A 288,358-nucleotide genomic window follows, 5' to 3' on the forward strand; every position below is an offset into this window, starting at 1 on the left:
AGGAATGGTGGGACGTCTGCTACAAGAAACGGGTAGAGATGGACACTTTTTCCGACTGGAACCAAGTACGCTAGGCGTAAACTCGGGCCCTGTGACCGCACCTTAGACGATCGCGACCCGGGAACGAAGTCTCGAGCGCTCGCGCGGTGTCCTTCTGAGCAGCGGGCGGCAGTAGGCGGCAGCGGCGGCGGCGAATCGTGTCGTCGGCCTGGGAGAACCCCGGGAGTGACGTAGCGCGTCCGGGCTCGCCAGTGCGCATCCGCCACTACGCAACCTGGCATTTTTCCCTGCGTATGCTGGCGGCGGCAGGCGTCACAAGGGGATGCATCTTTAAACTAATTTCTGCGTCTAGAGGACGAATTTGCAAGAGTGTTTGCAGCGGAACGTCGAGCGACTGCAGAAGAACAACCGTGGCGGCCGGAATCCGCAGAAGCATTTGCCGGTGAAGAGCAATCTGCATTTTCGGCAACGCTCTTGCAGCCGCTCCGGCCCAAGTTGCAAGCTACAGCCATGTTTCCAGGCTAGTTTCCTCTCACTTTTTTTTTTTTTTTTCTTCTGTGCTTCGATTACTCTAGCACCCGGCAACTCAGCTGGGCCAAGTGTGTTAGGCCTAGGAGCGGACGACGCAGTGTTGAACGGCGCACTTTTTGTCGCAAAAAGCGATATATAGTACTTGTCAGCGTAGGGTGGCGGCCTAGCTAGCATCGGAGATACTTTTATAGAGGTGTGAGACAATCGCTGTGGATTGACCGAGTGCCAGAACCGGCGGCGCGTGCTATTCGTGATCGCGAGGGACCAAGTTTCGCAAGCTCAACAGAGACTTGGGCCGGTCGGCGCGGCGTTTGGTTTGTTTATCTAGTATTTTATTTCGTTGGACGTTCGCGCGCGTCAGTTTGGATCGCTTTCGAGACATCCGTTTTAGGTCGGCGGCTCGCCCGCCGCACCAACTTGTCCAGATAACTGCAGGCGGCGACTTGTTTCTCGTCGTACGTCGTGTATAAAAAGAGCGACAAGGATCCCAACTTTTATTTGCTTCACGTGGGAGAAGAGCAGCCGAGATTGTCAAAGTTTGGTTTAGCCTCGACACCAGGCCCCGGCGGCACTGCCGCCTGCCCAACTGCGGGATCGGCGAGAAATTGTTTGCAAGGATAAAAGAAAGAAGCACTCCGCCACAAGGACAGCGTAAAGTTGTGACAGCGGGTGACAGACGTTTTTGACGCACTAGTCCACCTTCCCGAGTTCCTCACCCGCGAACTTTTTCCTTCGATCGTCCGGAATCGCCAACGAGTTTCTAGTAAAAACAAAATAAAATAAAAAAAAGTTGCTCTAACCCTCGGCAGCAGACGAACACCCTCCTTCACGTCGCCTCAGAAGTTGTCGTGCGTGCGTGCGTGTGTTTGTGCGGTGGTGGTGTTTGTGCGGGAGCGGCGACGGTTCTGTGCTGTGTATGTTTAGTGGGTCTCCGAGCTTGAATGGGATCGTAGCCGACAAGTACGTAGCCTTCACCACTCCAAACATACTGACACGCGGTTTGATCATCCGATGGTGACGACGCCAGCAGACCGTTGCGCCTCCGAAGCATGCGAAAACTGTCCAAGTCCAAGAGCGGCGACAAATCGACTCAGTCGGCGGCCGCACAGCGTCTAGCGACCTATCGCACCGAGTCAGCGTCCGCGGGAGCCGCCGGCACCGTCGCCCCGTCGTCAGAAAGCCCTAAAGTTAGTCCTAGCTCTCCGGACGTCGAGCACGGCACCTCTGAAGTCGCCGAAACGTCGTCATCGTCGTCCGACGCCCGTGTTATGAGCGGTCTGGATCAGCCGTCGACGAGTCGGGAACACACCGTGAAGGTAAGTTCTTCTTCGTTACAAAACTTTCTCTCGTGGTTTGTTTTTTATGTTTGTTTATCTCCTTTCCAAACTTACTTTCTCCTCCCCTCTTCATCGATTGTTTAGAAGTTATCATGTGGCGGAGCATCTCACAACACACAGACTTTGAACAAAGTTTGTGACGATGAATTGGTGTCGTTGTTTTGAATCGGGAGATCTTACAGGTGTCGCCCGAATTCTTCTCTTTGGTCACCGAAGTTTGGAGATGCAGCTGGAACAAAACAAACGAACTGCAACAAACATACAAGAAGAAGAATTTGTTCGAAACAAAGTGAACAATTATAAATCCCGACCCGTAGCAGAGTCCGAACTTGGTCGAACGTCCGGGCGGAAGTTGTAATCTCGACTCAGTTCGCGTTTTTTATCGCTGCCGCCGACGTCAAGCGTCTTTGGTTTGGGTCAACAATCGCTGTGTGTGAAGTGGGCGCCTCTTAATGCTCTCCCTCCCCTCTCTCCATTTGTTTTGAGTCTTCCATCGAGATTTTAAGATACAGTTGGTAGGACGTCATGAAGATACATTATTTTCAAAGTTGTGTCGACTCGTAATCAAAACACCAGGATGACGACCTTGTTGGCAGGCTCTGATGCCTATCAGGTCCTGCTGTCACGAATCGCTCTAGAACCCAAGAACAAGGAAGTCAGTCAATCCATGCTTTCTTTCGCTGAAGATACCAGCAGCAGAGCAGTTTACTTAGCGGCGAGTGATATGTTTTTGCTAGTTCTAATCGCTCAGTGGCTTGATTCGAGATAAAGCACGAAGGTGTCCAAAATTAATTGTGAGAATAAAAAAAAAAAAAGGAAAGAAAAGGAACCAACGTCGAAAGCAGATGACAGTTGTGTTGCATGTAAGTTTATACAGCCGGAAGTCAGTTAGCTGCGATGGGCGTCAGGTGCCTCTGCTGTAGATGAGCAATTTAGCCAGTGCAGGACAAGTTACAACCGCTAGCCTGGGTTCTTTAACGTGCACCATGATATGCGACCACACGCCAGTATGGTGGACATTTTGCTTAGGAATGGCTTCTTCGGTATAAATCAATACCTTATACTAACGCTACTAATACTGCTAATATTAGCTTCTACAACATTGTTCCCTGTGTCAATTGCTCGAGAGTGATTACTTGAGAGTTGTATGTCGTCAGTGCTAGATTAAACAGCCTACGTTGTCCCCGAGTAACTGGTAGTGGTTCAGTACGTCAAAGGCAATTAATGCCGTCTCTGTGCTCTCTTTTTGTTACGCTTATCTGAACTGTGTTCCTTCCGAGTCAATTCTGTTAGTAAAGACAGTTCGGCGGTTGCAGTCGGGAGGGGAATATCGAATGGACCGACGCTGCTTGTCCGAGCATGGCTGTAAGTCGTCACGCAGCTAACTATATCACAACAGTATGACGTTAGTTGTTTTTGTTACTCCTTTTAAAACTGGCGATGGATGCACAGACGATTTCGGAGGTTTGGTACTCCATGTGGGTCATTGTTTAGAGAATACTTGTGTTGTGTGTATGTTTATACAGCGGGAAATTAGCCAGCCCCAAGGGGTGTCGTCTGCCTACTGCTGCCGATGAGAAATTTAGCCAGTCCGGTACTACTGCCATCCTGGGGTCTTTGACCCGGTCATGCAGTAGTGATACACGACTGCCCGCTGGTATGATATACATCAAGATTGAAACGGGCAGGGGTAGGGATTGAGCCCAGGATCCCTGGGTTCTGCAATGTGAGCTTTCGCTGCATATGCTACGAGCAGCGGTGCATCCAGTCTCCGCTGGGATGTCGTTTCTGAACGACGAGAATGGTACGGTATGGGACTGCTTACCACACCATTCCCTGTATGGGCTCCTGTGGCATCGGCCCAACTCTACTTTGCATTGGGGGTTTCTTTTGATCAAATGCGAAGTGTACAGATGTGGATGAAAGGCACAGGAATGTCTCAAAGTGTATGCCTGGAAGTTGCTGGGCAAAAGGCTCACTTGGTTCTTCTTGACAACCTTTGCATTTAAAAACAGGCAGGGCGGTGTTTGTTTTAGGAAGAACTAGGTGGCGTGTAGCGGCAGATTGAATTAAAAGATCCCATGGTCTTTTACGAAACGTGTTTCGTCACGCGCGTTATCCTCCGTTCACTCCTAAGCTGGCAGCGTGGTGGAAGCAACGAATTCACTGGACCAATCAGCTGCCTCCCTGTAGTCACCCGACCTCTTCTTTTCCACGCGGGTAATAATGGGAGCGTGATCGCACTGTATAATATAGATGCATGACTGGTTCAACGAGCACATAGCCTCCACCGCACTCTCAGCTCGGGTAACCAGAGTATAGTCGTCATACTCGTGAATGGAAGTGTAGAGGCACTTTAATTTGTCTCGGCGTTCAGTATCACCTGGAGGAGCATCGTTCGCACACACACCCTTTTATATTAATGTGAGCAACAAGGCGCACATGATCCCATCATCTGTCTCTGCAGCTGTTACGCAGCAACGATCGTCGACCCTTGTTGACTTCGGCGGATAGCCACCTTGCGAGGCTGTTACGATTCCCTCTAGAGACTCGTTGTGAGCTGCATTCTTGACTTGTTTCTTGCACCACCGTAATCACCGATGGGATGAGGACGGCGGGGGAAGGTTCCAGTTGTGCCGTCTTCGGCTACTCCTTGGCGTCCCGTGAACCTCGAGCCTGCACACGCAACCAAAGCACGACAGAAGGCAACGACAGTATGCTGGGCAGGACGGCCAATCCTTATAAATTCAACCTCGTAACATTTATCAAACGCCGGACTCCTGTCGAGGACTCTTCTTACTTTTGTATCGCCTTCTTTATTCCAGGTTACGTATTACACCTCGTTCCAAACAGGTGCCGCGGCCTCCTGAGTCAATAAAGATTATTATTATTATTATTATTATTATTATTATTATCATTGTTATTATTATATGAATACTCATCCAGTACTCGCTCATTTATAAGCAAGCAATGTCACAAGCTTCCGGCGGCAGTGTCCAAATTCGTTGTCCTACGTGTTTATTTGTATGCTGTCGTAAAGGATTGGGTGGTCCGACATGCGGTATCCTTGGTCTGTCGGAACTGTTGATTGGGACCCTTGGCGGTGGTAGCTTACTAAATTGAACGTTTCTGATTTTCGAACTGTAACGTAATAGTAAATAAACGAGTAGACTTAAGGCGGCACTGTAACACCAATTTTAATATTGTTCGAAACAAGTAGCTTCGCTCCACGCTTTGCCAGGGTTTTTGTACTGCCCCGTCACCACAAAAATAAAAAGCAACCGTCCTTAATAAGTTTAGGACATTTTTAAACCTTTTTGGTTGGGGGGGGGGGAGTGATGTGATTGAAAACAGATCTTTTGAGCGGCTAACATAAAAAAAATGGCGAACAGTCTCTTATACGCGTCTTTTTTAATGCAGGAAGCACGAATCTCGCTGCTCACGTCTGCAGTCAGTCGTTGTATGACCACTCTGAAAGGACAATACTATAAGAATGGAACACCTCGGACAGTGTCTGCAGGTTCTCTTCCTTGCGACGTATTAACAGTGTGAGCGCAGCTTTTAGACCTATCTGAGAAACCTTCTGCAAGGCAATCTGTCTCTATTCTCTCCAGGTGTTTGTTCACCAAGGAGAAAAGCCCTATCTCATTTTGCTAATTTTTTTTTTTCGTTTTTTTTTTTTTTTTGTGTGTGTGTGGGGGGGGGGGGGGGAGGTACTTTTAATTACAGAATCGGCGTAAATCAGTGTTCACTTCCGCTAAATTCTGAGGATTTCAGTGTTATCGAAGTTCATTTCGTTGTATTTCTGGTTTTTTACCCCTCTTGAACGAAACTAATTAACATCCGCACACACAAATGCAGCAAAAAAAAAAAAAAAAAAAAACGCGCGCTTACACATTTAAAAAATTAATTGGAAGCCATTTATGAGGGTAAATGGAGAGCTTTCCGGAATGACCGAGAATACAAGATAAATCTAACTAAAGTAGCGTTTTATTATTTCGTGGGACGGCGAATACGATCTACGGATACTCCTTATTCAGTTTCCCTGCTAAATTTAGCGGGAAAATATACGTCCCGTGACAAATGCCAATCTCCTCGCCAATTCCCTATGATGCATTTTAAAGGGCTACTAAATCAAACAATTTAGTGTCCATAATAAGTGGCGCACGTTCTTTCCACGAGCCACCAGCCGCCGGTGTGCGCAAGCACACGCAACGAAATTCACGTCATAGGTCCCCCATTTTAAGATGACAGTGAAATGTATGGGCTTCGGGCCAAAGGAGAACAAAGACAGGCTTTTCATATCCACAAGTGAAAGCTACCTGCTTAATATACCAATTGATCGCTTACCTTCTACACCAGACCCCAATGTGGAGATGAAAATTCTCGTTTTCCCTGGAGCCCACACATTTCACTATCATCTTACACGTGGATGGGGGACTATGACGTCAGTTTCGTGCGTGTGCTCGCGCACACCGGCGGCTGCTGGCTCGAGAAAAAATCGTGCGCCACTTAATATAGTTTGGTTCAGCATACATTTAAAGGGCATTGAAGGTAAGTGTGGCTGCCAATTTTTCGAGTCCTCTTTTTCGCGCAGAAAGAGGGTGAACAGGCTCGAAATGTAAGTGAAAGGAACCGCGTTTGTGTACTTTAGGAGCGGCATGTAAATATATTTTTTTTTCTCTCTGGAAAATTGCGCTAAGCGGGAATCAAAACAAGCAACAAGCAAGGCGTACGCCTGCTGAGCGGAATCGACTGGAATGCTATACTCGTATTCACCTCATCAACCGTAGTAAAACAAGTCCGGCTCCTTGGGGGACGCTTCTCCTCCTCCCCCCCCCCCCCCCCCCCCCCCTTTATATGTTGAGTTGAGATATATGTAGGAACACCTTAGATTAGCTTAGGGTGCCTCAATGTCCTTCTAGATTAGCTTTGCTTACTTTTTTTATGAAGACGCACGTGTTTGAAACGCCAAAAATGAGCTTCGTTTTCCTCTTCGGGAACCAATTCTTGTGTAAAAACTGCTTCGCGTGCATAATGCGCAAAACTTTTTTTTTTTTTTTTTTTGCGTGACAGCGAGTAGTACTGCTTCTTGTCCTTTGAGCCGGTCACGTGACCAGGAAAATACGGCCGCTGGTGCAGGTGTGGCGACGCTTGAATTCTGAAACCAGTGTCTGAAACCGTTAACCTCACGGTGGAAAGCGAAGGTGATGAATAATCGAGGGCAGCCTCCTACCTGGACTTGAATTTAGTTACACTTGTTCCCTCAATAACGGCTCGAATATCACAGAGGAATTTGATGTTGGCAGTAAATTTGTGTAAAAGAGTTGCCAACACAACCTCTTCAAAATATTCGAAAATAAAAAAGAAACACAGCCCTCTTGCGGCGTTTTCGAAAACGTTTCGATCTACTCTGGTATAAGAAGTCTGCTGTGAGAGGCCGCAATTGTCGTGGTCTGAACTCAAGACTGCAAGAGTGGATAACACAGTCATATCCCTCGATTGGCTTCTGTCCTGATCCAGAGACCAGTAACAAGTTTACCAGTTGTCCCGAACGTCTACATTGACGATAAACCGTCCGAGATACGAAAGGAGACTGGAGAGGCCTCTCCTCAGGACCGCTGATCCGGCGCTCTTCAGAGACTAGACAGTTTTAGTATAGCGTTACTGGACCTTACGTACGCAATACGGAATAGTATAGCGTACGCTAAAAATGACCTGCTCGGACTGAATTTAATTGTGCGTTACGTTTTCGAGTAAACACAGCTCATAATCTTGGTTAAATGTGCTAGAGCCGTAGAATTCCGCGTGCTTATAGCGCAACATGCTCCTGGAAAGAAATATTGAAAAAGAAAAAGTGTCCAATCATTTTATTTCAGATTAAACCAAGCCACAGCTGCCTCGTCAAGCGCGCTTTTCTGCGGTGTACAGATGCTACGAGTACGAGTGCGTAGCCAAATTCGATCACGGAGCCTCCGTCAGTCGTCCCGTGGAAATGGCACCTTTTATCAATGCTATCGCGGAATGAAATTCATGATCCTGATGTCCAGTGCATAGCGAGAACTTCGGCGATTGCTTTTAGAGTCGTTCGTCCGTCGGCGATGACTTGTGGGAATAGGCTCAGCGTTGAGCAGACCGCAGCGTCGACGCACACTGCGAGCGGCGAACATTTCCACTGTGCACTCCTTCAGCTGCACGGCGATCTGATTCGACCGCGGTAGGTCCCAGAAAGAATCGCCGAGCTGAACACCACGCTATTTCAAGTAACACAGAACTTCGAAAACACCACGTCGCCCTTGCTGCGCCAGTCGAGGCAACCGCCATCTAGAAACTGGCGCTCTCGTTGGATCCGAGATCTCTCGAGAGCGTCTCGCAAGGCCCGCTAGCCAGCAACGCAAAATCCCCAGCGTTGCGTGCGTACGCAATACGCTACCCCTTCTATTGCGTTCTGCGCATGCGCACTCACGACACGCAATCTCCTTGCGTACGCAAAGCTATAGCGTACGGTCCACTAAAACTGTCTACTATAATGACTGGTTCACGCATTTGCAAGTGTGTGAGCTCGAGTGCTTTACATTCTCTCATAACGGTTTAACAGTGTAACCGTTTAAGGTAGCCCATGCACGCAAGCACAAAGAGAAGGAAGTGCCGAGAGAGTTCGGAAGTTCGCAGAGAAAGGCCGAAGGCTGCAGATGGGCAGGACCTTTGGGTGTGGCAGTGATAGTCGTAGTGACCAGTGACAGCGATACGGAATCTACGGTGCTCCGCGATGCAGATTTCGGCACTCTCCGAGGAGTCCACCACCACCCCAACAACACGGCATACTTTGGCAAACGCGTATAGGTACGTTTTTTTGGCCAGGGTCTGAGGACTTACAGCACATGTACAGTGTCGTCGTCGTCCCCCCCCCCCCCCCCCCCCCCCCCAATCAAGATTCGCGGGGTTTTATTTACCTCAAAAGTAAACTATGCGTCGCCAAACGCTCATTGTCTGTCCGATATGTGCCATTGCATGTCCCAAAAAGATGCCAGAGTCTCAGAATTATCCGTTATCTCGTTCAAAAGGTGTATGCGATTTTCTGAAAATTTTCAATGGGAAAATGGCGGCCGACGGTTCTTTCGAATACGTGAAGCTAAATGGTACAAATACCGCGAAAGCGAGCAAAAAAGAACCCCAGTTTTCCCATTGAAAATTTTGAGAAAATCACGGAAGTTTCGAACGAGATAACGGCTAGTTCTGAAAATTTGGCGTCTGGTTCGAACCGCTGGCTCTACATTAAAAACAAGCGTTCGGCGATGCGTAGTTAATTTTCCCGTCCAAAAGCACAATGTATGTTTTTTTTTTTTTTTTTTTTTTTTTTTGACACGCGGTTTTATTGAATTTTAACGCCCAATGCTCGGCGCTAAGCCTAACACGACCACGAGCACGAAAACGGACACCGGGACGACCATAGCCTTAACACCTATGAAACCTTCTCTCCGCCCAACTGGAGAGACAAACTGAGGATAAGCGATGACCACCGATGCTTCGAACCACTAGGTTTCCTCCTCAAGACCACCCCACAACCAGCTGCGGCAAAGACCAAAGACAATGACGAGTTCGCTCGCAACCACCAACCCGTCACCCTAACCCACCATCTCTCCTTGTACTACATCGCCATTTATCTTTTGTCACGCACAACACCATTGCATCATGACTAGACGCGGCGCCGCAAAGGCCTTTGTGGTATGGGCCACGTTAAAAGAAAAAAAAAAGGGGGGGGGGGGGGGAATGGGGGCTAAAGTTTTACTTGGGCTTCGGGCATCTCCCGGCCGGGCACTGATGGCTTTAGGGTTCGGCGCGGTGGCGCGCCTCGTGGCCTTAAAACTTTTGTGCGTAAATAAGAACTTTTTTGTTTGGTTTTCGTTTTATTTCGAGCTCTTGTCATGTTGTGCCATCAGGCAGTTTTGCAGTCTCTGCGAGATCAAATCTACGCGTTCTCTAGGAGAAATAGTCGCTTTTGTCGAAAACGATTCCGAGCCCACAGTGAAAGGGTGGTGCGTAAAAACGACAAACCGCAGGTTGGGAGCGTCCAGGGCTTCCCGACAGATATTTCAGAGTCCCACTAGAGCGACGAACACAAAGAACCGACACCGACAAGCGTATAACACGGAGCATACGCGCGATGGTATATACACCTCTGGCAGGCTTGTAAACGGAGGAACGCAGCGCACATGAGCAGACTCAAGCGCAAACCAGCCTTAAAAAGGACCCATAAAACAATTTTTCTACTTCGGCTAAATACTGCTTAGAATCACTCCCTAACCTTAATAACCGAATGAACTTGCCTTAGTTTTTTTCTTTCTAGGCAATGGCAGTTGCTGAAAAAATTCGAGAAATATGAGCATCGTTCATCCCCTCAACTCGGAGCCAGAACAAGCGCCACGTGGCCCGGTGCCTATCCTATGCCGCCGACGTTAATCATTCAGCCACGCACAATGGGGTTGGTAAAGTAGAAAGTGCGTGCTGAGCTCCAGGCATTCTTAAACCTGGTTCAGACAGTTGCGTTTGACTGCGTCTGACTGCGTTGCGGCAGCGAGAAACCAGGATATCCCTGCTGTTTATATCGCGTGCCAAGATGATTCCTTGAATTGGATTCCACGCTTCATACGAAGCACAGATGTGCCAGTGACTCGCTTTCGGTACTCGACGCAACGCTGTCAAACGCACTCAAACGCAAGTGTCTGAACCGGCCTTTAGAGTTCGGCTATTCTCATCATCGCAGTGGTTGGACACGAGCCACTACTCGAGTGTCTGCCGAGGTATTGATTGTTACGAGACGATGTCGAGTGCTCAGGCAGTTCTCGTGCCCAGTCCATGAGCCGCGCTCGACTGTCAACAGGCGAGTGGTTTCGATCCCGTAGTTACGTCATCAAACTTTGCGAAGGCAAGACTGAAAGAAAAAGTCCCTCTTTTTATCCTCGCAATTTCACCTCGACAAAGAGGTAATAATGTGCTTAGATGGGCCAGTTGGTACATTGCAAAGGGTATAAAGCGCCGACAAAAAACGACGGACCGAGACAAGAACAACATCGACACAAGCGCCCTGTGTTGTTGTTGTTCTTGTCTCAGTCTGTGTTTTTTCGGCGCTTTATACCCTTTGGCAAAGAGGCTGCTGAATAAGTGGCGCCCTGTGCGAGTATACTTGGGCCAGGCTAGGACCAGTACGCCTCTGCAGAGGTCTATACGTGTTCTGATCTTTATGTGTTCTAAGGAGCAATATCACGGAGGACACACCAATATCTTGTTAAAAAAGACGCGAAAAGGAATTTTAAAACAAATTAACCGATCAGCAAAGAGCACCTGGTGGATGTCGGTAAAGCCTCGTTTGTAATGCCCGTCTAGGAACCTTGACAGGTAGTGACGATAGCCGTCTCGCCTTCGAACCTGACGTCATCCCTACAGCTCTACGGTATAGAAGAGGGGACGGAGGGGCTCCCCACTCAACGGGACTCTCTTTTGCGTGTCCCAGGCGTCGCTATTCTCCTCTACTAGATTATAGAACATTACCCCGTCACTTAATATTCACACAAAAGCAACTTTGCAGTTAGTTGCGGTGACCCGATCGTTGGCGTGCTTCGACCGCTTCGGTGGCTGGAACGGCTAGGCATCCTTACGACGTCAGCCTCGCCGCAGCTTTGCTCATCCCGAGACAAACTACGTCACGATTGCGCCGGATGTGACGCGTTCTCCGCTGGCTGCTCTCCGAGCGCTTGCCAGAGTGGCCGTTTATAACGCAAAATACAGCCATCGGGCTCAAATTGCAAACGTGCGATTGTCGTTTACGGATATTGTGGATCATATTCAACCTATTTCTGAACACGGCGGGTATATTTCAAATTTCGTTGAATTATCCCTCTGCTATACTCCGACGTCGAATGTAGCAACGCGGCGTAGCGTTGCGCACAGAGATACTGATTGGTCGCTGATATCGAGTTCTTGCAAGCCGGCCAATGAAACGCGCGCGTTCTACGCTACGCTACGCTACTCTACGCTACGCTGCGCTCAACGTTGGAGTACAACGACGCTTTAATGCTGTGACGCGATTGCTGCGCAAAGTGATTATCCTGCTACATTCTGCTGCATTTTGTCAGAATGTGAGGAAGGTGCGCAAAACATTACGCCGAAACTCCAAATTCACTTCTCTCTAATCAAAGCTGGAACTACGCTAACTCAGGCACCGCTACACGGTCGGGTCGTTACGGTAGGCTCGCGCGAATTTTTGGGAACTTTGGGGTATCGCTTCGAATAACTTGATATTCTATTTGACATCGGTATCAAATAGCACGGCATTCGGTAGTTCGCAATATTTCTAGTGTTCGTGGTCCGTTCTGGCAAGTTTAGCTCCGTTGAGTGCGCTTCTTACCGCGCACTGGTGTACGGCAGTGAAGCGAGAACCGTGGGGTAGGCAGCGCTGTTCTGCTTATCTTGCCTCGCCACAGCGCACCCGCGTGCTGAGGGGAAACCACTCTTCCAGAGTGGCATGGGAAAATAAAAAAGTGCCTTGGCGAGTGCTGATACAAAGCTCTACTTTGCCATAAACATTTAATAAAAAAAAAAAAAAAAAAGGAAGAGGAAAGCAGTTATAGTCAGTGACAGCTTAAGAGTAAAGTGGAAAGAGGTGGGAGGAGCTTCCCCTGAATTCTGAACCTGTCGCAGACTAGGTGGGCATACTGGTCCTTGTCTGGCCCAACTATACTCGTACTGACAGCCACTGATTCAGAAGCTTCTTTGTCGCGGTAAAATTGCGAGGCTAAAAGGGAACTATTTCTTCCAGTCTTGTCGTCGCAAAGCCTGATGACGTAATTGTGGGATCGAAACCACCCGCCGGACGACAGTCGACAGCGGCTCATGGATTGGACACGGGAACTGCGTGAGCACTCAACTTCGGCTCGTAACAATCAATGCCTCGGCGGACACTTGGGGAGTAGCTCGTGTCCAACCACTGCGTGATGAGGGCAGCTGAACTCTAGCAATGCCTGGAGCTCAGCACGCGTTTCCTACTTTGCCGACACCAGCGTGTGGCTATGATTAACGTTGGTGGCATAGAAAATGCACTAGGCCGCTTGTTTTGGCTCCGAGTTGAGAGGATAAACGATGTTCATATTTCTCGAAAAAAGAAATGGGTTGTGTGTATGTTTGTACAGCCTACAACTTGGTCTTTTGAAAGAGGCATTTGCGATAGGACTACCTTATATTATTTCCGAATGATGGCAGATTTTTTACTACGCATCTGGCAAACGCAGTACGCTCTTCGTCATACTAAATGCTGTATTAGATTTACCGTAACGGTTAACTTTCAGCCACCGTTCGTGAAATATGATGTTTTATTGAACAAACATTATGTACAGTCTTTTTCAAAAGTTTAGAGCCCACCGCGGGCGTGGCCAGAGGGCTGGCTCCCGCGCAGCGGAGCTTTTATCGTCGGTGCTCACTGGCTGCGAGATTTCTGAGAACGAGGGAAAAATTCCCTGTCGCTATTTTGCGCCACTTTGTTCTCAAGGTGAGCGCGACGCGAGAGCGAATAAGTTCCCCCTCGCTCTCAAAAACTCTCGCAGCCAGCGAGCGCCGACGAAAAGAGCGCCGCTGCACAAGAGCGAGCCCGCTCCGGTTACGCGCACGGTGGGCTCTAAACTTTTGAAAAAGACTGTACATATGGTAATGCAGTAGCAGAGGCACGTTTGCGTGTTGCTCAAGTACCACAATTTTCATTGACTAAGGGCGCGACAATGTATTAACCGGTAAATATACGATAAAGCAAATTTGGTTTCTTCACATGCATGCACACACTGCACGAACAAATATCAGGCAGCACTAAGTTATCTCTCCTCTGTTTAAAAGTTTTCTCATGTTTATTTTGATATATTTATGGCCATACTGCTGCACTATTCGTACTGAACAGCAAAGCAATGCTCATTCGGTGTATGCTTTTAAGGCAACAGACACAGGTTGACGACGGATAGAGGCGGCAAACGACCACAAGCGCTTTTGCTTCCTCCCAATTTCTAGCGTGCTCCGTCACCGCACCGGTTTTTAATGCGAAAGCGTGAACTGGGGGGGGAGGGGGGGGGGGGGGGGTTCCATGGAGCGAACTGGCGTTATCAGTTTTGGAAGCCGCGCCAAACGGCACCTAAACTCCCCTGTCCCACGGTGCGAAGCCTGTAGTCTGTCGCAGCGAATGGATGGATAGACTCCCATGGGCTGGCGCGCGGCTTAGTTTCAAGGAACGCCACCCCACACCCCATGGCGCTACGGCCCCCGCCGAGAGGATCAGATGCGGCCGTGGCGTGAAGAACGTCATTCATGCTTTCGCATTCACAACTTGTAAGAAGTGCTTATGTGTTCTCCCTTTTTAATTTTTTATGGACTATTAAGCTTAATATGGTATGGTGCGTTTAGTAATCTACCTGCACTGTGGACGAAATGACGTACGATGCGATCACCTTTCGTTTTGACGTAGTCTAATTTTTAATGCGAAAGCACTAACTGTCCAATGAAGCGAACCGACGTCATCAACTTTTATAGCCGCGCCAAACGGCAACTTCCCCTGTCCCAATGCAGCGGAGCCTGTTGTCTGTAGCAGAAATCTGATGGATGGGCTCCCATTGGCTGTCGCACGCCATAATTTCCAGGAGCGAGGCTCCCATTGGCTCTCGCGCGGCGTAGTTCCAAGGAACGCCACCAGAGGAGCCCTCTACATGGCGGCGCAGCGCACGTAGCGGCCCGGCCGCCGCCGGTAAGAGGTGCGGGCCTGGCCGCAGAGTTCGCACGGGCAAACTCCGGAGAGGTTGCACGGCCGAGCTGAGCGCGGCCGTGCAGCGTCTCCGGAGGTGAAGCTGCACGGCCTCACCTCCGGAGATGCACGGGCCGCATCAACAGAACCCGATCATGTGGTTGGAAAGCTGGCCACGGGTTACGCAAACGATATTTTGCACAACGCTGGGATTGATTTTCTTTGATATTTGAGTCATCAAAAACTAAACGAGGCGCATAAAAAAATCATTTGAAATTTGAGAAGATCAACCGCAACAAATACGCATAAAAAAATAAAAAAAAACTAATTATGCGCACGTGCACACCTTGCTTGGTGTAAGCATGGTCACGCAGCGTTCATCTAAATGAGATATATGTAAATAGCTGACGATGTTTCTGAGGAACAAAAGCTCCACCGACTGACGGCAAAATAATCTTATAGATCAAACACGCGGGGAAAAAAATAGAAACAAAAAAGAAAACACACACGTTGAATAATTACGCCTCTCGCTCGCTAATTGTGTAACAGCCGCAACAATAACCGAGCAAGGTTTTAAAAATAATAATTTCGAGTGAAGTTACCAAACCGCACGTTCCTTCGATGGATGGCATTTTATTTTATAATTTCTTTTGAATGCCAAGTTTTTCAAGGGGTGCTGTAGTTCCACCACGCGCGTATATCACGTTGTTTCCATGCGTGCTTGTATGTATTAATCGACGTTCATAACTTTTATAATCTAAAACGGTGTGATGGGCAATGTTATCGAGGCTAGCCTCTAAAACGAATCTGGTCATGAACGAACTCTAAAGCCGGGGGTCACTCTGCTTATACATCATCCAAAAGACAGTCTGCATACAGATTAGAACGCGAGTCGTCGCAAGATCCGTGCTTCGAATGCCGCGTGGTAATGAGTTCAAGGAGAAAACTTGGGCGCTCGGCGTTCGAACTTGCTTGCAGGCTGTCTTTTGTTTATGATGTATGAGCGGTATGACCCCGGATTTAGGGATTCTTGGGCTTGCCCTTAGTAACTCGTGACTTAGTTTTAGTCACAGTTAGTTATCAGAATTATGTCGACAAAATGGACGAATTCACATTGATTTAGGCTGATCAGCGCCACATCTCTACTGAAAAGAGAGGAAAAAAATCCTGAATGAGTTGTTCAATGTACGGGTTGTTTCTTAGGATAAACATATTAAAAAAAAATGCCGTGAAAGCTACAATAATGCGGTTTATGCGGGTGGGTTATTCGGCCAGGGGAACATAACGTGGGCGGCTAATCGTCGCGATAATTCGGGCGATGAATTAAGCTCCGTTAGCGAGCTTTTTAGTTAGCAAAATAAACGTATGGTCCTATTGAGAATCTTGCTGAGAGTGATCGAGGAAAAAAAAAAACACATTAAATCAGTAATTCTCAGAAAGATTTTGACCGGGTGATTGGTGGTGCGCTAAAGTTACCACTGCTGCGCTAAAGTTACCTCTGGTGCGCTAAAGTTACCACTGGTGCGCTAAAGTTATTACTGGTGCGCTAAGGTTACCACTGGTGCGCTAAAGTTACCACTGGTGCTCTGAAGTTACCACTGGCGCGCTAAAGTTACCACTGCTGCGCTAAAGTTACCTCTGGTGCGCTAAAGTTACCACTGGTGCGCTAAAGTTACCACCGGTGCGCTAAAGTTACCACTGGAGCGACAGGCCCGAGGCTGGTGGTGCGAAAATCCGGACAGTGAGCGCGCGGCGTTTTCCGTCACAAGAGAAAGCATGCGCATATTTCTGCGCGGCGGCGCTCCCACCTTACTATTCTCGCTGTTCCACCCTCTGCTAACCCTGCTGCTGAAAAGGGTCTGTTTCTCGCATATCCCAACGTTGTATGGTCGTGTCCCGAATTGCACGTCAACTTCGGGAGAGACTTCTTGCGTGTCCTTGCACCAGCTGCCCAACGGTGAATCCCTATGCATCACGGGAAGGAAAAAGATACCGAGAAAGAACCCCGTTGTCCTCGAGTACCCGGCTATGGTGTGTGCGTAAGGTCGTCTATCCCCTCAGTGAAGCATTTAGCCGATTATTGCTCTAATGGAAATCAAATGTATCAACGAGAGAATGCTCATACCCTGCGATTTTGGTGCCGCGGCATTACCTTGGGGAGAGTCGGCGTTTAGAGCTTCGATCAGCGCTGTAATCAATGTCATGTTTTTTCTAGCGATTCTCAGAGGTCATGCTCGGAATTGACGTTGACTGCCAGTCACCGAGAACTTATGCGGAGAGCAGGTCGTCTGCTTATTGCTCGGGAGTTGCGGTGACGATATAAAATTACTAAGTTCCCAACATAAAATTTATCCCAGCTCAAGATTTATTTCATAGTCCCTTTAATATAGACTGCGCAAAAGTTTGTTTTGCGAGGTGTGCTCCAAAATGGCTGAGTCCGTGGCACTGAACCCAGGATCCGCGAGTTCTGCAGCGCCAGCTTTCGCTCCACGTGCTCCGAGCTGGTGGGCGCTAGACTAGAGGCTCGCTAGACCACTCGGCCACTGGTACCCCAGCACGATCTGACGGCGAGCTTCCACAGCGCTTTTGCGACGCGCATTTCAACACCATCAAGACTGCTGATCTTGTCAGCCTACGAGTGTTATCTCGTTTTGAGCCTGCGCAGTCCAGAGCTCGCACTCAAATATGGCGTCCAGTGAGTACGCCCTGTGGGCAACTTCTACGAAATCAACGGCACCCGCTGCTCAGAACCCAAAGCTGTCATGGCGGGTTCGCCCGCCGCCAGCTCGGATCAAACGTTAACAGCGTCTGGCAGTCTAAAGGGGAAGTTGTGAAAGGTTCGAAAGCACGCAAAAACTAACATAAGAACGTAGGAGTTCGTGCCCCGAATCCCCAGGGAGAAATGACTTTACGACGCCACCCAGTACGGACATACCATTTCACTGACGTCACGGGATAGAAGGAGGCACCCCCATCCCTCTCCTTTTTTTATCTTTTTGTTATAAAACTTGCTTTCGGCACCCTTCCCCGCCCCCCCCCCCCCTTTTTTTTTTTTTCTAGCTCCTTCTGGCTGAAACGAAGTATAAAAATTCTATGCAAAAGCGCTCATCACCCAGACCAAAATTACGGTATACTTGAAGGGTTGCATTGATACGTATCTATAAAATCGAAAAGGGTTTAAGGTGGCTAGGGTTACACCTTCGTGGCCTTGTTGTCGGGATGTGAGAGAGGATGCTAGATATGGGGTCGATGAGATGGGCTTCCTTCACCTATTGTAAAGGAAGTCAAGGAGTTTCCTGTGCTGGGTGTTGCCGACCGATCTTCTCCACTCGTCCCAGCACTTGGGTCGGTCTGCTGTGGGGATCCTATCCAGGATTTCCTTTTTAGGGGCGAAACTCCTAGGGGTATTCACACGAGCGAGAAATCCCCGGGATTTCTCCCTCGTGTGAATAGACATGTCCGTCTGCCGTCGGGTCACGAGCACGTGAGCACGTGCTCCCGTGCTCGTGTGGGGCAAAAAAAGAACAACCGCATCTCCACGTGGTGAATGATGTTGATTGGAGCGAAGCTCTGGTGGTGCTTGTCTGCGTAGACGGTGAGCCGCAGCATGCCGAGCCTTTTGTTCGTTTTCATCCATGTGAGAAAGAGAATGTGTGGTATGGAACGTGGTTATATACGCATATGAGCATTTGACCGCAGCGTGACATGGATGAAAACGAGCGAAAGGCTCGGCATGCTGCGGCTCACCGTCTACGCAGACAAGCACCACCAGAGCTTCGCCCCAATCAACATCATTCACCACGTGGAGATGCGTTTTTTTTTTTTTTTTCTTGGCAGTGGGCTTGCATTCCCAGGAGACGTGCAGCTTGGTAGTGGGTATCCTGCCTTGTGGGATTTGGACATTTCGGGGTAGGACGTGTGGTCTTTTCGGTGCACGGACTTTCCGGTGCGCGGACGTTTCGGTGCACAAAAAATAAAAATATTTTTTTTTTAGATTTTTTTTAACGTAATGAGCACTATTTTAGCTAAAATATTTTTTTTCGCACTTTATAAATTGACTTGTCATGCATTTACTGTCACTTACTGATATACCACCCAAGTTACTTTGTTAGCCGCAGTGCCATCCTGCGTGAGGATTGGAGACGTTCAACATTATGGTTCGTTTGTCGGTGTCTCTTTTCCAACGTACGCACTAGTCGCATCACTTCGTGTTCACACGTTGGGTCGATACAGACGTTCTCGGCGGCTTCTGTAAAGGTGTGGGCTTTATTATTGGTAATTTGTGTACGAAAGGCCCCAACAGCAAGCTTAAGATTGTTGAAAATTACCCGAGACATGTGATGCGACTAGTGCGCACTGAACACGGCCAAGTGCAATACCGCCCCTGGCCCAGACCGCATAACCATTAATGCTTTACGGAATCTACCGGAGGTCGATATGCAGGACCTGCTGAACTGGTTTAATGACGTGTGGCAAACAGGGCTGCTCCCCAACGATTGGAAGCTCTCGACCGTCATACCCATCCCCAAACCGGGCAAGTCGCTTACTAACATGAACAACAGCTGCGTCCCACCTCGTTGACATCTAACCTTTGTAGGGTGATGGAACGCATGGTCCTCAATCGAATCACGTGGATTTTAGAGACTGACAACAAATTACATCCTATATGCAAACCGGATTCCGCCTTAACCTCTCCACGCAAGATAGTCTCGCGTTCGTACATCACGACATTATCGCGCCCCTTACTTCCGGTCCCCCGCACGATCGTTGCGGCCGACGTGCAGAAAGCATTCGACACAATTCCTCATCACACCGTAATCCGCGCCGCTGAACGCCTCGGCTTCACCGGTCGCATTCTAGATTTCGTGAAGTCATTCTTAAAAGACCGCCAATTTCAAGTCATGGTAGGCGCCACCTCAGGGCCCATCACACACAATGCAACGGGAGTGCCTCAAGGGGCAGTTCTCTCGCCCACCCTCTTTAATATTTCTATGGCCGAACTCGCCTTCCGACTTGACGAAGTGGAAGGCCTCGGTTTTACAATATACGCTGACGATATCACTTTCTGGACGGCCGGCGCCCCACTAGCTGCACAACAGAATCACTTCAACATGCCCTGGGCGTTATCTCACAGTTCCTCGAGGACAACGGCACTAAAACTAATTACATGATCGTAGCCCGCCGCCAAGGGCGACGTAAAAACTACAGCGACCTATTCAAGCTGTATCTTCACGGAATTACACTCAAACAGCAGCCCGCGTCACCATCCTGGGCCTCACTATTGATCAAAATGGAGGGGCCCAGAGCTGGGTGCGCTCCATTAAAGCCCATTGGAAGCATGGCCTATACATTATCCGTCGTACCACACGCAAACCCTGGGGTGCTCCAGAAAAGCTCCTGAGTCAGTTGATCCGTTCACTCTTTATTTCTAAGGCTGTGTGCGGGTACAACTATCTCCAATTGACTCGTACGCAGGAGGGTACGCTTGAAACCCATAATCCCGCAGCCATGCGGGTCATCACTGGCTTGGCCAAAATCACCCCCGTGGCCCAACTCCGCTCGGCAGCGCTGCTCAACTCCATTAGAGAGATTGCCGCTGAAATGATCATCGGTCAGAAGCTCTGTCTTCAGGGAACCCAGGCCGGCCGGCTTATACTGAGTCACCGGGGAGATCCCGCAGTCCAGGTCCTCAGCAACGCCCCTCCTAACCCTCCGTGGGGGGACACGCTACTTGTAAACCTAAAACCACTCCCACAGTCGCACGGCCCGCGTCCTGTCAATCGGAAGCGGGCGGCTGCAACTCGGCACATCAAAGCTATTACCACACTGGAAGCGGACAAAAAAAATTTACTAATTTACACTGATGCTGCCCGGGCGGATGACGGAGAAACCCCTGTTGCCTATTATTCACACACCACCCGGCAAACATGCAGCAAATTTGCACCGTATACCCCAAGTTAAAAAAACTGCAGAGCTCCAAGCAATTCTGTGGGCCATTCAGTCATACTAACATCACCACGGTAGGCGTATGCACGTATTCACCGACTCGCAGGAGGCAGTGCGAGAGTGCACCCGTTCGGGAGCTCCGATCCGTATGTAAATTATTCCGCTCCAATGGGGGCCACATAACAATAACGTAGATACCCGGCCACGCCGACATTCCGGGTAACGAGAAGGTGAACACAGCCGCGAGGGATTCATTACTTACCTTTGAACCGTCACAAGGCTGTGTCCACCTCTCCGACCCCAACCCAGCCCAGGTTCCCATGAACCCATTGGAGCGCAGGGAGGCCGCTCGTGTCGCCAGAAACGCGCGACTTGCTGCTCTCCTTCCTCGGGAGGAATGTCCCCTCCCGTCTGGATACACTAAATGGGAGAGGATCTGCCTCCGTAAGCTTCATACACAAACGGCACTGACACCAGTGTGGAGGGCCAGATTTCACCGCCCTATTTCCGAGGCTGATGTTGGCCCCAGCCCACTCTGCTCCCAGTGCAAAGTGCCGGCGAAGTGCCCTGACATTATATGGGACTCTCCTAAGCACTCCATGCCACAGGGCTACACACCTCAATCTAATCCCGGCAAGCTATTGGTGAGGAGATCTAACAGTCACGCCTCTGGCGGCACGCTTCAGCTGTGGGGACAACAAACCGAATTTTCTTGTTTGTTTTCGATCAGCGATATCGATGGTGACGATTCGAAGGCCGCTCCTCGTGCAACCAAAGCACTGGTAAGAGTGAAGCGCTCGTGTCCAGACCGTGCATGGCGAGGTTCAATTTCTTAGTTATTATGTGTTAGTAAACACCGGACTGTGGGGACAACAAGCTCGATAAAGCTCCCCCTATAGTTCGATCTCCTGCCCAATCGCCTCACAAGTTACGCGGAATGGACATGCCCACACTCTACAAAGTCACCCGACCACCGGAAACACATTCTCGACTCGCTGCTTGCCTTTGTGCGCACAGCGAACCTTCCCCTCTACATATAATTATCTTTCCTTCCTTATCCTTTCTCTCTGTCCTCTTTGGTCCTATCTTCCCTCCCTAAGCCACCGTTCCAGATGAATACAGTTCAAGCGGCACGGCGGTCATTTCATTTTCTGCTAATAAAAAAACGTTTCAAAGTTTTGTCGATGATACTAGGTTTTTGACGCATTAATATTCATGTTGGAACCATAGGCGTAGTCTACGGGGGGGCATCGGGGCTCCTCCTCTGGTAAGGAGAAAAGGGGGGGGGGGGGGGGGGGGGGACGAACGCATCTTGGACTGGTGCGTTCGCTGTCCTTTATCCCGCCCAATGAATCAAAAGTGGTTTCTAAGCGGTCACAAATGACGCCACGAAAGCCGGAGTGTCATACCGTCGGATGTCGCGATCCTGGCGGGTTGGGTATAGAACGTTCGGGCAGAAAGTATGCGAGCGAACGCGAGCGTCGCCGTCGTCGCGGAGGCCGGGCGTCCGTCACGTCCTCCTGGCGCTGCTGTGACCTCCACCAGGATCGCGGCCAGCGACAGCGTGACACGTTTATGACGTCACGAGGTCGAGGGAGCACTATTTAGGACGGGTCGGAGACGCGTGTCAGGCACCATGATGTGGAAAAATATAGCCTCCTCTATACTCACAAAGCCTGGCAATTCGATGACGGAGCCATATAGAGTGCCCGGTCGCAGATTTGGAGCGCGAGGATCTGGTAGCACAGAGCATTTCTCGGGGAGTCTGGTATTCAGCTCACAGCTTTTGCAGCGGCGAGGACCCGAAACATGGTTTTAAACCCGACGAGAAAAGAAGCGGTAGCGCGAGGAACGCGAGAAGCACGAGCGGACTCCATTTCATCGCTCGGGACAAGCCTGTTTCGGCGTCTCGCCGCAGCGGGGCGCCCGTTACACGTCTCTCGTGAATGGTAGCAGAAAGTGAGAGAAAACTAGGTATTTTCTTATTAACTGATGGCAAGGTTTTTTTTATAGCCTTTCTTTCTTTGCAGTGCGGAGTGAATATAGATTTAACATTTAAATATTCTGAGCTTAAATGGTAAAACAAAATGGCTAGGTGGCGTAAGCTACCGCCCGATCCAAAGGGCTCAGCCGGATTCATCCATCCATCCGTCGTCTGCCGCTCCACGTTTTCACTTTCGGCGGCCGCGTCTCGTGGCAATCTGCCAGGCCTTGTCAGTATATAGGAGGCTATGGTTAAACTAACCGCCAGCCTAGATAAAGCCGCGGTCCATTGCTAATGCGTCGTACAAAAGACAGTCTAGGTGGCGCAAGCTACCTCCCGTTGTAAAGGGCATAGCCAATATCATTCATCCATCCGTCCAGTCTGCGGACGCAACTGTCTAAGGCGTGTTTCATTCCTCGTATGACAACCCCGTCACGTTGGTCATTCAAAAACTGTCTTAAGACCGTGCCTCTTGTACACGGATGTATGAGCAGTGGAACTGTGGCTTAAAAAGTCGGCGCGTAAAGCGTCCTTTTTTTTTTTTTACAGACACGTTTGCATTTTGTTCCTTCGCTAAAACGAGGAAAAGATTAGGCGGACACAAATTGAGAGCTAAAAAGAGCGGAAAGGTAATTAGTGTGAACGAGGATAAGACGGGGCGACGACGTGGCTTTTATCCACCGCGAATGCGCCGTCTCCTCTGACTCTTTATTTTTTATTTTATTAATTTTTTTGTTTATTTATTTTAGGAGACGGTCCCCATCGTGACCGTCTCCTAGTCCAATTGTGGGCGCCGTTGCCTACTCCGACCTCAGCGGCTGACCTGCGATCCTCCGTTTAACTTCAAAGGCCCGTTCACACGCTTGCGTTGGACCACGACCGAGTTCTTGCGATTTCTTACGACTAGAGAACTCTCTAGAGAACACATTGGCACGTTGGCGCCATCTGTGAGGTGACCCTAGAACTGAACTTCACTGGGGTGAAGGTTTTGCGGCATTTGCCCGTCGTCTTCAATGAAATACTCCGGTGAGCACCGGACGTCTTCGAAATTAGAAAGCGCATCCTCCGACTGCGTTTTTTTTTTTTTGTTTTTTTTTTGCCCCAATGCGCACCGAGAAAATCGACGGTGTGCCGAGGTGCAGTCTCAGCAGGCATTGCGACCAGGGGCTCGAATCGCAGCGGCAAAGCGGCATTCGGTGAATTCCTGGGCGTGCACAGCGAGGACCACGAGCTCAATAGGGAGTTGTAGTAGACCGTTTCCGCAGCCCGCTAAGCACCCGGATAGCGCGCCGTAAACCGTCACAAGACCTTGACCTATGCAGACAAGGCTGGCGGCGCGCATGCGGAGCTGCGGCGTTTTCTTTACGGATACCGTAGCGGAGGAGAAAAACGATCTACTGCAACTCCCTAATGTACACCAGCGCAACGTTACAGGTGGACTTTTTTGTAGATCGCACGCTGCGGATAGCAGGCTCCGCGGGGGCGTGCCTAATCCGTGCTCAAAGTGACGTCACGAGATGCCGCTGTACTCCATTCGCCCTTTAATAAACACTGACACCCCCCAACTTTTTTTTTTTTTTTTGCCAGGCAATTTGTTATGGTGCCAGAAGACTACCCAATTAATATTTTGCTACAGTCACGTATATTTTCAATAAACCCAAGAAACGCGACTACTCGAAACCGAAACTGAAACCTGCGCACGGAGGTGGATAAACATAGACGAGAGAGCGCCGAAAACCACGTAACTACACCCGACCGCGTTTTTTTTTTTTTTTCAACCTTTTTTTTTTTTTTTTTTTTGGCCGCGCACAGCAGTTGACATTACAGCTTTGCGGGTACCGTTCGCCGTCCGATTGCTTTGCAGTTATGTTGGTTGCGCTCGCTTTTCCGCATTTCCAGATGAGTTGTTTCGTACATTGAAGAGTTCGAAATGAGTAGTGAGTGCCTGTGATCGGCTCCGAAAATAATACTCCCAAGATGTTGCGTGAAGAGCTGCCTCACATGTCCTGCATCTGAAAGTGGCATTGTGCGGCAGAGTCTGCACAAGTTTCCGAAAGATCAACGGGTTCGGGAACCATGGCTGGCTGCAATTCCGGCTGAACAGTTACGGGCACCCCGGAAAGCGTACTCTGCACGATTTATATGCCCCTTGCATTTTGCGGATCTGTGACTCATTGAGTTCGCAGGCGTTAAAAGGAAATCCCATACCATTTATTTCAGCGACGTTTCGTCCACTACATTTTTTTTTTCAGTAATAATTGTATAAAAAAAATACAATATCGCAAAATGTAAAAGAAAGAAAAAAGAAAGCTTTGTTACGTTTCGGATTGAACCTGGGTTTTTTCTTTATTTTTTTTTTTCTGGTAACCAAACACATTTATTTACAGTTATATACAAAACTTGTACTATGTACATATGGTTCACTCACTTGGAATATGATACAAGCTATTTACATACTGTCATTGAATAGACACGTGGTATTTGATTCATCAGTAATACAATTCACCTACCAGATTTCGCTGTTGACACAGGTATCTATTCTGCGTAGTTTACGCTGCAAGGTAGAGAGCTTGCTGTATATGATGTCCGGTGAACGGCTAAGATTACGTACAACTTCTTTCCATTCCATATCTTCGCAAATATTATCCATCCGTTGACCCTCTGGTATAGCTCTTGAAATGTACCCATGAAAGCTTTGCAACCCTTCCTTCCGTGTCAACCTTTCTTGTTTTCCATAAACTGTAAAGCCCTAGAACGACTAGCGCGTCTAGCACACTGTCTAGTTGCTCCGAAAAATGTAAATAGCGAAAATATTTCTCTTCCACCTCGAAATCTTTAATGCCCTTTTAAAGACATAAAAAAAAATTGTTCACACAAATTACAAAAGCATGTGTAAATGTTTGGTAGTCTTGCGGCATCTGCAGTCCAGGGACCATGCTTCTCTGGACTCAAGCCACTCCTTCACCGGCACAGTTCGCGAATGGAAGCGAAAGAAGATTGTTTTCCATTTTGGAGGAATTAGCATTCTCTTAATTTTTTTTCATTAGGTCTATATTACAGTTTGGTGGAGGATCGAACGGGCTTAATCGATATAGCGGTTCAGGGAACAACGTTCTTAATAGCTGCTTCACTAGACTTATTTTGGGGCATGACTCAAGAACGGCCTGATTAAATCTAACTTTTAGGAAATCTAAGTTGTCTGCTTCTTCCTTATAAAAACCAGCAACTTTCCGATATCGTGAGAGACCTCCAATAGGTCCTTAGGTTCAGTGCAGTTTCTCAAATATAATTTCTTACAAATTTCAACGAATGGGTGTTGCGGTCTCTGGGGGAACAACCCCCTGCCGACTAATTGCCCCACAAAGATATGACCTAGGCCAAGACCACCATCTTCGATAGAACGAAACAAGTGTGATCGTCTCGTCGGTTCGTAGGAATATATCCAAATAAATGTGGCAAATACCCTATTGAACATATTGACCGTCATCCTCGCACGGGGTATGACCTAAAGGAGGTACGTCAGTTTCGACAAGAAAAAGATGTTGTGAACGGCAGCTCGACCAGAGATCGAAAGGTACCAGTGATCTTCCACATGCGCGCAGCCGATTTCACACTCATTCCGACGCTGTCCCACATGGACTTCGGGTTGTCCATCGCATTTAAAGGTACATCTAGAAGTTGCGGTTTGCTTGTTGACTATGTGATGTCTACAAATCTAGATGGCACTGTCCCCCACTGCCCACAATTTTGTCATTGTTAATGGCAGCACCAGACGTAGCACAGAAGTCGGGAACACATGACATTGCGTTTAGTATGCTTGGTATATCGGAACACACCAGCAGCAGATCGTCTGCATATGCGAGGAGTTTCACGTCGCGACCGTGGAGACGAAAACCACGAACCGTGTTGTTGTTTGCGATGTCTCTGGCAGAGTGGTTCCAAATACAAGTCGAAGTGTAATGGTGAGAGGAATGCAACCCTGACGTACCGAGCGTCGAGCCTGGGTGGTCTTTGAGAGAGATCCGTTAATAACTACCTTAGTCGCAATATCATTGTAACAAAATCCCACGCCTTTTTCAGTTGTTTTGCCTACTTTTATATGTTTCAGAAGAGTAAAAAGGAAAGGATGGTCCACCTTGTCAAAGGCGTTTGAAAGATCAATTTGCGATATTGCAGCTGTTTCTCAAGTTCTTTCGCATATTTCTAATATGGACCGTACAATATGAAGGTGTGTTAGGATATTTCTTCCTTTTATGGAGCAAGTTTGGTGGTCTGCTACAACCGAGGATATCACGCTTTGTAATCGAGCGGCGAGCAGGCGGGCGAATATTTTATAGTCACAGTTTAGAAGGCTAATTTGTATGTAGCCACCAATCTGCTGTAGCTTGTCTGGATCTTTCGATTTCGGTATAAGTGAAGTGTGCGCGTTTCGGAACGATGCCGGTAAGACTTTTTTTTTTTTTTTTTCATATGAGTCATTGAATACACGAAGAAGTACTGGTGCAAGTTCTATTTTCATCTTCTTAAAGAAACTAGCTGGCAGACCATCCGGACCGGGAGTCTTTCGACTTTTCATCTCAGCAATGTTAGTTTTGATTTCTTCAAGCGTCTGGGTCCCGTTTAGGCGCATGGTCACATCACTAGGCAGGGTGGGTACTGCAGATATTATTTCATCTTGTCTTGGATGTGTAGGAATGGACTTTTGTGAAAAAAGGTATTCGTAGTGAGATACAAATGCGTCTTGGATATCCATTTCATCAGTCAGGAGCGTCCCATTTTGTTGTAGGAGGGTGACTCATTCCTTTTTGGTGCATTTCCTTTCCGCGTGTAGATATCTTTTCGTCGGTTGTTCTGCTACAATTACTTGCAGAGTTAGTGTCCTTGCAGCAGCACCTTCATAACGTCTGATGTCATGATTTTGAAGTTTATGTTGTTAATCTCTTCTTTATATTGTCCAGGATGGAGGCACCCAAGTTGAAGTAGGTATAGCATGTCTCTATTCAGGCGTCTTTTTCTGCTTTCACGTAAAATCTTGTGACTGAAAAAATTTCGATGGCAATTTTTCTTATTTCAAGTTTAAATGAATGCCAGTGTGAGTTATTCTATCTTTTTCTTTTTTTTTACCATTTCTTCGAAGTCCTCATTTTCACGTAACCTTTGATTCATCTCCCAGAGTGACCGTGACTGGAACTTTTGTTTTACTTTTTTTTTTAACCTACGTTTACCATAACCATGCAGTGATCTGCGAAGAAAACTGGAATCACTTTGTGGTTGCTTAGCATATTGCTTACTGATCCTGAAACGTAGATTCGATCTAAGCGTGCGTGGGGATGATCCTTGGAAGTGCGTATATTTAAGCGAGCTATCCGTTGTCGATGAATCAAACAAGTCACAACCACGAATAGTAGCTTTTAGGATATCTGTACTGTGGAAATTTTTCTAGTTGGTGTTCTGTCTGACATGCATCACGCAGTTAAAATCACTTAGTAGAATTGCGTTATATCTTGTGTCAGCATGAATTCGCACTTGACTAAATAACCTTTCTCTCTGCGTCTCATCATTGTAGACATATACTACAATGATGCGCCAAGGAGGGTTCTAAATAAGCACGTTAGAGACTAAAAGTCTACCAACGTATGCTGTACATTCTGTAATGGAGGGCTTTTTTTAAACAAAATAGCACAACCTGCCGAATAATCAATTGCTGGAAAGTGGAATATATCGTAGCCATTCATCCATACACTGTTAAACGAAAACAAGGAATTGTTCTCTGAAACTTTAGTTTCTTGCAGGTTTACTATGTCACAGTCATAGGTCTCTAGAAGGCGAAAAAAGTTGGTACTGTTTTTTGGTTGACTTGGTACCCTGGACTTTGAAGGTCGAAATGCTAAATGGGCTTGCCTGGGCGGTGCCACCAATTGCTATAGTCATGTTTAGAATTAGTTTCCGGCAGGGCTGGACTTGTTTCCGTTCGATCTTTAAATTTGGGCTTTCCTCTCTGTTCTTGTAGATCCAAGCCTGTCTGTGGCTCTTGTGTTACTTACAAGTCAACCATGGGTGTTCCAGGCTCGGCAAAAATCTTTCAGTTGCAGTAATTTTTTTTCTTTTTTGCATACCCAGTTATTTTTAGCCTCAGTCTCTGTGGTTTTTGGTGGTTGTAAGGGTTGTTTTCTCGTGTCTTTACTCTTCTTAGTTAGGACGTTGACGTCGAGGCTTGCATGTAACCCTTGCTCCAAGCATGCCTCCTTGCCGACGTTGGGGACCTGTTCAGCAGCTAGATGTCCTGAAGCCCCAGCGCCGGACATGGTCACCTCTCTGTGTGTGTCAGGGGGGTCTTGAGTAGAGCTATCATCGTTTTTGCACATCTCTACGTTCATGATGTGCTCGTTGTCATCAGATTGCAGAAGGGTTTGGATTTGGGCTAGTTGGCTGAACATGTTTAGGGGTTAAAAGCGCTAAAAACGACGGACGAGTAGGAGAGACACACACCACAGAGCGCTTTTTAGGTTTAGGGGTTTGAAGCGCTCTGTAGTGTGTGTGTTTCCTACTCGTCCGTCGTTTTTAGCACTTTTAACCCCTAAACAGTCATCAGATTCCGGCGATGCCTTTTTTTAGCAGCTTCGATGCATACGTAACCACGCATTCCTCGCTGAGTGCCCATAACGCCAGCAGTTATGGCATTGCGGGGTGCGACACTGTCTGCGAATATGACCGATGGATTTGCATCGTGGACAGAGAGGAGGTCGTTCAGGGTTGGCCACCAGCGTGCTCACCCCAAAGATGGTCAGGGTATGTAGTACCTTGTCCACCGTGAGGTGTTTTTTTAGGACGAGTATCACCACGCGTGTCAGCGGTTCTGTTTCTTCAAGGACTGGAAACCGCCACCTCCCCCTTTTGATGTCCTTGACCGTGCCAAACGGCTCAAGAACTTTCTCTTGATTTCGAGGTCTGGCAGAGGACTTGGAAGCCATAGAAGCTTCAGCTTGATCCCTGCCTTGCACGGGTCAATAATAAGGCATCTTTTTTGTTTCACCAGGAGCTCCTCGCATGCCTTGATCTCGACTTTTGCGGCTCCCTTTGCAAAGACGGCCATCAAAACGGGGGCTCATTTGGTATGGGCCCAAGCCAATTAGATCTTTCTGGTCAGCACCTCCTTGAAGTCGGTAGCTTTCTACAAACGTCCGGTCATATCAGCGTGGAGAAATAAAGACTCAAGCGCGAGACACATGCACGGAAAATCTATCCGATCCGACGTCCGATCCGGCAATACGACTGCCTGATCCGAAAAATTTGATCGCTTCAGACGTCGGATAGTTTCGCACGGCAAACGGATTGTCGGAAGCGTCCAGCCAATGACAGCACAGCTAGCGCGAACGTCATGATGACGTACTGGGTCTGTCGGGACGAACAAGAAGACGGGACGGGCGACGCGAGGCCGGACGCGTGGATCCCGCTGACCCATTCGAGAAAGATGGCCCTTGCAAAGAATGCACGCGCTAACGAGAACGAGCTTCTAACTTCGCTCGTATTAGCTAAACCGTTAATCTGAGACGAGAGATTTGTGAACGCGGACCTCCGCTGGAGTGCTTGGATCTCCTGGGCGGAGCCGAACGGATCGTCGTGTCGCATGCAAGGCAGGAAGCGTGTCTTAAACTGTCGCGTGCGGTGATTCGGAGCGGCGTTCGGACTGTCGGATCGGACGATTCTGCTGTCCATGTGTCTCGCGCTTTAGTGACAAGCACACCTGAGGGTAGACGAGGAAGAATGCTTCTACACTCTTAAGAGCTTTCCGCTACCCGGCCACCGAGTGCCGTCGAACTGCTCTCTTTGGAGCTCATCTTGCTTCGCTCACCGAGAACCACGTTGCGAGTATTTCGGTTCCCGGGACGAAGCCGGGTCCGTAAAATTATATTCGTCTGAGGACAAGCAAAAAGGCGGCCTTACTTACTACCTGAGCTACTCTACAGTTTCAAGTGGTCGTTTTGACACATCGTTTTGTACGAGACCCGATAGGGGACAATTGCCCGAGCGATGTCTTCCGCCACGAGAAGAGGCTACGACTCGGCGGCGTCTTGGTGGACGGGCGCGTTCTCTTTCGAAGCAAGACGAATTCGCCGGTACCGCGAACGACAGTTCTGTACTAGAGGTCCCGCTCCCGACGTCCGCCGATATTTCAGTCGAGCCCGCGAGTCAGTCTCGTGGTCTGTTATGGTGGGTTAGTTAGCTTTGTTGAGTGCGCTTTTCACCGCATACTGGTGTACTGCAGTGAAGCGACAATGGCGAACTCTACTTCGTTTCAGCTTCGGTTCGAGCGCGGCCGATGTTATGAGCCGAAGAGCCAATCAAACAGCGAAAGAGGCACAACGTCATGGCGTGTTCTCTGCAGTTGATAGGACCAGCCGGTATTCGCCGTTTCTCTGTGCGTGCTCCTACGCAGGCTAGTCTTATCAAGCGCAGAGAGCACGCCATGACACTGCGCTTTTTGCGATGTTTGATTGGCCCTTCGACTCATAACATCGGCCGCGCTCGGACCGAAGCTGAAACGAAGTATAGGCGTCGCGATGTTGCGTGTCTTGCTTCGCCGCAGCGCACCCGTGCGCTTAGAGGAAAGGTACTCCTTCAGAGCGAGACGTGGTGCAAGAATGTATATATAGACTCTTGTAGGTTTATTTTTTATGCTTTGTTTTTTTGTCTGAATTCAGAATTGCCGTTTTGCCTAGAACTTGAAGGACATATTAATTTAGGTGCTCAAAATGATTGTATTTTAGCATTTGTTCAGTGGGTTTCGTACCTAAAATAATCATTCACGGCAGTTTGAGCTCTCCTTCATCGGTCGTCTTATTGTTACCGTGTCTGGTGCTTCCACACGCAACTAAACAGCTAGTGTTTGTTCTCCTCCTAATATTTGCCGTCTCTCCTCGTCACATTTGCAGTAATATAAATGAAAATGAAGTTAGCGGTTATGCTGCAAAAGCTCTTTTCGCTTCTCCAAAATGACCTTTTGACTGCTCCAGTAGCTGCTCCAAAATGTCTACGACCAGTCACATCCCTGACAAGCGAGTAATGAAGGAATCGTTGACACACAAAACAGCACGGTTGCCCGATAAATGGTGCCAGCAGTCGCAGGTCGCAACACACAAAGACGACGAACGCCCGTCTTATATACGCCGAGTTGTGTGGGCTGTGTACTTGTGCGCGACGTTCTGGTACTGCGCCGAAGAGAATTGCTATACTGCGCGTTTTCGGAACGTGCTCCGCTGGCCAGGGTCTCTCCCTGGCGGTCAAGCCTGTTACAGGGTCTCTCATCAGGGACACCTGACGAAAAAGTCGGCGAGGAATTCGACCGCTGTGATATGCCGACGCTTAGGTCTAACGCGGCTTCGGCCAATCCCGGCCGCCAAATTATTGACCGATGTCTTTTTTTGTTTTTTGTTTTTCTTCTTTAGATGACGAAGTTGGCGTTCCACGGAAGATGGTGGCACGCAAACGTTTAGCATAAGTTTAGCGAACGAGTACGTTCTACTCTTTGTTTCAGCTCGAGCCCAGACGCAGCCCACGCTGCGAGGCAACGGGTCTAATCAAGCAGCGTCAAAAACGCAAATGACCAAATCATTTTTTTTGGGGGGGGGGGGGGGGGGGAGAGAGAGAGAGAGAGAGAGAGAGAGAGAGAGAGAGAGAGAGAGAGAGAGAGAGGAATGGTTCTGCGATATTGGAACACGTAGCGAAACATGGCGAACACGGCATGATGCTGCGTTTTTGACGCTGTCTGATTGTTCCCATCGGCTCGTGGCGTCGGCTGCGTTTATGGTGAAACGAAGTATATATAGCAGGGAATGCTGGAGCTGGTTCTCTAGATGAACGTCGAATAGTACGAGGACGGAAGGGAACCAAAAGTGGAGGAGAGACAATGAGAAAGGGGAGAATACATACGCTTTGTTGGTCAGTTGGACCATGGAGAATACATTCTACTCCGCTCGTTTTGCATTAGACAGCGCGCTTACTGCGCCATATTTTCCCCTAGCGATGGGGACAGCCCACCTCCGAGAGAACCACGGGAGGCATCGCGCTGCGCCGAGGGAAAGGGCTGGTGCCGACGCACCGAACTATCGGATTCGCCGAGACAGCAGAGACGTCGGTCTCCGCTTTCTGGAAGGCTCGCGCCCATGCCGTTCCTACTACGCCAAAGCTGTCGGTGCCGAAGCCATTGGGTGTTCGCGGCGTAAGTTGTATTTCCTAGTAAAGTATTTGCTTCGAAAGTCGACGATAAACCACTGTAGAGCTCGGCACCCGTTCTTGCGAGAAGGGTAATGGGGCGGTTAGTGTATGCGGCTAGTCCTCCCAGCGGGTATGAGGGATTTTCTAATCACTTGAAAAACCGTAATAAAAATATAATAAAAAAAGGTTGGTGCATAAGTGTGCTTCGTTGAGTCGCTCTTGGGAGTCGCGTGAACTGCCCGTGCCGCAGAGGACATAAGTATTGCATCTCTGCCTAAGTAACGCTCGGAAAGATACAGAAACCAAAGAATACTTGATGAAAAGAGCAAGGTGATCTACACATGGTTGCTCGAGCGAACACCGCGAGATCTCCCCCGAGTCTGTTGATGATGATTAGATAGGCTCGCGGGTATATACAGCATTTCTCCCCCCTAAATATCTAAGCGCTCAGGAGGTCGTCGTTGTCTGGTCGATCTTCTGATCGAGAACCGGCACCGGTGAAGTGGTCCCTTGGTCATCCGCTGCACTTGAACGCGTAGCAGGTGTAAGACCTGTCGCAGGCTGGCCCGTCGGCGAGGGAACTCGCGCCCGGAGTTGGTTAGCATGCCGCCAGGGAACCCCCATCCGGAGCTGGTCAGCTTCCCGCCGCCGCTCCCCTTGTGAAGTATCCACCGTTGCCATCCGGGCACCTTCGGACGACCGGATGACTCCAGGAACCCAGTGGTGACCTGCGCCAAAGTTACGTGACCACACGGTCCTGCCCACAAATAAAGGACGGCTGCTGCTCTTGGACGGGGGTGAGCGCGAGTGCTCTGGAAAACAGCAGTCAATCCAGAACCGAATGCGATTGCCGAGTAACAGCTTGGATAGGTACTTCCCATCTTTTGTGGGGGTCCTCCAGTAGCGCAACGGGAAATCTGGCAAGCCTTGCTCCAAGATTGCCCGGCAATACTTTGCGAATGCCCTCCTTAACTGTGCGCACCGCACGCTCGACTAATCTGTTTGACTGCGGATGGCATGGAGCCGTAGTCAGGTGCTGTACATGGTTGTCTTACAAAAGCTGTTTAAAAACAACGCTGGATAAACTGTGGTCCATTGTCTGACACCAACTTTTTTGGCAGCCCGAACCGCGCAAAAATAACGCGCAGTGCGTCCACTGTGGTTTCGACCGATGCCGTTTTCATCGGTACCGCCTCCATCCACGTTGTGTTCGATTCGACCATAATTAGTACCATCTGACCCTCCACTGGACCAGCATAATCTACATGAAGGCGTGACCACACGTGGTTAGTGTCCAGCCAACTGATGGGAACTTCAGCTGGGGTCATTGAAGAGACCTGGATGCAAGTCTCGCACCTTCTACCGAGATCTTCGATGTCTCGATCAACTCCAGGGTACCAGAAGACGGTTCGAGCAAAACATTTTTCATAGCTGACATTCCTGGATGGATGTCGTGGAGAGGCGATAACATCCTGGAGCATGCGACTTGGGGCAGAACCACTCGATGTCCCCAGTAGACGAGGTCGTGACTGACAGTCATTTCATTCCTCTTGTTGAAACAGGGCTGGAACCTCTGCTCCGTCTCAGCAAGGTGCCCTGGCCGCCCTTGCTGAATCGAGATCTTCACTCGACGAAGCGACTGGTCTTGCTCTGTCATGTCTGCCAGCTGCCTAGCCGTTAAGACACCAACATCCAGACTCTGGGTGTAGAAGACGTATTCCGCAGGCTCGCCATCGTTGTGACACGGCGTCTAGTCAGAAACTGGCAGTCGACTGAGGGCCTCTGCTTTGGCGTTGTCCTTCCCCTGACGATACAGCAGATTTCTGGACTCGGCCGCTGTCCAGTGCGATGAACGAATATTGTGGAATCACTGCTTCCGGAGCAGCGTCTATCGCCGTTTCAATCAGACAGGCAGCTAGCCGGCACGGCGCGCCGCCCGGCACGGCACGCCGCGATGCTTTCCTCTCCACTTTGGTGTTCAAGCTCTTAATTATTTTTTCCGTAGCTGTACATTTTGCAAACTTTAAATAGCTAGTTTCTGTTCTAATGTTAATACACCTTTTTTTTTTTCTTTTTTGTCTGTGTAGCATGGTTTAATCAAAGCGAGCTTTTCTTGACTTTTGCTTTCTCAGCCAAACCTGATAGACCAGAAAATGTCTGAATTAATGGGATTTAGTTAACATGCGTTATAGGAAAGTAAACACCAAGAATGGCAAGATAAATGAAACAACATCAACAGCTGTTTTTATTGAACAGCAGTCCCACTTGGAGAAATTTGTTTTCTCCAAGAAACGAGCCGATGTCGAGTTCGCGCTGACAGTGTCGCACTCGACTTATTAACCTTTCGTCGAAGTGTCGCGAACGGACAGCGGAGTTCTCTCAAAGTCGTTTATCCGCTCTTGGAATCGGACGATCCCGTTCCGTGAACAAAGAGGCGTCCGCTCGGCGTCCGAAACAAGGGGTGTTTCTAATCTCGGCACAGAACACCACCGCTCCGTCTTTTTCTTCGCCGTATTGGACATCGTTGCGAGAGTCGCTTGTCTCCTCGGCACAGCTTAAGCAGCTACACAATATTGTATCGCTTCACGCACGACGCAAAACAAGAATATTCGCGCCAACATGCCCCAAGCCAGCCTCGTTAAACGCTGCCTGACCGGCCTCCTGGCCCCGCTGTGACTGGCAGCGCCACCCCAGGCCCCTGCGGTAGCATTAGGCCACACGACACCCAGCTCCTATAGACCTTTTCCACAAGGGCGCCGCCATCTTGATTGTCGTCACTTCCAGTATGGGCGAAAACATTACTTTGCCGTCGCCACGCCAATAGAACACGTTTAGGATATAAGCCTAACCGTCACACATTCTCGTTTTGGCTCCGCTCTATTTTTTACTGGTTACAGGTTGAAACGTTTTACTATTTTGTCGTCGCCCATACTGGAAGTGACGACAATTCAAGATGGCGGCGCCCCTGTGCCGAAGCGGTCGGTACACCTCCCAGTTGTAGACCCTAGCAGCACTGAAAAAGCTTGGCCTCGACAACATAAAAAAAATAAAAAAATGCGGTGTTTTTTTTAAATATATTTATATAGGTACTTTGTTTTTATGAAGCCGCTCATGTCATTGGAAAATCCCTCTATTTCGTAGATTGTTGTACAAGACGTAGTTAGTGGGCGCGAAATCTACAAACTATTAATAAAAACAAAACAAAAACAAAAAAAACACATTTTAGAGACAAAAATGAAATTGCCTGTTTCTTTCATTATTTTCGCAAAGCCAGTGCATGGTAACACAGAATGCATGTGATTCAGCTAGAGTGATTGTATAGAGAGTATTCACTGGCGGCCATAGCTGTGTGCACGAATGCTGAGCGCGTGCTAAGGGCGAGCTTCCACAGTTCTTTTGCAACATGCATTCCGCACCATCGAGAGTGCCGGTCTTAGCAGCCTATTGATATGAGCTCGTTCTGAGCATGCGCTCTAAACAGCACCCACAAATATGGCAAAGAGCGTGTGGCGGGTGCCATCTTGAGTGTTCGTGCGTATGGCGCGTGCTTTGCTCGCTTTCCGAAGCGATGAACACGCACGAGCTGGGCTGTGAAGATCGCACGCTGGACTGCGATTTTGTAAACATTGGAAAGGTCTATAGGCTCCGCCTTGCGGCAGAGCCTATGCAGTTACTGTAGATCTAGCACCCTTGGTACTTCCTCTGCAGGAGCCTTCGAGAAGCCGAGACGCGTCCGAAGTGACGAGCTCGCTGCGAGCTCCAACAACGGAATCTGACTCGCGACATTTGGCAGCCCAAGTACCCTCTTGAAGGCACTTGCTCATAGCGCCGCCAAGAAATGCGATTCGTTTCGTGTCTCGAATGATTAAGCGTTGTGTCGCCACTTTTTTTTTAGCGCGTCTGACCTTCTGCAGTCTTCGTCATGTTCTCGTACGACGTCGCCAGAAATGCGGGCACCTGTGGCTTTCTATAGGCGAACCGCCTGCACGCAAGAGACGCGAGAGTACATCATACAGAGAACTGTTTGGAGACACTGTCTGAAGCAGAACTACTGCGCATGCCCAGAACGCGTTCCCCGTACATTGTTAGAATGCACGCTGGAGGTTCAGCTGGTGTATGGTTGCAAATTGAAGCAGACAGCAACGTCTAAGATCAAAGGGGCTATGCCACCATTTTTCTACTTTCAATACATACAGCTTGGAATTATTCCTGAACATTTACGACCTATGAAACACGTTTTTTTTCTTCAAACAATGATAGTCACAAGAAAAAAAAAAAAATCGGAGAAAAGCGAACACCGTTGACCCCCCAACTCGCAGCCAGAAAACGCAAAAAATGCCGCCAATGTTTTTTTTTTTTTTTTTTTTTTTAACACAGCCACGCGTGAGGGTTGGCAAACCACAAGGCGCGCGAATTGTTAAGGTTCGGCTTTCCTCGTTATCGTAGCGATTGGGCACAAGCCACCACCCGAATGCGTGTGGAGACATTGATTGTCGCGAGCACGAAATCGAATGTCCATACACGCAGTCTTCGTGTCCACTGTGTGAGTGGCATTCAAATACCGTCTCAGCGGGGATCGCAAAGATTGATGACGCACCCCCGGCCGGGGATCGCATTGTTGGCATTGTCCCCACAGCTCCGTGTCATCATCAAGTTTTGCGAAGTAGAGACTGAAAGAAAAGGTACGCTTTTATCCTTGGAATCCTACCGCGACGAAGACGGTTCTTGGTCATCGGCGTTGCGTTCGAGTAATCTTGGGTCCCACTATATAGTGCCAGTAGGTTGGTGTAAAGCGAGAAACGTATCGTCGCACAGCTCATTTAACCTGCGGTAATGCATTCGTACGAAGGGAAAAACGAGTGCACTTTTTTTTCTTCTGCGCTAGATTATAATAGAAAATTTTACGAATAATTGAAACGCGTGGAACATTTGTCAGTCACGTTGCCAAACAAAATATTGGTCTGTTACGGTGTTTCTCTTTCAGATTGATAGCATTAAACGCACCGCTAAAATAGCTTCACACACATGCATTTATGCACACGGTTCGACGCTGTTACTCAACGCGAACTCGGCATCGGCGCTTTTCTGCAGGGCGAAATGACGTGCGAAACAAACGAAGGAAATCTCGAAAATCAACGAGAGACGGCAAAAACTGACCTGCCCGCGTGTACGGAAGATAAACATAAAGTGAATGCCGAGTGATTATAGTTCGATTTGCGATACATAGGTTTTGCTTATTCTCTCTGCTCGTGCGTATGTGCGAAAATACTTGTTCTAGTGTTCAAAACGTTATCCGCACGCTCGAAATGTTCGAAAATAAAGGGTAGCCAGAGAACGGGTGCCCGATAAAAGCTGCCCAGCATGTTAACAGAAAAAGAGATACACCCCTTATAGCATGCTTTTTGTGCGTGTGTGTATTTTAACCGCTCTTAAAGTTGCGCGACGGGGGGTCCTTTTCATCGGGGCTGGCAAATTATCAATATGAATGATCGGAATGCTGGCACACCTTGAACCACACTCTGCATTCCTTTCAATTGTTACATTCGTAACTTTCCCTTACGCACGTGCAGTGGGACGTAGGTTTGGGCCCGAAATATAGCCAAGTTTAACATCGTTCACTGACGAAGTAAAATACTGCAACTGAAGTAATTACGCTTTTACAGCGTTAATAAAGGTACATACCATTCGCTACGACCCATGTAACGAAGGCGATCCCTGTTATTTTCCGGCGAAGAGAGAAAATGCACGCACTTTTTCCCTGATAAAAAGGTACAGAGCAAAAGTGGACTGGTTGTTGTCTGCTCTGTCTGCTTCAATTCGCATCCCGGAAGTTGCGTAGACACTAGTGCCAGTTGTACCCCTAGCGTACGTTATAATAACTCTCTATGGCCCTGTACATGGCCCCCGTACGTGGTCTCCGAGATTCTTAGCGTGCAAAGCTCTCCTCCGGCCATTCCATTCGTCGGGAGCAATGCCCTCTGATAATTTGCTGGATCGCGCATCCCCGGTGGGTCACTGCAGCGCGAATGCGTCCACCGGAAGAATTCCGTATGGGCCATCTTCGAGGTACTCGAGTTTTTGGAGCGTTGGAGAGGATGGGGGCAGCGTTCTGGAAGACGCGTTCGTGTTCGTTCGCCGTCATTCGCCCAAGAACAATTTTTTTTTTAGCCTTGTGTAAACGGTCGTAGTCACGTTTGAGAACACGTGGAAATGTTTACGAAATTACGGCTCCGCGGGAAAAAGGCTGCGCACCGTATACTCGACACCAGCTCATCAATGCGCACGCGCCGAACCCAAACTGCGTTTGGGGCAACGTTCCTAGAACCACTCAGTTGGGAAACTGCCATAGAGACTGCTCTGAAAAAGTGGCACCGGTCCGTACTTGAGAACCGAGCTAATGGCGATCGCAACGCCGCCATTTCTCCCGCAGCGGCCGTTCGAAGAACTGCGTGTGACTTCTATTTTTGCTTTAATCGGCCATTTTGGCGCCGAAACAGATACGGCGGAAGGGGCCTCAGGGTTGCCAACCCCCGACTCCCAAGCGGACGCGCCGCGAGTTGCTACCGAAGTTAGGATACGCCTAGGTCGGGACGCGCTACCTGAAATCACCGCTGAGGCATGGTTGTATAAAAACAATATTAATTGTGCCGCAAAACCTTGCAAACTAAAGATTTTAGAAAGCATCACGCACCCTTCATTTTGTACTAAACTCCAAGTTACCACAAAAAATGAAAGACGTTTACAATCTCATGTAGCGCCCAATTAGAGCGCAGCTCTTGAGGAGGAGGAGGGGAAGGTACGGAGAGGAGGCTATGTCCCTCCTCCTCTCCTGCTCGCCTCCCATTTAGGGGAAAATTTACCGCTAAATTTAGCGGAAAAAATTTCTCCGCTAAATTTAGTGGGGAAAATTCCCCGCTCAATTTAGCGGAAAACTTTCTCCGCGGTTACGCCGACGCCGCTCAAGCTGGAAACGGGCGCCTAAGAGCTGCGCTCTAAGAAAAGAAAAAAAAGCTGTAAAGCTAAATTTTGGCCTTTACGGAAGAGACAAACATTCAATGTTGACCACCCACGAAGACTTTTTTTTTTTTTGGTGATTTGAGCATGTTTTTTGCAGGAGCGTTTCGTTTCCAAATGTATTCTTTGTGGCCAGTTCCTTGATTATGCTCAAGGATAAGAACTACTCCTGTTACAAAGGTGTATTTGACGTGTCCGCCAAGCAGTGCGTGTTTGTCGGGTGTTGTGCCGGTAGGTCCTCAAACCGACCGAACCTTTCGACTGATTCGGGACTCCCGTAGTCCCGATGTCCGACGCATCGGACCGGCGGGTCGTCGTTCGCCAATCCGAAGTTCGGGGACCCCGGTTGAGGCGAATCAGTCCGCGAGCCGAGGTGACCTTGCGGGGCTGTTCGATGAAGCTTTCAGATTGCAAAACCCTGGTAGAGTCTGGTCGGTCTTCGTGATTCGGTCACTCACTTCGGTGAAGGCTGCAGGAGGTGGCCCAGCCGAAGTAGACGGCTGCTACCCCAGAGGCATTCATGTCCAAGGCTTGAAACTTGGTTCCGCGGTCACCTCGTGTAGCTTCTCTCATCGTCGTCCACGATGCTGGTATCAGCATGATGATGATGATGATGATGACGATGACGGCGGCTCAGGGAGCGCCAGGGGAGCTTCCGTCTGGTCGTGTCGGTTGGAGTCCTGCGCACTAGGATGATGTGCGCCACCGTTTCATCGTGGACCCCGCACGCCTCAGACAACCATGGTGTCATCGAACCGACGTCTGTACTCCGTAGCGTGCGAAGGGCCCCGGCTGTTGTTATGCAGTCGAGCGAGGCAATTCGTTCCGCTTATGGTAGCGTCTACTTGGTTTGGGCGTCTTGGAGCCATTAGACAGTTTTGGTGGACCGTACGCTATAGGTTTGCGTACGCAAGGAAATTGCGGGTCGTGAGTGCGCATGCGCAGAACGCCATAGAAGGGCTAGCGTTTTGCGTATACGCACGCAACGCTGGGGATTTTGCGTTGCGGGCGAGCGGGCTTTGCGGGACGCTCTCGAGAGATCTCGGGCCCAACGAAAGCTCCAGTTTCAAGACGGCGGTTACCTCGACTGGCGCAGCAAGGGCGACGTGGTGTTCTCGAAGTTCTGTGTTGCGTGAAATTGCGTGGTGTTCAGCTCGGCAATTCTTTCTGGGGCCTACCGCGGTCTAATCATATCGCCGTGCAGCTGAAGGAGTGCACAGTGAAAATGTTCACCGCTCCGAATGTGCGTCAACGCTGCGATCGGCTCAACGCGCCTATTCGCACAGTTCATCGCCGACGGACGAACGACTCTAACAGAAATCGCCGAGGTTCTCGCTATGCACCGGACATCAGTAGGTCAGGGATTTCATTTCGCGATAGCATTGATAAAAGGTGTCATTTCCACAGGACGACGGACGGAGCCTCCGTGATCGAATTTGTCTACGCACTCGTACTCGTAGCCTCTTCACTCCGCAGAAAAGCGCGCTTGAGGAGGCAGCTGCCGCATGGTTTAATTTGAAATGAAATGATTGGACACGTTTTCATTTGCAATATTTCTCTCCAGGAGAATGGTTGCGCTATACGCACGCGGAATTCTACGGCTCTGGCAAATTGAATCAAAGGAATCATGTGAGATGTTCACTCGGCAACGTAACGCACAACTAAATTCGGTCCGAACAGGTCATTTTTAGCGTACGAATCTTAAAAAAGCATGCCCCGAATAACATATTTTTTTATTTTTTTACTTTTTAACTGTAGGAGATTTAGTTGGGAGTCAAAAAACAACTCGTAAACTTGAGAGAAAAAAAAAAAAAAAGAAAAGAGAAGCTCAACGTCGAGCTGAGAGTTGTGGAGTCCAAACTTCGCCCTCGTTTTTAGAAACTCTTAACAAACAAGCTCACTCGAGTCATTAGGAACATTCATTCCTGCTGGCATCTGCTCCCTTTTGCGATAGTGTTTATTAGTGCAGCTGAGACATTCTGAGTACACTGTCTCTCACACAGAGTTTCATGCACTGGAGGAGGAAAGCTTGTGGCATCTCGAGACGACGTGGGCGGTGGATGGATCGCGACGCTATATTTTATATATTTGATAGGTCGCGGGGAAGCAAGAGTTAGGGATGCACTGCCGTAGACAAACGTGGCAACGCGCGGAATGCGATTACTGAAATGGTTTACTAAAATCACCGAATCCAGGAAAAGTGGCGCCATTCCCTGCCTGCTAGCCAGACACAAACTTATGCTAACATACGGACGACCTAAACCTCGCAAGGCGATTGATTGATCGGTCTCTGTTGCCACGACGGCAATCGCCATTTTGGGTCCTTTCGAACCTTTGAAGGCCGCTAAGCGTCGTTGCAGCATGATGTGATGGTGCGAAAATGTGCCTTGTTTCGCCGGGGCGGGGATAACAATATCTAATGCAAGGTCTTTATAAAGCAACCTGTCACAGCGAATTTCGATTTCACCATCAATGGAGAGGACAGGGCGAAGCTGCTCATTCCATGAACGAAACTGGCGCTAGTTTATCGGGATACAGTGACTTTAGTCTGTGCACGCGCCTCAAGGTCTCTGGGAGGTAAAACGGCATCAGATCATTTACTTGAAGTGGGAATAAACCGAATTATTATTATTATTATTATTATTATTATTATTATTATTATTATTATTATTATTATTATTGCCTACGCAGCTTCAGTCGTCTTTTATGGTTCCCCAAATGTGAGTCTTCTAAGCCCAATTATTAGACTGGCGTTATGTTATAACCATTAATTGCTCTGGGAAACTTTCCTCTCGTGCCGCAGGACGTTTGTAATTTCTATTGTAGAGCTGTCCCTGCGAGTGAGTAATTTCCGAGTGGTCCCTGTGTGTGAACAACGCTGTCACTTTCAAGCCTGCTTTAGGAAGAATGCAAAGCCATTGTTGGTGTCTCTGTTCAGGCTACTGCTTGGCACGAGTTGCCTCTTAAACTTTTTTTTCTTCTTCTTTAGTGCAATTTTCACTTCTGTGCAAGTCGTGGGAATTATATTTTTGTTATCATTCTGTTTGTAAAATATGTCATGTCTGAACGATATACATTTACTGTATATAGTGCATTCCCTTTCTCTATTCATGCGTTTTCCATCCAACGTGCCAGTACCAAGACCGTAAGGTTTTTCCTGCGAACTCTAATAAGCAATTATTGTTATTATTATTATTATTATCATCATACAGCAATACAAATGCTTCATGAGTGTACACATAAACTCATGGAATGGTTTGAAATCAAGCTTATAAACATAAATACATCCAAAACAAAGTGGTCTGCTTTCGCAATCCTTTAAAAGTTGTGGTTCCAAATATTTTTTTTTTTTCTCCACACATCCAATTTCTTACTCAGAGGCGGTGAAATACTTAGGCATCCATTTTGATTCGGACCTTTCATGGAATTCCCATCTGACAATAGTATGCTCAAAACTAAGCGTCATATGCTTACTCTACAAGATTAAGACTCTTGGCCATTCGGCATTCGCAATCTCTTAGCCTACTCTTTAGGATATAGTGTGCTTCGGTATGGCATTACAGTTTTCGGCCAATGTTCTGGATTATGGCATAAAAAAGTAAGTAATATGTTTAACAAATATTCTGCGAGTGGTCAATAACAAACCTACAACCCCAAACGTGAACCTTTTTCAGACCTTGTCTATGCCCACCTTCGAATCACTGTTTTTGGAAACAGTTATACTAAGTCACTATTGGACAACGGATATCGAAATACTTCGACCGAATTCACGAGAACTGAGAACGGTTTCACGGTTTCTTGTTCCAGTATTTTACACCCGCTATGGCAAGAACCTGCGGTCCTTTTTATGTCCCTCAGATATTGAATTCCTTACCTTCCGACTTCTTCGACTTCGCACCCAAAAACAAAACTCAAAAAAAGCGCTTCGCCATCTTTTATTTACCGACGAGGCCCTGTAATCCGTCACAATTTTATTTCACAATTCTTTGCATTTTTTAAAAAAAGAATGTTTAACACCAGATATTATTCTTTTTATTTTATTTGGTTTTTGTTTGAGTAAACCAACATGACTTACACCACCCAGTCTTTCTGCTTTAAGATTCACAACACCAAGAACATAACACATCTCGAGACCTTCTTCAATTGTGACGATGACCGGCTTGCGTGTTTGTGCATATGTGCAGGTGTGTGTATACGTAGTTTTCCCTGAGTCTGTTTTTTCTAAGTGTCACAAATGTTATTGGAACGGACTCAAATTTCTTTAGTACGTGGCAAAGTTATTTTTATGAGGCCACTGCAGATAGGTTGTCACACCCCCGGATGGCTTTGACGAACCTGACGTGGACGTGCTAGTCTTTTGAAATAAAATTATTATTATTATTATTAAAAGCTCCCGTGCTCCCATATAGCTTTAACTGCATAGTCACATAAAGTTGTTTACGAGTAGACACCTTTGATAAACTGAGGTAAAGGGTGCACGCTCCGAAAGAACACTCAAATACAAGGCGACTTTTTGAAGAAAAACAAAATCGAGACAGAAAAAGAAAAATATGTATTTTGATTCCTACAAAATATGCCGAACGGTTCCCCCTGGAATTCAGATAAAAATAAACGCCATTTGTTTCGTTTTATCTTTGTTTTTCCTTCTATCAGCTGTTATCCCCTCCTAACAAATGATGACCGTCCGGCCTCTCTCTGGCTGTGACAACCACGTTAGTATTTCCTCTTTCGGAAGGCTTCTCTCTCTCTCTCTCTCTCTTTCGTGTTATCCACCCTAAATACAAATGCGACCAATTTTTGCGCACAGTGTTTAAGAACTCATCTATAGTTACAAGTAGATATATCGGTTTTGTAATAATAAATACCCCCCCCCCCTTTTTTTTTCCTTTTTCTTAAAAAAAGAAAAAGAAAACAAAAAGGCGTTTGTTGGCGCCAAAAGTTGGCTTTCCAGCATTGAGACTCCCAGTGCGGTGAAACACGCTTTACAGACGAGTGACCATTGGCGATAGGAGTTGGGGACTTTGGAATGAAACCTCTTTGTAATGTTTTGGAGGCAGTAAATTGTTTTTCAGACATCAATTCCGAGTGACGTTGAAGCGACAGTTTTTCAAGCTAAACTGTTTTTTTTTTTCCTGATATGTTTTTGAAGCATTTGAACGATACTGGGTCATTTTTAGTGTGGAAGGACGGTTGGTTGACACGTTGTCGATGAATCGTTCAGAGCTTCGGTTGTTGCAGTTTAGAAGACGCTCAAACGTTTCTAACATGTTTTTTTTTTCTTTTCTATCGAGGAGGTCGTTGGACTTGCGCGGCGGCATGGAAACAAAACGCGTTCGTTGCGAACGCAGTTGTCGACATTTAGCTCGTATTTGCTGGAAAATGCACCGGATACGATAGTGGTTCGTCATTGATCGTGAACACCCGGACTCGTAAGACTCTAGCGACCGCCAAAAATTTTTACCCCCCCCCCCCCAGGAAAAAAAAAAAAAAAAAAGACTGCCCGAACACATTGCTTCCGAAAAATGGCGCCAAGGATGCACCTTTTTTTTTTTTCTCCGAAAGAAGCGATCACGCCGGTTGCACGTGCTCGCCTGGGCTCCTCCCTCACTTTCCTTTTATTTCATTGGCTCATTTAATCCACCCTCCCATTCTGGCTCCTCCCCCCCCTTTAGCCTCCGGTCCCCCATCGGTGCATCACTGACGCCCCGCCCACTTCTTTTTTTTTTATTTTTTTCCTCTCTTTAAGCCCCACCCTCTCCATTTCCCGAACTTTGTGCTTCGATGACGCGTTCGCGTGATTCGTCGTGAACGTGCGCCGGTGTTCGAACGTTTTCAGGAGGATGGGGAGGACTCCGCCCACTTTTTGGTGAGACGAGAGCGGGCGCTGGATGACGTCACTTCCGACTGGTGACGTCACTTCCGAAAGACGAGAGGAGGAAAGGGGTTGTGGGCGTATGAACGCGAACCCGTCTGTTTGGGAGGGTGAATAACAGGTGTAATGACTGTTTCTTTTTTTGCGGGTTTTTCGGGATCGCGTTATGGTTCTAGGAATTGTTGTGATGCGCGCGCGCGTGAAGCCTTAGTATGGGGAAGCGATTTGGTTTGGGAAGGAGGGGGGGGAGGGTTAAGGTCGGGACATTGACCTTGAATGTGGACGGGATGTGTTCGGCTGCGCGCGGGGTGCGAGATTACGACGTTATTTGCGGGTGTGTGTGTGGGGGGAGGGTTTCCGATTCATTTGAAGCCCTATTATTTTTCGTTTGTTTGGAGGCGCTGTGTTCGCTGTTTGGGTTGCTCGTCTGTCTGCTTTGCTCGGTGGGTGTTTTCACGCGATGGGGCGTATTTATTTTTTGAAAGGTGGACGACGAATGTGAATGGGGAGCGCGTACGCGGGAGTCTACGCAGTTCGCGCGCACCGCTTTTTCCTCAACATGAAGTTGACGGGAGCTAGGTTGTAATGGCGGTTGAGGCCCCTTGTTTCCTGGAACCCCCGCTGGATTTGGGATACTATTTTCACTCTGAATACCGAGTCGGTGTTTATGCCTATTTATTTATAATTCGAGTTTTCTTTTTATTTTTTTTAGTTGGGCTGGTGGACAGGCCGCTCGGGTATACAAAACCAAATTTCATATTTATGTTGTGTTTTTAATAGTTTTGTTTTTGTAATTACGTTTAATCTACACTAGCTCGTTTGCACACTTTGTGCTCAACTGCTTTAAAGCCAATCTTTTTTTTTTTTTTTTTTGCGCTTTAGTGGCATTTTAGTGTCTAGAGGATTTTATATTTTTTCGCTTTTTTTATGTGCCGAGGTCCGCGTCGTCCGCATCGGAGGTCCGGGAACGTACTCCCAGTCCTCCGGGCAGCTGCTCCCCAGGTCCCATTCGATTGCCTCGTTACCGTCGCGATCCTGGAGGCGCATCGATGACGTAGCCGAGCGTAACACTCGCGTCAGTTGGAACAGGAGCTGGCCGCAACGTCACGATGCCATTTTCGTCCGATGAGAGTCGGAAAAATAATCGAACTTCGGACGAACCGAACGCAGCATCCCGCGGCCGGCCGCGAGGGCGCTGCGAGCTCCAACTTTTTTTTTTCCCCTCTTGATCACGTGACGACATGCCCCGCGGTGCCGTTAGTCTGCTCCCCGTCGTCTGTCAAGCGGATTCCATTTTTTTTTCTTCTCTCCTCCATCTTTGCGTGCGATGGACGACGAAGCGGACTTAGCGTCTGCAACGGGCCAAGGGTGTTCAAAGGAGGTAACTTCGTGTCCCCTAGACGTTACGCGTTTGGATTCGCGGGCTTGCCGAGACGTTAATGTTGATCGCAGCTCGCGAGCTCCGTTTTTGTGCGGCGACGGTCGGAGTTACAAGAAGGAAAGGGGGGGGGGGGGGGGGGGGGGGGGTCGGCGTGGGATCGGGTTATTTCCGAAGCGGGTAGAAACTGGATTGGCCTGGATTGGATGCATTGTTAGCTGGTGTGATCGAGTTTGGTTCCCATCCAATCTGGGGCCTTTAACACTGATGGAGTTATGTGCGTTTTCGTTTTTCGTCCGTTGGAAAGCACCAGAGGGTTCTACTCTGTGGCTTGCTTGTCGTGCTTTCTATGGGCTGTGGCATTAGTAGTAAAGAAAACTGCATTTCGAGCTCCAGTTCCCCCCAGCTTGTAGTCATTAGTCCCAGTAATCTGTGCACAACGGGAGGCATGCCTCCATCTTCGTGTGGTTACAGCTGGGGCTACCTGTAGGCAATGTGGACAATGTGTGGGGCCTTTGATTTTCAAGTTTTTAAGATCAAGTTTCTGCAAAAACACTTGAGCTAACTACCCACAGAAACTTTCAGATCAAAAATAGAAAGGTGTCATGTCACATTAATACGAACCCCTATAATATGGGAACCCCGCTATGTTGACGAAGTTTCCGGGGGGGAGGGGGGGGGGGGATGAAGAGGAGGAGGGGGAATTGGGTCAATACAACATGCATTTTTGCCTCGTTATTATGGACAACTCACATTATGGACGATTTTCGAGAGGTGTCCTCATTAAGGAAGCATCACTGCTTTGAATTTCTATTTTTTGTCATTTGTAACTAGTCGTCCATATTTGTTTGTTGAGTGTTCTATGGTTAAAAATAAGTGCGGCCAAAATTGCTTCTGGTACTAGGATCAGTGTTGCCAGATTGGGCTATATATAGCCAAATTTTTATTTTTTTATTTTTTTATTTTTTTTTTTAGGTTGGGGGTCGAAATTTGGTGGTTGTTATGTGGCTTTTTTGTTTTGGGCTATTTCTTGGGACGCAGAGAACTTTTGTCAAACCCCAGGTTCGATGTTGAACTTCGAGGTTCAACGCTGAACTTTGAGGTTCGAGTAGTTATTTTTCAATCTTCTAATCAGTTTCGAAAATAATTTTTTCTCTTGGCTGGTCGAGAGGAGAGAGAGGAAGGAGAAAGGTTTCAAATTTGTACAAACTTTGGAGTTTTTACAATCCGCAAAGAAGCATGGCTTGCCGAGTTCAAGCGGTCTCCCCACAGCTCAGTGGAGCAAACCAAACAGATTGCACAATTATCACAGGTTCGATAGCGCGTCTTCTTCCCGAACATAAACTGAACTCTCTAAATGCTACTTTGGTGCCCATTGTGGGAATCCTTAGGCACCCAAGTTCGTAAAAATGAGAAGTCTGCAGCTCCACTGCTAAACAATTGAGTACCTTCCAGTCGTCGCCGACCCCAAGAAATGACAACACAATCAGTAATCGCGTGAACCGGAATGGGGGACACTCCTGTTTTACACAAAGAAAAAAAGGTGGGTAGGATATTGGTAAGGACCTTAGATATTGGGGGTTCTTGTTTGAAATGCCCAGTGTTCCGACTCTTCTGCTTCTCTATTCTGTTCTTTACTGCATGATCATATCTCCCGGGCCTCAAAATAAGGCTGTCTTTGGGTGTTTTGTACTTACTTGAATGCCTACGAAGAAAAGGTCAGTGTTGTACAAATTTTCATGCTTCCAAAGCTTTTTTCGAAAAATTCACACATGACAGAATGTGCATAAAATATGGCACATTTGAGAGTTGAAAAAGAGAATGTATAACTAAAGCAAGGGTGCAGGCGAGTTGGTTCAATGCTGACATGGTAACCCTGGAGCTGGGGAAAAAAAGGGACTTAGGACAAATGCAAAACTCCAAAATGTAATGTGTTTTGTATGTGTGTGAAAAATTGACAATGAAAAGCCTAATAATAACATTTTTATATCTTAACTTTTTTTCTTTTTTACGGTTTTGGCTCTATTTAGGCTATACCTTCCAGTCATTGTCTTTTTTTTGTGGGACCATCTGGCAACACTGACTAGGATCACTACTGCGATGAGGCTTGAGGTGTTGTCGCAAGCGGCATGTTGGCCTGCAGCGTGTTAGGCAGGTAAAACTATGATTATGTTAGTGTTTATTTATTGATGCTCACCAACAGCAACATTATGCCTTCCTGGTGGTGCATCACAAAACAGACAAAAACAGGTCAGACACTAACAATTGCTCAAAATTACCAAACAATGCAAAAAAAAAAAATCCACATATCCTAGGTCAGTTTTGACTTTACCAAATGTTTAAAACCACTTGAATGCATAAACATGTCAACTGAAGATGGGAAAACACCATTAATTAAACAAGACTTTTATAGAATAGATATACAAAACATCTTACAAAGCAGAAGAAAAAGAAGAGACAAGCAAAATCATAATCATGCACACACTTGTGGCTCAATTGCTCATTGAAAAGTGTTAATGTCACAAAAAATATTTATTACACATTGGTCTAGTTCAGTGGTTTTCAGATGGGTGTCCGTGGACCCTTTAGGATCCCCGAAGCCCTCAATCATCGGTCAAGCCGAGAAATAAAACGTTTTGTTATTATTGATGCTGACTGTCCCACATAGCTAAATCTAAACCTCCATTCCAGAGCTTCAGAGTTGGTTTGCATGCATTTAGTTTTCTTAATTTACTCGTTTGTCGTTGTAATAGCTCAATACCTCTTCTCCCCGATGGATGGGGTCCTCCATTACCTCTGCCAATCCAGAAGGGGTCCTCAAAACGACAGTGGTTGCTAACCACTGGTCTAGCTTGTTACATTCGAGTTACATTCTTGTAATTGGCAACGTATGGAACAAAAACCTTGGGATAAAAAAAGCATTGAGAACCTTAAAAGGGCATTGAAGGCAAGCAGTGCTTAGAAGCAGCAATGAATCAACACCTGCGTTTATAACCCTACGTAAAATCAAAATGTTGCAGGGAAGTCTGGTTTCTCTATTGATGGGCAGCTCGTGCCCTTCTAAGGCTTTCTGTTGCATGAGTACATGAGAACCTGATTGAGATGTGCTTGGTGGTGGCATTCACGAGCGCTTGACGAAATATGGACAAGCTACGCTTTTATGCCACTGAGGAGGCCTATCAGAGCATACGGCACAGGTTAAACGCATAAGGTCCTAGCTTTGAAAAGCTCAGGAATTCCTGCGAAATGTACAAGGTGATGTGGCACTAGACTAAATGGTCATGAAGCAGACGTGTGGTGGGAGGACCACAGGAGGCCGATCGGGGACAGGTAGCTTAGAAATGAGTGGAGCAGAGAGTCTCGCAGTGAACGGTGGCAATCTCGTTGCTAGACATGTTCAACTGAAATGCACGTTGTAAATAGTGAAATGCCATAAGCTGTCTAGAGCGGAGGTAAAATAAAAGGACCATCCTTACTCGTTCTCGGATTCTTTTTAAATGCTCTGCCCTTAAAACAAGCTTTGTTGGCTTTGAGTTTTCTTCGACGACGTCTGAACTGACGTAACCGCCATAGAATGAATTGGACACTTTTCGTCAAAACCACCAGAGCCAAGCAAAAACATCCTGCGTGCCAGGTCGTATATTACTGATTCCAGTTTAGATCTTCAATCCACTCTCGGTGCCTTTTAGTCGCTCGTCCGGTACCAACAAAGCATCGCTGCGCCAGTACAAAGAGTTTATTTCTCTTCCCTTCTTGAAGATCCCGTCAGCGAGAATGCACGTTTGAAGCCTGAAATTATTTCAAAGTTCTTAACAAACCATTTTTTAGACCACGTGAGACTGGGTGGAAGAAACACGACGACGTCTTTTTGAGACATCGTTGTGTTTCTTCCACCCAGTCTCAGGTGGTCCGAAAAATGGTAAACCTACACCAGCTCGCCTGCGCCCTATCTGTTTTTTCTTAACAAAATCTGGTTTGTGGGCTTTGTCCCTTTGGTGGTGGGTAGGTAGGTAGGTAGGGGGTACGGTAGGGTGTAGGGCAATGGTGCCAACTCCTCCTTGAGAACAAGGAAGTTACTTCTGCTCTGCACTGTTTACGCAACAAACTTCAACATTAACATGGCGCTGGGCTTTCTATGCCACCTATCAGCAGCTATAAGAGGGCACAGATTAGACAAGAGTTTTGCGTCGCCGTTCAGCTAGGTCTCGGGTCCTCGCCGGTTGAGCGCAAGTCCTAGCCGAATGCCGACGCAACGCTCGGGTCCAGTCCGTGCCCCGCACTAGCCCCCGGTAGGCGACATGGAGAATCTTGCGCCGTGGCCTTGTTATCTAGAAGGTGGGGCGGGGCTTGGTTGGTGAGAGGCCGGCCCCTGAGAGGGCGGCGTGTCACCCCCTTTGCAGCGCGGCTCTTGCTGCTGCCACGTGGAGTGCTGCGGAGACGCTTCGGCCAGCGTCGCCGCGGAAGAAGAGGAGCGGGAGGACCGAGATCCCTCCCCGCTTCCCACGCCGCCCCTGCCACCGCCGCCTCCTCCCCAGGTCTCTTCCCCCCTCTCTCTCTCTCTTTCTTTCTTTCTTCAACACCTCCTAGATGAAAAGGCTGTCTCAGTGATTGGCTGGGACTGACACTCTCAGCTGAACGCCTACGTGGCACTTGTGTCAAGTCTGTGCTGTGTGCTGGCCTCCGCCGATACGTGACATAAAAGTCCGGCGTTATGGCCATTTTATCTTGGAAGTGTTACTCTACCTCTCTCTCTCTCCTCCTTTCTCCTTTTCTTTCTCTCTCTTACATTCCCTCATATTCCTGAACTACCGTCGACTGTAGTTCGTCTTAGAAATAGCACGCAGGCGGGATGCCAACCACGGTCAAAGGAACTCGAGCTTTTCCCCTACGCTTTGCCTTTGCCCCTGACTGCCGTTGGGTAAGAAGAAGTCGTACAATCGAGGCACCAACGGCTTTTGGCCTGGAGAGAGGTTGTCGCAGTCCCCTTTGCCTTTATTTTTGATGCGAGAGTTTTGAACACATTCAAAAAGGTTCTTCTCAACCAGGAAGGCTGGAACGCATCCTACAGTTGGTACATTGGGCGTCATTTTGGACGACCGGAAGAATGTAGCGCTAATCCCAATGCCCAAACATGGGTCGCTTTGTCTCTTTGTTTTGCCCCATTTGTATCTAGTGTTTAGCACTTGCCACCTGCATTGCATGTTTGAAAAACTGTAGTCGACCGTAGTCGCGCAGAAACATGTCTCCAGGACGTGAGCTGCAGCGGTGCTGCCTGCCATCGAGCAATATGGGACTGGCCTATGAAGCAAATTGCTGCTTCATTTTCCTTGGATGTACTAGCATTGTTTGGGAAACTTTGTTGTGCCAAAGAGCCTATATGTGAAAAAGTCAGGTCTGTTTAGATGCTGATATGTCTTGAAACGCTTACTAAAAGGTTGGCGTTGCAGTGTCTTGGACCGTTTAGACGTGTATCTACACGCCTATGCACATGAGTTTTGAACCTTGTGACATTTATTTCAGATGATAATAATTTGGAAAATGGGGGTCACACCAACTTTGAACTACCTGCTTGATTTTTTGACAAATCCGACACTTCACCTTTTAGCGTTGGTAGAAGTCGGGGCAGCTTTACATGCAAGGCCTACGACTAAGTAATGTTAAATTTATGTCAATATCCTTGTTGAACGTGACGTTAGAATTGCTTCAGTCTCTTTGTATTCTGAAGGGGGGGTGGGGGGGTGGGGAGGGGGGGTAAATTTGCAGGGTGATGTCATTTTTATGGCATTCGATTTGTTTGCACCTTTGGCTGATTTCAGGAGAGTGATTCAGGATTTCCTTTATTTGATTCTATGAGCGAATTTGACTTGGGTGTGGGCCACCTGTGATAAAACGGGCATTTAGCCTGGGCACTTTGTCAGTACTTATTCTCCATGAGATTGTGATTAGTGAAACATTGTGAGTCATTGTCTCGTGATGCTTGGGGAAGGATGGGGCTTCTGTGTTCTATTTCTTTGAAAATGTGCTTCTAAGATCATTATTATTTTTTTTCTTTGTCTCTAATTGAGTAGGGACCTTGGTTCGCTCACATGGTGTGTTTAACAATTAAAGCTCCACTTTTCTCCTTGTTTTCCATAGTTAATCTTGTTTTTGCCTGTGATTTTTAGGTATGCTCCACTTTGGCACAATGTTTTTCCCAATAGTTGCCTGCTGCAAACAGGTGTCTCGTGCTCGAATATAGGATTTCTAGTTAGACTTGAAATTTAACATAAAAACTTAAATTTTACATTTCCTTTTGGGGTGTGTTTATTGGGTGGAATGGGGTTGCCTAAAACACAATGTGTGCAGTTATAATCGGTTTATTTTAGAGTATTTCTTCCCTGAGGCCATAGGGGGTGCTGGACCTGAATCATGCTCAGAATTGACCAGATTAGATGATCATTAAAAAAATACCGCTCAATAAAGTAAAAAACAAACAAAAAACAGCAACATTAACTTTTTTTTTTTTATTAGTCAACAGCATCCAGTGTGATTTTTTTTTTTTAAATTATGAATATGGTCTTTGTCAATCTTTGTTTTCTTTAGTTAAGTTTCTACTGATTTGGATGAATGAGTTATTTTTTCTTTATTTGTATCTGCAGATTTGTTTTGCATAAGGGCCTAAGGCAAAAAGCTTCAGTGTCTGACAAGGCCTTAGCTTCCTTTTGGTCTACAGTGGACAGCATACTCACAAAAGATATGGAAAGAGTAAAAACATAAGCTTGGTAAATATGTTCTAAGTATAGTTGAACATCCAATGAATGAAAAAGAAAGCTTGGTAAATATATTCTAAGTATAGTTGAGCATCCAATGGATGAAAAAGAAAAAAAGAAATTCAATAAAGTCAGGTACAATAGAAAAATAAAACCCCACATTAAGTCACACTATACTGACAGCAAATGTCTTGGCAGGGTTGATACAAGAGCAGCAAATAACACATGTTTACATTCAACACATCAGATAAGGCTATCGTAAGGAGAGCAGATAAAATTAAATGTTGACAAAATTAGCAACTGTACATTTTTTTTCTCATTGTTTTCAATTTTTTTGTGGGAAAGAGGCACTTCTTCCACATGCAGCAACCGAGCTCGTGTAAAGCAGTAAGCACTGGTGCTCGCTAATCACGAATATTCTTAAAAGGAAGTTCCAGAAAAATTTTGGTCATTCATTTTCCCCAAAATTGATTTAACATATCAATAGACATGACTAAACAAGTAACTTAAATATTGGGTCATAATTATCCTGTTTGCGTAGTTATTGAATTTTTCAATTTAACCCTCACCCCCCCTCCTTCCCCTTTTTTTTTTAATTGAGAGGTTACATTGGCAACATTAAAAAAGTTACTCCAGTCATCGGGGTAGAAGAACTTGTTTTCAACATCTTGCAAGACGTTGATGGTGCGAAATGAATGCTGTAAAAACTCACTCCAGCAGGTTGAAAAAAAAAAAAAAAGTAAGACATACTTGTTTTTTTAACCTGCCTGCTCGACCTGCAAGTTTTACAACAGGTTACGTCGTACCACCGGAGAACTCTGAAAAAATTGAATGTTGGTTTTGGCATTGCCTTCGTTTGCCATTTTCTCAGTTGCTATTTCGAATTTAGAGACAATAAATTTGTACGACGCGAAAAGTAAAGCTCGAGTGTTTAAAAAATGTAGTTATAGTTTGTGTAGCTAAAAAAACACCCGAAATTCGAGACTGTAAATGGACCTTTTCCCAGTAAGCTTCTGCGCATACGTGCGCTCTCTCCCTAGGCCTATCTTCCCGCTGTCGCCATTTTCGCGGAGCACCGTCCCGCACGACCAGCATTGTCAGCATCTATGTTTGTGCATATTTAGTCTATTTTGACGCTTTGCTTTTTAGTATCGGTAATATGGGGTGTAAAAAACTCTGAAATCCGATACAACAGCACAATGCCAATGTGTTTTGATGGGCGGAGGAATGTTAGGTTGGCCTTCGTTTGTAGTTTGCAGACAACTCCCCAGACAAAGCTCGTTAGTCGAAAAAGGTCCATTTAGTTTTCGTGGCACATTCATTTCCCCCTCTGCGTAGCCTCTCGTCCCGATCGGACGGAAGTCCGGAGCTGAAGTATGGTGCCCAGATCGCGCCTCCCTCCGACTGCCACGTTCACCGTGTCCTAAAACATGGTTCCTCGATTTCCACTTAAGGATGTCGTAGGAATGTCGTGATGTTGGCGGCCACGATTCTCGTTCCGTCACAGCGGCGGAGGTAGAGGTGGCAGACGCTGGGCCTCCGTGACAACGGAGCAGCTCGTGTTTGCTTGTGCAATCGTCTGGATCGCAGCGTCCCACAGCATGATATGCCGGCCGCTGCGACGTCATTTGTCGCCACTCCGGGACCGCCTTGGACGTACGAGCAGGACGGGACGCCAAACGGACCGGTCAAAGACGCGTTCCGTGGATCGCGATCGAAGTGAACGAGCAGCTCCTCTTGACCCCGTTGTTGCCTTTTGTCTCTGCAGGAAAAGAAGCTGAGTTCGGGGTCTCTGGGGAGCGGGGATGCGGCACGACCCAAGCAGGTGACGGTGACCCACCCCGGCACCACCAAGCCCAAGCCCACGTCTAAAAAGAAAGGCTCCATCCAAGCAGACCTCGTGAGTGGGAGTGGCCCGTTTCGTTTTCCTTCACGTTTCCGGCAAAATTCGAGTAGTGTTCGACGCCCCTTTTTTTAGCGGCATGTCGCCGAAGAAATTTACCATGTAACTTTTTTTTTCACAACAAAAATGAACTATGCACTGCCGAACTCTCCATCTCCACCCAAACATACTGTGGGAGGTTGAAACCAGACTCCAAAGTTTTGAAGCTTGTCGTTATCTGAATAAAAATTTATGAGCTTTTTTTTTAAATTTTTAATGGGAAAATGGCGACCGACAAAGTCTACAATCGCGTGGAGGTGAATCTTAAAAAACAGCTGAAGAGAAAAAAAAAAAATTTCTTCTTTTTAAATGTTTTTTAAAAGGCCACTGAAAAGAAAAAAAAGTCCTTCTTTTAAACAGTCTGGTTGGGACACGCATGTCAAATAATAAATTTTATGCAAAAAAAAAAACTGCGCACAGAATTTTAAATAAATCATGCGCCGTCAATATTTCTGTAAAAATTTTTTTTTTTTTTTTTTTTTTGCATAAAGCTTTTTTTGACACTATTAGATTGTTTATAAAAAAACTTTTTTTCTTTTCTGTGGCCCTTTAAGTGGGCAAGTCAGATGGCTGTCCAATATGGGTGCTGTCCTTAAAGGGAAGATGGGGCACTTCTACATTTGAGAAAAAACGCATGAATTGCGTTCATTTGGCCTTTAGAATAACAGATATCAAAATTATATTTCAATGCGACGCGCCGGAGAGCCACAAGAGCAATTTCAAAATAGGGCTGAAGCCCCGCCCCCCTAGCCTTGGGCAGCCAAAAGAGCCGTCGATGACGTCACGGACAGCGACTGTCTTTCGCGTTTTTCTCGCGTTTACCAATACTTACGCAGCATATGGTTTGGGTATTCGGGTTCACGGGGTAAAAATACACTAGAATTCACTTCTAACTCATTTTTTCCAAGAAGCTCCGTAGCTTCCCTTTAAGTTGTGACTGCATAATAATTTCCCATCCCCTAGTGGACAAAAAATCTAGCTGCAAAAGAACTCTGTAATGTTTTGAGGTTTCCCTGAAGTTGCTCGGACCATAGGTGCATGGAATGTTACGGAACAGCGTGCATAATTATTTTAACATATTTAGTGCTGCTAATCAATCTTCCAGCCGTAAGTCACACGACCTGCGGTACTTTTATATGAATTTTTAAATAAATGTATAGTATTGGTGGGATAGCTTGTAACATATTTTACCGACAAGTTGCATTCCTATCGAGTTAAAAAAAAAAAGTAAGCAAAAGATTTCAAATATACATATATATTTTTATTTTGTTGCACGAGTAATTTTACCAGGACCATGTTGGCGAAGAGAAAAAAAAAAATGTTCTTGCACCTTTTTGTAGCGTTCAGAATGCAAACCTAATAATTGTAGAGTCAGACGATGCAACATTCTCTATGCGAGGCGCAAGTTCGTCTGCTTCTTTTGCAGGGGTTGTGCGAGACCACCGAGCTCTGATTGGCTGTGATTAAACGATAGTGGGTAGTCCTCAAGGCAATTAGCATTGAGGTCTATACACTATCCTTCGATCAGGGCCAATCAGAGCTTGGCATTGTGACGTCACCCCAATCCCCGCAAAACAAGCAGACAAGCTAACGCTCTGCACACAGTAAACAGTGGTGTTTAGTAAAGCAATGTAGAAGTATGCATGCACTATTGGTGTAGCCCTTTGAAGTCCTGATGCACTGTGAAGATATTATGGTAGTGAAGATTTTTTTTCAGTTTCAGGGAAACTGACCCTACTGTAGGGAGTATTCACTGGCAGCCATAGTTGTGTGTGCAATTGCTGAGCGCATGCTGATGGCGAACCTCCACAGTTCTTTTGCATCACGCATTCCACACCATCAAGATTGCCAGTCTTGGCAACCTATTATTCCGAGCTCATTCTGATCATGCGCTTTTAACAGCACCTTCAAATACGGTGTACAGTGAATACTCCCTATAGTGAATTTCTACAACTATACTCCGTTTCACCTTATGTTGTACCGCAGCGAAGGCTAGACGCGCGAACTCATAGCGTTGGCACCTGCCCTTAATGCACGAGAGCTTGTGCCGCCGAGATCTGCCCCAGAGCAAGGAGCTCGTGCTTGTAGCCTTTTCTGCGGTACATCATAAGGTGAAACAGAGTATAGTTATATATCTTATTAAATAAAAACAAAAATATAGCCATGAAAACCTTCGGGTATGTAATTTGTAGAGGTAAAATGGTCTCTCTGACATTGTAGCTTCTGATTTCTGTTGCACCTTCGCTTCGTGCCGTGCACGCAAGTACAGCCCTGCACGCCACCCTTGCTTCTTCCTCGCTCATTCCCTCTCACGTCAATTCTGGCTGACTTTTTGGTTGTTGTTACTGTTGCTGTTGTCCTCATTGGTTGTGTGTTCCCAAGTGCCCTTGAATGTTCATTGTGAATGTGAGTCTGGGGTTAAAGTGTCCCAGTCTCCCAGCATACTTTCCTTGAGTCTGAACAGAAGTGACACCATAGCACCACTGCCCGAGGTGTGGAGGAGGGGGGAGGGGGGGGGGGGAGGGAAGAGGAGGACTGCTTTCCACCACACAACAGTGCCTCAAAGAAATAATGCAATAAGCATCTAAGAGTATTGTAAGGCATAGAAGTATCACCTCTAAGTTTCGAATCTACACAATTTTTCCTAGGACAACAATTATTTAAAACAAATAGGACACTTGGAATAAAGAAAGAACTTGTTTTTGTTGGGATAACATCACCCACTGCAGCAGACATGAGGTAGAAATTTTTAAGTGATAATTGGTAACTTAATTGCCTAAAATCCACTTAATTAACTTTTTAAATATTTGCTTCATCTGGCACATTTCAATTAGAAAGTTGTTGCCCGTTGTCAAAATATGTTGTAGCAGTTGTTAGAATTTAGATGACAGAATTCTGCTCTGCTCTGCTGTATTTCCAACTCAAGCGAACAATGTGGGGGGGGCACGGGTGAACTGATCAGGCAGAATGGCAGACAAAAGGAGATCAGTTTTATCGTTCAACAAACGAAAGACCTCCATTTCTTACCTTGCAGCATAGAATCGGTGTTACATACAAAAGAAGAGTGCTCTCTGGAGGGTAAAAACCTTTTTTTTAGTTGGTGCTAAGAGTGACAGGATATAAGCCTAAGCATGAATTCGCGAAAGTGAGGTCTTTGCTTAAATAACTATCTGGGGAGGTCAGAGAAAGAGGTTCTCATGCCCATCTACATGCCATCGTAATCAAATTTGATAGCGAGTGTCTTAACACTTGAATTGGCTGATGTTCTAAATGCATAGGGTTCTGATATTACGTCATTAAATAAAAAAAAAACACGCAGTTTCTAACTGTTTGTTTTTCTTTTGCCAAGGTCACTTTTGCAGCAATTTTTGTTATAAATCTACTCCAGTTCGTGGGTCTCGCTACATTTTCTGCTTGTGTAAAGATGTTTTGCGTGATGGCGTGTTTTTTTCATCTCGCGGACGAGGGAACTGCGCACCCCTAACATGTTTCCACGTCATTGTTCATCCCTCGTTTGGTTGCGACACCGGCAAACTATGGTTATTTAGTCAATCTTAATAAACAACTGCGCAGAGCTATGCTGCCTACGAGAACCAAGCAGCAAAAGCAGACAACAGAGGCGAAATGACATTCTCTCGGGGTTTCTCAGCGTTGCCACTATGCAGTGTCAATTTCGCTGTAGCTGGCAATTCTCTGGCAAGTTTAAGCCGTGGGCAGACGAGATACTGATACGAGACGCAAAAACAGCGTCAGTAGTCTCACCCGGAAGCGACGTCAGGCTCCTCATTGACCTCGGGTAGCAATTCACCGTGTGTCAACAAGCGCCACGTGGTTTAAGAAAGGTGGGCCCTACTCTGCTGTCCCCTCGGGCGCTCGGCTTTCTGCGCTTATTCCTGTGTTCGTCTTGACATGGCGGAAACTTGACAGCTTAAATTCCCCAGAGAAATGTGTGGAGCTGAATCTAGTTGTCTAGTGGTCCACAACTGGTGTGGCATATTTTGACGATGGGCAACAAATTTCTAATTGAAATGTGCCAGCTCAAGCGAATATTGAAAAATTCAATGGCCATAAAATATGGGGGTGCACTCACCCCACTTTTACTGAAAACTGGGTTAATCTAGTCATGAGTGCTTGACTGGTCAAATTGGTAGAAACCAAGATGGCGGCCAATGCGGAAAGCAAGTAGTCTGCTTCTTGGTCAGGGGTTGTGTTGGTGTCTGAGCGACGGCGTGCTCCGATTGGCTTTGATTAGAAGGATAGTGCGTAGAGCTCAATGCTAGATGCCTTGAGGTCTACCCACTATTTGTTTTCAGTCAGCCAATGAGAGCTTGGCGTTCTGATGTCATCACAACTCCTGCGCAAGAAGCAGACAAACTTGTGGTCCGCATAAAGAGCTCTGAAGGCAAGGTAAACGGAATCCGAGAAAGTACATCTATTTTCACATGATATCCCCATCATCACGCCTCTCATTCTCGTGGCCGCTGGAACGGGATGAATATTTTACATATAATTTGCCTAACGTATAATTTGCAGAATTCCCAAGTTTACGAAATGTTAATAGTGGGCACTTCAACGGTATTTTACAGTAGTAGATATTAGGTAATTCCTTTGCTAATTATCACTTTACACTCTCTACTTGACGTCCAGCGCGGTGGCTAATGTCATCCCGAAGAAATCAGTTATCTATTTCTAACATATCTTTTTAAAAAATTATTTGCTGTCTTATGAGCTTCAATGAAGAAATATGAAGTGGCAAGAAAATGCTCAGAGGCAGATGACAATAACATAAAGGATGCTTGTGGACACTTTTGGGCATTGATGTGTTCTCGAAGGCATATCTTAACTACTAAAAGCACTGCATCAGCAATGTAATGTTTCCTAAATTCAACTTAATGTTTAACAAGGGTCTAGGGAAACACAATTGCTGTTGATAGGGACATCTGTTGAGTTTTTGGAAGTTGTGTCTGGTTTTAAAAACAGTCTAGGACTTGAAACCCTAGAGCAATCTGAACCCACAACATGTCACAACTTACCGACTGCGTGTGGGCCAGTAGCATGCGCATGCAGTTGCAGAATTCTGCTCGTTACTAGAAAGTGTGCCCCTCCCAAAATTAAGCGTTTTTTTTTTTTTTTTTAGTTGCAAAATATTTTTACATATTTGTCGAATGCTCAGTTTCTGCCCAAATGTAACACTAGTGGTCCGAAGTAGGTGCCAAGGTTTCAGAACAAGCAGGTGTTACCTTGTTAAAAAATTATAAGCGATTTGAATAAATATTCAATGGTAAAATGGTGGCCGAAAGTGCCCATGAATCTGTGGGGCTGAATGGCTCAAGTTACGAAGAGTGGGTCTCCATTTTCCGTTGAAAGTTTCAGAAAATCGCTTCTAACTTTTGAATAAGATAACAGTTAGTTCTGAAACTTTGGTGTCTGGTTCGGACCACTAGTGCTACATTTTGGCAGAGACTGAGCGCTTGGCAATGCATACTTTATTTTTGCGGTGAAAGAGACACTGTAAATTTTTTTAGGCACACTGTAGATCACTTTAATTGGGGACCTTTCTAAGATGCTGTGCTGCGTAGAGGGTTCGAAACCCTTTCCAGTTTTTTGTAGCAGCGGTGCTGCCAGCGCATTTGGCACATGTCGCCTGCTAGCTGTAATTTGTGGACGGAAGCCTCACATCCTCCACTCTGTGCTTAAATTACGGAGAAATGCATAGATTTCTTTGTAGGCGACTCGGCAAATCGAGGTGAATCTACTATAATTGCGTCATGCGTACAGAGACGGTTCTTTTACCAAGTTTAGCAGACGAGTATTTAAAGTGGGTTTCGATACCACAGCAACTCTCGGAAACATGTTATTAACAGAACGAGCAATTTTCTAAGGGCATTATAATGCAAATAACATCCTCACACATTTTTAAAGGAGTTTGTCCCTTGAAAGCGCATAGAGTAGCCAGCGATGATGGAGTTAAAGAACTGAATTGATCTAATAATTTTGCTTCCGCCTGTGTCAGAATAAAAGGGGTGTAGTGCGTGTTCCTTATGGTCAGACTGGGGCAATTCCCACCTCCCCCGTCTCCCCCCTCTAAGTCACTAGCTGCCCTTTCCTCACAACCTCCCCCATTTGTTGCCCCCTTCCCCACCTCCCCCTCTCCTTGCACGGGACCCGTTCGTGTTGTAGCTGTACTCCCAGTGTCAGAGCTCGTCGCAGCGAATCATGGCCGGGGTCAAAGTTAAGATGGACGAGTGGCTGAGCAACCGCTCAAACAAGGTCAAAATGGTAAGGGCACGCCATATCGAGAGGATGCGCGTGCGCTCTCTGCCCGAAAATCGAGGGGCCAAACGCCACTGGGGACACTGGCGGAGGAGCTACGACTGTTGCCAAGTATAAGGATGAACCCGTCGCGACTATTGTGCCATTATGGTCCAGGCATCCTTGCCCTTTTCATTTGGTACGCAGTAAGGATGAGCCTTAGACTGCCCTGAAGCATGCCCTAGCACTGCAGTCGTAAGCAGACATACAGAGTCTTCTGCTGAAACCATCAGTCTGATGATATAGGTTTGTGCAATATGCCAACTTGTTTGGTGTCCAGTTTGGTGACTAGGCACCTATGTTGCAATTGGGTTGTGTCGTGCAGTTGCGCTTTATACATTGGAGAATGTTTGTCCCCAGGCTAGACCATTCAGATGCCGGGCTGTTCTTGCACGGTAGAATAGGAAAGGTGGCCTTGCTATTCGCTCCTAGCTCAGATTGTGTCATGAAGGCTGACATGCAGAATCTTTTTTGAGACTAAAAATGTTTTTTGTTTCCTTTCTTTGTGTTTGTCAGTGGGAGAAAGAAGAGACACCCTTTTGTTTCAGCTTGGGGTATGGTATAATATACAATAGACACAAAAGTAATGTTTGGGAGAACTTTGTGATGATTATTGAAATTCGTCGTACTTGCCTTCCACGACCAAAAAAGAAAAGAAAGGAAGAAGTCGCATCTAAAAACTTTGTGTTGCCGAGTATCGTATGAAGCGAGACATTGCTGTTGCCAAATTTGGCCCACTTCCAGTGTCTTTGGGCAGCATTGATACCAGTTACTTCTTTAACTTGCAAGTCTAATGGATAGCCTTACCTGAAGTAGCAAGGGGGCAAACAATGTTCCTGGGGCATTCTGAAACTACAGTATCAGTTCCTTCCCACATCATTAGCAATTCTAGGGCTCTCATGTAATTTTCAACACGCACCGAGATGCGTTTGGTACAGCTCCAAACCAGCTCCGAAACACAGTTCCATTTCTGCAAGCACCGTGACATAAATAGTTCTGTTGCCTGTCTGCTAAGCGTCCCGAGCAGTCATTTGGCCAGGCGGAAGCTACGAATAAAGCTCTTAGCGCCAATGTTTGTATTCTTGTATTATGATGGCAAAGTACCCTCTGCACCGGTCACCAGTGGCGTTTGGCACAATTGGGTTATGCTTTTGCACATTGCTCCTAATCGCTTATCAGCATGCTCCTTCCTCCCTGTTGGCTGTTGTTTGTGTTGTCAGAAAATGCACGTCCCCTTGCACCGAGCAAAAATTTGTGACGCTTTGTTGTATTTTGTGGGGACTGTCGTTATGTGCCTTTTAAAGTCACTGATCCTGTGGGACATTATCGAAAGTCTCAAAAAAGGCGCCGAATAACGTTTCTGAAGACAAGCATTGACTAACAACTTTGAACTCTCTCACTATGCAGCTCTCTACGCTAAAAACTTCCGCATCGCGCAGCTCGGGCGTGCACTTTGCAGCGATGTGCCTTCGTGCTCTGCAATGGCAATGCCTCGTATCGCCTCGCGATTTTTTCGGGCGAACGTTAGGTGTTGGCGGCGGGTGTGTTACGAAACTGCTTTGTTCTCAGAGCACAGAGACAATCGGTTGTAACTGCGTCGCGGCGCTCGAATTGATGGCTACGATATAGCCAGCCACAATCTAGGAACTATGAGTGACTCGATATGCGGCTTCATCATTTTGTGTCGCGTCGTTGAAGCTAGCGTGACTTTCACAATGCTCCGACGCCGTCAAAACTGCTTGCGCAAACACATTTTTTTGTTTGGTGGCTTTTTTGCGCGAGAGCATGTGTGAACGAGACGCAAGACAAAGATGCATGCTCTCTTGGCAGTGCACGACTGCAGCACTGGGAAGCCATGCTAGCCTCGACGACATACCTGAAAATAGTTGACGCCGAGTACAGTACAACACACAAGGTGTCTCATTTCTGCAAACCCTAAAGCCTACTCGATGTGGCGATACCTGATCAACTCAAAGCCTTCGCGGCACACAGCCCGACGGCTTGACCGAGTCCGGCATCATGTGTCTTGCGGAGTGCTTTAGCTTTAGGTTTCGGCCACAGTCCCCGCAACGCGTCTTCGACCGGCGCATTTGGCGTCCGATCCCGCCTGCGCAGCGTGAGTGGTCTCGAAGCAGTGACAAATTGCATCACGGGAGCCAGGGCGTCGCGCCGTCAGACGTGGCGATCTTGGCGGTGGGTCGTAAAAATGCCGGCAAAGAAGGCAGGTGGTCGAGGAGGTCGCTTCGTTGCAGCGTCCCAGCTCGCGTCTGCATCATTTTCTCCCGACCGTCTGGCTGCAGAGCAACCCGCAGCAAAACGGGCGTGTGTTGCGTCGACCTCCGTTGACGCAACGTTTGTACTACATTGTCGGGCGGAAGTCGAGGGACCACTCTTGGGGATGTGGTTGGTACACACGCCGGTCGGAGACTCTTCCGTGTTTTGACTCTGACCGGGAACGAAACTGACAGTGTGCACTCTCGTCGCTCGCCATCCAGGATGTTTCCAAGGAGCTCAGTCGCTGCAAGGAGGAAGGCTCGACCAGGCTGGACCTCAGCAAATCGAGCGTGAGTGCTGCCCTGCGCTTCCGGCACTGCCGACCCGTTGCAGTCGTTCGAAAAATTGGAGTCGCATGGGATGAGACTTTTTCTTTGCGTCTCTGCTTTCCATTGTTTAAAGTCGATGGTAAAAACATGATGCATCAAACGTGAAAATTTGTACTCAAGTCTATAGTGTTCCCAGGCTGCCCGATAGATGGTGCCTCTGTGTTCTTTCATCGTAAGTGGCTATGACCAAACACGATGTACTTCAGTAGACTCAAACGCAATTGTGTAAGCCAGCTTTTAGGAGTGCATGTGTATATACTCCGTTCACCCTTAAACTGAGACTAGAAGCTCCGCCTTCAGTGCGAGCTTTCTGCCCTTGCTAACACACGCTTGAATGCGCAGGCACATGGAACCAAAGCACTGCAGAAGTCGGCGAGCTTGCGCTGAGGGTGGAGCTTCTAGTCTCAGCTTAAGGATGACCGGAGTATGGCATTGAAGATGCTGGCATTGGACAAGCTGAAGTGTGCTCGTAGCCTCTAGGGTATGGGCATAAAAACCTGCCCTAGAGTTCGGCGTCTGTGTCGCTTGTGGCTTAGGCTGTTTATTGGATGAAAACAGTAAATGTTATTAGCTCCCTACAAACGAAACCCCCTCCAAAAAAGGGCAATTAGTGTTTGACACTGCAGGGTCGTTGACGCATGAGACAGAGAAGGAGATTTAGGTTCTATGCTGCTACTTTCGTTGCACAACCTCAGTAAAAAGTCTATGAATCAGTTATTTTAATTTGGCTGACGAGTCTACGAAAAAGACGTTTCACAGCAATCGAGCACGGAGCAGGCATTGAATCTTGTTTGCACGCATTGCCTTTTGTAGAATTATTCGGGTTGCTCTCGTTCTTTTTGTTCTTCGACGCATCAGCCCCGTAAAAGGTCGGTGCAATGATTTTAACACAAAAATAATTAGCAGCTTGTATTTTTCGTATTATTTATGTTAGCACAAGCGAGAGAAATCGTGCCACCTTCCCCCGAAATACTGCGGTTACGCCCCATAATCACGAAGGAAAAAACTCCTTCTTTGTCAATCTGCAGCCATGTGCGGGGGTTATGGGAATCACGGTGTCCCGTCATTGGGGTACGCGGAAGTCGACAAAACCAGTCCTGCTCCGCTGTTGCACTCGTTGTCAGCCCTGTGGCGAACAGACTTCTGTCTCGATCGCTTCGGCGACACTAACAAGAACCCAGGTTTCACTCCTAGTGATATCACTCGAAAAGATGGTGTGTGAGTTAAGGGGTACTCAGACATTTGATTTGTTTCATTGATTAAAATAAAAACTAGCACGCAAAAGAAAAAATGTTTTTCGGTTTTTCGTTTGTAGGTGACACAGGCCTATTCTCGTGGTTAGTTGTCCAAAGTTCGAAAATCTTTGGATCGCCCCTTTAGAACGCGGTTATGTGGGGTACAGAGAAGGATGTCGCGAACGCCTCGTGCAGATCACGGTGCTGCCGTCGTCTGTGCGGGAGCTGGGCCACCTGGTGGAGTTTTACCTGTACGGCAACAAGCTGGCCACCCTGCCTGGGGAGGTGGGCAGCCTGGTGAACCTGCAGACCCTGGCCCTGTCGGAGAACTCCCTCACCAGCCTGCCTGACACCCTGGCACACCTCAGGCAGCTCAGGGTGCTCGACCTCAGGCACAACAAGCTCAACGAGGTGGGGCTCCCTACTGCTCTCAATGGGGGGGCCTCTGGGGTGCCCTCGGGGCGATCTGGGTTTCTGTTGGGGCGCTCTCTAGGACACTTAAGGCCACTCTCAGGGTGCCCAAGCTCGAGCACAGTGAGCTCGACAAGGTGGGGCGCTGCTCTGGGAGTGCGTTTTATTTGCACCCTACCTTGAGTGGAAGTAAATTTTATTCTTGTGTGAGCGGACATGCTCTCTGAAAGTCCAATTTCTCCTCTTCTGATTGGGCCTTACGAGCTGTGGCTGGTCGGTGGGTGGTACCGCCAAGGGCCTCTTCTCACACGTTTCCCCGTCTGCTCGTTTTTTTCCTCGACGCAGATCCCAGAGGTGGTGTACCGTCTGACGTCGCTGACGACACTCTTCCTGCGGTTCAACAGGATACGGGAAGTCGGAGACAACATAGCCAACCTAACCGTGAGTGAAACCTTTCTGCTGATTCTATTGTTTCTGTTTTCATGTTGTATTTCGTTCTTACTAAAGCGAACGCTAGTGAGAACACGAATAAGAAACAGGAAGATTGCACGGGTGTGTTTTCAATATGCTAGCCCTGTGCCTGTGACACGAGTGGTAGCTTTAGTATACGACCACACTTCCTATGTGCTCGAGTCTTTCTAAAAATTACTGACTTGGTGGTTTTCGGTGATGATCAGTAAGTTTCTAGTTAAAACCATTTGTTTACTTGTTCTAATTATGAAGTTAATTAAAAAGTTTAGGTAACTAGCCGAGTTACCATGACGATTAGCCCCCTATAACATGTCCTCCTGGCTGTACAACTTGCCTGCACTGACTGCATACATGTAGCTTTCACAGCTCATTAAGAAAATGTCTGTGAAGCCTAAAAAAAAAAGTACACCTTGTATTTATCAGATATAATGAAGAGCTTGTGTCTCAGTAACTCTAAATTTAGCGGCACAGATTTGTATTTCGAACACGTCTTGTTTTGCAAATTTTTTTCTTAGGTCTACGGTATTGCTGATGTGCCAGTTGAAGGGTTAACGAGTTTCCTGCCTGTTCCTCTCCTGCGGTTGTTTTACTGAAGTTTTGTTTTCTGCTCGGATTTTTTCCACATACTTATTGCCATCTTGAATCTTGGGACTTCCGGTGTGTGCGGAAACGTCATTTTGCCTTCGCCACATAACCGAAAGGCGTTAACGTTGTTATTGCAACTGTCAATCCTTGTTTCGCCTCTTTTAGATTTGTTTCCATTTGTTCCGGGTTGCAACGTCTTGCTTTCCTTGTTTGTCGTCTATGCCGGATGCGTGAGCGACACTGCCGAGGATAAGGGTAAATGGAGAAAGCCTATGGGCCGTTTTCTTGTGACGATTGCCACTTTGAAATATGACATGGTTGGGTTGGGCAACAAAAACTGTAAATAGTTTAAGCATAACTACAATCAAAAAAGTATAGCCAAGAAAAAAAGTAGAACCATTGGCACGGACCCCTTGCATTCTAGTGCCTTCCAGTCGTCAAATAAAGAGGTTTGCTATTTTTTCCCAGTTCGGTTACGTCAGAATTTAACACGGCGGCTGTCGCAAAGAAGTGGTCTATAAAGGGTCAATTTTATAATATTAATAATAGTAGTTGATTTAACCACACTTTTTAACGGCAGTTTTAATGGCCCACGTAAGCGTGCGAGCGCTCGTGCGTAGGACAACGGCACCCTGCAGTATGCTCAAAACATCAACACAGTGGCAGCGAAAGCAATAGTGCTACAACAAAGAAAGAAAGAAAGCATAGCGCACATCAGGCGGCATCACGGTTCAAACGACCTTTGGGGAACGCCTCGTCTTCAATTTCTGTTTTACGTTTGCTTACGACAGAGTTCTCGTAAGCCCTTACTTACGACAAGAGAACACGCTGCTGCCATCTACGAGGCGATTCTGAAACTGCATTTCACTAGAGCGAAGTTTTTGCAGTATTTGCGAGATAAATTTACGTACGGTTTATGAGAAACGGTCGTTTGTGGCGTTGTCAGAAGCTTTTCAAGCCGAAAAAGAAACTACGATGGGCAAAAGAATTACGAAATGTACGGAAATGCAGAGGGTTCCACGACTACCCAATAGGTGGCACCGATCTGTTCTCTCGTCGTAAGAGGTCCCGAGAAGTTTTAGGACGCTCGATCGTAAGTCACAGTCGGTCACAGTGAAATACAAGGGAACATAATATTTTTTCAAACGCTGTCCGTAATTTGTGTGCACTCTAGGAATTGGGAATGTCGGGCGACCGCATCTTTCGTCGCTGATGGGCGTCTGTTTTGTGGGCGGGCGCAGAATTTGACGATGCTGAGCTTGCGCGAGAACAAGATCCGGGAACTCCCGGCTGGCATTGGCAAGCTGACTCAGCTGATCACCTTCGACGCTTCCAACAACCAGCTCAAGCACCTGCCCACGGGTGAGTCGAGTCCTGCTGAAGACGCCACTCTTTGAAATGGAAAAGAAAATGCTGAAAAGGAAAAATAATTTTGTGTAAGTCGAAGGCTCTAATGAGGGAAAAGCGAAGAAGCTTTCTCAATTTCAAGAACAAGATAGAGGAGGGGAGTCATTTCGAACTTGGCTAACTGATTTATTTATTTCGCTCCTTACGCTGGACATTTCGGCAAAAACCTTCTAAAATTCCTGTCGGTAGAGTGATTCAGAAAAAGGAAAACTCTTTTCGGGAACTAACTGCCAGCCGCAGCGAACGTTAGGGATTGCAAAAAAACATGCTAATTAGCTATATAATTATCTTTTCAATGAGTGAAAATGACCAGGGTATTTTATTTAGAAACTTTGTGAGTGTTGTCGAAAACCCCTAAATCTGCCAATTTTAGGAGGATTCGAAGCACGTGCGAAGTGTTGAAGTGTGCTAAAGTTGCCTTTCGTGCAGCAAGCGGAAGGCTGACAATGTGAAAACGCAGACAATATTCTTACCGTCTGCATTTTTGGATTGCCGGTTTATTTTCGTGCATTAAAAAGTTAATTAGTACATTTTAGTTGGTTATTTTGCTAATTGGTATGGTTTTTGCAGTCCCTGGCAGTTTGTTCTCAAAAAGAGTTTACTTTTCTTCTTTAACCTCCCTATTGGTAGAAATTTTTGGAAGTATTTGCTGAAACGCACACACTGTGCCCAGGTTCTCGCTTTTCGTTTCATTTTGTTCTACCACGTGAGTCAAAGATATTGATGGCTGTTTGAAGGGACCGCATCAAGCGATTTATTAATGTATCGAGTTAAGGATTTTGTACGGAGATGGGCAAAAACTGTGCATATTATGTATCAAGACTTCAAAGGATGAGCTTACCCAATTAGAGAGCAGCAAATTAAGAGCGTGAATTCGCTACTTACAGGGCTCGTCTACAAGGGAGAGACGTTTGTGTTGCGCGACTGTAGCTGAAATAGCCCAAGAAAAAATGTTTCTTATTGTCTTTGTGCCTCTTCGGTGTCTTTGTTACCCTAGTAAAACTAACAAGGTCACCCACAACACCGAAAGAGCCCACGCTGCAATTGACACTGGGGCAGTTGGGTCCGCCTGCAATCTTAAGTGCCGCCAAAGCTAGCGAATTCACTCTTACTTTGTTAGTTTTTACTCGGGTAAGCCCATTCTTCAAAATTTCTATGCACAGATTACGGCACCTTCGGCCACCCCTGTGCAGAAATTTAGAGGGATATGTTAAAAAATGGATTTATGCGGTTCCTTCAAACCATAGAGTCAATATACAGTATTTTCTCAAGTAATAGCCACACTGTTTATGAACAGAGCCTGTGGATCTGCTTTCCCGCGGAGCATGGGGATACCGAATCACTACGACCGGCAGAAAAATGCCGGCGATTTACCGGACAGAGATAACGTCTTCACGCTAAAATGCTATCTGCTCAGATCGCATTTTTACAGAGAATCATGTTTACGACTTTGTTATTCGCTGCATTTTTCGAAGAAGGCAATGATTGGCTGTATATGTGTTTCGCAGGAAATTAGACGCAAGGCCCTTGTTCATTAGAAATGCAGCTATTATATGAGCAAATATGGTAAATAATGAAAAGGGAAAGGCCCCAGGCATTTCGGCCGCTCAGGAATGGCGGAGCATAGACGCAAACATTGGTCGTCCCGATGAAACCATATTGCTTGCTGGCAAGGCTTTGATATACACAGAAAAGCAGGAAAACTGCTTGCAAGGTCTGTATCTAGTGTTGTTCTAGCTTTATTTTGCACAAAAACATTGGCGTCGCGTGATTTATAAAAGTAAATGAAGCCGACGAGTGCTCGAACAACCTCAACTCGTCGCGGAAAAACGAACGCGCCTAACCTATCGTCTGCTTTCTTTCGTCGCTTTTTTGTCGCTCTCTTCCTCATTCATTCTCTCGGGACCACGGATGTAAGCAGTTACGATTTGCTGTGTCTGCTCCCGTCTTCAAATAACCGACAATCGCTTTGACTCGCACTGCTTGGCCGTCGAGGACCTCCAAGCGTTTGTCGGAAGGGACCTCCATTTCTCGTTTTGAAAACTGACGCGGGGTCTTTCGTTTTGGGTGCCCGCAGAGATCGGCAACTGCGTCCAGCTGTCGACCCTCGACGTCCAGCACAATGAACTCATCGACATTCCCGAGACGATAGGGAACCTCAAGGTGCTCACTCGGCTAGGGCTCAGGCAAGTGTCTCCCAAGGGCTCTCCTGGATTCCAGTTTCGGTCATCGTGGGAGCAAAGTCTTATTTGGCTCTTGCGGAGAGAGCTTAGTTCTCAAACTGGGTACTTGGGAATTCTTGGGTTCCTCCAAAATACCATTGGGGATTCCCCAAGTACGCTCAGGGGTTCCCCACAGTACCCCCAGGGGTTCCCCACAGTACCCCCAGGGGTTCCTCCCAAGTCTTTTCTACCGTCCCTGTCCCCAAGTACAGGGTGTCCCCCCAAAAAAGGTTTACAAAAATATTCTAGGCATCGCTGGACGCACATTCTCCGCCTATATGTAGCGCTAGTGGCCCTTACCAGATGCGAAGATTTCAGAAGGAACCGTTATCTCATTCAAAAGTTGTGATTTCTTTTACATTTCAATAAAAAAATGACGGCCGACGGAGCTTACAAACACATAGAGCTGAATGGCACCAATTAGCAAAAATGGTTTGAAATGGGCCACATCTTAGAATTGAAATTTTTTGATTACCATTTATAACTTTTGATTAAGATAACGGTTAGCTCTGAAAGTTTGGCATCTGGTTCAGAACGCTTGCACCACATTTTGGCGGAGGATGAGCATCGGGAGATGCATACCGTAGTTTATTTTTGCGGTAGAAAAAAAGCACTACCGTAGAAACCGCGCATCCGCCCATTCCACACTAAGCGCCCATACCCAAATTTGTAAGATCTGAGAAAATATGCACAGTACATTGATATGTAAAATTGATGACCGGACAAGCGCCCATCCCCCATTTTTTCGCGATTATCTCTAAATTTTGAGTGGGCGCTTGCCCGGTGTTTTATGGCAAGTTTTTTTTTTTTTTTTTTGGGGGGGGGGGGGCATACAGTGAAATACCACTTGAACAAACTTAAAGGGAGATCAAGAAAAAGTTTGCTCCGGTGAAAGTTCATTCCTGAAGGCATTTTACACAATGGTGTTTCGTTTGGGAGTTTTACGAAAGTTTGTTTATCTGTCTAGTTTTTTCAACTGGTGTTTCACTGTTAAGTGCTCTGACAGTTCAAGCACCATATTAGAACAACTGAGCCGTCTGTTGATGCATAACTATGTGGCACACACTCGCCAATATGTGCATTGAATTTTGCAAAATCTATGGGCTTCCGGATTGCTTAATTATGCTAATGCCGAGACCGCTAGGGGTTCCTTGGCTACAAATTTGGACAGATAAGCATTCACCAAGATAGAAAAGTTTGGGAGCCCATGAGCCGAAGTCGTTCGCAGGCAGTTTGTCCGCTAATGCGAGCAAAGAATGGGGTTTGCTTGCTACAAAATGTCGTTTGGAGACGGAATTAAAGCATGTTGAAGTCATCCGCTAATGGAAACAAACCGAAGAAGAAAAAAAAAGAATGGAGCGCCACAACGATGTGATATTGTCCGCTATTTCGCGTTGGAAGCAGTAGGCAGCCCGTGCTGCCTTTTCAAATCTCAAGTCGTTCTACCGCCGTACACGAGCTGAAATCCACCGGTAGACGAAGGAGTACTCGGGACAAGCACGTTGGAAACTGCAAGACCTCTCACCACCCTTGTGTTAGCGTGAATGTCCCGCCAAAATGCTGCCTGATTGTGGACTCGCAAATGAGTAGGAAGTTTCTCATCGGTCAACGACGCTTGCGCGTAGAAAACCGTAATGGCACGTCAAATTAGCGGCCGAGAAAGCTCTTTTCCGTCAGGGACCAAAATCAGATGCGTGGGGTGCATTACCGTACCTAGAAGCGTCAATGTAATCCAACGTTGACACCCCTCCATTCTCGTTCAGGTATAACCAGTTGACTTCGGTGCCCAAGTCCCTGAGCAACTGCGTCAACATGACGGACTTCAACGTTGAAAGCAACCTGGTGTCTCAGTTGCCGGTGAGCGAAAAAAAAACTGTGAATCGTTTCCTACGTTTTGTACGATGGGATGGGAACCCTTCAAGATGGTAGACGGCCGTCTCTGCTGTCTCAGTGATTCGGTGTCTCGGTGCATTAATAGCAGCCCTCTCTCATGGCGCACATGACAGCGTAACAGCACATGAACAGTTTGTTGCGCATGCATTTCCACAGAAGCAGGCTGCCCCATTACAGGATTGGATGCTGTAGGCGTGGTGGCATACCTAGGGCGGTACAATGGAGGGTAGGGGCATGGCAGGGGGGCAGGAGCGGGCGTTGGGCCAACGAGTGCTTGAGGGGGACGTGGTTTGTAGCGGGTGCACCTTGTGTTCATTAATCTTTAATCACATTTTGTCATCCTATTCCCAAAGGTAGCCCACCTCATGTTTTTCACCATTTATCTCTTAATTTTGGGTGGTCGGCCTTATGGGATTTGACAGTAGGTACATTTTTGTCTTATTATTACGGATGACTTTTAGGAAAATCTGAGATGTCCATATTACTGAGACATTACAAGAGACATCAGCATTACGACGGCGGCCTGTACGAGATGAATAGTTGTTAGTTGATGCCTCCTCTCAACATTCATTTTGCTTGACCCATATCGAACGAGCTCATTGTTGATCTTTTTTCCACGCTTCAGGAGGGGCTTCTATCAAGCTTCAGCAACCTGAGCAGCCTGACCCTGTCGCGCAACAATTTCACGTCTTACCCCGTGGGTGGTCCGTCCCAGTTCTGCAGCGTCTACGTGAGTTTGCAACACGCCGTCTTCACGTTCCGGCACTTGCCGCGAATGTTCGTTGCAGTTTCTAAACGGGGAACGGGAGAGCTTGGCAGCAATTGCGATCGGGCGTCTGTTTTTCCGACGGGTGTGGGGAAGTCCTCGGTACAATGCCGTCGCTAGGAATATTTCGGCGCGTATTGCGGCGGTTGCAGTCACTGACGCGACAAGGACAGCTGGAAGAAGTTTCAGTCGTCCCACCTCCAGCGTGAGCTCCTCACCTTCGACGACGCTTCAAGCATACGCACGAAGCCAAAGTTTGTTTTCTTGCTGCACCACAGTTTGCCGAGGTTGAGGGCGCAGATTGAGAGCCGGGAACTGAGGCGATCCTGCTTTAATTTACGTCATCGGTTGTTAGCGTGCCGTAAAATCTCGAGCGGTCAGCCAATGCCCGTGATAGCACCCACGCTCGTGCCGTATTCCGTTTCACTTTGAGCGCGAACGTAGCATGAGCTACAAAAGTGAGCTCCATACTTTCAGCGTCTCTACCGAGCCCGCACGCTTGCGCAGTGCAAGCGTCGTTCGGGTCAACTTGCACGCGCTCGTAACTTCGGCTAGGTCGCACATAAAGTAAAACAAACTATAGCAGCCGTGCTTGTACTACCAGTTACCCCATATTTTTTCTGATACACTTTGGGTGCGCAACCCTATCCTGAGCAACTGCCTACCCCATCTTTATGTTATAAATGTCTACTCCCTTTGCTGTTTTACGATGTGCGTTGATCTTTGATGCCATAGCTGCGCTACTCTGATGCCACAAGAGATGACGTGTAGCAGTTCAGGGGAGGGGGTGGCGGTAGGGCACCGTAAACACACTCATCTCCGACTAATCTGTTTACGGCGTCCTCGTTTGCAGTCTTTATATCTGGGCGAAGATGTCACAGAATTGTCAGGCTGTTGCCTGCCGCCTCTGAGTAAGATATATTCAGCCATGGACACGGCGTGCCGCAGCTGCCAACTAGAGTTCGCCCCTCGTCTTGCTTGCAAGCTGCGTCACTAGATGACTCCTCAATGTGCGGCTAATGCCAGCCTTTTGTGGGCCCGGTTTCCGATGCTTCTGTATGGGAGACACAGTTGGTTTTTCTGGGTGTGCTGTGTCACAAAGGACTTGGCACCTGCGCTACGTGTGTTGCTTAGACGCGCTTTGTCGTCGACTCTAGTTTCGTGCCTCAACGGCAGCAATGACGGCTTTATGAATGCGTTGAGGTGGAGAAATCTATAGTGCAGTGTTCGAGCCAGCGTCCGTCAAGGTCGGAGCAGGCGCTTCAAGTGGGAAGAGTGCACCCCGGAGCGAGACACTTTTTTCAGTCTTGGTTGTTTCTTCTTTTCTCGGAGTCGTCATCTCCATTGGTAGAGGCCACTCTGGCATGCGCCGAGAGAACTTTATCTGGTCGATCGTGTCTTGGCATTTGCCGTGCCGCGTGTCCTCACCCAGATATATCTTACACCGTGCCTTCCGCTATCTTGGCGGCGGCACTGTGGCGGAGGAGGGTGTGGCAGACGCCACTTCCGCCGTAGGTCGGCGTCCAGCTTGACAGTCCACCAAAGCTTTGGCAGTTGTGAGCTGGGGTGCTGCGACAGCAGCGACCCTCGCGTTTGTTCTTCCTTTTTGTTACAACTTGTACGAGCGACTGCCGGGATTGCGGCATCCGACGGCATCACACGCTGGCTCCCACGACGCCTTTGGTTGTCACTTTACGACCACTTTTGATGCACGGGCTGTTATGGACGCTTGACACGACGGTTGAAGGCGCGTACCGGGCATTGTAGTGGCGGTGAAATCGTACGGCATTGGAAGTCTGGGAGGCGCAATCTCGGTTCGTCGGGCGCAGGCGATCAACATGGAGCACAACCAGATCAACAAGATCCCCTTTGGGATCTTCTCGAGGGCCCGAAACCTGACCAAACTCAACATGAAGGACAACCAGCTCACGTCCCTACCCCTGGGTGAGTACCGCACTTGTTCTCCTCCCTGCACGTTTGGAGTCTTCCTCGCAGGAAACCGAACCTCGTCCATTCTACGGTCATTGCTGTACATGTATGGTGGCGATCATACATTTTAAGGTTCTCACCTAATGCGAAACTGCACACCCCGGGAGGTGCAGATATTTCTTTTGTCTTTGGTGAGCTGTAAACGTGGTATATGCACCACGTTTCGCCTTGCTGGGGCTATTTATAGTTAAGAAAAACTCTTTGCGCATGTGACAGCGCTGGATAGTTGCTTCGAGTGTCGGCTGCGCTGGCGGTAGCGACAGCTGACTCTTCCGATTCAGGCTTTTAACACTTCTGAGAATTGAATTCAGAGGACGAAAGCCCATAATCCGGAGGAGAAGCTCCGGAAATTACCTCGGGTTCGGAGTTTGAGACCGCCGGAATGTCGCACAAGCGGACGGGCCAAAATGAAACCAAACAGAAGGAAGGTGACTACTTTCCTCCCTCAATATTTCTATTGGATGCTTCTCAGCCTGAAGAGCTTGCTGTACATGCTCCTATCAAATGATGAAAAAAACACCTCTGCATTCACTCTATCCTTACACTATATTCCTTCGAAAACAAAAACCTAACTCCTAAAACACATTTTAGAAAAAAAAAAAAAACTTTGCTTATGAAAGGTTGCTGAATGTTGAGAGACGCAGTCGGGGGGTGCGGGTTCCGGTCCTTGCGGTGAGAGTCTTCCCCTCAGAAAACCGAACCTCATCCAAGTTGGAGGGACGCCGACCTACCGAGAAACGTTTGTTTTAATGTGCCTGGTCGGGTCACACATGTCACAAATTCAACTTTTCCCGAAAAAATATTATTTCAATGCAACATTTACACCGCAAGACTTGTTTTGAGGCAGGAGCGAATTCAAAACGTGCTTCTATTGCTCCGTTTCACGATAACTTGGTGAACTGTGGAGGCTACGACAACCGCGATCGGATACGAATGTCGAAGCGAGGCACGCGACACCACGTCGCGGGAGCGTAGGTGCCACTGCGCTAAGGAACCAACTGTCGCCCGCTGTCCAAGAGTCATCTGCCGCGAAACCAACGAAGTTCGGACAAACTTCCACCGCCGCAACATCGCCATCCACCGGAGTAGTGAGCCCTTCGGTATCGTTTCTTGAGACAACTGTACGCTCTATTTACTTGCGAACCTGTGGTAAGTGCTAATGCCAGGGCGATGTTTTGAGCTGAAGCAGCCGATCACACGGCTGCGATCGCCAATGTCCACGGCGCTATGAAAAGAAAAAAAATCGAGAGCAAATACGGATGTGACATTACTTTTTTGGTTTAAATATAATTGAAGCTCATGTATTTGTCAATATTTAATCCTTTTTTTTTTATATATTCTCAATATAGATAGAATTGTGCGAGTTCAAAAATTGTTAAAAAAAAAAGAAGTCTATAACTACTTTTTTGTCGCGGACGGTGCTGTTGCTGTGGCGGTAACGATGACTTGGTCTCCTCGACCGTGGAATGTTACCATGTGACTTGCCCTGACGTTCTTGTTGGATCGCAGGGGCCGCAGCCTTTGCTTTTCGCCAAGTTATCATCAAATAGAATTTAGTGAGATAGTGTATGGTCATGCGTCTCCGTTCACCAAGACCATAGCCTTCGTCGTTTGCCGAGTTACGGTGAGACGGAGCGTAGTTGGGATGTCAACACCGAAAATGAAGGGTGTTTCCGAATCACTCCTAACTCAATATGAGTTTCACAACATAAATATTATGCTAACAATCTTTTTGGGGAGGAGTTGGTTGTGTGAGACACGTGTCTTTTCGAGGCACATAAAACGAAACAAAATTTATCTCGGTCCTAGGGATAAAGTTGCTACACACAGAATGTGTTTGCGTGCCATCCTTTGGAGTTTGTGCCAGGCACTGCAGCTATTTTCATTTTATTTCAATTTTCTTTGGTTATACTGGTAGAAACTTGGGAAAGGGAGGAGACGAGAGTGCGTGGGGGGTGTCGGAGTGTCGAACTCCGGTCGGAATAATTGGTGGGCAGACGGAAAGGCTAGCTGTCTTTGTTTCTGCTTGCCGTTCAGACGCGAATGCCAGACGCTAACGTTTGCCATTTGCATTCGAACAGTAAGAAGAGACAAAAGCATTTACTCACTAATCACTCTGCATCTACTCACTAATCGTGAGTCTCCCGTTTGGTACAGGGGTAGAGCGTCGAGCTCGTAATAGTAGAGTTGTGGTTTCCGTTCCCATCGGGTTATGGGTTTGATTCCCATCAAGTCGCAGGTTTGATTCCCATTGGGTCGCAGGTTCGGTTCTCATCAGATCACACTGCTAATTTTGTTCTTCTCGGTTAATTACTATTTCTTCTTAATTACGCATTCTTTTGTAGAGATTGTCCTCCGAGGTAGGTGCTGGACATTTCGTAACTGTATCCCAAGCCTTAAATATATTCTGCGTTAAAAGTGTTCTTGGAGAGTCCAGCGCCCAGCGTCTGGTGCCGCCGCTCTCCCGAGCCTGTAAAGAGGACCGTTACGTCACGTGCAGACATGGGCACCTGGACCAACATGGTGGAGCTGAACCTAGGCACGAACCAGCTGAGCAAGGTGCCCGACGACATCCAGTACCTGCAGAGCCTGGAGGTGCTCACCCTGAGCAACAACCTGCTCAGGAGACTGCCCCCGACCATCGGCAGCCTGGCCAAGCTGCGCGTCCTCGACCTTGAGGAGAACCGCCTCGACGCCCTGCCCAACGAGATTGGTGGGTTCTCGGAGAAGGACCTTTAAGGCGACGACCGTAACGGGCTCTTGCCCCCGGACAAAAAGACGTCCGTCGCCGTGTCACGTGTCCAAAGTCTCGCGTGACATCACGGTGTCACACCGTGTTGCACGATGTCACGTGTCACGGGACCCTTTGGGCACTCGTAGATGGCATCCCAAGAAGTTTGCGCATTCTCCGACTCAGGTATGCTGCGGGAGCTGCAGAAGCTGGTGGCGCAGAGCAACCAGCTGTCAAGCCTGCCGCGCGCCATCGGGCACCTCAGCAACCTCACCTACCTGGGCGTCGGCGAAAACAACCTCAACTTCATCCCTGAGGAGATCGGTGAGTGGCGTAACACCCCCTTTGAGTCTGTGGGTCAAAGAAGCATCGAGGGTTTTCCAGAGTCATCGCCGACAGGGCGAGGATAGTGAGGGGGGGCGGGGCAGCTTGGGTCGTCCCGCCTCCGGCGGGAGCTTGCAAACCTCGACATTCAAAAGGCAGGCTCTACTGTTCTCGCTCTATCGACGAAAGTAGAGTTGCGCGCTCCAACCCATCGTCACGGTACTGTCACGGACTACACGAGCTGGAGCGGTTCTTTCTGCTTCTTCGGCCTACCTGCCGGTTTTTGAGAGCGCTCTAGTCTGAACTACAAATGCGACGAGCGTGAACATGGTTAGCCATGCCCGGTGGTATTTCTTAACTATTTGAGCTAAACGCATTTTCGGAATGTCCTGGCACAATATTTATTACGGCACGATATTGGTTGTCTCTAAATCCAAAACGGCTGTTGAGAAAACAGCAAAAAAAAAGGGTAATGCTGAAACCAATAATGAAACCTTCCTGCGCTTTCCGGTAATGCGACGTCGAGTGTTGTATGACTTTTAAATAGTTCAGGCAGTCTGAAAAGTACAATATTTCGTGCTTTTTTTTTTATTATTATTATTGCTGGTGTGTGTTTTTTTGGCATTCATTTCACATTATCAAACTTCTTGGAACCTGTCAAAAACCAGCTTTATTCCTCAAATTTGAAAAAGTTACATGGATGGATGGATGCTAATTGCTGTACCCTTTATAACAGGTGGTAGCTTGCGCCGCCTAACCTAGAAATCGCAAGCATTTTGCCTCCCTTCGCTCATCTAAGGCAGTTTTCTTCCCCTCTACATTTTTCTCACTACTGTCACGACCGTTTATATTGAAGTCCGTTATAACAAAATAGCAGCTATAGCGAAGCGATCACAATTTCCCATTCCCATTTGCGCTTTTTCAGTGTAATTGTGTCTGTTTTTAGCGAAGGAAAATTAAGGGCTCCAGCAGATAAAACAAAGAGAAATGTTCTGATAATTTATAAAATAATCAAATTTGGAAAGTTTACCAAGTCGCAGACCTCCGCATCTTGCTTTTGCGGCCGAGGCACCACCCAGAATGGGCCACAGACGTGCCCTGCAAAGGCTGCCGGCAGCACCCTCTGTATCATCATCTCCTCCACGCCCGTTATTTGGGAAACGGCTTTTCCACGTCGCACACGGAGAAGGCATCGTGGCGTGACGAAGGGGTGTTTGGGGCGCGACAACGTATAGGTACCGACCAACGTGGTACCGACAGAGAGAGCCTAGATGTAAGAGCGGGAGCAACTGTAACCATGGAGAGCTTGTGTAATTTAATGGCGGACGCATCTTGGGCAGATCGATGTAAGTGTGCCTGCATTTGTTGTCTCGTGGCCAGCGTGGAGAAGAAACCGGGCGGAGAGGCAGACCTTTTTGCAGACGGTGAATGCTTTTGACTCCTTGCAGGCCGCGGCTCGTTTTGCAAACGTGGCCTACAAACCACGTGACCCCGATGGAGCAGTTGCCGTCCTTCTCTTGACTTGGCTGTCTATACCGACGAAACACGAACTTGAACGTGAACTCGGTGTCGTGCACGCCTCTTTGTTTGTTTCGTGTTCCGAGTCGGTGTCGCTAGTCGGTGTGGTCGCTCTCTGCGCAAAGTGTAGCTTCGCTCAAGCACCGATTCGGTGCCTTGTGCTCCTTGCAGGCACGCTGGACAGCCTGGAGTCCCTGTACATCAACGACAACCCTAACTTGCACAGCCTGCCCTTCGAGCTGGCGCTCTGCTCCAACCTGCAGATCATGAGCATCGAGAACTGCCCCCTCTCCCAGATCCCGCCTGAGATCGTCAACGGGGGGCCCTCCCTCGTCATCCAGGTCTCCCTTTCTGCTTCATCGCCCCCTCATTTTCCTTCTTTCTTTAATACATGGGGTGGCTCCGGCGAATCTGATACCGTAAAGCGGGCCAAAAGAACGGAAAGTTTGCACTTTCACCGAACGTGTGTCAAGCAGGTCGGTTTTACCGTGCAAAATTTCAGGGCATAGTTCCGTTCCTGTAAGAAATTGGAGCAGGAAACTTCACAATGTCAATGCTGGGTGCTTTCGCAGACGATTGAGTCAGCGACGCTATTAACTTGCGGCACCACCTCCCGTCAGGCGCAGCGAGCGGACGACGCTCCTCGTCGTATGCTCGCCACTCCCGTCGGTAGACGGCGCCACAAGTTAATAGTGTCACCAATTTCATCATTTGTGAACGGGCCCAACCTCGACTTCGGCAAGTTTCTTGCTCTCATTTTTTTTTACGGGAAGAGAACTATGGCCTTGAAATTTCGCGCAATAAAATTGACCCGCTCGGTGCATGTTCGGCCAAAAGTGCGAGCTCTCCGTGTGGGGGTGCCGGTTTTTCCGGCTCGTTTTACGGCATCGGATCCGCCAAAGCTACCGTGTACATTTCGGTTGCGAGCCGGCGCGTGTTTGTCCCGTGTTTCTTCTTTCTGTCCCGTCCCTTCATGTGCCGTTTCTCGTCATGTTTCCTCCCTATTACATCGATCGGAGTTCCTGAATGAGTTGCACTTAGGGTGTCCGTACTCCTTTCTTTAATTGTCTCGCGGGTACCATTATTTTGTTGCCCGTAGCCCCGGGCAATTAACACGAGACACCTCAGTTTTGCGCTGTAACTCAGCAGGCGGTGAGCGCTATGGCCTCCTCAAGCCAGTCGGAACAACAGGGGTAGAACACGCAATGGCCCTTACCGAAGGTGCAGGGTTGAGAGCGTAACCTGCGCAGTTGGGGAAGACGGGATGAAGGGACTGCCTTCTCACCCGGACGCTCTTTTGCACGTCCCAGCTGTCGCTTTTGTCCCCCTAGGGGAATGGGACACCATTTGAAATTCGTGCAGGAACGGCTTTCCCCTTTCTCCCGCTTGTCGCTTTGGCAGCGTTGTGCACAATTAGTGAGTTAAGGCCCGTTCACACTCTTGCGACTGCTTGCGACCTCTTAAACCTGGGTTCCTTAAAACTTCTTAAACCAGAGAACACACTGGCGCCATCTATTGGGAAGCAGAGTAAAATCGGCGGTCCGGCATATTTGTTTTTATTTCTCGCGCAATATCCTTTCTTTTTTGGCTCGAAAAACTTTTGTCAATGTTATAAACGAGCCTTTCTATGGGTATTACGCACATTTGACCTCGGAAATCCCGCAAAACCTTCGCTTTTGTGAAATGCAGTTCTAGGGTCACCGCATAGATGGCGCCACAATGTCAGTGTGTTCCCTCATTCTAGAAACATTTAAGAAGTTGTAAGAGATCTCGTCTCTCTCAGTCGTACTCGGTCGCAAGAGTGTGAACGGGCCTTTAGAGTATAGTCCGGTGTCTCGCTCTGATGCACTCATTGGCCCACCGGGACCGTAGCCTTCGTCATTTGCCAAGTTGACGGCAAGACAGAGTATGCAGAGCGCTAGTCTGTCTGCTTCTTTTGCAGGAGTTGCGGTGGCGTCAGAACGCCGAACTTTGATTGGCTCTGATTGACGGATAGTCTAGAGACCTCAATGCTAGCTGCCTTAAGGTCTACCCACTACCCCTCAATCAGAGCCCGGCGTTCTGGCGTCACCGCAACCCCTGCAAGAAAAGCAGACAAACTTACGCTCCGCATAGTCGGTGTGGCTGGTTGGTGGCCAGAAAGGGCAGCTTTGGGAAGGCCTAACTGCCAAACTATTGGACCTGAGCGCCGTGTTAAAGAGTGGCGGGGCGCCGGGAGATTCGAGCTCGAGATTGGGTCCGATGGCTTCAGGAGCATGCAAGCTGCTTCGCGTGCCTCCGGAGGCTCCGGTTGCTCGCCGCTCGTCCCATGACCCTTCCCGTCGATCCGAAATCCGTCGGGCCCTCGTCGACTTTTTCACTGAAAACTGCACGGCTGCTGTGGATATACGGAGCGCAAGTTTGTCTGCCTCTTGCACAGGGATTACAGTGATGTCAGAATGGCAAGTTCTTATTAACTGATGGAAGAAAAAAGTGGGTAGGCCTCGAAGCATCTAGCATTAAGGTCTACCCATTATCCTTTAATCAAAGCGAATCGGAACTCGGCGTCATTCTGACGTCATTGCAACCCCTGCGCTAGAAGCAGACAACTCGCTCTCCGCATACCTCCTACTTCCGTGGCACTCTTGCAGCGGCACTTCTAACTTCGAGTCCCACTCCCTCATGCGCTTGCGGTTCGCACCGAAATGATGTGAAGTTGCGCTCACATTCGACCCATGCTTACAATGCCATTCAACCACCTCTGCCTTCTTCTTTACTGTGTAACTCAGTGGTTCTCAGACCTTCAGCTGTCGCAGACTGTCCGACGAACTGGAGGCTGTTCGGGGATCTTTTACGCATTCTGCATTGATGGTTTTGTGCGACAGCATAGGAGGGCTTTTTTTTTTAGATGTTTTTTGACGTGGCATAGACCTCTATCTATGCTCTCGAAGAACCCCCGGGGTCCTGCAGACCACAGTTTGAGGAGCGCAGGTGCAGCTATTCCTCGTTGTCATGCGTGTACAAAAGCAACAATACCACCGACAGAAACAGGGACGGTGTGGCAATCAGACAAGCTGCAAAAGCTGCAAAACTGCTGCTTAAATAGGGCGCGGATAAGATGAACTGACTTGATACTGTGGAGACGGACTTAAAGTTGTTTGGGAGCAAAATGGGGCCCGTCTTTCCGAATGGCGGTTGAAACATTCTCGAAGAACGACCGGGTGTTTGCTGACCCTGCAGTTCATGGACGAGTGCTTTTTATACTTGAGATATCTGTCGCTACCTTTACCTCGTTTCGGGGTTCTAAAAAGAAATGCCTCACATAATTCGCATCGTCGAATGAAGGCTCGTCCACGCGCTTGCTACCGCTTACAACCGAGCGCATCACAACCTTTTGTGACCGCCTACGACGAGAGAAGGCACTGACGCCATCTATCAGGTCGCCGTGGAACACGTGCGACTTCCGTTATTTTTCTGCTTTTTTTACACATGATTCTTTCATTATTGGCTCAAAAACTTTTGAGTGTTATAAACGACCATTTCACACAGACAGCACATACATTTGATTTTACAAATTATGCAAAACGTTCGCTGTAGTGAAATGCATTTCAAGGGCCACCTCATAGACATCGCCAGCATGCCAGTGTGGTATCTCGTCGTGAGATATCACAAGGGGTCGTAATGCACTCGGTGGTTAGCAGTTGCGAGTGTAAGAAGCAGCCTTAAAAGGGCTCTGAAGTCGATTCTGAGATTATCCTTTTCTGGTGACAACTCAATCGAGACGTTCTAAGCATCATAACAAGCCCAAATTTCTAATCATGCGTAGCTTATTTCCTCGTTAAAAGCGTGTTCAAAGATTGCGACACTCCTTTTTTGGGAAGAACTTTGAAGTGGTCGACGAAGGGCGCTTGTCGGCGAGTTGCAAGCAATGGCTTCGCCCGCGGCGAAAAAGAAGTCTTATCCGAATGTGTACCTATCAGACTCTCTTTGAAATGAGTTATAATAAAATCATTCGAAATCTGCGCGTTTTGTAGGGCTTTGATTGGTCCACACAGTGTAGTCCGGGAGGAAAAAGAGTCCACCATTTTCTCCTGCCCTGAGATGAATAGGCAGTTATGTAATATAGGACTTGGTATATGTGGGAACTAACGAGAGTCGAGAGCCATTTGGGTGAGGCATAGAGTAAGCTAGAGGGAACAGTCTCGTGCATTCTGGCCGCTTCGAAATAGTGAGACGAAGACGGGGACATTTGTTGTCTCAGTGGGCCCGTATTGCCGGCGATGCCTTAATGTACACAAATGTGCGGCAACGCACCACATTTAAGGTTCTTTTCTAGCTTAATTTGCAAGAAAACACCAATGTTGCACTTTGTATAAACAAACAAAGTAGACAAGTACTCAAAGACTCTAGATTGTTGCGGCAAAACGAGCATGCCTAACCTTTCGTCGGCTTTCTTTCTTCGCTCTTCTGTAGCTCTCTTTCTCACTCTTTCTCTCGGGATCCCTGACATCAGTGCTTGCTAGTTTCTGCATTCTGCTCACGTCTTTAACCTCTGGGTCGAGGGTTGACTGGGTTTTCCTCTTCTCTGGCACAGTACCTCAAGATGAAAGGGCCGTACCGGACTCTGTGACCTGTCGTTGACCCGCCACCACGCGCGGCAGCGTCACGCCCGGCCAAGAGTGGCGCCCAGGGCCGGCCCCTGCGGAGGCTCCGCTGGAGAGCCGTTGCCCTCACGGCGCTGCTGCTGGGCGCCTTCCGCCGCCGCCCGGAGTGCGGGAAACCACCCTGGCCAAAGACGACGTCTCCGTGCCTGGCGCACACCAAAATATCCTCCAAGAAGCAGCGCGGCAGCGACCACCTAGCGGCCACTGAAGGCGCGGTCAAGCAGATGACGCCCTGAACCCACCCCCCCCATCCCGCGCAAAGCAGACAAAAGCGTCGCCGCTTTCCTTTCGTCCTCTGCCGGAGGTTGTTTGGGAAGTTGAGCGGAAGCCGCATTTCAGTCGTCTGCAAGGACCAAAAAGCTCATCCTGCTGGACCTGCTATGGCCGAGCCAAAGCCGAAATCGAAGCTGAAGTCGAAGCCGAAGCCATAAGTGGAGCCTGTACCGGAGCTGGAGTTAAAGTTGAAGTCGGCCCTGGAACTGAAGTTGGAACTAAATCTGGAACCTCCATTAGATCTAACATTAAAGAAAAGGAATTTGGACCTCGAGCCAAGCCAAAGTTGAAGCCAGAACTGAAGCCAAAGCTGAAGTCAAAGCTGAAGCAAAACGTGCAAGCCGAAAGCCGGTCCTGGAACTGAAATCAGAACCAAACCTGGATTGGATTTAACATTAAAGAAAAGGAATTGTGGCCTCGAGTTGAGCCAAAGCCTAGCCGAAGCCAGGACTGCAGCCGAAGCTGAAGCTGTAAGCCGAGTGGAAACTGGCTCTGGAACTGAAGTTGAAACTAAACCTGGAACCTCGATTGTATTTACGTTGTTGGTCGGAATTGTGGCCTCAGTGGAAACCTGTCGTAAGGCTGGAGCCCTGTTGACTCGAGGCTGCGGAGCCGAAGCCTTAACTAGGGCTGAAGCCGAAGCTGGGGCCAAAGCCGTGGTCGGTGCCAGGACTGGTCAAGGACAGAGTTAAAGCCTAGGTGGAGGAGCGATGCATGGTCCAGAGTCGAAGTTGATGTTGGAGCCATAGCCATCGTTATCATAGCCAAAGCCACGCCAAATGTCGTTTGGACATAAATTGCTTCCGGGACGGCACGATCTCGGTGTGTACCCCGCGCAACGGTCATGTTGCCCTTCCGACGTCAACTTGCCGCCGCCACTGTCGACGAGTGGACACGCCACGTGTTTAGAGAAACCATGCTTCCCGTTGACTTTGAACGTTGGACTTGTTCTTCCGTCAAAGACACTGAACGACAGTGCGTGCGCACCAACCCACATTGTTTAAAAACTGGCGTCCCAGTGTTGTTGGTTCTGTTTTTCTGTGGGTGCCGAGTACAGCCAAAGAGAAGAGGAAAAAAAAAAGCGCAAGAATGATCTTCTTTTTTTTTTTTTCTTTTACCATCATCGTTGTATGCTGCATTTTGACCTATATTTATCGTGCGATATTTTTACCAGAATTTGTTTTTAACATATCATTTCCTCCGAACATTGCAATGTTCATGCAACGCATCTTTTTTTTTTTTTTTTATTGCGAGGCATTGTTTTGATAACGCGAGTGCTTTCCTGCTTTGTCACCGAACGCTTTTAGTCGATTGCCTTTTTTTTTTCTTTGGTTTTTACCACTTGCTGCGACGTTTTCTATAGCGTTCCTTTCGTTTACAACCGTCTGTTCCTGAAGAGCATTTTTTGGCCTTTTAATGCTCTCGTTTTTACAAGTGACCACTGGATCTCTCTGGTTCCCAGACTGAAATGCTGATTGTGTTCCTTTTCTTTCCCCGCACTCGAAAGTGGTAGTAATTGTATGTTTCTTTTAAAGAAAGAAAAAAATAGCCGATTTTCAATTCGCAATTTGGTGCTTGCTCTTTGAATACGTGAACCAAGGTGTTGGGTGTTAGGTGTCGTCACTTGCGCGCCGGTTTACTTTGGAATGTACCGCGTCCAAGGGGATTTTACACTCTCTATGGCGGACTCCGTAGGAACTTGTTGCAAATGTTGAGGGGAAGAGATGGGGGTCATGAGGGCGGGGCAATTTGTTGAACACGCAAAGGATATGTTATCGTTCACCTGTTGGAATGTACAGCTACTCTGAGGAGGCCATCGCGACGCGCTCCCCCGAAGTGACGTTTTTGTCGTTGGTCGAGTGGTGCGATGTTTTAATTTTTTAATGAGGCCAATTCGTTATCAATATTGAAATGAGGTTGTTTTTTTTGTGTGTGTGTTTTTTTTTTTCGTAAATCAAACAAGAAGAAAAAAAAGCACGGTGTTCTAAATAAATGCTTATGTCTTCAGTCCTGTTTTTGTCTTGTTATGGATTACCAGTAGGAGTTAGAGGGAATTAATGGAACAAAAGTGCTTCAAACAAAAATACATAGTATATCATCAACTGCCAGCTCTTACACAGTGCAGGGTGTTTGGGAAAAATACGACCCGGGTTTTTTTTGTGTAAAAATAAACAATGTGTGGCCGAATGTCGTGGTTTCCGCCCAGATGTCCCGTGTTTATTTATATATTTATTTATTTATTCAGAATACATTACAGGCTCTTTTCCAGAGCATTGAGTAAGGATGGGTATTATACACACACATTACTCGCATAATGAGCGAATTTTTTCTCCCGAAAAATTGACACATATTTGGGGCGTGCATTCATTACGTGGGGTAAAACTTTTTGCATTTACCCACTTTGTGCAAATGTCATGTTAGGTGCCAATATGACACGGCGAGGTACTGTGGCACGTCTCCACTGACGGAGGTGCACTACGGTAACCGTGCTTTATAAATTGGAAGCCTTTATAGGGCGCTTTTGGCGTGCCTCTTGCCGAAGGAAAAGCGCTCTACAAAGCTTGCTCAGCACCAAGAGTGACATGACCGCTCTTAGGCCTAACCACTTTCACAGTTTCACTGTCCGAAAGCGACCACAGACGACGCCATGTTTGTTGACATCAGTACACCGGATAGGCGAAGAATGTCCGGGGCTGGGCGATTCTTCGACCCAAGCTTTGTCAAGTGTGCGTGCCACTTGGTTTCACGGTTGATCACTTCCGTAACTAGGCACTTGCAGCTATTACGAGAGCAGCTTGGCTTTGCTTGACCCTGCCTGACTGCTTGGCGGCAAAAGAAGATTGGCTTGGTGCCTAGTTAAGTAGGACGCAGTTCGAGACTCGCGTAGCGGAAAATTGGAGGTGTGTTCGTTACATGAGGGAAAAAGAAAAGTTTGAATATTGGTACCCATTGTGGGGAGTGCGTTCATTGTGCGAGTAAATAGCGTAGTACTTGCGGCTGGGATCGGATGGCCACATTTCAGAACTTGGTGTCTTGTGTTTAAAATAAATGCAATTTTCTTAAAGGTGGGATCGGTGGCCGAGTGGGCTGAAGCGCACACCCAGCTCGACGCGCGTGGAGCGAAAGCTCGCGCTGCAGAACCCAGGGATCCTGGGTTCGAGCCCCACCCCTGCCCGTTTCGATCTGGATGAGCATCGTACCGGCATTTCGGTCGTGTATCACTACTGGTGAGCACGTTAAAGACCCCAGGTTAGCAGTCGTACTACACTGGCAAAATTGCTCATCTACAGTGTAAACCAGCGTCGCCCCTACTGGCAGAGCAACCTTACGCTGTATAAATCACTAAAACGTCCAATTTGACTTTTTGCACTAAAGACGTTTCTGGGATCATCTGCTCTTGTTGATAACTCATTCTTTTTGGATCTTGGCATCCCAGAAATCGAAAAATTATGCTCGTGCAACATCTATTTCCCTACTTAAAATGTGATCGAAGTTTGTGCCACGCCCTCTTCTGAGTAGGAAAATCTGAAGCACAGAATCCAGCGGAGCTGCCGGTGGCATGACGACAGGCGCCTGTCATCCAGTCGTAAGCAGCCTCTCGGAACAGCGGCTTGCGATTGGCTGGTGCCTCCACTGAATTCTCTGCTTGAGATTTTTTCGCTCGGGAAGGGGCATGGCACATAATACTTCAATCCAATTTTTAGTAGGGAAATAGATGTCGCACAAACATAAGGTTTTGATTTCTGGGATGCTAAGATCCCGTAGAATGAGTTATCGCCAAGAACAAATTACCTCAGAAACGTCTTTTGTGCACCTTTTAAGTTTGCAATGAGAAAAGAGGACCCACTGCTGGTGGTACATCCGCATACTTTACTAGTAAATATGTGTCACTCTGCAAAAATCTGATGGCCTTGGCGCCGATGGCTTTTGCGTAGTTTGGATGTCTGGGCCCGCACGGTCTGGGGGTGTTCCCCTTTGAATTGGGGAAATCTGTCACAGCCATCTGTGCTGTCATGGCAAGCCTAGCATTGATGTGTCGGCGGCAGCCTTCTCTCTCGGCGCAGCGCGACAGCATGCAAAGCACGATGCAGGGGCGTTCTCTTGGAACGGGGGGGTTTTCCAAACCGCTCGGGTTGAATTCGGTGCTGAGGGTGCGCTGTCTGAGCATGTCCGATTGATGTAGTGCGATTTTACTTGCGAATTTGCAGTTGGGACGTCGCTCGTACATGTGGCAAGAAGAGCGTGGTGGAGGCTGGGGCGCTCAACGTGGCAGCTGTGAAATAGCAAGAAAATTCGTACCATACGAAACGGGCGTAATGCAAATGAGTCAAGTATAATGTACTTCCTGCTTGAATTCACATAAGCCGTTTTCTCATTTACTAAAATTAAAAAAAGAATGCAGTTCGGACTTTTGAGTGCTTTGCACATTAGATTTCCGGGCTTATTAAAATCTCCTTAATTGTACAATTCAAGTTTCTCTTTATTGTTAATTAATGTGAAAGTGCAGCAAACTGGACAAGAAAAATTCACAGTGTCTCTTATGTTATCCCTAAGAGGACTTGAAGACGAAAGCCCAAGCGCCGATGCATTAAAGACACACACAATATACTTTGTTTTACATTCTCTTTTTTCATGATCTTTTCTTGACATTCTTATTTGTTCTATGTGTTATTTCCAGATTTCACGCACACAAATCCTCAAAAGTCCTCTTTAATTCCCCTGAATTCACTTTAATTCCTCCTTATTAACTTTGATTCCTCTTAATTTGCTTTATTGTCCTTCTTAATTCCCATTGATTACTCTTACTTCTCTAATTTCTCTTAATTCACTTCAATTCCTCTTAACTTTGATTCCTCTTAATTTGCTTTATAGTCCTTAATTCCAATTGATTACTCGTACTTCTCCTTAATTGCTAGTCACTCACTTTAATTCCTCTTAATTCAGTTTGATTTCTCTTTATTCATTGCCTCTAATTCGCCTGAGTGGTCATGTAAACCTTTTTGTATCTTTCGCATCGCCGACGTGTTTTAGCTCAAGGACTTTGATTGGCAACTGTACGATGAGACGTATAAGGCTTTCACCTTAATGTCGGTAATAATCCCTGGAGAAGAAGGGGAACAAGGGGGACAAGGGACGAACGCAAAACCCAGCTAGGCTACTGGTGCGAACCAGGGACCTCTCCATTTTCAGTGGAGCTCTCTACCAGCTCAGCTAGCCAGGAGTTGGCTCATTTGGTAGAGAAAAATCCTCCTGGTCCTGGAATCAAACCAGTTGCGCACCAGTCACATAGCTGGGTTTGGAGATTTGTGTTTGTCCATTGTTCGCCTTCTCCAGGGATTATTATTGTTATTCTTGTCCAGCTCGCTGCACCTTTGTATTAATTGCGTTAACATCATGACCTTAAAATGCAGGCCGTTCACTCTTATTTGTTAGACTAGTGGCGGTTGTTAAAACCTGTTTGCTCTACTGACATATAACTCCTGGCTAGCTCGGTTGGTAGAGTGTTCCACTGGAAATGGAGAGGTCCCTGGTTCAATACCAGGAGCAGAGGCTCCCGTCGTACTGGGTGATCCAAGGAGCGGCCAGGCTCTTTAAATTGACCGCAAAATTCGGTTTCTTAATCCATCACGTTCCAATTTTATACAGCGGTGGTCACAGGTGGTGCATTTTTTCTATCAATGAAGCCACCGGTCCTCAAACCATAGGGCGCCTATGGTTTGAAGACCGGTAGCTTCGCCTTTTTCTTTTTTTACTTTTTCCTCAGGTAAGCTTGCTCTTTGCGAATTTTATAGAAAAAATGCACCTCCTGTGGTTAACGCTGTACAAAATCGGAACGCTATAGGTTAGAAACCGAATTTTGCGGTTGATTTAAAGAGCCTGGCCGCTCCTTGAATCACTCAGTATATCTGATGTGTGGGGGCAATGTCTGAGGTCTCATGTCGCATCATGTAGTTCACCTCTCTCTCTCGCTCTCTCTCTCTCTATATATATACATATATCATTAACGAACACTGACAAAGCGCATTGCAGAGAAATGAAGCCTGCAGTCTGATAGAATCTTCGGAGATTTCTTAGTGAAAACGCACATATTGGGCAAACAATGAATGACAACTTTAAAAGAATGGTTTAACAATGCTTCCAAACGAAGAATGCATATACTGGCACATACAGACATACAATCCCACACTTTTCCTGCTATTTCGAGTCACACACAATATTCCTTTGTATATATATATATATATATATATATATATATACAGCTTTGAGCGTGGGGGCATGCACCCACTGGTTTACAACCTGTGGGGGCGACTGCCCCCCCCCCCCCCCCCCCCCCCCTCCTTCCCCGGTTTTGGAGCCCCTGACCAGGATGATTTTTTCAGTCTTGCCCCAATCGCCGAGCTGGGTTCGGAGATTTGTGTTTGTCCTTTGTCCCCCTTGTTTCCCTTCTCCAGGAACTATTATCCTTTTTTTTTTTTTGTATGCTCTAGTCTTGATATTAATTGGTTTGATTGTTGAAATAAAAAATAAAATTGGTCCCGGATTTTTATCGTAGCGCGCATTGCGGGACCAGTCAATGCGGCTCTGAGTCAATGAAGTCAGCAACAGAGGAAGCGCGCCTTTTGAGGCGCGGCGCCGATTCTTGATTGGTATCCAAGCGTGTGAAGGTACGGAGACGCAGCATTTCGGCGTGCCATGGAAGCTTGGCGGGCTGGCAGGCGCACTCGCGTACGGGTTTTAACCTTTCTGCACAGCCGTGCACGCCACTCAGGATCAGATTTTTTGTATGCAAATAAATATTATTATTATTATTATTATGCCGCCAGATCGGCGAAACTTGCTTTCAACGAATTCTGCCATTTTCCTGCGGTACTGCGCTTTCGTAAAATTTTCCACTTGTTCTCAACGGCAAGTCTCAACGCCTACACAAAGTCTTAAAAAAACTTCTTCGACGAATGACGACGAACGAGTAGAAAACGTGTCTTTAACACGCTGCTGCCAGCCTCTGCAACGCTAGCAGAACCGCAATTCGTCTACCTTTTCCTTTAGAATTAGTTCGCGGGAGCGGGAAGATCAGTGCGAATCTTTGCCATCAGCAAGTTAAAAATTTCTTCATGCCTGATAATAATAATAAAAAAATAATAATAATGTTTATTCAACTCAGAAAGAGTTTCGACACCACACCCACCACCACTGCCCACCACACACGGCGAGTGCCGCCAAGGTGGCCAAGGCGGCCAAGGTCCGGCGGTCCGGCGCTGTTCGTGTCACGAGGGTGCAGCACTAAACTTCCTGTGGCCGACTTCCTTTCACGCATGCGCGTTGTCTTCCCTTTTTGGTTTTCACCACAAATGGTGGTAAGTGTACTTCATTTTTCTAGCTCTTCAATCTAACGAATCGTCGTGTTTAACGCCATTATTTCTGTGGCTGGCTGTGGTAAATAGATCTCAAACATTTCCGCGGTCTATGGAAACATTTATTTCGATCTTCCTGAACTAAATAGTCGCGGGATAACGCAACGAAAACCCGGCGTCTCTATGGCAGACACGAGTGTTAGTGTTTCGCCGTTTCATTTGCTTGTGTGAAGTTCTAACGTTTCTAATTGTGTAGTTTCTTCCATATTCCTTATAGGTGGCACTATATTTTTACTTTACTTGCTTCGCGTGTATTTCGGGACTCGAGCTAGAGTCACTCGCTTGCCGATATGTGGCTGGCGGGTGCTAACATGCTCGGAAAGCAATCACAAAATGGCCTGTTATGCGTCGGCAACTCATCTTACAGACTTGTCCGATCACCTTATGGCCAACACTTTTTCACCAATCGCTACGGCTAATGTTGTGCAACGCAGATTCCTATTTTCGTTTGTTTGATGTCTCGCTCTTGCAACCTGTCCACGATCGCAGATACACCATGGCCATTAAGCCACTGAAGACCGTTCCAGTCGTCAAAAAGCGGGTGAAGAAGTTCATCCGCCACCAGAGTGATCGCTATGTGAAGCTGAGGGTTGGTACAATTTTTGCCTGTTCTTCCTTTAAAGCCTTTATATTCGCCAATTAAAGATTCCGGTTGAGTTCAACAAAATCTGGGCAGATGGTAGTGAAGCATTTTCAAGAAGTGACAACTGGAGAGCTACTGTGCTCCAGCCAGGCCTCAGCAATTCTCGATGGACAGGTGCTCCGATAATTTCATTTATAGCCGAGCTAACTCGGCTTGTGTTCAGCTTGATAACACACGAAAATGCAAGAAACCACTAGGGATATAAAGTATGCAATGACCTGGGGGGCTATGTTCGACAAATGTTTCGTTTCTCCTAAAAAGAAACGGAAGTGACGGAACTGACGATATCGCGTCTGATTGGCTAGAGGCTCAAATGACGATAAAGGGAACTTTCGTCATTTGAGAGTCTAACCAATCAGAAGCGATATCGTCGCTTCGGCCACTTCCGTTTCTTTTTAGGAGAAACGAAACATTTGTCGAACATAGCCCCCCAGGTGGCACTACTAGTTGCCACCCAATTTAAAATGTTAAGCAGTATTCACCCCTCTTGTTAACTGTGGTGTTTCTCGTTTCTTTGCTTTGAGTGTTTACCAATAGGAAACATGTTCCAACTAATATTCTGCTTGGGAAAAAATAGTTAGTGTTTTTCTCTTAAAAAGTTTGAGCTAGAGTCACCCGCCTAGCGACATGTGGCTCGCGGGTGCTTAAATGCTCGTAAATAAACGCGACAGTGGCCTGTTATGCGTCGGCAACTCATTTGACAGACTTGTCCGATCACCTTATGGCCAACACGGTGCTTCCTCTGATTGGTTATGTTGGCAAACCTGAATACGCAAGACAAATCAGACGTCAAGTCGGTTTGCCCTCGAGGTATGGTTGCGCTGGTTTGCATTGTAGGTGAGGAGTTAAGCCACTGCATTGTGCTGTAGCGACACATGACCCCACTCCAGTACAATGTTTGTTCCGATCAACAAACTTGGAACGTCGTGATGATGCGCAGTTACAATGTTCGGGCTTGCTCTGCAGTGCGGAACAAAATGGCAGTGCTTGCAAAACCTCTGGAGAATGGAGCGCTGTGCACATTTAGTAGCTCTAGTTCCTGCGCGTGGTAGTCTGGCGCTAACTGGACGTCTCTTCAACAGCCAAACTGGCGCAAGCCAAAGGGTATCGACAACCGGGTGCGTCGCCGCTTCAAGGGCCAGTACCTCATGCCCAACATTGGTTACGGGAGCAACAAGAAGACCAAGCACATCCTGCCCAACGGCTTCAGGAAGGTGGTTGTACATAACATGAGGGTGAGGACCTCTTTTTCTGTTGCCGCAGTCGCCTACAACTAAAGAAGTGGCTCGTTTGGGGCCATGGTTTGTGGTTTATTCTTTTCTGCATTCTTATCGGCCAATGACGCACTCTCGTTGACCACTGGGCGATAAGATGCTTGCATCAAGAGCTAATGGAGGTCGAGGTTCTTCTCGTTGCCATTTCCGTATAGATCAAAAGCTAGCAAGAACACATATCTGTTTTTTTAATACTGCTTGGGTGTCATTCAGGATCGTGGGAATCTACTTGGCGCCCAGAAGATGTCGTACATCTGACCTCGCCTCTCTACCCATCACCTTTTGGAAGGTGACGTCGAGTGCAGAATTATAACACGGTCATTCAGTAAGGTCATTTTCAGCAACAGCAGTTTAAACAGCTTGTAATTTTTACCTTGACTAACAGATAGAACTGTCGTACGTACGTACGTGAGGCTAGCCGGCTGGATCGTCGTACGTGCGAATGTGTTGGTCTTCTGTTGTTACCTTGAGACCTCTAATGGTGAGACTATTGTAGCGTTGAGTGTGAATGCCGAGCCATGAGTCACTTGCGTGGGTCTGTTTGCCCCGCCTGTGCTAATGGTGCTCGAGACAGCAAAGCACCAGCCATCAGGCAAGCATCGTTGGTGGCTTGTCCCCTGTGGGTCACACCAATTTGACAACGCTTCCATGGCACATTTGCACCTGTTTTGCCTCCTTTTTACACATTCTTTGTCTGTTTCAATTTCATGTGGGACTATTGTGATCTTTGTGGGGTGTTTAGAAAGAATAGCGAGTGCAAACGTATAGTTTGGCTCGTTGCATCGATTAAGTAATTTCTCGGAAGTTGGACAGTTTCTGAATGTAATTGGTGCAAGTTTCGCCTCACGGGCGCACCTCCAACATGCAGGATGTCGCTGTTAGTGCTACTGCACAGGAGAACTAATTTTAAACCTAATTAAACGATTTCAAAATCACATCTGGTGGATGGCGAGAAAGTTCTCGTGACATCACTTGTGGCATAGGAGCAGCGCCGTTCTGCGGCAATACGGCTTGCCGGCAGAATTAGCCTAGGCCTGAACGCGTTCGCAGTGCCTCGGCGGTGAAAGCCAAAGCGTAGTTGGCCACAGTGAGCTTGTTCTCGTTGCGGCTCTTTGCTTGACACGACCCGAGCATGCGTCTGGCACGGCCGGTATTAGTTGCTGCGAGTTGTGAGCTGCGAGCCGACGTTAAAAAGGATATGTTTGAACTACGAGAGTGTCAGCAAGAGCCACGCAAATAGCTGTTCACACTCGGAGTGGACACGCGCGTTTGATCGAAATGCTGGATTCGCTCTGTTAGACCGCGTTTCGGTAAGCGCTTCTGGACCAATCTTTTACGATTGCAACTTGACACTGACATGACACTCGGCAAAGAAAAGTTGGACCGACGTCGCGTAGCTCCCACGGACTGCTATAGCTCAACAGTGACGTAGCGTCGTGTCAGAATAAAAATGGGATACTAATAACAAAGTGTACATACCATGTTGCGATGGTAATCCGTATGGAGTTGATTTGAGTTCTATATCACACGAAACAAGGGGATAGAATCAATGAGAGTCCCTTTTCGACGACAGCGTTCGTCACCGGTGTCTCGGAAAACAGGGAGATCGAGATGACAAGGGGAAAAGATTGACCTCTGAAATTTAGTTCATGCAGGGATCAAACTATTCATCCGGGAAGGGTTCACAAGGGTCACGCGGGCATATTCCATTCAGCAGGTCAGCCGGTAATTGGCAGATGGTCTTGGTCAAGGACCGCCGGAGCAACGGTGCGCCGAGTCGGTGTTGCTGCTAGGCCTACTATATTCTTCCGAGCTCGCTTGGTTGGTAGAATCGTGGCCCTTGTAGCTCTTCTCGGGTGTTTGTGGATCCTGCGTTCTTGATCGTCGTGGTCTGTTTCAAGTACTCCTTCCTTTTTCCTTGCTGGTTGAAGTCGGGATGCACAAGAAGAGCAGGTAGAAAAATAAATGTCCTTTGGTCGTCGCTACCGATAACTGAGCGACGCTGTCGGCCATGTTGATTTGATCGTAAAAAGTGCGTAAGACAGCTGCGGAGCTGCGTAGGATTCTGTCGTAACCTGCGCTAAAGTTACGACAATTTCGTTTCGAGAATACAGGTTTTCTCTCAAATTTTTCGTACACACTTTTTTCGTCGTAAGTTTGCTTTGAGAAATCCGGCCTCAGAGCTGGTATTGTCAGTGGTGCCGTGGTTGCTGAGTTGCTGTGGTGCAGCGTGCGTGTAGCCCTTGCACATCTCAAACGGCCACGTTGTCACAGGTCGTAAATCGTCGACGCGCCACCAAGTGGCAACGCTCATAACCACAACATCCACGCCGTAGCCTTTCCCGTCTGGCACAAGTGACGTCAAGAATGCGCCCAATATCCCAAGACACGTCGCGCTCTCCGATGGCCGATTGTTGAGCGCGCGTCCAATCGGGGCCCCTCTGGGTGAAAAATATAGCCATCCGTTAAAAATGCAAACGCGCGATTATGATTTACGGATATCATTGACCATATTGAACCTATTTCTGACCATAATAGGTTTATTTCAAGTTTCGCTTCAGTATCCCTTTAAGTGTGCCATTATCTTCAGGATGCCAACTTGCACATTGTTTTAGTTTAATTTAATTACAGTCATTCTCAGCTATTCTCATGTTCTTGCAGTCTCTAGGAAACTGTGGGAATTGTGAGCTGCATTCTTCCAGACTGTGTACTCTATAAATGGTCAACCTGCCGTTCAGTTCTATCTTAATGAGCGGTTTAAGGCTGGTTAGGACGTGGATGTCCCCTAGACACTCAAAGGTCTTTCAGGCTGCAGTTGATTCATGGCAGGTTATCCTAGTCCCACATCCTCTTCAGATGAAAATTGCGTGCAGGAGTTTCAAGGGATGCTGAAACAAAATTTTGATTTCAGAAAACAATGCGGAAGTGCTAGGCAGGGCGCTACGAACCCGAAAGCATAATTGCAAAGCGATATCTCCAACGGATAGTCATATTTTTGTGAAAGAGCACACTTGAACGAGGCCAAAAAAAGCCCGTGATGTCGCGATTCTCGTTTCCTCCTCCTCTTGCTTTGACTGTGAGGACGCGAAGAGGGAAGGAAGCAAGGCCGTTTCCCCTCCTCAACTATTCTGCAGGAAACGCGACTTTGCAATTATTGCTCAATCGCGTCCTTATTTTTTAGAAATATGGCCATCCGTTCGAGATGTCGCTTTATAAGTGGTGTTTTGGGTTTTGTGGCGCCCCGTTGAACATTCCGTCTACCTTGTATTGGAAAATCCAAATTTCGGTTTAGCATCCCTTAAGCCAGCTATATTTTCAAATCACCGCCTTGGGAAGTTGTGGACTGTCTACCCTTTTTCTGTCTGATCTTCCTCTTCATTAACTTAGTAGTGGTCTATAAGTAAAGTCCTTTGTTTTTTGGGTTTTATATTTAAAAAAAAAAAATGGCTGCTTCATTCCAAGCTGGTAGTGAAGAAGTCAGGTTTTTCAAGAAATTATTTTGCAAGTCTGGAGTCTTAGGTTATACTCAGAAATATGTAAGTATAAATAACAATAAAGAGCATTGATCAGTTTCAGTATATAGAACATTTTTGAGAATCGAGTCATTATAGCACAGATCATAACATTGGAACATAGTGTAATGGTGCGTTCATACTGGAAGTGGATCCGCGTGTTCTCAATTGCAAAGCGGCTGGGATCGAGCGGTTGGAGCGCAGATTTGCCAACCACTTCGGGACCGATTTGCCCCAACCATTTTCGCAAACCTGATGTGATGTGATGTACATGGCTTTCGATGCAAAATGGCATCTGTTGCTGGTGAGGCGTCCGAGGCACTGTAGTCCTAGCGTTGCAGCAGACAAATCAACGGAGAGACGTGATTTTCATTTCGGTCACTTGAATCTGCCGCGAAAAAAATTGACTTGTAGTCTTGACAGGTTTCACACCAATGGTTTGGTTTGGGTAAGAGTTTGTTTATTACTCCAGGTGCCACAGCCCGAAGCTCGCTGCCTTGTTAGTCTCTGACCGTAGAACGTCTGAACTCGCTCCTGGTCGACCGAAATGTCAGCTTTTATACCCACTAAGACAGTCGCGTGAGCTAGAAAGCATTCAACACCGTGCATAACCACCATGATGGCCGATAGAGACGTCGTGAGCCTGATTGCGCAGCCAAAGCACCACGTGGAGCTGGCAGGGTACCTGTGCTAGCTCGACCTGCAGCGTTTACTACTAACGAAAGAAAATAGAGGAAACATACTCAAGAAATAAAGTGTACGTACCAGACGATGCAGAGGTAATTCTTACGGCGTTTATTTGAGCTTGATGTCAAACAAACAGTAGACTCGATCGAAGTGCGAGTGACGAGAGGAGAGTCCGCCACCAGCAAAGCTACGACCGGCTAGCACCGAACACATTCCCCGCACCACGGTCCACTCACCGCTCACAACTTCGAAAATGATAAGAGCGAACAAGGGAGGAAAACTGGCCCTCTATCCCGAAAACAAGGTCAGCTATTCATGCGGGAAGGGTCCACTTCGAAAACAAAATTGGGGGCACCCTGTTCTGAGTCAGCAAGGCTCGCCTAGCTGGGCTTTGCTTGTGGGCGAAGTCGAGAACATCACAGTCAAGTTTTGCGGGTCCATGCCTCTTTTTTCACTGTCTCCACTAGTGATGCGTACGAACATCCCAATAACAAATCTTCACGAGTGCCAAAATAGCAAAATTTTACATTTGGATCGTGGATTAAAGTGGATTTTGGCTTGTAAAACAAGGTTGCCAAATGCAAGTCTCAAAAGATCACCCGTGATCGTTGAGAAACCGCCTTTCGGTGGTTGGCAAGAGGCGGTTGTCTTCGCTTAACGCGGATTCGCTTCCAGTGTGAATGCAGCATAAGAGTGCACTTAAACTTTACAATTTTTGATAATCCTCGTCGCTTACGTAATCTTCTGCGTGAGCCGCACCACTATCTCCACCCTAGTCCTGTGAAGTCTCTTGGACATATAGAGCATTGCTTCTGTAACGGTAATAAGAAAACCCGAAAATGCAATTGTTATAATTAATTGTTCTGTCTGGAATGGATACCCCACGAAAAACATGTGGTCCTCTATAAATTTATCAATATATCTGGTATTGTTCTAAGTGGATTGCTTTTTATCTGAATTCAGGGCTTATGCATACATTTGCAAGGCACAACAAAATCACTTCAGTTTCATAAAAACAAAATATCTGCTGCTGTTCTTGAATGTTTTGAGAATAGTTTCTGATCCTTCTCTCTTATTTTTTTTTTCTTGCACTGGTTGAAGTGGATAGAGAAGGGCATAGGATTCTTCACAATATTAAAAACAATCATTTTAAGGGTATATTAATGTCATTACAGTTCACCGAAGCTAGCAATGTAGGTTCAGGTCTGGACCAAATGCTCATGTTCCTACTAACCCTTTGTTTCATAGAAAATCTTTTTCAGAGCAGAGTAATTTGAAAAATGCGACATTCAATTTCTTAATACGGGGGGAAATCGGGTTTAACTCAATTTTCAAGGAACATGTTCGGAATGTAAATATCTAGTTTCACTCGAAAACGAAAGGCCCTATTTATAAGTGTCTTGCCAGTTTTTTTGTTTTTTTTTCATGAAGTATTTTTAGTAGAGGTTCAAGAATAGTGGCAAAAATGCCAAGTCAAGCATAAATAATAGAAAAAAAGAGAAGAAAATTGCAAATCACAATATTTGTAGAACTAAAGACAGTGTTTTTCTGTGGTGCTTCACTGCAAACTATGTTAAAACGCTACAGCAATGGTTATCATATATGAAGGCTTTATTTCGCTGATTAAGTTGCGGCGAACCCTGGAAGGGGGGGGGGGGGGGGGGGAGAGATAACTAAGCAACAAATGTCTACATTCTCATTCAATAAAAACCCAGCATGTCGACGTCTTTGTTTAGCTGTTTTCTCTTTGGTCTGCTTTTTCTCTTGGGAGACACTCAGAAGATTGCAGTGCATCCATTGAGTCCTGTGCATGCGCACGATAAAGAGAGTGACACATAATTCCTATCGCTTCACAAGTCTCCCCCTTGCACGGTGGTCGAGCGTAGTGCTCAAGATTCGGGTTCAGTTCTCGGAGGACGTTTGCAATTTTGTTCTTCTTTCTAACTTGTCCAATTATCACTCTCCCATGCACACGTTACATGTTACAGATAATCTTCCAAGAACGGCCACCTAAAAAAATGCCACCTAGATGCAAAAAAAAAAAAAAAAAAGTGATTTCATCTCAAGCCAGGCGTACGAATCTGTGATAGAATGAACATGGCGTGAATCACCACACTGGCACGACAAATCTAAGAAGCAGCTCATGGGTGTATTCACCAGCCTATGTGTGGACACACAGCGTGCTGGATGAATGAACGGATACAACGGGACCGTTTCAATTGGGTGGCGTCTGGTGCCGCCTAGCCTTGGCACCGTGCTCGATGCCGCGGGGGGCAACGGGTTTTTGGGAGAGGGTGGTTCAATTATCGATGCTATTTATATTTTGGTAATAATTTGTCATTGTTGAGGTAAGGACCGATGATAGGTTTGCAGTGCACAATCTGCTGCAGGCGACGTCGGATCCTTGAATTAAAAATGGCGATGTGGCAAGGTTGCTAGATGTGCATTACAAGTGAGGCTCTAGCGATATCCACCAGGTGCTCTTTGCAAATCGTTTATGTTTTAAAATTCCTTTTCGTGTCTTTTTTTAACAAGATATTGGTGCGTCCGATGGGATACCCCTTTGAACACGCTAGACCAAAAAATTTGCTCAGAAATTTTGTTGTGTGTACCTTTAAGGCAACCAAAATCTTTGTTCAAACTTGCAGGCCTGTGGGTGGTGGTACCCTAAAGTCAATTAAGGTGTCGTTCTTGATGTCAATGTTTTTGTGTTGGGTTTTCCTCTGCAGGAACTGGAGATGCTGATGATGATGAACCGGCGGTACTGCGCCGAGATTGCCCACGGCGTGTCATCCAAGAAGCGCAAGATTCTCGTCGAGCGGGCACAGCAGTTGTCAGTCAGAGTCACCAACGCCAACGCTAGGCTCCGCTCGGAGGAGAACGAATAAACCAGTGTCTGTTGTCACTTTGCCAGGGCGTCAGTGTCTATTGAAGTATGGTGCCTGGAACTTGTCTCTCAGTGGTGTGGTTATCACATTCTCAATTGCAGTCCCTTGATTTCTGCCCTACTGATGTCATAAAAGTGATGCTGATGCCTGCCGTGATCCTGGTGCTGATGACCGTTCTAATCTATGTTCGCTCTTACTTTTTGTGGCGACTTTTTTCGTCCAATCACTAGGCTTGTGACAACCGACATTACATGCTGGCTGCTGTGGCATCATACTTTGCCACTACGGGAACGCATTCGACTATCAGTCGTGTAGTTCCAGGCACCATAATTAAATTGGCTGCTGGCTTGGATGTGGCTGGTGTCAGTTTTTCTGCTTTACTTGCGGTGGTACTTCAATGAACCCTCTGGCTTCTAGGTTTACCCAGCTGCTCACCTTTGTGGCCGTGCTTTTTAAATTGGCAAGTTAACAAGAAGAGCTGTTAGTGCTTTCTTTGAGCTACTTCTGGGAATAGGTGAGTGGTCAGACTTCCTTGATATGTACACTGATAAGGCCTAAAGCAATTGGGTGGCTTTTGCAGGTCCCGAAAACAGTTTTCCGCAGACTCCTTTGGGCATGCATTTCATTGTTATGCCGAGAGCAAGTAGTCTGCTTGTCAGGAGTTTCGGTGATGTCGGAACGACGGTGAGCTCTGATAAGCTTTGATTGGAGGGATAGTGGGTAGACCTTGATGCTGGAAGCCTTGAGGTATATTTACTTTTTTTTATTTTTCAATCACCCCTATGCAAGTAGTAAACAATTTTCGACTCTATTGAATCGATCTCCTAAAAATTCCTGCTACCTGTAGTGTTGATGTGAAGGCCTGGTTGCTGGACTTTGCGGAGGGCAAGCTGCCTGTTTCTTGCTCAGGGGTTGTGGTGATGTCAGAATGACGCTGAGGTCTGATTAGTTTTGATTAAAAGGATAGTAGGTAGACCGCAATGCTTGATGCCTCGAGGTCTACCCACAATTTTGTTAAATCGGCAAATAAGAGCTTGGCGTCCTGACATCATTGCAACCCCTGAGCAAAAAGCAGACGAACTTGCATTCTGCATTCAATAAGTATTTTAAATAATAGCCAGTGGAATAGCTGTCGCATTTACTTTTATAGTGAAACTAAAGCATGCGTGCAGGCAATCTGGTTCAATACTGACATGGTAACCCAGGATGGGGATAAAACTGGATGGACAACAGAAAGGTCCAGAAATGGCGAATGCGTCTAATTGACAGAAATGAATGTTCTGAATGAAATTAACAAAGCGAAAATGGATATAGTTTTAATAAGTCATCTGCGGTGGTCAAGCGGTACAACATTTGGGAGTTTTTGTAAAGCGTCACGATAACGATACCCGATACTCCGTACGCGCCTTTGCGCATGCATTCTATCGTTATCGGGTTTCGTTATCGAAGCAATCTTCGTGAATATGCGTGTGGAAAGAGTTGAGCGCTATACAAGATTGAATGTTAATTCTCTTTCAAAGGCGAGCAATGGCATAAATATATAGAAAAAAAAAAAAAAAGTCACCTCTGGTAAAATGAAATCAATATACTATTTTGTTTGGCTAGCTTCGAGGCATGCGGAAGTGGCGGAGCCATTTTTGCTTTCGTCTGCTAGACTCGGCTAGACCCTCCGTCCCGTCGCAGTAATTCTGGGATACTAAGCGACTAAGCCTCGTTCGAACGTGTCCATCGGACACGCACATCTCGTCATCGGGTACCAAGTTACATTCGTGACCAATTTAAACCAGGCTTCTCACGCAAAGCGGCACAAAATCAAAGTTTTCCCACGTCCTGGAGTCTAGCAGACGACGCACGGATTCTGGGAGGATCGTGCACCGTTACCCTGGCCCGTGATTGGCCGAGCCTGTTTAATTATTCACAAGAGCCACAACGCGGCTGGTCGCTGGCGCTCCCAGTCGTCGAAAAGGTCCATCATGTCGGACAGAGACAGCACCGACGAGCGACACCCGTCTCAAAGTAAGCACGTTTTTAAGCGGCCCCAGCCGACTTGTCCACGATCCGAAAAATCGGCGATCGCGGGGGAATGAACCCGTCTGTCCGGCGTCTCGACCGAGTGCGATGCGGTTGGCGTCCTTGAGTTAGGGAAACGGATTTTTCGCGGGCCACTCGTCGTAGAAAGATGGCCGTTCTCGGCGATTCACTGTGCCCGAAAAATCGCCTTCAAAAACTGTCGGAGCATTTTTTGCGCGGTTTCCAACGGTAATCGACGGCGAGTTTGGAATTCCACCAGGCTTCCCTGTGCGGGTCGTACTTGCAAAGCGGCCGTGGAAGCCGGGAGCGCGAGTCGTAGTCGCGCGGCGAGCTCGGCAGCTGATCGCTAGGCCTAAAACGGTCGCCGAATGAAGTCGCGAAAGTCTCGTGCGTTATTTTATTTGTCTATCATCGCCGAATTTTCTCGTGCCGATCTACCTATTCGTAAATGCTTTCTGGATAAAAAACATACTCCGAGTGTATGCGTTGGAGGAATAAACTTGCTTTTAGCTGCGGTTGCATCGGTGATTCGTCGAAAGCAGCGCAAGTTCTCCACAGCGTGATCGTTTTCTGCTTTTTAGTTTATTTAAAATATCAGCAGATACTGATGTCTAGCGCAGAATTCACAAACCACAAATATTGCGCGCATTGAATTAAAGAAAAAAAAACAACCTACCGTTAGTTTAGGCCAATGTGTGGTGCGCCGCCTTGTCGCCTTGTCAGAATTGAGGCAAACTCCCGAGAAGTTTGAAGTGCATACTTAATTTATCTCCTGAGATCCAAGCAGGTGTCTGATCCAAACAAATTGCATTTTTGTGACCTTTTTTTTTTTTTTTCTTCTTTATAACAGTATGCAGATTTTTGTGGGTTTTTATAAATTTCCCGCGCATGGATGTTTATCCATGATTCAGCATTGTTGTCATGAGTTGCTTACACCATGCAGGCGAGATTGTCAATTGTTTACACACTTGGCGAAGAACCAAGTTTCAACAGTTGACTCTATCCGGGAGCAAAAGTCAACATCCAGAGCGGCCTATATTTTTAGTTGGACATTTCTCAACTATGGCACTCAGCACGTGCAACGATGTTGTAACATTGCTTTAGCAGTGCACGAAAGGGTTCGTTGGCTGCGTTCATGACCAAGGTTACGTTACTTGTTAATTAGCAGGCAGACTCCATTCATCCGTCGAATAATGCACGCTTGCTTCGTACTATGGACGTCAAAGTTGGTAACTTTTGATGCGATTTATTTCATTCTCGCGTTTCTTATCGGCGAACACTCGCAATCAACGAACCACGTAGGAAGTGGGTAGTCGTACTGAATTCAATCGCGAGTCTAGGAAGTTCTCTTTGACGCTATCAGTTCTCACCGACATTCCTATCTCCCTAGCTGATGACGTAAGGATCTTTGTGTATCATTTTTTTTAGTTTGAAATTGCACTCGGAACGTCCAAGGTCCTTTGGGAGCGTTTCTTCGTCTGCCCGCATCCCCGACGCAGAAAAGTTACGGTACGGTTTTTCCCAAACCCAGACGCCCAGGCAGACAGACGTGAGACAGACGAGAGTTGGGTTTGTTGACGCTCAAGTCCGCCACTTGCTCCCGAGATGGCGCTATGCTCCTGTCGCGCGAAAATCAGTCTGGATCCAGCGTTGTTCCAAAAATGCAACTAGGTGATGGCTACAGTTACCAAAACGTAATTGCAAGTTAACTACCATTAAACATTAACATTGCAGACCTTTTTAGCGTAGTCGAGAAAAGAAAATGATCTTCATACTTGGTAAAACAAATGTGGAGAGCAAGTCGACTGCTTCTTGCGCAGGAGCAGACGAGAAATAGTGGGTAGACCTCAAAGCGCCTAGCTTTAAGATCTACCCACTATTTTTTTTTTTTTTCGATCAGCCGATAACAGCTTGGCATCGTTTTGACGTCAGCGCAACTCCCCGCAAGAAGCAGACGACTTGCTCTCCGGGATATCCGCTCTAAGACAAGCCGGGAAAATTGGCGCCTGCCCATGGAAAGCTCGAACCCAATGTGCCCTGCGCAGGGCACATTCTCAAGACGTAGTCCTCTTTTTGTTAAAAAAAAAAAAAATAAATTAAGAGCAAAAAAACTGCCAAAGTTTGCGTTAGGCCCGTTCGCAGACGACCAAGTTACCGATGCTATTAGCATGTGGCGCCACCTCCCGGTAAGCGCAGCGAGCAGACAACAGAGTGCTTCGTTTTGTCGTCAGTCAGTTACGTAAAGTCTGGCTCATATGTCCGCTGTTACGCATTGGTGGTCATTAAACTATCGCGCGGAAAGTGTAGTATTGTTTTCCAACTTCGAAATTGTTCTCTTTTTATATTTGTATTACCCCTCAATTCGGATCGTGTTTTCTGCGACCAGTCTGCGCGTTGATCGCGTAATTCTCAGACAATCCGCTGATCTCGCATAAATGTATGTGATTACGGTGAATATTTCGTTTCATTTAATCGACGGTCGTCTAAAATGTCGTCTCTGCCGCGCATGTCTCGTGTTTCGGCCGCACCGCAAAATTGATCGTCTTCCGGGGTAACCATTATTTCAGCGTTACAGGGGGCATATCTGGGATCTACACTTCGGCAGGGACAAGCCCGAAATAATGTTTTTCAACAAAGCGAAGAGAGTTCCGTTCAACATGCGAGACATTTCGAATGGTGCAACTGGAAGAGTGCGCGTGTCCGAAATTAGGAGCAAGCGAGGGATGAAAAAATGCCTAGAAGAGAACAATAGACTTACTGGAAAAATCATTAAAAAAAGAATTGGAATTATGATCTTACGAAACACCGAGAGACTGTTTCTCGACTCCTGTGGCGCGTTTGAATTTTCTTTCTTCTTCCCGTTTCGCATTTTCGCCGCTAGGGCGCGCCGGTTTTCGCTGCACTTTAGAAAAGGCGGGTAACTCTCTCCTCGCCTTCACGTCTTTTGCGCTAGGTGGCGTCGTATTCTATGGAACTGCTTAGATAACCCGTATTACAGAGTGTCCATCAGCTAGTTCGGGGTCATGTGGTTCGTGGGCAGCGTTTGTAATACGTGCTGCGAGGAGGTGGCAAAGGCGTCGATCGTCTGCGAGCGCCTCCGCATTTCCGCCTGCCATCCTCCTTGCCACACGACAACGCAGCGCATGCGCAATAGCGACCAATCGGCGCTGGAAGCGTCCGCCATTAAATCGGATACTGTAAAATCCCTTATTCTCGCGGTCCCTATTTTTCGCGAATCGGTCACAGAGGACGTAATCGCGGCCACTAAATTTTGCGAATTCCATACGCCTCCATTGAACCTCTTAGGAACCGAAATTTTTGCGTGCCCTTAAATTTCACGAATTTTTTAATTCGCGAAAATGAAGGGCTCGCGAACATTAACTGCCCATTCACACTGGAAGCGGAGCCGCGTTCGCAAAGCGGTTGCGAACGCGGTTGTATAAATATCCAGTACAATTGCACGCGCACTCGATGACATCAAGTGCGCGTGCAATTGTACTGGATCTTTATACAACCGCGTTCGCAACCGCTTTGCGAACGCGGATCCGCTTCCAGTGTGAACGAGCGGTTAGGGTCTTACAGTACGCGTCCCCATGGTTCGAGTTGAACCCTCTCTCCAATCTAGGTTCTTCTCTAAAGTGTCTGGTCGCTAGGTGGCGCAAACCGCCGCCTGATTTAAAGGGTCCAGCGCCGCATGCATGCATCCACCCATTCATCAAGCAAGCATCCAGGTGGCTGGGCTGTCTTACCGACACCGGTTCAGCAGCAGTTCTATTGGACTCAGAGAATTGACAGATGAGCGGGAACAGTTTGGCATTTGGCGCGCATGGGAACACACTGAACGAACGTTGAACCTTTTGGAGAGCGAAAAAGGATTGATCAAGGACCAGAGCTCGGCATTTTTGGTCGAACTCACTCGCAGCAAGCTCAAAATAAGTTTAACAAAAAACTTCCTCACGGCCGCACTCACCTTCAAGTCCTCACTCATGAACTCAAACTCACCGAACTCACCCAAGTCACGCCCCCCATCGAACTCATGAACTCACTCACTCAGAGGCAATTGCTCAGAGGTTTATATCTCTCGCTCTCACCGCGGCGCTGGCGCTTGCGTTTCGCGCGCAAGTTGCGCGGTTTTTACAATAGGGAGTTTTCGTAGATCGTTTTCGCCGTCCCGCAAGGCCCTCCGCAACCCGCTACGATAGCGGGAACTCCACAGTCAAGGCTATCGGCGCGCAGGCGCAGTAGCGACTTCTTCGTTGCGGAACGCTTAGCGGAGGGGGCAGCGCGGTCTACGAAAACTCCCTAATATAACCCCGACCACGTTCGCTGACGTCTTCTGCCGCTCCGTCACCAGCCGTCACGTCACCAAACATAAACATTTTTTTTTTTTTTTGACGGGCCATTGCGAGTCTTGTGAAGAAGTGTTCTTTATGGTGTTCCTTCAAGCATTCGCGACAACTTCGTGCGAGCATGGAGTGAGCGTCTGCATCGTTCATTCGAGTGTGAAGTATTATTCAAACATGCACCGCCGTGGGTGTGTATTTTGTTTCTGCGGAGAATGTTTCAAACTTCTTAATGCTGGGACCGTTTTGCTCGACAGTTCGTTGTCGAGTAGAACTATTTCAGAACTGTCTGTCTTGATATTTGAGCGTAGGTCACACAAATTATTTCGCCTAAAATAACTATCTCGGGAATATTTTTTTTTCTAGAAGAATGAACGATTGAAGAATTTCGTGCGTACCATAGTATTGCGTAATACGTTTTTTTTTTTCGCGTCTCTCATTTTCTGTTGCAGAGCACGTACCAATTGAACCGGGAACGTACGTTCTATTCTACAGACTCTGTGCCTCGTCAAATGTTATACTTTATGGATCCTGACATAAAATCGTTATCGATATCTGATGCCTTCGTGATTTTTGTGGCTCAGCCGCTCAGACAATGTGTGCTTGTGTTCAAACTTGTCAGTATGTTGAATACAAATACTAACAAAGAACACGTAGAACGTTGTGCTTTCTATTAAAAACGTTTGTTAATCCTTAATGAATCTTAATTATGTTTTTGCGTTCGCTAGTTTGTATAGTTACTATAAATACCATAAAAGTCTAAAACGACGCAACTTGCATCGTTTTAGAAAACAACAATAAATACGACCTTTGGGGTGTCAGTGCCCCTTTAAACTGCTGATATTTATTCCTGGGAACTCAATCAACACACCCCACCGTGTTTTCGTTCTCGTTCTTTCGAGGAGCCAAATGTGAGGGCTTTCCATTTGCCTGTTTTGTTCGACCAGGCAAGTGCCATGGAACAGTCACGCCTCTAGCGGTACGCTTCAGCTGTGGGGACAACAACCCAAATCTTCTTGTTTGTTTTTTGGTCAGAGAAATCTAGGATAACAATTCGAAGGCCGCTGCTCGTGCGACCATAGTACTGGTCAGAGCGAAGCGCTCGTACCTGCAGGCCCCCCGTGCTAGGCGAGCTTCCATATATTTGTTACGCTGCGTTAGGACAAGCTCGATAAAGCGTCTCCTATAGTTCGATCTCCCGCCCAATAGGGGGTCTCCACTGGACACCATATTCGAGGGCATTGTTTAGAGCGCTCGCACAGAACGAGCTCACATGAGAGAGTTTTAGTAGATCGTCTTCCAGAGCTATATACGCTTTACTAGCAAAAACTCGTGCTGTCACTTCGAAGCATGGATTGAGCTCACGCTCGCCAGGCCCGCTTGCCTCAGCGCACGGTCTACTAAAACTCTCTAAATGAAAGGGTTACTGAACCAAACAATTTACTGTCCATAATAAGTGGCGCACATTCTTTCCACGAGCCAGCAGCCGCTGGTGTGCGCGAACACACGCAACGAAATTGACGTCATCATATCCCCCATTCGCGCTTAAGATGACAGTGAAATGTATGGGCTTCGGACCAAAGGAAAATAAGGGCAGTCTTTTCATCTCCACAAGAAAAAGCTACGTGCTCGTTAGACCAATTGATCGCTTACCTTTTACACCAGACACCATATGGCGTGACATTACGGAGGAGTAGGACCCATACGCATTTAGAGCCCCTTTGGGATAGTACCGAAGCGACAGGCACCCCCTTGATTATGGCCAATCTCACTCCGAGTCTAGTGATTCGCTGGGATCCTTCCATTGTTCGCAGTGATGGGCTGTAAGCTATATCTTTGTGTTCTGTTTGGAAGACGGAGATAGCCAGTCAGATTTTTTTTTTCCATGCGTGGGCCGCAGTGATCGGCTTTCCTAGGGCTCTGCAAAAATATAGACGTAAAAACAATTTTTGTAAGCTTTTTTTAAAAGTTATTTTTACGACGTTTGCGCCGAACACAGACGCGGTCTGCTAACACGGAACGCGTCTGCTCGTTTGAGAAACAATGTCGGCCATCTTGTCCGGCATGTCTTGGCCCGTCCGTCTGCCAGGCATTTGCCTCTACCGAAATAGAAGGCTGACGCACAAGAGGGAAGCGCTGCTTGTTTCTTTTAGTACATGTTTCTCTCGTCAAGAAAAAAATACAAAGAAACGTTTTTTATATACTCTTTTTTTCTTCGCGCTGTAGGCGTGCCTGGGTTTTCGACCTTTATTTTTGACAGGATTACAACTGTATGGTTCCGTGCTTTCAGTATGTATACAGATGAACCCCGAATATTAATCCACCTAGCCGGTTTAATCAAAATAAAAAAAAATAAAAAAACCCCGCAAAATTAACTTAAGCCACTCCTCTTGTCCCCAAACCACGCATCAATTCAGTTATCGGTGTCGGAATGATTTCCCAAACAATTTGGTTCACGCGCGCATATGTATCTCTTCGAGGTTGGGGAAGCCCATGCCCTGTTTTCCTCATCATAGCAGTTCCCGATAAACAGCGATTTTTTTTTTATTTTATTTTTATCCAACATTGAAAATTGACTTTGAAAAGGACCATATTTGTGGGAAATCACTCCCCTTCCCCCTCTAAACAACAACAGCAACAAAAAACAAATCCAACATGTAAATAATTACCCCCCCCCCCCTTTCTTACCGACCCCCACAAAGGAACAAAAAAAAAAAAAAAAAAGTGAATGTGAAGAAATATAAGCACCGAAAACAGGGCACCGTAATTATGACTAATCGGCGTTTTGTTTCGCTAAAATTGAATCTGTCTTTATTTCGAATGGGCACGACTGGGTAGCTTTGAATATGTACGAAAAAAATATCGCGCGGCGAATTGAACGGTTCTGCAATAAAAGGAAGTAAGAGCGTAGACCAGCTATAGACCTTTTCATTTCAGTAGTTGCCTGAGCGGCGGGTAGAGGGCGCTGGCGCACTCGGCGCCATTAGGTTGCTTCAATTTGGTCGGTTTCGGTTTCAACGTACACGCGATTGTGATGCTGTTTCATGCCACTTTCGATTAATTTTGCGATATGAATTTCTTTCTAGTAGCACACAGCGAATGAAACAATAGTATTGAGCCACTTGGCAAACCACGAAGTGGTTTCGAGCCTAAATTGCGATCTTTTTTTACTAACACTATATGCGTCTGAATCCGTCCATCATTAATTTCGGCCAGGTTCGGCGGTGAAACAACTGCGCTGATGCACAGGGAGGGGTACCATTGTTGACGGCCGTACCCGCGGACACTAATTTCAAGAAAAAAAAAAACAAAGAGCAGGACAAGCTCCGGCTGCACAGTGCGCTCGTTGCCTGCCGCCGTGCTTTGGCTGTGCGTGCACCGAGCGGTACGGAAGCAGATAGCTCGCGCTCAAGTCAGATATTGAACTGATCATCTTATATTGCAACAGACTATATTGCATGAGTGCTTAGTGAAAAATCAGGTCGACAACATGATTAACAATCTACTGAATCACCAAGAACAGATGAACTGACAAGTTTACTGTTCGATGTTTGGTTTCCGTACACCAACCTTTTCTAACTTCGAGACTGGAAATGTCTTTTATAATGACTAGACGAGTTTAATATAATCACGTAGATAATATAAAAAAGTGATATTGTCTCGGCCTGTTTTATTTAAAGAAATTAAGCTCTCGACAAATATTTTGATAGACCAGCCTATGCTGACTATAAAATTTCTTTAACTAAAGTACTCATTTACAGCATTTCAAAATATTGGCCTTATGAAATAAACTTTTTGTCATTTGGACATTTGCTTACGACGTTCTCAAGGTATGAGAATGGTAAGATAAGTGAATGCCAGCTTCAAATAAAGTCTGATTTTCATTTTACGTAAAATTTGCCGAATGAAATTGAAGAGCGCAAAAGAAATGATTTCCGATAAGTTTGGCTGAAGTCGAACGCCAGGCGCCACCCAATGGACCTGTGTAGAAAGCTGTTCACTGATTTGAAACGATGCTCTTTGCACATTTTGACGTCGCCATCTACTGAAAGTAATTCCCTATGCGCCGTCGACAATTGGCTGCACTCCGGTGATTTTCATGCAGAAGGATTCTTTTCGGCGTCACATTTTATGAATCATAGGCACTATCAAGCTGTCTGTGGTAGTTTCTTACGCGGGGAGTCCAATTATTTGTGTTGAAATAAATTAATTGAAATTGCATGGTTATATTAAAAAAAATTACTAAAGCAACTGAAAACTATGGACATGGGACCAAGCACGATATACAATTCCGTGGTATTCATAAATAAACCGATAAAGCGAATGCTTATATCACACACGCGATTAAGAACGTAAAACAGATATAGGTGTGATTTTGCGAACAAACAAGTTGCCTAATGCTAAGGTACCATTATTTCTAGCATAAAAAATTATTCAAACTAAATGTTTGTTCCCGCGCCCTGTCCACTAGTTCCCTAGTGTAATCAAAAGAAACTGTTTTCGATCTGTTGGAACTACAAAACACCATTTTTTCAGGAAAAACACGTGGCTAAGTACGCTGAGTGGTTTTGTTTTCTTCCTTGACACCAATGCGCACTCATATATATATATAATAACATTGGGCTTCCTATTGCAAATGTTCCGCCCTTATTAGTAACCAAACTTCAGTTCTCATAAGTTATTGGTATTTGAACCCTCGAGGCTCTCTTCAAGTCCTATATGTTCTCAATGTGCGCAAGTGCTAACGCTGATTCCTGTTCCTATAAAACCTTTTCACACGTATCCCGCACGCCGACGGTAAAGAATATTCAAAACGTGTTACAAAATCAATTACAGAAGTTGCGCGCATAATGATGTAATGCAATTGCATGGTAAGTAGAAGTGTCGGACGACACTTTACGGGGTAAGGCAAGAGACGCGGTGAAACGCGACGAAAAACACGAATTCAACGCATCCGCCAAGGCGCGGACGGGAGAGCGGAGCGACAAGTTGAAGCAACCCAATGGCGGCCGCATCACGTGATTCCAAGATGGCAGCGCCCATGCGGTGGAGGGTGAAAAGGTCTATAGTGTAAAGCAGTGTACACTTTAGAACTATTAGCTCTCGCAACGCCCAGAAAGACGGCGTTACCACGACCGGCGTTTATGTGGACATTCATCAGGCGTTTAACATAATTTATGTTAAGTGCTTCTATATATGTTAAGTACCTCTTTATACACCAACTCAACTCTCCTACGTCACGCCGCGGTGGTGGCGCGCCGGACGCACTTCCGGTCTGTGGCGGTGGGCAGAAGTCGCCGTGCCAGACATGCATTCCTGTGTTCCCTTGGAAGAAACAAGACAAAAAACCTGCTTTCTCGTCAAAATGCTGCGACGGGGGTTCTACCAAGAGAGTCTGGAAAGGTTTGAAGATCAGTTTTCATGTGTTTTTGCCCCCTCCGTTCGTCCGAGAACGTGGATAGTAGCCGTGAAAAGGGCAAACCAGACGCTGTCGAACTACGATTGCGTGCGCGGGCAACACTTTGTGGTCGCCAGATGTATTTGCTTTGTTCCAACATAAACGAGAAAAAACCGCCAAGTTGTCCGAACCACCCACGGGTTCAGTGCGTCTTCAAATTCACACGGCCGCCTGATCGTTCAAACTTTCGTCTGCTCTTTCAAACGTCTGCTTTTTGTCGTCTGCTCGTTCATACAAAAGCGGCCCGTAGACCAAACTTTGACCCGGTGATTGCAATAAGAAGTAATTGCAGACCTCAAAAGACTTAAGTAGGCTCGGTGTAAAAAGTAGATACAAGATGTTGATCATTGGTACCGGTGGTCATCGTTACGCTTGGTCTGTTCCCGCTTCCGAATTTCAGTATCGACGTCGATCATCGCCGCTACCTTCTACACTTTTGCAACACGAGCGACGTCGCTACCGAAAATAGCTGGAAGAATCTCATCATGGTTTTGGCGTCCATTCTGCGGCGTTCATGCGAATGAATCGCCGCACGTCAAATTATTTACGGAAAGTTTAGCGGCGTAACGAGCCTTGATAATTTTGCTTAAGCGATTAAAGTGGTAAGACATTGCGATGAGGACGTAGAATCGACAATTCCAACGCGAAAAAGAGTAGGCAGACTCACACAGACGCCGACAACGTGACATTCGAGTGGTTTGTTGACGCGGGACGCGGTGCTTCTTGCCCGTACCCCATTACGCATGCGTTCGAACTGTCGTCTGCTCTTTCAAACTTGGCTGCTTTTTGTCGTCAGCTCGTCCAAACGACAGCGGCCGGGAAACCAAACGATGACCCGGTAATTGCGATAAGAACTAAGTGCAGGCCTCAAAACACTTTTGAAGGTTGGTTGGGGTAAGTAGGCTAAGTGTAAACAGATACAAGAAGATGTTTATCATTATTACAAGTGGCCATCACCGACTTGTAATGCGCGATTCTACTTGCGGTTTTCAGTATCGACGTCCACCATCTCAGCTACGGTCCACGCTTTTGCAGTCCGAGCAACGTCGCGTCTGAAAACAGCGAGCAGAATCTCATCGTGGGAGTCAGGCTTTAGCGCCCATTCTGCGGCGTCCACGTGAAATGAATCGGCGCACGTCACATTATTCACGCAAAGTTTTGCCTCGTTAGTTTTGCTGAAGCCGCTCAAATAGTCAGACATTGTTAGGAGGACGTAGCATCACCAATTCCAACGCGAAAAAGAGCACGGGGACTCCCACCGACGCCGACAACAACGCAATTCAATGGTTTGTTTATGGGCGACGGCGGGCTTCTTGCCCACCATCCACCGCGCATGCGCGGCGCCGGTGGCGTCCGCTAGGGGCGCTCCGGTTTGTTTGTAAACATGAGTTGGTGTATACGCGGAGCGCAAGTTCGTCTGCTTCTTGCACAGGGGTTGCGATGATGTCAGAACGCCGGCCTCTTATTGGCCGGTTGAAGAAAAAAAAATCATTGGTAGACCTTAAGCATCTAGCATTGAGGTCCATCCACTATCCTTCCAGTCAAAGCCAGTCAGGACTCGGCTTCGTTCTGACGTCACCGCAACCCCTGCGCAAGAAGCAGACGACTTGCTCTCCGTATAGACATCGATTAGGTCATTAACATAATTCATGTTAAGTATACCCCTCTATGTCGCTGGCAGCTTAAAGGGGCCCTCCGGAGCGTTCTGCGATGGTCTATTTATGGCGGTAACTCAATCTACAGGCCCTAGGGATCCTAAAAATCATAAAATTACGGTCATGCGCGGCAGATTTCCCTATTAAAATTGCTATCAAAGTCCCCGGCACGCCCCCCTTTCTGAGATGACCCCGGAAAACGGGAGGGGCATCTCTTTACGCGTCAGCCAATAGCAAGCGAAGGATTCCGGCGTCACTGCGCGTCACCAACGCGGCCGACCGCCGACCAGCGGAGGAATCTCTCGAACACGCGCGGACCGTCGTCAAGGGGCCCGGACTTTGTTCTCGGCAGTCGTCGTTCGTTGCACCGCACCGTCGCGCTGCTACTGCCATACGCAGTCGCATTCCACAGATGACAAGGAAAAGTTTGACTCGTTGACGTGAAAGGATCGCAAAGCTGGCTTCGGAGTCGGGATCCACGGGAAGAAGGAACACGTGTCCCGCAAACGCACGCCTGCAGACGCCCCGGGAAGCAGACGAGCCGACGCGCCGACGCATCACCCCCTAGCAACACGCTTGCGGGGAGAAAACATAGTTCGCTGGTTTTGGAGCGATAATTGCGGACCATGTGTCCCGCACCACAATCAGTTTACGTTTTTCTCAAACTCTAATTTACAACAAGCTTAAAAAGTGTTGCAATAATAACGTTCGCATTCACCGCAAGATGCAGCATTTCCATTGGTCAAGTTTTAGCGGTGGGCAGGGAATGGGGGATTGTCTTCCAAGAGAAAATAGTCCCGATATATTTCTTCTGCCATCTGCTTAATAAACGGTTTTATAATCTAAAACTTTGTATACATATTAACTTGCACCTACTACGCAATATAAAAACATAAACAGACGACCGCAGAAAGCTCCGGAGGGCCCCTTTAACAAACGCAGAGCGCGCTTCGTTTATTGACTCTTCAGTGATTCTACTGTCTACTGCGGCAATCTGATTGGCTGGGGAGCGCTAATGAGATGCGCGGGACGTCCTCCGTTTCCTAAACTGTCCGTGGCAGCGGTAGTTTCGATAATAAAGCCATTCAAACTTGAGAGAGAATGCAACCGCTTCTCGGCGCTATTCGCGAGAAGAGAACCGCGCAATCTTCTATAACTCTTTTACCTCGGTCTGCAATCCGACTCGTATATACGCTGATCGTCACAAGGGATCGAATTACTTGTAATCGATAACTTTATAAGAGTAATTTTGTAATCATTTGATTGCATTTATTCGGAAGTAATCGCACATCTGGATTACTTGAGGAAGTACTAATGCTATAAGCGTTACTTTTCTCCCCTTTCTCTGATATGGCGCCCTTTTGTTTGTAAAAAGGAATCCTCGAAACTAGAGGTCTGCGTCGGAAAGATAGTTTCTCCTAGGTGGCGGAATAAGACGATATAGTTTATACCGTGGGATAGTTTATAATTCAGTGATTTCAAACCGACAAAAAGAAAAAATTGTCGTTTCGAAAATTTGAAGTTATTGAATAAAGTAGCGATTACTACTTTCAAGCAACAGTGAGTTATTTTTCTTTTCAAGTAACAGAGAAATCTAATTGAATATGTTTCTTTTTTAAACAAAAGTAGTTGTAAATGATTACTTTTTTGAGTAATGTGTACGGAGTTTGTCTGCATTCCCGTATTTCCTGCTACCTGAAACTAACCCTAGTACACGCGTATTTCCTCCCCGTAAGCCCCCACTGAAGCAGGAGTGCGGGGTCAGGTGAGCAGGCGACAAAACACGGCATTAAGTAAGGCATGTCGACAGTGGTGAGCTTGTACTTGTGTTGCCGCTCGTACACTCATTTGAATTCCACCCGTCCACCGCTTCTCTTATCGAGTACTCCAGGAACTCCAGAAATAACACGCAAGAAGAGAAAAAGGAGAAAAGAAAAATGTACGAAACAGTAATAATTATAAAAGAAGGGAGATAAAGGCAAGTTTATAAGAGTAAAGGAGACAGCTCCACCGCTTTCCAAATAGTCTTTCTCTGTAAAGGCGATTCGTTCTTGCTGCTTGCGCAAACGTGGTGAGCATTAATTCTTTCAACTGTAGTTTTTTTTTATTGTTTTTTCAGTTCTGTAGTTTTGTGTTTCCGGTTATCTGTGTACTAGTTTAGTGCCCTAGCGTTTCCGGTCTTTTGGGCCATTTATCGTTAGACTCATATCATAGTAGATGTAAGCGAGATGTCTGTAATATTTAATAACGGCATTCGTAATACGTTTTTTTTTTTTCTTAAACGCGATTGCGAACGCACTACGGCCCTTCTTTTTAAGATACCGAAAATCGGAGTCCGGTGTGATGTCGCCTCCTGGCTTTTTATCCTCCCTCGGAAAACATGGCGGCGCTCAGTACATGTCGCAGACGATGATCGGTGAGTCGGGGAATCGGGCGAAGCGGTATTTCTTTTAGGTGCCCGACGACTTGTCAGGTTTCGAAATTGAAATCGTCAGACGGTCAAAACAACTCGGTTTGGTGTCTGTGTATCCGCGGCGAGAAGTTTCGGTATCGCCATCTAGCGGAAGCCCGGCACAACTCAAATTGAGGACTCTGGCAGACGTTTCCGACGCCACTTCTCGGAGCTTGAATGCGCTTTCGTTCAGCCTCGCTGTCTCGCTAGTGACTTTTCGTGTTTTTTTGTTGTTTTTTTTTTTCTTCTTTTTTAACATTTTTTTTTTTTTTTTTTGCATTCGCCGCGCACGATTAGGAATACTGTGTCTGTCAGGTCTTCATCCCAGGCTTCAGTGCTGCTAACTGGAGTATTTTCTCATTTTATTGTCCTCGGCAAAGCACGGTGAAGACGCTCATTTTTAGCTCACTAATGTTTAAAAACAAAAGCAGTCTTTATTGGACAGTTTTAGAAAACATTTCTTGTCCTACTTCCTTGGAAAATAGTCAATTGCACCATTGTTGTCTTGGTTTCCTCCTTTGAGATAAACTTACAAATTGTCTACTCCGACTGTTGTATCTTTAAAAAATCAGGGTCAGTCCAGCTGTACCCATTTGCTTTTATACGCATCCTTAACTTTACCAAACTTAATACAATCAACAGCGCCACACTCGATAAAAAAAAAAAAAAGAAAAACGAAAATAAATTAGTATACACAATAAAAATTTAAAAAAAGAGAAAAGAAATATAGGCAAGCTTCTACTGCAAATCGTTGTCGAATTTCCTTTATCAACGAGTCATTTCGTTAAGATCGTGCATTTTAACTAACATCATTTGATCGAGAGCTAACGCTTCAATGATAGCCATTTGAGACATTGCACAGATGTAGATATGATGGGATGAACGTCATGAAAATATAAATGAAAAAAAAAAAGAAGAGATGTGGGTTTATTTGTGTCTGACCTGCGAGTGAAGAAAACACTTTTGTATTCCAATTATAGTTCTGACAATAAAACGCAACAAACCCTAGGATCACAGCCAGTATTTTGGGACGTTACAGGACATTTTGCCCTGGCCATAACCCGTCAAGAATAATTAGCGCTGGTAGAATTGAGCATAAACGTTCAGCAAATCACCTTTAATTGCACGAAAAAAAGAAAAAAAAAATCCCAGTGGCGTTTTCTCGATCACAGCATTGCATTGCAGCTACTGCACATGCAGCAAGAAAGGCAAGACCCGCTCGAATCTGGTATCCTCAGGACCTGATTTGTTGAACAGACACAGGGGCGTCTTTTCGTTTCGGACATCATCAAGAGGATGTTCATTCTTTCAACTGTGCAGCGCGACAGGTGACACAAACGACACGGAAAAAGGAATTCAGGTGCGGGGTGAAAAGAAAGGCGGATTATCGGATTATCCTTGGCGCCGAGTCCCGCCAGTGGACATTCGCGAAGAAAATCAAAAGCATAATACAAAATACAACACGATTCGTCGTGAAAGCACCTGGTAAGCGGTTCGAGTACACCATCGCGCTCGCCCACACCTTTTTTTGTCCTGTTTTATCAAATAGTTTACGAGGGGGAAATGCCCCTAGTAAAGTATTTGGTTTAAACATCATCTCTACTTGCCCAGTTATTTATCCTCTCAGATATGGACGGAAACTTGCACCTTTTTTGGTCGCGTGTGTTGTGCCACCGACGACAGAAGTCCCGGAACTCTACAGCCAAGGCCATCGTTCGCGCAGGCGCAGTAGCGGCTTCTTCGTTGCGGAGTGCTTAGCGGAGGGGGAAATGCGATCTACGAAAACTTCCTACTTGCGCCAAATTGCTCCGTGAACGAAAGAGACCTTGCGCCAAAAGGCCTTTTCTTTTTTCTTTGCTAAGAATGGCGCCATACCTGCGCTAAAAATGCATCAAGCAAAAAAAAAAAAAAAAAAAGTAAATATTTTATGATTTGTCGACCCTAATATTCGGAGACGTGGAAGGAAATAAAAAGTGTACATATATGAATTTCGCACCGTACAGTTTGTTTCGTCTTGGATCAGAGCACAGTCGAAGGCTCGAACACGTACAACCACAAGCGCACATTCTAAAAGCGCAAGTGACGGGACATTTTACGCACTTGATCAGTTCAGCCGGTGAAAGAACACGTACAAGGAAATGACGAACGCCACGATGTCGGCGCTTTGGTGCTGCGAATCGCCCGGCCAGAGCCGTCGACGCTGGGCATCAACCGTTCTGGCCGTTTGAGGCGCTGGCTGGTTCATCGCCGACATCGTCCACGTTTCCGATGTCGTCGATGTCGGGAACCAAGAGTTCCCAGAAAACTTTACTAAATAGTAGGATTGCCGATTGCTTCTACTGTTGCAAAAAAAAAAGAACCAGGGTCTTGTACTCCGGATAAGATTATTAGATAATCCTGTCTGCCACATGCCCTCGTTCCGTGACTGCAGAGTGCGTGGCACTTGAGCCGCTCGCGTCAACTTTCACAGCCTCTCGCCAGCGCGCTTCAAGCTTCACCGCTTTGCACCGGAGTGCCACGAGCAGCGACTGACCTTGGGGGAGCGCCTGACTTAGCGCGATAGGCACGCATACCATGCTCGGGACCATTACAGATCGGCCTTCTTTATCCTAATTGTAAATTAAACTCTAAAAAAAAAATGAGCAAAATGAGCAGGGAGGAGGAGTGGAGAGAGAAAAAATGCCCTCCCCCTCTCGCCCCGCGCGTCGTCTGCTCCGCTGAGGGCGCTGTACCTAACATCCGGCTGACGTTCAAACTCTCTTTAAAATCGCATTATTTTGGAAATTTCATGCGCAGGTGAGCGGATTTTGATATGCAAGTTACCGTGTAATGAAATGCGCGAGGGTCTAGTTGCTCTCATTACCTGCGTGCAAATAAAAAGAAATGGGAGAACTTTGTCAGAGTGGCCATTCTCCGGCGAAAAGTAAATCCGGTTGCTGTAGCTTTTTTTCCTGTAGAAGTTCGTGCTGTTGTAGGCTTTTAGCGACAAGCGGGGGAAGTCTGGAATAATACATAAAAACGTGCTCTCCTGCCGCAATTCACGCAGTAGTCGAGGGTAGTACTGCCGGCTAATACCACTGCTAATGAAGTGACGGAACAAAGATACGCTAGTTGATCATTTACTGAAATAAAACAACAGAACACTATAGGCCGATTTTGGAGTAGCCATAAATATTCTAAGAACGCGAACCACTTTACAACGGCAGCCACGAGACGGATTTCGATGTTCGGCTGATAGCCGGCCGGTACAGCTCAACGATGGAGGACGGCAACATCGCGGTTTGTCATCTGCTAGCGGAATCGGGCGCGTGCCCTCTCGTTTTACTCCGCCGAATTTGCTACCTTGGAAAGAAACTTCAGTACATTTCGGTCTGGATGGAAATCGAACCCGGGTCTCTGGGGGGCGAGACGGGCACGCTTCCCCGACTCCACGGCGGCTCCTCGGTCCTGGCTGACGAAAGGTGTGGCCAAGTGCGTGCGTCATTGGGCACGTGACGGCGCAGCCAACGGGAAAAAGGTGGCGCCACGTCATGAGTGTATAAAACGAGCGCGCTGTCTCCCGCGCGTCACACACCGAATCAGCAAAAAGAACGTATGTCGAAAAAATACATCGAAAACTTTTCACCAAAGGGACTACAATGTCTTTCGCATTCCCACGCGTAAGCAATCTTGAGTGTCTGTGCCGAATTTCCTTTTGTATTCGTTTGCCACAGCCCCTCAGACATATGTATGTCTTGAAACAGCGATTATTATTATTAACTCACGCACACGTGTTTTCGTAATATTTATTTTTTATTTTTACAACATGTACACGGCAGAACCGTCAAGCGGTCTGGATCATCCAAAGTTCAGTGTGTCTTCACGCTCCTATATGGCCGTCTGCACGTTCACGTTCAAATGACAAAACACCGTAGACCGTCCTCTCTTTTCAAATGACAACGAACCGTAGACCACATGAAGGTATATGCACGCTGTCTTCATGATATTTGCGAAATAAAATAGTCATAAGCCTCTAAAGACTGATAAACTTAATGGAGGTTCAGGCTGAATTGACTCAGTGGAAACGGTAAATTCAAGGTGGTGCCGAACATTGTAACTGGTAGAAAACGCCGACTTGTTATGTCTTATTTACATGATCCGAAGTGACCAGTTTCGACATCGAGCACCGCGCAGTTTCCGTCTACAGTTATTTTGCAGCACGAGGGACCTCGCAATCGCAAATATCGAGCAGAAGCTCATTCGGAATCTTTAGGCCATTCACAAGAGCTATACGATAGTAGCGGGAACCAGGTAGAACTCGAGCGGCCGGCCGCTCTGCAAGGCTCGGCCACCCTCTCCCTCTTACCGGCGGCCGGGCCGCTGAGTCATCGACAGGGCTTCTCTGTGGGGTGGTGTTCCTTGAAACTATGGCGCGCGCCAGCCAATAGGAATGTATCCACCAATCCGCTGATACAGACTACAGGCTTCGCTCCATATAACAGGGAAATTTAGGTGCCGTTCCGTGATAACGCCGGTTGGCTCCATTAAACGAAAAACAACGGCAGGCTAAGTTATTGACGTTACCTAGCCACTCCTTCCAGAAGGTATCTGCGGATAGCGACCCTGCGGCTTCCAAAGAATGACTCTTTTTATTTATTGCAAATAAACGTATGGGTTGACTTAATAAACTTGATGAACGTCATTGAAAGCAACTGTATAAGTGAATATTCGAAAGTTCTTTTAGCGCGTGGTGCGCTAAAGTTACCACTCAAATGACGGCCTCAAGGCGGGTCGTTCGGAAACGCACAAGAAAGAAAACAAAAACGCGTGAGCGGGTCGAATTCGGACGCATTTTTGTGACGAAGTGACGAGACGCCGGAGTGCCTCTCGTGCCAGCTCCTCGTGCAAGCCGCTCCCATGATCTTCTCATGATCGTGGTCATGATCAAAGCAGGTGGACATCCGTTTATTCTAGCTAATGCTGTGTTCATACTACTAAAGCCGCTCAATCTGTTTACGCTTGTCTTGCGAGTATAGCGCCGAATGCGCCAGTGCACAAGGTCCGTGTCTCGTGCGGCCCTTGAAAGCAAATGGCGGCGCAGCGCTGAATTGAACGGCCCTTTGGAGCGAAAATGGCCGCTCGTGGCACGTGTCTGGGGTGTTTCCACCACAATGGTTGGCGATACTTGACCCAAAAAATAAAAACGCCTTTGTCAAGGAGATTTACATCCGCCTAAAGCCCCTGGATGTGTTTACGTTTTTTTTTTTTTGTTTTTTTTTATGTAGCGTAAAATTTGCCAGAGCACGAGGCCCGTGTCTCGACCGACCCTTGGAAGCAAATGGAGGCGCGGCACTGAAATGAGCGGCCGTTCCTTGGATGCAATTGGTGGCGGAGCACCGTCTCGTGGCACGTGTCTTGCGTGGTGGCTAGAGGCACGAAGCCCCTCAATGTGTTTGCGTTTGTCTGGCAAGTAGCGTCAAAGGCGCCAGTGCACGAGGCCTGTGTCTCGAGCGGCCCTTGGAAGCAAATGGCACAGACACAGCAATGAACGCGCCCTCGCACGCTGTTATGGAAAGATGTATACTCCGTTGCTGGCGTGGGCGCGTGGCTTCATTTATGGTTTCGTTTGCGCGAAAACAAGTGGAAAGTTCAAAGTCTAGGGACATTGGTGGTGTCCCATCGAAGTAAATAAGCAAACTAAAGCGTTGACGAACGCGCGTGCAGGATGCCATTTGTTCTAGGCGTTTTCTTTAGGACAATTACTACTGCAGACGCCAGCACGTGCGGCGCGTGGAACACCCTTCCCTGCATTCTTTTTGATGGTTCGGAACGGACAATCGCATGGCGCTGAAGTGGCTGGGGGCACATATAACCTACTCCACTTCTTTCGAGTCACACATCTCGCCCCTCGCCCCTACAGTTTACTTTAGGTCAAATTTTCACATAAAGTTTGCCTTCATACAGGAGCACTCGCACACGTCTGCGTGGTGAAAGCGTTGAATTCTTACTTTTTCCTTTGTCAAAATTTAACGGATTAACTGGTTAAAAATTTAATCGCGATTAAATCATTAATTGATTCATCGGTAGGTTATTAGATCAAGTACTCACACCTAGCTATAACGCAACGTAGGAAAAGATAAGCAAGCGCCCCTATGTGAGTGGACATTATTTCGTTCAGCAGTTTGAAGAGCAACGGCCGGGCTAGAGTGAACAGGCGCGATCTCTTACGGCCTTTGCGCCGGGAGTAGTTGCTCCCTGCGGCGGCAGCTTGGAGGGGTCGCTGTAAAGGCCCGTTCACACTCTTGCGACCTCTTAAACCTAGGTTCCTTACAACTTCTTAAACCAGAAAACACACTGGTGCCATCTATTGGGAAGCAGTGTAAACTCGGCGGTCCGGCATATATTTTTTTTTTATTTCTCGCGCATTATCCTTTCTTTCTTGGCTCGAAAAACGTTTGTCAATGTTATAAACGAGCCTTTCTATGGGTATTACGCACATTTGACCTCGGAAATCCCGCAAAACCTTCGCTCTTGTGAAATGCAGTTCCAGGGTCACCGCATAGATGGCGCCACAATGCCAGTTTGTTCCCTCATTTTAAAAACATTTAACAAGTTTTAAGAGAACTCGTCTCTCTCAGTCGTACTCGGTCGCACTCGGTCGCAAGAGTGTGAACGGGCCTTAACCCTACCGCTCCTACAGCGCTCTAATTCCTTCTGAGAGGCACCTTTTCCCGACCGTACTGTCCTCTTTACTCCGGGGTTGAGTTGGATAAGTTTCTAGAGTAATTAGAGCTACAGGTCGTGAGGCCGGCTGCCTTCAGGGACTTATGCTGAACACGTGTTTCTCGTCGTCTCCTTAAGAAGCAAGTTTGTATAGACAAGCATTTAATTATTGTAAGCCGAAACTTATTTCAATCGGCTCGCTACAGTTATTTCAAGGAAGTATAATTAGACACATCTTTAAGCGCAGTGGTCGGGGAACAGTTGTTCAGGATGGCTCAGGCGGCAATGGGCATGGTTGTGTGGTCGCACCCTTCCGCGGCTAAAGAAGTCCTATTGCTTCTCGGCGAGAGTGAAGGCCACAAGGAAACTACTCTCTAGCCTGATCATGGAAGAACATGGCAGAGCAGCACTGAGCATCTCGCTCGATTTTATTTCGCAGCACTCATTGCGGGGGCTCTGAAAAACGAAAGAGAAGCGCGAGGAAACTTCACGAGCTGCGATCCTGGGCCGGCTTGCTAGAACAGCGTCTCAGCTGAGACTGAGTGAAAGAAAGCAGTGCAAAGGGTGGGCGACTGTCTTGAGACACGGCTTGAGTCCCGCTCAGCTCGAGCGCTGGCTTTGGCATTGCTTTCTTTCCCACAGCCTCAGCTGAGACGCTGTTTCTAGCAAGTCGGATCTGGCTGCTTATAATTAGTTGCAAAGGACAAGAGTCCTGGTTGGTGTAAAGCGCAAAGTGGAAGCTTGGAGTCGTTGCATTATAAACCAACACCATGAAAGTTAATCGTCTGACATTGTTCTTATTTGAATAAATGGAATAAAAATTAATCCAAAGAAAGACGACTTAGTGAGGGTTTCGCACATATTTTGATAGGGCACTTCGTGGGATGGGGGTTAATAAGACCTTTTTTCTGAGCCTCAGATTGGAGCCACGATGACTCGCTGTTTGTTGCCTTACCATGAGGACCAGTCACTGTGGTTTGCACATAACACTCTCCGTAAGTTGTCTACGAGTAGAGTAGCTCGCGCTGCACAACCCAGGATCCTGGGTTCAATCCTTGCCCCTGCCCGTTTTGATCTGGATGAGCATCGTACCGGCGTGAGGTCCTGTATCACTACTGTGTGGTGCACGTTAAAGACCCTAGGTTAGCGGTTGTACCGCACTGGCTAAATTGCTCATCTACCGCTGAGACACCAGACGCCCACTGAGGCAGACTAACTTCCGACTGTATAAACATAAACACAACATTTTTTTTTTTATACGAGTAGGATAACGTTAAAACTGAAAATCTCAAATCCCTGCACGATGGTGAACAAAACAGAACCAGCGCGGTTGGAAAGCTGGAACTTTAAAATAAATGTTTGTTAAAATCTTGGGGGAAAGGGAAAGAAATTCCCCTTCGTCGTCACCATCATATGGCGTTCCATATTTGCACCTTTCGTGGTGTCGGAACATGACGAGCAGCATTGAATAGCATTGCATTATTTATAGGCACTATACTCTGTTTCATACTTAGTGTGCAACGCTGTCAAAGCTACTGGCGCGAGCATGGGGCTGGATCTCGTTGATCTTTTGCACGCGTAATCGCGCAAACAAAACCATAGATGAAGCCACGTGGTCGCGCCAGTAGGTTTGACAGCGTTGCAGCAGCTGTGCATGGACGCCGCCATAACTGACCTTCAGTTTTTGTTTCCTCTTATTTCCTTTATTTCATTTCACCATTACCATAGCAGGCCAGGTTATTTCCACATTAGATTCAACTGTGTCCTTTTCTAGAGCATCGGCCTTTGTAGAGGATCGTCAACTACAGTTTCAGTTGCTCGGCATTTCGGTAAGACAAGAGAAGGTCAGCAATGGCGGCTGTAATTTGGCGCGTGTGTAAAGCGTCTATAGGTGTTTTCGAGAATTTGCTCGTGGCCCTTGTGACGCGCTTCTCGTTTTTTTCTTTTTTTTTTTTCTTGCAAGATTAATTGACTTATTGCAAGAGCGAGGAAGTAGCGCGAGGAAATATTTGAAAAAAGAATCCTCTGCGTCAAGGACAGAATCAGCGCCACTTTGCCTGAACTTCTCAACCTCGAATTTCAGCCGCCTTTCAAAAGATGGCGCAAGTGCTCGTCGTCTGTTACAACATAGGTTCTTTTTTTTTTATTATTTAGGACAATTAGTATGTTTAAAAAAATTACAATCGTAGAAAGTGATTTTAATTAGAACGATAAAAGCTCTAATTAAAGAATCGTTTAAATAGCTGCCCTCTTCTTTGAAACCGGTTTGTTGCTTTCGGAGCAGAGCTTGAAAATAGTACCATGATGTAAAATTATTTTAAACAAATCTGAATATCATTACTAAAAAAACACGCTTACAGTGAATCAGTTCAGTTTCTCTAGCATACAATTAAAAAAAAGAATAGATCAAATTCCAGAACGCTGTCTGAGAAAACCAAGAACGCGTTAAGGGAATTCTTTGAAATTTTATCCCAATCAACTTGTGTTTACAAGGAAACGAGTGGCGTTGCACTTCTCATATTTTGCATGCTGAATTCCTATATTTACCAGGAGCATGCCATTAAATGTTGCTGCGTTATGATGTGAAACTGAGTTACGAGACTTCAAAATCGCATAAAAAAAGGCTCTTTTTGAATAAATATTAAAAAAAGTGTGTGCTAATTAAGATAAACAGGTATACACTGAACTAAACGAGTCCATCTATTCAATACAAAAATAAGAACGCGTCTTGGAGGCATTACAAGTCTAGAAACTTGGAATGCATATAGGTATGTCATTGAAAATATCAAAACTTGCACTTCTTGTTTTGTTATTGTGCGTTTTGAAACATGCTTATCATATTTTGCGCTAATAGAGTAATGAAGAATTGGCGATTTATTTGCAAAAAGATCGAAATACGTAACACGCGCACCGACGCGATATTTGCACAGCAAACAGGAGCGTTAGCACAGCTGCCACCGGTATTATGGTTAGGGCCGTGAGACCGCCGCCTTAAAGGGGCCCTGCAACGACTTTTTGCCTGGTTTTTAATTTGCACCGAACCTGAGCTCACTGAACGTAGTATTTAGCGAAACTTATTTTTTTCTTCTCGAATTCCGCTTTATTTTAAAAGTTGTAAGCAAATTAAGATTACAAAAAAAAAAAAAAAAAAAAAAAAAACTACTTTATGACGTCCCTAGTTGTGGCTTGAGTAGCCGTGATCTAGAGGAGGGGTAGTGAGCTCAGCGAGGCGCTCACGGCTGCCGCACTCCGTGTCGACGGCTCGAGAGGGCGCCACTAAAGCATGATCTGGATTGGCTGGATGAAGCGGGCGGCCAAGGCGGCTCGCATTGCGTTTGCTGCGCGACTAAACACTCATTGTTAAAGCTACGTGCACCACGTAGTAGTGATGCATGACCGCAAGCCGGTACGATGTTCATCCAGATCGAAACGGGCAGGGGTGGGAATTGAACCCGGGATCCCTGGGTTCTGCAGCGCGAGCTTTGGCTCCACGTGCTTCGAGCTGGCGTGCGCTAAAGCAGCTGTTCGGCTTACCGACAATTTTAATTGACTTCATGCGCTGTACCCTCATCAGGGCTGCGAAGTTTTCAGCATTGCGTGAGTTGCGCCAAACAGTCACGCTGCAACATTGTGCCACATATGTATTACCGACATGTCAGGAATCTGCGCCAACATTACGCGAGCCTTGCACACTACTGGATTGTTCTCGGCCTGTGCAAACTTATAAAAAAAAAAAAAAATCGTGGTAGTTTTGAGTAATATATTTGTTGATTCCACCTCCCTGTCGAATACCGACAGTACCGGGACGCTTTTCGGAGTTCATCGTTATTTGAGGTGTATTTGAACAACGCCGCCCCCTAGAGCCACACATCTCCCCTAGGTGGTGGTGGTTTGAGAGGATTGTCTCCGTTGAGCGCGCTTCTCAGCAAACGCCGAAGGACCGCGGAGAAGCGACCCTTTTGGACCGTGCTCCTGCGTGTCTCACTATGCTGCCGTGCACTGGCGTGCTGTGGGAAAACACACCTCAGAGTGGCTGTTGATGCGACATTCAATATTGTAACACAATTTTCGAAGCCGAGTCGCGGACGTTATGCTGTGATATTGTGGCAAGCCGTGTGCGTCATTTGTCGCGCGGATATTTGGATATGGCGAAAGGATTTATAAATCTGAGTTGAGTATCTCCTCAGGCAGGCACGTAGCCGGGGGGGGGGGGGGGGGGGTGGGGGGGGGCATGGGCTTGCCCCCCTCCCCCCCCCCCCGAAATTTTCCATTTTGCTGGGACCTCCTCTCCTCCCCTCCCCCTCATACAGCATTTTGTCATGGGCGCCCCCCCCCCCCCTCCTCCCCCCCCCCCCAAACAAAATCCTGGCTACGTGCCTGGTCACTGCAGGTATGACTTCTTTTTTAATGTCAGATATCTCGGAATTAAAAACCAACTCGTCCAAGCCTCAACTTTAGCATCAGATATTTCGTTTACTCTGTGCGCATTGAACTGATCAAGTGCACTATACTCCGTGTCACTAGTTGCGTGCAGCGCAGGCGAAGGCAACGCCAGGCGAAGAGAGAAAGGGCAAGCACAAGAAAAGCGGGACGGGAGAGGAGGGCAGTGGAGGGCGAGGGGAGAAAGGGAGAGAACTAGGAACGGTGAGAGAGGAGGTTTCTCTCTTCCTTGCCAGCCTACCTAGCACTTGCCCTTTCTCCCCTCGCCCGGCGTTGCTTTCAGCTGTACTGCATGAAACTAGTGACACGGAGTGTATTCCCTAATGTAGCGGTGGACGACTGGAAGCTTGGGAATAAACTTTACCAGTTCTGCTCAATTTTCATTCTGCCTCTTTCAAACTGTCAGAAAAATACTGTCGATGCGCACAATTAGATGTCAAGAACCTAGTTTAACACCGTACCCGCAGAGCGAGCAGACAACAGAGTGCATCGTCTGCTCGCTGCGCCTATCGGGAGATGGTGCCATGAGTATGGTGCCTGGAACGCGTCTCCGACTGGTGTGTTTACCGCGGCCAAAAAAGTGGTCCCTCGATTTCCGCCTGATGACGTCATAGAAGTGTCATGCTGTCGCTGGTCGCGACCCTGGCGGCGTCCCAGCAGTTGTGGTATATATGGCAGACGCCTGTTCAGCTGCAGGTCGCTCTCCACTGTGACAGTTCACAGAAGCTAGAGCAGCCGGAAGTTGGGACGCCTTTGACGCCTGGGACGCAGTGATGACAGCGACACTCGCGTTCGCTCGTGCTTTTCGCCAGCATTTCTACGGCCAACCGCCAGGATCGCGACAGGCAACAGCATGACACTCCGGCTTCTGTGACGTCATTTGTTGCCACTTGGGGACCACTTTTGATGTATGGGCGGGATAGGACGCTAAACATACCAGTCGAAGACGCGATCCAGGCACCATACCATGAGTAAATAGCGTCGCTAACTGTGTCGTCTGCGAATGCACCCTAGCTTGACGCTGGTAAGATTTTTTTTTTTTGTTGCTCGATTTTTGTTTAGGAAGAGACCTGCGCTTTGAAATTTCACACGGTGAAACTGACGTGCTCAGTGCATATTCGGTGAATGGTTGAGCTTCCAGTGTGCAGGTGACGATTTTTCGGGCTCGTTTTCAGCGGAACGTCCGGTCCGGAGGGGGGGGGGGGGGGGGGGGGGGGGGGACGATTCTACAGTGAGTTTGTTAATGTGAAATAATGCACTCCTCCTCTGCCAAGTACTGTCATCTCGTTCTGAATTTTCGTAGAAAGTCCCGATTTAAGAAAGGGAGCAACTCGTGCCATCGTTTGCAATGTAATGGCGGTTGCCTCCTGCTCCGACTGGTAACAAGTGCGCATCCGTTGCGTTGTCACCTGGCGAGGGGAAAAGCGGGCGGAGTCTCTTGCACGCGATCAGCGCCTTTGTCACCGCCTCACCCGGTCTAGAAATCAGATGGAAACACTGTAATCTACAGGCACTCTAAATCTGCACGTGGTCGGACTTCAGAACTTCGAAAAGAAAGTTCGTACTTGATCGAACTCGAACTCAGGCAGGTTCGCGACACAGCACTGTGTGGATGCCGCCGAAGCGTCGCATATCTCGTCCCGAGCGGGTGATTGAAGGTGTGGGAAGTTTGCCACCCGAGACTTGCCCGGATGCTGTCAAAAGCATTCCTGCGCGTCCACGCACTGTGTGTCTGTGTGTGTGTTGAGGAAGGGAGGGGGTGCAACATCCGGGCATGTCTCGAGTTCGTTTTCCCCTCCACAAGAACACGATCCCGCCAGCAAACCAGACGCACTGCCTTCTCGTAACCAAGCGATGCAGTCTGGAACCTCTCTTGGTCGTCTCACGGGGGTGGGGAGGTAAGAAAAAAAGAAAACAAAAACAAACGAAAAAAAAAAAAATCTTCACGTGGTCAAACTAGTCAGTAAGAAAGGGGGGGCCGCCGCTGCCTTTTCTTAACGTGCGTTAAACCCTGCAACCACGGGCCAAAACAAAACGCCAAAAGCGCGGGCCTTCTCTCCCTCTCCGCCTTATACTGGCTTTGTTTTGGGTGTTTGTTTGCAGCAGGAGTCCGTTCCGAGGGCTGCTGCCCGTCTGCGTGCCTTTTGCATAATCGTGAACCCGGGGGGAAGGAGGGCGAGGGAACCCAGACGGTGTGAGGAGGAGGTCCTCGTCCGGGAAAGCGAAGGGGTTGCAGAGGCCGATGCACCGCTGCCGCGCGTTCACCGGCACAACGCACACACGGCGCGGCAGCGGGCAAGACACCCGTGTCTCGTCGTGGCTGTGGCCGTTGGCTGCGGCTCGCTGGCTGGCTGGATGCCTGGCCGATTGCTCCAGTCGGCTGGAAGGGAAGGCTGGGAATGCCGTCCGAAAGCGAGGAGGAAGTGGGTGAAGGTTGGCCGGGGCTGTCCACCGAAACGTGCCCCCGCACCTACCTTTGACGGCCAGACTGTCTGGCCCACGTCTGGGAAGTGCGTCCCCCCCTCCCTCCCCCTTCTCGTCTGGTGCGTGCCCACGAGGGTCATTAGGCTCGCCCTCGGCCTCGTCTTCGACTGTGTCCACTTTGTCGTGTCTGGCTCTGGCTCGTTTATTTTTAACCTCCGGCCGGGCTTGGGCTCCGGCTTCGACACGGGTTCTTTCTGCATTGCTGTGCCTGGGCTTTGGTATCTCTCTTCGACTTGTGACCCCTGTCTTGGGCTCTGGCTTGGCCGTCGACATCGTCTGCTTTTTAGTGTCTGGCTTTGGCTTGTGGTTTTTCTGTTTGTGACCCCGGCTTGGGCTCTGGCTTCGTCTTCGACTTTGTCTACTTCGTCGTGTCTTGCTCTGACTTGGGTTTCTTTGGTGTATGGCCCTCGCTTGGGCTCTGGCTTGGTCTTCGGGTCCGTCTACTTTGTCGTGTTTGTCTCTGGCTTGGTCTTCGATTCTGTCTACTTTGTCATGCCTGGCTGTCACTTAATTGTGTCTCTTTAGTTTATGGATCCCTGGCTTTGCCTTCGACCTTATCATGGAGGTGGGAAGCTTCTGGAGGCGACATGACGCTGTGCAGAAGGATACGCCCCCAACGATGACCAGAACCAAAAGACGCTATTGGACGAAAAGGAGTTGGTTTCAAGTCAGCTCTCCTTTTTGTCCAATAGCATCTCTTGGTTTTGGTCATCGGTAGGGGCGTGTCCCTCTCCACAGCGTCATGTCGCCTCCAGAAGGTTTTTACCTCCATGGACCTTATCTACCTTTGTCGTGTCTGGCTCTGGCTTGTGTATCGTTCATTGATGATGACCTCTATGACGATTTGCAGGATCGCTGATCTCCGTTTCGAGCCCATTGCACGATTGCGGCCACCGGTTGATCATTTTACGCCACCCGCTGAAGCGTTGTCAAGGCTGTGGTCACGTGACCTTTGCGTCTGTTGTCACGTGACCTGCAGATGGTAACCATGGTAACTGTCTAGGCTTGACAACGCTAGAGTGGGTGACGTAAGATGACCGACCGGGGGCCGCTTTTGCGGAGGGGCGAACCGCGATCCAGCAAATCGTCAGAGATCAGTGGTCTCTGGCTTGGACACCGGTTCTGCGTCGACAGTTCGAACATTAACCGGCGTCTCGGCTTCTGGGCTCAACGACACAGTTGAAAGCTCTGTAAATACTGCGATGCGACGGGACAGTTGATTGTGCGAAACTTGCGTGGAAGTAAACATTGTGTAGTTCATGTACTTGCCAGTTTGATCTTGTCTTTTCCCCGCGGTATTTTGATCTCTACCGATAGAGGGCGTAACCAGTAGTGGCAGGGTTCATTTCGTTTCGTCGAACGCCGTTTATCCCGCACGCTCTTTTGGCGAATCGAAGTCTTTGTCGAACGACGTGCGGAGACGAGCTTTACGGTCTAAACTTTTGACAGTTCCTTTTACAAGTAACGCCAATGTATAGTCCGTGTCACTAGTTGCGTGCAGCACAGGCGAAGGCAACGCCAGGTGAGGGGAGAAAGGGCAAGCACAGGAAAGGTTGGGGAGATGGAGTGAAACCTCCTCTCTAAAACGTTCCTAGTGCTCTCCCTTTCTCCTCTTTCCCTTCCTTAACCCCCTCTCCCCTCCCGCCTTCCTTGTGCTCGCTCTTTCTCTCTTCGCCTGGCGTCGCCTTCTCATGCGCTGCACACAAGTAGTGACACGGAGTATACACGGAGGACGTAGCTTATTCCGCTGGAACAAAATGGACCCTCAATACGAACGAAAGCCGAACACAGAGTACAGAGACACAAACTCAACAAAATGGAGTCTTCCAGTTAATTCTGCTGCTGTGCGCCGCCATTCGCTTTCTAAAACTTGCACCGTCACGCAGCCGGCGCTTCAAAGAACGACCGTTGCCTGCAAAACAATAATTATCCCTCCTTCCAAAGAAAAAAGAAAACCTTATTTGTGTCGCATTTGGGGCAACGGTGTTTGAAAAGTTCAACTATGTCGTTATAATGCAATTAAATGCAAAGGTGCAAGCGAGCTGGACAAGAATGATGAAAATAATCCCTGGAGAAGCTGTGTTTGGAGAGGAGGCTATGGTTTGGAGAATTATGTTTGTCCTTTGTCCCTCTTGTTCCCCTTCTCCAGGGATTATTTTCATCAACTATGTCGAAGTTTTGCAAAAATCCGAAGGGTCACCGAACCAGTCGGACTTCTCAATTTTTGACAAAAGTTGTCACGTCCTTACTGCTTGCGCTTTCTCTTTCGAGAGTATGGGTCGCCGACATTGTAGCGCGACGCTAACAGTTTTGTGGAGCGCTGTTGTCGAAAGGAATCTATTTTTAAGACAGCCGGAAAACTTGACTTCCGAACGTGTTAAAAATAGATTTCTTTTCTTTCAAGAACGGCAGCTCGACGACACTGTACGTACGGATCGCCACAAATGTCGACTGCTTGTTTACTATGAGCCACTTGTAAACAACGCGCAGTTAAAGATAGTACTTTATTTTTTACACTGTATGTGGCTACGGTTTCACAAACACAAAAATATAGTAAAAATAATGTGTTCATTAAAAATGTAGCACGTGATTTTTTCCGTTAAATATAGCGGGTAAACCTGGATTGGTGCATATTGATGTACCGATTCAAATTTTCCGTCTTGTTTTGGGCTTATATAATATAGTAATAAAAAAAAATCGTTTAGCGTAGCTGAAAACGATCGGCATATTCTTTGTCTTTGGGGGGGGGGGGGGGGGGGGAGGCAGCCACATTTTCCACTGTCACTATAGGTCACGTGACGTCCTGACGTTGGTGTCGTACAAGGAGAAGTGCGTACTGCAAATGATACGTTAGAAAACATGATTGCGCTTTGAAGACAGGGACATAGGAAGAACATACACCACAGAGCGCTACAATGTCATGTTTTGTACCATACCAAGTTGCTCAGCAATCAGCGCTTGTACTGCAAATGAATTTTATTTTCGCATGTTGCAATGTTTCGTGTATTTTGCGATATTGCGGGCACAAATTTGGACTCGATCATTAGTGGTACGATATCTGTATTCGTTGCCACGGGGTGATAGATTCACAAGATCGTGTTTTCGCTACATTTTCAAAACCCAAAACTCTTAAAAAAAAATGTCCACATAATTTTTTATTATTTTTTTTATGAGTGGTGCGTGGCATACAATTTATGACCTTCACCCGTATGTCGGTCCAGCGTAATGTGACCCTTTTCTCGCGAAAATCAGCTCTTAGAAACCCGGCGGTCGCTTTGCACGTGTGTTGAGTGAAAGCGCTTTAAAACAGCAGGGTTGTCGTAATTCATACTTTTTGTCGCGTACGAGTGTATCTGTGCGTCAAGTGTACGACTGGCACAGCGTCGACGGACGTCCTGGTATGCGTGAGCGCGCGGCCGGAACATGCACACGTTGCACATGTACAGCGTTTCCGAATAACATTAATGGGGATCGCTGGCCGAGCGTGTGGACAACGCAGCTCGCGGCACGCGGAGCGAATGCTCGCGCTGCAGAACCCGCCATAGAGTGCCCGGCCCTTTCCATCTGGGGCTGCAAAAATTCGTCGAAGTCCGTGGAAAGGGGGCGTATAGCGAGCGGACGACGCACTCTGTCTTCCGCTGTAGCTGCGCTTCAATAAAAGAAATAGTCCGTTGGTTGCTCGAGCTTTTCTGTACGTATAAAAGAAAAGTTTGTGTGCGAAATAGTTGTTTATAGCGGAGCATGTGTATCTACGGGGTCCGCATCAGGGAGTTTTGAAATAAAAAAAAGTTTTCGTCGATCGTGTTCTCAGGCCACGCCACTTGGAGTGTGGGAGCTCTCGATGTCACTTCGATGCATGCTGTGAAGCGCGCGCCTGTTTTTGAAAACGATATTCTGAAACTCCCTAATAGCATAGGCATAAACTTTGCGTACTCCAAGGATAGAGAATTAAAACAGCGCAGAGGACGAGGGAACAGATGAACAAAGACATGAGACAGCGCTGGTGTCTTTCAAACGTGTCACCGTACCAACTCGCCCTCGCTTCAACTTGAGCTAAGTGTAGCGTCGTCCGCGAGCCCAAACCGCGTTTTGGATCGGCACATTGCATTTACGTAATTTGTTTTTCGGGTTGCTCATTTTCATACTTGTTTTTTTTTCTGGTGGAGTATTCGAGGTACCGAATTGGTTTCTCTTAAAGTATATATACGGGTCATGTCAGGCACGATATTACGGATGTGTCAAAAATATTTAAATTTTATGGGTACACTTTTATGAATACCTTGTAACGAATTTCAGCTGTAACGAGCGGACCGTTTATGCGTTTTTTCCTTTTTTTTGTGTGTGTAGACAGAAAACAATTATAATTGTTTTCAGGGCAAATGAGCGCGTCTAGTTTTCAGGCTTTTTGATGGAGAGCATCTGTATGTCTGTATACGCATGTGTTCGTCTTCATCTGTCGTTTCTTTTGAGTTGTGCGTTTTATTTGGCCGGCAGATTTGAGTAGCCTATATTTTGTAATGCCTATACCGAAACGATGGACCTAGTTTCAAATTGGATTTTTGCAGGTAAGTCTGCGCACGGTTCCTCGAGTGAGGAGGACGCCACATCCGAAAATGGTTGGTGAACTTTCCTTTTAATCCCTCCCCTTTTCTTCTGTTGCCTGCTCGCTTGATTTCTGAAGGGGGACGGCCAAAGAACGCGCCGGGTGGTTGGCAGGGCGCTGGTGTGTGGTCAGGGTACCTACCTGTCAGCGGGAGGACACCATGGGCCGGCTTTGCTAGAACCTGCGTCCCAGCTAACGGCGGATTCCACTGGTCGTTGTGGAGCTCGCCAGGATCCGTAGATCCGAGACGGAGCACGCGATCCGAACGGAGTCGCTCCGCCTCCGGATCTCCAGTGGAACGTGACCGCTCCTCCGGGATCGGCAAATACCTTTCCGGGAATCCCCTTCCCGCGGTCCCGAATCTCGAGGCGAGATGCCCGGCGAGAGAGGAAGTCACGTGTGCGCACCGAGGCTGGCTTTTCGGTCGAATCCGCCGAAATCGGCGGAACGACTTTTCTCGGATCCGGATCGAGATCTGAGAGTGGCGAGCTGATCTGAAATGACGAGTGGTACACGCCCGTCTTGATCCCGATCGCCCAGTGGAATAGGTGCGCTCCAAGACGACCAGTGGAATTCGCCACGAGGCTGTGCGAAAGGAAGCGCCGCCTAAGCTAGCGCACGAGCCGAGTGGCACGGGAAGTCGAGTTTCGGGCGCTCGCACGCCCCAGACAAGCCGGCCCTGGTATAGTGAGGTTTTGTTGTAGGGAAGACTTTGGGAGAGCCGGGGAAAAGGGACGGAGCCGGGATCGCTTCTGAAAACCTTCGTGAGCAGCGGGGCATCCAGGGGAAAATTTGATACAGTCGGGACAATTTAGGGAGGAACGTTCTAAAAAGAGTCCGAGTCTAGGGAAAACTGTGGTACGGAATAGGTTTAATTTAAGGAAAATGTAGGTGCAACTTTAATAGAGAGGGACGTTAATTTAGGGAAGGAATTTGGGAGCGTTGGGAGATGATTAATTTTTGGAATTTATTTGCGGTCAGGGAATTTAGGAAAAGCGTGGATACAATCGTGATAATTTAGGAAAAATTTTGGGAGAGTCGGGAGTCTAGGGAGAACTTTGATATCAAGTCGGATTAATTTAGTGAAAATCTTAGTCGGAGCCTAGGGAAAACTTTGTCTAGAGACAGATTAATTTAGGACTTATTTACAAACTAGGTTAATTTACGGAGCTACCTCAGGTAGAATAATCTAGGGAGATTTGATAGGGTTGGGGAATGCAGGGAACATTTTGTTGGTCAGGCTTTTTACCGAAAAGCTTTAGGGACAATTGAGGAAAATCTGTAAATAAATATTTATCGTATAATTTTGTTTGCTCCTGCATTTGCAATTTTTTTTGAAAATATTGGTTTTAGTAATAAGCACATAATTATACCTGACCGAATGTACGCTCGAATCACCAATCTTGTTAGTATTTTTTTTAAGTACTTATTTTCATTTACCTCAGTTTGCTGGAGGTCACAAATAACGACACGCCAGTGTTTTTTTAATTTTTTATTTTCTTCATTATTTTTGGTTTAGATTTCCCTTCTGAATCAGACGGAAAGAGTTTGCCAAAAATGTCAGGAAAAACCCGTCGGGAAACCTGAATAGGAACTAGGATAGACACCCTGGGGACGAATTTAGCCACACCCAGTGCCATATTTCGTCCGAAGCTGTCAGTTTCCACGGACATCTTCTTGTTATACCTCGCACGGCGGCAGCCATTGGCAGTTTCAGAAGGGCAAGGGATGAATGATTTACGACTGCTGTAGTCGCTCGGATCAAAGACGGCGGTTTTATTTCGTCGTACGAACTGTCAACCGTTGTCCAGTGACTCTGCACTCTAACAAAATCTGGAGGTTTCTCCCCCAAAGCACTTGAAGAGAGCCATTCGCCGCAATCCACCGGGGAAACTCGGCCAATTACGAGACTTAAAAAAAAGAAAAGTTTAGAATCAAAAATAAAAAAGGCCCAGTCTGCGTTATGCATTATGAAGGTACTAAAATATGAGTTGCGCCATAAGACAAAGTGCCGTTCCCCTGAGTGATCATTAATCCCTTTCTTTTACTAACCTTTTTTGGTAGTTTATCGGGCTCTGCGTCGCATGTTTTCTGTGTGTGTGCGTGTGCGTGTGTTTTGCTTTGTTTTATATACTCGTGCTGTTTGTGTGGACGGTCGGGAGAAATTTACGGTGATCCGAAATCGGAGACTCTGAAAGGTTTTGAAATTTCTCGGGATTTTGAAAGGATTCGAACGATCGGAAGTTTCGTAAGCTTCGATACTCGGGGTAGAAACTGTGAGCCAGGATTGGTTGCGATACGAACATTCGTGGAACGTAATTCAATTTCTGCTCTCCACTTATCGCGCTTTTACAGCGGAGCTGTTAAGGGCTAGTTTCCCCAGTTTCGTGTCCGGTACCAAACAAATGTCGACACAAAACTACATAAAACTCCGGTCAGCTACCGCCATCTATGAGTGACGGCGGCAGCCAGACAAGCAGTTAGTTGTCGCCGTCGCTTATAGATGGCGACAATTTTCACAGCCATCATAGAAGAATGGATAGTCGGGCGAGTTGGTGGGAATTCATCGTAGGAAACAGCGCGAAAAACAGACGAGGACGAAGAAGAAACGCACGTGACGAGCGCATTCCCGCCATAGTAGAGCTTGGCTGGTCTTCCTTCGTCACCAGAGTGGAAAGGCTGAAAGTTTTGTTTTCTTAGCAAGCGCATCTGATAAACACTCTAATGCCGGTTCGAGCCTCACAATATCTTCGCTCTCTTAATTATAGTATAGGTGGTATTCAATAGACGCCATATTTGAGGTGACTGCTCACAGCGCATGCTTGGCATGAGTTCTTAATTATTCCTGATCTCCCGAAAAAGACAGTCTTGATGGTGCGCAATGTGCGTGTTAGGAAGCGTCGTGGAAGCCTACCGCGAGCACGTGCTCAGCAGCAGCGAGCTCAGCTATGGCCGCCAGTTGCGGGTTAAGAAAGCTAGGACCAAGCCTCTCCTGCAAAGCCCTCCGTTCTTTCCACTGTATAGCGAAGCGAACGCTCTTCTGAAGTGGATGGCTTTGCGGAGGGCCAGAGCCGTCGGAGGGCGTAGCAGAGAACGGGAAAGGCTCATGTGCACAGCAACCCTGCGTTGCACCTGTGCTCACTTGCGACCAATAGACCGATGTCACCAAGCGAAGTGCGCAGGCGCGCGCATTCCGGAAGTGGTGCCGCCGCCATGCTGTAGTACCTTGGTAGTACCTGTAGTCATCTCTTTCCGCCTTCCCGGTTACATAGGGAGGGTACATGATCGTAGATTATCGTTTGGAACGCCCGGGTATCAGCTTGGATTCTCCCGCATGTCTGTACTGCCTAAGAGTTTGTTGTTTGTTATGCCTTAGTTGGTCAGCAAGCGCAGAAAAGCAGTTCCAGCCGTCTTATCGCTTTAGAATCGCTTTGTCGTCTGCGTAGTCGTCGTCTGCTTCTTCGGTCTTCGTTAACGCGTGAGCACACTGCCGTTCACGTAGTGGTCCCACTGCGGCCGCGGAAAAAAGACAACGACGCCACTACTCGAGCATTTCGACTTATCGGACGTCTCAGTTAACTTGGAAACTGAACATCTCGTTCAATGGCAAGGAACAAGAAAATTCGAGGGAACATCGACTTAGTGTAGTACCGCGGAACGGAATCAAATATGTTGGTGAAAAACGGAGCTTGGTAGCGCTCAGTCTTGTGCATAACGTTTAATCAACAATGAAGCAAGAGGAGCTTAAAGCGTGTTTCACATGCAGCGATTTTGGCCCTAGAGCGGCGTGATTTCTGCCGTCGCGGCGCTCGTGCCGCTGAAGCGCTGGTGCTGGCCAGAGCGCCGCGACGGCAGAAATCGCGCCGCTCTAGGGCCAAAACCGCTGCATGTGAAACACGCTTAATAGACTTTCTCGGTGAGCGATAGTTTTCTAAAAGTTGTTTCCTTCTGGGTTGATAGCCTGTGCAACAGGGTACAGAATCGCGCTGAGAAGACCTACAGAAAGGCCATGCCTGACGCGCCGTAACAATTGTCATCTTTCAAAAAGAAGCAACCATGCAAGATACCTGAAAACTTGGGGTGGAGATGATTTTCGTGTATACAGTTTCTATTCACTTTTAGTTTGTTTGCCCAAGCTCCGAACACTAAGAGTCTCACGACGGTGGGAGCTTTTTTCTGCGGTCTCGATTGGTGCTATGCAGAGTTGATCAGTAACCACAGCCTATAATACCATCACAAAATAGGTGAGGCTCGTTTGTTACATTTCTGTCGGTAAGTGTTGCACTTCTATATTGCATTGTGTGGTGTTTTCACTCTTTGTACGAAAAAAAGAAAAAGAAAAAGACTGCTTCCGAAAAAAGTTGTTTTATTTCAAGTGATGCATATCGGGAATCGCTGCTCTCTTTTTAGTGATTGTCTTGATCTTTTGAAGCACAGTTGTGCTTGAAACATGTCGGCGCATTAACAGTTATAACCACCAAACTACATCGAGCAATAAGTGTGTTAAAAACGGCCTCAGCAAAGCAGTGCGGAGATCCCATTTGAAATAGACCAACGGACAGACCGCTACGGAGCGAATGCTCAGTGAGGTTCCAACGTACGGAATACTTCGGCACGCTCTGTGTCTCGTGCCCTGTAATCTTAAACTTTGTAGCTGACTAGCAATAGGTGGATATAAATTCTGAAGCAGATCGGGAAACAAATCTAATAAAGCTAGAAATTACAGAGAAGATGCAAGCGAGCTGGTGAACTTTCAACATTGTAAAACCCGAGACGCGGGACAAAAGGAGAAGAAAAAAGGTATTTTTTCCTGCCGCTCTGTCCGGCTCTGTTTACCTTTCTTTGCCATGTTGCTTTTCTTCGGGAAGACGCAATATCCGAGGCGTTTTTGCCTGGTGTTGTGATTGTAGCACCGTGGCATACAGCAAGTGAAGCCACCGATTGAAAACCACGAGTGAACACCCGGCTAAAAGTTTAGTGCTAACCCGAAAATTTCCAAACGCTGGGCGTACAATGCGCATTGACGCGACCGGAAAACTGGGGAGAACTACAGGTATACCAAAATGCACCGCGGGAGCGGTGGCGTCGCGCAACTCCTGGTGAGATCGGTCTATTCGCTCGACGTTTGCGCTGTCACACGCTGTGGAAAAGGAAATAACTCGATTCACGTCATGCAACATCTACTTTATGTCATTCGTGGGCCTTACAATAAACACATGTGCGCTTTTTTTTTTTTTCAGTTTATATTTTTGAAAGATTAGAGCCTGCTTAAGGCTATAGACACTTTGGATGGAAAAAAATGCCATCGTATTTAAAAGCAAAACTGCAAAGTATAGAATGCTCGAGGTGCAAAAACCTTTGTATTAAAAGAAATAAATACAATAAAACAAATGCATGCGATAAATTTGCATTTTTAGTGTAGACCACTCCCCTGATCTGTCTGATCATTTTCATATACTGTAATTTCAACGTTAACATTAGATTTTTATTTCTTTGTGAAGACTTCAAAGATATTTAGCCGTTCGTTATGCGTTTTCCGGTGTTAATTTTAGTCGCCCTGGGAAAAGAGAGAGCAGGCAGTTGGGAACTTTCATTCATTCGTTCCTTTGTTTCTTTTTTATGCACTCGTGAGCAGCTGATACAGAAACGCAGTGCTGCATGGCGGGTCCCGCGCATCTCATTACCGCTCTTCAGCCAATCAGAATGCGGCATGATTCGATACGAAGAGTCAGTCACGAAGCAGGAAACGAATAAGCCACGCCGCTAAGGTGACTAAACATGATGCACAACAAGTAGTCAGAGTAGCGCGCTGCACTAAAGGTGTCGTCCCAGTACGTCAGTACGTGGTACACGATTTGCGTAATAGAAAGAAAGCGGGAGTTCAGAAGCAACAAGCGCGCAACGTCAATTTCACATAACTGACGTACAATATTCTAGTCGAGGCGTTCGTGTACGAGCGAAACAAAGTATAACGCTTACATCTCATAAAGGTTGCCATTGTAAGCAACGCATCGGTTCCTGGTGCTTTTAGTCTTTCAGTCGTGTTGGATGGAAAATGTCTTTTTTTAATTTTAGTTGTGTTATAGATAATACTTTTTTTTTTTTTTAAATCTACTTGTCTTCATAGGTAATGTTTTTGTTGTATTTCAGTTACTTTTAATGAATTCCTTAAAAAAAAAAAAAAAAAAAAAACCTGCAATAGTGCCTGGTGGCGGTGCAGCTTTTTTTTTTTTTCAGTTTATATTTTTGAAAGATTAGAGCCTGCTTAAGGCTATAGACACTTTGGATGGAAAAAAATGCCATCGTATTTAAAAGCAAAACTGCAAAGTATAGAATGCTCGAGGTGCAAAAACCTTTGTATTAAAAGAAATAAATACAATAAAACAAATGCATGCGATAAATTTGCATTTTTAGTGTAGACCACTCCCCTGATCTGTCTGATCATTTTCATATACTGTAATTTCAACGTTAACATTAGATTTTTATTTCTTTGTGAAGACTTCAAAGATATTTAGCCGTTCGTTATGCGTTTTCCGGTGTTAATTTTAGTCGCCCTGGGAAAAGAGAGAGCAGGCAGTTGGGAACTTTCATTCATTCGTTCCTTTGTTTCTTTTTTATGCACTCGTGAGCAGCTGATACAGAAACGCAGTGCTGCATGGCGGGTCCCGCGCATCTCATTACCGCTCTTCAGCCAATCAGAATGCGGCATGATTCGATACGAAGAGTCAGTCACGAAGCAGGAAACGAATAAGCCACGCCGCTAAGGTGACTAAACATGATGCACAACAAGTAGTCAGAGTAGCGCGCTGCACTAAAGGTGTCGTCCCAGTACGTCAGTACGTGGTACACGATTTGCGTAATAGAAAGAAAGCGGGAGTTCAGAAGCAACAAGCGCGCAACGTCAATTTCACATAACTGACGTACAATATTCTAGTCGAGGCGTTCGTGTACGAGCGAAACAAAGTATAACGCTTACATCTCATAAAGGTTGCCATTGTAAGCAACGCATCGGTTCCTGGTGCTTTTAGTCTTTCAGTCGTGTTGGATGGAAAATGTCTTTTTTTAATTTTAGTTGTGTTATAGATAATACTTTTTTTTTTTTTAAATCTACTTGTCTTCATAGGTAATGTTTTTGTTGTATTTCAGTTACTTTTAATGAATTCCTTAAAAAAAAAAAAAAAAAAAAAACCTGCAATAGTGCCTGGTGGCGGTGCAGCTTTTTTTTTTTTTCAGTTTATATTTTTGAAAGATTAGAGCCTGCTTAAGGCTATAGACACTTTGGATGGAAAAAAATGCCATCGTATTTAAAAGCAAAACTGCAAAGTATAGAATGCTCGAGGTGCAAAAACCTTTGTATTAAAAGAAATAAATACAATAAAACAAATGCATGCGATAAATTTGCATTTTTAGTGTAGACCACTCCCCTGATCTGTCTGATCATTTTCATATACTGTAATTTCAACGTTAACATTAGATTTTTATTTCTTTGTGAAGACTTCAAAGATATTTAGCCGTTCGTTATGCGTTTTCCGGTGTTAATTTTAGTCGCCCTGGGAAAAGAGAGAGCAGGCAGTTGGGAACTTTCATTCATTCGTTCCTTTGTTTCTTTTTTATGCACTCGTGAGCAGCTGATACAGAAACGCAGTGCTGCATGGCGGGTCCCGCGCATCTCATTACCGCTCTTCAGCCAATCAGAATGCGGCATGATTCGATACGAAGAGTCAGTCACGAAGCAGGAAACGAATAAGCCACGCCGCTAAGGTGACTAAACATGATGCACAACAAGTAGTCAGAGTAGCGCGCTGCACTAAAGGTGTCGTCCCAGTACGTCAGTACGTGGTACACGATTTGCGTAATAGAAAGAAAGCGGGAGTTCAGAAGCAACAAGCGCGCAACGTCAATTTCACATAACTGACGTACAATATTCTAGTCGAGGCGTTCGTGTACGAGCGAAACAAAGTATAACGCTTACATCTCATAAAGGTTGCCATTGTAAGCAACGCATCGGTTCCTGGTGCTTTTAGTCTTTCAGTCGTGTTGGATGGAAAATGTCTTTTTTTAATTTTAGTTGTGTTATAGATAATACTTTTTTTTTTTTTAAATCTACTTGTCTTCATAGGTAATGTTTTTGTTGTATTTCAGTTACTTTTAATGAATTCCTTAAAAAAAAAAAAAAAAAAAAAACCTGCAATAGTGCCTGGTGGCGGTGCAGCTTTTTTTTTTTTTTTTTTTTAAATGTAAACAAACATAAGCAATACTATGGAGCATAGTGCAGTACCATCGTTTCGACCACTGTGGCTCGAGAACATTAAGGGTTTTACAGTATAGGGAAGTGTTGAGTGAAGTCAGGTGGCACATATTTTGCCGCTAAATTGAGCGGGGAAACTGGATTGGTGTGCTAGGTCACGGGACGTGAATTTTCCCCGCTAATCTTACTTAGGGGGGCTGAGGGAGGGGAAGGAACTGAATTGATGTTTCGGCCGCGAGACGTGGATTTACCCGCTAAATCTAGCGGGGAAACTGCGTCGACGTAGAGGTTCACGTGCCGTCGATTTCCCCGATGTGTATCGGTCTCGTGACGTCATCTTCCCCGCTAAATTTAGCGGAAAATACACGGAAGGACGGACGGACAAACGGACAACATGTTTGGATCGAGGAAATGACACCTAGCGAGCCACGATCGCGAGCAGTTCCGCCGTGCCCGCTGAGCAGGAGAACCGGGGGACCCCCTCAGTAGAGAGCTTCCCGTTTCTGCCGCGGGAGGGCGAGTAACGTGCTGGAGCCGCGAATACCGACCGAAGAGACGATCACGCACGCGCGCGAAAATTATTAATCGCGAGAAATATCACGGTGGGGAAGGACGGCCCACGTTGCGCGCCTATAGTGCCTCTTTAATGTAACGAGTTCCGTTGCCCAATCACTCAACATTTTAATAAGAAAAGGAGGCGGAGACTTCGCTGCCGGGTCTCTAATTGGTTATCCTCTCTCGTGTATTATCTAAAGCTGGGATGTAGTAGCGCGTTTTGTGATAAAACAATATAAAAAACAAACAAACAAACAAACAAAAGCACTGTTTAAATAAAAAAGGAATGTGTATTATTATTATTATTATTACAAGCTTCGTATTTAGGGCAATCCGAAGTTATTAATTACGAACAAGCGTTAGCCTAAAAAAACACCAGCGCATTTTTTTTTTAATTTTTCATCACCAGGCAGGTTTATGTGTTTGCAACTTTGTAGCCAGGTAAATAAGTAGTCCCGCCGTTTTCCCCGCCTGCCGCTACGCGGCATTGCCTATCGAACTGTTCGAATCTGAAAAAGGCGCAATTCTTAATCCGAGATAAAAGCGAAAAGGATAGAAAAAAGATACATATGCATCTAAAAACGAACGCACGTAGAAAGAAAAAAGAAAAACGCAAATTCCGCGTGCGCCTCCTCGTTTTTGACGGAAAAAAGAGCAACAAGATGGCCGCGTAAGAGCGCGAGGAGGGAAATGGTTGGAGAGAGAAAGTGTCTGATTTCCTTTTTCCTGTACACTTTTACATTGTCTGGCGCGCCGTCGGGCGTCCTTTTTGGTGGCGGTTTGTTTTATTCGGCGTCCGCTCTTCGGGTTCGACGACGTTGGCGGCGGCGACAGACAAATCGATCGATCGGGAGCTACCGTGTGCAACCCTAGAGCCGTCGCCTAGGGTCCCGAAGTGCGTCGCGGCGCGCGCATTTATATATGTATATATATCCGTGAGCGGTGACGCGAAACTGCCGTAAACTGCCGCGGTTCCGAATTCGACCAGGTTCGATGTTTTTTCTTTCGAAATTTGAACGCAAATTTCGGCTAAAATTCGGCTTTTGTGCGCATGCGTCAAAATTTGAAAACGAGCTGTGGCCACCTCTCGGAGAAAAAGTGTATTATTTCTTGGGTATATTGTTCTATTGCTTGGCGTTAATAAACGAACTAGCGCAGTATAAAAAAAAAATAATAAAGAAAACTGTCTTTTTTTTAGACATTTGGTAATCGGGCAACACCGCCCGTGAGTCGAATTTCGTCGAACTTTGGTAGAAGAGGTGAAAGTCCGCCGTCGAACCTCGGGTCGAGAAAAGTTAGCGACACCTCTTTGATAACTCGTAACGTCCTCTCCGGTTCATCGTAAGGTGAACAGCGCTGTGAATCTGATTCAGTGACGTCTTGGCGCAGACGAATGGAATGCGGAAGCGTTCGACTTTGCTAAGCAATAAAAGATCGTTTAGTCAGTGGAGATTCTCAAGATGGACGGTCAACATCCGGAAAAAACGGAATGCGTTAGGCTTAACGTTCAACTGCTGCTAGTAATGGCGTCGCTTCTGTTTACACTCACGTTAAGCTCGAGTTAGGCTTAGATGTAAACCTTTGCAGGCGTTAACGGAGGCCACGAAGCTGGCGGTTGAGTTCTCACATCAGGTATTCACATTAGGGTTTGTGATTGACCAATCGGTAAAGTAAACAAAATTTGGTTACTAAGAAAACGCAATACTCATCGACGGCTATGTATTTTCTGTATCGTACGACACTTTGTATTTTCTGGATCATACAACGAAAATCTGTGCGTAAGCCCTGCCACCTTTGATGGACAACCTTCATCGCGTCTTCGGAACCACCGAGTTTAAACCGAAGGTAAAAAAAGCGCGGCCCTACGGCGTAGTTAGGCTCAAGGACGGCGTCGCCAGACACAAACCTGCCGCGATTATCCTCTTATATTATAACATCGCGCGAGTTTGGTGAACGTTACCAAACTAAAAAACAAAGTACGTCTTCGCAAGGACGCGGCGCCTGACAACGTGACGTTCTCGGAATGACTCTCGTTCGCTACGCGCTGTGTTGCAGGCGGCGGGCACGTGCAGTCTTCTATTTTTAGACGCGATGGCTCTGTTTCTGTTTAGCCCCTTTTTTTTTTCTGTCTGGAATGGCAACAGAAAACAACGCGACGAACGGAACGGAAGCGGATCGGCGCCTCATTGGTTTTCGCCTGACGGAAATGACGTCAAGTCTCGCCGCTTCCGTCGTCTGCGACACGTCTGGCTCCCCTCCTCCTCGTCATCGCGATACCATCTAATAATGACGTCGCCATTTTTTGGGGGGTCGTATTTTCTTCCTGTACCACTTGATTGAATCAATAGGGAGTTTGTTTTTGTGACTACGTTGCGTTGCGGCGGTCATGCGAGGGGACGCTCAGTCACTTTTGCAGACGAAAAACGATCGATGGCCAGAACTACGTAGTAGAAGCGGCCTGTGGAATTCGCGCGACTCGCGGTTTTACTCCATTCAGCAGCTATAATTAATGGCAATCACTTCACCACTGAACGAACTGTAAATTTTTTTTTTTTAGGGCGAATGTTGAAAATTAGCGTTGCCACGAGGAACGAACGTCTGCTATGACTTCGGTCGCTTGTTTTAATGCGGCGAGAGCGTTCCCCGTGTTCCCTCGCCGTTGTGTTTGACCCTGTCGTCTGGATCGTTCGTGCGGAGAGGGAATTTTCGCCGGTTGACCTTGAGACTGCTACGCTTTTTTGTTTGTGTGTGTGTGTGCGCTTGCAAGCTGCGTCCTCTCTTTCTCCCCTTCTCTGTCTTTCCTTCTCCCTCTGCGTCTAGCTTCCGCGATTATGTGATTCTGCGCGAGAGAATTTTTGCATGTCGGGAGCTCGCTCGCTCTTGTCTGCGCCCGGAGGCGGGTCCGTCCGCGGCGGTCTTTTCGCCGTAAATGTCTTTTTTTTTTTTTCGACGCCGTGGCGGCGGTTATGACGACATTGTAGCGATGCGGCTAGCCGTGCCGCGGAGCTATTTGTGTTGTCAGCCGGGCACAAAGCGCAGCTTGTGTTGTCGGAGATGGGCTGTGTGCCGGCGCATAGCGTGATTGGCCCGGTGGCTCATCACGTGACACCTGACCCTATGACCAGTGGCCGCCAAAACCGACGTCGACGGTTGTTTGTTTTCATTGGCCCTCGAAAACAGCCTCGTACAACCAGCCGGAAAACTGTATCCTTGCGTAGTCGTTTTGACGTCTACCCGTCGCTTACAGCATCCCGTCTGTTGAACTTCCGTTCTACTGCGAAACCGAGGCGAAAATCGCAGGTAAATGCGTCTGCGTCGGCCGTCATGACCCCGCTGTTATGAGCAGACGTCGTCCCGCGCTGTTGTATGTGAATGAGCCTTTGGAGCGTCGACGCCGACACGTCCCTGTGTGAATTCAACCTTTGAAGTACAAAGGAGCCGGCGGCGAGCGAAGTACTATAAACGCGCAAAAAAGAAGCCGGCCCGCGAAAGGAAATAAACACACATCAGCTGCTGCCGCTGCGCCGCTTCTAGTTTGGGTTCCATCCGCTGTGCCGTTATGACGGCGGCGCTGGCGCTGCTACCGTCGCCGCCGCCTGCCTCCCCGCCCGTCGGAGCAGACGGGTTCGCAGACGACGGCGCGTGCGAAAGCAGACGACGGGAAGGGGTGAGGAGCAGTGGGACCGTCTGCTCGCCGGGGCTGCTGGCCGGGTCGCTTGGTTGGGTGTAGCGGTACGCCGTCTGGAAGAAGGAACGGGGACAGCGGTGCGGTCTAGCTGGTTCGGAAGAAGGTTCGTCTGCTACTTTGGTCGACGGGATTTACAGGACGACGCGCGAAGAAGAGCGGCGGAGTTGGGAGAGCTACCACAGACGGAAAGTAGTGCTCTTTAGCTGTTTGTTGTCGGAGCGGAAGAAGACGGTAGAGGGTGGGAAACAGCGACGACGACAAGGAGAAGAAAATAAAAAATATAGTGCGGGCGACGGCCGGAGCAGACGACGCACTGTGTGGATTGGAGATTTTTAAAGATGGCGGAGGAGCGACCAAGTCTGCTGTGAGGGGGAGTGAACGGAGAACAGATTTGCTTGCTTCGAAACCTCAAGACAAGACGCAGGTGTTTGGAGGAGGCGAGGAAGAAAAAGAGGACAAGCGACGGTGCTGAAGACTCCAGGAGAAGCAGCCATGTAATTCGTCTGCGTTTTGTTGTGAAGACAGTCTAGCGGAAATATCACGTCAACCAGAAACGATTTTTGCGAGGCTTTCTGCCGTTACCCTGAACCACGTCGTGCTGGGGGACGGTGACTTGACTGTTCGGTCCTGGGATAATTCGGCCGATTCTGCCTGGAGAGGTGCTTGGAGTTGTTTTGACGAGGCAGTCTTGATGCCGGCGGGGTTCATGATGGATATCTCCCGCCATTCCTCCTCCAGTGAGCTAGGTATGTGTGCATCATCTTGATTCCCTTTACTTGATATAACGGATAACTGCTTCGCTTCGTTCGCGGTGTCTGAATGCGATTCGATAAGAGAGAGAAGGCGCTAGAGAAGCTACGGGTGTTATGCGACGGAATTAAAACCGCCGGTGAAGCCGTTAGGAAAGTAAAAGTAAAAAAAAGGAAAAACAAAATGTCCGCGCGTTACAGCGGTTTGCACAGGTGTGCGAGCGGGAGAGACAGTATGCTTTCGTTTATAGTTGCGATAAAAATTAATTAAAAAAAGAACCTTTCTAATGCGTCGTAGCTAATGTGAAGTAGCCACCGAGCGTCATCTGTTAAGAAACTTGTAGAACGAGAAGGATAGTAACTAATAAGACAGAGAAAAGAAGGAGACCACATCCCGTTTTAGCATATGACTCTGTAGCTCGTATCATTTGCTGCTACATTTTCGGCATATATATTTTAATTGCGTGACTATATTACAGGTTTCGGTCGTAAAACAACACGCTAAACTGCGAGGAAGGACCACAAATTTAGAAGCAAACTAAGAGCGAGAGAAAAAAAGAAAAAGCGCATTCCCCATTCATTCATTTCGGTCTGGCGCGTCGTCTGCTCGACCGGATGACGTCTGGTCACGTGCGACCCGCTCGTCCGTCCGGCAGCTCGTCTGCTACGACGTTTGAGTTCCTCGCGGAGTGCTGAGAGCTCGTTGCTTTACATCACGATATACACTTTCCTTCGTTTTCATTTTTATCCATCGCGAGTGGTTCTTGCGATGGTTTACATTACGCACACTGGCTGTTCTTTTTTCCACGCGAAAGGGTTGAACTAGAAAGATGGCGTCCGAGAGATCCGTTGCCGGGGGGCTGCCGCAGTTCGACTGTCTGCCGCGTGGCGGCGTCAGGGAGAAAGGTCGCGGCGGGGTCGTTTCCATGGGAACCCGGCCTTTTCTCTGCCTACTTTTTTGGCGCTTGCTTGTCTTGGCGCAAATTTTGTTTGGCGGCACGGGCCTTGTATTTTTTGGTTGTTGTTTTATCTTTCGGTCTGTGTTTATGTGTGTAACACGGGCAACTGTTTTTAAACTTGGACCGTATTTTGTCGGCGCGGTCTGATGAGCTTGTCACTGCGCGCACGCACTGTCTAGATTGCTTTGAATCAGTCTCGAGCGGGAGTGTTTCGGGATAGGATTATTAACAAATAATTATCGGGATTAAAAAAAAAAAAAAGGTAGGTAAAGTGGATTTTTACGCAACAGTAAATGAAGTTCTACGACACAGCCGCAGCGGAGCAGGATTGGGGTACGATAAATGACTTGCGGTCTTCGCAACAAAGCAGCAGGGTGGACAGTCTGTCAGGTTTTCACGAAGCAAGAAACACGTGTAACGACAGAACGCCCACGTAAGCTGATGTTCTTGCGTAACAGCGGGCAGAGATTTTATGCCGACGAAGAGCCGTCTGCTCTCGTAACGTCGAAATGAACCTCTCACTGTGAAATTCGTTGGTTTTTTTTTTTTTCTGTTTTACAAGCACTCATCCGTGTAAAAATAAATAAACGAAAAAACAAAAGAAAACGAGATTGGATTTTTATTTTTAATTTAACACTAGACGCGAATATTTCCTTTAATATTTTTTTTACGTGACTTTATTGCGCGGGAATTTTGTGTGTAGAAACTTTCTTTGAGAGGTCGCCTTATACGTTATAACATGCTGTAAATTTTTATCCAGATCGATCTCGAGCACTTTCGATTAGGTATATGTGAACAAACAAAAGACCGCGTGAATTTATGATCATTGTTAGTTTGAACTTTGAAGTCGGAACGGTCATTTTTAAGGCTGCCATCTATCTGCCGTTTCAAGCAATAGGCAGGAAGAGAAATGGTTGCAGCCGCCCGCTCCGGTGTTTTTCTTTTTTTAGCTACTTTAACCACATTTTTGAAATACCGATCGGCTCTATCCTTCCCGGCTGTTATTCATTATATCTAAATTCGGAATAGCTGTCGAGGAAACGGCAAATAGAGGTTATTCCAAAATTTACAAAAAAGAAAAAAAAGATGGTGTATAGCGCGTTTTTGTATTTTGTTTAGTTGGTGTGAGTTTCCCCGGCATTCATTTCAGACCGTCAAACTTGTTGGGAACTAGCTGTGCTGCCCCCGTAGTACAGCATTTGGCGTCACGGTTTTTCAGTGTTGCCACTATGGAACCTCTCAGAGCAACATTAAATATTTAAAGGAGCTGTGCAACGATATTCAATTCGAATGTTTTTCTCTCTACACGAGCTTACTGGCACACCTGGGACTCAAGGATACTCACACGCAACGCCATTGGCCAAGAAACTCCTTTGTTGCGGTGTAATTTCAAGGACAAAAGCGATCATTTTCATTCAATCTCTCCTTTGCAAAATTTGATGACGTAACTCGGGGATCGCAGTACACCCAAGTGACGATATTTGAATGCGGCTCATAGATTGGACCCGAGCATTGCGTGGGCACTCGACTTGGGCTCGTGACAATTGCTATCTCGAGAAGCATTCGGGTTGTAACCCGTGTCCAATCGCTGCAACGACGACAATAGCCGAGCCATAACAATGTCTGGAACTCAGCGCGTGTCCTGCGCTTTGCCAACCCCAGCGCGTGGCTATGATCAACATTGGCGGCATATAATCGGCTCCAGATCACGTGTCCGCTTGTTCTGGCTGCGAGTTGAGGGGGTGAATGCTGCTCGTTTTTCTTAAATTTTTTTCTGGGACTTCTATTGCGTGAGGTGAAAAACGAACGCGTGTTTCATAGGTCATTAACGTTAGGGATCCGTTTTACGCGGTATTTGTGCAAAGTACAAAAATTGTTGCATTGCTCCTTTAATAACGTCGCGAAAGAAATATATATATAAAAAAAAAAAAGATTACCTGTAGTATGGGTTGCTATAGTTCGGGCGTGTCTTCTTAATATGTTGAACCCATTTTGATCCGAATCAGTGATTGTCCAAATTTCGTCGGAAAGATAATGCCACAAACCGTGTCGTTGGTTTGTTTTGACTAATTTGTGTTCCCAATAAGGTCTTCACACTCGCAAATCATGAGACATGCACCAATTTTCGTTTACACGCGCTAGGCATTTAAAAAAAAAAAAATTTGGAGTATTTGTTTGTTTATTTATTAATATTATCATTATTATTCGTCGAGTGCCTTCACAAGTCCCCCGTTTCGAAAACAACAGAAACAGAATTATTTCTCGATGATCGAATATTTCGTTCAGTGGAATCACGGAACCCCAGAAAGATCAAACTAGAAGGAAGAGAAAGAAAACCTAAACGTTGTTCCGCAAGTTTTTTCTCCCGCCATTGGCGTCCCGTCAAGGACGCGTTTAGACGCCTCTTACCCATAAAGGGCCCCGATTACTTACTTATAAGGGGAAGCAGACAGGCATGTGCACGTCGGCCGTTCCAATGTGTTCTACGAGTTGTCGCGACAGCTGTATAGACCTGTGCAACAATGGCCTTCTGCGCGCTGCTATCTTTGTCTGCTGGGCTGGGGAACGCCTTCTGCTGTTGCTCTGTTGTACGGTATATCAGACATGCGTCCACAGCTCAGTGACTCAGCATTTTTCGCCCGGATGATAAGCGCATGCATCCGACGCTACGAGCGGATGGGACCAATCGGACGGCTTCAAAAGCGCACCGTCATGGTGTTGGTCATGTTTCCGTACGTGTTCTATCCATCACTGAACCAATCAGAAACAGAAAAAGCCAACTAACTTGCTATTTTTTTTTTAAATTTGTTTGTTTGGAGCGTTGCGTAGTCTACAGAGGCATTATAGTGGGGGAAGGGGGGGGGGGGGGGCAAATATACTCTGAAAACAAAGTACAACAATAGGTAATACACAGCGATAATTAGACGTATCCTTGAATCTTGAAAAAAAAAAAAAAAAATTAACAGCTTCGGCAACGTTAGCTTTGTTCGATTTCCCTGCACGGGTGCAGGAAAGTGTAAGGCTCAATACGCATACCGGAAGTAGACTGCCCTACACTTTTCTGCACCGGTGCAGGAGGTGCGCAGGGGAATTTGAACGAAGCTATTGTTTCAACATTGTCACTTGACAGGTTATTCCAATCGTCAATGGACCGCGGGAAAAATTAATTAATCATCTTTCGTTTTTGACACGTAGGCAGGCTCAAAAATATGATTGGACATACAAATAGCGGGGTATCGTTGTAAAATGCTTTATGTAAAATTTTGAGACTGAGAAATTTCCGCCTCTGACTCGGAGGTGTCCAATTGAGAGACGATTTAATAGTAGTTATGCTAGCTCTGAAATCATAATTACCCGTAACAATTCTTGGTGCACGATTCTGAATCTTTTTCAACTTCTGCCTGAACGGATTTTAAATCTCAGTGGCGTAGTTAGGGACATGAGAAAAAGTATAGCGTCTCCTTCAGAGATGGGGGTGCCAACCTAAATTTACGTTTAATAAATCCCAGTGACCAGCTAGGTTTCGCTGTAATATAGTCAACGTGTTTATTCCAGCTTAAATAAGAAAAAAAAAAAAAAAAAAGAATGACTCCCAAATATTCAACCCCTAAGGCCTGTTCGAGTGAGACACCACCGATACTGTAGGACGAAGGAAAAATGTCAGTTTTTCTAGTGAATCATTAGTTTTTCTGGTAAACATGTCGTTAATACAATTAGACACATTTAGAGGCATGCACCATTTGATGCACCAGGCATCTTTGTTGTCCAAATCGCTTCGAAGAGTGAACACATCAGCATTACAAGTCACATCACTACGAAGTGCAATCATCTACATTGATATAATCGAACATCTGAAGGGATGCTATCAACAATATCGTTAATAAATTTTAAAAAAACAGAAGAGGGCCAAGTATCGACCCCTGAGGGACTCCGGATGTTATTTTTATAAAAGAGGACTGTACACCGTTTAATAACGCGGACTGTTTTCTCGAATTTAGGTAATCGCCAATCCAATTAAAAATTTCCGGGTCTATGTTTAGTTTATGAAGTTTCTGTATAAGGAGAGCGGGAGACACCCATCAAAAGCTTTTTTGAAGTCCAGGAAGATACAGTCAACTTGTCGGTCTTTGCCGTGCGATTGTGAAAGGTCACGATAGAACTCGAGCAACTGGGTGGTGCAAGACAATCCCGTACGAAAACCGCGTCGAGGCGGACTAAAGAAATTTGTGAGACTAAGGAACTCCATGAGGTTAGTTTAAATGATACCCACTTGTCAGTGAGATGGGCCTGTAGTTTTGTACCAGATTGGGCAGTTTTCAATAGAACTCTAGAGCAAGCACACCGTCTTTGCCCTGTCACACAATTTACTAGGCTCAACCACGCATATAAAAATTTCTCTTCATACGTCAGTTCTAGCTTTCCAGACAATTTTTATAGCAGAATTATGAGAAAATTCTTTAAAATTTAAGGGAATTGTCTGGCATTATAGAAGCCCGAGCTCATAACTTTCTTTTTGGAAGTTGATCCCTCTTGAGCAAGAATTTGTGCGACCGGAGTGATTCCTTGTGCAAAGATCTCGCGCTTGTAGCCTGGTGGTGGTATTGCCATTCCGGTTGATTTACACGAGAAAAGAACGAGAAGCCAATATTTAGACGAAGCAATACTCCGTCCAAAAGATAAGCAGAATTGTGCAGTATACATGAACACGTTAGTTAAGCAGATTTCCTTTTTGAGCGAAAGCAAATTGACGATGATAATCTATTGTATATGGCGCATGCGGCGCTCGGAGGCATAAAAACGGGGTGCGTATTTGAGATCCCTGCTTTGGACCGTTCTTTCGTGTCGACCGCCATGTTGAATTCTGACTACGTCAGATATCGGCGTGGTAACCGTCGCACGGTCTTTTCACGACGGCTACCGTGTCGAATCCTGCCCTATATAGGTGGGTTAAGGCAACGTACCAATTTACTTTCTCTACCGCTTGAAAGTCGCTACAATTCGAGGGGTTCGAACCGCACGTTCTGTTTTCCTCGGCTATGCCTTTTCGTTTTATTGGGGTCAGTTTTTGAACTATTTACTAATCTATACCTTTTTTAGGCTTTAACCGAACACACCGCGCAGTACATGATTAGAGTGCGCTAGGGGCCGACGAACGGACGAGGTCCTCGGCTGTCTGCGTCGGCCGTTGGCCCCCGCGGCTGCCTTGTCGAGCGAAGGTCGTGACCCCAGACGGATGGGGAGGAGGAGGAGGAGGCGTCGAGGCGCAGACTCCGTCCGGCGCTAGACGCAAATATCGATCGCCGACTGGCTGGCTGGCCGAGCACTTGGCGCGCGCCGGGAACGGCCTTCCCGCCTGCATGCCTGCCTGCCTGCCGGCCGGCCGGCCGGCTGCCTGGAGGACTCCTCCCCCCTCCGGCCAGACAGCTGGGGGCTCGCTGGAGGCTGCTGTTGTCGCTGCGGGCAGTCTCGCTGCACTCTGTAGCGTTTTCCTCCCACATAAGGCGCCTCCTTGTGCGCGATCGTGTCAGGCTTGTGCGGCGGTCAGGGTGGGTCGACAAAAAAAGGCCAAATCGACCGTTTCCTTTTTTTTCCTTTTGCGCAACAGCGTCGGGCAACCTTGACGCCGTTCGGCGCGCTCGGCGCTAAGCCTGGGATTGGACCCCGAGTTTGACGCCGAACGCGGACGCAGTGCGGTACAGTCGGCAGCAAAAGTGTGCAAGCGCGCGGCACAGCAAGGAGGGGTTGGTTTCACCTCGGCGCGCCTGAGCGATGCGGCGAAGCCTGCTTTGGCGTCGCGCGAGGCGGTGGATTGGGAGTCGCCGCTCATTTCGGACGCGAAAGAACGGGCTACTTCGAAGAATCCGTCACCGTGCGAGTTGCATTCTGGGAACCTGTGGGCCGGCAGCGGAGCGCGCAGGGATTTTGTTTTCCCACTGATTCCCAGGATGCATAAACGTGGTAATATGCCGCGATGAGGCGCTTCGAGTTTTGGAATAAGTCTATTCCTCGACCATTATGATGCAATTAAGCCGCAGATCGATATGCTGTAAACATAAAAAAGAAGAAAAAAAAATCAAGTGTTGTTACTATTGTTTGAAATAACGAAGGTAAAATTAAGTAGCTACCTGAATATGGTGGTGTAACTTGCTTGGCCACTGTTTCGAACCTTTAACTACGAAATATAGAAAAACTCTTCTTGAAGTTTGGGGTTAAGTTTCGACCTGTGTTACTCGTGGATCTCGCACTGTGGACTCGACATTCACGACGTTCAAGGGCTTTTGAAGGCTGGACACTAACCTAAAGCATTTTAAGCGAGGGAAAAAGAATGTGAAGGCTTCATTTCAGCTCTGTGAGAACTCTCTTTTCTATATTTATTTTAGACACTTCAGTGGGACACTGAAGATAGAAACGTCAGGGAGCGACATTTAATGCGAGCCAGTTGGTGCTTGTGCATTGCAGCATCAATTTTTTTCTTGTTTTTGTCTTGGACACTCACAGGTTTAATCTATATGATGCAGACATGGAGTAACATGCATGTAATGTCTCTCTAAAAGATGAAAAAGTTTTTTTTTTTATTGCAAAAGTAATTTATGCATGGCTCAATCTTCATTTTCTGCTGAAATCTAGGGCTAGGTGTTCAAATCAGATGCCAAAGTTGCAGAACAAACTGCTTTCTTATTCAAAAGTTATGTGATCTAAAATTTTCAGTGAAAAGATGGCAGCTGATGGGGCCCTTGAATACATGGAGGTCAATGGCACCTGTTACCTAAAATGAACCCCATTTTCCCATTGAAATTTTCGGAAAACTACTTATAACTTTTGAATAAGGTAACGCTCCATTCTGACGCTTTGGCATCTGCAGTGATGGAAGTGCTGGTGCGCCATTTGCTCTGAATTGCGCCACGAACGTAGGTCTGCTTGCTACATGTTGTGTCAAAATGCCATTTCGGCTAAGAATTGTGCTGCACCTGTGCCAAATAGGCTTCAACAAAGAAAAAAGGAAAGATATTTAATTATTGGTCGACCCTAATTTTCAGAGAAGTGGGTGGAAAGCAAGAGGATACAAAAATGTACATAGTTCACATCACCTCTACTTGTATAGTCCGTCTCATCTTAGGTCGGCGGCTTGAACACATACAACCACGAATGCACATACTAAAAGTGGAAGTCACGGGGCATTTGATGCACTTGATTGGTCTAGCTGATGAAAGAACGCGTATTGGAAGATGACGAATGCCATGATGTAGCAATTTGACGTTGCTTGATTGTTCCCACTGGCTTGTGGCGTCGGCTGCGCTTTGAGTTGAGGTGAAACAAAGATTTCTTGTCAACCGCGCAGGCCGGCTGATACACTTCCTGGTTGATTGCCGACATCGTCTATATTTCCAGGCGATGTCACGAGCTGAAAGTCGGAAGAAAATTTTGCAAAAAGAAGGATGGCAGATGCTGCAGTAAGACAGAGCTAGTGGTGTAGCCAGGAATATTTTTTTTTTGTTTGTTGGGGGATGGGGGTCAGGTCAAAATACATGTGTATATTATAGGGTTGGCTGGATTTCGGGGGGGGGGGGGGGGGTGAAGCCTCACAAGCACCCCCTCCCTCCACCCCCGTCCTGGCTATGCAAGTGCTCCTGATGAGATCACTTGATTATCATGTCTGCCACGTGTCTCCGTGCCATGGCACTTGCGCCACTCACGTCAACCTTCACTGCCTCTCATCAGAGCCAGAGTCGTATATAGACAGAGTTTGGCCATTCATTGATAAGTACTATAGGAGGCAAATGAGGAGGCACCATTGGCCGAAAGAGGGCTGGGCGTGTTCCAGGGTATCTTCACAGATTTGAATGTGACCAGCCAGAAGCCGCGGATAATGCCCTGGCGGTGGTCGCAAGAAACAAAATAGATAATTGCGGCGGGGTAGCTTTCGATTACTAAAAATATACTGCACATGATTTTTCGATCCCGGTCATGCAAAATCAAAATCTCGGAGAACGATCACCGTAATCCTTAGCCAGGTGCCAAGGGCCTGGAATATGCCGTCCGAGCGGTCAGACTTTGCCCGAGCAAAAGAGGTTTCGAGTGGCACATTCAATTCTTGCACCTTTATTGCATGATCATAGTCGAAACTTCACGTGCACCATATTTTCATCCATGAAGAATTACTCTATTTAATTCTTACACACTTAATAAAGGTGTTTCTCGCTACAACCGCTAGGGAATTATCTTCGGCTTCTGGTTGGCCAAAAGAGAATGTGAAGCCTTCTATTCGTGTCTCGTGCACAACCAGGCTCTGCCTGCTCCTCCCATTGACCAAACTCTCTCTATAGACCTTTTCATCCTCCCTCGCATGGGCGCTGCCATCTTGGAATCACGTGATGCGGCAGCTAATAGGTTGCTTCAACTTGTTGCTCCGCTGTCCCCTTCGCGCCTTGGTGGATGCATTGTATTCATGTTTTTCTTCGCATTTCATCGTGCTTTCTTGCCTTATTTTGGAAACTGTAGTCCGATATGTCTACTGGACGACTAAGATATCACAAGGGTTTAAAGGTCCTTATGAAAACTGAGGTTTGTTTACTAATAATGGCGGAACATTCACAATAAGAAGTGAGTATATTTATATCACGCATTTAGGATCGAGGTGTCAAGAATAGTCAGTGCAAGGAGACTATCTGTATTTTCTGAAAGTATCATCCTTTGTATTCATAATACATCGAAAGCAATTTATGTTGATTTTGTGACGAAACTCGCAAAGGAGATAGGCAACAAACATTTAACTTGTATTTTATCTGAGGCTAGAAATAATGGTATGTCAACATCAGTCGATTTGTTTGTTTATAATATCACACCCACATGTGTATGAGGTTCTCAATCTTTTTTTGCGGCTTAAACATTCGGTTAGTCGGTTTGCTTATGAATTTTAAGAAATTGTATATCATGCTCGCTCCCATTTCGACAGTCATATTTATTGATTATTTTTATCTTCAGATTACCGGTTCAGTCCACTTAATTTATTTTAACAGAAAGGTTTGGACTTCCCGCGTAAGAAACTGCCACAGACAACTTAACAGTAGCGAGTTTTAGAATACATACACAAAAAATTAACATCATTTCTATTTGCAAATTCAAAACGCGGTCATTATGGCATACGGAATATAACAATTTTTTTTTTTTGCATACGTTTATTTAACGAAAAAAAAAAAAAAAAGCCGTCTGCATAGCAATTACTTGAGTTCAGGGTTGTCAGTGGCGAATAGAGGTTTACTTTTGGTGTTGGCGACACCGAAATATACAAAGGGAATCTGTTCAACTTCAGACAAATAAATATGTGTTCCCACAGGCCCGTGATTTCACGGGTTTGCCACTTGAGTACGCAAATGTTCATTTAAAAATAATTTATTTCCTAGGGCCAATATTGTGAAATGCTGCTTATGAGTACTTCAGCAGGGTTGACAACTTAAAAAATTTCTTACTCAGCCTAGGTCGCACTGTCAAAATATGCTCAAATACTGAATTAAAAAAATTAAGAATAAAAGATTCCGAGATGATACTAGCTTATAAAATTATCTGCATCATTACACGCTACCTTTTTTAGTCCGAGAAGTTCACTAAAGGTTGGGTGTCCATGAAAACCACACAGTGAGTAGTAAACTCGGGAGTTCACCTGCTCTGCCTGATTCAGCACATTGCTAATCAAGCTGTCAATATGCTTCTTTACAGTCATGTGTTAGTCTCTTCATAAGTTTTTTTTTTTTGCAACTAATGTTATCGGGTACGTCAGTAGACGACAGTAATCTTCTCTGTACATCAGTCAGGCGTTTTGCAACCGACAATAATCAGATACATCAAAGGACTTGCTAAAAAAAGCCCACAGTTTAGGCTAAAGAACACCTCATAGTCCTAAAAGTGACTCAATACCACTGTTTCACTGGTTGTGTGCAACAAGGTAAATCATTGATCACAAAATTAAGCAAAAGCCACGTAAAACAGCAACATAGCCGCTTGCACATTGAACCCGAAACCAACCAAATTGAAGTAACCTAATTGTGCCAGGTGCGTCAACGCCGTCTATCCGTCGGTGAGGCAACTACTTAAATGAAAAGGTCTGTATACGACTCTGACCAGAGTTTGTGCGTCAAGCTTCTCCGCTTTGCACCGGAGTGCTAGGAGCAGTGGCTGACGTGGGGGAGAGCCTGAGTTAGTGAGATAGGCTTGGAAATTATGCGCAATAGTACTAATGTTACACCTTCCTTGTTTTTGATTCTAGGTTAACCTCTCACCTAAAAAAGCTGCGCTGAGAAATAGCGGATATGCTTGTTTTTGATGGCATTTTACTGAAATTATGTTTGGGCTAAATAAACTATCGAGTGTAAAAGATAGAGAGGGGTGAGGCTCTATCCCAACTGAAGTGTTGCTCTATAATTCATTTTGCAACAATTTTTTTTTTTTTTGAATTTGTTGTAAATGGAGATTTTTCTGACCAGAGCCTTATTTCTAAAAAAAAACAAACCTTTGTGTTCATGAACTGGCACAAACGAGCTGGTGAATATTAAGCATGACAAAAACCCCAAGACTGCAGGTAAAAAGAACAAACAAATACACTAAAAGGAAAAATGACGCTTATGCTAAAGGACCTTTTAGTGTACATGTCGTTTTTACCCGCATTTTCGAGGTTTTTGTCAAGCTCTGTGTTCCTTTGGGCCCTTTCTACCCTTATTACAAGGGGTAATAACTGAGTAATATGCTCCACTATCAAAGAGGAGCCCTTAGTCATCATCAAAGGTGAACTCGTTTAACAATGCAATACATTTTTTTTTTCTATTTTCAAGTGATGTGGTAACATATCTTGGCATCTGCTCCAAAAGCATCAGTAGCTGTTTTCTAAACCAATGTGTTGTCTGCTGCAAAACCTGCTCCAAAAGGTCAAATGCCGCTTCCATCATTGCGTCTCGTTCGGACTGTTATACCATGTTGCAGGTGAAGAAAAGCAGTACAAGCTTCTCCTTCGCTCTTTCCACTTGAGCAGAGTGAAAGCTGAAAGGAGGCAAAAGGAGGTGAGGAGGGACTTACTCCTCTCCAGCAATCGGTTCGCAAAAGTGTAGAGAATAAAAAAGGTGCTTGTCCAACTTTTTTTTTACCTGCAACACGATGCAGCACTCCATCTGGCCAGAGAATGAGCGTTCGGCAATGTATAGTTTCATTTGTCAGTGAAAAAAAATCCAATTTATATTTGGATTACGCCATACATGACACAAGTTTTAATTATTTTTTCTTAAGCACGTTAAGCTGGTAAATGTTTTTTTCTCTGCAACACAAAACGGGGTCTATATTCTCTCCAGTTTTACGACATGTCCTGCAGGTGAAAGATGCATTCCCAGAAAGGGTTATTTTTCCAGTTCCCCTTTCATTCTGCTCATTGTATACCGGGCTTTGTTAGCTTGGATTTGTTAATCCATCACTCCTTTGTCGGGGACGGCTGCGACAGTCGCATCGAATTCAGCTGCCGTCTGCCAGCCTCAAACCTTCCCCCTCTCTCATTTTCTCCTCGCCTTTGGCCACATCCCCCCGTCCAATTTCTCGCCGACCATCTGCTGCGTTGCCTGGCGTCCGGTTTTTGTCGCTGCGAGAGTAAGATCTAATTTGCCTCTCGCGGAGCGAGCAAAGATAGCGTTTGTAGACGGTTTATCTGCTAATGCAAACAAGGAATGCGGTTCGTCTGCTACGAAGTATCATTCGCAGACAAAGCAGAAAAGCACCGTGCGTGCCTGCTAACAGACTGCAAAAAAAGTTGATAGTCTGCTACAAACCTGCAACAAACCAAGTGATAATGCAATTAATGCAAAGGTGCAAGCGAGCTGGAGATCCTTGTCCAGCTCTCTTGCATCTTTGCGTTTAATTTCATTGTCATCATAACCTTAAAAATGCAAGCTGTTAACCCTTGTTTGTGTTAGACTGGTGGCAGCTGATAAAGCCCCTTTGCTCTACTGACGTCTAACTCCTGGTTAGCTCAGTTGGTAGAACGCTCCACTGGAAATGGAGAGGTTCCTGGTTCGATACCAGGACCAGGCGGATTTTTTCAGTCGTGCACCTAGCTGTGTCTGGAGATTCGTGGTTGTCCTTTGTCCACCCTGTTCCCCTTCTCCAGGGATTTTTGACAAACTTAGTGCAGCGGTGAAGTGAAGTCGGACACAGGCCGAAATTGCGATCGTCCGCTATTTCATGTTTGAAGCCGTCGACCATTCACGCTTCATTCGCAAACCTCAAGTTGTTCTGTTGCCGTACACAAGCCAACATTGATCGGCGGTTGAAGGAGTACTAAGGACAAGTTAATCGAAGGCCAAGGGACCTCTTTTCCTATTTGTACATTGGGGAGATGTTCTCTCCAAAAATACTGCTCAGCATTTTAGACCAGAAATGTCTGATCGACTGATTATGCAGAGGCTGCGGCGCTACGTTCGACCAGCAGCCCGGAACCCTCTCGCTTGTTCTTTGACCAGAATCGGAGCCCAGGCACGACATTGCGCCACCGCTGCCCCTCTTCTAAAATACTCTTAAATCTGGATCTGTGTGCTCCGTAGGATCTTGTTAAAGTATATAGTGTGTGGCAGGAAGGAGTGCTGGGATAGGAAGGACTGAAAAAGCACTAGCGAGGAGTAGGGTCGTAATTGCTGGAGTGATGCGCAGTGCAACTTCCCAAGGAAATGTGAGCGAGTCATAGACAACTTTGGACCCTCCGAGCTCCGACATTGTCACGACAGACGTCGGACGCTTCACTAGGCGGGGCAGTCCAAGTGCACGTCGTGACTGGATCTGAGTTAGCATGGGTTTGCTGTATATGATTGGAATGAAATTTGTTGGGACTCAGTGGGAATGTCTCGGTCTCATTTTAATTAAGTACCATATTTTCCGATCTATAAGTAACTTTTTTTACCCTGAAATTGATGTCGGTGCGTCTTACACGATGGCTTGTATGCCTTTTAAAGTGATTAGTTTTCTTAGGATATTCAGGCCACTTTGAGGTTTGTTTCTGGCCATTTATTTTCCCTGCTAAATTTAGTGAAAAAATTATAGATGTCACATGACTTGATGTCATTTGACCTATACAAATTCAGTTTTCCCGCTAGATTTAATGGGAAAATTGACATCACATGGCCTCAACACAATTCAGTTTTCCCACTAAATTTAGCGGAGAAAATGATGTCACATGCATCTTGATGCCACTAGACCTATACAGAAATTCAGTTTACCCGCTAAAAGTAGCTGGAAAATTGATACGTGACTTGTCGCAGCTCTTTCAGTTATGTCTGCAGCCAATCGCTTAATTAAACAACATAGTTGGTCCTGCCCAAATTTTTTTTTCTATCTTAACCAATCAAATTTACTGGGGTGGTCATATCCCTAGTTCGATTAGTTGACGAGAATATTGAAACCTGGCTCCCGTTTGCACGCATGTCACAATCACAGTACACATCTGCGGGCTTGTCAATGTAGTTTTGCTTCGCCGATCGTGCAAATACACAGGGTGTTTTTTTAGACATTACATATTTGTTAAAAAAAAAAAAAAAGCCATGAACAAGGCACATAGCCAGGGGGGGGGGGGGGGGGGGGGGGGCCCATGGGGCCCGGCCCGGCCCCCCCCCCCCCCCCCCCCCTCCCTTCCCTTCCCCTGAAATCTTCCACTTTGCTGGGGCCTCCTCTCCCCTTTCTCCCTCACACAGCATTTTGTCATGGGCGAGCCCCTTCCCCGAATCAAAATCCTGGCTACGTGCCTGCCGAGAAAGCTACACTAATGATGTCTGTGCAGGTGAATGTTTACGGCCAGGGGGACATAATATAGGTGGCTAATTGTCATGATAAGTAAAATTATTAACTAAAATTTGTTAATTATTGTTTTAATTAGTGAAAGTAAACATACGGGTTCCATTATAAACTTGCTGAATATCATCGAAAGCACGGTAATGCGCTAAAGTAACCACTTGTGCAACAGGTGGAAAGCTGGCGATGCAGAAACACAAATAATTATTAAAAAAAAAAGAAATTGCGGGAGTGCGTTTTCACATTTATTGCTTTCCGTCATTCGCACGAATGGTAACTTTAACGCACTGTTGCGCTTCCCACGCGTTCCAAGTCTTTCAAAAATTGACTAGTTTTGTAATTGGAACCATATGTTTATCTTCTCTAATTAAAAAGTTTATTAAGCTTGTTTCCAAATTTTAGTTATTAACCGATTTTAGTTATTAACCGACATAATATAGGGTTAGCCCCCTATATTATGTCCCCCAGGCCGCATAACTCACCCGTACAGACACATTTGTGTGGCTCTGACAACATTTTCAAAAACACTCAGAGTCAAGTTTTACAGCGGAGCTGTTAAGGACTAGTTTCCCTAGTATCGTGTCTGTGGGCAAACCAATCTCGACACAAAACTCTGGACAGCTACCGCCATCTAATAACAACAGCGGCAACCAGACAACCGGCTTGCCGGTTGTCTGGTTGCCACCGTCGCTCATAGATGACGGCAACTTTTTGAGCTTTTCCACTCTGGCTTGCGGACTTGCGGCCGGCCATTACTTCATTCCCACCATAGTTCCGGTTCGTTGGTCTTCCCTCTTCACCAGAGTGGAAAGGCTGAAAGTTTTTGTTGTGGGGTTGCCGCAGATGGGATGATGGCAACTCAGATTGCGCCTTGGCCGACAGAGATCTGACTGAGATCGTAGAACACAGGGATGCCCTGTGAATAGTAGTATATATATGCAGTTTATTTACATACTATATTTAAACTTAGTTTCAAATTTTATGGAGCCACACCGCCACACCGGCCACACCTCTCCGAGTCAGACTCGCGAGTCAGAGGGGTAGGTAGGATCCTGCCCCCTGGGATGCTCAGCCTAGACTCCCTCCTTCATCCCACCTCCACCCCAAGTTTTCTGGAATACTCTCCTTTGAATTCCGCACTGTGTAGGGAAAGTGTCCCTCCACACATTTCCTTGGTGGTTCTCTCCCCGTCATCTTGTCTGTTCCAGCTAGCTGGGGAAGTGGGGAACCTGAGGAAGTTGGGGACCCCTCAATCTGAACTGCCCTGCCCTGAGACTCCTTTTACTCCCAAAGCCATAAGCTTGCCATAGCCATAAACATTGCAAAATCCTGCTTTCCTTTAACCCTGTCCAAAAGCAAACAAAAAACAAAACACATACCAAGAGGTCTTTGAACCTAACACTCTGTAAACCCTAAAAAAAAAAAAAAAAAAATAAAGCACCCTGTATAAGTGTAAGTTATGCAAAAAAGCAACTTATCTACTAACTTTTTTTTGTGTGTGTGAAAATGCCTATTTATAGGGGTGTGTGACTTGTACAAAGGTGGGGCTAATAGACAGGAACAATATGGTAGTTATGTAGACTGGGAAAATATGGCAGTTATGGGCAGGCAATTCTGAGCTGAGTAAAAATAGGGGTACGTGTCAGCTCATGTTTAGTCCGAGTTTGGTGGGATATTTAAGGCAGTATTTTTATTTTTCTAGATGGAGATGGAAGCTGCTGGCAAGTTTGATTTTCAGCCTGTATTATACAAAATTTTGTGGGCTCCTTGGAACTATCTTGGAGTTGCAGAAAGATGTTTAAATGAGTGAGAAGAAATGTGAAGATTGCAACTGCATTAAACAAGGATTTTCCTTTAATGCAAAACTGATCGGTACCATATTTACATAGAAATTAGTGGAACGATGGCACTGTACCACATACACCCACTTTCTGGGAATTTTATAGGTGATCATCACTTAGGTGAAACAAAGTGGCTCCATGTTCTGCTCCCACAACAAGCTTTGTTGACAAAATCTTCAACCATTTTGGTAGTCATCCGTCTATTACTTAAAGAGAAAGTCAGCGAGCCGGGTGTTATTCTTCTCTTGATTTTTATATTGTTTAATATTTCTTTACAACGGCAACATTTAGTGCTAGCCTACGCTTAAACTTCAGTTTATTTTTTACAGAGGGACAAATTCACGATCATGTAAACTTTCCTCCTAAGAAATTTAAACACTTAATATTTTAATATTTTTATTCAGAATGAGAATCAGCCTTTAACTGATTCATACCTCTGAGTCGAGCTGTTGACGCTCCCATTTTTTTCTGGTGATGATGTGTCTGTTAACTTTGACGAATTTAATGGCTGTAGTGGAAACAGAAAACCGAACATAGCAATCTTTGTATGTGGAAACATTAAAAGTACTTTGCATTTCTTTTTCATAAATTTGAGCTCATCTGTGTAATAAATTTGCAAGATAACTATATGCAAGTAGCGTGTACTTATTTTACTTATTTATTTTAATACCCTCAGGGGTATGGACATTATAGACAGAAGTGGGAACAACAAGCAACCAAATCAGGTAAAAAGTAAAGGAAACGCATATTAATTAAAAAGGCTGCGAACAGCAGAAGTTATTTATAGCATTTTCTTTCTTACATGCTTTGGAACAGATAGCAGCAATCCAATGAATGTGTCTGGATTTGACATTGGCACCAGTAACCGCTACATCGAATAGCTGTTTGGAAATATATTTATGTGTCAGTTGATGTGGGAAAGATGAAGAAATGTTTAATCATACAATAGTTTTCGGGCGATAGGCGAATCAGCTCGCAACTTGACTCTGCGCATCCTTGTTGGCCTGTGCCCGTTGCCGGTCGCCGATCCTTTGTCTGCCTTTGGGCCGAACGACTCTGATATTCCCGTCCGAGAGTGATATGAGACCGAGCGAGTTCTTAAGGTTGGCTCGGACATCCACATTTGACTGTGGCCGGCTGCGTTATGACTCCTCCCATTTCAATACGACGCGTTGCACTGAGTTGAGACGGGGTGGCACCAGCGTGCAAATAGCACTCAAACGCTTCCGGTGCTGTACAAGACCGAAGGTTTTGCAGTCTTTGTGAGATCAAGTCTTTGATCTACCTAAGGGAAATGTTCACTTGTAACATCGTCAAAGTTATTTTGAGCCCACGGTGAAAGAATGATGCCTAAAAAAATGGTAAAATATATGCGCAGGTTGAAAGAGTTCCAAGGCTAGTGGATAGATGGCGCCAGCATGCCGGTGCATTTTTTCGTCGTAAGTGCTCGGATGCAAATGCGTCCGAACCACCCTTTAGCGTGTGGATGCTCGTAGCAGTTCCGATCTCGAACACGGAGGGTGCGGCCCTCGTCTGAAGCGGTGCGTTGCGTCTGTTGTGTGTTGCAGGGGGGCAGCTTCTGTCTCAAGGGGAGCAGGAGCTGGCCACCAAGATGCTGCAGATTCAGTCCAAGAGGTTCTACCTGGACGTCAAGCAAAACAGGAGAGGGCGCTTCATCAAGGTGGCAGAAGTACAACAGGTAGGCGCACCTCCCCTCCACGGTACTTGGAGCGCGTCTGTGACTGGTGCGTTTGGCGTCCCGTTCAGCCCGTGCGTCGAAAGTGGTCCCGACGCGGCAACAAATGACGTTGCAAATGCCAGAGCGTCATGCTGTCGGACGTCGCGATCCTGGTGGTTGGTCGTAGAAGGTCTGGAAAAAGGCGAGAGGGGATGCGAGCGTTGCCACCGTCGCGGCATTCCAACTCTTCCGGCTGCCAAAGCTTGCGCGGACGGTCAAGCTGAAGGGCGACCTGCAGCAGAATGGGCGTCCGCCACACTCACCACTGCTGCTGCGACACCACCAGGATCGCGGCCAGTGACAGCATGACGCTTTTATGACGTCACTGGACAAAAATTGAGGGACCTCTTTTTTGGACGCGGTGAACATTACAGTCAGGGACACGTTCCATGTCCCACCATTAACCCACTCATTCCTTCGTCGCCGCCGGCCATTCAGTGAACTTGTAAAGCAACCGACTCGAAGCATTGGAGGTGCGGTAACAGGCCTGTGTGTGTATTACCCAACCACCAAGGAAAATGCTAGGAATGTAGGTCTATGCGCTGCACGTGCATAGACCTACATTTGTTTTAGGCTTTTAATTCAAAACAGTTGATACAGATCCCCCACTATATAGACAAAGTTTTGGGGGACGAAATGGGTAAATAATGGATGTTTGTCTCGTTATTATGGACAACTCGCATTATGGACAATTGTTTTAGGAGTGGAGTTGTCTACATTAACGAGACATTACAGTGTGCGTTGTCAAGGCCTCAACCTCTACTGCAAGTGGGATGCTGAATCAAAAAGGAACTGTGCCAATATCATTCCTGGCTTTAAAACTACTCGCTTGGTCACGTCAGTGATCATGGCACTCCTAAGTTGTAGGGTATTTGAACCTACTCTTAAAACCACAGGTCGGCATTTTGTATTGGAGTCACTCGATATGATATCACATTCACAAAATGTTTTCCAGAAATCATTCACCATGGTATCCCCAATTTCTCCAAGACCCAAAAGTCACCACTAGTCATATCACAATATCCATCAAGATTCAAGTCACCGCCACTCAAATCACAGGGATTATCAAGATAGAAAAATTCGCAACCCCTTACGTTCCTTGCGACTTCCATTATGAACAATATCATCGATATCACTGAAGAAACTGAAATGTTGCAAAATATCACCGACTCACAAATGTCAGAAAATATCACCGATATTACCAACTCACAAATATCACTGATATCATCAACTCTCAAATATCAATGATATCACCAATTCAGAAATATCAATGATATCACTGGCTCGCACAACATTACCAAATATCACAGACTCAGAAATTTCACCGACGTCAATGTCACTGGCTCACAAATATCACGCGGGTTCAACTCACTGTGCTGCTAGCTGTCGTTTGGTTTGGTTTTGGTTAGGTTAGGTTAGGTTGGGTTGCCGTTCAAAGCCAAGCCACTCTGGAGCGCCGTGGCCCCGTAACGACGCAGATGCCGCTTGTTTTGCTTCCTTATTATTATTATTATTTTTTTGCTTGAAGGGAGATTTTTTTTTTTTCCCAGACGTGTAATGTTTGAGGCTTTGGAGGAACCCTGTTTGAGTGGTCATCGCATAGCAAGGTCCTACCTCCCCCCTCTTCCCCCCATTCTGCGTTTTGCGTGGATTAGTTGATTATATAAAAACATGTATTTTCGTGAAAATGAGGAACCCTGTTTATGTGTGGTGTACTGATAGATGGGCAAATGGAATTGTCTAGGGTTGTTGCGTGAGGAGGATGACTATTGCGCTGTTAGACAAATGAAACAAGCCCGGCGTTAGCTTGTTTGGTTTATTTTTACAGCGAAGCTGTTATGTGCTGGGATGTAGGAAAAAGTGTGTCCGCGGATGTTGACAGAAAACTCCCCATTGGTTGTGGCAAGTATGAATAAATCAAAATAAAGAGAGGGCAACCAGCGTGAGTCAGCCTTCCTTGGCAATATTAGATAGTGAGGTCCTGATCCCTTGTTAGCATCTCTAGGCATCGTCCTCGTGGTCTTCCTAGAAGTCGTTCTTGAGGTCGTCCTAGACGTCCTCTAGGCATTGTCCTAGATGTCGTAAAAGTAACAGCTTTGCTGGTCCTCCATCTTGTGATGGAGGACCAGCATCATGTGAAGTGGAAGGGCTCTACAATTTTTCTTTCGTGTACCGCTCGCTTGTTCGTTTGTTCGCTGCACCCATTCGTGCGGTGGCTCGGACTCTGCGGTAGATTTCGTGCTCCTTGGATGCCTTCGACGGCTTTGGCTGCCGGCTTTGGAGGACCGCGTGCTTGTAGGCTTTGCTTGGGCAGCTGCGGGCGATGAGAAATTAGGCTGTGCAGGTGCACAAAAGAGCGAGCTTCAGTCTACGCAGTTCGCTCGCATTGGTTGGGGTCCTGTTGTTTTACAGCGCTAGATGTTTGTGCTCTTTTCCAGCAAAAAAGGTCTGCATGTATGTGCAAGTGTGTACACATGTATGTGCGTGCTTGCACGTGCACATGGACTTGCACTAAATGTGTATGTTTTCGTGCTCGTGTGCCTTTGCCCGTCGATTCATCCATGTGTGTGTCTGCATGTGTGTATGTGCTGTGTGCGTGCACATGATGTGCATGGTAATGCATGCTCATACTTGTGAGTGTGCATGCATTTGTGTTTGTGCTTGTGGGTGTGTGCACATGTGCACGTGTGGGCATGCCGGTGCGTGGAAGAATGCACGTGCATGCTTGCGTGCACGCGTGCATATGTATGTGCATGGGCAGGCACATGTGTGCACGGGCATGTGCATGAGTGCAACCTTGTGCATGTGCAAGCCTGCATACGTGTGTGCATATGTATGCGTTTGTGAGCTCGCATATTTCTGTGTGTGTATACGCGCTTATGATTGTGAATTGTGCTGCTCGTTTTCTTCTCGTATCAACTGATATTAGGAATTGAGATTACGTGTTCAGTCCTAATTTTTCCAATCAGAGTTGCGAAACAACAACAGAGGATGGCTGAAGTAATTAGTGGTTTTGTATCAGGTTCCACAAGATATCACTCGTCCGTCATATCTTGGTCACCTAAGCAGTGACGAATCTAGCACAGTAAATTAAAAGGCGCAAATTTTGGTGTATCGCTACAACATATGCCGACATCGTTTAGTGAGCCATCAGCGAGTCTATGCGCGTTGACACATTTTTGCACGAGAGTTGCTTATTTGCATTCCGTATGCGCTGTATATTCAAGCAGCTGTTGTTGACCACAATACCTTTAATGGTTTAGAAAATAAAGCAAGCAAGGCAAGCGGCTACAAAAAAAGAATCGCATTCAGATATTAAATCTTTCAGCGTGTACTGATGAGACCTAAGACTGCATAATACTTAGAACAAAAAGAAAGCATCAGTGGAGGCCAGGGTAAAAGGGGGTCATCTGTAGTTCCATAGATTCTCGATCAGGAAACTGCAAAAGGATGCCAGCAGCATCCAGCGGCATCTGTACAGATAAGGAGATCCTCTTGAACAATGCAGTTGTTAACCCTCAAACATTGGAACGGTTTGCTTGTATGTGAGAAAACGGGCATTAACTTTGCACTTATGGTATAGTAAACCAAAGCCACATGCAATGCCTCTGAATTGGAAACATCCCGTGTGTGAGCCTATATATACTTTATCTCACAAGTTGTATTCAGTGCTGGCAAAGGCATAAGTGCGAGCGTGGGCTTTTAAATGTGCTTTTTTGCCTGGCCTCTCGTGCACAAAAAGCATTCTGCAGTCCAAAGGCCGCCGATCAGTGCCTCGTACAGCTTATTTACCTTTTTACATCCAACAGGCTCCACAGCCAAAGCTATACCGGCGCGAGCCAGTATTCTGCAGTAACATTCTGCAGAGTCGCACTCACCTTTGCCAGCAAAAAAGCCAAATTATGAAATGACGACACCAAGCGCTTGTGCTTGAGCCTTTATCGGCACTGAAGATCGTTGCGAGATAGAGTATAAACCGTTAGAGAAACAGTCTTTTGACCCATGCCATTTTCAGTGTTGGTACGGAAGGAGCACACTTTACTCTTCTTCTGAAGTGATAAACATGGGTGTGCTGGGCTGGGAAGATGGTAGGCTGTGGGCTGTGCTCGTGTAAGCATTAGAACGATGTATGCAAGCTTTTTTGTATGGGGGAGGGGTAATGAGACGCGGTTACTGTTTTGAGCAGCCCGTCCATGTATTTCTCTGCTTTCATTCAAATGTGACAAAGACGCTCTTGCTTGTTGTTTGTTTAATGTTGTTCAGAAAAAAAAAAAAAAAAAAGGCTAACTAAAAGAGGTGCAGGCCTTGATTATGGGGCAAATCGCTCGTGCATGCGGGGCTGTGAAAATTACACAATGGGCACTTCGAAAGCACTGCAATATTCTTTTGAACGTTATATGCATTCACTGTTAAAAATTTCCACATCTGTTAATAGACGGAAGTCTCTGAAAAGAGATCTATATGCACCAATTACCCCCGGACGGCCAGAGAATGAAAGAATCTATTCCAAGCTCTCACAAATCGTATGTGAAACAAAAAGGTTCAACAATTGGGAAGTGATGTCCTACAGTATGTGGGTCCTGGTATAGAGATGATGCAATCTTGTAATAAAATTATGACCACTGCCAAAGAGCAACTACATCTTTTTTTTAAGTGATTGATACAATCTCACAGAATGCAATCCCCCAAATATAACAACATTGATCAGAACCTCAACAGGACATACCTAGCAGGCACTGTAGGCAACAATTTCAAGCACTGACACGCACAACAGAATAAACCCTATGCACCCTGCCCTAAAAGGCGATCACACACTCTTCTTGCACACGAAAGCATAAAACGGCTGCACACTGCCGAAAAGAGCAAGCGTGCACCTTCTATACACCTTTCCAAAAAACACTCGACCCCAGGGGCAACAAACCGTTTTCGAGCCCAGTCACTGAGTTTGAGGCTAGACTCTCACCGGCGTCCCTCCTAGCCCTAACCGAGTGGACTGTGATTTCAATAGGCGCAGCCTGCGTAGACGCAATTTCAAACGGTGCTGGCGGCTAGATTCTCGTCTTTTCCTGCTCTATTTTGTGTTTCATGGTACAGTTGAACCTCGATTTAGCGAAGTCACCGGGACCCCCTAATTATTTCGTTAAATCGGGAACTTCGTAAAGTCGAGAAAAACATTCTTCGGGATAGGCTGCGCGGGGAATACGAATTTGTTCGTTAAATCGGGAAACTCGTAAAATCGGGTTTCGTTAAATTGAGGTTCAACTGTACATGTATTTCCTCGATGACATTGAGAAAGCATTGTGCCACATTTGAAAAAACAAAAAAGCAAAAAAAAAAAAAAAAAAGAAACACAAAAAACTGTAAACTATTTTTGCCGGGTATGCGCGCGACAGAACGAACACGACTGGAATGTATAGTTCTAGTTATTTGTTTTTTTTCTTACGATAAGCTTTGACGGCGCCGCGGGATTCGCCGCATGTGAAACGACAAAGCGCTTTGCTGTCAAAAATAAATTGCAACAGAAGAGGGCCGAAAGGCATGCATTTTTCACGCTCACAAATAACGTGTTTACCGATGGACAGGACACGGACATACAATTGAGGAAGTGTTAACATTCGAACAATAAATCGTACGTACCACACGATGCAGCGTTATACGAAAGAATTTATTTGAGAAAGATCTCAAATAACACAGTCACAGTCGACGACAGTCACATCTTGACGATCGGACGGAATCCGAGATGACTTCGTTTTGGGGCACGTTTTGAGGAGAGCTTCCTTTTTTCACAACCGCACCAAGGCAAAGAAACAAACGCGACTGACCCGTTTCTCATCCTAACCCGGACAACTATTTTTGGAGATGATTGAGGATTCTACGCGGATTATCTCTGGGAGGGGGGAGAACAATGTTCGCAAAATGGCGTCGAGGGTCGTTCGACGTCCTTCACCTCCGTCGTTTCCCGTGAATGTCGAGCAGAAAAGCTTGAATGGCAGGCACTTACCAGCCTTATTTCTCACAGTGGAAGATAACACAAAAAGGGTACGCAGCACGCGTAAAAAAGAATAAGTGGAAACTTTCAAGAGGGGCGAGAAAACGTCAAATGCAAAACCGCAAAAACGTAGGTAGAGAATCGCGCTGAGCGGGTCTTGACAGTCCCGGAGAGTGGCAGAAAATTTCTAGCTGATAGAGGGCGCGAGAGTCGCACCAGCCGCATCAGCATCAGCAACATGGCGGCGGCCTAGGAGCGTTTTTTGGAAAGCTGTATACCTAACAGTTGGAAAGGGGCACGCGGGGTGACGACAAAAGCGAACGTGGAGCCCTTTCTTGCATGGCAAACGCGTGCAATGTGGGAAAGAGCAAGGGCCCTTCTAGATACACTTCGCACACCTTTGCCGTGCGCCGCCATCAAGTCTACTTCAGCGCCACTTCAACCCCCACGACCACCCCCCCACCCCAAACGCGACGGCAGCCCTCTCACCACACGAGAACTTTCCTTCGAGGAGCCACCTTTGCACTCTCGCCTCCAGTGTGCTATACTGCGTGCAAGGTCAAGCTGCTGCTTTTGAGCAAGAAACCAAAAGTACCGTGCACCCCGCTTTCAAGTTCCAACAGACTTTTTTGCAAGCAGATCAGTTCACAATCCCAACACGGAGTCACTCAAAGTCACATCACAAGCTGATGTCACGGAGTCACTCAACATCACGAACTCGGAGTCATATGACGGAGTCATTCAATATCATCTCACAAACTCAGTCATATCACGGAGTCACTCTACATCATCTCTTGAACTCAGAGTCATATCATGGAGTCACTCAGTGTCATCTCACAAACTCAGAGACATATCACGGAGTTATTCAAATCCACTCTCAATCACGTGGCGACTGTGAGTGAGTTTGTGAGTAAGTTTGCCGAGGTATGCCTCGAACTCAACTTCGTGTTCCTTTTTGCAGTAGCTTCAACTGTAGTTAGATACGCTTGTGATAACGCAGCTGTATTTGTAACTTAATTATCGAGGTATTTAGCGCACAAAGTAGAGACAAGAAGGACAGGACAGAAAAGAGCGCCACTCACAGCTACATTTACTAACAGGAAAATAAAACATAGTTGGAGTTGCACTTTTTTCTGTCCTGTTCTTCTCCCTACTTTTTGCCCTAAATACCTCAATATGTTATACTACCAACTAGCCCAAATGTCAACTTTAGTACAGTTGGTAACTTAATTGCATTTCTGCTTGGGTGACTGTAACCTACGAATTTGACACATTGATTAGGGTTCAGAATAAGCATCTCTCTCCCGTAAAGTAGTACCATATTTACTTGCATAATGAATGCACTCGCATAATGAACTCACCCCCCACAACGGGTACCAATATTTTGACCTTTTTCCCCTCGTGTAATGAGCACACCTCCAATTTTCGATTCCGTGGGTCTCGGATTGCGTCCAACTTAGCTAGCCACCAAGCCCACTAAACCAATTTTCTTTTGCTGCCAAGTGGCCAGGCCAAGTCAAGCCAAGCCAAGCTGCTCTCATAATGGCTGCAAGTGCGTAGTTGTGGAAGCGATCAACATTGAAACCGAGCGGCGCGCACACTTGACAGAGCTTGGGTCGTAGAATTGCTTAGCCATGGACATCCTTCGCCTATCGGATGCATTGATGCCAACAAACACATCATCGTCTGTGGTTCGCTTTCGGACAGTGAAATTGTGAAAATGGTTAAGCCGAAGAACGGTCACATTGCTCTTCATGCTGAGTGAGCTTCGTAGGTTGCTTTTCCCTCGGCAAAAGGGATGCCGAAAGCACCCCAAAAGAGTTTGCAATTTACAAAGCATGGCTACTGTGGCGCGCCCCCGACCAGCCGTGGGTGCGCCTCCATCAATGGAGACGTGCCACAGTATCTTGCCGTGTCATGTTGGAACCTAATATGACATTTACACGAAGTGTGCAAATGCAAAAATTTTAGCCTACATGTTAAACACACTTTCCAAATATGTGTAAATTTTTTCAGGAGAAAGTGCGTTCATTATGTGAGTAAATACGATATAGGAAATCCAGTTTGTTTACGTGTTTTTATTTTGCAAAAAATATACTTAAAGGTTCATGCTCCTTTTCATTTTGGATGCGTAGGATTTATAGGGCCAGCTTTTGGGGTTTTTATGTCCGCGCCCAGGAGCTGCCTCGATGCTGACGTCACGCTAATGACGTCACGGTGTTCGCAACAGTTTGCATAGCCATGGTGCTGGAACGGTGACGAGTAGGCTTGTGCGAATAGTGGATTTTGAGTTCGAATCGAATTCGAAGCGAATAGTGATTTTGGTCGAATATTTTCGAATCGAACATCGAATACTTGCCGTTCAAAAAACTTGGCCGTTTTTAGGGGGTTGTTTACAGAAATACTTCCAAACTGGACTTCTCACGCTGTCGTTAGTCCATCTTGCCAACCGACTTAGCTGCCGTCATTTTGACAATGTCGATGTCATCAACTCACTTTGTCGCTGTAATAATATAATATTCCTTCAAAATATTATAGTTTAAATGTTTTGAAACCGTGTTTATGAGTTTTACCGGAAATAAAAGTTTCTGAGCAATTATGCAAACATATTTATTTTTATGCTAAACTTGTTTTTCTAAATATATGTCTGGACGTGGCGGTGGTGAAAAAAATGTGCTGGCAACCACGGAGCCAAAACTGGCGAAGATGGCGCCGGCGTCTCTGGAGCTCGTAGCTCGGTTTCTTTTGGCCGTTATTAAAACAAGTTGATTAAATAATTACGATGAATATATTTCGAAGTTCCCACCATAATATTTATACCATTTCGCCGAACGTATGAGTATATTCTTGAGCTTAGATATCGTTTCTTTCTGGTCTTAGACAGTAAACAAACTTGCGACCATGAGTTTGCGAACACTTCGAAAAGCACGAATATTACCACTGCTCTCGAAGCGAATATCGAATAGAGTACTATTCGAGAATACTATTCGGAAATTCGAATATTCGCACAACACTAGTGACGAGTCCTAAGAGATGTCACTCTCAGGTCCAAGCTTCTTAAGCGGCACTGCGATTTCACTTGAGCCGACGTCACATTACACGGTCACGTGACACCGTGATTGTATGACGAGATGATCACGTGCAGAAGAGAAAAGACATCCTTCTTCCCATCTTCAGGTTTTGTTTAGGGACCCTTTTAGGGAAATGGGTTGCGACCTTTATCTTCAAATGAATGGAAAAGCCGCAGACCCCAATCCAATCCAAGCCTAAAGTATCCGAAAGTTCCCGAAAGCGTGCATCCGGCGGCCATGCTGCCATTCGGTTATTGACTAGTGTGGTTGAGCGCATGGTTTCATTGTGTTTGTTTTCATTGTGTTTCCGGAAGTGGCCTCTTCACAGACGATGTCGGCGGCAAGAAAATGCTCGTTTAATCCCGACTAGACTAACCCGAATATTTCGGAATATGCGAGTTGGATTAAGCCCGTGCAAAATGATCCTCCCAGTGCTCAATGCCTTGTGTTGTAATGGTCTTATATATTTATCCACCTCTGCTGCGGTCAGGGAATTTCAGCTTTAATTGTCAGGGAAAACCTAGAAAAGTCAGGGAATTCCAAAATAATAATTTGCTAGGCACCCTAAGATTTATGACTCCATCGTAAAGTGCCCGATTCCCAGTGCTTTTTTACGAGCACCATACTGAGAAATGTAATTCTATGATTTCGTGTGACTTGTGCACTACAAAAAATTAATTGGAAAAGCTCGAAAATTGGCCCTACACCAGCTGCTTATAATAGCAGGTTATTGATGCAATGTTGGCAATACCAAAATCCTCGTCTCTGCTAGGTAGTGCAAGCTGCCGCCCGATGCAAGGAGTATAACTTGGTATAACCGCATAGCCATCACCGTCCATTCATCCAGCTGTCATTCCCGTGTGCAACCAAGCACGCTAGGAGCTTTAGGCCACTGTGCTTTAGCCCTTTTGAGTCCGATGCTCTATTTGTGGCATTATGCTGCTCGTTGTTGCGTTGCGGCTGTGTGTGGGTTTCGACACAAGAAGAAATTATTTTGGGTGTTCGTTCCTAGTGACTTGACAGACTCTCCTTGACTCTGAAGCCCAGTGAGGGTGGATGGTACACTTTCGGCAGCTTTGTCACTGTAATGGGAATGTCTTGCCCGCCGGTTTACGGGACATTTTGTCGCATCTCGGTACAGAGAAGCACAAAGACATGGCGAATGTGGTTGACAGCAATGAAAAGCTGGATGATAAACAGGCTTAGTTCAAGCACCTTCTGTAGGAATGAGAACTTCCAGCTAAGTAAATATGGAGGTGGATGAATGAACAGTGATCCGCGGCGCCAGTCTTCGAGACAGTACTTTTTGGTATGACAGGGTTTCGCAGGATGTTTTGGAAATTTTGAGACTCCTGTATAGCAGCATAGAGTGTTTGGCAAAGTAAAGAATGCTCACACCCATTTCCACACCTCCTTGTTGAAAAATACTGTCGAGCAGCTGTTATCCTTGAAATGCAGCCAGTTTAGGAAGTGCCTCGAGCAAGTATTTGACGAGGTCATCCCAAGAAAGGCCAATGCGGCAGCGTCTCATGCATTTTGGAAAGTATGCTTGGTGATAGTTTGGTACCCAAGTTGAAATGACATCATCCTTAGTACTTTCAACATTGTGACGCAAACAGGTCTGCACTATGTCATGGTGTCATGTTACACGGTAGTGTGACGGCATGCGACGGTGGTTGCGTAGTGTAACAGCGTAGAGCCGTGGTATCACACAACATCACGTCATGTGGCATGCTGTCACACGCCACCGTGATTCCACGCAACCTGACTTCATGTTGCACCACGACTCGACACCCAGGCGCAAACAAACTGGCATCCGGGCATACCCTTGCCACAGGGTATTCACGGACAGATGTACAATCACATTTCTGGGAGTAAAGGGTTCAGTTGTAAAGCATTCTACGCTTTAATTTGAACTGGAAGTTTGTTCAGCTTCCCTTACGCTGTGCTTTGAACGACTGCTGCCGACAGTTGCACCCACTCCACAAGCCTGTTTGTCGTCGGATGTCCCTCGGTGAGCTGACCGTGTCTTTTTGTTTCTCTGTCCTCCAGGTTGGGGTAGTGGGTAGGAAAAGTAGGCTGCTACTAGCCATGTCCACAGCAGCAGAGTTCAGGGACCACCTGACGTCCTTCAGCGAACTCTACGCCTCCCTCGGTAAGCTTTACACGCGGCGTGCTTTGGGTGGGCTGCGACTCTGAGGCGACTTTTGTAATCGACGTGAGGGTGACGTTCCATCGCTTGAGTACCGTATTTTCCAGACTGTGGTCCGCATATTCGTGCATAGTTCGCCCCTGATGCTTAGTCGACACGAGAATCTTCTTATGCACAACACAGGTTGACAAATCTCTGCTTTCTTAGCTCATAAAGAAGTTTGTATCATATATAAATCATCATTAACATACTTCTTTCCTTCACACAATTCGTCACGTCCCAATGAACGATCTTGAAAAACAAAATTCTCGTATATTTGCATTTGTGGATGGTCCGCACCGCGTAAAATTTAAACCTTCGAACGTATATAGTCTGTGGATATGGCCTAGAAAATACGGTACTCTGTTTCACCTTATAATAGAGCACAGCAGACGATACGAGCCATCCCAGTCAATCCCTTCTCGTAGACTTGTCCGCACAGTCACCGTCGCTAGCTTGCAAACAGTAACTAATCTACCAGAAAGTGTTTGGCTCGTCGCTACGCGTCAATGAGTGACTCAGATCCGCTAAAATGGTTCTTAAAACTGGGAAATTGCTTTACTCGGGGTACGGTGACCGGAACGCGTCTCCCACCAGTGCGTTTGTCGTCCCGTCCCGCCCACGCATCGAGAGGGGTCCCGGAGCGGCAACAGACGATGTCGCAAATGCCGGGGTGTCGCAGTGTCGTAATCCAGGCAGTCGGTTGTCAAAATGCCGGCAAAAAGCACCGAACGAACGGGAGCGTCGCCATCGTCGCGGCATCCCAACTCCCGACTGCCTAAGCTTCCGTGGCACGTCAGGCAGGGGAAACCCCGTGTTCCTCGGAACTCGATTTTGAGAACCAGCGTGGTCGAATGTGGGTTTCGTGAAAACGGGTGTTGTCATTTCCCGGTGTGCAGGGCCTCCGAACCCGGAAAACCTCCCGGAGGACGGCAAGCTCAAGAGTGAAATCATGATAAAGGACAATAGGCGCTACTACCTGGACCTCAAGGAAAACTCTAGGGGACGCTTTCTAAGGGTGAGTTTGGGCGCGCTTTGGGGCGCACTTTGAGGGCGGACGTGCTAGGGTCGTTTCGAGGCCGACCGGGAATTTGGTTCTCGCGGAGAAACGAAAAGCCTGACGAGCGCCACAGCTGCTGTCGTTTCGGCAGCTCGCCGATTTCTTTGGCGTAGACGGAACTGAACTGCGTTACTGCAGTTGGACAAACGGGTTTGTGCGGTTGATTTGTGCGCCGTTTCTCGTCCTTCCCTGTTGGCACCATTCGTACGCTGTTGTCCGTGGCATCGTTTGTTCCCCGTATTGTTCTTGCAATCTCGTTAAAATTTCAACTGGCTTAACTTTCTTAACTAGAATTTCGAATGCATACCGCACCACTTCTCTCCTGCTACCGACATTGTTTGCCACCACGATAGCTGGAACTGCTGCGAATGCATCAAATGCGTCATTGTAGGTGCAAAATATTTAAAAAGGATTGTATGGCATTAACGTCCTCTGTAAATCTCCTCATGTTAGATTTGTTCGCCGATTTTTTACGCACAGAAGTCCCGGTCAACTTTGAACGACCCTTGCGCAACACATCCTCTTTTGGCTGGCTCATGTTTCATGCCCGATTGCCTTTGGTCTGTGTCTCTCCAGTCTCTCTGGTCCTCCTTGCCTGAACGCCGAACATGCCAGGGTTAATCTCTGCTGAAAGAGGGAAGGCTTCCCTACTTCCTACTCGTACGTTGGCCTTCAATAGGATGTGCAAACTGGGCTTTTGGACCTTCGTTCGTTGCCCGAGAGGACGATTAGAGATGGCAAAAAGACAGAGATTGAACATGTGTCCCGGCGTACAAACATCTCGGAAACACACCAGTCATTCATAAGGAACACAGAAAAATGTATTTCGAAGCAAAGAAAATAATTACCAAGTAACGTCTAGTGGAAGCTTGTGAAGCAAGCATCATCGGAATTTTGTTACATGGTGTTACCCCAGAGCAGCATCATAGAAGCACTGTATTGTAGGCACACTGGTGTGCATTTACACTACTAGGTGTAGATGCACATGTAAATGCCGTGTTGAGGGGCTGGGCCGGGAGTGAGGAAGCAGTGCAGTCATTTCGCGCTCAAAGATTCAGGCTGGTGCCACAGTGGCACTGTCACCGATGCCTAGTGGCATGTAGCTCAATACCGGGCCAGTGCTGGCCACACAAAGATACATTATGTTGTGAATGTCTCAAGAAGATCAATGCGCTTCGGTGACTTTTTACGGTTAACTAAGCTCTGTGTTGATGCATTTCGTTGAACCAAAGAAACTCGGTTTCTTTGCCGGTGTATGTAGTGCTAGTTTCGAATCACTATGATGATCAGGGCTTGAGAACTTTTCATTAGTTCTGACTGACAGGGTACAAATCCTTCAGAAATTACTTCAGACGGCTCGAAATATTTTTGGGGTCAAAACATCTAATGGATTAGCTCAACGGTTCCCAACCGACATTGTGTATGATGCTGTAGAGATGAAGTTGGCTGTGGGTGAGAGATGCAAACTGATGCAAGAGCTGAAAGATGCCATTGCTTTCCAAATACATCTAATTTACTGGAAACTGTGTCATCATCATTTGATTCTTGAGAAGTAAGCAAACAGCTGCCATCGTAACATTGTATGTGGCATCGTAGCTTGGCTCTTGGCAAGTTTATTTTTTTCTTTTACACTATGAAATATATTCAACACGAGATGCATCAAAGTTGAAGGAACCTTGACACAATCTTACAGATGTAAGTTAAATCCTGCTGATATTAATCTCTTTGTAGTCATAAAATATAGAATAGGCATTATGTTTTTCCTATAAAATAAAAACATTTTTCAAAAAGAAAAAGAAAAAAAAGATTGGGTTTGAAGCTTTTTTAGCTATTATTTGTGCATGACACATCCTAAGCCTTTGAAAAAGTTAATTTTCATGACACTGTAGAGCAGGGGTGGCCAGGTTGACCTGGCCCAAGAGCCGCAAACAAAACAATGAAACTTCCAAGAGCCGGCGGGGGAGGGTGGGGGAGGGCAGGGGGGGGGGGTAGGGGTAGGGGCAGGGCAAACTTTTGTCTAGAGCAATAAACGAAACTCGAACTATTTCCAGTCCAATTCAGAAGCAGTCCAACTGTATGTAAGGTACCAGTAGCACAAGACTACCAAATCGCAACCTGTCTTTCGATTTAAAACTTGTTCCATTTCTCTTTTTGGAGAAGTGCTCGTGGGACCGAGAGGGAAGGGGGGAGGGAAAAGGAGGAGGAGGAGGAGGGAAGGAGAGGAGGGAGGGGAGGGGAGCCGCTCGCCGCTCTTTAACACGCGAAGAGCCGCATGCGGCTTGCGAGCCGCAGCTTGGCCACCCCTGCTGTAGAGCCTTAGAATGGGCAAAATAAAAAAGACAATAACTCGAACCTCCAAGTGGCACTTGCGGCACTGCTTGCCTCGGCAGAAAGTTGCGATGAGACCACAAGGTCATGATCTCACGTTCTCTCTAACAACCCTGTTACGTGAGTACTCTCAACTGTCGCTGAGCAGGCGACCGGTGGTGCTCGTTCACAATCGACCAGGGTTACACAGAAGCGCCATCTGTCATTGAGCCACTACGGCAGTTGAACTCGACGGGGCTCATCTACCTCAGTTGAACTGATTGGATGGACTTCGCCAAACCGAGTTCAAGGTAGCACCACCTGTGGCAACACAAGTGACGGCCAGCGTCAGCGACATACTTGCTGTTTCAGAATGCACTGCGGTTGAAGTGGCCCGTGTAACAAGGGTATTGGGCTGTTGTTGCAGTCAGGCTTCTGTTCAGATGCTGCACCCTAACGTTCTGCCTCTTTCTTCCCTGATGCCTGCAGGTTTCTCAGACGATAGCACGAGGGGGTCCTAGGTCCCAGATTGCCATCCCCGCACAGGGTATGATCGAGTTCCGTGACGCCCTCACAGATTTGCTAGAGGAGTTTGGCACGGACGACGGAGGTAGGTCCACCCTTTTTCATTCCGTCTTCTGGGTTGACCCTCAGGGTGTTCGCAAACAAGGAAAGAGTGGGAAACCTGGAGTTGTGGGGGATTTTAGGGAGCTTTGAAAAGTTGAGGAATTGTTGGGACGTTTGGGAGGCTTTGAAAAAAGCCTGGGAAGTTCTGCAAGCTTGTGTTGGCTACTGGACGCATACTAACAGGGAAAGAGGGGAGACGAATTTTAGGGAACTTGAAAAAAATCTAGGAATTATCAGGACGTCTGAAGGATTCTGGAAAAAGGCTTGGAAAGAAAGCTTGGGTTGATTCCCAGGGCAGCTATGTAGTAGTACCAACAGGGAAAAAGGAGGGAAATTGAGACATATGAAATTTTAGATAGTTGGAAAAGTTATAAAATTGTTAGATGTCTGATAGCATCTTCGATCAACTCGCACCGGAATCGCCCTGAAACCAGCACAGTGCACAGCGCTCCTCGGTCGGGCAGCGCGTTGTCGGTGCAACATCGAGGACAAACTGCGCCGCGCCGGTGTACCGCGGCGAGCTCCACCTTGCGTCACTTCGCGTTTTGTTCGTTTATTTTGCGTAGGTCAGCGCATGGCGCCCGTCTGCTGTCAATTTCTTTTATTTTTTTACTCGCGGATTTGACGGTCCCACAGAAATAAACATCGTGGACATGATTGTCGATGGGGTCACGAAGCGGGTGACAATTCCACATGTATATGTTGGCCATCATTATTAGTTCAAGAAAACGAAACACCAGATAATAGCCGTACCTCGCTGTCATTGAAACGCCTCGCGCCGCTTTCCACGAAGTTCGTGCTTTTCGGGCGCTCCTTGCCACCGCAGCAATCGCCAGTAATCGCGGCGGTGGTGAGAAGCTCGTCGTCTCGCCGTCAGAAGACCCGAGGAAATCATCTAGTACAGCTGCAAGGCGTGTTCGTTTTTGCAAGATCGCCATCTCGATAGTCTGCGCGTCTGCTACTCCCGCCATCTTCTCGATTCCCGCTCCTGGCCGCAATGCCTGATGGGACTGCCCCCCGCCGCACCGCCGATTTTCTTGGTGCGCGTTGGGGCAACGAAAAGCCGCACCGGGAGGGTGCGCTTCGTTGATCGAGGATGTACGGTGCGCACCGGTGCACTTGATCGAAGATGAAGGGGCGCACCTCAGTGCCCCGGTGCGCACCGGTGCGGATGATCGAGGATGCTATGAGGGAGTCTGGAAAAGCCTGGGGAGAAAGCTTGTGTTGACTCCTAGGGCAGCTATGTAGCAGTACCAACAGGGAAAAAGGAGGAAAATTGAGAGTTATGAAATTTTAGGGAGCTTGGAAAAGTTGAAGAATTGTCGGATGTCTGAGGGAGTCTGGAAAAGCCTGGGGAGAAAGCTTCTGTTGACTTTCAAGGCAGCTATAACACCAACAGGGAAAAAGGAGGGAAACTTCAGTTCGAGAATTTTAGAGAGTTTGAAAAAGTTGAAAAATCGTCAGGATGTCTTGACGGAGCCTGGAAAAAGCCTGGAAAGTTCTGCAAGCTTGTGTTGACAGCTGGACATCTGCAGTGACGTAGCCAGGAATTTTTTTCAGGGGGAGAGGGGGGAAAGGGGGGGGGGGGGGGGGGCTGAGGTAGCTGGGATGTCTATGACTTGGAGTGCGAAGAGGGCGAGGGGGGTCAAACTGCATGTGTATATTATTTGGTCGGCTGGATTTCGGGTGTGGGATCGTGTCTAAAGCAAGATTGCATGGAAAATATTGACTGCGGGAAACTCCTGTAGAATACCGCGCATCCGCCCATTCCACATTAAGTGCCCATCCCCAAATTTTTAAGATCTGAGAAAATACGCACAGTACATTTATATGTAAAATTGATGACCGGACAAGCGCCCATCCCCCATTTTTTGTGATTATCTCTGAAGTTTGAGTGGGCGCTTGCCCGGTATTTTACGGTAATGACGTGCAGCATAGTACTTGTCGATAGGAGATCGCCCACTAATCCAGAATCCTTTGGAGAATACAGCAGAGTTGTCCTTTAGGCTCAAAACCTTGTCGTTTCTTTGTTGTTTCCTTTGTCGGCTTCACCTCACAACATTGTCCTCCCCCTTTGCAGCCTTCAAGGGGGAACTACCCGAAGGGCGCCACATGCGCGTAGAAAACAAGACATTTTACTTCGACATTGGGCAGAATACCAGAGGCATCTATATGCGCATTTCAGAGGTGAGTCGTGGTTCCTCCTCCGTTTTCTGATCCTCTTTGTCATTGTGGCGAGGCACTTTTCCACCCAACAACTTTTCTGGACATCACCGGAGAAAGCACAGTCATGTACTTAATAACTTAGCTTAGTACTGGGGGTGTGCAAATATTGAAATTTTCAAATATGAATAGAATAGGAATATGTATTAGAAAAAATGGCTCCGAATATCGAATATGTTTGGAAAATGTGTGTACCATTAAAAAATAGCTAAAGGAAATATTGAAATACTTTTTTTTATTACCTTCAACATCGAAAATGATGTTAGCAAATTCAAGTAAATCAAACTACCTGACTCGGCAGCATATAAATAATGCAACTGGTAACACACCTATTATACCTTGACTAGTAATCAGCTGTCAACTGCAAATGAAAGCAGACAAAAGGTGCAACTGATAAGTTACACAAATTGACAAACTGAGGATTACAAAACTTCACGCGTCTAGATAGCAAGTAAAAATGCAACCTGCAGTGTTGTTTCGCAAACAACTGATAGTGGCCTTTTTTAAGAAAATAATTGAAATCGCTGTTGACTATCCAGCAAGTTAAATAGCAGCTGCTACTGCAATTAATGCAAATTATCGTGCAAAAAACTTGGTTGTTCCACATGTTCTGTACGTAGGCGCTCCCTTTTCGCAGTGGCAATAGCTCCCTCCTGCAGCAGAAAATACCCTTTTGCTTGGAACTGAGGTGGCAGGGATAGCCAAGTACTTCTGGCAGAGTTTGCCTAAATGTGGGTGCACAAAGCAGCCAAATGACCGCCACCACTCGCTTATTCCACCATTTCCTCTCGGGGACTGGTGCCATTTGGGCCTACTCCTGTTCATCACCAGATGATCAAAAGCATTCCATTTGTTATCTCAAGTACTTTTCAGCATTTGAGATGGCAGTTGCATCAAACGAGGGACTCAGTGCTTCCACAAACTACTCCTTCGCGTCTCTTTACTCCGCAGAATTAAAGCCGTCAATGGTTGTGTCCGAAGTGGCAAGCTCAGGTGTGATGGCCTTTTTGAGTTCGAGTAGCCGCAAATGCATGAGGTATTGACTGTACCACCTTGTGGTCAATGTCCCGAGCAACATATATTCTTGTTCAGTTGCCTTTGCAGGTCGTCGAGTCTTTTCTGTGCTTATGGCAAATGACTCTGAATACTAACAAATGTAAAACTATGAGGGTGTCTCGTAACGCATCACCATCACCATACTCAATAGGGAGTTTTAGAATAGCGCACGCTAAAGCTTTGCGCACGCAAAGAATAGCGTCGTCGGCACTGCGCATGCTCCGAACGCAAACCAGGTGTTGCGCTTTGCGTGCGCAATTTTAGCGTGCGCTATTTCTCGGAAATAGCGTGCGTACGCAAAGAGTCTTTGCGCTCCTCCAAGGAGGATTCGTGATGAGAAGTTGGCTAAAGCCAAGACGAGCAGGGGTAAAAAAATGGCGGCTTGCAGGATTATGTCGGCGACTGCTTTGGCGGCGTCGTGAGTCTGACGTCGGCGGCATCCTCGCGACTGCGATTTTCAATGCAGGACGACATTGTACTCGGTTTGGCAACGATCACCGGCAACTTGATGCTTGCGACGCGCGAACATTTCTCGGTGAAGGTACGGTGTGCGAAGGTCAATACACGAGACCTCTCTTGCCGAGGCGACGCAAGCGGACACGACCGGTCAACCGCTCGCGTCGCATTCTCATGTTTAAACAAATCTAAAATGCTACTCTGGACCAAAAAACTTGTTTTTTTCTATAGTTACAGCATTTCGTGTGTGAAATAAAAATTGTTACTGTATCTTGGTGGCGCCGCAAGCGCGAGATGCTTGGGCTTTTGCGTCGCGATGGAGAAACGCTATTCTAAAACTCTGTTGCGTCGCGTGCGCTAATACAAGCGCTAAATTTAGCGCTAGCGTGCGCTAAAATTGCGCACGTTATTCTAAAACTCCCTAATATGTAATATTCAGCTGGCATCTGTAACCTCTTTCAAGTATCTCGGTGTTCACGTCACTTCTAACCTATCATGGAAAACTCATTCTGATCATATAATTGCTAACGTTAATTCAATGCTAGGATATTTAAAAAGAAACTTTTCCTTAACCCCTATGTCCCTAAAACTTCTCTTGTATAAGACTTTAATACGTTCAAAGTTGGAATATGCCGCAGCAATCTGGGATCCAGGTCACTCAACTCTTATAACAAACATCGAAGCCCTGCAAAATCGCGCCGCACGATTCATAGTCTGCAACTATCATCGCACCGCAAGTGTCTCATCTATGAAAACAACCCTAGCCTTGCCTCTTCCTTCGTCACGTCGTAAAATATCTCGTTTATGCCTCTTCCATAAAATCTATCATTCCAACGCTTCACTGAAAAACAAACTATTCATTAGCCCCCCCTTCATTTCTCCCCGCATTGATCACAAACTTAAAGTTGGCATACGTCATTGCGAAATTTCTGCTTACATCAACTCTTTCATCCCTAAAACGTCATCTGAATGGAACCACCTTCCCGCATCATTAGTAACTATTCCATCAATAGATTTATTTAGAAAAGCTCTAACTACTCACATTTGCTAGGATTATGCCGTACTAACATTTTTAACTAAGTTGCCTTGTTTGAATTTTATGCAGTGCCAATATTTTATGTCCACCCCCTCTGTAATGCCCCCGGGCCCTGAGGGTATTGAAATAAATAAATAAATAAATAAGTGAATAAATAATGTCCCACAATCGCTCTGGCGTTCTTACACAGTCTGTCGATTGCCGACGTCAGCGATCTTGCATCATTGATGGCAAGCTGAAGGGCATAAGCAAAGCAGGGTTGCTCAAGCCGTGGCAACCTCCTGGCAGCAGCTCGGATGCTGCGGCCATTGTCTGTCACAATGTACAGTAATCCCTCGTTATAACGAAATTGTTTTTTTTCGAATTATCTCTTTCATCAAAGTTTAACGTGGTCCCGACTGAAATGCACACATTTTTAACCGAATTATTCTAAGTGTATCAGTGGCCGACCATGCCTGTTACCAAGGCCGAGGTGCCAAAAGCATGCACGTCTACACAGACGTGCACGGAGACCTTTGCGTTCCCTCCCCCTTCTCCACCGAGGCAAACAGCGAACTGGGAAAGCGGAGTAAACGGGTGACGAAGGCAGTGTGTGCACAGCTGACAAAGCGCTCCTTCCGATGCCGATGCGCCGACACGGGGACGCGGGCAGGGAGCAGCGGGAGCAACGTCAAAGTTCCAACGCTACTCACGGCGCCTGCGGCCAGCGCTGCTTGACTTCGCCAGAATCGGGTCAAGGGAGCGATGGAGCCTGGAGGACATCATCCCTTCGGGAGTCCCCAACACGTGTGCTTGCGACGTACTACATATACACGTGTTTTGTATGGGAGATTGGAATTGTTTACCAAAAGTTGCTTTGATCTACAAGGTTGAGAAAAGTGGCCGGCCCAAGTCCGAAATCGCCAAAGAATTCAACATTCCGGCATCAGCTGTTCGACACTGTCCACTATTGTGCAGAACAAGCTAGGCATATTGGAGGCGTTTGAGAAATTTCTAAAGCATAAAAAAGCGCGCCGGGACCCGAAGACGAAAAAACGCAAACTGCCTTGCGCACGTCAAATTTTCTCTTGCGAGCATGCTTGCCAAGCTGGCCCACGATTTTCATAGCTGCAACGATCTCTACAGGAGTCTGTGAAAATATGTTGGCAAAGCCACCGAGGATAACCCTGATTCGTTCGTGCTTGTCGATGCGGATGTTCCTGCTGTTGCTTCTGCCACGGATGCTGCGATCGTAGAACTTGTGTGTGGCCCGGTTAAACACAAAGCGACGTCGGAGAGGCAGTTTGAGAATCGCCAACAACTGCGGAGACGCGGAACATCCTACGGCTGCTTCGAAACAAGGTGTAGTGCAGCAGCGGTGACAGAGCCTGGAGCAGTTCGAAAAGAACTGATGCCCGGAATGTCGGCAAACTCAACTTAATTATCTTTTTACTCGGTAAAGCTGCTGCGAGATGTTCATAACCAAGGTTTGTTTGATTAAAGATACAGTGGGAGTGTTCCGTAGTGTTCCCGTCCACCTTCAAGTCAGCTGACTTTGTTTTTTTGTCTCTATCGCTTTCATCGAAGTACCACTTATATAAGACTTTTTGCTGTCCAGTTGACTTCGTTATAACGAGGGATTATTGTACTTTATACAATCGTTCGGTACCTCCCTGTCGACGCAAAACTCCTTTAATAAACTGTCAATGTTAATAGCAGAGTGACTCTCAGGCATATGCCGCATGTTGAGGGTGAATCTTTTAATTTCGAATGCTGTAGTCAGAAAGCAGACGATAAGGTTTAAATAACTCTCGTTGGCTCTTAAAGTCCACAGGTCGCTCGTAAAAACGAAAGTGTTCATGCCGCACCTTTGTTCTTGTGTCATTGTATAAGCACGGGACGAGCACCCTCAACAGTTTCGTTCGAGAGGGCAGGCTATAGCTTGGTACGACTTCTTTCATTAGTGCTTTGAATCCCCTATCTTCAACAATGCTATAAGGTTGGACATCCAATGCGACCATTTCTGCAACTTTCTGATGGAGTGCGTTTTCTTCCTTCTGTGACAGCGACTTTTTGGGAACCATGTCAGCCAGCGATGGTTGATCCTTCGATGGCGTGCTCGTAGATTCTTTCTTGTGCTCTTCCATCAAGACAGGCTGCTGTTTAACTGATTCTTTAGGGTCGTAGTTGTTCTTGTCGGAGTTTGAAGGATACGATGACATGACTTGTTTTCGGCTATTAAGGGCGAGATTCTTGCGTAGTAATTCCATAAGTGACCTTTTCCGGGTCTCTTCTCTTGCTTGCTTGGTGGCCGATCCACAATACACAGTTCTATGTATAATACATATTTCTATGTATAATGTAAACGGCAGGGGTTTATAAAAAAATGGCTTAATACCCATAATTTGAGGTGACTAATCATGGTTTTTAGGAAAGTTCTGAATGTTCAGGGCATGTCTTGCGTGCAGATTATTAGCTATTTGTTCAAATATTCCTGGATTTCCTGAATATTTGTCGAGAATCGAATATTTGGAAATTTCCGAATATGCAATTCTCGAATCGAATAAGAAAAATATTAGGGGTGTGCGAATATTTGAAACTTCGAATACTTCACGAATACTGCCTGCTATTTGATTCAATTCGCTTCATACTTTTACTGTTCGAAGTATTCGAGTTCTTCGAATATTCGAAAACTACGAATAACTCTGAACTCGCTGGTAAGTCCCAACAAGCGGTCACGTTCCCTGTTTCTTTTTGGACTGCGCAGGGTGGTGCCTTTTTTTTTTGTTGTTTCTTGTATACGAAGCAATGGAAGTGGAAATTCATATGCATGCGGTAGCGCGATCTGACCTTCGCTTGCCGCGATGTCTGGGTTGCGGAGTTGGCCCAGTGGTAGTGGTGGTAACATGATAGGGGCCATTGCTGCAATAAATTTGATAAAGGATTATGATTTGCAATGGCACGTACGTCGTAGTGAGCTCTAACGCCACGGACTACAGCCACTTACTCACATGCACTCACATAGAGACTGGTCCACCGGCCTACAGAGCCAAGGGGCCAAGGTGCTATGGATTTGGATATGGATTTACGGCTGATGGATCAAGCCCAATGATCAAGCCACTTGAGTTATTTTCCGCTTGATTTTCCGGTTCATCAGTTTTCCAGTATTCATTTTATTTCTACTTGTTTTATTGAGTAAAAGTGACAGACTTGCTTTCTTAGCCGAAAAATAGCCGTATTGCTTCTTTAGCTTTATAGCTTCTTTGTGGCGCCCTCTCTCGGCAGAACTATTGCGCAAGGTCAGTTCTGAAGGAGGCTGTCTGGCTGCGTGGCGCACGTTTTCATCCCTCGTGTGCCATGCTTTACGTTCACGTACTTGCGCTTGTCTGTGTCCGCTGGTGCTTGAGCTTGATGGAGCCAAGACAGGAGACGTCAGGGATTCAACAACCACGGCGGAGTACGCAACCTCCTGCCAGCACAAGAAGTCTCGTATTGACCCATTTCCGAAAAGTTTGCCAAGGTGAAGCTGTGTGCAACCTTTGCAAAAGCCCACATCAGGCACGACCACTGCTCTCGTGAACCATTTGAAACGGCACGCCAATCAGTATGCGGAGTTTCAAGCAGCTGCTAAAGTCAAGCCTGCTAATCAGCCAAGCATTGCTAATGTGTTGAAAAAAACGGCACTGCCTCAAGCAAAACAGGAGGCTTTGAGATGATTGCGCTCGACCTGCAACCGTACACGATTGTGCAAGACCTGGGTTTCCGGGATTTGTTGAAGGAGGCAGTCCCAGGTTATGTGCTGCCATCGAGAACAATGCGGTCGTGCACGTTAGTGCCGAAGTTGTATGACGACACCAGAAAGAAGGTTCGACTTGAGCTACAGAATGCATTCAAGAGCGGCATGGAGTCTCTCTTGTTCACCTCTGACATGTGGACGTCCAGAGCGAATGAAAGCTACATCTGCCTGACCTGCCGCTTCCTGGACTAGCAGTTCAAACTCACTCGCTACAACTTGAGCACCTGTCACTTCCCAGGCAAGCACACATCAGCTAGAATTACCTCAATTCTTGATAAGCTTGTCACAGATTGGGACATTCCCAAGGATGTCACCCTTTTTACATGGTGACTGACAATGCTTGCAACATCAGAGCAGCCGCTCATGCGCTTCCTTGGTGTGGAAGAACTTTTTTTGCTCATACCTTACAACTGGTCATCAGCAACACGAAAGAGATGATTCCAGTACTTTCTGTTCTTTGTAAAAATGCAAGAGGCATTGTTGGGCTCTATAAACATAGCCCAAAAGCTCAAGAAAGGCTCAACTGCTACCAGAAGAAAATGGGCAGATCCCCACTGCATGTCGTTCAGGATGTTGAAACAAGATGAAATAGTGAATGTGCAATGCCATCCAGGCTTTTAGAGTTAAGAGAAGCAGTAATTATGGGCCCTGCATCTGAAGCTGGGCCTATCGAAGGCTTCACCGGAACGGAGTGGAGGGAAATGAGTGAGTATGTTGCTACACTGAAGCCACTAGAAGAAGCAACGATCAGTGCTGGAGCTGACAGCTACCCAACATTGTCGGCCCAAATACCGATCCTGTATTGCATCCTTGCATGCCTGAACAGCTCCATCAGCCAGCAGACCGTAACTTCCTCGTTCTCGGCTAACCTAACCAAGTGCCTCTAGACAAGATTTCCTGACTACAAATTTGACCAAGTAGCCAGCTTGGCAATGCTCCTAGACCCAAGGTTCAGTGCAGTGGTCTACGAAGAGGACAGGTCAATGGGGAACTGGTTGAAGAACTTGGGAGTTGAAGAGGCGCAACAAATCTCTGAGGCACAAAGAAGCGCAGAGGTGTCCTCAGTGTCAACGGCCCCTGAAGTTCCGTCCAGGTCAGCGCCGTGGCAAAACTTCGACAGCCTCATTAACAAAAGCAGCATTCAATGACACAAGCTGAAGAAGAGGTAGCAAGCTATTTGCACGAAGGCGTCCTGGCCCAGGAAGAGGATCCTTGCAAGTGGTGGTGTGAGAAGGGTGCTACAAGATACCCCCTGTTGGCTTGACTTGCAAAAAGGTACCTAGCCATACCGGCCACAAGTGTGTCTAGCGAGTGCCTGTTTTCAGTGTCTGGGGGAATTGTGACCAGCAGAAGGCCATCACTGCTCCCAGAACATGTGGAACAACTTGCATTTCTTCATGACAACATTCTTTAACTTCATACTTTGAATGGTGTTTTACTAGCATTACTTTATCTGTCTTTTTATCTATCACATGTGTGACATTTTTTTTATTGCCATAATAAAGTTAATCTTTTTATAATTACGTTTGCTGTAAAAGAATTTCCAGTTAATTTTTGATGGAGTATCCTTGTTTAATTCACATTAAATAAAAAATATTCATATTCGAAAATATACTATTTGATTTGATTCGTAACCTTTACTATTCAATTCGATTCGAAATATTATGATATTCGCACACCTCTAAAAGAAATGACCGCATCTCCACGTGGTGAATGATGTTGATTGGGGCGAAGCTCTGGTGGTACTGATGATACCGATTTTGTTCATGAGTAGTTTTGTTCATGATCATAGCGACACACAACTAAAATTCACAGTCAAGGATAGCGCTTTTACGCGGAAGGATGAGCTTCCACCACGCCGTCTACGTCGACGATCACAACCGACTCCATGTTTGCGGATTGAAAGAAGCCGGCCTGCGACCGGCATGCAACGCGCGCGAACACTTCTCCTCGACCTGCGATTGGTCTGTCGTTGCGGTTGTTTTCCAACGCAGTGGAGGGACGCATGCACGTGAACGACATGTGCGTGCGTCCCTCCGTCGCTATGGCAACTGAAGCCTCTCTCTTCGCTTCTCCCCGCTTCGAGCAACCTCCTTGCCCCGCGAGTGCCGCTTGCGGCTAGCGCCTTTATCTAGTGTCGCACAGGGAAGCGTGCTCGCTGCGCTGGTCGGTCGGCGCGGTCGGCGGGCTGTTCCAGAAACCGCACTATAACCGGTATTTCCCTTCGTGCGCCTGCATTTTAAGCGGTATGTAATTACATGAAGTTCTATGGGAAATGAACCGGTGGTTTAAAAAAGCCGCGTTATACCCGGTCCTGCACTATAAGCGGTTACGTTGTAAGTGGTCTATACTGTATAGACGTTGAGCAGCTACATGCAACGTTTCATCCATGACATCCCCAGCTCTTCAGTTACTACCACATCTCGGAGCCCCCTACTCGTCCCGCAGTCGTGGCCAAGTGGTTAAGGCGATGGACTAGAAAGCCATTGGGGTCTCCCCGGGCAGGTTCGAATCCTGTTGACTGCGCAAACATTTTTTCTTTTTTTAAGAAGACAGATGGGATTGCAATCGATGTGAGCACGGACGCCGGACAAGGCTAGACCCTAAGGAGCTTCGCCCCTAATATTCTATTCATAATCAAAATCTCGAATATTTCCACACCCCTACTTAGTACTTAATTTAGTAGTCATGTACCAACTAGCCCATGTACAAATTCTGTAACAATCGTGCCTCTGTAGTATGGACTCCATTGTTATGAATACCCCACTTTATAGATGAGGTTTTCAGGGACGAATTGGGTACACACATTTTTTGTTCCAATATTATGGACAATCTTTTGGGGACAGAGGTGTTCGTATTAATGAGGTATCACTGTATGAACACGTGCTTGAAAGCTTTTTAAGGCAGTCCAGCTGCTCGAATGCTTGCGTAAGGAAAGCTCCTAGTCCACCGATGCATCGAAAGTTGTCCCAAAGTGGTATCAAACAATGTCGAAAACCGGGATGTCATGGCGTCGTACGTCGCAATCCCGGCGGTCGGTCGTAGAAACGTTGGTGAAAAGCACGAGCGGATGCGAACCGCCGCCATCGTCGCGGCGACCCGACTCCCGGCTGCCGGAACTTCCACGGACTGTCAAGCCGGAGTGCGATCCTTAGCAAAAAAACAGGCATCTCCCAGGTGTGCCACTGCTGCCGCGACGCCACCACGATCGTGGCTGGCAACGGCATGACGTTTCTATGATGCCAGGTGGAAATCGAGGGAGCATTTTTTGGACGCAATAAACACCCGTCGGAGACGCCTTCCGGGCACCTAATATGTAATGGTTGGAAGCTTCTGGAGACGACATGACCTCACCTCTGGTGGTGTCATGCCGCTCCGGTAGCTTCGTACCTCCATAATATTGATGCTACGTGCACGACGTCTTGCTTTCCCCGGTTGTGTGTCAAAGTTGTCAGTGGGGTTAAAGGCTGCAGACGGTTTAGTGCAAGTCCATTCGACTGTGAGGGGGGGCAAGATAAACTACGGCGGCATGCCGCAAAAAATGGCCGACCCGTTTTCCGTCTTAGAGATGCCCCTTTAAACGAAGCCACCCGAATTGTTTTCTGCTGTCTTTAGCCTTGTCATTGATTTTGGTGGAAACGGGGTGACAAATGGCAAGGGCTATGGGTTTCTTGTACGGTCAAGGCCAAGGAAACCCACCTTTGTGACTCAAATAGAGGCTGCCGTCGAAGCAGGATGGTTCTAGTTCTAATAGTAGGCCACCGGAAAGTCTGACGGAAAAAAAGACACTTACCGAAGCACTGGTTGTAATTGTGGATTCATCCGAGCAAGCCGCTTGTTTCTGCGCGGATATTATAGGATGAACAAGGATCTTTGTTTGTTTTCTAAGAATACATTTGTGGAGTAAAGTATGGCAGCTAATGAATGCAGGAAGTTGGCAAGGATACAACTTGAACTGCTTTAAAGTATCAGCTGTTAATGGCCCGTTCCCCGGTTTTCGACGCCGTGAGCGGAAACAAGTTTCCCTGCTAAACTTAGCAGGAAAATTGCTGTCATGTGACATATGCACCAATTCAGTTTCCCCTCTAAATTTGGTAGGAAAACACAACACAACCTTAAAATTATTTATTCATCAACAACATATCGACGCTAAATCTGTGCAATGTCATTTCAATATCAGATCAGCGTATGACGCACGATCGGTGCAGTGTGAATTGATCATCATTGCCATATCGTCGAATAAGCAGCTCAGCTGACGCTGTCTAAATGCACCAGGTCATGTGATCGTTGTGCAATTTTTTACGGATTAGCCCACCAATTCGTTTTCACTCCCATCTTTTGCTTTTAAATTGGAAGTAAGTTATTTTTTAAACGTTACGGTCAGTATTTCTTGCTGTTTTATCTTTCTGACTTTCGCTTTGACGAATGGCTTCCCTGACTGCGAGAGTCAAGAAAGTAGTGAAAAGGTCAGGGGTGGAACGGCTGTGCCATTTGCGCCATTTTTCGGCAGACGCATGTGCCTGCGCCATCCTGTGCCATGTTGCAGAAACTGCGCCACAGCCAATACCTCGCGCCATTATGCGCCAAAGCGCAAAACGTGCGCCAAAAAACTTTTTATTTTGCCTTGGTTTCGGTTCTTTTGACTCGTGGCAACAATGAGCCACTTTTAGCCTGGTCGGCCTTGCAATCCTTTGTTCTGTTTATTCTCCCTGTGTATCCCGAGTCGAAAGCGCGCGAGAAAACTCGGATTCTAAGCGCTACACCACCTGCCACTGGATTTTTATTCTTCAACCATAAGCGGTTAAGCAAGTCGGCTGAGGTGAGGTCGAGTCGTTAAGCGTCAGATTGCCTGAGGCTCTGCGGCCCGGGATCCGGGATTCGGACGTCAGCCAGTTGAAAACAAATGAGCGAAATATTCATTTTAGTAGTGCATCGTTAGAAGTTGGAACCTTATTGTCGCAAGATAAATCGTGATTTGATAGAGCTGAAATGCGGTCCGATCCGAAACCTTGCCGGCCAGCAGCTCTTACGCGAGTGGTAGATCTACTCGGCGTACTTTAACCTAGCTCCTGCTTATCGCTTCAAATACAATAACTTCGGTAATTGTAGTCTGCTGCTTCGATATCGAGTTGCACAAAAGAAGAAACTCGAAATTTGTTGCCTTGTTCCTCTGTGCAACTGCACGTTCGTTGCTTACGCAAGTCACGTTGTTCGCACATATAATTTCTACGTCGAGCACGTGCGGGTTGTGCGATAAGCAGTGCTGGTTTGGATTTTGAGCAGCTAAAAGCCATTCAGAAAATATGAAGGACGCTGTCTTCAGAAACATAGGGTACTTGCTTTTTGATTCTTATTAAGGCTCACAAAGTTTCAAGTTTTCGCATCTGTTACACTGTTATCCCATCTACCTAGCTCCCTAACCACCCACATTCATCTGTGCTGCTAAGTACAATTGAAATTGCCCCCGTGCTTGTCTAACACACAAGCTGAAGTGCAATGAAAAGTGATCTGAGCTGCTCCTAGCCTGCTCCATAATGTAGTTTTAGCTGCTCCCAACCTGCTCCAAAATAGCTGTTTCAGCTGCTCCCGTGGCTGCACCCAAGTACATTTTATGAGTTCCACCCCTGAAAGGTACTTCTTCTTTTATGTGCCTACACAAACACGACCTCTTTGTGTGCTCCAGGTATGAGTGTCATAGTTTAAACGTCCAAGTATGCCTGTTTAAACGGAGTAAAATGGAAGTCATAGCCCAGATACATTCAATTTGTTCTTGTTTCACGAAAAAATACGTGGCCATGATGGGGCATATATGACCGCTATAAGGCACTAATTATCTGGGTAAAATGTAACCGATTTCTTATAAACCATCATGCTCAAGCGCTCAACTGATGCGTGCGACAGTGTGCACAAAATAAATGTGGCGCTGGCGGCAGCAGCTGCGGCACTTAGCTGTCTACGCTTTGTACGAAGCCTTGGTTTGAGCACATATAATTTGTTGGTGTGCATCTAGGTTGCAGAACGTTGCTGTTCAAAGATTTCTTTTCTTTTCTTTTTTCTATCACATGTTTTTGTGAGTTAATTTGTCTTTGTTTAGGCATCATTGGATATAGCAATGCTAGTTTTGTTTGTTTTTCACCCCCGCGTGATTCTGGTAGACCACACCGTAATGCCTCCCTCTCACTTGCGGATATGTGTGGAATTCGATGCTAGGCGGCAAAACCCTCCCGCTGCAAGCTCATTTCTCGGCCCCGAGAGCAATCGGTCCTAGGCTGACTTTTTCTAGGCAAAAAAAAGTTTTTACGTGTGCACGCACATACATACGTACGTGCACATACACTTCCACACACATGCTTGGTACATCCACGTCTGGATGCACATGCATGCATGTGCGAGATGCAACGTCCACGGGTCCAGTGAGCCAACACACAAGCGAGCGTCCTGCAAAAAAAAAAGAAAGAACCAGCAAGCGAACGCTGGCCTGTTTTATTCATCTAATAGCGCTATCCTCACCCCACCCTACAACCCTACACACAGCCCCATCCCCTCGTATCGGGGCACACCACCCATGGACAAGGCTTCTCGTTTTCTTGCAAAAAGCATGTTTTCAATCAATCAATCGAGGCACGCATGTTGGGGGAGGGGGTGGGGGCTGGGAGCATGCCTTGCCACTGTTGATGTGGTGCGAGGAACGATGGCGATGGGGCGCCACGGTTCACCACTGAGCATAGCCGCTGTCGCTTTGGCTCTGCTTTAAAAGGCACATGCCGAAACCAAGCCAAACACCAGTGAGCATCGCGGTGAGGCGGACCCACGTGATATCTGTGAGTCCGCGATATTTGTGAGTCAGATATTTCGTGATATTTTGAGAGTCGAGGATATTGGTGATATCGTCACGAATGGAAAATGGTGGGCGAACATAGAACTTAAAATAAATGTTTAATGAGGCGAACTTGTCCCTGCAATCTTAACAGGAAAAGCACACTGCATCTTGCGTCGGTGATGGTAGGGCGACTGCCCCGATGCAGCGCGTTACCTGTGCTCTTATACTTGCGGCGTGTTCAAGAATATTACGAACCAGAACTCCCGGTGACAGCTGAGAATGGGCTGGAATTTTCCAGAAGCATACAGAATCGCAGAATCTATCAAAATGGTACAAAAAGTTAAGATGATGCTAATTTTAGATTTTGTGAGTTGTGAAACTTGTGATCGCAGGGGGGAGAGGGGGGGGGGGGCAGGAATTGAGAGACGACTGTCCTTTCCCAGTTTGGCTTATCACCTGCCTTGGCTAAGTAGCACCATTTCTGCCGAGGTCACCAGCGTTATCTTTTGGAGTTTTTGAAATAAAGAATAGCCTGTCGTGCCAAAAATAGGGGGCGGGTCATCTTTCAGGGGTGGGGCAAATCTCGGGATACTACGATAGTAGCGCCATCTGCTTTGGGCGCGCGAAAAAATTCCCTCCGCTCTTGCAAGCTCTGTTTTTGGATCAGGATGCGCGGGCGACCTGCGCTTTGTCGTGTGGCTGCTGTCACCGCCGACATTGCGACTCTGCGGCCGAACCGCGCCACTGTGCCACGGTTCGTGAGGTTTTATTTCAGATGCGTTGACCACGAGCGTTTCGACGTCACTCGCAGCGAACATATGCGCACAATGGGCTTTGGCAGCTTTCAATAACTACCACGATGCATTAACCCACACACGGGCGAAACCCCTCCGAGGCCAAACTAACCGCCGAGTCGGGAAATGGGCACAAAGGGAAGGTCCCAATGCAGGAAACCAGGTCGACCCCATATCTTCGCCCGATGTCATCAACTCGAAATGTGAAAACGCTGTTCAATGCGCAAGCTTTCCCGCAGCGCTTCCTCTCCTTTCGCGTGATTTCCCACTGTGCTTAGAATGGCCACGGATACCTGCCGCTCCGTCGCTCTGCCAACAGTGCTGCGGTTTGGCATGGCACGAGGTGGTCGAAGGTGGTGCGTCTACCGGGTTCTTAACTTGCGACGATAGACTTTTCCAAAAGAGGACCTCTAGCCTGTGCCATTTTTAGTGTTTGTTCGTATGGCACGTGAATGACTCGCTTTGCGAAGCGACGAACGTGCGCGCACTGGACTGTGGGTTTGCAAACGTGCCAGCGTAGAGTGCCACGACGAAAGGTTTCTTTTGGCTCCCGAAGCGCGACGTCGGCGAGTGTCACTCATGGTCGCATCCGCTCTTGCTCGCAGGTGAAGAACAACTTCAGAGCAGCCATCACCATTCCAGAGAAGTCGTGGTCGCGCTTCAGGGACTCTTTCTCGGACTACGTGGAGAAGATGAAGGAGCTGACGGAGAAGTCTGCGGCGGAAGGCGGCAAGTGAGAGTCGGCCCCTCCTCGAGGCGGGCCCCCCTCGCTCCCCTTCCCCGCCAGAGAGTGACCGCGAGTGAGCAGAAAGTGAGACGGGCTTCGGAGAACACAGGGACGCGAAGGCCCGGTCAAGCAGGAGTGGTCGGAAGGGAGTGGCCGGGGAAATGCCGGCGGCCGAGGGCTCCTGCGAACGGCGGCCGGCGAGGACGAACTCACGACTTCGTGGTCTGCGCTCCGCGTGCTAGAGAAAGGGACTGGAGTGGAAAAAAAAAATGAACGAACCCAGTGTGAAACTAAGGTGAACTTGAAACTTTTTTTTTTTGTTTTACTTCCATTTTTTTTTTGTTTCTCCCGTTTTTGTCTGCAACCGGTGTTTCTTCATTTTCGGGTTTGGCTGGAGGGCAAGTCTTGCCGTGGCTTTTGCGTCTGTCAGAACTTTTTTTTTTTTCTGCGCTTTTTCCGGAAGATTGGAAAGCGTCTTTGACGCCCTCTTTCCTTCCTGCGTGAATCCCCTAAAGACAAAGCCTAGCAACTGTCCTCCAGTTTTCTCGTTTTTTTTTTTTTTGCGTTTTCAAGTCTCCCACAGAGAAAGACGTGCAGGGAGAGCTGCCCTACGAGAAAGAGAACGAGAAAGTCAAGACCAGTGTGATAGCAGCAGACAAATCCGAGAGAAGCGTCGAATGAATGGTAAAGGAAGAGTGGGAGTGAAGAGTGATGGAACCGCACCTCCGTGCGGTTTCCGAGTGGAAGGCACAGCTAGGAAAGTAATTTCAAAGGTGGGCATCGCGGTCGGCGCGCCTCGGCACTTTGTACGGTCTAGCGCGGGCGGTTTCCGTGCTGTTGCAATGAAAAGGGAGGGGCTGCGTGCAATGGGGTGTGAGGAAGGTGCGATGGAGGGTGAGGAGTGTGATGGAACATGGTGAGATTGTGAAGAGGATGATGAGTGGTGGAGTGCGAGGAGAGGGTAACTCGATGCTCGGACCGTGTGAAGTGCCGAGGCGGTTCGGCCGTGGTGCCGTTGTTTGTCACGGTCCTCCCTCGAAGCGGGAAGACCGTGTTGGTTTGTTGCAAGTTTGTACAGAGTCGGTTGTTGATCGTTGGAGAATGCGAGTCACGGGCTGTTGGATCCCGGATGGGAAAAGGGTTGGCTGGGTCGCACACCGTTGCGACCCGCGTTGTTGGAGTGGTGCGAGCTTTACAAGTCCCACCTGGTTTGGCGTTCGGTTCTTTCTCGTCAACGTGTCTTCGGAATGCGGCTGTTACGAGGCTGTCCGTTTTGTTTTTGTGCCCGGGGCTTGGGAAGGAGCGGGACGCATGACGTCCCTGTAAGGGAGGGGCTTTTCGCGAGGGGTTCGTGAGCTGGGTAGATTGGGTCATCCTTCCACTCTTGTTTGGGTGAGCGCTTGTTTCCTTGAACGAACCATGGCAATGTTTTTTCGCATCGTCGCGAGTCGAATTCAAAAACGAGGCTTTATGCGGCGCGTGTGGTGAACGGCACCCGCGATTTTTTTCGTCGTTCGATTTGTGGTTGATCCCGGTTTGTGTATAGTTGGAAGCGCAACTTTTTGGCCCATCTCCCGCGAGAAAAGACTTTTTTTGTTTCCTTTCCTTTGTTCGGAACATGCTATTCAAAGAATTTGCTAGCTTTTTTGACGAGAATGTATGGCCGTCGCCGGAACAGAGACTTTTAGGGACTTTTCAGTTATTGCTCCGCACCCGAAAAGGATTTTCTATTGTTGAGCTTTTTTGAGCTTGGTACAGAGTATTCCGCAGCTTTTTTGGCACTCTTTCTTGTTTTTAATTTTTGTTCCAAAGTAGGAGTTACGAAACTGTTATGGGGAGAGTTTTTTTTTTTCAGTGTTGACTGCCGTGAAAGAGAGAGAGAGAGTGAAAGTTGGAAAGGATATATGCGTTATATTCACTTTAGCGTCTACGAAAGGAACCGCAAGGCAATCCTTCATGGTCGACTTTAAAGCGAGCAATGTTGCATATGCAGTGGTTTGGGGCACCGTGATGACGTGTCGTAGCGGTCGCTGTGTCGGTGAGCCGCTGCGATTCGCTTGTCCCGGTGACGTCGCTGAGGTGTTTGGGGTGGCGACCTAGGTGTTTCAATTCAGGAATTGTGTGTACAAAGCTTCATCCGGCTTGCTAGGCACCTCTATTGGCCTCAACAACGCTGAGGGTCCGCTGAGGAATTTTCTAGGGAAGCCTTTTCTGATATTGGTTGTAATTGTCTTTTCAACATTCTTAAAGAAAAAGGGGGGGGGGGGGGGGGGGTATCAATTTTTCGAAGGTACAAGCTGGGCTGAGCTTGGTTATGGAGTGTCGAATAGCTGGAAACCCTCTTCGCATAAACACTGCCACTGAATGCAACGGAAGATGTAAACAATGTGCAGGTTGCCCCCATTCTTCTTCTTCTTTGTTGTTTTTTTGCGCCGCTATTCACGTTTTTTGCTTCGAGAAGGAACTCTACCGGTGAAACTTTCTGTGATTTCCTGTGCTGCTTTGCTGTGCTCTCTTAGTGACCCGTGCGCACGGTAACGTCGGTGACGCAATTTCCCGGTGACCGGATTTTATTGTAGACGTTGCTGAGACGATTTGGAGGCTTGTCATCCCTTTTCCACACTCGGTATTTGCGTTGCCCACCACATTGTTTTTGTTTTCCCCCTTGCAAACATGTTCGAAGCATTTTCTCGTGGGCAGTCTTTATTTTTTTCATGCATCGTTTACATAAATTTTTTTATTTATGGTTTTCTTTTGTACATACAAATGTGTGTGAGTCTCATCTTGTTAGCGCAGTGTTAGGACTGGGGGGATAAAGCAGAAACGAAACCGAGAGTGGAAATGTTGGCTTGGAAAGAGAAGTGGCTTCGTTGGCTTTGGCTGGCTTTGGCTGGTTTCTTACCGTCTGTATTTTGTCTCCGTGCAATGAGAGCAGTCGTCGGTCATCGGAGGCGACTTTGAGGCAATTTGTCGACGGGCCCGGATTTTCATGGTGCTTTTTTCGGTTTTTCTGTTTTTGTGCACGGCGGCTGCGCCGCCTCTGGTGTGCCCCGACGACAAGCCGGAATGGTTTCGGAGCTGTTTTGTGTGTGAAGTGCTTCGTCTGCTGTGGCGCTGTTCTGCAAGCCTAGTTTGTGTGTGACAAACCGGTTTCGGCCGTTCTTACCAAGACGCGCGAAGGTGCCGAAGGTTTCTTCAAAGCGATCGCGTGCCGCACTACGAGAAGACTCTTCGGTCAAAAACACTCCCTCCAACAAAATCAAAAGCTGCACGGCGTCGACCGTTTTCGAGGTCCGCGCACGACGACATTCCTCGAGCTGGCAAGGGTTCGAGACGTCGCCGACGAAACACCCAACAAAGGGTGACATCTCTCATCGAGGCGTGAATGTTGTTTCTAGCGTGAGTGTTTGTCCGTCTTCATAACGGGAGTGCTGCCGTCTCTATACAATCAAAGTACACGCCGCAGTAACCCGTCTTCTGTAACTCCTACCGTCGTCCTTGCCACTCACTCATACGAGCGCGTGCACAAAAAAAAAAAAAAAGTTTAAACGACGCAGTTTTTTCTTGCTTGTTTTGGTTTTGGAAAACGCACTTCAGTGTTTGTTCCCGAGCTTCCTCGGCCCTCTGTCCCGACTGACAACTTAAACAAAGCTGTACTGTGATATTAGGACACTTCGTCTCCGAGAGATCGGAAGTTTCCCAAGCTGGGGTCGCGTCTCTCGGGGATAAGCGAGCGTACCTTCTAATCAAGCTCTGTGCACATCCGTCGTTGGCGTTGCGTTTTCCGAAGCCCTCCGGTTTCCTCGGTACACCCGCATTCCCGGCAAACGTTCTAAACATTGGAAGCCGTCAGAAACAATTCCGTCATCGCACGTTGGCCCCCTCACGTCGATTTGAGCGCCCTCGGTTCGGCATGTAGGGCATTGTCGCGGTGGTAGTTTTCCTTTCTTCACTGCGCACAAGAATTTCGGTTCTGCTTTAGACCGTTCTGTTGTTCATTGCTCCCTGTTTCCCGTTTGTGCAAAAAACGTGTTTGTAACATGCGGCAACACCCCGACCTGCAGCTTGGTACTGGATCACAATTTCGTCATTTCAAGTAGGTTTTAGTTGTGTTTTATTAAGAAACCGGTGAATTTTGTGGCAATGATTTTTCGGATATCATGGTGTGTTGGTAGAATGTAGAGACTAGCTGATGCCACTTTAAATATGTCTTTTTATGTGGATGCAAACATTGTTGTTTATTTGGCCTGGCCTTTACAAAGTATTAATGGGAGGGGAAGCCCAATTGGTATCGTTAGATATGACCTAGTCGTTACTCAACTTAAACTTCCGAGGCATCAAGCCAATCCCGATTCTCACATGACGCTCAAACTTTCTTCTTACACTTGGTCTTTGCGTACAGCAACCTATTTTGCTTCGGAGTAGCTTTACGTGTCTCGAACGACCGCAGAAACCACCACTGTATCCCCTAGCACTTGTCTGTCGTCCCCTTTGACTTGGTTACAACACTCAATAGATTTTTGGTAACATTGTGGCCTCGCGATTTTAATTAATTTCCTTCGACATGTGCGAAAACGTTGTGCTTTGTTATATTTGCATGTGTGTGTGTGTGTGCACTCACCTGTCCATTGATGTGTGTACGTGCTTGCGAGCATGCAGCCCGAGAAAATCCGTATATTTTGGAAACTGGTTTCCGAGCAAGAATAGTAATTTTTTCATTTTTTGTAAGATAGTGCCACAGCAGCAGAAAGAACTTGTGAATGCGTGTCTGTTTAGGACGGTATGGCTTGGGAATGGTTGGTAGGCCTTCTGGAGACGGAAGGACTTTGCGATTTGTCGTGGTGACAACCGACGACGTTGCCCGTTTTAAGTACGGTGTCACGGCTGGCACGTGTTTTCTTGCCTTACGTTCGAATTGAAGGACCAAGCTCGAAAACGGAAGCGAAGAAGAAAAAGAAAAGACCTTCACGACGTCCCCAGAGTCGAGGCCCCCAAAAAGAAAGCATTGTGTTCCGACCCGACAAGAGACTGCACGCGATTGCTTTCGACGGTTGCTGCCGTGTTTTGTTGGAAGTCAAAGAAAAATCTACGGACACTGCTTTTTGCCAACGGGGGTGGGGGGAGTCTTCCTGTGGTGAGAGAGAGCGATACAAAACGAAGCATGGGAGGTCAACCACTTTGCAAGAGACTCTGGTGTATTATTACCTGTGGACGTTCCTGCTTCGAAAGGAAGAAAAAAAAAAATCCCTGTACATATATACTGACTTAGGTGAAGCAAAGGAAACTGTTGGCCGCACTTTTGCAGCCGACGGAGCTTGTGTGATGATGTGCTCTTCTCACTTTGTTTTTCTTCTTCCTCCGAGATGTCGTTTGTACTGCCTCAGCTGTGAATTGCCAAGGCCTGTATTGTTTGTACCTAGTAAGAAGAATCTTCGTGTTTTATAGAAAGGACAGTGTGACCGGAAGAGCAATTCTCTCCAATCTTTTTTTTTTTTTTTCGTGATTGTTTAATTTGTGTTGCGAGACACGCTGTAAGAAAAACACAAGAAGGGAGGCGGAAAACGGGCGTATATATTTTTTTCCCGCTAAGTGCACCGCGCGAGTTTGTCCCTCGGTTTGATCCTGAAAACGATGAATGTTAGGGATTTTTTTCTTTATTATTATTAAGTCTGTAGCATGTCTTCGAAAAGGTGGTATTGCCTGTCTCAGCCGAGTTTTCTGTCGTCCGATTTTTCCGACGAGTTTATCGACCTTGAGCTCCCAACAATTTAAAGTCCTACGCTCTCGTGGTCAATTTTTTTTTTGTATTTTTTTTTGCAGGAGATGGTTTGGAAAAGCTGTAATAAACACGACCCGTGTATTTGTGTGTCGAAACAACAGCAGCAGCGACAAACAAATCGACTCTGAAAACGGCTTAGAGCTCTGTCAAAACAACCGATTACGGGGAACTGTGAACCGACGGTATGTGGTTCTGTCTCTGGGTTAACTGTAGAAAAGAAGCAATGCTGTTGAATTTACATAAATAAAGAGGGACTTCATTATAAGTCTGGTGTCCTGAGTCTACAGAGCTGCCAAACGCCCAGAGTAGCACTCCAAGGAGACAATGGTTGGTGCTTGCCTCAGCACTGTGGGCTGAAGACTGAAGCTGGAGTCATTGATTCATCAGGGGGATTCTCCAAAATGGCAAGTGCATGGTGGAAGAAGAGAGGTATCTGAACAGTGCCGCCTCGCCATGGGGCTAGTGTGTCGAAGGTTTGCTCCCATTTTTGACAAACGCTGAGAGTTTGTGCTTCATGACAGGAGCTGGAGGAACCATCCTTATTCCTGCACACCTAAGGCCGCAAGGCATGCCTGCATGCCGAGCCCCAACTCGTCGGTGCCCCTGCCGGAACATGTGCAAAGCCCTTCGACCCCGCTTCGTGGCCTTGCTACGACACCACTCGTTCCACTTTAGATGAGTGTGCTGGTGTGAATCGGTCTGTCTTGATCCTCACATGTTCCACACTTTCATTTATGCTCTAGGGAACTATGTTGCAGTGCGCTAGAGTAACCTTCGGAACCATTGAAGACCAATACGACGAGCAAGTTCGTCTGCTCCTGGTGCTGAAGGTTACAGTGATGTCACTGCGCCAGGCTCCGATTGGATGATTGCTTGGGGTGGGTGCTGGCGGCTGCTGGGCTGCAGTGGCGTTGTCTGTTAATTGTGGCAATGGCAACCTTGCCTTTTTTTAGTGGCTGTCAAAAGTAGGGATGCCGCAAACTTTTTTCGAATCGAAGTTTCGATTATCGAATCAAGCGGTTCGAAAGACTTCGAAGTTTCGAACTTTCCATATCGAGAAATTCGACGGAAGTCGAATTTTCGAACTTACTAAACTAAGAAGTTTGACGCTTTTCGAATTTTCGAACTTATTACGCTGCAAAATTCGATGCTTGTCGAACTTTCGAACTTGTTAGACTAAAAAATTTGATGATTTTCGAACTTTCGAACTTATTAATCTAAAGAATTCGAAAATTGGCGAACTCTCGATTCCTGAAAAGTCAAAAGTTCGACAAACTTCGAACTTTTAGGGTAAAAGTTTGAAGCTCGTCGAACTTCGAAAGACCGGCGGGCGGTTTCATTTGGATTCAAGCAAACTTACGAATGGTCCATTCGTAATTTTTTTTCTCGCAATTTTACATGGGGTGACGCATTCCTTGCGAAAGACAATGCCGTTTATTTCAATCATCTGGCATGCTTGGTTTTAGAAAAATAGATTGCCGAAGGAGCGAGGAAGGATGATGGGTTTCTGACAATTGTCGTTTGTGCCATATTTGAAGCGCGCTATAGCCGAAGCTATTTATGGTAGAGATGTTAAACCTTTTAAGAATGATCTATATATAGCCTAGGTGAGTGTCGTCTTAAGATATGATTATTGTTGTTCAAGACGAGTTTCGAATAAATATCGAAACATGTACTTACGGACAATTATGCCCTAAATTTGGTAATTTTTTTCGCCTACATTGTTTGGGTATCGCATTTAAGTGAACACCAGAGACAGTACATATTATTACCATCTGCAGAATACAAAATAATGTATTTATTGTTTTTTTTCACGTTGAGGAATAAATTAACTCATGGGGGAAGATTTCTAAAATTGTTCAAGTTCACCGCGTCATAAAAAAAAATATTTTTTTTTCTCATTTTGCGCTTTTGGGACGTGTATCTTTTGGCCTGTACACATTTTGGTAGGTGAAACTTGTTTCATAGTTCTGGGCCTCTGAATATGCAAGAACACAACACTTCCGGCGGGTTCTCAATACTTTTTTTCCCCCCCGCTTTTTATTTTTGCATTTATTGTTATGTTTATTTATTGATTATTTTTTACCAATGGCACAGTTATTTAGGTCGAAAAGACAGCTTTGAACTGTTATGTTGTGAGGAAGAGGACATTCAGAGAGCACGCTCGCAGAAGGTGACACGCGCGGTTGCGTTTTGGAACTGACGTGCAATCGCCATAGCTGCGGCTTTGATCCCGTATGCTACTAATTAAACAGTTTGCTTAAACCATTCTCCTCAGCTTAACTAGCAACATAACATGGTGTCAGAAGTGGTGAGCAGCTCAACGTCCATATTGTAAATTTAACAAGCAACAGCAACAACAAGATGGCATCTGCTTTCCTACAACCGCCGGCTCCGTTCCAGCCTGGTGACGACCCAGCAAGAGCATGGGAGGAGTGGAAATCATCGTACCTTATCTTCGAGGCAGCCTGCGAATATGCATCCAAGCCTCTCTCAACTCGGAAAGCTTTTCTGCTCCACTGCCTTGGACCTCAGGCAAGACGAATTACGCAAACCTTTCCTCCGCAACCAACGGGAGATGGTCAAAGCGGGCAAAGAGAGAATGCAGTAGATTACATCCTGCACGAATTTGATAAACTCTATGCACCTTACAAAAGCGTCACACAAGCAACAGCCATTTTTAACACAATGAGCCAAAAGCCAGAACAAACCATTGACGAATTTGTAACTGAGCTAAAACTGCAGGCTCAGAAATGCGACTACGGAGCTCAAGAAAGCAGGCTCATTGGTGATCGTATCATCATCGGGATACGAGACGTGGCTTTGCGCGAACGATTGTTTCGTGAACCGAGTCTAACCCTGGACAAAATCATTTCAACCTGTAAAGCAGCTGAAATCTCAAAAAAACATGTGAATGATATTCAGAAAACTGAAGACGAAGTTAGAGTTGATGGACTCTATCGTCAGTCATCTAGCTTCAGGGCAGCGCAACGAAGGTATCAGCCATCCGAACCACAAAAAGACCAATCCAGCAACCGACAGCAAAGTTCGTGTTCAAGATGTGGTACTTCCCATCAACCCCGAAACTGCCCAGCTTACGGAAAGCACTGCCTTTCCTGTGGAAAATTCGGACAGTTTTTCCCGAATGTGCAACCAGACACAGCAGAAAACCTACGGATATCGACGTGTTTCTGCAGTAGAAGAAACTTCCAACTCATCCATGAACAATGACCTCAATGAAACCATCCATTTGGGAGGCATCGCAATTGGTTCAATTGGGCCAACAAAAGAGGGTGGTACGAACGCGTGTCCATTAATGGACATGAAATTCTTTTCAAGCTTGACACTGGTGCAGAGGCCAATGTTTTCTCTAGCTCTCTGCTGCACAAATGCAGGTGTCAAGTAACAATCGTGCCCACAAAAGTCGAAGTGTTGACTTTCAGTGGAGAAAACCTTGCAGTTTCTGGGAGATGCACCATTGACTGCATCGTCCAGGGGAGAAGTTATGTACTGGAGTTTTACCTACTGGACATTGAAGTTCAACCAACCCTTGGCATACAAGCGTGCTCTGACCTTAACCTCGTGAGGCGAGTCAAGCATGTAACGGTTGCAAGTTCAGCAACGGCGGCATGTCCCACCAACTTCACAGCCATTCTGTCGGAATATCCAGATGTATTTAAAGGTATTGGTCATTTTCTTGGGACGTACAAGATCACATTGAAGAAAGATGCGGTTTCCAGCATTGCAGCACCCCGGAAAATACCTCTAGCACTTGAATCTCGGGTGAAGCAAGAATTGGAAGCGATGGAACAGAACGAAATCATCGTCAAAGTGACAGAGCCAACTGACTGGGTACATCCGATAGTGATAATCCCAAAGAAAGACGGAAGCATACGGATCTGTCTGGATCCTCGCAAGCTAAACGAAGCGATCAGACGCGAGCATTACCGAATCCCAACACAAGAAGAAATGTTCAGCAAACTGAGCGGCTGCAACCTTTTCACACTATTTGATGCGAGTAAAGCATTCTGGCATATGGTGTTGGATGAGCCCAGCTCGTTCATATGCACGTTTGCCACACCATGGGGCCGTTACAGGTTCCTCCGAGTACCATTCGGTCTCTCAACTGCCCCAGAACTCTTTCAGCAGACCATGGATGACATCTTCCGTGAACACGATGACATTCGGCCTTATTTTGATGACGTTCTACTCGCAGCAAAGGATCCCCATCAGCATGAGGAACAACTACATCGAGTCCTCACACTGGCAAGAAAGCACAATTTAAAGTTCAACGCAAATAAGGTTCAGCTGGGAGTGAGTCAAGTAAAATACCTTGGACATGCTCTCACAGACAAAGGAATTGCAGCGGACAACGAAAAAGTAAAAGCTATAGCAGCTCTCAATGCCCCTACAGACAAGGCGAGCTTGCAAAGATTTTTGGGTATGATTACTTATCTGACGAAGTTTCTGCCATATCTCTCACAAAAAACGGCACTGTTGAGAAACTTGTTAAAATCGGACGCACCTTGGTACTGGGATGCCAACATGACAAGAGAGTTTGAGCATATTAAAGAGTTGCTCAAAAAGGCACCAGTTTTGGCCTTTTTCGATAGTTCCAAGCCAGTCACTCTGTCGACAGATGCTAGCTCTTATGGCATTGGATCAGTGTTGTTGCAAAATGGACAACCTGTAGCTTATGCATCCGCTTCACTGACTGAGCCACAGCAGCGGTATGCGCAAATCGAAAAGGAATTACTTGCAGTTCTGTTCGCTTGTACGCATTTTCATTTTTACGTGTTTGGACGTGAAGTGGAGGTCCAAACGGACCACAAGCCACTCATTGGGCTTAAGGAAAAGCCCTACGACCAAGTATCTCCAAGACTGCAGCGATTCCTCTTGCGCCTGCAAAATTACAATGTAAGACTGACATATGTTCCTGGAAAGTATCTGACGCTTGCAGATACTCTTTCAGGAGACCCAGATACATCTGAGGTAATCCACACAGAAGAAAACGAGCAACCCATCAATGTATGCATACTTGCAACAGCAACAGCGACAAAGTTTCAGCAAATACGGGAAGAGACTGCAACTGACCCAACGCTTCAAGTTGTGAAGCAATACATCCAGCGAGGCTGGCCAGAACACAAATTCCAAGTATCGGCAGAACTGCGGCCCTACTTCGAGATTCAAGATGAACTGCACTTGGTTGACCAGTTGGTGTGTAGAGGAGGGCGTATCGTTTTGCCAGCATCCTCTCAACCTGGTGCCCTTGAGCGACTTCACGCAGCTCATCGGGGTATTGTGTCATGCAAAAACCGTGCCCGAGAGAGTCTTTATTGGCCAACTATGAACAAAGATATCGAAAACTTGATAACGCGTTGCGAAATCTGTCAACGACACCAAAGGAACAACCAACGTGAACCACTGGCTGATCGACAACTACCAGAAAGGCCTTGGCAAAAAATTGCCATGGACTTCTTTCACTTAGATGGTACCTCATATCTTCTCTTAATTGATTACTACAGTAAGTACATCGATGTTCAAACAATGGTATCAACAACTGCCAGAGGTCTTATTAACGCTCTGAAGGCATCTTTCGCAAGATTTGGCATACCAGAGGAAGTAGTATGCGACAATGGACCACCTTTTGACTCGACCGAATTCCGAGGCTTCTTGAGTGATTGGGATGTATTCCATAATCCATCCAGTCCGTACAATCCAAGATCCAATGGACTGGCAGAGCGCGCAGTGCAGACAGTCAAGCATTCTTTGATGAAGGCGAAGGAAGATGGAAAGGACCTATTCACAGTCCTTTTGGATTACCGCAGCACGCCTATGGATGGACTAAAATCACCAGCCGAACTTTTGATGGGAAGAAAACTGAGGACACTGGTACCAACTCTGCCAGATAACCTATTGCCTATCTATAACGACAGAGGAACTGAAATAACACTTCAACAACGACAAGCGAGGCAGCATCGCCATGGTGACCTAAAAACAAAGACACTATTGCCACTACAGCCAAAACAGAAAATTTGGTTTAAAAGACGGGGACACTGGAACAGAGGTGTGGTTTTAGACAGAGGCCCGAGTGAGAGGTCGTACACGGTGCAAGGACAAGAAGGACGCACCTACAGGCGCAACCGGTACCACATCAAAGAAGCACATGGAACAGCAGAAACGAATACAGCGGCTGAAAACTATTTCCCTACAGTCTCAAACGAAGCCGCTGAAGACTATGTCCCTACAGTCTCAAACGACGACACATCTACAAGGTATCAGGTCCTGCGTCAACAGGATAACCAAAAAACAACAAGAAGTGGGCGCGTCGTGGTGAAGCCGCTACGATACAGAGACTGACAAGTGCCGCACTCGCACTGCGTCATCTTCAAAAAGAAAAAGAAGAAGGGGGGCATGTTATGTTGTGAGGAAGAGGACATTCAGAGAGCACGCTCGCAGAAGGTGACACGCGCGGTTGCGTTTTGGAACTGACGGGCAATCGCCATAGCTGCGGCTTTGATCCCGTATGCTACTAATTAAACAGTTTGCTTAAACCATTCTCCTCAGCTTAACTAGCAACATAACATGAACTTTCGAGCCACCGAGCATATGACGAGTAGTGCCTCCTGACGAGTTTCTAAAGGCCTGTTCACACATGCAGCGGAGCGCAACAAACATAGCGCTCACCTCGTGCTAAGCACGTGCCGACGGGAGCGTTCACCAGCTTTGTATCGCACCGTCAAAACTGTTGCTCATGGCAACGATAAGTACCTGACGGCACGTGAACAGTGTTACATCAGCGCTTCGCTGCATGTGACCGTCTACGCGATATTTTATGCAGTGAAGAGCGACAGTAGCTATACGGGAGGCACTCACTTGATCGAATGACGTTTTAGCGAACGCCCACGTTTCATCGAACGACAGTTTAGCGAATAGTCGGACGCCGCGAAGCGGCGTTTTCGGGTGGGCCAAGTGAGTTCATATTTTTGTAATGAGTTGCCGTAGACTGTCGCCGCGAAGCGGCGTAAAGCGCAGCGCGACGGATGGGTTAACGCGCGCCCCCGTTATTCGCTAAAACGACCATTCGCTCAAATGTCGCCGTTCGCTAAAATGTCATTCGCTCTTGTGATATGGACCCTAGCTATACATATGCATAAATAATTTCAGATTAAAATAAGCTCGACCATGCCCTCTTTCCCCGTATTGTTTTCTTTAACAGTCCGAAATATGTGGGAGGGGGGGGGGGGGGGGAGAGACTGAGAGCTCCCCCTCCCCGTTTCTCCTCTTCCGACGCGGCGGTCGCCTATTGATATCGAACTATAGGGGGCGCTCTGACCCGTTTGTTTTCCCCACGCTCGGTGTTTACTCAACACAAGGCCAGTGCACATTCCGACAGGCCTTATGGGCATGGCCATGTCATCTACAATAGAGCGCGGGGCGCAGTTTAATAAAAAAAAAAAATACTAACAATCGACGAAGCGACGTTAAGTGCCGGATCTATCCTCAGAGAATGCGAGCTTGACCCACTTCGGCTTTTCTGATGAGCTGGGATCGTGCATGCTGCATTGTTCATGCAGGCCGAGTGGAAACAAAAGAGCCCCTCCTCCCCCTCGCCGGAGAACACGAACTCCAGCCGAACGCTGACGCCGCGTTCGGTTATGTCGGCCGAACGCTGCGTCATTGTATTTGTTGTCCCCATCCGTGTAGTTGTTAGGTTAACCGCTTGGGGCGTCACGGTCGCCCCTCCTCCCCAATAGCTTTTTCGGAGCAGAGTAGCGCAATCTAGAACGCCGTCTCTCGGCGACTAGCGGCGAACGCCCGGAGGTTCCAACTGTGGTCAGAAATGCATGAAGAACGTGAGAAAATCGTTGTTTCTTCAGTTTTGTGGGGATGTGTGGAATGGAAATCATTTTTGACATAATAATGAAACATTTTAGAATAATATGCGATACGTTTTGTGCCATACAAGGACGGAACTTTTTTTTAAAAAATTGCCTGAGCGGCATCATGCAGCAGACGACACGGCGACGTCACACCATTCACGTGACCCGCTCCGGCCAACCCGAAAAGCCCATCTGCGCTGCGAGCAAAAATCGTCTGCTTCAAACGCCATTGCCTTGGAAATTGCCTTCTCAAAATTTGCACACGCATCCGATATTATTAAAACTTTGATAAAGTGTTTAGCGCTTTACTAACTTCACGACAGGCTAGTTTTGAAAAATGTGAACTCGCCGTTAATTTTTTAATCAGCCGTGTTATGTCGATCTCCATGTATTCTCCCATAGGGCGGGCCGCCTCCTGGAACCCTGAGTACCACGTGACTCGCGCCGAGCCGCTCTGTCGGCCATGTTGTCGGCAAAACACGGGGTTCAAAGGATTGCGCTACTCTGCTCCGTAGGAGCTATATAGTGCTCTAGCCACGACCTGGCGGTAGCCGCCGCAGGAGCATCGGGCAGCAATGGCGACGAACAGCACGGCGGACAGTGTCCCCGTCGTGATTGCGACGGAATTTAAGGCAGTTGCGAGTTCGGAAAGTTCCTTCGGAAGCCGGTGCCGCCGGCTCAGAATCATCGCGAAGTAATAGCAACGAAGAGCACAGAGGACAGTGGGCGACTAAGAATCCGGAAAGCTTCTTCGGTAGCCGGTGCAGAATCATCGAGGGGAAGCAGTGGCGATTAGCAGCACAGCGGACAGTGTTCCCGGGGTGATTACGACGGGGTTTAAGGCGGTTACGAATCCAGAAAGCTTCTTCCGTGGTGCCAATATGACGAAGAGAAAACTGTTTCATGAATCTGGCCGCGTGCGCTACGTGAAGGAGGTCCGCTTCGACGGACAAGTGGATGTCACGGAGCGCCGTACTCTGCAAACAAAATTAAGCGCGCCCGCAAAAAAAAAATTGTTGGCGTTGAGTGGACTGCGGTAATTATGTACGTTTATTTCTGAATGAGCTTGACAACTGGGCGATTTTTTTTTCGCGCCGTTCCGCGATTCTCTTTACTATCTTCCTGTAGGCTGATGGAAACATCCAACGGTAGGCTTAGGAGGGCGACCGCATTCCGCTTCTCGATTCCGGTGAAGTATTTGCTGCATACTTTAGAGTTTTCCGACGGTGTCGATGCTGTTCCATCGTCGCTAGAAGAGAAAAAAGTTAATTGTATTATTCGTCAGCAGCTTAAACAAAGCGCGAACTGGAAGGTAAGAAACACCACTAACCTGTACGGACGCACAAGTCGTACGGTCGCGCAGTACTCCGCCTCGTACGGCTTCGAAGGGACGATGTAGTACTTCGTGCCGTGCGCGATCTTGCCGACCACGCAGCAATTGTTGCGACTTTCTTGGTGCGGAATAGCCATCTCAGAAAATACAGCGCTAACCCACTACAACGCACAACCAACGCAGCGACTGGCAGAAGATGCCCGATGCAACGGACCCGTTTGCCGCTAGGGGCGCCCTGGTCGGGGCTTGAATTAGATCCGCACGGTTCCTATGGTAGAACGCTCCCCGACCTCACGTTGCGTCAGCTCCTGTGCTTTTTGCTCAGCGTTTCTTCCGCCCCAGAAAATAAACCTCCAAAGCAATTACAAACAAAAAAAATGTCAAGGTGCAGGCGAGCTGGTGTATGTTGATCATGATGCAAAATCCCGAGACTAGGAATGAAATTCGCAAGAAATAGTGTAAGAAGAAAGAGAAAAGGGGACAGGACAACGTCTCAAACTCAGCTGAGTTGAGTTTGAGACGTTGTCCTGTCCCCTTTTTTCTGTCTTCTTACACTTTTTCTTTCATTCCCAGTCTCAGGATTTTGCATCATGTACAAACTAAACTTACTATATGCCAGCGTCACTCGGGCGGCGTTCGATCGGATTACTACCAGCGTGCAAGGGGTAGGGGGGCAGTTTGCCAGATCACTTCGAGGTTTTTCTGAACCTCGACCACCTGCCTGCCCCTGGCCGTTTCGAACTGGATGAGTATCGTTAAACAGTGCGTTCGTGGGATCACTACTTCGTAATGCAAGTTAATGACCACCCCGGGCTGGCGGTCACCATTACTGATGTATTGTTACACGTCACTGCACTGGCAAATATTCCAGCACATCCGGGGCACTCGTCGTCTCATTTAATTACCTGACCAACTTCGTGCAGTCTAAATATCACATCCAAACTTTTCTAAACCTGATTTCGTGAATACCAGTGAGGCGTGAAAACGTTATTTGAAACTGAAACTGGTGGCGGAACATGAAAACCGGACTTCGAACTTTGCGCACTTGGACTTCAAAGAAATCGGAAACCTTCAAAGTTTTTTTTTTTTTTTTTTTAAATTTAGTTTTAAAAGAGAATCGAAACCTTCGACCTTTTCGAACTTTATGTAGAAAGAAATTCGAAATCTTTAAATTTATCGAACTTTATGTCTTTAAAAATTCGAAACGTTCGATTTTATATCCAAAGAAATTCGAAACATTCAAATCTCTCGAATTTCAAACTATGGAAGTTCAAAATCTTCGAATTTATCGAACCTCAAGTAAACAAATATTCGAAATAATCGAACCCAAAGTTTTAGAAACCGTGAAAGCTTCGAACTTTTCGAATTCGAACCCCGAGATTTTGGAAAGTTGCAAATTTTTCGAATTCGAACCTCCCTACGGTCGAAAATATCGAAACTTTTCGAAATCGAACATCAGTTCGGTCGAAAATATCGAAACCTTTCGAATTCGAACCTAGGGTGGTTCGCGGCATCCTTAGTCGAAAGCCACTGGTGCTTTACAAACGAGAGCTTGGTCTTCGAGAAACGGGAATACCCAGTGATGCGCTTGGTCAACATCTAGATAGAAAGCCGTAATAATTTACTTCATTCTAGACTTGCTGCTTTTCATTCCAGACGCCGCTGAAGTTCAGAGTTTATAAGACCAATCAAGCAGCATTAAAAGCACAAGTCACTGGTTTATTTCTGATTACGATTGTTTGAGCGATGATAGAACATGTACAGAAACATGACGAAAACCATGATGGTGCACTTTTGATGCTCTCTGATTGGTCCCATCAGTTTGTAATACATCTCACTCAGTGAAAGTGCACTAGCCTTAAAGGAGTCGTGAAACAATTTTTCAACTTTTTCCAGTTTGGAAAAAGTTGTTGGAAAAAGTTGTTTTATTATTTTTCCAGTTTGGAAAAAGTTTCCCACACCACTAGGGGAGGATTTGGTGCTTTATGCGTGCACGCGCTCTCGTTCAAATGAGTGGAGTGGAATGTATTCTCTAGTAAAGTGTTTGGCCCTCGTATTGTGTATTCGTGGTGCTGGATTTTCTATGGGATACAGATTGAACGCAAGTGCTGTGTCTGCGCTTTGTTGGGATTCGTGCTGTTGCTGATTAAACATGAGTTTCAGCCGAATGCGGACGTATCACTGCTGTCCAATATGTGCCCGCGCTGGCTCGCAGTAGGCGGGGAAAAGAGACTAAAGAGGACATTTAAGACTGCTTACGTGTAGGAATGCAAAAGAATTCCTACACGTAGTGCATTCCTACAAGCAGCGCACCACGTCTTCCTTTTTCACACACAGCTCTGGCAATGACATCATGCTCTCCCACTGCGCAGGCGTGGCGAACCCTGCCGGCTCCACGGCTTCTGTGACTATGCATCTTTTCTTTGTGTTATATTTCTGAGGTGCATTCGCTTTGACCTTGAGGGGCCCTGCTGTCTTCCGTGACGATGCATCTCCGTTGCTCTGCTTTTCTTTGTGTTTTATTATTTCTAAGGCGCTTCCGCTTTGACATCGAGTGATATCGCCGGCTTCCTCGACGAGGCATTTGCGTTGCTGTGCTTTTGGCCTCTGGGAATTTAACTGCCGTTTAGCTGGCCAATGAGGATTCAACTGCCATTTCGCTGCTACAGATGGTTACAGACAATGCCGGCTTCGCTCCATGGGTCAGTAAATTATTTCGCATTAATATTTAACACCACGGCCTTTTATCTAGCTGGGTGTTGTCTTGTCCCTAGTCCAATTGCGCACAGATTACCCACAAAGAATTTGTGTGGGGTCCTACAGGTCTCTATGGGTTACCTGTAGGTTTGTGTGGGTACCCCCAGAATCTCTGTGGGGAGAGGAACGCGGGTCTATTGGACTTGTGCGGGTTGCTTTAGGTAGCCCACACAACCTATGGGGATAGGACCATGACCGCGGGGTTGCATTGCTGTTCCATGGGCTCCAAACTATGCCAAAGTATTTACTGTGCTACATTTCACCAAAATTTTTGTAATTTGCACCAAGATAGTGCCGAAAGTTAATTTCACTTCCTCGGTGCTGAAACTAATAATTTCCCTCTCGTATGGGAGGGTCCGCAGGACATCGGCTCCTGCTTTAATTCCTACTTATTCAGTGCTAAATCATCAATATTGTTCTAAAACTGGTACCCAAGTGCGGGCGAAGGTGTGGGTTATCGGCGGACACCCAAATTTTCCTAAGTGGTGCGTGACATTTCCAAGGTACGTGGACTTTGTTCTCGGGGCGGCGGGAATCCGCGCTAAGCCTAACTTAGGCCGTTGGCGGCGACCCGCCGGCCGCTAGGCCTAACCCGGCGGTGATCATGTTCGAAATGATGGACGAGACAACGACGGCCACGTCAACAGGAGAGGCTGTAGCTCCATCGCTACGAGTCGGCAACGTCGACGGGCGCACGTTCATTGAGGTTCCCGGGGAGCGTATCGAACCGGAAGAGGTCGAGGGATGGAAGGTCTCGGCAAGCGAATCAAGGAGATCACGAACGGCACGGAAAGCGGTGAGTTCGCTGCAACCAACCGGTCGTCCAGGCCCAGAACTAGGGCCAAATACGCCAAGAAAGTTGCATCGGCAATCACGAAAGGGGCACGGATGCCAGTAAGCATGCCGAAGGAGGATATCAAGATAGTGGTCAGGCCACGTGGCGGCCTCAATATAGCGAAGTTGGGAGGCCCGGCTGCCATGGCGGCGGTCACAAGGGCGGCGAAGGTCACAAGGGAGGAGGCTGGCGAGGCCACCGTCGGTATAAATACGCAGCAGAACATTATAGTGATTAGCACCCCAGACGAGCGGCGAGCTACGAGATACGCTAAAATGACATCCATTAGCGAGGGAGGCAAGACTTATGATGTCAGCGCCTATAGAACGGCACCTGACGGAACAGTCAAGGGAGTCATTCGAGGCATAAACATAGAAAAGACGGCGGAGGATATCACGGAAAACATAGTGAATACGAACAACCCCACGGCAGTGGAGGAGAATCGGAGAGACGACCGCGGTCGTAGTGCTCTTCGCGGGGCAGAAGGTGCCGCATTACATCAAGTTAGGCATAGTTTTGATCAAGTGTGGATTATATCGCAAGCATTTCGATGTTTGCAAGACGTGCGGTAAACTGGGACATAGACGAGACGTGTGCCCGAATCCCGGAAACAAGTCCTGCTTCGGCTGCGGCATGGCGAACCCGGAGGAAGGGCACGAGCTGAAATGTCAACCGCAATGCAAGCTATGCGGGGGCCCACATCCAACAGGGTAGAGGGGCTGTAAAAACAAATACAAGATGCCATACATAGTTAAGCGACGCCAATGGGAGCGCAAAGTGGAGGCCGCGGAGCAGCAAGTGGTAGCCGCAGACTTTCCACCGTTTAGGTCGCGCTCCATCGAGAATCCGCGCAGCGTATCAAGACGACGAGCCGACAGTCGGAGAAGGGAAGTCAGTAAGGAAGGCAGAAGCAACAGTCACCGCCGCGACGTAGCGCGGCCGAGGGAGGGAACTTCCTGGGCAGACGCTGTCAAGACAACTAGGTCCGAGAGCAAGCAACCCAGTGTGAATAGTTATTACGAGAAGAAGAGGCAGGAGGACCTGGCAGTGATGAAATCCCTCAAGGACGAAAACGACAAGCTCAAGCGCAGAATCTCGGAGCAGGGTGATATAATCAGGGAAATCAATGCGAAGCTGGCAATCTTGATTATGGAGCGACAGCAACAGGCACCACAACCAGTACCAGAAAAGGCGACAAGGACCATAGTCGAGGACGAATCAGAGACCGAAGTGGACCCCAGAGCCGATAGGCCAACGGAACCAGCCCCCAAGAGGAGGGCCATAGAAAGCATCAGGGATCGAAAGATCATGGATAAGCTCAAGAGACACGATGAAAGATTGGACAGAATGGAGGAAATCTGCAAGGACACTAGCGAGCGCCTCACATCGCTCGAGAAGAACATGCAGAGTATGTTGGCGCAACTACAGGCACAGTTACAAGCACAAATACAAGCGCAGATACAGAGCATGGAAATCGGCATCATTACCAAACTCCAACAATCATGGACGGGACAAGGCGTGCAGCAACAACCACCCCGCCAGTAAAAGGCCTCCTAGTCTGGCACTGGAACTGTAGCGGTTTTGCACACAAGAAAGCGGCACTACAACAGCACTTGCAGAGAGTAGATAGGAAACCAGATGTGATCATGGTACAGGAATCTAATGCCACGGAGACACCCAAGCTCGCGGGATACCGATCGCACAACAGGCCTCCGGATACCTGCGAAACGCCCAAGGGGAAGGGTAGGGGAGTCTGTATCTTCGTACGAAAGGGTATCACATTCCTAGAGCACGAAATACTAGAAAAGAGCACCATAGAACACTGCACGGTGGAGGTTATCACGGGAAGGAAGAGAAAAGAGAGCACCTTCTTAGTTAATGTGTACAGCAAGCCAGCTCACACGCAACAGAAATTCAAAGCACTGTTTCATAAAGCATGTAGGGTAGCGGGAGGAAACATGCTGATGGTATGCGGCGACTTTAACGCAGCGAACCAAGTGTGGGGGTACCGCAAGACAACGGCCAAGGGAAGAAACTTATTGCAGGACGCGCTGGACGCAGGGTTGAGTCTCGTCACAGATCCCGAACAACCCACTCGAACGGGAACATCGGTTTCTCGGGACACCACCCCGGACCTCACCTTCGTCAAAGTGGCGGGGAGGAAGAGAGAGGTCACTTGGAACAACACGGGCTATGACCTAGGACAGTGGTCGGCAACCTTTTGGCGCAGCGGGCCGAGTCGCCGCGAAGCCAAAGCGGAACGGGCCGGACGGCAAGCAGCAGGCCCGGGGGGGGGGGGGGGGGGGGGGGGGGGGGTTAAAGTAAAAAATGAAAAATAAAAAAGCACTTGCGCGAACTTACATTGACGTACATAAATCTAAAATGAACAGTATTTTTATTTCACGACACACGACATGAGATGCAACATTTCCACAAAAACCTAGAGACTGAATTCAGTGAGACTTCTGGTGTTGAACTGCGCTCGCCAAACTACGGACATCCACATTCAAGCTACTAACTGCGAGTCGCAAAACATTGTGGAGGTTCTCGTCAGTCATTCGTGAGCGCAAGTTGGATTTTATGCACTTCATTCGTGAAAAAGTCTGCTCGCAGACATATGTGCTCCCGAACACTGTAATCATGGTGGCTGCGAGTCTCTTAAGATTCATGAACGTAGAATCCGCAAGGCCAGCATAAAATGTAACAAGGTCGTTTGCTTCAAATGCGCTCTTCAAATCATTATATGTTTGCAGATCGGCCAGCTCTATCTGGTAACACTCTCGCACCTGGCTAAGATCCGCATTAAATGGATTTTGAAATAAACAAATGTCGCTTGAATGCTTCGTGAAGTCCGCAAACTTAACTTCAAACTCACTTCTCAATTCGCGCAAGATTTCGCAGAGTCTTTCCGTGGGAAGTGGCGTTGCTGTCTCGCCTGCAAAAATCTTGCAGCAAGGAAAATGATAAAAATTAGACTCTCTAGCTTGGTTTTGGAAGAGACTGAGCTTCATCTCGAAAGCTCTCACGTCTGCGAGCATCCCGGACATGAGTTTCCCCTTCCCTTGTAATTTTACATTCAGGTCATCCAGGTGCTGAGAAACGTCAGCCAGGAGTGCCAACTCCCACACCCAATCATGATCAGCAAGCTCTTTGAGAGGTTTCCCTTTCCCAAGAAGAAACACTGCGATCTCCTCACGAAGCTAAAAAAAAACGTCGCAAAACTCTTCCTCTGCTGAGCCATCGCACTTCTGTGTGGTACAGGACATCCCCATACTCAGCCTCTGTTTCCGACAAGAACTGTTGAAATTGACGATGGTTCAGTCCGTGACTGCGAATAAAATTGATAGTAGATACGACTACCTTCATCACGGAGTCCAAGCGCATCACTTTGGAACACAGTGATTGCTGGTGGATAATACAATGAAGATGAATAGGAGCAACAACGCACAGGCGTGCCATTTCTGAGTTGATGCGTCCGATGACACCTGCTTTACAGCCAATCATATTTCTTGCGCCATCAGTCGTTACGCTTTTGAGCTTTTCCCATTTTAGCTGCAGCATTTTCAGACACTCGCATAGCTTGTTAAAAATATCTTCTCCTGTTGTTGTGCCCTTCAGGCTTTTTAGAGCAGCTAGCTCCTCCGTCACTTCGAAACTGGTGTCGATTCCCCGCACAAAGATAAGCAACTGAGCAGTATCAGAGACGTCATTGCTTTCGTCAAGCGCCAAAGAGAAGCACAGGAAAGCTCGGGCTCTATCCTTCAAAGTACTCAACGACTGTTCACCCATGTCTTCGATTCTCCTTGTGACAGTCCGGGCCGACAGACTAAGCTCCTTGAATACATTCTTCTTATCCGGGCAAAGATCGTCAGCCACTGTCAACAAACACCTTTTAACAAACTCCCCGTCCGTAAAAGGCCGCCCACTTTCTGCGACCAACTTGGAGATTGAGTAGCTGGCCTGAACCAAAGCCATCTTCTCCTGGACGTTCTTCTTGAAGACGTCTTGCTGCATGCCCAGGCTCTTCAAACTTTCGATCTTCGCGGCTCTGGCTCCGGACATCAGAGAGTCGTACTTGTCGCGATGGTGGGACTGGTAGTGTCGACGCAGGTTGTATTCTTTAAATACTGAAAGCGCTTCTTTACAGTCGAGGCATAACGCCTTATCCTTATGTTGAACAAATAAATAACCATTTGTCCATTGATCATTGAATGCCCGGCATTCCAAATCGATTTTTCGCTTCTTGCCGCATTTAGACAGAGACATGTTGCAGACGAACAGACTGAAGAAAAAAAAGAAAGAGGATAACCTGTTATAAAGGCGAATTCTAGAAAACACATTTATGTGAGTAACAGGTAATGTTGAAACTTACTTTTCAAGTTGTCGATAGGGCCCTTGAGACGACCGGACTGCCCGAACAGACGCAAAGGAGTAACTGTTCTATTGAGTCCAAGCAAAGTGCGCACCATTTTGCCCTCAGTGGCTTTGTTCTGGTAGGTCGTGTAGCAAGTATCCAATCAGAACGAGTTTCGCAAGTGACGGTCACAAAGACAGGGACCCCGGAACCGGGGGGGCAACGGGGGCTTGAGCACCCGCTGACATTTCCCTGGGGGTGCTGGGCAATATGCAGAGCCCCCGTGCGTGCGTACTGAACAATGCCTGCACCCCCCCCCCCCCCCCCCCCCCCTTTTCCCCCCTGTGTTCCCGCTGTAGCTCAGCTCCGCCAAGTCACATACTTGGCTAAGGACAAGCACGTGGCTGTTTTTGTCACGGCTGGTTACCCACCGAATCGCGGCACAACCTTCGTCCGTGAAATTCCAGAAAAAAATTACAAAGTAAAGCAAAGCGTCAGGAAACCGCGGACGACGCGGCAACTCCGAGGACACAGAGAGAAAAAGTAAAAGCCGGCGCCTGCGGCCTGCATATACTATCATGGAGATCTCCCCTTTTCCCCTGTGTAGGGATGGCGCGAAAGATCCCCTTTGAGAGGTAAGAGCTTTTCGACCCCGCCAGGCCTGGTGCTTTCCTACTAGGGGCTCCCCGATGTCTCATCCAGCTTCGACGACTTTTCGGTAGGCGGCATCGGTCTTTGTGCTTTGTGTCGCCCCGCTAACCGCAGAGCACCCTGTAGCACAGAGCAGGTCGCCGTCCCCCGAGCGGGGGTGAGAAGAGCCCTTGCCAACAAGGTCACTGGGTCGGGAGATTGGGGAATGCCCTCGGGGCATTGTTTACATCCGGCGGAAAGGGAAAAGATGAGCCTCCACGGCCTCTCTGAGATCGGTGGGGGAAGGGGAGGAAAGAAGATCAACTTTTTTTTTTTTTTTTAGCTGACCGCGTTTGGAGGGGGGGGGGGGGAGGTGCAGGGGGGCTGAGGGCCGCACGATACTGCCTCGCGGGCCGGATCCGGCCCGCGGGCCGCTGGTTGCCGACCACTGACCTAGGAAGTGATCACTACATACTAGAAGTCCTCATCCCGCTGGAGGGAAAAGGTGGTAACACTGAGAAGAGAAAGCACCGCGTCACGGATTGGGACGCCTTCAGGACGGCACTCACTAGCTGGCAATCAGAAATCACGGATATCGATCAATGGACGGATAACGTTAATAAGACGATGGAGGGAGCCACGAAGGAGATAGAAACGGACGAGAGTATAGACAGAGTGGACAGCAGACTAGCTCACCTACTGGAAGCTAAGCAGTCAATCAAAGCAAGATGGAAGGGTCAGCGCACAAACAGAAAACTACGGAAGAAGATCGCGGAACTCAATCAGTGTATAGAAGGCCATTGCAGGTTACTCTGCGAGCAGCAGTGGATCGAGGTATGCAACGGGGCGGACGGTCAAATGAACAAGAGCAGGACCTGGAGCATGCTTAGACATCTCCTCGACGAGACCAAGACTAAGGGGTGTCAGCACGACAACCTTGCGAGGATCCTACACAAGGCCATTAGCAAGGAAGGGGAAGTCGAGATCAAGAGGCGTTTGGACGAGAAGTATCTACCGTCCACTCCTACAACGGAACAGCTGGAGTACCAGGGTACCGACAACGCGACCTTGGACAAGGACATTGCAACGTGGGAAGTCAGAGCAGCCATGCAAAAACTCAACAGCAGATCGGCAGCCGGTCCTGACCGAGTTACTAACAAGGCGATCAAGAACCTCAGCGAGGCGGCTATCGAGAATATCATGAAGTACTACAACAAGTGTTGGCGAGAAGGGAAACTACCAAAGCAGTGGAAGACGGCCAAAACGATCCTCATCCCCAAGCCGGGCAAGCAACCCAGTGTAGAGAACCTCAGGCCAATCTCACTTACGTCGTGCGTCGGGAAACTTCTCGAGCACGTACTGCTGGACAGATGGCAACGATATCTGGAGGAGTCGGGCCTCTACCCGGACTCCATCATCGGGTTCCGGAATAAGCTGGGGACACAAGACGCAATGATTCTCCTGAAGAATGAAATCATAGACGTACCACTTAGCATAGGTGACAACAGGGCCATCCTGGGGCTGGATCTACAAAGCGCCTTCGATAAGGTGAGCCACTCCGCCATCCTTGCCCAGGTCTCAAAACTTAACATGGGTAGGCGATCCTACGATTATATCAGGGACTTTCTAACTGGACGAACCACTAGAATCTGTGCGGGGGACTTACAACTAGACGAGAAAGATTTAGGCAGCGTCGGAACTCCACAGGGGTCGGTGATCTCCCCACTGCTCTTCAATCTTGTCATGATAGGGGTGGCTAACCGATTACAGGAAGTTAGGGACGTCAGACACACCATTTATGCTGACGATATCACATTATGGGTCAAAGGAGGCAGCGATGGTCACATAAAAAACCAATTGCAGGAAGCGGTCGAGGCCATAGAGGAACACCTAGAAGGGTCCGGGCTCGTTTGCTCCCCCACAAAATCAGAACTGCTAGTGTTACCACCTAAAAGGGCAGGCAGGAGAAGAAAGGACGCGCCGATCACGGTGGAGAGACCTAAGATCGCGGTCAAGACGGCGGGCGGGCGGATAATCCCGGAGGTAGACAAGATAAGGGTGCTCGGTTTGCTACTCGAGCGGAACAGAGTAAATGGAGAAACAATCACTAAGCTTAACACCAAGGTCATGTCTGCTACGAAGCTCTTACGGAGGATCTCCAATAGGAAAGATGGCATGAAGGAAGAAAGTTTAATCACGTTAGTGCAGTCCTTTGCGGTCAGCCACATTGCGTACGTGGCTGCCTTCCACAAATGGACTACAGGGGAACGAAACAAAATAGACGCCCTCATCCGCAAGGTATACAAGATTGCACTGGGACTCCCAGGCAACGTGAGCACACAGAAGCTCATGGAGCTGGGGGTAAACTGGAGGAGATTGCAGAAGCTCAACGGTCGGCGCACCTGGAGCGCCTCTCCGGCACGAAGACGGGAAGGAAGATCCTACAGGACCTTGGCATAAATCCTAATGGCAGCGGCTCGGCGGCTTCCGAACCCGTCCCGAGCAGCTTAACGACCGGAATCAGAGTATGTCCAATACCGCGGAACATGAACCCCACGCACAACGCGGAAAGAAGAGCAGCGAGGGCGGGTGCTCTCGTGGATAGGCACGCGGAAGACGAGGGAGCCGTCTACGTAGATGCGGCTGAATATCAAGACCGCGTCGAGGCGTACACAGCAGTAGTGGTGAGCGCCGCGACAGGAGCAGTCAAAACGGCGGCCAGCACCCGCACCAGGGACACGCATCAAGCAGAGGAGGTGGCCATTGCCTTGGCCATCGCCGACCCCGGCTGCAAGACGGTGCTAAGTGACTCAAGGACGGCGGTGTTGAGTTACGCTAAGGGCAGAGTATGCAGTGCGGCAGCCCGCATTTTGCGGGCAGCCGAACAAGCAGGGCGACAAGGGGCGGTGGTGATCAAGTGGTTCCCGGCCCACATGGGCAGTGATGTGTCGGGGCGGGGCAACACCAACCACAACGAGACGACCAACGCCGTGGCGCGAGGACTCACCAACCGCGCGACGGCAAACGTGGCCCCCTCGGAGGGCGGTGCGTGGTATAATTCCAAGGACCGGATGACTACGTACAACGAGATTGCGAAGTGGTATAGGTTAAATAGAAGAACTATGCCTCCCCCTCACTCTGGACTCAAGCGGGGGGAGGCTGTGATCTTTAGGCAACTACAAACAGGGTCCTTACTAACACCAGTGTTAGTTAAGTACATATACCCGGGACTTTACGCGGACGATACGTGTAGACTGTGCATGAAGGCTAGGGCCACCGCAGTGCACGTACTCTGGGACTGTGAGAAGAACCCGAGAGAGGCAACCGAGAAGACAACGATTCCCCCTCAGTTCGAGGCTGCGGCGAGGAGCTGTGACTTAGAGACTCAACGTAGGGCCGACCAGCAGATCTCGGCTGCCCTGGAGAGGCAACGGGCAGACGATAGTAGGGGGGTAAGGGAACGCCCGGAAAACCGGGCGGCTCTCCCTCCCGATCCCGGTTAGCTAAGGGGAATGCTCGGGGCCGGGGAGTAGAAGGCGCGAGATAGACGTGGGGGCCGCGTCGCGTTGTGGTCACCACCCCCTGCGCGGGGCGAGGTACCACCGACTGCTGGCATTCAAATAAAGTTTTTCCTCCTCCTCCTCCTCCTCTCGTATGGGTAGGCCTATGCAGATGCTCTAAGCTCTCGATTATCGCTTCGAATAGCCATCTACCTACTTAATTTGAGCTCGGGATCTACCAAGAGTACTCGGAGTCTGAAGTTACGCCACATTTCTTACTGCTTGCGGTCTCTTCGGGCCGTGTACTGCTGTATTAACATCGCTGCCAAAGTTGGACCAGTGTGTTGCACTGTTCTGCCATGGCGGTTGGGGACGCCTTGGGAGGGGCGCTGTTTGGGCATTTTGCGCTCTTTGCCGTACTTAGGCTGGCTCTCACACTTCCGACCGCTACGCCTGAGTGCCCTCTTCGGGATTTCTTACGACGAGAGTAGAGCAAGCAGACCATGTGTACAGCTACCCGAGACCATAGACCACACTGGCGCCTTCTATTGGACAGCTGGGGAACACTTGGCATTTCCATTTTTTCCCCCGCATTGTTTTTTTTTTATTGAAAAAACTTGGAACTGTTCTAAATGACCATTTCGCATAGATTTGATTGGATCTCGCAAATACTGTAAAAAACAACAAAAAAACCTTCCTTTTAGTGAAATCCAGTTGCAGGGTCATGTCAGATGGTGCTAGCGTGCCAATGTCTTCTCGTCGTGGGAGATCGCAAGAACTCTGTTGTAAGCAAACGGAAGTGTGTGAACAGACATTTTGTCTCGCTTTTGCACTGCCTCAACTACAGGAATTCTCCTCGTAATAACTCAAAGAATTACATTTTCTTAAAATCTAACGACTCATCTGGCCTATCTGAGCTACCCCATTAAAAAGCTGTCTGAGGTTCGCCAGGAATTTTTAAATGTTTCGCGTACCCTTAAAAAATGTTTGAGATGTTCGTCGAAGTTTTCTAAGAGCACTTTAAGAACTCTTAAAGGGTGCAAGAGACCCGTCCTAGTTTCTTGAGACCTGTGGGGTCTGTCCCAATTCTCTCTGGGAAACCACAGCACACTTCAAAATTGTTTGAACCGAAGTCCCTTGATAAAATTCACGCTTCCAAGTACCGCCAACCATACGCGCGAGACACGTGCCTCGAGCGGGTGCTCTGCCGCCATTCACTTCCAAGAGCCGCTCATTTCAGTGCTGCGCCGCCATTTGCTTCCAAAGGCCGCTCGAGACAAGCCTCGTGCACTGGTGCATTTGACGCTACTTGCAAGACAAACACAAACACATCGAGGAACTTTAGTTTTAACAGGTCTGTGGGAGAGATCACGTGATATATCGCGTGATCTCTCCCACAGACCGGCGGCTTTATCCGAGCGGCTTTATCGGTGCATATATCCATCGGGATATATGCGCCGATAAAGCCGCTAGGCCATTTTGTATCGGGCGGCTGCAACGTGTTTATGTGTTCTGCTCATGCGTTTCACGAGCTGGACTAGGGACGGCCAGGGACGCATCCCCATGGACCCTCTTTCCCTTGCTCACGAGGGAGAGAGGGTCCGTACAAAAAATGGGAGGGGGTCTTCTTGCTGTTTGAAGAAATGTGTTTTTAGTCAGTCCAAACACTGCCATCGTGAGAAGCTGGTCGCCCTGTTTTTCTCCATCAGCGAGCGCAAAGTAAATGCTGAGCAATGGGCGGACGCTCCATGTCGGCTTTCAATTTCATGCGTGGGACCTTCTAGAGCACCTGCATATGCAGAACAAGAAAACAGTCTTTCATTACCCTGTTTCTTGCGATTCTTCGTCCGTCCAGCTTCAAAAGCATCTAGCGAGCGAAAAAGACGTCGGAGACGTTGCCGAAACGGCATTAGGGATGACACTTTGACCGTGATTAGGATTTCTCAACGGCGGTGGAAATTTGGTTGCGCGTATTTGGTTTTTGCTATTGCGTATGTGCACATGTGGTGCACCTGCTTGGATCTATTAGTCGAACTATCGTAGATCGGTAATTTACCCAGCGGCATTGTGAGTACCTCAAAAGTTTTTTTTTTTTTTGTTGTTAAAATGAACTTTGTTTTTATTTGGTCTGATCGTTTTCGTCTACAGTTACCTGCACCCTGGTTCGAGTAAACATTGGTTTTTATCATATTTTCGAGTTACAACATGCATGTAAAACTCAATATCTTAAATCTGCAACCACAGTGAACATTGGAAATCAATTTCCAATGTTCACAGTAATATGGCATCTAAAAATGGCAAGGCTGATGGGGCCTGAAAGGCCCCATCAGCCTTGCCACCTTTAGGTCTAAATTTCTGGAGGGTCTAAGGGTCTAAATGGCTGGAGGGGTTTGAAGCGCTGAAAGAGTCCCATAACACATTGGGGCTGAAGTGTTTAACGCAGTCTCTAGAGTGCCATTTGGCGGTGCTTTTGCATAGCGTTCAAACGCCGTCCGATGGCACTTTACGCCTGCATTTGAGTGCCATCCTACAGTGCTACCGAGCAAAGGCCATCCTGTGTCTTCCTTTTGAAACTGACCGAAATTGGTATGCCTATTTAGGCTGTACTTTTTGTGTTGAATTTGCTAATTAGGAGAATACTCATAATCCCATAAAAATTTCTTAGTTAGAAATATCTGAAAATACTGCGCGTCCGAGAAAAACTATATTTTTTATCTTTTTTTTTGTATTTTGTAGAGGCTGTTGCCGCTACTCGAGAACGTGAAATCTAAACTCAAATTTATTCTAGATTACAGTCGCAACCTTCGAGAGAGTGCCACTTCGGCACACTTGAAGAGATTGCGCGACTGCACAGCGCAGGCGTAACCGTACACAAGAAAGCATATTGCTCGCTCCTGTAGTGTTTGTCTCACTTGCGCTTTATGTTAAAACACATTGTCGACAAGTGGTTGATGAAACACCAGTAGACTTGTGCTTAACACTTTAGGGCGGCTCTTGAAGGTGCTAGTGGAGTGCTGTTAGTCTGTAATTGAACGCTCCGCAACAGTGCCGTCGAACAACACTCTGGACACAGTGTATATTGAATAGGAAAAAAACAAAACAAAAAAACAAACAAACAAAAACAAACAGTTTTTGAGCCATTAATTTTTTTTACTCGTGCCCTGACGTCTGTTGTGGTCGTTAATGTTATTATGCAAGAATAATTTCTTTATTTCGAGTGTCCCTTTTGTTTTGAATATTTCCCTTTTTAGATATAAATGTGACCGTTTGCTGCGGTTATGGACGTAACTCAGTGCAGGAGCAGAAGCAAAAGAAAAAAGGAACACATTTTTTTCGGTCTTCATCTGGATAGTTTAACAAATGAGCTCTTGACATAGTATTTGTAGTGGAAAAATGAAAACAAAGTATATGCATGCGCTCCAATTTCGAAAGTAATTTTCGCTGCTCCAAAAGGTGCTCTGAACTCGAACAATCGGATTGCTGAAATGTGAAGAAAAATAAAAGCGTCAAGTGCACAAGCTCTGGAGGCTTTCGCCACAGGACACCTTCAAAAGGGGCGTATATTTTCTATACCTGCACTGCGTTTGCATGTTTATTTATTCAACGCGTCATTTATCTTCATCATCTCTGCGTGGTCACTAAAGAAACAAATCAGTTGGCAGATGACTAAGCGTACTACTAAGATAAAAATGTACACTGAAAAAAAAAAGGCGCAACCCGAATTTTGAACGATCCCGTCTCCGCCAAATATTGTATTTCTGCAGCTTTTTCCATTTCATCAGTACGGTTCAGCTATATCCATATTTCATTCGTTTTATGTAATAATCCCCTAAAGTCCTAAGGGGCTACAGGAAAAAAAAAAAAAAAAAAAAAAAAAAAAAAACGAAACGCAAGGCTTAAAAACGAAAATGCGAACTTCGTAACTGGACCATGAAATGATTTCAGACTCGAATTTTACTAAATGAAAATCATTGGCTGGGACAGGAAAAAACTAGCCAAAAGTCTCCTTTTCGGTATAAAATTTTGAAAATAAAGGCGGACTACACTTTTTTTTTCCTTCGGAAGCCCTCTGCCTTAATTTTCTCTGTGAAGCATCCTGAATGCCCAAGCATGCCAGCTGAACTGTGCGACGTAATGCCACTGGTGGCGCTGATGTAGGTACTGCGCGGGCGCAGACACTTTCATTCATGTGAGTATGATTTTTGACCTCGCGCAATGCCCACACCTGGTGTGGGCGCACGCGGGCTTGTTTGTAAATAGTGCGTTGGTCTATACATCAACTCAACTGCACAACGTCGCAGCACTGCGGCTGCGCTGCCATCGGTCACTGTGCATTCGCAGACGCTTCCTTTTACGCGAATATGGCTTCTAAGCACGTGTAGCGCCCACACGTGGTTTGGACACACGCGGGCGTGTTTGTAAACAGTGCGTTGGTCTATACACCAACTCAACTGTGCAATGTCGCACCACAACGGTGGCACTGCTATCGGTCACAGTGCGTTTGCAGACGCTTCCTCTCACGCGAATATAGTTTCTGAGCACATGCAGTGCCCCACCTGGTGTGGGCACATGCGGGCTTGTTTGTAAACAGTGCGTTGGTCTCTACACCAACTCAACTGTGCAATGTCGCACCACAACGGTGGCACTGCTGTCGGTCACAGTGCGTTTGCAGACGCTTCCTCTCACGCGAATATAGTTTCTGAGCACATGCAGTGCCCCACCTGGTGTGGGCACACGCGGGCTTGTTTGTAAACAGTGCGTTGGTCTATACACCAACTCAACTGTGCAAAATCGCACAAATGTGGCTGCGCTGCCGTCGGTCACTGTGCGTATGCAGACACTTCCTCTCACGGGAATATGGTTTCTTAGCACGAGCAGCGCCCACACCTGGTCTGGGCACACGCGGGCTTGTTTGTAAACAGTGCGTTGGTCTATACACCAACTCAACTGTGCAAAATCGCACAAATGCGGCTGCGCTGCCGTCGGTCACTGTGCGTATGCAGACACTTCCTCTCACGGGAATATGGTTTCTTAGCACGAGCAGCGCCCACACCTGGTCTGGGCACACGCGGGCTTGTTTGTAAACAGTGCGTTGGTCTATACACTGTGGGATATTGCTACTAACACAGGTACCGATAGAGTAACCAAAGGGTTGTCTCAATAGCGGCGATATCTCAAAGGAGACGTCAAACCTAGTAGCGCGCGGTCCCCACATCTCCGCAGTAATATAGACGACGTTTAGGGCTACATTACCGCGGGTCGGTTCGATTAATTACCTCCGTCGGTGCCAATGATCGTCTACCTTGTCTCACTCTCTCGAATATAGCGGAAGAGAAGACACACGTACCAGAGTAAGGACAGAGTCCAAGAGCATTTATTGGAACACTCTTTAAATGAACTGCTATGTCCCCATCCAAAATGCCCCCCGCGCCGGCAAGGTAAGAAAAGGTCCTTACCTGGCCAGACGCGGGGTTCCGGAGAGCCAAGACCGGGGAAGCATCGGAGAAGTCGCCGACACACGTCCTATCTCTTTCGCGGTCACCCGGACGAGTCCCTTTCCCGAAAGCGGGAAAACAAGAGGCGAAACCTCCTCGCCTGTCAGCAGTGATCCGCATCCGAGCGGGGGAACGGAAATGGGTCCCCCCGGGAGAGAGTGAGAGGAGAGCCCCCCAAGCCAGGCGGCCCTCCGCCTCACGAACAGGTCAAAGCTCACGGCGAAGAAGGCCGAGCGTTCCGACCCGCGGCCGTTATCACAGCCATCGGGGAAGGGAGACCAGAGGAATCCCCACATCCCCCCCTCCTTAAAACGGTAGGTGGGTCTCAAGAAAGAATAAAGGAGGCCCACCTGCTCTCATAAAATAATATATCTCTCTGCGCACCCCCAACAAATACACGCGACACCCAGCGCGCGTCTTCACAGTGTCCGTCGTCAACAGCTCACGCACCAGGCCGAAGAAAAGGAAAGTTCCAGTTCCAAGCACTTGACAGCCGCCGCCACAGCACGGCAGAGCACCACAGGCACCGCGCTGACGCCGCTGGACCCAGGTGTCGCGGTACGAGCTGGCCTGCAGTGGGGGGCAGCCAGGCCGTCGTGAAGGCGGCAGCACCAAAAAAGACCGACGACCGCCGCCCACCAGTGGAGACCAGCTGGGGAAGTCCCAGACACGCTGCCCGGGGGGTTCGGCGCCATCTCGGCCGCAGTGGGCTGGTGAAGGGGGGTGGACGACCTCGGAGCAGACCTGCGAAGTCGCTTTGCGCCAGCAGCCAACACGCCCAGAGCCGGCCGTAGACCTCCCGAAAGGGAAGAAAGGGCGCCGCCGCCTCCAAACGAGGGGACGCGCAACCGACGCTCGCCTGCCTCAAGCCGCAAAGGCGGCAAAACGGGCAGGGGCAAACGACAAACAAAAACCACAAAAAAGGTGGCCAGTTTGTCAACGGTGACAGGAACATGCCAGAGTGACCCGATTCGACGCCGGAAGAAGAAGCCATAAAAAGAGGGCCCCTCCGTTCGAAACGCGTCCACATACCAAGCAAACTAATTGAGTTAATGTAGGCCCCGGGGAGAGAGCTTCTAGGAAAAACGCCGAGTTCTCAATCCTTTGCGCAGGCAGCTAACACAGAGGCTGCCCACACTACCCGGTTTTATAGTTACCGGAAGAGTCCGTTGACTATAAGTGGCCAAAAGCAGATAACAGTCTGCAGCTGGCCCGTCTTCTGAAGTCGAGGTAAACGGATACGCGGACTTCGAAGGGGCGATAGAAACAAACCGCCATGCATGCGCGCCTGCGAGCGGGGAAGACGCAAGTTCCCGCGCAAAATAGCCGCCATCTTGCTCCTTAGGGAGGAAGACAAAAGGGGCCGCAGCTCACATGCTCAAACCTGCTAGTTTCGCCAACTATTTGAGCTAGCTAGCTTACCGAGGCCAGAAAAACATGTCTTGCACCCGATACGGCTTGATCAAGGGCTCACAACGGTGTGGACCCTTCTTTTGAGGCAAGGCCAGGTTTCAGAGCAACGTAACTGCTAAGAGTCTTATGGTGAATTCCACTCGTAGATCTGGAGCGCTTTCCAAAATCCGCGAGGGAGGCAAAATTCCGCTCCGTGGGACCCGCTCCGAATCGACGAGGGGAAGATAAACTTGCATTTTTGGAGCTACCTCCCCCACACCCCTTCCACCCCTTCTCCCTCCGCCGTACAAAATGGCCGCTGCTTGAACTTGACCAGCCCACCAACGCCTCAGCCGGCGGATCTTTCCAACGACCAGTGACGACTGTCACTGCTTAGCTGCAGAAGTAACACGCGACACAGGCCGGGCGAAATTATACGTACCGCGGCACCCATGTCACAAATAACGAAGACGTCCGCGTTCGGCACCGTCACATACCTTTCGGCCGCCTCGAAGCGGCGGGGCACGGACAGGGATTGCCAGCGTGGAGTTCAGATTTGTAGTACGACTTCAATAAACACAGATGTAACAAACCATCACTTGCGCGGTCGTTGCCTAACCACTTCTTGCTTTATTTCACGGGAAAACGCCGACGGAATGCAGCGTAAAAAGGTGAACAATCACTGGCTGCAGAATGAATAGGCCTAACCTTGCGTCTGCCTCCGGCTTTTCTGTCGTTCTTTTTCTCGTTCTTCCTCTCACGATCACAGACGTCAGCGCTTACGATTTGCCACGCTCCACATTCCCGACTTTTTATCGCTGATCTACGCGAGTTAGAAGCGTTCGAGCCGTCACAATCCAGAGTAAACAACCGACGCACCCGAACAGATCCGACTCCACGACCCGACCGGCCCGCCGTTCTCTCCCACCTCGCCGCGCAGGCGCACCGCCGATTTAGACGGAAGTCACGTGGGCCGCTCTGTCAGCTTCCGGAGAGATCCGTGAAATCCCGCAGAGCAAGTTCGGCGGAGTTTGGGGCGCTCCGTTGAGCGGGCGCTGCCAGAGATCTACGAGCGGAAGATGACCAACTTGAGCCAGATCTGCGAGCGGAATATGCGCGCTCCAAATGGAGCGCTTTTGGAGCGCTCGAGATCTGCGAGCGGAATTCACCATTAGAGTCGCTCTTCCACCTGGATCACGCGAGTCTGACAGATATCGCCAAAGGGCGCTCTGGCTACATGGCGCCTGGGTTTCAGAGCAACATAACCTCCGAAAGTCTTGGAGTCACTCGTCCACCCAAATACTGTCGAAGTGCGCCTCAGACCGCGTAGCGCCACCACCATGAACGCAAAACTAGTGTCGTTCTTGGAAAACAACAACAGGCTGCAGGAGTACGTTGGCATCGAGCAGATACAAATCTTTCCTGAAGAAAACCCTCCGCGCCCACTGCAATACCAGCAGTGAATACAGCGCGCGCGTCAACAGTGTGCAAACTGCTTCTCGACGCCGACGGTTACGCGGCCCGGCTCCCGGAGCCCGTCAGTAGCAGTACCAGCTACTTATCGACGTTATTGGCAGGCGTACCGTCCGACTCTAAATGAGTGTCCGCGACTACTCTGAGTCAAAGAAAACGCGAATATTTACATTCCCAGATTGCACTGCTGATCCTTCGCTACTCTTTTCTGCCAAGCCTCGCTCCCCGCCGGACATAAAAGTCCACCCGGTACTCAAAAACATCATCAAAACTTCTATTTACACTTTCCCTTCAGGACAAGTTGTTGGTGGCGCGCAAGGAACCTAAATACACACAGGTGAAAGGTTCGCCTCAAGCATGGAGAACAAAGGGTCTCCCACAACAACAAATGTTGCTTGACGCACGCTAATTCAAAACAGGAATGCGCGAACGAATCACACTGCGCTCGCTCAAAGGAGTGGCACTGCGGGTTGCCGACTCGGCATTAATAGCTCAACCATAAGTGGCGAGATCAGGACGCTCGTGGTACGGGGCGATCAAAGGCAAGGAATGCGGGCAAATAGGCCGGACAAAGGGACGGAGGCCAGGAGCCACGACCACGATAAAGGAAGCCGTGGCCCCACGTTGGGCGCCATTTTATGTGGGATATTGCTACTAACACAGGTACCGATAGAGTAACCAAAGGGTTGTCTCAACAGCGGCGATATCTCAAAGGAGACGTCAAACCTAGTAGCGCGCGGTCCCCACATCTCCGCAGTAATATAGACGACGTTTAGGGCTACATTACCGCGGGTCGGTTCGATTAATTACCTCCGTCGGTGCCAATGATCGTCTACCTTGTCTCACTCTCTCGAATATAGCGGAAGAGAAGACACACGTACCAGAGTAAGGACAGAGTCCAAGAGCATTTATTGGAACACTCTTTAAATGAACTGCTATGTCCCCATCCAAAATGCCCCCCGCGCCGGCAAGGTAAGAAAAGGTCCTTACCTGGCCAGACGCGGGGTTCCGGAGAGCCAAGACCGGGGAAGCATCGGAGAAGTCGCCGACACACGTCCTATCTCTTTCGCGGTCACCCGGACGAGTCCCTTTCCCGAAAGCGGGAAAACAAGAGGCGAAACCTCCTCGCCTGTCAGCAGTGATCCGCATCCGAGCGGGGGAACGGAAATGGGTCCCCCCGGGAGAGAGTGAGAGGAGAGCCCCCCAAGCCAGGCGGCCCTCCGCCTCACGAACAGGTCAAAGCTCACGGCGAAGAAGGCCGAGCGTTCCGACCCGCGGCCGTTATCACAGCCATCGGGGAAGGGAGACCAGAGGAATCCCCACAACACCAACTCAACTGTGCAAAATCGCACAAATGCGGCTGCGCTGCCGTCGGTCACTGTGCGTATGCAGACACTTCCTCTCACGGGAATATGGTTTCTTAGCACGAGCAGCGCCCACACCTGGTCTGGGCACACGCGGGCTTGTTTGTAAACAGTGCGTTGGTCTATACACCAACTCAACTGTGCAAAATCGCACAAATGTGGCTGCGCTGCCGTCGGTCACTGTGCGTATGCAGACACTTCCTCTCACGGGAATATGGTTTCTTAGCACGAGCAGCGCCCACACCTGGTCTGGGCACACGCGGGCTTGTTTGTAAACAGTGCGTTGGTCTATACACCAACTCAACTGTGCAACGTCGCACCACTGCAGCGTCACTCATGTCGGTCACTGTGCGTATGCAGACACTTCCTCTCACGGGAATATGGTTTCTTAGCACGAGCAGCGCCCACACCTGGTCTGGGCACACGCGGGCTTGTTTGTAAACAGTGCGTTGGTCTATACACCAACTCAACTGTGCAAAATCGCACAAATGTGGCTGCGCTGCCGTCGGTCACTGTGCGTATGCAGACACTTCCTCTCACGGGAATATGGTTTCTTAGCACGAGCAGCGCCCACACCTGGTCTGGGCACACGCGGGCTTGTTTGTAAACAGTGCGTTGGTCTATACACCAACTCAACTGTGCAACGTCGCACCACTGCAGCGTCACTCATGTCGGTCACTGTGCGTATGCAGACACTTCCTCTCACGGGAATATGGTTTCTTAGCACGAGCAGCGCCCACACCTGGTCTGGGCACACGCGGGCTTGTTTGTAAACAGTGCGTTGGTCTATACACCAACTCAACTGTGCAAAATCGCACAAATGTGGCTGCGCTGCCGTCGGTCACTGTGCGTATGCAGACACTTCCTCTCACGGGAATATGGTTTCTTAGCACGAGCAGCGCCCACACCTGGTCTGGGCACACGCGGGCTTGTTTGTAAACAGTGCGTTGGTCTATACACCAACTCAACTGTGCAACGTCGCACCACTGCAGCGTCACTCATGTCGGTCACTGTGCGTATGCAGACACTTCCTCTCACGGGAATATGGTTTCTTAGCACGAGCAGCGCCCACACCTGGTCTGGGCACACGCGGGCTTGTTTGTAAACAGTGCGTTGGTCTATACACCAACTCAACTGTGCAACGTCGCACCACTGCAGCGTCACTCATGTCGGTCACTGTGCGTATGCAGACACTTCCTCTCACGGGAATATGGTTTCTTAGCACGAGCAGCGCCCACACCTGGTCTGGGCACACGCGGGCTTGTTTGTAAACAGTGCGTTGGTCTATACACCAACTCAACTGTGCAACGTCGCACCACTGCAGCGTCACTCATGTCGGTCACTGTGCGTATGCAGACACTTCCTCTCACGGGAATATGGTTTCTTAGCACGAGCAGCGCCCACACCTGGTCTGGGCACACGCGGGCTTGTTTGTAAACAGTGCGTTGGTCTATACACCAACTCAACTGTGCAACGTCGCACCACTGCAGCGTCACTCATGTCGGTCACTGTGCGTATGCACACTTCCTCTCACGGGAATATGGTTTCTGGCACATGCAGCACCCATACTTGGTGTGGGCTCACGCGGGCATGTTTGTAAACAGTACATTGGTCTATACACCAACTCAACTGTGCAACGTCGCACAAAAGCGGCTGCGCTGCCGTCGGTCACTGTGCGTATGCAGACGCTTCCTCTCACGGGAATATGGTTTCTGAGCAGATGCAGCTCCCATACTTGGTGTGGGCACACGCGTGCGTGTTTGTAAACTTTGCATTGGTCTATACACCAACTCAACTGTGCAACGTCGCACAAATGCGGCTGCGCTGCCGTCGGTCACTGTGCGTATGCAGACACTTCCACTCACGGGAATATGGTTTCTGAGCACATGCAGTGTCCATGCAGTGCCCATACCTGGTGTGGGCACGCGCGGGCTTTTTTGTAAACAGTGTGTTGGTCTATGCACCAACTCAACTGTGGAACGTCGCACCACTGCGGCGACGCTGCTGTCGGTCACTGCGCGTATGCAGACGCTTCCTCTCACGCGAATATGGTTTCTAAGCACGGGCAGTGCCCACACCTGGTGCGGGCACACGCGGGCTTTTTTGTAAACAGTGCGTCGGTCTATACACCAACTCAAGTTTGCGCATCACACCACTGTGGCAGTGCTGCTGCAATGTCGTTCACTGCACATACGCAGCTGCTTCCTCTCACGCGAATATGGTTTCTGAGCACATTCAGTGCCCATGCAGTGCCCATACCTGGTGTGGGCACACGCGGGCGTGTTTGTAAACAATGTGTTGGTCTATGCACCAACTCAACTGTGGAACGTCCCACCACTGCGGCGACGCTACTGTCGGTACTGCACCTACACAGATGCTTCTTCTCACGCAAATATGGTTTCTGAGCACGTGCAGTGCCCACACGTGGTTTGGGCACACGCGGACTTGCTTGTAAACAGTGCGTTGGTCTATGCACCAACTCAACTGTGTGCATCACGCCACTGCGGTGGCGCTGCTGTCGGTACTTCGCGTACGCAGACGCTTCCTCTCACGCGAATTTGATTTCTGAGCACGTGCAGTGCCCACCCCTGGTTTGGGCACACGCGAGCTTGTTTGTAAACAGCTCGTTCGTCTATATACCAACTCAACTGTGCGACGTCGCACCACTGCGGCGGTGGTGCTGTCGGCCACTGCGGGTACGCAGGCGCTCCCTCTCACGCGAATATGATATCCTAGCACGCACAGTTCCCACCCCTATGTAGGGGCACATGCGGGCTTGTTTGTGAACAGTGGGTTGGTCTATACACCAACTGAACTGTGTAACATCACGCCACTGCGGTGGCGCTGCTGTCTGTACTGCGCGTATGCAGACGCTTCTTCTCGCGCTGATGTGGTTTCTGAGCACGCACAGAGCCCACACTGGGTACACGTGGGCTTGTTTGTAAGCAGTGTTTGGTCCATACACCAACTCAACTCTCTGGCGTCGCGCCACCGCGGTTGCACTGCTGTTGGTACTGCGCATGCGCAGACGCCTCCTTAAATGCGAATATGGTTTCTGAGCACGCGCAGTGCCACGCAGGCTTGTCTGTAGAGTGTGCTGGCCTATACACCAACTCAACTGTGTCAGGCTGTAAATCGCTTAAAGCGCCACTGCATTGGAGGCGGCCGTTGCAGCCAACCCCTGGAACACGGGGGTGCTGGACTCCATCCGTTGCCGGAAATTCGGCCGGCTCCTTTGCGAGCTGGGCACGCAGGGAGCCCTCGCAAGGCGCTCGAGAGCAGTCTGCTAGAAGTCAGCAACCCATGGCGGCCAAGCGAAGACTTTCGTCGCGACGGCCGCTGCCTGACGCTCTTCACCGCCTTCACCATCCCATCATCATCGTCATCATCCACACAATTCATTTGTACAATATCATTTCATCATCATTAAAGAGCAACTCCGCTTCTTTTCCAGTAGTGCAAAACTATACAGTTCTCTTTGTTATCATCTACAAAACCCCCATGGCAAATATTACGACGGAATTCCGCCTAGAAGTTCATTAAAATCGCTGTCAAAGTTTGACAAGCACGAATCCGCTGGTTTTGGATGAGACGTGTGGGCCAGACAACACTGCCCGGCTGCATTTCCGCTTCCTCCAAATTCCTTCTCCCGGCACGTCCGCGACGTCATCAAGCATGTACAGCTTCTTTTTTTTTTTTTTTTCAATTTTGTTCTCTTTCCCGGGGAGAGCACGGGTGGCGCCAGCGCCGTGAAAGACGTGAGTGACGCGTTCGGCCGGCCCGGCGCTCGACTATTGATACTACTGATAGGCCCATCGCCTCGTTGAGCGCGGCTTGTGTGTTCAGTGCGCGTACTTTTGAACACCAAGTAAAATGAGGAGAGGGAAGCTGCTTTTGTAAGAATTTTGAGTGGCAGGTTAATCTTCTATAATCTTTTGGGAGGAGAATAGCGACGCCTGTGCTAATCCAGGAGGCACAAAGGAGGATCCTGATAAGAGGGGAGCTGATTCTTCCCCTTGTATATCACGTGGGTGTACATGCTTAGTGATGCCGAATATAGACGCTTTACACACGCGCCAAATTACAGCCGCCATTGCTGAGCTTCTCTTGTCTTACCGAAATGCCGAGCAACTGAAACGGTAGTTGACGATCCTTTACAAAGGCCGATGCTTTGGAAAATGACACAGCTGAATCTAATATGGCAACGACCTGGCCTGCTATGGTAATGATGAAGTGAAATAGACGAAATAAGGGGAAACAAAAACTGAAGGTCAGTTATGGCGGCGTCCATGCACAGCTGCTGCAAAGCGTCTATACAATGTTGTCCGGCTTTGCCACCGTTTCGGTTTCGGTTTGTGATCATGGCTAAGTAAAATTACACGAGAGAGAGAGAATAAACTTTATTGCTTTAGGGCGAGATGGGGCAGAATGGGATTACTCCCTGTCCCGTCCCACCCTCCGTCGACGATGATGGAGGTGGTGGTGCCTCAGGTGACGGCTCGGAGTCCTTGGACCCGGGCGGCATCTTCGGCTTGCCGGACGGCCCAAAGCTGGTCGGCCAGGTCGTCGCTGGTGAGCGCCTCCTCCCAGCGGCGGCGACGCCGCCGGAGGGGACCCGCGGCGGCGACCGCAGCCGCGGCCGCCCCCGGACCCGGCGCGGGGGCGGCGACGATTGAGCTCGAATTTCCTCCCTGGCTAACGTCCGCCGCAACGTGAGCAGTGGCCGTGATACTCTTTGTTCCGGCGCATTCCCAAAGCATGTGTCGCAGCGTAGCTCTGTTTCCGCACGTTTTACACGCGTCCGTCAGGTATAGGCTCGGGTAACAGTGGCGTAGAGTCGCCGGGCTGGGGTAGGTGTGCGTTTGCAGCAATCTCCAGATTACGGCCTCTGCTTTGTTTAGTTTGTCGTGTGGTGGCGGGTATTTGCGTCTGTTTAATCTGTGATGTTGGGTGATGTCCCTGAACGTGGTCAGTCGATCGCCCCACGACCATTCTGGTTGTTGCTCCTGTTCATCTGTTGTTACGTCCTCCCCCGCCGTCGCCACCGCACCGCTCTCGGGGACGGAGGCGGCCACCGTATCGGCCGCGGCTCGGCGAGTAAGACCTCGAGCCGCGGCGTGGGCCGCCTCGTTGCCCGCCAGCGGGACGCCGGCGTGGGCCGGGGTCCACAGGAGGAAGACCATCGCGTTTTCGGTTTGGGTATGCGAGGGCGACGACGTCGACGACGTCGTTTCTCGAGGCTCGCCTCTGTCCCCGCCGCCATAGCGGGTTTGAAGTATGCGGGCCGCTTCTCGCGAGACTCGGCCGCGTGCGAAGCCGCGGACGGCCGCCTGCGAGTCGCTGATCACAACTGCGGCGTCCGGTGCCGCGACCAGTGCAAGGGCTATTGCGGCCTCTTCGGCCGCCTCCGTGTATCCCGTGCGCACCGTGGCGCTCGCGATGCAATTGCCAGTTCGGTTTACCACCGCGATCGCGTGAGCGCGCCTTCTCTCTCCATATCGCGCGGCGTCCACGTACACTGCCTTGTCGCTGTTACCGAACCTCCTCTGAAGGTCGCTCGCTCGTCTGTTGCGGCGCCCGACGTGGTGTGTCGGGTGCATGTTCCTAGGGAGCGGCGGGACGAGCAGGCGGTCGCGGACCGGGGTCGGAACCGCCGTCTTCTCCCCGCATTGAGTGTGGTAGGTTATGCCGAGCGACTCGAGGATGCGCCGGCCCGTCTTGGACTTGGACAGTCGCTCGTACTGCGCCACTTCGTGCGCCTCGATCAGCTCGCTCAGGGTATTGTGCAGGCCCAGCTCGAGGAACCTGTCCGTGCTCGCGTTGACGGGGACGCCGACCGCCCTCTTGAACGCCTTACGTATCATGCACTCGACTTTGTTTCTTTCGGACGCCAGCCATTTTAAGTAAGGGGCCACGTACGTTATGCGACTGATCGCGTACGCCTGTACGAGGCGGATCGCGCAGTGTTCCCGCATGCCGCTGCGTCTGTTTGCTATGCGGCGAAGGAGTCGGATCGTGTCGTCTACCGAACGCCCGAGTCTTCGCACTGCCTCGCCGTTGTGTCCGTTGGACTGCAGATGCAGTCCCAATACCCTGATCTGGTTTACGCGCGGTATGGGAACCCCGTCCGCCATTACTACTCGAATCTCCGATCGTCCCCCATCCTCAGGGAGGAGGGTTTTACGACCCCTGCTTGTGGGTCTGTAGAGTAAGAGCTCGGACTTGGCCGTCGAGCACTCGAGGCCAGTACCCCGCAAGTACTCCTGGACCGCGTCCACGCCTGCCTGCAGAGTTGTTTCCACGTGGCCGTCGCATCGTCCTCCGGGGACCCAGAGGGTGATGTCGTCCGCGTAGAGGCTGTGATGTAGCCCCTCTATTTCTGCTAGTCTCGCGGGAAGTCCGAGAAGGACCAAATTGAACAACATGGGCGACACGACGGAGCCCTGTGGCGTGCCCGTTGGACCCGTCTCGAATTCCGGGGATTCCGCGTTGCCCACGACGACACTCGCGCGCCTGCCAGTGAGGAAATCGCGTACGTAGTTGTACGTCCTTAAGCCTAGTCCCAGCGATCGGACGCGGTCGAGAATCGCCGCGTGCTCAACGCTGTCGAACGCTTTCTTGAGATCCAGACCGAGAATCGCCTTGGTGGAACTGGAAGTATCGTCTAAAATCTGGTGTTTGAGCTGCAGCATCACGTCCTGCGTGGAGAGGTTGCGACGGAATCCCAGCATCGTGTGCGGGAAGACGTCGCTGTCTTCAAGGTGATCGGTCACACGAGTCAGGACCGCGTGCTCCATGACTTTCCCCACGCAGGACGTGAGCGAGATCGGTCTTAAGTTATCTATCGTCACCTGCTTGCCCGGTTTGGGAATCATGACCACGCGGGCCCTTTTCCAGGCGTCGGGAAGAGAGCCCTCGCGCCAGCACTCGTTAACGTAGGCCGTGAGTCGCGTAACCGAGTCGTCGTCCAGGTTTCGAAGCGTCTTGTTGGTCACCCGGTCCGGGCCGGGCGCCGACCTGGTAGTCAGACCGCTTAAAACCGCCCTGATTTCCGCTTCGCTAAACTCCGCGTCTAGCTTCTCGTTTTCGGCTCCGTCGTACGCAGGGTGCTGGACCCTTTCGCCCGCTCTGAAGTAACGTTCGCGCACGGCCTCTAGAAAGTCGTCCGGCGTGCCCCGAAAGTCGCGTACAAGTCTGCGAATCTTGTGCACCTGGGCGGTCCTGGTCTCCTCCGGATCCAGTAGGTGCCGGAAGAGGCGCCAAGCGCTCGCGCCGCTCAATTGAGTCTCTAGGCCGTTGCACGTCTCCTCCCATTGCGCGCGGCACACGTGGAAGACATGTTCTTCTATGTCCCTGTCTAGTTTGGCTATGCGTCTGCGTAAGGTCCTATTGTGTCTTTGGCATCTCCACCTGTCTAGGAGGGCCCGCTTGGCCTCCCACATGTGCAGGAGTCTGCTGTCGATCACTTCGAGGTTCGCCTCGGGCGGGACCTCGCGCGTTGCCGCGTCAACGTCTCTTCTAAGCGTCTCGGTCCATACATCAATGTTCGTAATCGGCCCGTCGCCTCGCTCGTGTTCCTTGCGCGTTTTACGGAACGCGTCCCATTCCACGATTAGGAGCCTACGTCCCCTCGCATTCCTGTCGCCGTCGCCGTGAAACCCGCGACCGTGCTGCCCCGTGTCTATTCGAATCTCGATCAGCGAGTGATCGCTTCCTAGATCCTCCTGCGTGTTCTGCCACTGCGCGGCGGCTACGTTCGCCACGAACGCAAGGTCCGGTAGCGTGTCGACGCACGCGCTGTTACCCCTCCGCGTGGGGTCAGAAGGGTTCGCGATGAATTCCAGTCCCTGGTCTTGGGAGTCCTCCCACAGGCGCTTGCCCTTGAGCGTTTCTCGTCCGTACCCCCAGGCAGCGTGAGGCGCGTTGAAGTCGCCAGCGATGAGTAGCGGCCCATCGCCGGCAACTGCACGCGCCTTGCGGAATAGCTCCCCGAATCGGTGCTGCATCGAGGGTTTGCTGTCAACGTTCAGGACGAACAATCCCTGGCCACTCCTCGGAATTAGCTCGACGAACATGTGCGGTATCTTAATCCCTTGAAGTTCGCGCTGCGCCATTGTTACGTTGCGCCGAACGAGCACGGCGGCGGCCGGCGGCGGGGGAGGAGGCGGCGACGGCGACGACGACAGCGGCGCTCGCCGCCCTCGTCGCCTCGCCGCCGCCGCCCGGTCGCGTCTCTTTCTCTGCCCCTTGCTAGTCCCGGCCGCATCTATTGCTTTGTACCCCGCGAGTTTGACCGGAGCGTTTGTCTCCTGTAACAGGATCACGTCCGGCTTCTTCTCGCGGCTGCGAACGAATTGCTGGAGATTGCCCCGCTTCCTCCTGTAGCCCCGGCAGTTCCACTGCCAGATCGTGTACTGTTGTGGGTATTTGCTAGCGTGCGTGTTTTTCTTGTCGTGTCTAGCCATGGTGAAACGTGTATGTTAATGCTGCCCGCCGTCCGATCGACTCGGCTGTTGCTGCTGCGTTTCTGCTTCCATTAAGGGGTATCCACACGAAGGAGAAATCTGCCCCTTTCCTCCGCGGAGCGCGCATCACGTGAGACATACGTCATCCCGTTTTGACGCCTCGTGGCGCCGTTCTCCCGTTCTCCTCCGTGGAGGAGGCGCGGAGGCTTCGTACTCTTAACATGAGAGCTCCGCGGGTGCACGCGGCGGAGCCGGGGACGGAGTCTCCCTAGTTGTTGACGACACGACATCCGTCCGCGGAGTTCTCCTTCGTGTGGATACCCCTTAAGGAGCTTCGCCCCTAAAGGGGTATCCACACGAAGGAGAACTCCGCGGACGGAGCTCGTGACGTCAAACACCCGGGAACCTCCGTCCCCGGCTCCGCCGCGTGCACCTGCGGAACTTTCGTGCTGACAGCACGAAGCCTCGGCGCCTCCGCCACGGAGGAGAACGCGCCGCGAGGCGTCAAAAAGGGATGACGTATGTCTCACGTGATGCGCGCTCCGCGGAGGAAAGGGGCGGATTTCTCCTTCGTGTGGATACCCCTTTAGCGGGGATTGCTGCTGCTGCTGCTGCGGTCTGGCGTACGGTTTTCCTGGTGCCCGAATCGGCCTGCCCGTAACTGGCGGAGGCCTCGCTTCTACGTCGTCCATGCGCGCCGTGAGCGTCGCGAGCGCCTGGGTCAGTTGCTCCGCGAGCTGGGCCACTGAGTTATTGACCACGTTAAGGCCACGGTCCCACTGAATGTGGCAGTTTAGGTACTTTTCGGCAGGCCATTACTCATCTCCTTTTAAATACTGTTTTGTGGGATTGATGTCATTTGAAAGGCAATGCAATCCTCTTTCATTTGATATTATGTATGTGTTGGTTTTTACTGTTCATGCGCATTTGTAGCGTTGCGAATATGATGGCGCGGACCCTCACTTGCTCCGCTAGTTCATGTTTTATGAACGATCCATTAAAGATAGCACGGTTCCAATATAGCAGTTTTGTTAAGATGATGTCGGAGCAGAATCTAACGATCCACTTTTTTGATATTTGCACTACTTTGTTTTTTTCATCCCTCCAAATATTGCCCTAAAATTGACATTTTTCCGCACAAATATGTTTATAATGACAAGAGCTAGGGCAATGAAATTAGCTACAGATGTAGTGCTTATAATTGGTAATATGCAGAAAAAAATTTAATGTTGTGTAAGTTTTTTTTGTTTAGATATTTTATATCAAACGTAGCACTTTTTTGTGCTTCGTGTCATGGTAGTTCAAATGCCGCTGAAGAAATAATTAAACTATGATAAAATCTTTTATAACATTTAGAGCTACAATGGTTGCCCAAGAGGTGGACGATGGCTTTTTTTCATTTTCAAAGTCATAACGCTCCAGGAGCCCTTCAAACTTACCTGTTTTTGACGCATGTCTGTTTTGGACATCAAACAGATTTATTGGCATTTAATAACATTTATAGTTTGGAATAGATATACATTGCGATGTATTAAATTTTCACAATGATATTGCTTTGGTTTCTTAATAGGTGTAGAGCTTAGCTAATTTTAAAAACAATTAAAAACTGTTTGGGTGTTTTGTTGCGCTACCTGGCGGATGGCAGACAAACTGCTGATTTCTAATGTTCAAAAAATTTCCGAGGGCGGCGTTGGCGTCTGTATCATCATCAATCTCCGTGTCTTTTTACCCTCACATTTAAAAAATATATTGGAAGATTTACTATCGATAACTGAATGGTTTAAGTACTGGGTCAGGCTAATAAATCTAAGACCAATATTTACACAAGCGTAGCGTGATATAATGTGTTCATTATTCGATATGATTGAAATCAATAAACAATGAAGACGAAGAGGAAAAGAATACACCCGAGTTCACTTTATGCCTAGAGTCACTAAATGAGCTTTAAAGTATCGGCACTCCGTTCCCCAAATTTGTTTTGGGCGCCGCCATTTTGGGTCTTGCTCAGAGCAAACGCAACTGCCGATCATCATGATCTAAAAGTACGACTTCCTCAGCATTAGATGCGGTGCTAGGAAGCTGATGCAATATTGCAATGCTCTGTCGCGGGAAGTTTAAACATTTGTGGGGGACGGAAAAGCGTTTTCTGTGATTTTATATAAAGCTTCAGGTAACTGGCAACCATGATTTTAAGCCACAATATGGCCAAGTGTCGTTACTCTGAACCGTAGCTAATTTACTGGCACAAGCGGGAACAATGAAGAAGAGGCAGGTGTCAAAAGGTAGTGGCTTGTGGAATCCACGGGGCTTACGATATGGCCCCTCCAGGTATTACTGGGTGGAGCACTTCATGTGCCCTTTGCTTAGGGTGGATCACGACATCTGGCCATTTTGTCCCCCTCTTTTATTTTTATTTTTGTTCAGAAGCGCGTGAAAGAGCGTGTCCCTGCACGCGCTTGTGGCGCTGATTGTGCTATGGCGACATTTTGTTTTCGTCGATTTCTTTGTATTTTCCCCGTGAGCGCGTGCTGTCGGCATCGGGTACTACAGAGGGTGGCATCACCCTAAACAGAAGGACATTGAGGCACCCTAGGTATTACAAGCCTCTTGAACAAGAGCATGAATAGTGTTATTAAATAAGCTACGCTTCAGAGTAGCCACGCTTGGCCTTAGTATGGCTTAAAATTATGGTTGCCAGTTATTTGAAGCTTTATCTGAAATCACAAGAAACGCTTTTCCGTCCTCCACTTTAAACAGTTTGCGACAAAGCAAAGCAACATTACATGAGCTTCCTAACACCGAATCTAATGCTGACGATGTCGCACTTTTGAATCATGACGATCGGCAGTTGCGCCTGCTCTGCACAAGCACCAAAATGGCGGCGTTCACAACACTGTCGGGGAAGAGAGTGCCGATACTCTAAGCGCAGCTCATTTATTGGCTCTAGTTGCCGCGAAACTCCTTTTCCCTGACTGAAACTGAAAGTAAATATGAATAATACACCATTATTATAGCTTATTTAGTTATAACCAAATACACATAATGAGAGGAGGAAGCGGGCGGGTAGGAGAAACGCGGGTTTTATACGCGACCGATCTAACCGTCTCAAAAGAGAGAACGCACGAGCTTGCGCTGGTTTAGAAAAAAAGGCATCCAAAGAAAAGAGGCGGCACACTGTGTTCTTTGTTATTATGCGTCTAATTGCAAATTGTTGTGTGTATGTTTATTCAGCCGGAAGTTAGTCTGCCTTAGTGGGCGTCTGGTGTCTCAGCTGTAGATGAGCAATTTAGCCAGTGCGGTACAACCGAAAACCTGGGGTCTTCAACGTGCGCCACGCAGTAGTGATGCACGACCGCACGCCGGTACGATGCTCTTCCAGATCGAAACGGGCAGGGGCGGGGTGGGTTCTGCAGCGCGAGCTTTCGCTCCCAGTGCTCCGAGCTGGTGTGCGCTAGACCACGCACTCGGCAACCAACCCCCCCTTGTGCGTCTAATTTATATACAGGTATAAGTATTTGAAGATCGACAATGGACGTCGATCGTCTCGAGGTAATGTAACGTAATAACATTATATAAATTATAAACTGGTTGAAGGACTGAACGACTTAATTTTTTAATTTTTAGATTGTAATGTGGCGGTAGCCTATTGTACTTACTGTTGATGAAGAGCAATATGAGGGGACGAGGTAATGATTAAATGATGAGGCTCTATAAGGACGACGACATTAATGGGTGTTGAACCACAACGTACAGTGCCAGACTTGTTTCAAGTATCGTGTACCCAAAGACTTTCTTCACCCGCAACAGTATATGGTAGAATCAATGAGGATGTTGCTTTACAACTGTACGTGGAACAGGAAAACTGCACTGTGCAGAAGCGCGGCTTATTCGTTAATATGAGCGACGGATTTCTAGCAGCATTCCCTGATTGACTACTTGGAACAAATGGCCTCGTTGACGTGAAGTGTCCCCGTTCCAAAAGATTCTTGAAGCATACTTAAACCGCAAAGGAGTATGAGGCGAAAAATAAGAAAAAGGAGTCTGGTGTGAAAGGTCCAGATCACCACCGTAGCTTCTACTATCAAATACAAGGGCAGTTACACAATACACAAAGAAAGGTTTGTGATTTAGTTATATTTACACTTAAGGGCATTGATATCCAACCTATTCAGAGAGATGACACCTCCTGGTCAACCAACATAGAGCCTTTTCTACTCAAGTTTTACATGGAAGGCCAGACTTCCGCTGAAATTCCTCACCTAGACGAGTTGTCCGACCGAATAAACTGCCATTATTCCCGATGTGGGTATCTCTCGATCTTTGTTCGTAAGCGATAGTATCATGAGATCGAGGGGTGTGGCTATTCTTCCGCCGAATATTGCTTCGGCGGGTTCTTTTGCGTGTAAGATGAGACCGACGCGTGCTGCCGGAACAAGAACCTGGCGATTCTTCACTGAACTGCTTCTTCCGTAAGCTTCAAAGGGATTTTTTTCTCGTTTCGCACACCATCTGTTCTGCTTGCCCGTTAGTTGCAGGATGGTATGGTGCACTAATATGATGCCTGATGCCGTTTTTTTTTTTTTTTTTTTTTTTCTAAAACTTGTTTATTTTATTTGAAGCAAGATTTGGCGCGTTATCAGAGAAAAGTATTTTCGGTAGGGCAAAAGTAGGTAAAAGAGACCGTAGAACGTCAATGACGTGTTTGGACGTCGTGGCAGACATCGTGTAAACTTCCAGCCACTTAGAGTACGCATCGTACATGACTCCGCAGATGTGGATACGTTTCGCCACCCACCGACTGAATAGTGGATCGTTTTCAGTTACTGTTCGAGTCTTTCCACAAAGTTAGCCCAGGTGCCAGGACTTTTGTCGAAAGCGGTAAGTGTTCGAAACGTCGACAACGTCGGTAGCCACGTGTTGTGCTTGAAACTGGACACTTACCAATCGCTGAGAAGAAACTTGCTTGTTCGTCTGCCATGAGTCGTCCGATATCCGGTCATCACCACAACACCATCTCCCGACAAAACTGGTCTTCATTGTCCGCATGTCCATGGTTAGCAATCACGTCAACTTATAATTTCCCGAACGCTCATAACTTGCCGTCGCTATACGCCGTTCATTCATAGCGTCTTCATTGCAAATAAACGTCTTCCTATTTCTTCGGATGGTTTCCCTAAGCTGTACTTACAACATAATGTGTGTCGGTACTTCCGAAAATATTGCAACGGCGTTTGTTTTCCGGGAACTATAATGTAACAACCTTTACAACATCTTCCGGACCCCGTGAAACACAATATTTCGTGACGTTATTTTAGTCGTCATAAAAATGGTGAGGTAAGTACCGTAAATCGCGAAGCAGTTTACTCGACGTCCGCTTCCACTGGTTGAGTCTACTGAGCGTGCATTCCTGCAGAGGAAATTTTCATTGATAGAATATTGACACGTCAATCAACATTTGATTCCTTCTTGGTAAGATTTATTGCGAAAGCACGTTACAACCGCCGACCGCATCTCCCTATATCAGACAACAATTTATACCCAGCCTGACATTCTCGCATACATCCGTTTGCTGGGCCACGCTACTTGAGCTAGCTGAGCACAGCTGGCAGCGGCGCGAGCAAGGCCACGAGGGGAACGTGATGGTGCTCGAGCCATCCCACTGTGAACCAATGTTTCGGCCACGGGTGCGTGTCGCCATCTATTGGTTGAACTAACGCCTTGTTCAAGATGGCTGCCGTGGGACCGCAGCCTTAAACATTTCGTTGATTTGTTCCGTCTGTCTCGCGAAACGCTCGTCCAGGCTCTTCTCGATGTTCTCTACGCGCTTCTTGAGTCTTTCGAAGCGACCGCCACTCGGTTCGGGCGCGGGCCTCTCGGGGTCTAATGCGACCCTTTTCGAAGAGACCGGGCGGTCTTCAGGCTCGTCCGTCGTCTCCACCGAGCCCCCGTCCGCCTCAGTCACCTCGGCCGGCACAGGCCGTGGCGGAAGAGGCGGAGGTGGCGGCGGTGTTAATACCATCTGTCGTTTCTGCTGTTGTTGCGGCTGTGTAGACACGCCTTGCAATTTGGAAATTTGCTCTCTAAGGAGCGCGTTTTCGCGTCTAAGTTCGTTAATTGTCGATTCTAAGGGCCCTAGGCGTTCCTGTATCGCTCGCTCGAGCTCGCCGCCGCCCACGCGACCGGGACCGGGGCCCCCGCCGCCACCGACGGCGACCCCACCGGGGCACCCCGCGACGCCGCCGCCACCGGGGGAGGCAGCGACGGCCGCCCAGCTCACCTGCTGCCCGTTGCGATTGCAGTGTAGTTGCTGCTGATGTTGCTGCCAGTTGCGGCTGCTACCGTAGTGGTTGTTGTCGCCCCGGTAGACGTGGTCGGCGGCGCCTGGGCCGGCTCCACCGCGCGTCGTTGACTTGCTTCTTGGTCTCGAGGTCCGGGAGCCGGTGCGGGAGCGCGCACCAGATCGTGCGCGAGATCTCGAACGGGACTTTCCCGCGCCTCCGCTCGCTCCGCGGCTCGCCGAGCGCCTTCTCTTGCCGTTGCCCAGGTGGCGATCTTCCGAGGCATAGTAGTATCCTCCGCTGCTGCTGCAACTGCTGTTGTAGCCGTTGCCATAGGCTTCGGCCGCGGCGGCTTCTTCTTCTTCTCGTATTCTTCGTTCCCATTGGCGCCGCTTGACCAGGTATGGGATTTTGTATTTGGCCTTACACTTGCGGTCTCCCGTGACGTGACCTTTGCCGCATAGGAGACACTTCGGTTCGCACCGATGTTCCGGAAGCGGGTTGCTGCAGCCGCACCCGCGGCATATCTTGTCGTTAGGGCTGGGGCACACGTCGGCTCTGTGTCCCAGCCTCCCGCACTCGTGACACACGTCGACCTGCTTCTTGTAGAGGGTGCACCTGACAAGCATCGCTCCGTAGTACACGTATCTCGGCACGTGGAAACCGTCGAAAAGGACGATCACGTTGTCCGTGTTTCCCATGCGTTTGGCGTGCAGCACACTTGGATTGCGCTTCGTGACCAGGCTTCTGACAATGTCCGCCGGGGTCTCATTTTTGGAAATGCCTCTGACGAGGCCTTTAGAAGTGTTTTCCGGAGCGGCTCTGTAGGCGCTCGCCTCGTACTCCCGCTCTCCGATACGGAGCTTGGTGATGGCCCCGTATTTATAGGCACGGTCTTCCGACGGCGTGCTAAGCACCACGACGTTCTGTCTGACGTTGAGGCAGATGCTGTCCTCTTCAGCTGCTTCGCGGCCTATTTCCGCCGCGCTGCGTAGGCAGCAGTAGATGCGGTCCGTCTTGTGGTCGGACACGTTGAAGCCACCTCGGGGGCGCACGACGACCCTGTAGTCGTCCGCCGGCAGGTCTGGCATCCGGCTCGCCATGGCTATTTGGCTCACTTTGCGGGCGTTCTTCCTTTCGTACTTCGCCGCCTTGTTGGCAACCGTTGAAATCCCCGAGGTCGAGGTGGCCCCCGTCTGCTGGTGCCCCTGCTGCTGGGTCTTTGCCGATTCCATCGCGCTGTCGGCCCGTTTCTTGTTTCTTTTGATTTCACACCAGCCCGAGCCCTCGCCGAACTCGTCCGGCCGCAGCTCCTGCCCTTCAACTTGTACGACGTCCATTTGGCGCTAGAGTACGCCTGGCACGTTTCTGACGGAAATCGGGGGTCTCCGAAAAAGTCCGTCGATGCGGTGGGGCTAGCTCGCCCTGCCGCCTCAGCGGCCGGGCTATGGCGTCGTGCGTGTTCTTTTCGTAAGGCTTAGCGTTTCCCGCCGGCGGGGCGGCACAGAAATGCCGAACAACGGCCAAAAAACGGGCCCACCTGGTTAAATTTGGTACCGGGGAGGTCCTCGTAACTTCCGTCGACGTCTGGTAACCAAATTTCACGAAAATGTCCAAAATCCGCCAAAACAAACGTGGGAAATTTGCGGAGCCGACGCGACACACGTCCGCACTCCGTGGCCCCCTAGCGGCGTTCCCAACCACCACCAAAATTACACGAAAAATATTTTATTTTTCGCGAAACAAAGGATTGGGGATTGTTTTTGAGTGCTTCAAAAAGCAAAATCGGCCACTATCTCAAAATTTTTGAAATTAAGCGGAGTTGCCCTTTAAATACGGCGCTGCCGGCCTTCAGGGTATAGGCGATTTGCCATTACTGGAGCACCGCTGCTCTCCTGAGCTAATATAAATATATCATATATAATCCTCGTCTTTTATTTTCGTGCCCAGCTGATTGAAAGCAGCAGTGTGCCTAGATTTCACTGTTTCTAACTGCTCGATCGATCTCAGCACCGCGTAAAAATAAAGTGAGCCTTCGCTTGCATTGCACCAATTCATCTTCGCGAGAGTCCCCGTTGAAACATGGACCTCCAGCGACTCTAAGAACCTGCCTAGACTGAGCGAGGGGTACGTTTAGCAGCGCCTCATACTTTTTTGGCGGCCTGGCTCCCACTCCAGAGACCTTGCCGGTTCACGGTCTATTTCGAAAGCCTAGGGCATTGAGGAGGCAATAAAACAGGATGATCAGTTTAGTATACCTCCGCATCTGCTGTCCTAGTTTTGTGTTTACCTGTGCACAAACTCTGGCCACGACGATAGATTATCACACCATTTTTACGCGTTTTCTCTCTCTCTCTCTGTCTCTGTCAGCACTCCTTAAATGGTTTAACCCCCCTCCTCCCCCCCCCCCCCCCCCCCTCCGCCCCGCTTTATGTTGACAGTTCACTGTAAAGTGAGGAGTGGACTCGACCACCATGCCCAGACAAGTAAACCAAAAGAAGTATCGTCCGTACCTTCGAAGTCGAATGCTCCTAGCCTGTCGCCGGGCGCTTTTCAGCCGTGCCTCAAGAGCGTGCCAGATTACAGTAGCGCACATTAAAGCCAAAGCGAATTCGACCCTCTCGCGCGAGGCTGCAGCGTCCGTTGTGCGAGTTGTGTACCCGCGAATCGAGAGGGTACGGACCCGCGTTGGGTGACTGTGCAGGTGGCGGGAGACGTCGAATAAGTTAGAAAGTGTGAAACGGTGTAAAACACACACAAACACACACACAAAAAAAGAAAAACACGAAGAGCTTTTTCTGCCTGGGAGAAGAAAACAAACACGATGGAAAGCGACGAAGAGCCTACTCGGCGTTGTCTTATTTGAACTTTGTCTTTTGTATATTTGTACAGAGCTTGCCTGTTTTTTAGTGGTTCTTGTCACCGGTCCTACAAAAAATCGTGTTATCGTTTCGGCTATTCTCCCCTTCCTAATGTTTTTTTTTTATTTTGTTGAACTTGCTCTCTTCATGCTGCTGAATGTTCGGCTCGTATTGCTCCAGTTACTGTAATTTTTAAAAAAAGTAACGAGTAATTAAAGCGATCGGTTTCTAATATTTTGTAACAAAATTACATTGCAAATTACTTCCGAAAAAAGGTAAGGTGGCAATTACAAAATTACTTAAAAAGGAACGGATCACAAGTAATCCGTTACTTGTAACGGATTACTTTTGAAGTCTGCTTAGAGGTAACATAATATTCTATTTATTGAAAAAAATTGTGGTGATATATGTACGTTCTTGCTCCTTTTTCTCGCCCAGATAATTGTGACGTGAAATAATGAACTGAGGGACGTAAAGTGGGGATTGGGGGTATTTAGATGATTAATTGCTGTAACATTATACCCAGCACAATAATAACAGAATCAATCAAAAATTTGGCCCCCGAGGTCACTTGACCCACCCCCCAGTACCCTTCCCTCCCCCTCCTCAAGAGCTGCGCTCTAATTCGGCGGTACAGGGAGTTCTAAACGGCTTTCATTTTTTCCTTTCGTTTTTCTTTTCTGCTTTTATTGCAAAGCAAAGCAAATTGTTGTGTGTATGTTTATACAGCCGGAAGTTAGCCTGCCTCGGTGGGTGTCTCAGCTGTAGATGAGCAATTTAGCCAGTGCGGTAGAACCGCTAGCCTGGGGACTTTAACGTGCACCAGGCAGTAGTGATACACGACCGTACGCCGGTACGATGCTCATCCAGGTCGAAACGGGCTGAGGTGGGGATTGAACCCAGGGGGGCTATGTTGCACGTTTTGGACTCCCAGGAGTCTAGGGAGAAGGAAGTGACGTCAACGATGCAGCAAACGCAGATTGGATGTTGACAGAAGACAACAAAATCAACATCCAATCTGCATTTGCTGCGTTGTTAACGTCACTTCCCTCTCCCTAGTCTCCTGGGAGTCCAAAAAGCGCAACATAGCACCCAAGATCCCTGGGTCCTGCAGCGCGAGCTTTCGCTCCACGTGCTCTAAGCTGGTGTGCGCTAGAGCCACTCTATATGGCAGCGTAGCTACCAGAGTAGCGCCACGCTTTTTTCTGTGCCGACCATAGCAACGAGTCAAGCTGGCATCGTGCCCATAGCAACCGACTGACTACTCGTCACGTGACCTCGCAACAGCCGTGATATCGCCGGTACGATGGCAGCGCCCAGAGCTGGTGGATACGAGTTTGTTCGGTGCGCGGTAGTCGTAATGTGCCGCGACTTGCTGACGATTTCGGACTTCTTCGTGCTTTCTGACACAGGTATGACGTGAGGATCTGAAAGAATGACACTTTATACCTTTTCTGTGCAAGATCGCTCTGGATATTAGCACCTGTGCGACAGCATCAGTCATATCGCAGTCGCGGTGCTCGGATTCCTGGATATGTTCATGGATTGACAAGATTTTTTGTATGCAATTTTCGCACACTCCTAGCTTTGTTTGAACGTTAGAATGTCTAATAATCGATTCGAAATGTATACGTCGCATTTTGGGTTTTGGGGAAGTTGTTTCAGCCCCAGGTAACCGCGCAATCACAGAAACGCTTAGCGAGGAAGTTCCTGCGATCTTTACGTTTTGTACTAATCAATGATTTTACGATATAGTTTTTAGGATAACATTTTTGCATTATTCCAGCTTCCCCTGAATGTTGGAGTTTCTGAGAATAGAAACGAAATCTATACCTCGCGTGTAGGGCCTAGGGGAAGTTGTCTCAGCTCTGGGTCACCGAATATTCACAGCAACTTTTAGCGAGGAAGCGCTTGCGATCTTTAACATTTCGCACTAACCGACGATTTTACGAATTGACAGTTCTGAAGACTTTGATATAATGTGCTTTTGTTGCAATAGGTTGCATTTGATCGCAGTGTTTTTGGTTTGTTTTTTCAAGTGACAAGCTGGCGTTTTCTCAAGTGACGTATATGAAATGACTCGCTCTATAACAATGCATCAACACATGCTATTAAACTTATATGCTTAGAGGAGTGTTCATCTTTGCAATTAACAAGTTACAATTATTTTTTTAGTGTAATATTTTTTTTTGTAGCTGGGCCCGTTTTGTGCTCGTTAATGTCCGTGTGCTATAATGTTATCATCATGTGTGTATGGTTCTAAATCTACTCTTAGCAATGCCTACAAAGGTCAAAATGATGTCAGCCGACCCCAGCTCACGGATTTGACACGAAAACTGCGTCACTGGGACGTATGTGCTCGTCAACAATCAATTCTTTGACGAATATTAGAATTCGCGTTCGTGGCCAATGAATGCACTGACGGAACTTATCATCACTTGCGAATGCCAAGTGTGCTTAAAAAGCACGGTGGAAGCTTGGGGTCATCGCACCGGTTCCCTAGCATGTCACAACCGCGTGATTTCACTGTTCTGTTTTTAGTTGAGGATTACAGCTAAGGAAGAAGACGTTAAAAATCATTTCATGGCCCCTTTAACGCGGGTATGTGTGCTACAGCAGATAAAAATATTGACTTTTTGCATGCCGGTAAACTTCCGGACGACCACTTGGCCTGTCGGCAAGAACACCTCATATCCGGCGTCCGTCTCTTTTGATGGCGTTACCAATCCTCTGGAGGCCACCATGCTGCCCTTCTTGGTTTCACCCCGTCGACTGTTCATCGCCCAAACGAGGGTGACACCGTCGTCGACGACTCTCCTCGCAACTCGGCGAGATAATCTCATCTTGAATGGATGATTCGGTCTTGAAGAAGTATGGTGCTAAGCAAACATTCTCCTACTTTGGGGCGTTCGAGCAGCAGTCATTTCCCGAGGCAATCGTCCTGTCGTGGCCGACGTAATCGGATTTGCTCTAGAGGAGCGAAGTCCGAAAGTACAAGGACGGTACGTTCGTACCAAGAAGCGGCCGCCATCCCGGCGGCACGGAGAACCACTCGCTTTGTCCGTGCACCTAAGATTAGCAGCTCTCGTCGCCCGACAGTCCCCGGGCTGCAAATCGTCTCACTTCACAGAAGAAACAGGCACCACTCCTCCGGAGGCCCGTGCCGTACAGCCATGCCAAGCGTCTTTTACCACTTTTTAAGCCTCGAGCTGGAAAAGCGCAGCGATCGGACGCGCTCAGCACGAGCTCCGTTTGTCGAACGATCTTTTTGACGGAAACCACCAAGGTAGGCCCACTTTTGTTGACGTGGAGTTTTCCAACGTACTGCAGCACGCATCGAGTAAGGTTTTATTTTTATTTTTATTTATTTATAAATACCCTCAAGGCATGAAGCATTATAGAGGGGAGTGGTACAGCAAATACAATAAGTAAAATGGAATAATAATTGAGAAAGCATACACGAAAGAAAATAAAAAAAACAACAATGGTTACAAATGATTAATATACTTTGATACTATATAGTCCACTAGCCTGAAACCGGCAAACACAACGTCTTCTACTAATACAGATAAATAATCAATCAGATATATTTTTTAAGGCAGATTGAAACAAATCATAATTAGTAATAGTGGCTATCAGAGAGGGAAGGTGGTTCCAGTCACTAGACGTACGTGGGATGAAGGAATAAAAAAAGGAATTAGTGTTGCATGAAATGACTCCTACTTTATGTGGGTGATCCATCCGTGACGACATGTATGAAGGTGATGTTAACAGTTCACCGCGTAAAGTGGTGTGGTGGAAAATTTTATGGAACAAACAAAGTCGAGCGTTTTTGCGTCGTGACGCTAGGGAAGAAAGACCTAGGTTAGATTTCATGGAGGATACGCTAGCAGCTCGTTGGTAGTTAGAATATATAAATCGAACCGAGTTATTTTGAATCATTTCCAACTGATTAACGAGAGTTCCGATGCCAGGATCCCATATCGCTGAAGCATATTCTAGTTGTGAGCGCACAATTGTTTTGTAGAACAGTAATTTAATAGAAGTAGGGGCCGAGTAAAAGTTGCGTTTTAGGTACCCAAGCATACGGTTAGCCTTGTTAGTAATGGAGTCGATGTGAATTTGCCAGCTAAGATTAGAAGTAATATGGACGCCTAAATACTTGTATGATTCGACAGTTTCGAGTAGACTACTATCAAGGTGATATGAAGGTAAGTTAGCGGAACAACGAGAGATTCGCATGAATTTGCACTTGTTAACATTTAGTGTCATATGCCACGTTTTGCACCAAGAAGTGATAGCGTCAATATCAGATTGAAGTGCATGCACGTCATTGATAGAGGTTATTTCCTGGTAAAGAACACAATCATCTGCGAATAGATGAATCGAAGATGATACACAGTTTGGTAGATCGTTAATATAGACAAGGAAAAGTAATGGCCCAAGTACAGTACCTTGGGGTACGCCAGATATTACAAGGTGAAGGAGAGAGCTGACTTCATTCGCGGTTACAAATTGCTGACGATGTGTGAGAAAGCATTCAAGCCATTTTAGTATGTTAATATCAATACCTATTTTTTTTACTTTTAGTAGCAGGAGCTGGTGAGATACCTTATCAAATGCTTTCGCGAAATCCAGATATATACAGTCGGCGGATGATCGGTTATCGAGTATAGATTGCAACTTATGGGTGAATAAAGCCAGTTGTGTCTCGCACGAAAAAGATTTGCGAAAGCCGTGCTGTGCGCGGTGAAAAAAAGAATTTGATTCCAGATAGTTCGCGATATGGGAGAAAAGTATGTGTTCTAGAATTTTGCAAGGAACGCTAGTGATTGATATGGGTCTGTAGTTGTAGGGTGAGTGCTTGTCGCCAGATTTGTGCACGGGAACCACCCTCCCTATTTTCCAGTCCTGCGGGAGCTCACCAGAATTGAGGGATTGCTGAAAAATTTTAGCGAGGGCGACAGAGGTATAGGCTTTCGTGTTTTTTAGGAACATGGGAGTAATACAGTCAACACCAGAGGAGGAGAAAGGTTTGAGAGAGTCAATAATTTTGGCAACACCATCAGTCTCAATCTGCACAGGATACATGGGTAAATACTCAGGGTTACTAAATGAAGGCAAAACGTCAGAAAAAACACACGAAAAAGCGCTGGAAAACACGTTGCTAAGCGTATCTGAACACTGTTTGTCATCAATTGGTTCACCGTCCAAATTCGTTAGTACAATTCGTGAACTATCAGCCGGGTTCACTACATTCCAAAATTTTCTTGGATTGTTCAGCAACATATTTGGTAATGTGTTGGTTAGAAAATTTTCCTTCGCCGATTTGACTGCAGAATTATATTCATCAGCCGAGGTACGATATAGAGACCATCGATGTTGGTCACTAGACGTTTTTGCACTTCTATACATGCGTTTTTTCGATTGGAAAGGCGCCTGATAAATGAATTATACCATGGTGCTTGCGGATTATAACAGATTACACGAACTGGAATAAAACGGCTAGCAAGCTCTGTCATCTTCGTTTTTAGAAGCTTCCAATTATATTCAACTGAGCGTGCTTCGAACCCGTTTAGAAACGCTTGTAGAAATAAAAACAGTTCATCATTGATTTGGTTAAAGTCAGCATTAGGATAATTACGTATCACTTTAGTTCTATTAGAAAACTTTTTTACAGGAATAGTCACAGAAACATTTAGTAGAGAGTGATCACTTATTTTCGGCATGTATGTTACTTCTGAGCATAACTCGGGACAAGTAGTTAATACCAAATCTAACAGGTTCGCACTTGTCGGTGTAACTCTGGTTGGTTCGGAAATAATCTGTGTAAAGTGAAAGTATGAACATAACTCAATAAATTCCTGGCAAACAGACGAGGACGAATTTAGTGAAGGGGGGGACGTTGACCATTTGATTCCTGGATAATTAAAATCACCCAGCAAGAATACAGGGGATGTTGGGTACCGTGTGATAACGATGTTTATGGCATCATAGAGCTCAGTAACAAAGGTAGAGGAATCATTCGGGGGGCGATAGCAAGCCCCGACAACCATTCTACAATGAGCTAGTTTTACAGACACCCATATAATCTCTAAGCATGACGCAATATGAAGTGCGAATGACTCAAATTCCTTTTTAATCGCTATTAGTACACCACCACCTTGCCTCGTTTCCCTATCTCGTCTGTAGAAATGAAATTGATTGGACAAATCGAATATTTCATTTTCACGAATGTTACTGTTAAGCCATGTCTCTGTTAACACGACAATATCGGCAGAGCAAGAATCAATAGCAGAAGAAATTTCGGTGCGGTTTCTGACAACGCTTCTGATATCAGTAAATAAAATAGAGACTTGTGATAAGGATGCACGATAACCACAGCCCCTCGGTAACCCCTACGTGTCTGACGTATCACGTTGCCTGGATGACGCAGCGTGTTGTCCCGAGGGCACAGTTGTTGGTGTATCGGTAGTAGCTGATTGTGATATCGGAAGTCGTGACTCACAAATTTTATCGGAGACAGGGTCGTACGTGTATAATTTTCCATTAACGGACAGTTTGTTGTATTTCAGCTGGAAGGAGGGACTGTTAGGCATCGTTTTGGCAAATTCGGTCAGCTTCCTCCGTACTTCGCGCGTCGCGGGTGAAAAATCCTCAGTTACACTCACGTCGTGTTCTTTCAGTTTAGCTTTGGCCTGAAGTACCTTTTCTTTAGTTTTAAAACTAGAAAATTTTATTATTACGGGGCGGCACCTTGAGCCGGAAAATTTTCCTAAACGGTGAGCGCGTTCGATATCAACCGAGGCTAGCTGAATACCAAGCCAGTTGGACAACAAGTTTGATACCTTTTCTTCTGTTTGTGGCCACGTTTCCTGAATATCAGGAATTCCGTGGAAAATCAAATTGTCACGCCGTGACCTGTCCTCTAGTTCGTTAATACGAGTCTGCAATAATTGGTTTTGTCTTTGAAGACCTTCTACCGTGTTGGAAGTATTCCGCAAATACTTCAACACTATCTAGCACCTCTAGCTTCTCTTCGACAGCTGTTAATCTACCGCCTATATTTGTAAGCGTAGATTCAATGTTTTGTTGACCGTTTCTAATTTCAGAGATGCTTTGTTTTAATTCCTGATTACCTGTTGCTATTTCAGCTGATTGCTTTTGAAGATCGCGCAACATGCGCAAAATTTCTATGTTTTGCTCTGCCTGGGTCAGTGCAACCGCTCCCTCAGTATTATCTTCTGTCATACTAACCATGGGCTGGCTAGTTTTTCCTTTGGTGGACTGTGACGACGTGGTTCGTGTGAAAGGGCCGGGATTGGACTCTACGTCACCCGACATCAATAAAAGAAGACAATTTTTCAAGTACTTCAATATCACACTAAGAAACACCCGTGGGCTCGGGAACAGCAATAGCAAACGTTTGTTTTTGTTTTTTAGGTTCAAAGGAATATGGATACCCACCTGAGGTACGAAGAAACAAGGTTTGTAAGCCATTGCGGCCGTCGCGCTGCTCCCGTGCCCACTGGAGAATTCACTGAACTGCCAGCCTTTTACATCTGGCGCTGCGGGCGTCGTCGATGTCGATGGGTTTTCTTTGATGAAGCGAGGCGAATCGTAGATCCAGGTGGCCTGCTTTACGTCATCATGTCGGCGGAAATCGCCGACTGGAACTTGCGGCAGCGAATCCATGGTGATGAAGTCGAAGGCGAAACCATTATACCGGGACGCGCAGTAAGCCAGGAGTGGGAGTAGGACCTGAGGTACGAAGAAACAAGGTTTGTAAGCCATTGCGGCCGTCGCGCTGCTCCCGTGCCCACATATTACGACAGTATTATGTTACATGTTACGACCGTATTTTGACCCGACCGCGCCTAGGCCTAACGCCGGCCGAGGAGCGTTGCTCTCGCTCCGGCTGCCACGCCGGCCGCAATGCACTCGGGAATGGAAACCGATGCTCCCAAGGACTGCAGGTCCCCTTCCGTTGAGACCAAAAAGAAGTTTCAAAGCGACGCTGAGGATTCCCTTTCACTGACCCCTGAAAGCGAAGACAACGCAGGCTGGACCTATGTGCAACGTCGCCGCCGCTTGCCTGCCAAGTGCCCTACTGCCACCGCCGAAAGACTTACCCAGGACAAATTCCTCGTGTTGATTCGTCCGCGAGGCCAGCATCCAATCACGGATATCCCTAAAAGTGACCTTGGCAGGGCTCTAATTAAGCTCGCTCCGCACCCATCGCTTGGCAAGTACATGTCTACCAAGATGGACGCTCGCAGCAACTCGATCACGGTCACCGCATACGACAGCACTCATGCCGATCGGATTTGCCAACTTCACCAGATCCCGAGGGAGAACAGCACGCCCTTCGAAATTGAAGCCCTGCACCTCCGACCCCGCGGTACGTCTCGTGGGGTTATTCGTGTCGACCCGGTGGGGAGCAATTTCGGCATCGTCAATGCAATTTCGTCATCGTCAAAGCAATTTCGCCATCGTCACCTTCGACACACCCCGACTACCCAAGACGGTGCGCTACTTTACGGAACTCTGCAGCGTGTCACCTTACGTTCCGCGAACGCTAGTGTGCTTTCATTATCACAAAGATGGTCACCTCCAGAAGCACTGCCCCAACGCCGCGGTTTGCAAGACATGCGGTAGGCAACAACACGAAGGCGCCTGCGCAATCCCCGCTGCTTACTGCACGCTGTGCGCGGCGGAGGGTCACCTATAGCAACGAATCATAAATGCCCAGAACGCAAACGCCGACTTGAGAAAAACAAAAGCCGCACGGAGCGCCGGTCACGTAGCCGATCGCGCCGGCGCACCGCCAACGCAGCTGCTGCGCCACTCCGTGAATCATCTCCGACGCCGTTAAACCTCAGCACCGACTTTCCACCACTGTTCCCCGACGCGACTCTTACGCCGGTGACTATGAAAGGATCGTACCGCGGTCCCGCGCCCAAAGCGGTGAACTTCGCCGCGTCTTGCACTAGTGCCACTGCAGCAGCTGGTACGGCATATGCAAGTGCGACATCCGGCAAGCCGAAGAGGTCCAAGAAGGCCTCCGCCCACACCAAGCAAGAGAAACAAGAGCTCACTACGCGAATCGTTAAGATTCAGCAACGACTGGAGGAATTATATCAACTCCGGAAAGAACAAGAACAGGTGAAAGAGAGGGAGCACCAACAGCAGCTCCGCGAGGGGAGGCGTAGGCGTACGCTGACGAACCGCGAGCGGCTTTTATCCCAGTCACCTGCTCCACTCAGGCGTACCGAAACACCTACACCCGAGCCGGCGGAAGCCATCACGCTATCACAAATACAAGAAATGATTGTCCAAACGCTCCGCAACCAGCTCCCGCGTCTCCTCGCGGAACACTTCAAACAACCAGAAACGACCTCCTCGGTAACTCCCCAACAGAGCCATCATGGCCGCGCCAAGTAAATCAGTGCTCCTCCAATGGAACTGCCGTAGCCTCGCGGCCAACACGAGTGAATGAAGTGAGCGTTTAAGGACACTAAAGAACAAACCTGTCGCGCTCCTTTTCCAAGAAACGCGAGGAACCGCACCTGGCATAAACGAGTATAAAGGATATTTCCAGCCTAGGTATTCTCCACCACCCTTCCGAAGGTCCGCCCACCATAGTGGCCCAGGCAGCGGTGTTTGTGCGAAAAGACATTCATCACTGTCAGATAGACACCACAAGTTTCGGCACAGAGTACCAGGAAGTGGTGGCCATGCGCATGTATCTCGCACGCGGCCGCGCGCTCCTTGTGGCCTCCGCTTACGTCTGTCCTGGTAGCGGTAGAAACCGAAGCGACAACTACCAATGGCTCAGTAGACTACGCACTCTATATCCATTGGACGAGGCAGTGGTGGGCGGCGACTTCAACGCCGCCAACACATCATGGGGCTACAGATAGACTTCCCCGCGCGGTCGGCACCTCGAGGAAGAAGCGAACGATGCGGACCTCTTCCTTATAAATGATCTCGACTACCCTACTAGATTAGGTCTCCATTCCGGACAGCGAAACACGACACCGGACTTGACTTGGGCTACGAAGGAGACCATCCGAGAGTGGCGGTGCAACGGGGACCCCTGGAGCAGCGACCACTTTCCCGTTTGGCTTGAGCTTCAAGGTCGAGTGGCCGAGAGGAGGAAGAAAGTGAAGTATGTGGACTGGGATAAGTACCGTGAATTTATGTAAGAGTCGGAAGAGGCCTCCTTTCCTGTAAAGAGTCTCCAAGCATCGGAATAGGCAACACGCTCGATTGAGTTGGATGCCGAAACTCCAGCTCCCGATAAACATCTCCTCAACCTCTGGACGACTCGGGAGCAGCTACACGACCAATATCTGCAGAAAGGCAAAACCCACGCAGACTTAGTTCGCGTTCTTCACAAGACAGCGCAGATTCGCCGCCATTCCAAACACCTCGGTAGACAGCTATGGGAGGAGCACTGCGCGTCCTTCGGTAAAGACACCGGCCTCCGCAAGCTATGGGGCACTTACCAAGTCCTCAGCAACAGGAAAAAAACGCGAGGAGTTGTCGAAACGGTGCTGCTGACCCAGGGTATGAGTCACGAAAAGTTTGAAGAGGAGGCCGCTAATACCTTCTTCCCGCAACCTGCACGCAACTCCCTGCCTCCATCTACGAACCCGAACCGGTGGACGAGACAAATGAGCTCGAGACCTCATTCACGCCAGCCGAACTGCACACTGCTCTTGAGCAAGTCCGGGTCCAGAGCGCACCAGGAAAAGATGGAATCACCTGGACCATGCTCCGGAACCTCCCCGCACAGGAGAAAGACACCCTTCTGGATACCGTCAACGAGATCTGAGTGAGTGGCCAGCTTCCGCCTTGGATGAAGCACGCCGTCGTGGCCCCCATACCTTAAGCCGGTAAACGCCCCAACGAGGTTCCAAACCTTCGTCCGGTGTCACTCACATCGACGATCCGTAAGCTCCTCGAGCGGCTATGCCTCAAATGTCTGAACCATCACTTAGAGGAGGTTTCCTTCTTCTTCCATCCTCACCAGACTGGCTTCCGTCCAAACCTGAGAACACAAGACAGCATCTACCTTTTGAGAAGACTGCTTAGTACCAAACGGGGACGCAGGCGGACCGTGCCTAGAATCCTCGTTGCGGTGGATCTAAAGAAAGCTTTCGATTCGGTCACCCACGAAGCAGTCATACAAGACCTAAGGGAGGCGTACCCGGGCAAGCGGATGCTGAATATTATTAAGAGCTTCCTCTGCAACCGAACCTTCGAAGTCCGCTCCAGGCGCGCTGAACCGAAGCAGTTCTCGAGTTGCGTTGGAGTGCCACAGGGGACCATCCTGTCCCCACTCCTTTTCAACGTAGTCATGACCGGAGTTGCCGGCAAGCTTGAACTCATCCATGGCGTACGGTTCACGCTGTACGCCGATGACATTACCATTTGGACAGAAGCAGACGATCACGAGGACACCGAATCGCCAGTCGCAGCACTCCAGGCGGCGCTGGCGGCGCTGCACGACTACTTTAAAGATACAGGAATGGAGATATCTGTGCAGAAGACGCAATACATTCTCTTGGGAAACTCTGAGGTGGAACAAGCCAAGGTTACTCACACTATTTGTGGGAGCAAGAGTCTCCCACCACGGCCAGCGGCCGCTGCCGAATGCCCAAACTGGACAACGGCCGAGGCGCGCAATATCGCACGTATAGGCCAGGCACAGAAGCCTATAAAAGAGGGCACACGCCCACAGAAAAGGGAAGACGGACCGTGGCCACGGAGGCGTGCAGTTCGAACGCTCCGGCAATGTTTTACGTTGATACTAACTATCCATTCCTGTTACTTTAATAAACGTAGTTTCTCGTTTTGGAAACCCCGGCTTCGTGTTGTTCCTCCCGGATGGGCATGCAGCAAGGCAACCCTACCACACGTTGGAGGCGCGTCCCTGAAGCGATCAGACACAGGCTGGATACGCATCCTTGGTACACCCCTCTCCGAGCGTGGTGGTGCAGCCGAATGGTTAAAGCAATTGACGCCCACTTGGAAAAAGATAGTGCACATCATTAAACGAATTTCAACTAAATTTGGAGGCGCCACCTCCGAAATCGCGCGCACCCTCGGGTACGCAGTCCTTGTGTCTCGAGCCACGTACGGGGCTGTGTGCTTCCAACTGACAAAGACCCAAGTCGAAAAACTTGAGCCCCTCTACCGAGTCGCCCTTCGGGTGATCACCGGCTTGCCTCGCCATACCCGAGTGGAAGAACTATATCGCTACGGAAGACTTCCACCTCTACGGTTCATTATACAAGATTGCCGCGAGGGAACCCAGGACCGCCGTCTCCTCACTCTTCAGGGGCAGCGCCTCCTTCTTTCAGACGACCCCACCATGGCTGCCATTTTAAACGAGGTTCCACCGCACGGGCCGCCGTGGATGGACTTCCCCGTCACGGACGGCAGACCACTCAGCCGGAAGACCAACGCCCAACGCTATGGCCCGCAGCGCGCCACTATCGCCCGCGCACTCAACGAGCCCTCAACATACCCCGCGGAGATGCGGCTTTTTACGGACGCATCCTGGAATCCGCACACTCATATCGCTGCCGTTGTGGCGAGAACCGAAGACGGCTATCATCGCCTACAAAATTACCACATAAACGAGACACCCTCCACCACCGAAGTGGAGCTCCGGGCGCTTCAAGTCGGTGTAAATTGGTTTCTCACAGACCACCGAATTGTGAACGAGCAAACCAGGACGGCCACGATCTGCACTGACAGTTCCACAGCTACCCACGCCCTAATCGGTCCTCCCAGAGTCGGAACCACGGAGTACGCCATAAAAAGCGGCTGCAACATAATAAAAGCACAAAAAGACGTCGCAGTAAAAATCCAGTGGGTGCCTGGTCACTCCGGTCAAGCGGACAACGAGGCCGCGCACGACCTGGCGAGCGAGGCTTGCACTTCTCGCCGCTCGCAAAGAGTGCCGACAAAAAAAAAAAAGAAATAAAATTAGTCGTTAGTTGTTTATACAGCAGGAGTTTAGTCTGCCAGAACATGGCGACATTGTTACCCACTGTAGATGAGCAATTTTGCCAGTGCAGTACAACCGCTAGCCTGGGGTCTTTAACGTGCACCACGCAGTAGTGATACACGACCGCACGCCGGTACGATGTTTATCCAGATCGAAACGGGCAGGGGTGGGGAGATCTCTGGGTTCTGCAGCGCGAGCTTTTGCTCCACGTGCTCCGAGCTGATGTGCGCTAGACCACTCGGCCACCGATCCCCCCCAGGGAGTGCCGATCTACCGTCCATGGCTTGACCACAGCCCGGAGCAAGAACGACGACGACGGAAGCAAATTCGGAAAAACCGGCTGAAAGATCATGTACCACCCCTCGAGAATACATTGCCTAAAGGTCTACCACGGGGGGGCCCAAGTGCTTGTTGTTAAAGCGCGAACGGGCTTCGCTATCACAGAAGACATGGTGGCAAGGTGGCGGTACAACCAACTGTGCAATCAAGAAGGCGATCCCCCACCACCTCCAATCACACGTTTCAGCAGCTGCTCCGCAGATCAAGCACCGACCATCAGACATCTCATCTGGGAGTGTGACGGACTAAAAGACGGACTAAAAGGAGGTCACACCTCGTAGGAGGTGTGACCTCCTACGAGGGGTGGGTAACTCCGGTACAGAACCAAAAAACGACCTTGCTCGCACTGTGGAGCTTCGCTTGTGAAGCCTCCATAGTGCGCCGCACCTAACACGTAACACCCCTTTAGCCCCTTCCCAAACAGGCCAAGTGCCACCCTTTTTCGGAATAAATTTGTTACTATACCACTTTTCAATGAACGAATGGAGATATCAACTAGAAAAAGGTTGCCGCCCGGCGTCGCTAGCAGTACGGTTACCATGACAACCTCCCAGGCCCAAAATGGAGATCACTATAGGTGCTTCTGGCGTCGTGCATCTAGATAATTTTGCGTCGTGTCGCTACTCTGGCAGCTACGCTCCATATACAGTGGTTTTAATGTGCGCTAGCCCACTCAGCCACCGATCCCCCTATTTTGTTGGCGTGCTTTACAAGACTCTCGATACAAAGAGATTGCGACGCAAATATACTTACAAACATACACCCGTGCGCCCCGCAGTAACAGTCTCTATCGCCGAATGCAATGACCTTAGGAGCGCAGCCAGCGCGCGAAAAATCTCGGAGGCCCTGTCTAAAGATGCTTTGCGCGACACTATGCCGCTAAGGTCGCTTCGATTTTGCAAGAAGTCCATTGGGGTTTTGACAAAAACCCACCAGAAGACGACCCCGTCGAATATGCACCACGCGCGTCACGCGAGTCACGTGTCCATGGATAACATATGGTTCGATTTTCATGGCGACTTGCAGCTGCTGCTTTCTCTTCGTGGCTCACAAATCAGACCGGTCTACTATGAACGTCTCAACCAACAGAAAAGTGTCAGCCACTGCTGGAACCGTCGAGAGCAGTCGAATCTTGAGCGTCACCGTGATAGCGTGCCTGATAATGGCGTTTTCTTGCCTGACTCTCGCCTTAGTGATTCTCGTCGTGATGACCGACAAAAAAGGGACTGCCCCGAGAAACGACACCAGCTACTGCTGTCCCGACGTGGCATCACAGCTCATCGTGGCCGCCAATTTCACCTTGGACCCTTGCGGAGCTTACACCAAGTACGTTTGCCACAACATGGACGCCCTCAGCAGAAAGAAAGTAGACAACCAGTCCTTAGAGGCGCTTCATATATTCGCCACCATCGGTCTATTTCGAAGTCCCGCCGGAAAATATATCGCTGCGTTTCATCAAAGCTGCCTGTTTACCCTAGGCCAGGGCTCCGATCTGCCCGAGAAAGCCATGACTGCACTCGTAGAGACCACCGGAGTTTCGAAAACCATGAGTCCGACGGACGTTCTTCGCGTTCTGATTCAGCTGTCTGTGCTGCACGGCCTTCACGCACCGGTCGATATAAGGGTGATCCAACTTTACGAAGAAAGCAACGTTTTCACCATGACTCCCGATGTGCATTCAACCTTCGCCGGAGGTAGATACGATTACGTGCGACAAAAAGTGCTCACTGCGTTTAACCAAATATTGCGAGTCAACGTGTCAAAAGACATGTCGAAACTGCACTGGTCGTCACCAAAAACGAAGCTAGGGAGTATGACGTGTAATGATAGCTTTCAGGTCTTGCACACACTCGTTTCAGGCGTTTCTCAGCAAGAGTGGATCGCCATGGCAGCTCCATTTCACGTCGGGCCAACACCGAGTGTTATGTGTTACTCGGACATCGACTTCATCAGGGAAATATTGCACGCCCTAACCTCGGAATCCGAACGTCGGGAAGTTCAGCTTGCTCTTCTCTTGGTCATGTGCAGCGTCGACCTCGTCTTGCGTCGATACGCGCATCAACCGAACACCAAGTCTCTAATTTCGAGGTGCGAGAGTTGGACCAACCAACTGACGCCCCTTTGGAGAATCATCGCCCACGAACAACTAACGGATTCACAGAGGGACCGCGATGTGCGGGGCATTTGCATCGCCACGAAGAAGGCCGTCATTGGTGACGTGCTGGAGCTTTTGCATCCTGCAGACGCGTCAAACGCTGAACACCTCCTGTCCACAGTACGCCTGGTTCTACCAAAGCAGCTCATCCCCGATGATCTGCCGTTCCCAGAAGCCGAACCCAACTACTATCTGAACGCCCTTACAATGAAGCTCTACCGAGTCACTGTAGACAAGCGGCTTGAGGCGTTTGTCCTAGACCCGTATGAGTTCAACCACGCGTCGCTGGAGACGACCATCAGTCGTCTCCATAACGACGTCATTCTGGTGCCTTCCTTAGCCTACCCCTTGTTCAGGTTCGGCGACGACGTGGATCCCGCCATCAACGCGGCGACGGTGGGCGTGGAAATGGCTTTCGAGATGTGGAGTCTCGTGTTCGTCTTCGGCAACTGGTCCGAGGAAAGTGCTTCCAGAATACAAGAGCACGTCGCTTGTTCTTCCGTCGGGATCTTGCGAGGCCACACTTTGCACACCAAGGCCCGCCTGTCCATCAAATCGGCGTCCGCATCCGCGCGAGCAGTTGGCAGGCCCTGGCACCTGCCTCAGTACGTCTGGGGCCACAACAGTCTGTCTAGGGCACAGATGTTCTACATGAAGTTCGCCACGCAATACTGCGCCGGGTGGAGGGGAACGAATTCGGTAGACGAAGTGCTTACGAGCCTTCGCGACTTCAGAGAAACCTACAGCTGCCCCCTTTCAGCGAGCAAGGCCGTCAACTGTTCTTTCGATTACTAATTTTAGGGATTGCGTCCAACCTTTCAGTATGTATTTCCGATTGATCCGTCCGCTACACACCCATCTTGTTTGATGCAACGTATCGGTTATCTACTCTTGCCTAATGTACTTTGAAGAAAAACTCTGAAATCGAAATACTTGAATTTGAACGAAAGCTGGGAGTTTTACGCACAGCAGCCAACGCAGCCGATGCTACGATCAATAGGGCCACTCAAACAGCTTCAGAAGTCAATTATCTGTGCTAATAACTTTTGTGCGTTTAAAACACAATTATAATCCATTCTATTATTTGAATATTTTTTTAAGTGCTCCTATGTGTGTGTATGTGTGTTTTTTTGTCTTTTGCGTTCAAGTGCCATGTTCTTAGTTATATAATATGTTTCCTTAAGTCCGACAACTACAATCTGTTTCATCATAAGTAAGAACCGCATAATCAAAGATGTAGACAAAAAAAATGAACGCAAACACGTGAACACACATTAAAAATGCAATGTAACGGCGTATTCAGAATTAGTCGTTAGTTTTTTAGAGACCAAAAGTTTCGCAGGGCGACGTTGTTACCCGTTGTAGATTATAAAAAGTGAAGTACAACTGTTAGCTCAGGGTCTTTAACGTGCATTGCGCAGTATATTTGGTACACGATCGCACAACGGTAAGGAGGCAGATGGGCCACAGAACCCAGGGCCCCTGCTAACGCCCCTTGAGAAAGGCGTTTCTTACAAGTACCGCCAACCATTGTTGTGGAAACGCGGAAGACACGTGCCACGAGCGGGTGCTCCGCCGCCATTCGCTTTCAAGGGCCAGTCATTTTAGTGCTGCGCCGCCATTTGTCTCCAAGGGCCCCTCGAAACACGAGCCTCGTGCACTGGCATATTTAAGGTTACTTGAAAGAACAACGCAAGCACATCGAGGGGATTTAGTCCCTACAGGTTCTGCAGTGTGAGCTCCGTGCTTTGAACGGAACTCGCACTTGCGCATTTCAAAACGTGCTCTGGTGTGCGGTGCCACGACACACTCGGCCAGCGATCCCCCGCACTTGGTTTAGCCTGTGAGCTACAACAAATGAGCTACATTTAAAGTATCGGTACTCTTTACCCCGATATTGTTGTGGGCGCTGCCATCTTGGTGGGTATTAATAAATCAAACGCAACTGCCGATCGTCATGATTCAAAGTGCGACTTCTTCAGCATTAGTTTCGATGTCAGGAAGCTCGAGTAACGAGTTTTAGTTGAGCTAGTTGGTACATACTGTTGGGAATCAAGTCAGCTCAAAAAAACAAAACAAAACAAGAACACGAAGGAAAGGACTGGACAATCACACAGCGGTGTTATTGTCCAATCCTTTCCTTCATGTTCTTGTTTTTTTCCGTGTTCAGCTGACCTGATTGCTAACAGCTCGCGTTAGTTTCGATGTCAGGAAGCTCGCGTAATATTGCTTTGCTTTGTTGCAAACTGTTTAAACATTTGTGGAGGACGGGAAAGCGTTTCTTGTGATTTCAGATATAGTTTCAGATAACTGACAATCATCATTTTAAGATCACATTTGTGTATGAAGCGTAGCTTATTTAGTGGCTCTAGTTTAGCCCGACCACGCAGGCGGAGAGAGAGAACGAACGGCTTGACCTGGCGCTCTTGGCGCTGCTTCAGTTGCTTCCTCAACCCGCAGCGTTGGTTGCGCTTCGAACTAAGGCAAAGGGAAACAAATATTTATATCTTAGGGTTTTACAAGCCAAATCAACAAAAATAAATTAACACACCCCAACAAAAAGAAAATTGCAGGTTTATTTTTACTAACTGGAGATCTTTTGATGTGCCGCCGAAATCTCAGATTGGCCTGTGTCAGATTGCGGGCACAAATATGGATTCATGGGCTAGCGCGTTGGCTCAGAAACACTGAGTCGTTTTAATTTTTCGTGTTTTGTTTTAATATCATTGCCACTTAAAAGCCACCGAGGTGGTTTTTGAAACGAAATATAGTCGAACCATTCCGACAAACATAGTAGCGGAATGGTTCGCATACGTGGCGGAATCCGAAATGGTGGAATCACTTTCATGGCACATATTTCATATGGATCGAGTCAAGGCTGGTTCGCACATTTGCAACGGTTGCGTTCGCATGCAACCGAAATGACAGTAACGACCAAAACACCGTAAAAGCCGTGACTCATGGATGGCTTCGTGAAGCTACCTCTTCCCAGACAACACTTGGACATCCCCAGGATGTCCTCAGGACAGCCTTTTGAGGACATTTTGATGTCCTGAGGATGTCCTCAAATGATCCTGGAAACATCCTAAAAACGTCCTATTGTCCGGCCTCAGGACATCCTCAGAACGTCCTCAAAAGGGCAGCCAAGGACTTTTCTAGTACATTTTTAGGACAATGCACTGCAGGTGCAGCTGTTCACTGAGCTGTTAGGATGCTTTCATTTTTATTGTTTCTAGGTTTTCTCCAACTGGATTTTGAACCTGAAAATGCCTGCTAGAGCTGCCTGCAGGAAAAAAAAAAAAAATGCTTTGTTGTGCACTATTTTAAAGTGAAATTCACACACTAATTCTAGATCACTAGTCAGTGAGAGGCTAAGAACATAGGGCAAGGGAAAGGAGGAAGAAAGCTGGCGGAATACTGAAGCGGAGAGAAAAAAAACTCTCCCCTCCAGCATCCTGTCGGCTTTCTCCTCTGCGTATTTCTTTGCGCTATGTTCTTAGCCTGTAACTATGAGCATGATCGTGTCATTTATTATTGCAAACAAAGGTAACTAACTGTTCAAGAAATACTTTATTGCAGAGCAAATGTTATACATGACTTTTTTCAATGTCTGCACCAGACGTGCAGTCTGGCTTCGCATCTTGGCCAGCACTAGTCCGAATAGTGAGCGGGATCTGCAGAAAAAAATCAATTCCATAAGCATTAATAATAAAAACAGGTAATATGAGAAACTTACCATCATGTCGAACATCTGCGGCCCTTGACTGCAGCTTTTTCAGTTTCTCTCCAGCGTGGCGCAGTCATACTTTGATGATGGTCTCCACGTGAGCTTTGTTTGCGCACTCAACATTTGACTTCACTGCTCCTAAAACATTGATTTGTGATGACAGTCACAGCAGAAAGCTAAGATGGTCTAGAAAAAAATCACAATTAATGTTCGTGTGAGGAAGATACCCTTGCTACCGAGTCTACTTTCGCACAGTTGAAAAGCTCGAAGCATTCGTTTACGCGCCGGCATCTTTCCCGTCGAAATTGCCGTCCATTGCTTTCCGTGATTTAGAAGAATTCATTTAAAACAAACTAACCTTTGTCTCCTGCCTTGCATTGCTGCCATCATCAATTTGGATGGAACAGCGCTGACTAACAACTCAGTGATATATAATTTCTTCTTCCTCGAATCGTCATCATCTTCTCCTTCGCCGTTAATGAGAACATTTTAAACTTTTAAACACAAGAAACCAAATAGCCAATAAACATTAATAAGTAAATAAATAAATAAATGACAGCTAAAAGTAAATAAAACTAAGACAATTTAAGAAATAAAAATAAAGTTAAAAAATATTTTTTAGAAAATAAATTACAATTATAAAATTAAATTTAAAAAATTATTTCTTTTAATTTTTTAAGTTTTATTTCTTTTTAATTGTCATTTATTTATTTATTTATTTATTATTTATTAATGTTTATTGGCTATTTGGTTTCTGGTGTTTAAACATTTTAAATGTTCTCATTAACGGCGAAGGAGGAGAAGATGACGATATGAGGAAGAAGAAATATATGACTGAGTTGTTAATCAGCGCTGCGAGTTTGTTTCCTTCTTGTGTGCCTGTGAGTGTGACTGTATCCGCGCTGCTCCATCCAAACATGAATTACCATCTAGCCCAACCATCCACATTATCAAGCCATCATCAACCTCGGCGCTATTTATGTTTCTGTCCTGGCTTGGCTTAGCTTGCTTGAGTCTCTCGGATGGGTGAATAATTGCCATAACGGTACACCTTGTAGTAGGCGGTAGCTTGCGCCACCTAGATTGAATGTTGCCTGCCAATAGAACTGAATTTCGAAATACTGCGCAAATACAAACCTAATAATAATTGTAGTGCGTCCTGGTTTTATTAAAGAATTGTTTGATCAAAACTATAGTTAAAAGATGTCCTAAACTTACGCAACCACATGTAATAATTTGTATGTGAAATTTAGTTGAGCAGTGAACGTGAACTGTGTATACTACCGCTATATCATTCATTTATTTGTTTAAAAACGCAATCAAATTGAGGACGTATATATTACCTCTAACTTTGTATCCTTCGTCCTCAATAAGTCCTCGGAAGGACGTTTCTAGGATGATCCAACGACGGACGTTCTAAGGATGTCCTGAGGACGTCTTGAAAACCTTGAGGACGTTTGTACCTTTCGAGGACGTCCTGAGGATGTCGGGTGTTGTCTGGGTTGCATCGCTTGCCATGATGTGTACGGCGAACACTTGTCCCGGTGATTTTGTCGTTACAGTCGTTTCGGTTGCATGCGAACGCAACCGTTGCAAATGTGTGAACCAGCCTTCAGGCATGTTTAACACCGTGGTACCGGCGCACAGTAGAACTCACACAAAAGCAGCTGTGGTGCACCCGCAGCCTCGCGCTTGTTGTTCTGGCATCTCATAAATTGGGTTATGGAGATATTTATACAGCGTGTAGTTGGTCAGCCATTAAAGTTTTGACGAGTCACACGCTGTAGATGAGCAATTCAGCCAGTGCAGTACAACCGCTAGCTTGGGGTCTTCAACGTGCACCACGCAGTAGTGATACACGACCGCATGCCGGTACGATGCTCATCCAGATCGAAATGGGCAGGGGTGGGGCTCGAACCCACGATCCCTGGGTTGGGCAGCGCGAGCTTTCGCTCCACGCGCGTCGAGCTGGGTGTGCGCTTTAGACCACTCGGCCACCGATCCCTGCTCCACCGCCGGAGGACCCCAGAGCGACGTCATCCGCGGTACGAGTTGTCGCAAACCACGTGAACTTACCGCCGCGGTTGAGGGTTTTCGTACCCGTTGGGGTCGACGAGACTTCCTGCGGCGACGTTCTGCTCGAAGGGAGCCTCCAGTTTCTTGTAGGAAGGGGGATCGGCATCGCAAGAGGCGTCACGGAGCTCCAAGACGGACACACAGTCGCACTTGTAACGAACTTCCGACAGGAGGCCCAGCACCTTACTAAAGGCACCGCCGTGGGTCACGCCGAGGAACTCCCGGACCCAGCCGCAATCGCCGGAATATCAGAAGACCTCTCTTCGTGGCCACCGAAGACAACGCCACCATCGCAGTTTGACATCGACCTAACCCTGCCTACCCCACAACGACGCAACTCAGTGACCTTCTCGCCGAGTTTAATGAGTGCTTCTCCACGTCGTCAAAGGTGCGCCAAATGAACGTTGCGGAACACCGAATTGTCACTGAAGACAACGAGCTTCTTGTTCATCGGTGGCCGTACCGTGTCTCTGTGAAAGAGAGAGAAGTCATCCAGAGGCAGGTCTAAGAAATGCTCGATGACGACATTGTCCAGCCCTCAAGCAGTACGTGGGCTTCACCGGTAGTCCTGGAGAATTGGAAAGTCGGGACTTTTCGGTTCTGCGTGGACTATCGCCGACTGAACGCCGTAGCGAAAAAGGACGTCTACCCGCTATCACGCATCGACGACACTCTGGACCGGCTGCGCCACGCCCGATACTTTTCGTCGATGGACCTGAAGAGTGGGTACTGGCAGATTGAGGTGGACGAACGAGATAGTGAAAAGACTGCCGTTGTCACGCCGGACGGGCTGTACGGATTTAAAGTGATGCCGTTCGGACTGTGCACAGCACCGGCGACGTTCCAGCCCGTAATGGACACCGTTCTTTCCGGCTTGAAATGGTCAAGTTGTCTCGTCTATCTCGACGACGTCGTGGTATTCGCAAGCAACTTTGACGAGCACCTGAGACGTTTGCGAGCCGTGGTACAGGCTATCCAGAATGCCGGACTGACGCTGAAGCCGTCAAAATGTGGGTTCGCTTACGGCGTGCTCAAATTCCTGGGCCATGTCGTGAGTGCTCAAGGTGTAAGTCCTGACCCTGCAAAGACATCCGCTGTCGCCGAATCTCCGAAGCCATCAGACAAGAAAGCCGTACGGAGATTTCTTGGGCTGTGCGCTTATATACAGACGTTTCGTTTGCGATTTTGCCAAGATTTCTTCACCTCTCACGCATCTGACGAAGGACTAAGTGAACTTCCAGTGGGGGAGGGAGCAAGAACAAGCGTTCAATGAACTGAAGGGAAGACTCCAGTCGCCCCCTATCCTCGGACACTTCGATCCATCAGCGGAAACGGAAGTTCACACAGACGCCAGCAACGCCGGGCTAGGCGCGGTGCTCGTTTAAACAGAAGACGGAGCAGAGAGGGTGATTGCTTACGCAAGCCGGGCACTGTCCAAGGCAGACAAAAATTACTTAACAACCGACAAGGAATGTCACGCTGTCGTCTGGGTGTTAACGAAGTTCCGCCCGTACCTGTACGGGATCCCGTTCCGCGTAGTCACGGTACACCACTCTCTCTGTTGGCTCGCCAGCCTCAAGGACCCGTCAGGACGCCTTGCTCGCTGGAGCCTTCGACTGCAAGAATTCGACTTGACCATAGTGTACAAGTCTGGCCGCAAGCAAAATGACGCCGATTGTTTGTCTAGGGCCCCAGTCGAAGCTCCTCCCGACAGCACCGACGACGACGATGACGCCCGTTTTCTCGGAGCAATTACAGATACCGACATAGGAGCACTTCAACGAGAGGACCCCGAACTTCGCGCCGTGATCGACCACCTCGAAGGTCAAGGAAGTTCCGTTCCACAATTCTTGGCCAGAGACTTTTCAAGCTTCGTTCTGCGGCGAGGCGTGCTCTTCAAGAACAACTTCGGAACCAGCAACCCTGCCTGGCTGCTGGTTGTTCCTGCCAGCCTGCGAGAAGAAATCTTTCAAGCATGCCACGACGACCCGACGGCTGGGCACCTTGGCTATAGCAGGACGCTCGCCCGAATTCGTGAGAACTACTATTGGCCGAGAATCCCGAAAACCGTCCATTTGTGTACATGGTCGTGCCATGAGTGCCAACGACGTAAGAAGCTTCCGACGAAGCCAGCGGGACTCCTGCGGACGATATCTGCCCCGACTACGCGCTTCCAGCAGGTTAATTGGAATGAATTTACTTGGACCGTTCCCACATCGACGCAAGGAAACCGTTGGATCATCGTCGTGACCGATTATCTTACACGATACGCCGAGACGAACGCCCTTCCGTCGGGAACAGCGGTGGATGTCGCCAAGTTTTTCGTCGAATCTGTTCTCCTTCGACATGGCGCCCCCGAAGTCTTGATAACCGACCGAGGGTCATCGTTGTTGGCTCAGCTCACGCAAGAGATCCTTTGGCTCAGCTACACCAGCCATCGTCGGACCACCGCGTACCATCCGCAGACCAACGGGGTAACGGAGCGGCTCTACAAGACGATCGCCGACATGATCTCCATGTACGTCGACGTAGAGCGCAAAACGTGGGACGTGCGCACACGCCTTCCTCCGCGACGACACCGTCCGCATGCCTTTCAGCCGCCTTACAACGGACCGTACCGGGTTACCCGTCGCGACGAGAAAGATTTCACTCTACACGTGAACGGGAAGGACATCTGCGTTTCTATCGACCGGCTGAAGCCAGCATATATCCTTTCGGACGAATCAAACAACCCGAGTGCATCCTCAAGCGTCCAGCCACAACCCCCGACAGCGCAGCCCGCGCCAGTTACTACACGTTGTGGACGTCAAATACGCTTCCCGGATTTTTACAAGCCCTGGGGGCTCTCCACTCCGCGAGGGGGTTATGTGGCGACGCACAATCACCAACATTTTGGCGCACTACAACCTCGTCGTCGTCTGCTTCGGGGAAGCACGGCCGCGCGCGACACACGCACGCGGGGCACAGGAACGTCCGTTGACCGCCGCCACCGAGGCAATGAAACCGCCGTTCGTTTTTCTATGTTGGGATTCGCTCGTCACCACGACACAGCACGACACGTCACGTTCGCCTACAATACCGCAGCTCAAGAAACAACCGGGTTTACAGCATTCGAGCTTATGCATGGCACAAAAGTGACGACCATGCTGGACGCGATGCTGCCCCATGAGCCAGTGAATGACGGATGCGACGATGCGCCTGCGGTCAGTCAGAGAGCAGAAGAGGCTCGTCAACTAGCTCGCCTTCGAATCCACAATCAACAGCGAGTCGACGCACGCCGGTATGACCTTCGTCGCCTGGACCTCGACTTTCCACCCGGAGACCGGGTATGGGTGTGGACACCGATACGGCTCCGCGGGCTCAGAGAGAAGCTTCTCAAACGCTATTTCGGACCCTACAAAATCTTTCGACGCCTCGGCGATCTGAACTCCGAAGTTCTACACGACCGAACGCGCCCATCTGCAAGACGCCAGCCACGACCCGAGGTGGTGCACGTCGTCGGGCTCAAGCCGTATTACGAACGATAGAACTTTGGACCTTCGTCAAAAAGTGAACTGTGGACTGTGGCTCGCGTCTCTGCTATCCTTTTGCTTTGAATCTGTGTTTTCGTTTTGTGCTGCATCGGGACGATGCAACGGTCTTAAAGGTGTACTCCGCCGATTTTTGAGCTACCTCAACTAACTATATTTTCTGACTCCCAGGCCTTTACCCTTTCTGGAATGCTATTTAATATCGTGAAATTCATAATAGTTATTGCGAAATCGGCAAATGAAAATGATGCAAAAACAGACATTCAAATATACCCGCCCTTTTCAGGGCCGTGACGTCACTGGAAGTTCAGCTTGCCAGTCGGGCGAGTAGTCTAAAAAATAGAATATGCCACTTATTTGTTCCGTGCTGGAGCGCGGGGACTGGAGCGAGCTTCCAAGGCATTCATTTGACACCATGAAACTGCTTCAAATCAGTTGGGAACAAATTCTACAGTCCAAAGAGTGAACCCCTGCACTTCCAATGACGTCACTTTTTCATTGTTGCCAGTAGAGACTTTCAGTTTGAAAAACACGGTGAGGACCAAAATTGTAAATTCAATAACTTCGTGAAAAAAAAATTATTTTGACCTAATATTTGGGATACTATTTTGGCGATGTTGTTTGGCGAGTTTAGCAAAATTTAAAGCAAATCGGGGACCATGAAGAAACCGGCTGAGTACACCTTTAAGGCCACGGTCCCACTGAATGTGGCAGTTTAGGTGTTTTTTGGCAGGTCATTACTCATCTCCTTATAAATACTGTTTTCTGGGATTGATGTCATTCGAAAGGTAATGCAATCCTCTTTCATTTGATATTATGTATGTGTTGGATTTTACTGTTCATGCGCGTTTGTAGCGTTGCGAATATGATGGCGCGGACCCTCACTTGCTCCGCTAGTTCATGTTTTATGAACGATCCATTAAAGATAGCACGGTTCCAATATAGCAGTTTTGTTAAGATGATGTCGGAGCAAAATGTAACGATACACTTTTTTGGTACTTGCACTATTTTGTTTTTTTCATCCCTCCAAATATCGCCCTAAGATTGACATTTTTCAGCACAAATATGTTTTTATTGACAAGCGCTAGGGCAATAAAATTAGCTACAGATGTAGCGCTTATAATTGGTAATATGCAGAAAAAAATTTAATGTGTACAAATTTTTTGTTTAGATATTTTATATCAAACGTAGCACTTTTTTGTGCTTTGAGTCATCGTACTTCAAATGCCGCTGAGGAAATATTTAAACTATGATGAAAAATTTTATGACATTTAGAGCTACAATGGTTGCCCAAGAGGTGGACGATGGCTTTTTTTCATTTTCAAAGTCGTAACGCTCCAGCAGCCCTTCAAACTTACCTGTTTTTGACGCATATCTTTTTTGGACATCAAACAGATTTATTGGCATCTAATAACATTTATTGCTTGGAATAGATATACATTGCGATGTATTAAATTTTCACAGTGATCTTGCTTTGGTTTCTTAATAGGTGTAGAGCTTAGCTAATTTTAAAAGCAATTAAAAACTGTTTGGGTATTTTGTTGCGCTACGTACCTAGCGGATGGCAGACAAACTGCCGATTTCTAGTGTTCGAAAAATTTCCGAGCGCGGCGTTGGTGTCTGTATCATCATCAATCTCCGAGTCTTTTTACCTTCGCATTTAAAAAATATATTGGAAGATTTACAATCGATAAAATGAATGGTTTAAGTATTGGGTCAGGTTAATAAATCCAAGACAAAAAATTACACACGCGTTGCGTGATATAATCTGTTCATTATTCGATATGATTGAAATCAATAAACAATAAAGACGAAGAGGAAAATAATACACCCGAGTTGACTTCATGCCTAGAGTCACTAAATGAGCTTTAAAGTATCGGCACTCCGTTCCCCAAAATTGGTTTGGGCGCCGCCATTTTGGGTCTTGTTCAGAGCAAACGCAACTGCCGATCGTCATGATCCAAAAGTACGACTTCCTCAGCATTAGATGCGGTGCTAGGAAGCTGATGCAATATTGCGGCTCTGTCGCGGGTTGTTTAAACATTTGTGGTGGACGGAAAAGCGTTTCCTGTGATTTTAGATAAAGCTTCAGGTAACTGGCAACCATGATTTTAAGCCACAATATGGCCAAGTGTCGTTACTCTGAACCGTAGCTAATTTACTGGCACAAGCGGGAACAATGAGGAAGAGGCAGGTGTGAAAAGGTAGTGGCTTGTGGAATCCACGGGGCTTACGTCATGGCCCCTCCAGATATTACAAGCCTCTTAGTATGAACAGTGTAATTAAATAAGCTACGCGTCAAAGTAGCGACACTTGGCCATATTGTGACTTAAAATCATGGTTGCCAGTTATTTGAAGCTTTATCTGAAATCACGAAAAACGCTTTTCCGTCCTCCACTTTAAAGGGATACTTCAACGAAATTTGAAATATTCCCGTCGTGTTCAAAAATAGGTTGAATATGATCCACAATATCCGTAAATGACAATCGCACGTTTGTATTTTGATCCTGGTGGCTGTATTTTTCGTTATAAACGGCCCACTCTGGCAAGCGCTCGGAGAAGGCCCAGCTTAGAGCACGTGACATCCAACGCAATCGTGACGTAGGTCGTCTCAACACGAGCAAAGCTACGGCGAAGCTGACGTCGAGAGGATGGCCTAGTCGTTCCAGCCACCGAAGCTGCTGCTTTTGTACGAAGTTTGAGTGACGGGTTAATCTTCTATAATCTTCTAGGGGGACAATAGCGACTTCTGAGACACACAAAAGGGATTCTCGGGAAGAGGGGAGTTCCTCCTTCCCCCCTTCTCTCATCGTGGCCGGAGACGAGACAACCTCCGTCACTGGCTGTCAAGGTTCCTAGACGAGCATTACAAACGAGGCGTTAGCGACATCCACCAGGTGCTCTTTGCTAATCGTTTAATTCGTTTTAAAATTCCTTTTCGAGACTTTTTTCACAAGATATTGGTATGTTCTATGTGATACTGCTCTTTTGAACACATATAGACCAAAAAATGAGCGCCGAAATTTCGTTGTGGTATCCCTTTAAACGGTGTGCGACAAAGCAAAGCAACATTACATGAGCTTCCTAACAGCGAATCTAATGCTGAGGATGTCGCACTTTTGAATCATGACGATGGGCAGTTGCGGCTGCTCTGCACAAGCACCAGAATGGCGGCGTTGACAACACTGTCGGGGAAGAGAGTGCCGATACTCTAAGCGCAGCTAATTTATTTGCTCTAGTTCCCGCGAAACTCATTTTCCCTGACTGAAACTGAAAATAAATATGAATAATACACCATTATTATAGCTTATTTAGTTATAACCAACTACACATAATAAGAGGAGGAAGCGACCGGGTAGGAGAAATGCGGGTTTTATGTGCGACCGTTCTAACCGTCTCAAAAGAGAGAACGCGCGAGCTTGCGCTGGTTTAAAAAAGATATCCAAAGAAAAGAGGCGGCACGCTGTGCTCTTTGTTATTATGCGTCTAATTGCAAATTGTTGTGTGTATGTTTATACAGCCGGAAGTTAGTCCGCCTTAGTGGGCGTCTGACTCTCAGCTGTAGATGAGCAATTTAGCCTTTGCGGTACAACCGCAAACCTGGGGTCTTTAACGTGCACCACGCAGTAGTGATACACGATTTTACGCCGGTACGATGCTCTTTCAGATCGAAACGGGCAGGGGCGGGGTGGCTTCTGCTGCGCGAGCTTTCGCTCCAAGTGCTCCGAGCTGGTGTGCGCTAGATCATGCACTCGGCCACCGACCCCCCCCCCCCCCCCCCCCCCCCCTCCACCCCCTTTCTGCGTCTAATTTATATACAGGTATAAGTATTTGCAGATCGACGATGGACGTCGATCGTCTCGAGGTAATGTAACGTAATAAGATTATATAAATAATAAACTTGTTGAAGGACTCAACGACTCAATTTTTTAATTCTTGGATTGTAATATGGCCGTAGCCTATTGTACTTGCTGTTGATGAAGAGCAGTATAAGGTGACGAGGTAATGATTAAATGATGAGGCTCTAAAAGGACGACGACATTAGTGAGTGTCGAACCACAACGTACAGTGCCAGACTTGTTTCAAGTATCGTGTACCCAAAGACTTTCTTCACCCGCAACAGTATATGGTAGAATCAATGAGGATGCTGCTTTACAACTGTACGTGGAACAGGAAAACTGCACTGTGCAGAAGTGCGGCTTATTCGTTAATAGGAGGGACGGATTTCCAGCAGCCTTCCCTGATTGACCACTTAAAACAAATGACCTCGTTGACGTAAAGTATCCCCGTTCCAAAAGATTCTTGAAGCATACTGAAACCGCGAAGGAGTATGAGGCTAAAAATAAGAAAAAGGAGCCTGGTGTGAAAGGTCCAAATCACCACCATAGCTTCTACTATCAAATACAAGGGCAGTTACACAATAAACAAAGAGAGTTTTGTGATTTAGTTATATTTACACTCAGGGGCATTGATATCCAACGTATTCAGAGAGATGACACCTTCTGGTCAACCAACATAGAGCCTTTTCTACTCAAGTTTTACATGGAAGGCCCAACTTCCGCTGAAATTCCTTACGTAGACGAGTTGTCCGACCGGATAAGCTGCAATTACTCCCGACCTTAGAATCTCTCGATCTTCGTTCGTAAGCCATAGTATCATGAGATCGAGGGGTGTGGCTCTTCGTCCGCCGAATATTGCTTCGGCGGGTGTTTTTACCGTGTAAGATGAGACCGTCGGCGTGCTGCTGGAACAACAACCTGGCGATTCTTTACTGAACCGCTTCTTCCGTAAGCTTCAAAGGGGATTTTTTTTTTTTCGCACACCATCTGTTCTGCATGCCCGTTAGTTGCAGGATGGTATGGTGCACTAATGTGATGCCTGATGCCGGTTTTTTTTTCTTCAAAAACTTGTTTATTTTATATGAAGCAAGATTTGGCGCGTTATCAGAGAAAAGTATTTTCGGTAGGGCAAAAGTAGGTGAAAGAGACCGTAGAACGTCAATGGCGTGTTTGGACGTCGTGGCAGGTATCGTGTAAACTTCCAGCCACTTATACGCATCGCCCATGTCTCCGCAGATGCGGATACGTTTCGCCACCTACCGATTGAATAGTGTATCGTTTTCAGTTACTGTTCATGATGGCGTTGGACTCAAGGAAGACTTCGAGTCTTTCTAGAAAGTTAGCCTAGGTACCAGCACGTTTGTCGAAAGCGATAAGTGTTCGAAACGTCGACAACGTCGGTAGCCACGTGTTGTGCTTGACGTTGGACACTTGCCATTCGCTGAGAAGAAACTTGCTTGTTCGTCTGCCACGAGTCGTCCGATATCAGGTCATCACCGCAACACCATCTCCCGACAAAAACGCATGTCCATAGTTAGCAATCACGTGAACTTATAAATTCCCGAACGCTCATAACTTGCCGTCGCTAAACGCCGTTCATTCATAGCGTCATCATTGCAAATAAACGTCTTCCTATTTATTCTGATGGTTTTCATCATACTCCTCCAAAGCTGGACTTAGAACATTATGTGTGTCGGTACTTCCGAAAATATCGCAACGGCGTTTGTTTTCTGGGAATCCCCCTATAATGTAACAACCTTTACAACATCTTCCGGACCCCGTGAAACACAATATTTCGTGACCTTATTTTAGTCGTCATTAAGGCCACGGTCCCACTGAGTGTGGAAGTTTAGGTACTTTTTGGCAGGTCATTACTCATCTCCTTTTGAATACTGTTTTGTGGCATTGATGTCATTCGAGAGGCAATGCAATCCTCTTTCATTTGATATTATGTATGTGTTGGTTATTACTGCTCATGCGCATTTGTAGCGTTGCGAATATGATGGCGCGGACCCTCACTTGCTCCGCTAGTTCATGTTTTATGAACGATCCATTAAAGATAACACGGTTCCAATATAGCAGTTTTGTTAAGATGATGTCGGAGCAGAATGTAACGATACACTTTGTTGGTATTTGCACTACTTTGTTTTTTTCATCCCTCCAAATATTGCCCTAAAATTGACATTTTTCAGCACAAATATGTTTTTAATGACACGCGCTAGGGCAATGAAATTAGCTACATATGTAGTTCTTATAATTGGTATTACCCAGAAAAAAATTTAATGTTGTGTAAAATTTCTTTGTTTAGATATTTTATATCAAACGTAGCACTTTTTTATGCTTCGAGTCATGGTACTTCAAATGCCGCTGAGGAAATAATTGAACTATGATAAAATCTTTTATAATATTTAGAGCTACAATGGTTGCCCAAGAGGTGGACGATGGCTTTTTTTCATTTTCCAAGTCATAACGCTCCAGGAGCGTTTCAAACTTACCTGTTTTGACGCATATATTTTTTAGACATCAAACAGATTTATTGGCGTCTAATAACATTTATTGTTTGGAATAGATATACATTGCGATGTATTAAATTTTCACAATGATATTGCTTTGGTTTCTTAATAGGTGTAGAGCTTAGCTAATTTTAAAAACAATTAAAAACTGTTTGGGTGTTTTGTTGCGCTACCTGGCGGATGGCAGACAAACTGCTGACTTCTAATGTTCAAAAAATTTCCGAGGGTGGCGTTGGCGTCTCTATCATCATCAATCTCCGTGTATTTTTATCCTCACATTTAAAAATATATTGGAAGATTTACTATCGATAACTGAATGGTTTAAGTACTGGGTCAGGCTAATAAATCTAAGACAAATAAGTACACAAGCCTAGCGTGATATAATGTGTCCATTATTCGATATGATTGAAATCAATAAACAATGAAGACGAAGAGGAAAAGAATACACCCGAGTTCACTTTATGCCTAGAGTCACTAAATGAGCTTTAAAGTATCGGCACTCAGTTTCCCAAAATTGGTTTGGGCGCCGCCATTTTGGGTCTTGCTCAGAGCAAACGCAACTGCCGATCATCATGATCCAAAAGTACGACTTGTGCTAGAGGCCGCTGCCGTTGCTATCAGCAGTACGCGTAGTACTGACGTCACCGGGCGCTCTATAAGAAGAGCACCGTCATACGCGCAGCCAGATCGCTGCCGGCCTCTGCGGAAATAAAGCTGTTTCGCAGTCCATCCTTCGTCTGGCCACTCCTTGCACCGCAGACATAACAACTGGCGACGAAGATGGGGGCAACAAAGCCAAGACGAAGGTGAGAAGCCTTGAAGCTGCGTCCAAACAGACAGCGAAACATCACCGCACGCCGCTGGGTACTCGGCGACACCAAGTTTCTCAAGATGGCATCCTCCAGTCATATCGGCCAAGTAGAAGCCTTCGATGAAACTGTGAGTGACTGGCAGTCTTATGAAGAAAGGTTGACGTCCTTTTTTCTGATCAACAAAATACCTGACGACCTCAAGGTGCATGCTTTTTTAAGCGTTATTGGGCCTAAAACGTACAGTCTCTTGAAGTCTTTGACGGCACCTGCCAAACCGTCAGAAAACACGCTAGAGCAACTAACCCAATTGCTGCGAAACCAGCTGTCACCGAGAGTATCAGTGATTGGAGAACGAGCGAAATTCCATCGCCGTAGTCAGTTGGAACACGAGAGTATCGCACAATATGTAGCGGAGCTCAGGAAGCTCTCTCAAACCTGTGAATTTGGCGGTTTCCTAGATGAGTCGCTGAGAGATCGGTTCGTGTGCGGTTTGTTCCGTGCGGACATACAGCGGTATTTGTTTGCAGAGGATAAAACGTTGACATTTCAAAAAGCCGTTGAACGCGCACTCGCGTTAGAAGAAGCTAAAAAAAATGTTCAGGAGGCGCACGCAAAAGAAAGGAGCGATGACTTGCACAAGATGAGTACCGAAGATTCCGCGAAAAGGAAACAGTCGTTCGAGTGTTATCGCTGTGGCTCTGATAAGCGTTTCGCCCGGGCGTGTCCGCACATTGCAGATAAGTGCATGAATTGCGGCAAGAAGGGTCACGTTCAGCGTGCATGTCGGAGTGCCAAGAAGAAGACTGTTGGCGGAAAGAAGTGGGTCCGGACTCTTCAAAGCGACGACACATTCAACGTCAAGATGCTGTCACCGCAAAGCCGGCGACCCATCACCGTCGACGTGGAAGTTCAAGGAACTTCCTTGAGCATGGAATTGGACACGGGAGCCACGGTGTCCATAATACCGAAGCAGCAGTTCAAGAAATTTCAGCCTCCTTTGAAGCTTGAACCCACCGAGCTACGCCTCAAGACTTACACCGGGGAAGTCGTGCAACCCTGCGGTTTCGTCAAAGCGTCCGTAAGATACAAGGGTCAAGAGGACGTTCTACCCCTCTACGTAGTTGACCACAATGGCCCGCCTCTTTTGGGCCGCGAGTGGCTCACACGTCTTCGTCTGGACTGGGACAACATCTGCGGCGTACACAAGCTGTCGGACCCTCATCGGTCTGATGCAAGCAAGAAGTACGAGGCACGCCTAAAAGAACTTCAAGCCAAGTACAGCCGCATCTTCGACGGCACCCTTGGCAAGATAGAAGGTGAGCGAGCCACTTTATTTTTGAAAGAGCAACGTCCGAAGTTCCTCAAAGCGAGAAACGTGCCTTACGCACTCCGGTCGGCCGTAGAGGAAGAGTTGCAGAAGCTTGAACAAATGGGCGTCATTACGCAAGTGTCAACCAGTGAGTTTGCTACGCCTATTGTACCGGTAGTTAAAAAGGACGGCACCATACGTGTGTGCGGGGATTACAAAACAACGTTGAACCCTGTCCTAGACACGGAGCAGTACCCCCTGCCCAAACTTGAGGAAATACTAGCTGCGCTCGCCGGAGGCAAATACTTTTCCAAGCTAGATCTTAGCAGGGCATACCAGCAGGTAGAGATGTCGGAGGACTCAAAAAAACTTCTCACACTAAACACGCACAAAGGGCTTTTTGCGGTGAACAGACTCCCTTTCGGAGTAGCGTCTGCGCCCGCGTTGTTCCAGCGCATTATGGACAACATACTTAAAGGACTACCGGGTGTCATATGCTACCTTGACGATATTCTCGTCACGGGAGCAACCGCTGAAGAACACCTCAGGAACCTTGAAGCCGTGTTTTGTACACTTCAGCAGAAAGGTGTTCGCGTCAAGCGTGAAAAATGTGAATTTTTCAAAGAAAGCCTGCAGTATCTGGGGCACATTATCAGCGAGACCGGCGTCAAGCCAAGCGAGGAAAAAGTTCAAGCGTTGCTGCATGCCCCAGCGCCTACTAACATCGCACAGTTGCGTTCACTGCTTGGACTGATAAATTACTATGGAAAATTCACGCCACGGCTAGCAACGCTGGCAAAGCCTTTCTACAGGTTACTACAGAAGGATGCTCCCTGGTGCTGGAATCGGAAATGTCAAGATGCCTTCCAAGCCATCAAGGAAATCTTGTCTTCGACGGAGGTGCTGGCACACTACGACCCGGCACGCCCGCTGCAGCTATCCTGCGATGCGTCTGCGTATGGTCTCGGCGCTGTGCTGTCGCACGTCATGAAAGATGGCACGGTAAGGCCAATTGCCTACGCTTCCCGAACATTATCAAAGGCTGAGGAAAACTATAGCCAGATTGAAAAGGAGGCGCTCGCCCTAATCTTTGGCGTCAAGAAATTCCACTTCTACATTTATGGTCGGGAGTTTACGTTGATTACTGATCATAAACCTTTGCAAGCGATCCTTGGGCCAAAGAGTGGGATCCCGGCAATAGCCGCCGCA

At 47.7% G+C, this 288,358-nt stretch overlaps 5 protein-coding genes and 1 pseudogene across 12 annotated transcripts in view; 5 read left to right on the forward strand and 1 right to left on the reverse strand.

Annotated features, from left to right (window-relative positions):
* Positions 1-235: 235 nt before the first annotated feature.
* On the forward strand, positions 236-87,130 carry LOC8052694 (leucine-rich repeat protein SHOC-2). Of its 4 annotated transcripts, XM_029972879.4 has the most exons (16): positions 270-1,847; positions 51,450-51,584; positions 55,567-55,698; positions 61,921-62,019; positions 64,548-64,616; positions 66,086-66,301; positions 66,647-66,742; positions 68,599-68,719; positions 70,842-70,950; positions 72,750-72,843; positions 73,505-73,609; positions 75,475-75,589; positions 78,135-78,347; positions 78,552-78,689; positions 80,379-80,548; positions 84,781-87,130. In XM_029972879.4, the coding sequence occupies exons 1-16, from the start codon at positions 1,581-1,583 to the stop codon at positions 84,814-84,816; spliced, it is 2,115 nt and encodes a 704-aa protein (XP_029828739.1). In that variant the 5' UTR covers positions 270-1,580; the 3' UTR covers positions 84,817-87,130. The 4 variants fall into 4 exon arrangements, with proteins under 4 accessions (XP_029828742.1, XP_029828739.1, XP_029828740.1 ...); XM_029972880.4 differs by lacking the exon at positions 61,921-62,019; XM_029972881.4 differs by lacking the exon at positions 51,450-51,584.
* A 5,228-nt stretch (positions 87,131-92,358) lies between these two features.
* On the forward strand, positions 92,359-101,560 carry LOC8052691 (60S ribosomal protein L32). Of its 2 annotated transcripts, none has more exons than XM_029972886.4 (4): positions 92,359-92,478; positions 93,025-93,124; positions 94,261-94,413; positions 101,381-101,560. In XM_029972886.4, exons 2-4 carry the CDS (start codon positions 93,032-93,034, stop codon positions 101,537-101,539), a joined length of 405 nt encoding a protein of 134 aa, XP_029828746.1. In that variant the 5' UTR covers positions 92,359-92,478; positions 93,025-93,031; the 3' UTR covers positions 101,540-101,560. The 2 variants fall into 2 exon arrangements, with proteins under 2 accessions (XP_029828746.1, XP_040358493.1); XM_040502559.2 differs by lacking the exon at positions 92,359-92,478 and adding an exon at positions 92,483-92,557.
* A 1,667-nt stretch (positions 101,561-103,227) lies between these two features.
* On the forward strand, positions 103,228-205,470 carry LOC8052689 (transcriptional activator protein Pur-beta). Of its 4 annotated transcripts, XM_029972872.4 has the most exons (8): positions 103,228-103,555; positions 135,670-135,720; positions 167,125-167,255; positions 178,407-178,509; positions 179,445-179,563; positions 182,402-182,522; positions 184,620-184,726; positions 199,305-205,470. In XM_029972872.4, exons 1-8 carry the CDS (start codon positions 103,513-103,515, stop codon positions 199,434-199,436), a joined length of 807 nt encoding a protein of 268 aa, XP_029828732.1. In that variant the 5' UTR covers positions 103,228-103,512; the 3' UTR covers positions 199,437-205,470. The 4 variants fall into 4 exon arrangements, with proteins under 4 accessions (XP_029828732.1, XP_029828734.1, XP_029828733.1 ...); XM_029972874.4 differs by lacking the exon at positions 135,670-135,720 and having other exon boundaries at positions 103,229-103,555; XM_029972873.4 differs by lacking the exons at positions 103,228-103,555; positions 135,670-135,720 and adding an exon at positions 148,123-148,944.
* Positions 205,471-217,791: 12,321 nt separating this feature from the next.
* Positions 217,792-219,558, forward strand: LOC120843261 (annotated as a pseudogene).
* Positions 219,559-219,672: 114 nt separating this feature from the next.
* On the reverse strand, positions 219,673-222,279 carry LOC121833915 (general transcription factor II-I repeat domain-containing protein 2-like). Its single transcript, XM_042287625.1, has 2 exons — positions 221,462-222,279; positions 219,673-219,733 (listed from the first exon to the last, which is right to left on the reverse strand). The coding sequence occupies exons 1-2, from the start codon at positions 222,277-222,279 to the stop codon at positions 219,673-219,675; spliced, it is 879 nt and encodes a 292-aa protein (XP_042143559.1).
* A 63,404-nt stretch (positions 222,280-285,683) lies between these two features.
* LOC121048542 (uncharacterized protein K02A2.6-like) overlaps positions 285,684-288,358 on the forward strand; it is a 4,297-nt gene continuing 1,622 nt past the window's right edge. Inside the window, exon 1 of the mRNA XM_040504992.2 lies at positions 285,684-288,358. This exon is cut by the window's right edge and continues 480 nt beyond it. Within this exon, the coding sequence (XP_040360926.2) occupies positions 285,920-288,358 (2,439 nt within the window). The 5' untranslated portion in view covers positions 285,684-285,919.

This window comes from Ixodes scapularis, unplaced genomic scaffold (assembly GCF_016920785.2).
Source record: "Ixodes scapularis isolate PalLabHiFi unplaced genomic scaffold, ASM1692078v2 ptg000058l_1__unscaffolded, whole genome shotgun sequence".
NCBI lineage: Eukaryota > Metazoa > Arthropoda > Arachnida > Ixodida > Ixodidae > Ixodes > Ixodes scapularis.

Coding starts and splice junctions, on each gene's coding strand:
- LOC8052694 (XM_029972879.4), top strand. CDS start 1,581: ATGCGAAAACTGTCCAAGTCCAAGAGCGGCGACAAATCGACTCAGTCG. Junction 66,302..66,646: donor GGCACAACAAGCTCAACGAG/GTGGGGCTCCCT, acceptor TCCTCGACGCAG/ATCCCAGAGGTGGTGTACCG. Junction 66,743..68,598: donor ACAACATAGCCAACCTAACC/GTGAGTGAAACC, acceptor GGGCGGGCGCAG/AATTTGACGATGCTGAGCTT.
- LOC121833915 (XM_042287625.1), bottom strand. CDS start 222,279: ATGTCTCTGTCTAAATGCGGCAAGAAGCGAAAAATCGATTTGGAATGC. Junction 219,734..221,461: donor AACTCAGAAATGGCACGCCT/GTGCGTTGTTGC, acceptor GGCGTTTCGCAG/GTATCCGGAGGCCTGTTGTG.
- LOC8052691 (XM_029972886.4), top strand. CDS start 93,032: ATGGCCATTAAGCCACTGAAGACCGTTCCAGTCGTCAAAAAGCGGGTG. Junction 93,125..94,260: donor ATCGCTATGTGAAGCTGAGG/GTTGGTACAATT, acceptor TCTCTTCAACAG/CCAAACTGGCGCAAGCCAAA. Junction 94,414..101,380: donor TGGTTGTACATAACATGAGG/GTGAGGACCTCT, acceptor TTTCCTCTGCAG/GAACTGGAGATGCTGATGAT.
- LOC8052689 (XM_029972872.4), top strand. CDS start 103,513: ATGTCGGACAGAGACAGCACCGACGAGCGACACCCGTCTCAAA. Junction 182,523..184,619: donor GTTTGGCACGGACGACGGAG/GTAGGTCCACCC, acceptor CCCCCTTTGCAG/CCTTCAAGGGGGAACTACCC. Junction 184,727..199,304: donor TCTATATGCGCATTTCAGAG/GTGAGTCGTGGT, acceptor TCTTGCTCGCAG/GTGAAGAACAACTTCAGAGC.